The sequence below is a fragment of the Emys orbicularis genome, chromosome 4 (genome assembly GCF_028017835.1).
Source record: "Emys orbicularis isolate rEmyOrb1 chromosome 4, rEmyOrb1.hap1, whole genome shotgun sequence".
NCBI classification, from domain to species: domain Eukaryota; kingdom Metazoa; phylum Chordata; order Testudines; family Emydidae; genus Emys; species Emys orbicularis.
Window position 1 is genome coordinate 25,187,144 of NC_088686.1, and position 288,358 is coordinate 25,475,501.

Here is a 288,358-nt window from a genome sequence, read left to right on the forward strand (position 1 = left end):
TCCTAACCCACACACAAGCATAACTAAAGTTCCCCCACTTCTCTCTGCTGACTATGTGACAGTTAGTTGGAATACAGGGAGTGAAAGAGTAACTGGGCTATGAAACGAGCATGATGCATAGGGCACAGACACTAAAGCCCTCCTTGAAACTCCCTGGCAATTACAAATGGTTGCAGTGTGGGGCCCCAGAAAAGTTTTTCTCCCCTTACCTCAACTTGCTTGCAGGCTTGGTGGTATGATGCAGGTTCTTGTGGTAGCAGACAGACAGTGTTGGTTTCCCAAGGTTGACTTCCTCCTGCTTGCAATATCCTCAGAGTCCACAATGGGAGCTGCTGAATCAGTGAAGTGAGGAGCTTTAAGAATAAGATGTGCCAATTATATTTTTAAAAGCTATTCCAAGAAGTGAATTTATTTTAATAGCTTCTATAATTAAGATTTATTCAGTTTGATTATAGGAATTCCTAATTGTTCATCACCAGAGCTACGTAAGCACAACTGTGCGAAACCTCTTCTTTTTGGTAACAAGAGTCAGCATCTACTCAGGGGATCCAATACTCCGACAAAGCTGCTCAATGGATCTCCGCTTTCTCATACACAGTATATACACTGGGTGACAATGCGGATTTGTGTTTCTAGATAACAAACAGACCAATACAGAATACAATTAAATAACCTGGCCTCAAATGGCATTCTTGTTCTAATGGCAAAACTAGTTAAAGATGAAGTGCAATACATGCTTCATCCTAAGCCAGCCTCAAAAAACAAAAACAAACAAAAAAAACAAACACACCCACATTGAACAAAATAGATACCACTTCCCACGGAAGGGGGGGGGGGGGAAGAGGAATATACTGTATATACTCATTCATTAGCCCGTTCGTTTATAAGCCGACCTCCCAAAATGGATAGGTAAAAATAACAAACTGTATGACCCTTTCATAAGCCCACCCTATATTTCAGGAGTTGGAAAACTTTGGCTCCCGGCCTGTCAGGGTAAGCCGCTGGCAGGTTGGAACGTTTTGTTTACTTGGGAGTGTCTGCAGGCATGGAGCCCCTCAGCTCCCTGTGGCTGCGGTTCCCCGTTCCCAGCCAATGGGAGCTGCAGGAAGTACCATTTCCCACAGCTCCCATTGGCTGGGAACGGCGAACCGCAGCCACAGGGAGCTGAGGGGCTCCATGCCTGCAGACACTCCCAAGTAAACAAAAACTACAATGTTTTAGATCAGGGATTAGCAACCTTTGGCTTGCTGCCCGCCAGGGTAAGCACCCTGGCGGGCCAGGCCGGTTTCTTTACCTGCCGTGTCTGCAGGTTCAGCCGATCGCGGCTCCCAGTGGCCGCGGTTCACCGCTCCAGGCCAATGGGGGCAGCAGGAAGCGGTGGCCAGCGTGCCAAAGGTTGCCGATCCCTGTATTAGATATTCAATTCAATGATTCCATAGAGTTTAAAATCATCAAATTTTGGTGTAGACCCGTTTTTAAGCCGACCCCGCTCTCTGATGCGTCACTTTTTTACCAAAAATATTCGGCTTATGAACAAGTATATATGGTACCTTCTTTAGTGGAGATGCTCAGACGCCATGCATTCTGTATTAAAATACAGATAAAATTTGCTTAGATAACACTAGACTAAGTTGTTTTTCTCCCCTTTCAAAAACAAAATGCCACATTTATGCAACTACAATGATGATCAGTTCCTGCAGAAAGTTGCTAATAGAAGTTAACTATGAACTATTTGCCACTGCCTCCCAAAAATGTAGCCATGTGCGGGAAAAAACCAAAAAACCAAACTAGTATTGCCTTAGATAGTCCAACGCACATTTTTAAATTACCCAACCACACCACTATCTTCTACCCCTAAAAAGCCCCTGAAGCCAGAGATGCAGGGTCTATTTTAGGAATAAAATTGAATTAGTTGTAGATGAAAATCCTTCCTTGCTATTTGTAAAATGGCCTGTGTGTTGTGCAAGCACTTAACATTACTAGTTGAAACCAAAATCCAACAACTTGGAAAAAAGTTTTGCTACCTAATTTTTATCTTGTAAAGTTTGATGGATTATAGTCTTGTAACACAGATGCAGAGATTGATATCTACAAACATTTTACTATCAGACACAGTTTAGAACAACGTTAAACCTTTTTTTGGACATTCTTTTAAAACAATACCTATGCATTTTTTGTGCATATTCCTGTGTTTGTCACTCTTTCACTGTTTAGTACAGTACACAGATTTATTACTCGTTTGTAACAAAATGTTAGAAATCACTTCTGATTAGACCATCAAAAGAATATTGTGTACGTTAAAACTTATTGGGAATTTTCATGGTCTTTGTTCCTTGCTCCAAACATGGATCCCCGTTACTGCACCTGGTCCAAAATTGAAGGCTAGCCCAATCAAACAACAAAGGGTTCTCTCAATATTCTGGTGTCACCATTGACCCCACCCACCTTTACCTTGACTAAGAAAAGAAGCAGGCATCCACACACCTCCACTCCACCCGCCCCTTACCTTGATTAAAGAGAGAAGCACAATTAATTTAGACACGGTGTTGTTCCACTGATTGGCTGGCTGTGGGTGCTGAAAAAACTGTTTCCAACTCCATTATTCCAGTTAATAGGAGTCCAAATCACTCCCAAACCCAGGATTACTGTCATCAATTCTGACTAAAATTACCACCTTCGGTATATTATATTTTGCCACAGATTTATTACTTAATCAAAAATCATTGTAATTGAATGCAAAGTAAAGGAAACTTGAGTTTTATTTAAGCTTCCAATTTCTGGGAGGTTCAAGAACTATAATTATTCTGGACAAAAAAAGAAAATAGACTGTGCTTACAGATCATCTTCTGCCATACTCTTTCTTTAGGACCACTGTTTTATTGTTGTCCTTTCTATTACATGGGATGTACATATTATCAGGTGTTAATAAAAGGTCAGTGCCTGTACAATACATTCTACAACTGAGCACCACTTTCCGTAACTGAACAGGCAAAGAGAAATTACACTGAACATCAGCATCTGGCAGTATTTTTCCAAAAAAAGTGACTAAAATGGGTTTAAATTGATTAACACTATTAAATCACATCTAATATTTGATACTACATGATTTCATTACAGCTATACGATACAATTATACAAAAATGTGTTAACATCAAAGAATACAACCAAAATTAAGATAGCAAACAAAACCTATATAACTTTTTTCTTTACAGGAAAATACTTTTGAAGTATGCATGTAACTGCCCATTCTTTTAAAGAAAATCTACTGCAAGCAAAGTTATCAACCTCCAGAAAAATCACACATAGCATTACTAAGCATATCCCCAAAAAGTGTACAATATGCACACTTGGAAAATACAAAATTAAAAAAATTGTAAGCAACAGGTGAGCTTCATATTTATAAGAATGTGAAAAGAAGTCCAATTTTAGCACTGTTGTATAAAGAATTGTCTCTTTTTGATGCAAGTTCATCAATTGTCCCCTCCTGTTGGGAGCACACTTTACAAAACACCGTGTTCTTGAAACTGGATTACAGAGCAAGGTAGAGCATCTTAGTAACGTCATCTTAAAGTTTTTATTTATTTATTTACTACTTTATCAAAACATGTCCTTTAGGTGGGTAGGGTTCTTTTTTAAAATTCTTTCCTAGAAACAATATACAAAGGGGAGGCATATTTATTCCCATACTCCTGTAAGATGCTTTGAGAGTTCAAGAGCTTTCTTCTCGCTTACTTTCACTGGTTGTTTTTGGCCTTAGCGTGTGTTAAGATGTGAGATTTCAGGTTAGTTGATTGAGCGAACTTCTTATTACAGCCGTCAAACGGGCACACATAGGGCCTGTCGCCAGTGTGAATTCGCACATGTGTGCGTAAATTGAAGTCCAGTGAAAATCGCTTTCCACATCCTTCAAACGTGCACTGTTGAAAGGAAAGGTCATAGATTAAAAACATTCTCAACAGGAGCAACAGACACTTGGTAAGTCAGCAAAAGTTTCTTGCTTGCGTTACTGGATTCCCTTTATAAATATTAGGTCCTGATCCTGCAGTCCATTTTCCCTGAAAACTCCCAGTAGAACCAGTGAGAGCTTTGCCTGAGAAATAATTGCAGGTCTTAGCATATCAACATTGCATTCATTAGATCTTATTTAACATATGAAGTTTATTTTTTTAGTGAAAGCCTAAAGAGAAAACTGATGGCTGGTATTTTTCTCAAATAGTTGCAATGTACACAGTACACTGCTGTGAAGAAATGGGCTACAGTGCCTGCTAGCTGCCACTGGACCCAGCAGAGCACAGCTCACACATAGACACTGCTGGGGAAGGGAGAGGGAGCTAGAGAGTTCCTGGCAGCTACAGTTCCCAGCATGCCTTGAGGGAAGGAGAGGGCAGCACACAGGAAACTCCATGCAAGCCTGGGACTAAGCATCAGGCGGTTTCTCCCTCTGGATCCCTGGGCTCTGGGAGTGGGTGTCTGGGTTGGGTGGGGGTGAGGGAGAGAGGAGAGGGATTGTGGGTGTCTGGTCCCCTGGCTGGGCTCGGGGGGCAGAGCAGACAAACAGGAACTGGGTTGTCATAGGGGTTTCTTTAACTCTCAGTTAAAGAAGAAGCCCTCAGCTTTAGAATTTGGTACCCCCCCTTCCCTCCTGCTCCAAAAAGCAGCTAGACTCCATTCTACTGCAGGGACTCAAAGACTAAAATTTCCACCATGTTTTTGGGAAGAGAAGGGCACAGCACAATATGGGTTATTTGTGGGTCAGATGGGCTACTGTTCAGATAAGATATTTATTTTATGAGTTGCCATGCAGAGGAGAGATGAGACGCTAACTCATGCCTTATACAATTGTTCTTAATGTACATAAAGAGCCACAAGAGCCTGGATCAGAGTGTGTGTTTTTTTTTGCTACAAATAAAAGCAGATAAATGTATGAATAAAAACTCCACAGCCACAGGTATATTTATTTCTAGGGGGAAAAACAAAACAAAACAAAACAAAAAAAACCCACAACTTACTGAATTCAAGGCATTACCTTCTATGAAAACTATATTAAATTTAATGGCTTTTTTAAAACCAGAAGCAGTGGTAGGTTTGGAGGTTTTCTGTATTAAAGAATCTCATTTTTAGAATATCAGTTTGTATCTTGTGACAGATTACTATCTTGAAGGAACTAAACAAATTAAAATAAGATATCTTAACTGAACTGATGTGCATCAGTTATTTCTGCATGTTGTATAATTCAGAGTCTACAGTAATTTTTGAATGATATTTACCATATGAAGAAGGCTGGGGACCTCTGGTGGCAGGAGCTCAAGTGTCTCCTACATTGTCGTAGCATCAGAGGATATTCAGTGGGTAGAGTTCATGGCTTTAATTTTAAGTTGATTAACACTCAACTTGAAAGTTAAGCATTCTGATTAGCCAATGATGCATCAAACAGCACAAGAAAAAAAAAAGTGTCTGCTGACAACATGGGGGACATTAAAAAAAAAAGGAGAGAGAATGAAACAGTTTCTCCCCCCATGGGGAGTATCCCCACTGCAGATTTTAACAAAGATATTCAGGCAGTTTGTTTACAAATGTGTTACAAAAACAGCCTCTAAAGAAAACAAAAATCCACACAATTAATACATTGTGACCCAGCTTTGCAGTCTTAATCTGCCAAGCTACATAGTATGACTCTTAATAGTGGAAGACATTCCATTTACACAGCCTAATGAGCATAACCTGAGGCCTTGTTTACACTGGTAAAATACATCATGTTGAAAAAGAGGAAGCAATGAGAGTTTCCTCAAATATGGTATTCAAAGTCTAATTTTCTTGCAAGTTTTCCAAAAATCTTAAAGTAGGCTAGAATGATGGTTACATTTAAATGTGCTGATTGATGTGTGTGCTACAATGCACTCCACTTCCAAAATATACCTGGAAATAAACAATCATAATTTTGTCTAAGCATTAATAATTAGCAAACAGAGAACTTATTCTATCTTCTCTAAGGATCTGATCCAAAGCCCTCTAAAGTCAATGGAAAGGCTGATATTAGTATCAGACTTTGGATCATGTCTTGATTTTCCATGTCAAGTCACCACGTGCAATTTTATTTTGAGACAAGGTGCTTCCTTGCCTCAACTGGCAGGGAAGCAGGGTAAGCACAGTCTCTCTCGCGCCCCACCCCCCCCTTTCTTTTTTTAAATTAAAACTGGAATACTCTGCATGTCTCGAAAGTGGCCATACCTGAAAGGGCTTCTCTCCAGTATGAACTAGCTGATGTCGCTTTAGTTTGGAACTCTCCACAAAGGCCTTGCCACATTCTGCACATACGTGTACTCGAGGACCATGAGTGTGCAGATGCTTCCTCATAGCAGAGTTGTCCCTGAACATTTTTGTGCAGCCCTTAAAGAGAATAATAAAAAACTTAGTAAATACATAAACAAGTTCCGATAATAAAATGTCTAGCATTTTAGTAGATGAAAGTTTAGTTACCCACCCCTTCCCCCCTCCCCCTTTTCCCTGGAAAAATACCTTAAAATAGAAGCTGGCCCTGGAAAGACATACTCCCTCACATGGATACAGATTTTGCTTTGACTTAGGAGGTTAAAAATAAAACACTTTTACAGTAAAATTAATCACAAACTCTTACTATGGACAGCCAGTAAATATCAATTTAAGAAGTGTGTGTGTGTGTGGGGGGGGGAATCCAACTCCTCTACTAACCCATACATTAGTGTACTACATGCAGTCAAGTTTTATTAACACACACTGCATCTTCCCCAGAAGATTATATGCTATTAAAGCACAGGTGAACAAACTGAACAAAATTTATGGTAGTCCAAGGGCTAGCAAAAGGTAAAATGATGGTAGTCCACCGCTACCTTTGGTGGGCCCCATATTCTTTGTGCAAGTGATGTCTGGCTCTGTCCATCTCCTACTGTCCCTCTTTCTTCTTTCTTTGTCTGTTTCCCGTTCCTGACAGAGAAAGAAGCAAGAGGGTCTCCAAGACACAGCAGCTACTGAAGAAATCTATTCCATAATGCACTGAGAGCAGAATGAATCTGATGAATTGACTAGAATTACAAAGGTAACAGCTGTGTGGTTTCTAGGGAGGGGGAAGATAGATCTGGTGCTGCTGGGTCATGAAGCCTGAAGACCAACACCTGGTAGCTGCATCACAGGAAGGCAGAATACAGATCTCACTCCTGAGCAACAAGACTCTGTAACCTCAAGTAATGGGAACTCACCCCCGCTTCTTGAAGATCCTGCCTCTGCAGATTCACTTATTTTTTGAATATTGCATTTGCAGAGAGACTAAAGACAGACAAAATTAGGCTGAAGTCCTACCTAGACATAACGGTTCTTGATTGAGCTATTCCCTTTCTGCACCCCTAATCTATGAATTTCCCATTCTATCTTTACTGGTTGCTGAGATTTGGAAAATAGAGAATTATGATCATTTTTACAGAATCCTGTTGTCCCAGATATCATTTGTTCAAAATTAATGCTACCTTTAAAATTCCCAACTCTTTCACCACACATTTCTTCTATCCCCTTCCTTACTGATGAACTGTGCTCTATTCCTTCTTTGTTTGCCTGCTGCTTCTGCCACCCCCTAGGCATCCTTTTTTAATGGAATGTTTTCCAATCCCCTTGCCAACTTTAAATACCACTAAACACCAACCAATAGACAGATGAGGGACAGAAGTTAATTACTTATAAATATGACCAACTAGCTTTTTCATCAGATCTCACAGGATTTACCAAAAGTGGTCAATATCCTCCCCATTTTACAGATGGGGAAACCGAGGCAGAGGGGTGAAGTGACGTGCCCAAGGTCACCCAGCAGGCCAGTGACAGAACTAGGAGTAGAGCCAGTGTCTCTTGAATCCCTCCCCCAACACTACCAGGCAGCCTCCCCTTCTATACCGCTGAGCAAGCCCAGACTCTCTGTAATCATTCTGAAAAAGCACCTCTTTACAAATCTAGTCTACAAAAGGATGACGACTAGCTACAATGTTAATAATCTAGAGGCTTCATATTTCATACATAAGCCATTACATCAGAAATAACAAGCCAAATGGATTATGAAAAAGTCCCCTAATACCTCTTTGGCTAACTACCATGCATAGGGCCCTATGAAATCCGCATTAATGAGAACATGGACAGAATCAAAGAATCAAAACATTAATGCGGAATTCTGCTCTCCCCAGCATTTGGACCGCAGGGGCACACAATCTAAGAGTCAAGCCTTCTGATCTGCTGTGCACAGCCGGCCCGGGGGTTGGGGCTGATGTTGGGGTGTCTCCTTCCTCCCGCTGGTGTGCCCAGTCTCCACTGAGCCACATGGGAGAACAGGGGGGCACCTGTCTGTACACCAGCCTCTGGCTCAGGAGTGATTGCTACAGCTGCCGTCTAAACAAGTGTTCAGGCTGGTGAGTTGCTCTGCTTAAAGAGAGACTGTGCCGACACTCCCCCAACAGTTTTGTGAACTTCTTGTGTTACTGTTCAGCAATGGCAGTTTGGTCGTATTACCAAATGCTACTTTAAAAAGCAATTTAAAAATGTATTACTTTTAGCTTATACTGTATATCTGCCAGATGTTTTGTTTAGATTGTAGAATTATTATATTTTTTTTGGTAAAATCAATTTTTCCCATTGCAATCCAATTCTGAACATTTTAATACATTTACAGTAAGGCTACTTAATTGTTGCCAATGTATCAAACAATTTTGATGTAAAAGACCATAAAGGTGGAATTATTTTAAAAATAGAAAAAAACAAAATTAAAATAAATCCAAAAATCCATAATAAAACTGATTTCATAGGGCCCTACATACACAGAAGATCCAACCAGATGACTCTCTTAGTCACTCATACCAAAAAAATTACCTCTTCTATCCAGCATAAAGGATGGGGCAATGGATTTGTGGGATCAAAACTGCATTTCATGGTAAAGACAGACATGCTTCTTACAAATTCAACCCAGCTAAATTAACTGAGCTACCAGGGCTTCCCAGTTGAATAAACGTAAGATGGGAATACAGATGAACTCAGCTGTCAAAGGTCCCTCAAAGGATGTCAGAAACTTTCATAAATTCTTAAGTTTTGTTAACGAGTTTCAGATCCCATATGAATTTTTAAGTGTACATGAAAATAACTCAGAACTGGTAGTACCATACAACTGCATGGAGTACAAGTTTGAAAACAGCAACTGATTGAGTGATCCACCTTCCAATCTGCAATTGTGCAGGCTTCCTCTTTGGGAGTTACTTCTGCCAAACTGGCAATAACTGTATCTGAATATGTCTTAAGTTCTGAAAAACCAAGGAGCCACCACTTCTAAATAAAAAAGTTTTCCCCACAGGCTTCACAATCCCTTTGACTAACAGGCTTCAAGATTTCCTTGTCTTTATTCAAAAGTTAAACTTCACAAATGGGTGGCATGAAAAAACTATTTATATTGATTTTAAAATCCCAACTACTCAGTGGAAAGGAGAAGGAAAGTCTTAATAGGTATTTCTTGGTTACACAGAAGTAACAAAGTTGTCCTAAGAGTTACCTCTACACTGAAAGGAACTTTTTGGGAGTGGAAGAGAAGCAATAAGGAAGCATTACTTTTCTTCTCCCACTTAACGTAGACAATGTAATGGTTTATCAGAAGTATAAAGTTGTGAAGAACAAACATCTCTCCTCAGAGGAATAATAATTTAACTCTGGGTCTCCAAGTACAACTTTAAGGAAAGGTGAACCTACATCCTGAAAAATATAGAGCCCCTGAATAGGAGCTCAATGTTCCCAGAGTAGATGCTTGGGGTCAAGGCTAGTAAGGAACAAATCTCTCTATGTTACTGATCTGTAATGTGCACTATTAAATATCTGCATAGGCAAGCATTCTTAGGCTTACCCTATCTAGAAACCAAACCCCACAACCTATAATTACTTCATATCAAGGCTGGGTACACCTAGATCTCAGGAATACACTTTGGATAGTTTTCAGAACAGGTTCATGCCATCAAATAAGTATTCTAAATTACCATGGACAAGATATTGCAACAACAGTGTATGGCAGCTACCAAAAGACAACTTACAGAAGTGCTAACCATAAGAGAAGGGACCAGAGTGCTCTCCTTTATTTAAGTAGTGACCGCAGAAAAGATCTGATGATTAAATTGTCTAGGGCAATGGTTCTCAACCAGGGGTACATGTACGTCTGGGGGTACTCAGAGGTCTTCCGGGAGTACATCAACTCATCTAGATATTTGCTTAGTTTTACAACAGGCTACATAAAAAGCACTAGTGACGTCAGTACAAACTAAAATTTCATAGACAACGATTTGTTTATACTGCTTTGTATACTATACACTGAAATGTAAGTACAATATTAATATTCCAATTGATTTTATTATATGGTAAAAATGAGAAAGTAAGCAATTTTTCAGTAATAGTGTGCTGTGACGCTTGTATTTTTGTGTCTCATTTTGTATGTTTTTAAGTGAGGTGAAACTTGGGGAGTACACAAGACAAATCAAACTCTTGAAAGTGGTACAGTAGTCTGGAAAGGTTGAGCCACTGGTCTAGGGGTTTATCTACATTGCAGCTGGGAGCCAGCCTTACAGCTTGGACAGAGACTTGTGCTAGAGGGGCCCACACTAATGTGATAGAAATAGCTGTGTGGACATTGTGGCACTGGCAGAGGCTCACACTAGCCAGACAAGCTTGGCGCAAGGGTGGGCTTGAGCTACTCCTGGGGGAATTATGCGCACAATATTTTAAAATTCTGCAGATTTTGTCAAAAAACAACACTATATAATCATGCCAGTTTCAATTATTTGGTAATTTATTTCAAAATACATGTCAAAAATTCCCCCATGAGTAGAGTGTTAAAGAAACCCCTACGACAACCCAGTTCTTCTGCACCCTTCCCTCCCAGAACCCAGCCAGGGGGCCAGACACTCACACTCCCCCTCCCCCCCAACACACACACACACACACACACACACACGCGCCCAGACACTCTCACCCTCTTACCCCCCTCCCACCCCCGAGACCAGAGGGAGAAACAGCCTGATGCTGGGTCCAAGACTTGCATGCTGCCACTTCCTTCCTTCAGGGCATGCTGACAACTGCAGCTATTGGGAACCCTCCAGTTCCCTCCTCTTCCCCCTAGCCTTGTGCTGGGTCCAGTGGCCTCTACTGGCGGCCAACATCTCTGCAGTCCATTTCTATGAGGAAAAAAAGGAAATTCTGCATGCACAACATTAATTTCTGAAAATGTCTGCACTGTGCAGTGGCACAGAATTCCCCTAAGAGAAGCTTGATCTCAGGTGCCTAGCCTGAGCCTCTGCCAGTGCCACAATGCCCACGCAGCTATTTCTAGCACAAATCTGTGTACCTGATCTGGGAGGCTAGTTCCCAGCTGCAACATACACATATCCTTGATCTTTACTGAATGAAGTTCTCCAATGAGCCTCCAAGTTCTCAATATCATGAGCCCAGGTGCGAGACAAAAGCAGTACAAAAATTTAAAGGAATATAGTTTGGGTGGAGTCTAGAGGATTAATGAGGATTTCATGTAATCAGACGGAAAATTACATTACTGGGACAAAGGGTCCTGCCATACTCCTATGATCACCTTACATGCAAACAAGGTTCCCTTTTGTTTTAGGACATTCACAGTTTGTAGGGAGAGTTGAGGAAATCTTTTAGCATCTGGAAAGGACCTAAAGAGGCAACTGTATTTAAAGTAATAGGCCTCAATATTTAGCTTTAATACAAATATTCAGCTTAGTCCTTCCCTAACAGAAAAAAAGTGAGCCACCCAAAATTCAGTTCCACAAGTGACTGACCACTGAAATGCTTTAAGTTCTGAGAGTTTCACTTACTTTGTGAGGACATGCTATCGTTCTTGGAGCATCATCTTCTTTAATTTTTCGTGGCTTCATTCTTACAAAAACAAAACAAGAAAACACTGGTAAGTGTGCAGAAGCAACCTTCCTAAAACTCAGAGTCCTGTGGCACCTTTAAGACTAACAGATGTATTGGAGCATAAGCTTTTGTGGGTGAATGCCCACTTCGTCGGAAACTGTTTGCTTTAATATTAAAAAAAATCCTGCAAGTTACATACACATCGACTGCACTTGGAGTTTAATGCTGTAGGGAGGTTATATATATATATATATATAAAATACAGTAACAGTATATTTTTGCATTTTGGAAAAGCAGTTTAGTCCAGACAACACAAACTTTAAAATCTGAAGATCTTTACATAAGTATCTTTCAGGTACAGAACACTGTACTTTTAAAGTAAGACTGTCAATTAATCGCAGTTAACAAGCGACTAACAAAACTAGATTAAAAAATAGTTGCTATTAATCGCAGTTTTAAACGCAATGTTAAACAGAATACCGATTTAAATTTATTATAAATATTTTTGGATGTTTTTCTACATTTCCAAATATCCGGATTTCAATTACAACATGAACACGAAGTGTACAATGCTCACTTTATTTTTTATTACAAATATTTGCACTGTAAAAAAGATAAAAAGAAATAGTATGAGGTGAACTGAAAAATACAAGTACTGTAGTGCAATCTCTATAGTGAAAGTGCAGAGAGCACAGGACCTGTACTGATAGAGAGATGTTTCCACTAGGAATCCAAAGTTTCTTGTGGGCTGGATGAATATCTGAAAATAGGCATCTTGCAGATTGAGAACCACAAAACACTCTTGAGGGATCTAATGAGGGAACTATAGAGGTCAGAGTCACCATTCTGAACTTGAAACATTGGATGAAGGGACCACTGGTATTATCTAGCCTGACCATCTGATAACAGGCCACAGAACTTCCCCAAAAATCATTCCTAGCGCTTATCTTTTAGAAAAACATACAATCATGATTTTAAAAATTGCCAGTGATGGAGAATCCACCACAATTTTTGAGATTGGAAAGAAGGTGTAAATTTTTGACAGTCTGAATTGTCTAGCATCAACTTCCAGCCATTGGATCAGGTTATATTTTTCTCTGCTAGATTGAAGAGGCCAATATTAAATATTTGTCCCCTTAGATACAGATTTGGGAGACTCTTGCCACTTAGATCTCTCTTGGACCACAGCTTCCAGAAACAATTTTGATACTGAGTGGGAATAAAAGTACTCCAAGTTCTTTGGAAGGGATGTGGAATCTCCTGTCAGCCCCCTTGGATGTAGCCAAAATGGAAGCTAGCGCATGTCGCAGGTCTTTTGTGGGCTGATCCTCATTTATAAGCAAGACGAGCCTGCCAGCAATGGAAGTGTGTAAAATGTGCAGGAATTTGAAAGGTTTCTCCTGCACCACTTCCAGAGGTGTATCTAGAGTCTCTGCCATAGATCTGATGAGGTCCTGGAATGCCTTGAAGTCATCAGCTAAAGACAACGTTAATTTACTGCTTCATTCTTCCCCTTGTAGCATTCATCACTTTCCTCCTGATACTTTGAGGCTCTAAGGCTGCACTAGCTGACTTGACTTGTTAGTTTATACTGCCTCTTTGGGCAGCAGTATCTAATCCACAAGGAGGCAGATTACTCAGGCTTGCATGAATACGGCTGCACTCCCATGGGTGTCCAGTCAAGCCAGAGCTGATATGAGTATGGATACTGGATTGAGGGACACATGGTGGTGTGTGCGTGTAAAATCAGGAAGGATATTCCCCATGAGCCCTAGGTCATATACTGCTGTCGATTACAGATCCATTTCTGACTTGCATTGTACAACCCAAAAGTAATGGAAGGAGGAGTCCCTATTGTGCCCCAGTAGGGATGCAGACAAGGAATACAAGCTTCCAAGACAGGGGTCATCCTGTCAGGAGTGCCCTGGCTCTGTTATGCTCTCCCTAAGTGGGCAGTGGGTTAATTCAGTACCAGAGATATCTTCTTGACCTGCTATACCAACAACTTGGTAGCTGATGCTTTTCCTTCTTCTGGTATATGGCTTTTGATGACACAAACAATGAATTAGATTCTAGCATGGGTATGAGATGTAGCCACTCTGTTAAGTGCATCCACCCACCATCAATATGATAAAGAGGGCATTCTTTAACCAAATAGCACACAGTTCTTGAGCTCCACAGGAGCAGGACAGGAAGCTCAGGAAGACCCAATGATAAAGATGCAAGTAAAACGGACCGTGACCACAATACATCCCATTGTAACAAAGAAGGATCTTTTGGTTCATATGGTTATTCTGAAAGTCTTGAGAGAGCTAATCCTGAGAGCCTAGGAAACATAGAACTGAGTTGTCTAACTGCCAAGAAATGTGCCACTGCTCCAAAATATAGTTCCACACTACCTGTTGCCACTGTTCCTTAGAAAGGTTGTCTGATGGGGTCAACTATTTCAGAAAACACTTTAGCAAGTGTTTCTGATATGGCTTTTATGAAGTAAGCCGTCTTGATAGTTGGCTGCGCACAGTAATGCGGCCAGGGCCTTGCCTTATGCCCAATTACTGGGGAAGCAATGCCAACCAGGATTGGAATGTTGGAAGTTGGAGTTGTCTGGGTTGTACCATTGATGATATGCAGGACCGAATTGATCACCGAGTCCAACTTGTCACAATGATAGCTGGAGCCCTAAGATGCTTCACAGCATTAAGCAGGTGCAATCATTAGGGAACTGGTAGCTGTCCGTAAGGTGGCAACACTAATGCCCATGAGTTGCCAGCAAGTTTGCAACTCAACTGGATTTTGCAGGTCTTCTTGATGTGTTGATGAATGGACAGAGCAGTCAAGCTTTACTGCCAAATGTAGGGTATGGCTCAAAAACGATTGGCTGATGGATAACACTGTTTTGAGTGCATTTATGTCACCACTTCAAAAAGTACTTGGCCAACATGGATTAATCATCACCAACTTCAAGCTCTCAAAGAGAGGAGACTGTGGTACTGGGCACACAGATTGGAAAAAAAAAAAAAAATCACCAGGGTACTGACCCAGTAGGTATCAATCCACTGGACACTCAGGAACACATTTGTGAGGTTACCTGAACAGGAGCCCTGGGTGATAAAGGACTGGTTCCAATAGAGATGCAGTCCATAGCTTTAGTGGTTATTGCCAAAACTCTCTTAAAAGTCAGTACCAAGGTGCCAAAGGGACCCCTCTCAGGCTGTTGACTGCCCTTTGATTGTTGAGCTAGAAATGAATCAGACTTATGGGTCAAGGCAAAAGACTTAAGGTATCTATACCTTGGGTCAGCTCTGGAGCACTGCTTCTTCCGAGTCCTCAGAAACTGGAATGAAGGCAGATGACCACGCCTGTTGGTCGATGAAGCTCAAGAGCTTGGCATGGACTCTGGGCTCACCAGGGAACTCATGCACAGGGAATGACCAGGCAAATGAGGTCTAGCTGTGTCCAAGGAGGCTTGCTTTGAGTGCTTCAAGAGGAACAATTTTAAGTGAGATCCTCAAACTTTTGAGTCCACTTGAAAATGAGCAACATTCAGTACACCACTTAGGAATGTTTCCTCAAACTAAATGGGCACCTAGAGTGTCTATCACTAAGTGGCACTGAAGCTTCACATTAAGGCAGGTTTTAAACCATGAAGATTTTGCTTCTACTATTCTTCTAGAGTCCCTGAGGTGGTAGTCTAGCCTAAGAAACAGAACATGCATAAAATAAGGAATCTGTATGTGCATGGATTGCACCGGGGCAATAAGACTAACCATCAACACTAAAAATAGCATAGTGCTCAGAGAAGTAGGCAGGCCACTGCTGCGGGTGGTAAGAAGAACTGAGGTTGGGCCTGCTCAAGGGGCCCTAAGAAGGGGTGTAAGGACATCTAGGGCACAGACATGTCCCCATCAGACATTGCTGGCCAAAAGAACCTGATCTTGTGTACCTAGAGCATGTGTTCACCAGGAGTGGAATCCTAGTAGACAATTGCTACTGCAAGAAGAACTTAAACTTTATATTTAATTTATTAGAAAAAGGAGATTTGGGTCTTTAAGAAGTCATTTTTAAATTTTGCACCACGAGAGTGGTACAAAGCTGCCCTAATACAATCTATGATCTTTAAAGAGTTTTTAATCCTGGTGTTCTAGTTAGTGTTTTAGCATAGTTGGGTCACAGTAAGGTAGAGCGAGTTGCAATAAAATGGAATAAGAATTTCTCCTTCAATTCAAGGCTCTGGAAAATGCAATTATTTCTGTTGCAAGTAGAGAAAACAATTCATGTTTTGCACTGTGAAGGCCACATTCTCACACAGTTGAGCAGAACAAGGTACCTTATTTTGAAAAGAACGTACAAATGCGCCATTTTTGTGAAGAAACAAGCTTTTTTGTGAGGAAAAAAAAGCTCACTCAGGCATAACAATCACAGATGTCTTTAAGGCTATTAACCTAGGAGACTTAGGGCAGGTTTACACTTAAAACTGCATCAGCACAGCTGCACCAATGCAGCTGTGCCACTGTAGCACTTTCATGAAGACTCTACACCAATGGGAGAGAATTCTCCCGTTAGCATAGTTAGTCCACCTCCACGAGAAGCAGTAGCTATGTGGTCAAGAGAAGCTCTCCCGCTGACATAGCGCTATCTACACTGGCGCTTAGGTCGCTATAAGTACATCACTCAGAGGTGTGAAAAATTCACACCCCTGATCAATGTAATTATAGCAAAGTAATTCTGTAGTGTACGCCTGCCCTCATTCCAGGGATGGAGTGCCCAGAGCACTTCAGTTGGTGGCAGTAGTTGACATGACCAATGGCTAAAATAGTTCCCTCTCCTTTGCTCTAACAATTCTGGGAGGTGGGGTCAACTGCAAGGAGAGTTGCCACTACTGGCCCTCATTCAATGAGTGCACTAGGGAGGCGTGAAGGGGATGCAGGAGAGGAAGAGGATTACTGCTTGGACAGCATGCAGAAGTGGAGAAAGAAGTGTGAATGAAAGAACAGAGGGGCCAAAAGGAAAAAAGGGAGAAGCTAAGCAAGGAAGAACGTTATGACTAAGACTCAGGGCTGTGGCAACTTCCCACCCGTTATATTTTCCCCTTTTTCTTTCTTCACATTTTACTTCCTCTTTCTTAGTTTGTACTTTTGCTGTTTCTAAGCAGATCAGCCACAAACAGTGCTTAGAAAGAAAATCAGAGGCCAACTTTTAAAAAGTAAGTTTAAGTAAATGTATTTATTTTTTAAAGAAAAGGGAAAAATAAGCCACCACTGTTCATAACTGCCAGAATTACAGCTACTGTTTACTTCCACTAGGTTCTAGTACCAGACAATCATGGAATTTTTATACTTCAACATAAGTTTCGCTTAACACCAAATTTAGAAAATGCTCCATTTTAGTCTTTCGTTTAAAGGGATTCTCACCATCCCATGCAAAGACACAAAATCTATAGGAGTGTATCTATTAAATAGTAGACCATGTAAAGAGCTTAAAATCATTCACATTTTAAATTTTAAATCCCCAAACAATTGTTGGCCTGTAATAAGCAAACTGAAGAGAAAAAAAATCTGCTATCAGTCACACTGTTTGAGGTATATAGTTACTTATATTTTCTGGTCCTGTTTAACACAAATAATGCCAGCACTCTTCATAAACCCTGTATAAAGATTTGGAAGTGACAAGGACAACTAAAGTTTATGCATCCATTCACGTCAGAATATGCCTTAACTGGATAGTGCTACCCAACAGATCACACTATTCTGATGTAACTTGTTATATACACCTCTACCCCGATATAATGCGGTCCTATATAATGTGAATTAGGATACAACGCGGTAAAGCAGCGCTCCGGGGGATGGGGCTGCTTTACCGCGTTATATCCAAATTCATGTTACAGCAAGCGATTCCTCTGCGCCTGCGTTACTTGCTGTGGCTCCCCCCGCCCCAGCTCACCTCCGCTCCGCCTTCTCCCACAAGTGCGCCGCAGCTCCGCTTCTCCTCCCTCCCAGGCTTGCCGCGCCAAACAGCTAATTGGCGTGGCAAGCCTGGGAGGGGGCGAAGCGGAGGTGAGCTGGGGCAGGGGGGCCGCAGCAAGTAAGGGGGGGTGCAGAGGAACCGCACCCCGCCCCAGCTCACCTCCGCTCTGCCGCCGCCGCCTCCTCCTCCCACGAGCACGCCGCTCAGCTCCGCTTCTCCTCCCTCCCAGGCTTGCCACGCCAAACATCTGATTGGCGCAGCAAGCCTGGGAGGGAGGGGGGAGAAGCAGAGCTGCAGCGCGCTTGTGGGAGGAGGCAGAGATGGAGGTGAGCTGGGGCGGGGGGCCCCCCGGGGAGGGCCACAGCAAGTAACGGGGGGGGGGTGCCCCACAGAGGAACCGCTCCCTGCTCCAGCTCATCTCCGCCTCTTCCCCTGAGCAGGCCACCACCACTCTGCTTCCCCGCCCCCCCCCCCCCCAGCTTGCCGGGCCAAACAGCTGATTGGCGCAGCAAGCCTGGAAGGGAGGGAGAAGTGGAGCGGCAGCGGTGCGCTCAGCAGGAGGCAGAGCAGAGGTGAGCTGGGGCGGGGAGCGGTTCCTCTCCCTACCCTGATGTAACACGGTGAGATTTCTGCAAATCACTACTGCACATCCTCCTATCAATTTAAGGAATCGAGGCAACCACAGCAGCCCTACATAACACTGTCTAGCCAGTTTTCCCGTTTCCCCTTTAAGTTTGTACACAGCAACAAGGAAGAGAAAACGCATTTTTAAAGCTAGTAAAACATGACTGATTGTTAAACCATGAAAACTGCCAATGGGACTCGGGTAGATTTGGTACCATAAATTACTTCATCAATTCTTTAAATTGACCTGATTTCAAGTTCACTGTCACCTTCAAAGTATTACTAGATGAGTAAAATTTTAGAAATCCTTAAGTCACTATAACTGAGAAACCACACACTAAATATGACCATTTGCTACTGTAGCAAAAACAAGCCGCCAAGCCCTTCATATGCCCTAATCAATTGTCGAATTTCAATTATCTCACTTTTTATTCTCTCCCTGTTCCGTACTCACAGTTCCCTTTCCTTGCACTTGGGTATCTTAATCAAGGTAAAAACTGAATCAGTAGTAAACTTTAACCAAGGGAAAATTAGAGCTTGATCCTGCATCATTCAAGTTGATTTCCCCCCCCCACCCCCACCCCCCATTGACCCAAACACAAACAGGACTGAGGCCCTAAACAGCAATGCATGGGCATCAGAAGATTAGAACTTGTTTACTGTGCCATCCATCCATAGTTTCATAAAACTGAATTATACACATTGTCACTAGTTCTCTCTAAAACTGGCCCTATAAACTTTACAACACAACAGCAAAGGTGGTAACAAAAAGAAGGAAGGGATTTCTTGAAAGTGATGCTCTGACTGAAAACCTCTAAGCGTTCACTGTTTTAGGAAGGTTTTGTCCATCCTATTCTTCATAGGAAACACAATCATACTAGCAGGCGGTGACATGATTGGGTTTTCCTGACTGTGAAGAACACATAATGGTTGGTAAGTCAAGTTTGAGGCTTGTCAACTTTGACAGCATTCCTAAGGTGTTCAGATACCACAGGAATGGCTCCAGTATAAAAACAGATGGAATAATTGTAAAGACATAAGTGACTTCAAGGAAAATCTGAATAGCAATTGTATGCTCAAAAACTTAATTTGCCTGTTGATTTATAATACTTGCTAAAAATTCTAGGATAGCAAAAAAATTAGTTCATAATTTGAAAACATTATCAATATTTGCTTAGAAGTCTCTTTCTCTGTAAGTTAACAGAGAAACATTATTATTATTTTTTAGTAAAAAAGACCCAACAGAAGCCATGTGCCAGTTAAAGCTAAAAACCTCAAAAAAATAACCCTGACAACAGACAATTCATCAGTAAGAGAACAGTTTGAGTAGTCAGACAAGCCACAGCATAGCAACATCCAGTATTTGCAAGAATAATTCACATTAAAAAAAAATTTAGAGGAGCATTAAATAGATTCTGTAGCAGGTAACCACACTCAGCTATAAAGTAGCACAACAGAACCAAACATTTAAATTCATTTTAAAAACAAACAAACAAACACACACTCAGATACTAGCCTGATGGATGCAACCCACACCAATATGTATATGCGGGATAGCATACAGAACTAAACTTGCTTTGATAAAAATTCTAGATAATACCGACATAAGTTAAGATCAAAGCAAGTGTTTTTCTTGTAATGTAATCTTATTTTTTGAAATTAGTTTATTATGACCGATAGCAAATGTAGGAGTATATACACCAACACTTCATAAGTTGTTATGAAATATTATAAGCCACACAGATGGAACCACCTATAGTTAATGTTCAGGCTGAACTTTTTCATGTCTGCTGCAGGCTGACTTACTGGAATTTTTTCCCCAATAAATAAATAAATAAATCCCACAGTTGAAACATTGCCTAGTGTTAAAAAAAAATTTTTGCCTAAGAATTTGGCAAGCATAGATTATACTGAAGGGGGTTTATTTACAGTATCGAGAAGACTGACAAGCAGCTTTAAAAATATGGTGCCATAGTGGCCAGTTATATACATTTTATTAATTTATTTGCATTTATTTTGTATTTATAGGGGAAAACATTGTTATAAAGAAAAAGAACTTTTAACAAAGATAACAGTCGGAACAATACATACTTATAGACCCATTTTGATTACATCAGTTATTTGTGACTACTTTCGGGATAGAGCGAAGAGCCGGAGTGGGGAGGGGTAGGGATGAGTGCTTACAGAAAGCTGGGGGCCTTGAGGGTGGTCAGTTCATCGGTAAGAAAGAACAATGCTAAGTTATGATGTATTGACAGAAACTATATCCTTGATTTTTAGCAGGGTTCCCCCCCCCCCCCCCCCCGGCTGAATTTTAACTCCTTCCTGACACTAGCTTCAGGACAGGGAAAATATATATTTTTGCCCATATTAAAAAATTCTTACCACCATTTGAGATGCTCCAGTACCTCCACACTTTGACTATCATATTTCAAGTCCATGCTCCAATCATGTCAGCGATGTACCTTTTGCTATCCTTGTGAAAGTCTGCACAAATTTGGCCAACATATAAGAATTTGGGAGGGAGGGGGGGAAATTGCAGTTTTCACATTTTCAGTAAAGGCTGGTAGAAGCTGGCAGCCTTACAGTCAGATTTTATATGCACTGAGCATACTCTATTGCCACACAGTTCCTACAGGCCAGCTGAACGGCACATGGGGCATGCTCAAAATTTGAGGATGATGCACCATGGAGACAAACATTTTTCCCCACAGTTGTTCCTCCCAGCTGCTGGGGAGCCACTTTGATACCAGAAACAACAGCAGGAAGACTGTATACGGTTTTCTCAGTGCTACTCTGCTAGCACCTAAGCAGCATAAGGGGATGACAACAGCAGAGGTAGACTATGGAAGGGGAACAGGAGCAGAGGGAGCAGAGACAGAAGGGTCTATGTACACTCCCCACCAAAACCTGGAATGGAACCCAGTATTCCCCTGCGGTCTAGCAAACAGCTGTGAATTCCACTGGCAGAAGTTACAGTAGAACCTCAGAGTTATAAACACCTTGGGAACGGAGATTGTTCGTAACTGAACAAAACATTATGGTTCTTTCAAAAGTTTACAATTGAAATTGACTTAATGCAACTTTGAAGCTTTACTATTCAGAAAAAAAATGCTGCTTTCCTTTTTTTTTTAAAGTCGTTTACGTTTAACACAGTACTGTACTTGCTGTTGGGGTTTTTTTTGGTGGTCTCTGCTGCTGCCTGGTTGTGTACTTCTGGTTCCAAATGAGGTATGTGGTTGACTGGTCAGTTCGTGACTCTGGTGTTTGTAACTCTGAGGTTCTACTGTACATCTCTTCCCCTTCTAGTGGCTGGCCCATACAGAGGTAACAGCTTACTACTGCTACTAATTTCGCTATTGTCTCAAGTAGTAGAAATCTGGGCTGTGGATCTAATGTTCCCCAAGCCTTGCTGACAAATCATGTGGTACTGTACCACATGGGCTAATATTTCAGTTTTAAAAACAAGATTACTCAAATGCTCAAAGTTTAGGAAATGCCAGAATTAAGGATGCCTACACACTCAACCAGTGAGTGATCATGTAATTAGATGCTGTATCATAATGCATATGCACAATGGGCCAAATTAAGATTGCACAGGCAACCTGAACTGATGTTTCCTAAACTTTTAAGTGCTGACTATGCAACTTTTACCATTTCTTTTTTATGTTAAGGTTTTTTGCGATAAACACAATACAAAAGATATTTTCCATTACTAAGAAAAAAAAAAAAAAAAAAAAAAAAAAAGGATCAACAGATTGGTTTTGTAGTTTCTCAACTGTTGAAAACTAAATTTGATATAGTGGAGCAAGTTGTAGAACCCACAAACATTGATAGGGGTTGAGATGGTCAAGAATGAAAAATAAATTAATAACTAGATCTTCATACTGAACACTACTGGCCTGTTCTTATTGTACTGGACAACTTTTGAGTGTCGCACGTTTGATTTGTCAAATTTAACAAGGAAGTAGCCACCTATCACTCAAATGCATTTTTAGTCCCAGGTAATCTTTCAAAACAGCAATAGTAAGGACATGTGTAAAGATGTAACTTCTCAAGGTATCTGATTCCTGCCTGCCACAAAGACTAAAGAGTAAAAAAATTATCTGGCATTGATAAAAATCAAATATTTAAAAGACTATAGCATTTGGGAAATGGAAACAAAATATTGAGAATACTGTGTTATAAGGACACAAGTTCCTGTTACTTTTAACTGCTTGTTTCACAGGCTCTTTACGTGAAGTAATATAGGTCACAATGGAACAGGCAAAAGTAATTTGACAACTAGTATTCATGTTTTTTGAAGGTTTTATTTAAGAAAACAATGGAATGATAGTCATTTTAGATTTAACAGATGCTCTTTTGTGACTTACCTAGCAAATTCAGCTAGCTGCTTGGGGTCTGAAAGGTCAATGCCAGGTATTCCTCCAGGAGGAAGTTTCTTTCCTGTCATGTACTCTGAGTAATCAGGTGGAGAGTTCTCGCCAATGATCTGTTCTTCCACCACTGTTTCATGGTCAATGTCTTTTTTATCATCTGAAATAGACAAAATTACCCTGGATGTTTACATATATTAAATCAAACACCATGAATACTATCTTTAGGCATTTTGCATGGCCAATATTTCAATGCAAATTAGCTATTGCTACAAGTAAAATTCTAACGTTCTCCAACCAATCTCAGTGCACTTCTAGACTCCTATGCTACTTGTAAGGAGTCAACAGGAATCAGTTCCACAAGTTATAAAAAACCACAATACACATTTTCTGAGGCGTGGTGAACATATGCACACACTTTTTAATTAGATGTGTATTCAGATCTAGTAAAGTGCAAGTTATGGGGTATAACTAGGAACATCCTAGAGATGAAGCATACATTTAACTGGTGGATCTCGGAATGTGCAAAAGTATTAAATAAAAAAAAAAAAAAAAAAAAAAAAAAAAAAAAAGGAAACAGGTATGCCACAATACTCAAATAAAATGTCTGGTGACCTGGGTAAAAGCACATTGCACCTCCACAGATCACCTTTGAAGGCAAAATACTGAAGAGGTGGTGGAGGATTTTAGTAGCCAGAGCCAATAGGTATGTAGATGATCATGGAAGACAAAAAACACATCTACCTTCCTATTCCTGACCTGTTTCCCTGCAGCAAACCCCAATTTGTCTAGCGTAGGCCTAGTCTACACCTAAAACTTAGGTCAACCTAGCTACATTGCTCAGGGCTATGAAAAGTTTTGCACCATGTGTAACCTGTTTAGGTTGACCCTATCCCCACAGTAGCTGCAGCTAGATCAACAGAAGACTTCCTCCATCAACCTAGTTATTGCCTCTCAGAGAGGTAGATTACATACAGCTATGGAAAAACCCCTTCAATCAATATAGGAAGTGCCTATGCCATGGGTTCTCAAACTTCATTGCACCAGGACCCTCTTCTGACAACAAAGGTACTATATGAAACGGGGGGGAGGGAGGGAGGGAGCCCGCCCGAGCCCTGTTGCCTGGGGTGAGGGTGGAGTTCGGGCTTCAGCCCTGAGTCCCAGCAAGTCTAATGCTGGCCTTGGCGACCCCATTAAAATGGGGTCCTGAACCACTTTGGGGTCCCAACCCACAGTTTGAGAACTGCTGGACTATGCTGTGCCGCTGTAGTGTAAACATGGCCTAAACGGGATATCTTTACTGTCTACTTTGGCATCAGTCCTGCCAATTCTAGGGTTTTTTCCTATAAACTAGTTTTCAGACCTTCATACAGGTCCTACAAGGAAAATGCATGAATCAGTGGAGACAACTCTGTTGGCTGCCTTCCTAATCACACAACATGAGAGCAAAGGATAGCCAATGAAATCTCCTGCACATGCTGAGGCGCTTCCTCTTCCAGCATGGACATCAAACTGTGCTCCCACTTCCCTATACCACTGTGTAAACAAAGGACAGGGATCACTCAGACCTTTGATCAGAAAGCTGATTAGGGAGTATTCCTCTCTAGCAGCTCTGCAGGTCCTCCTTTCAATTCCCTGTTCCCAGCAGGCCTGGGAGCAGGGAGGAGTCCCTGGTGCTGCTGCTCAACACCCACCCCCAAGCCTGCTGAAGTGGTGAAGATACTGGTTTCTCTCTACTGATGTTTTAAAGCCCCTGATCCAGCAGGGGGAGCTGGCTAATAGTTCTCTTCAGTGTGTAGAGGGCCTTAGGAAGTATTCACCTCAGAGTGTTTCACTGCTGGGAGAAAGACTCGGAGAGCCATCTCTCCTTCTCCCATCCACAAGGAGCCTTCCAAAAATACAGCGAGGATCAGAGTAATGAAACATCAGGTATGATGTTAGCAGGTATGGGGCAGCTTTACTCTGTTCATAGTGCCTCTACCATAGCTCACAGTGGCTATGTCTACACTACTGTGGTAAGTCGACCTATGCTACGCAACTCCAGCCACATGAATAACGTAGCTGGAGTCGACATACCTTAGGTCGACTCACTGCGGGGTCTACACTGTGGGGGGTTGATGGGAGAAAATCTCCCATCGACTTACCTTACTCTTCGGATACGTCCAGACTACCCGCTGTATCAGCGGGTAGCGATCGATTTATCGGGGATCAATACATCGCGTCTCGTTAAGATGCGATATATCGATCCCCGAACGTGCTCCCCGTTGACTCCGGAACTCCACCGGAGCGAGTGGCGGTATCGGAGTCGACGGGGGAGCCGCGGCCGTCGATCCCACCCCGTGAGGACGGGAGGTAAGTCGGAATAAGATATGTCGACTTCAGCTACGGTATCCCTGTAGCTAAAGTTGCGTATCTTACATCTACCCTCCCCCCCCCCTCCCCCCCCCAAAGTGTAGACCAGGCCTTCTTGTCGGGGGTAGAGTACAGGAGTCGACTGGAGAGCGACCTGCAGTCTATTTGGCAGGTCTTTATTAGACCCGCTAAATCGACCGCCGGTGGCTCGATCTCAGAGCATCAATTCCTGCAGTAGTGTAGACCTGCCCAGTACGTATAGTGTTAGAAATAACCTCCTTGCTAGTATAATCCTACTTCCACCGCCCTGCTTATTTAGGGTAGCTTTGTCAAGCCACTTTTGTCCCATGAGTGAGATCCAGAGCCACACCAGAAAGATATCAACTCCCACTTTATAATGCAACAGTAAAGAGCGAAGACTCAGCATAAGAGAGGGCAGATACAGCTCCCCCAGTTTTAAGAAAAGGCAAGGCAAAGGAAGTAGAAAGAAAATGTACTAGATGGGGCAGGAGTGGGGAAGGAGGACTACAGTGAACAAGAAGGAAAAAGGAAAAAAGATAGAACTAGCCTGGGTTAGTATGCGCTAGTTCAGGGGTAGGCAACCTTTCAGAAGTGGTGTGCCGAGTCTTCATTTATTCACTTTAATTTAAGGTTTCGCGTGCCGGTAATACATTTTAACGTTTTTTTGGAAGGGGTCTCTCTCTAAGTGTATATTATATAACTAAACTATTGTTGTATGTAAAGTAAACAAGGTTTTCAAAATGTTTAAGAAGCTTCATTTAAAATTAAATTAAAATGCTGATCTTACGCCGCCAGCCTGCTCAGCCCGCTGGATGGGGGGTGGGGGGTTCAGGGCAGAGGGCTGGGTGTGGGGGGGACTCGAGGTCAGGGCAAAGGGCTGGGGTGTGTGTGGAGGTGCAGGGCACAAGGCTCTGGGGGGGGGGGTTCAGGGCAGAGGCCTGGGGGGGAGGGGGACTCGAGGTCAGGGCAGAGGGCTGGGGTGTGTGGAGGTGCAGGGCAGAGGGCTGGGTGTTGGGGGGGACTCGAGGTGCCACTCAGAATCGGCTCGCGTGCCGTGTTTGGCACGCGTGCCGTAGGTTGCCGACCCCTGCGCTAGTTATTCATGTTACAGAAACACAATAAAATGCAGAAAGTAACAAACCACCATTGTTCAGTAAGGTAGAGAAGAGAAAAGAGTACTAAAAGACCTGCATTGTAGGAAGTTTCTTTTATCTGTGTGTTTAAAAATAATACCAAAATGACAACTCTCTCACCAATTTGTAATGCCTGCTTTTAAACTATGCCACACCAAGCTATTTCTAGAATTGTTACTGCTAGTTTGAAGTTTAATCTGATCTACCAGCTCAAATAACAGTTCACTTAAATGTTTCATGGTGAAAAATGAAACACTTTTCTAACAAAATGAAAATGTGTGTGTTAAAGAGTTATAAAGAGAAAGCTCTAATATATATATTGAACGAAATACCTAGAAAGTCTTCCTAGTCTTCATATTACAGATTCTCCATCTTTCTTTCTCTAATAATTGCTGAAAATACTCTTCACATTTAACTAAAAGTGAAAGTACAAAATGTTTAACATATATGTTTTCCAGCACCTACAAAAGAAGCCACCACTCTAATTTAGGAAGGTATTATAAATGCAGAAGCCTCACGCTTAACAATATGTTCTTCCAAATGTTTAGTAGCTTATGAACAGCATTAATTGACATTTATGACAGGTAGAAACATAAAACTTCTAGGAAGTTCTGTATTTCTGAATTAAGTTTTATACCTCCTGAATTCTTGGAGCAGAATGAGTTTTGATAGCCTCTCTTGTTTAGCTAATTCTATACCCTCTCCCAACTTCCAATCTGAGTTTGGTGATATTTACAAGAGACAGAGGTTAGTTTTCACTTTCAGCCTCATATCATATAAGCTAGTCAATAAGAAAATTGTATACATATATTCCTAAAGAGTATCCTTTCTCCTAGTAGCAAGAGCCACAGATTCTATAATGCTTACTTCCCCCAAAGCTGTAAGAATTCAGAACTGTCAGAGACTACCTCAATGTTATGCCTCTCCTTCTGAAGAGCCTGCCAACCAAGATCATTTCCACAAATATGTTGAAAACCATGTTCTACATGAGTAAATTACTGAGTAAAACACTAGTAACTATGAGAGTCCCTACCACAAAGCATGAAAACTTTGTTTTGGTATCTAGCAAACAGTGATCCCTTCTTTTAGCCACAGGGCTAACAAAAAACAAAACAAACCAAAACAAAAAACACTATCTGTGAATCTTACCCAAAATTTTCCTTTTGGCAGGTAGGCAGTAAATGTTTTTCAGCACAGTAGTTTCTATAGTTTTTACAATGGAATTTCATCAACATGTATCCTAGAGTGAGAAAATTTTCCAATGTAACCAAAAACAAATTAAAACAACTATGCATAAAGCAGTTACTGAGACACTGAATACAGCATTCAATATCCTCCCCAAGACAGCAACAGATCAGGCTTGCACCTCTATTACGAAGTACTTTATAAGTAAATGAACAAGACCACCAGGTAGCTGTTTGGGAGCTTTCTTCTTAGGAAGCATACATTTCCAAAGAGCCCATTACTGCTGTCAGGGTATCTCTCTGTTAGCCATGGTTCTTACTCAGGGATTGCCTCTAACTACAATCCTTTCCACACACACAACTCTTTCACCCAAAGTTACTGGTGCTTTCAACCTTTGCTAGCTGGCTCATGTGGGGCTGTAGGCAAAAGCCCAAGTCAGGTTTTCAGTCTGACAGGTAACCCACCACTTGTAGTAAGAATGCAGGCTAAACTACCTTAGTGCTGATAGTCCCCCAATGTCTTCACAGAATCAGATATATACAGGGCCAGAAGGGACCTTGCCACTCCCCACCCTGCTGCCCATGTCCAGAAAGACAGAAGAGATCCCCCACAATTCACTGGGAAAGATGCATATAGCAGCTTAATTTACTGCAGCATAAAGAACCATGGGATATGCCCCCAGAAGTCCTAGTACCACACAGGTGAGTAAAGCACCAACGAACCTCATACCCAGGCTAGGCTAATCCATATGCTGATCACCAACTAACTCTACAGTAGTTGGCATGGGTGAAGACAATCTATGCCTTGTATCTCAGACACCAGCTGATGCACCTAGATATTTTAGGCTTCAAGACTTTTGTCCCTTACAGCCATGTGAGAGACCAGATTACCTTTATTTTCTCAACACTCTGGATTTGACTAAACATATCTTTAGCACAGTGTCCATATGCCAGGTGTGCCACAGCTTTTTCAATGATAACATGTGACAGGACTAGCGTGTGCTATCTCCTGTGATTTATGGACTCTAGAATTGACTTCATGGATGAATGCCAGGTTTGCCCCCAAGAACCACTTTATCAGCATGAAAAATGCACTACCAGCACTCTAAGGAGAGAGTATCTAGTTCCAATACTCATCTGGCTGACATGACTACTAACAAAAACACAAAAACAAAAACTGACAGAGGGCATACAGAGATACTGCTTTTAAGAGAATCAAAAGAGACCTTGCAAGAGGACGTTTAGCATGATGTAGACAACCCGAAGTGTCCTCAGCAGAGACTCGGGATTCCACATTAGAGAGGATGTTTAGATAAAGCTCCATATCTGAAGTGGAAGTTCTTCCTACTGGACATTTCCAGTACGGTGGATATGTGTGATACACATCTTAAGCTGGGCACCTTCAAACTCCTAGTGGCACTATCATGAAGGTGTTCACAATAGTAACTCAAGTTATGCTCAAGCTAACTGTGTTGTGAAGACACCCCCTATCATGCAACGTATTTTACTGATTTTGGTGCAACTCCACTGTGTATGCCAGACTTTAAATTACAGTGACATTACAAGGATTCTGTTGGATTTTATCTGGAAAGTGAAAGGGTAGAGATTACCCTGTCCAAAATCTTGTCAAGTGGCAGCCAACCAGTTTGGTAGGAACAGTGGAAATGGTCATGTTTATTAGGTTCAATAATTAGGGTCCTCAGTACTCTGTGGCGCAATGGGACAAAATTCTATAGCAAACACTCCCAAGTGCCATGAAAAGAACCCTTAACTTCTGCAGTCAGTATTTTTGTTTACATCTCCATTAGATAACAGGTCATGGAAATGAAGGGTTTTTCCAGAGCCCTGTTATCTGGCTCCATCGATTACAGAGCAGGGAGAATATACTGTAATTCAAATAAATCCCACTTCTGGGAAAACTGGAGAACGTAAGGGATCTGCAGGCAACTCCTAAGAGGACACGAACAGAAAGTCGCTGGTTGCTTGGTTCATTAAATGCCAAATTCTTACATCCCTCCTTCCCACACCAATCCCCAAGATGCCACAAATTTTGCAGTCTTTGAATCTCCTGATTGAGATGCAGGGCAGGATGCATCTAAGAGTTATTGTTTCAGGCCTTCTGTAAACTCGGGAAGACAACATTCCATCACCTTATGCTCAATTAACCTTTTCAATGTTATCTTCATAATCGCAAGGTTAGAATGTTTGTTTGAAAAAAGTTAAAATTCTTGAATAAAATTCTGGATAAAGAATGAATTCAATGGCTGGGGAATACACAGGACCCTCTGCTAGTAGTAATGGTCTCTTCAAGCCTTGCCATCAGAATCACAATCTCCTGCAACATGCTGACTTTCTGCATTGTCCTGGACAATGGCAAGAATGGTTAAAAGGCATACAAGCAGATTTCTGTGGCAGGACTGGTACAGCACATCTGTGTCCACTGCTCACTGATCTCTTCTGGCAAAACGTCTTCTTAATTATGATGTTTGGAAAAAAAGAATTGTTGCTAGCTTGCTAAATTCTCTAGTTATGTGCCAAACCTCTCGTTACAAGTTCCATTCTGCCTCATCTACTGATTACCTAATTGACTGTTTGGTGGTTTAATGTGCATTGCACATATTGTGAACAGGGTTCTTCTATGCCCAGGTCACCCAACCTGATGTATCAGATCACTAGATGATGCATGAATTGATCAAGTGCTGCACATATTGATCTTGTCATGATTTGACTTCAACATTTATGTGAGGCCACCATGAAACATGACAATGACACTTAGATTACCTCTCCATGTCAACAAACATCCAGTGCAAGGGAGAAGAAAGCTGCAGTGTGAGGATCTTGGACCTGGCCGGTACTGTGACTTCATCCTCCATTAAGGTGGACTACCTATATGCGATCAAAGTAGTATGCAGTCCACCTTGCACAAAGGTTCTTACACCACTTATAATTATTCCAACATACACACGTTGCAGCAGTAGCCAGAAACCTCACTGGTTTGAGGCGACCAGTCTGCTCCTCCCTAGCCAAGCAACAACAGTTCAAACATTTGTCACCTCCAGATAGTGTTTTGTTACACTCCACCTAGGGCTGATCTTGAAGGCCACCTGGTCAAAAAAAAAAAAAAAAAAAAAAAAGTAAATGGGAGGTCAAAAAATGGAGGGAGAGTGGCAATAAAGAGTAGAGCATGTGTGTAAGGCACCAAAATTAGTGTTTTCGTGCACATGTCTATGCTCACACACACCCCTTGTAACAGAGCAAAAGCACCAAGGTTTTATTTTAAAGAACTAAGCCAATAAAGTAGCATTAAGCAAAGCAGAACACAACTTCAGCTATTAAGCAAATGCTGAAGATGTGTGTTCTTCCCCTCATTCACATATGCACCATCTATTAATGAGGGATTGAAAATTAGACCTTAGACCAGTGTGAGATTTCCTATACTAAGTCCTGGATTGGTACCAAAAGAGTACTGCGCTTGTCCAAACAATCCACACCAGATTTAAGGCACTTTTTCTCTGTCTGCCAGAGCTAGAAATGAATGCTACCCACCACTGGAAAGATGGGGTGCCCACCTACACAGTGGTAGACTCAATTCATTTCCAACTGTGGCAGTTGAAAAAATACCAACTTTAACTTAAGTCATTCTAATCAACTTCATGCCTTAGCTCCCCATCTCCATTCCAACCCAATTTTAATAACTGCTACCTCAAGCACGGAGATGGCACAAAGCTTTTTAAAGCTACTTGAAGCTTAAGTAAGAATTCCAATTTTCAATGGAAAATGGCAACAAAAAAACAAAAAAAAAATTTCTGTATTTCACTGGGTTGCTTAACCTCTTCCTGACCATAGAAACAGCAACTCCTCACAACATATACAGCCTATGGGATCCTAACCTTTCAGCACTGTGCAGGATGCTGCAACCACAAAGGTATAAATATGAAAAGGAACCATCTATAAAGGATTTTTTAAACTGGATTTGTATCTGATTCCTTATGATGTATGCAGGAGTTCTGAAAAGTTCTCTCCCCTTTGAAAGATCAGGAACGTGAAGTCTGATCTTTTGTTTTGCTAGAGGACTTATGGGGTGTGTGCTCTCATTTTAATTGCAAGGCACAAGTCTTTAACTGAACCTTTAACAAAAAACACACTTTCTCCTATATGTTAATTATGCATTATAGTTAGTTATTTTAATCATCTATTTAAAACTAAAACAAGTTGACTAAAAACTGAAAGACTAGGACTCTAGTTTAGAAACAACCAAGTGAGAAGCAACTTGATAGGTATTTAAAATAATTAATGTTACAAATGTGAGATTTACCCTCACCATTGAAAGACATTACATTTAAAACAGGGGAAAGAAAATATTTACAGTGTACAGTTGGCCTGTGAAACTGTCACAAATTCAACAGCAGATTAATACTTAAGGATCCCCAAAACATCCATGTTTTATGAATTAGGATTAAAAAAGGTTATTGTCCTCTGCTTGAGGGTATAGGCCAATCACTACTTGCTTCAATTGGGAATAAGTTCTCTGATAAGCATCTTATTCCATAGTTGTCCATTACCTGGAGATTTTTGCACCTTCCTAAAGTATGAGTCAGGCACCTTCCTGAATTAGATGTCTGGTCTGGTGAGTATGGCAGTTCCTGTACTCCTAATGACAGATAGCACTAGATGCTGGAGAGGGAAAAACAACCCACAAAAGTCAGAAGTCAAAACCCCCAAATGCTGTGATGTGAGGCTGAGCATAATCTTAAACGGACCTTAAATGACCCACCCCCTAACTCCAGCATAAAGTCTCAAAATAAAACTCAGGAAGCTCATTGAGATGGAACCATAAAATTATCAAGAATACTACAATTTTTATAGTTCGTGTATTTTGGCCCGCTCAGACTACTACATCTTGTACTCCCAGGGGTATTCTGTGACAAAATTATAAATTCTGCATATTTTATTTGTCAAAAAGCACACAATATAACCATGCCAGTTTCAATTAGTTTGATAATTTATTTCAAAGTACCTTTCAGCAAGTATGTCTGTAACAATACAGATCACCTCCACCCCAAAAAACCAATCAGGAAATGTTTTTTTGACAAATAGATTCCTAACGAGGCACATTAAATAAATTACTCGAAGTTCTATATTAAACTACAAAACAGGAACGTATCTCCTGCTTTCCTCAGAAGCAAAGGCTTGGGGGAGTCAGGGGTAGAGGGAGAGGGAAGGAGCCTTTGGAATGAACCTGGAGGGTTGTTGGGTGTGGGTGGGAGAAATATCGTGTTTTGTTGTTGGTGGTGGTGGATTGGTAGGGAGTTGGGAAGCCTCGCCCATGCAGACCCTGGCTAACCCCTAGCCTATCCCATTCAGTCAGGCAGATCATCTGCCCCATCCCCATGTGTCCCTGCAGCCCCCTCCCATTCAACTCCTGGCTCAATGCTGTCACCCCCCCCCCAGCTCCTGAGCCCACACCCCAGTCTGTCCCCCCACTAGCCCTTCTGAACCCCAGTCTGTGACACCCCCTCCCCAGCAGCCCCATGTGCCCTGCTCTGTCCCATCTGTGAGGAACGCTGTCTTTCCCTATTCCTCTCCGCCCACTGGCTGCCATCTCTTCTGGCACCATAGCAACCCCTGGTGGGCGAAAGGTGTAACTGCAGCACCTCTCCAGTAGAATCTATATGCTGCAGAGGGGGGGGGGGGGAATATCTGTGGGGGTACATGAATTCTGCACAGGCACAGAATTCTCCCACGAGTAATCTTTGTGTCAACTCCTGTCTGAGCATGACACTCAAAAGTGTTTTTTTTTTTTTTTTTTTTAAACGCAATGCTCAACAGCTGAAGGGGATGGCTTAGGACTGGTCTACTCACAGAAATTGCACAATTTAACTGAATCAATGCAACTCTTTTGTGGTATTACCAAATTAAGCTAAATCAATTTTAGCCACTCAATCCTTTTTAAGAGGCCTCACAGAAGTAAGTTACAATTTAGAGGCTAATTTAGTTGAATCCATGCAGTGTGTGTAAACCAGGCCCTAGTGTTCTAAGCTTAGTGTTTAAAACAACAACTCTTTCTGGAGCCACAATTTCAGTACTGTCTTCCCCAGTTTGCAAAGAGCTCCAGTGCTGCTCAGAGCTTTGACAAGCTTCAGTAAGAGCGCAATCTGACTGGGGTTTTGTAAGTTTTTACTGCCACTATCCAGAACCCAGCACTGGCCCTATTCATCGAAGACGAGGACTCAAATTGAAGCTGGGAGAGTGGTGGCAGAGATAGCTATGATGCTGGGGAGGAGAGAGACGTAGAATCTCATTTCCTCAACCCATTCTCCCTAAAACCAGGAAGTACCTAGTTATTCCTTCTCCTTGCTACCACTTCAAATTTATCAGGCACCTTTTAGCCAAATGCTAGTATGAAAGACTGCGATCAACCACAGTCCAGAAACAGCACCTTACGGTAGAAATCCTGACATCCTCTCCTTTCCACCCAGTGGAAGGAGGACTCCAGATGCAATAGCTTGGTGAGAGAGAGCCCCTGGGTCATCTTCTTTATCAGTCTTTGGCTCATAGGTTTAAACCTCTGGCTACAAGGCATCTGATAAAATTCCCAAGCCCTCTAGGTGACTGAGTGAATGGGTGGTAGATGGAAGGAGACTGATCGGATAAACAGCATGGTAGTGGTTAAGTTTTGGAATGAGACAGGGGGATAGGACTAGAGTGGAGAGAAAACAGAATACACATTGCCAGAAAATAAAAGTTGTAAGGTGTCAGGGAAACATCAAGAACACAAACAACAAGGAGTCTGGTGGCACCTTAAAGACTAACAGATTTATTTGGGCATAAACTTTCGTGGGTAAAAACCTCACTTCTTTCACTCTATGCATCGGAAGAAGTGAGGTTTTTACCCACGAAAGCTTATGCCCAAATAAATCTGTTAGTCTGTAAGGTGCCACCAGACTCCTTGTTGTTTTTGTAGATACAGACTAACACGGCTACCCCCTGAAACTTGACATCAAGAACACAGAGGGGGAAGAGAGAGAGGCAACTTGACTCATTATAGAAAGGAAAAAACAAAACTGTTTGCATAGCCCCTATCATAACGAGGCTCCGATCCAGACTGCGGCCTCTGGGTGCTACTACAGTATATATTTTAAATACAGTGGTGTCGGACGCCAGCAACTGAAAACAGGGATAACAAAAAGCAACAGTTCTAGTTATAAAAAACAAGTGTGCATTCTTGTGCCACAAAAATCGCAGAATTTTCCCAGTTTATAAGAGAATCAGGGCCTTTTCCTCATTAAAAGGAACAGTACCAATCATCCCACACACGATTTTCTCTGATCATGAATGGCACCCAACGGATACATTGGAGATAAACTATAGACAATGCAGAGAGGCTACTCAGTGTAGGTATACTCTTGAAGAGTTTATAGTAATTTTCAAATATTTGAAGAATATTTAACAGATCAGAGATCATTGTACATTGTACTTCCACATGTATGAAAGGAAGTCAGTCAGAAAGCTTTCCAGATGCAAAGCTGAAGTTAGCTTGAAGAACTGCCATAAAGCATTACTGTTTTCAAACTAACATTTTATTTAAAACCAACCTTGTGTTTGTCAAGTTCTGATACAGCAGAATACAAAAGGAGACATCAGAGCACTTTGATGGAAAGCCTAAATGGTTACCAACAACAGTGCTGCAACTGACTTAACCATACAACAAAACTAAATACTCGCCTTCTTAGGTACACAGGCTCACATCGAATAGATTACTTTTAGAAGATGTATGGTAATGCTCATTTGAAGGAAAGATATGAGCCCTAAATTTAACAACTCTGGTTTATCAATCACTTTAATAGCACTGGAAAATGGCATGTGCTGTTAATTTATATTGCTCAACGGCAGTGGTCACCAACCGGTCGATTGCGACCGACTGGTCGATCCTGGAGACTCTCCCAGTTGATCACGATCTCTGGCCACTAAAAGACCAGTGGTGTAGTGGGGCTGCCGCTAAGGCAGGCTCCCTGCCTGCCCTGGCCCCACACTGCTTCCAGAGGCAGTCAACATGCCCCCCTGGTCCCTCCCGGGGGGGGGGGCACGCAGGGGTCTCTGCACATTGCTCCTGCCTGCAAGCACTGCCCCTGCAGCCCCCATTGGCTGGGAACAGGGAACTGCAGCCAATGGGAGCTGAGGGGGCAGTGCCTGAAAAGAGAGGCAGCACACGGAGCCATATGCACTGCCCCTGGGGCACACTGGCCACTTCTGGGAGCGTCATGGGGCCGGGAGCCTGCCTTAGCCCCGCTGCGCCGAGACTGGGAGCCACCTGAGGTAAGTTTCCCCTGGCGGGAGACTGCACCCCAACCCCCTCCTGGAGCCAACACCCCATACCATCTCCTGGACCCCAAACCTCTGCCCCAGCTGAGCCCTCTCCCAAAGCCAGCACCCCATACCCCCTCCTGCGCCCTGAACCTCTGTCCCAGTCCTGACCCCCCTCCTGGAGCCACCACCCTGTACCTCCACCTGCACTCCAATACGCTGCCCCCGTCCAGAGCCCCCTCCTGCACCCAAATTCCCTCCCAGAGCCTGCACCCCCTCCTGCACCCCACACCCCTCCTGGATCCCACAGCCCACCACTCTGCCCCAGCCCAGAGCCCCCTCCTGCACCAAAACTCCCTCCCAGAGCTTGCACCCCAACCCCCTTCCCCAGGCTCAGCCCAGAGCCCCCTCCCACACTCTGAACCCCTTGGCCCCAGGCCAGAGCCCATGCCCCCTCCCAAACCCCAACCCAGTGAAAGTGAGTGGAGGGTGGGGAAGAGCAAGCGACTGGGGGGAGGGGGTGTTTGAGTGTGGCGGGACCTCGGGGAAGGGGTGGGTTGCACTTAAATTCAAAAAGTGATCTTGTGCGTAAAAAGGTTGGAGACCACTGCTTGAAGGCAAAGTGCCCTTGTTCCTCATTGAAAACCCCCAGATGCAAACCACACAGAATCCATATCTTGACAAACCACTTGTTTATTTTTCTCTCTTTGATGAACTTTTTACTAAATTTCTAAGTCAGACATGAAGCCTTACCAGGTAATTAAGGACTTGTTCATGCCACAGTCTGCACAGTTTTAACTTGTTGGGTCAATGGTGCAAAACATTTAAAAGCCACTAATTTAAACCTTGTTTAGTTGCAATATGCAATGTCAAACGTCCTATTTTATCTTCTGTGAGAACAGTATACTACTAACACGCTTCTACCCTGTTGAGGGAGGTGGAGTTTTGGGGTATGCTTCTTGTGGAATTATTCTGGTATCCATTCAGTTTATAATCTGGAACTTCTGAAAATAGACTAACAATTAAGTCTCAGGACTATAGGTCACACAAGGGATGGACTAGCCTACTGAATAGTCTCGGTGGCCCTCACAACAGTAACGACATGTTGCTACAGCCAACTACACTGTACACAAGTACACTATTGTAGCACTTCAGCGTAGGTAATGTCTACATTGACAGGAGGGGCTCTCCCATCTGTGTAATACACCTCCCTGAGAGGCAGAAGCTAGGTGGACAGACGAATTCTTCAATTGTCCAGCACAGCTATGTCTCCCAGGGGTGTGAATTTTTCATATCCAATACTCATACCACACCTGAGAGATGCAGCTATGCCAGTAAGTTCCTAGTGTAGACCAGCCCTAATAAAGAAAGTAGCCCTGATTTCTAGCAAAAGACTACTATAATAATTAAAAATAAGCACCCAGCATCATTGGATTACAGTCTAAATATGTGGAGCAGTTAGTTATGCAGTATAATTCAAAAATCTCTGATAAACTGTTACAAACAGGGACAGATTCTCCTCATTAGTATAAGGAACAGAGTCCACTGAAATCAATGGAGTTTCTCTCATTTAAACCAGTTTTACATTAGGGTATCAGGCTCATTCATTATATCTATTGTACTTCATTTAAACCAAGTACTATTCTGTATGTATAACAAGCTTTAAGCAAGCACCCTACTGGGCACTTTGAAGTGCAGAATTCAAATGCACACTAGCACTTGCTAACAGATTTTGGCAATCTCCTGTAGCCTATTTACTCAGTTGTCCCCCAGTCATTTGTTTCCAGCTATCTTAACAGTACCTTCAACTGACCACAACTAGATACAGGCTATGGCTACACTACACAGCTTACAGTGGCAGATGCGTTAAGATGTATTTTTTGTTCACATTGTCTCTTCTACCTGCTTGACCACTGTTGCATTCTAGGAGTTAAAATTCAGAGGATAAAATTTTGTTAAAGTTATTACGATACTCAAGGTTAGAAGTAGTTATCAGTGGAAGATGGAATTCCAACCTCTTCCTCGAGACTCATTCGACAACCACATTAAAACAGCCAGCTCTTCATGAACAGTGTACACACACACACACACACACAGTTAGTAACTGATTAACACCTGCCCTCCAGCAACATATATTAGTAAATGTGATTCTTACAGAGAAGACACAGCAAGTAAGAATTCTGCACTGATAGGCAACCTAATTTATTGTCCATCTCTTCCAGAAATCTACAAAACGCTTCAAAAGTAAGGGGGAGAAAACAATATTTGGAATAAAAGACATTAGCAAAGCCAGAAACAAAATCAGGTTGATTCCTAACCCTGCAGGCACAACCTTCCACCCGCCCTATCATAAAAGGTTAAAATCTTGTATCACGCTGGATTTTACATTTATTTTCTAAGATTTCTTTGACAGGTGTAATTTATTTTTTATTTGCCCCTAAAACAGAGATGAACTGAAAAAGCTTCTGACACAGTTATTATCAAATGGGAAAAGGCAGAGCTGAAACATTTCCAAGCGGAAGACAGGATCCACAGCCAAACCCTCCCCCACCCTCCAAGATGCTGCCAGGGACCCAGGCTTCTCTGACATAAGATCCACCCCCTTCCTCCAGAGCGGCTGACAGAGATCCAGGCTCCTATCTTGGGTATTTCTAAGGCCCCTAACACTTTGGTATCTGAGCACCCACTAGATATAGATAGAACACACACACACACAAAATCTAAGAAAGGTGTTTTCCTCTCTTAGCCTCCACCCCCATGTCAGGCAGAGGATCCACCCACACCCAGCCCCTCTTGCAAAGGGCTTGACTCAGTGCAGAGGCACAGCAGGGCTGGCTCGCCCACAGGGCTCACTTGGAACCAGGGAAGTTATAAGTGCCTCAATGGGGTACAGGCACCCACCCCTCGCCAGGCAGCGCCGGTAACCCTCCCACTGCCCTAACGACCAACTTTCAGCGTGAGAGCTTAGGCAGGCGGTGCTCAAGCAGACATTTATTCCCCTCCGCCCCCCTCACATAACGGTCACGGGCTGAAGTACACGCGTCATCCGGGGCTGCGGCCCATGTTCAGCATTAAAATGCAGCCCAATGGGGCCCCGGGTGTGCGGCGGACAGAAAGGAGGGGAGGGAACCGGCAGGCAGAGCGAGACGGGGCGCTGGTGGAGGCGGCTGCGAGGAAGTCGGCGCGGGCAAGGGGAGAAGAGGCGGAGAGCCGACGCGGAGGAATGGGAGTAGGGGAAAGAGCCAGCCGATGGCAGGGGAGAGAGAACCGGGGAGAAAGAAGCGAGGGGGGGAGGAGATGGAGCCAATGGGGGGCGAGGAAAGGAGGCTGGGTTCACCCCGCACCGTGCCCGCCCGCACACCCCGCCTCCCCCTGCTGCAGAAACTACGCCATTGCGGCCTAGTCCAGGAGCCAGCAGCGCGCTGCCTCCCTCTCGCTCCCCCTCCCCCCCGCCGCCATCTTGGCGGCCGCCGCCATCTTTCCTTCCCCCCGCCGGAGCCGGGCAGGAGCAGGAGCAGCAGCAGCGCAGACCCCGCCATCTTTTCGGGGGAGCCGCCATACTTGCCCTGGCGATGAACATGGCGGCGCCCATCACACACATCAAAACATGGCCTCCCTTCAAAACAAAACCGGCCTGGCAGAGCTGCTGGGCGCCCGGCGGGGCCTAGGGCCCGGGGAGGGAGGGACCAGGCGCGCACTTACCCGAGGCCCACATGGTGACCGAGAACTCCCCCTCCAGGGTCTTGATCTGCACCTGCTTCTGCTCCCATTTCCTGCCTCCGCCGCCTTCGGCCCCACCGCCGCCTCCCCCGCTCAGGTAACTCTTCTTGCTGCTCTTCTTTCCGCTGCCGCCCTTCTTGACGCGGCCTCCGGCCGAGGACGAGCCGCCGCCCCCACCGCTCTTGCTACCGGCGGCGGCCACGGTGACCAGGGTCTGCTCGATATACTCGTCCTCCCCGGCGGGAGCCGGCACCGGGATGAGGATCTGGTCCTCGAAACCGTCGTCGGCCCGCAGCCCGTCCGAGTCGTCTCCCCCCACCACCTCCTCACGGGTCTGCACCAGGATCACCTCCTGGTGATGGTGCAGGTGGAGCTGCCCCCCGCCGCCGCCACCCGCGCCGCCGCCTGCTCCGCTGGGGTCTCCGTCCGAGACGAGCGGCTGCAGCGCAATCATGGGCTGGTGGTGGTGGTGGTAGTGATGGGGCGGGTGGTGCGGGCCGCACTCCTCGCAGCATTCATCCTCATCCTCCTCGTCTTCGTCTTCCTCGCCGCCCACCACGGTCGTCTCGATGGTCTCCACCGGGATGGTCTCCACCTCGATCTCGTGCAGCTCCACGATCTCGGCCGGCATCTCCGAGCCGTCCGTGGCGATGTACAGGGTGTCTCCCGAGGCCATGGCGGGGCGAGGGAGGGGACGAGCGGGCGGAGGGTCCGGTCCGCTCCCCTCGGCGGGCAGGCGACGGGGCTCGGGCTCCTCTCGCTTCCCTTCCTTCTCCTCCTCCCCCTTCCACACAAACACCAGGCAGCTCCTCGCAGCCAGCGAGAGGGAGGCAGCCAGCCGCCAAATCCCGGCTACGCTCCCTCGCGAGACTTCCGCCGCTACCGCCGAGACGGACCTCAGCCCCTGGAGGCTGCTGCCGCCGGGAGTCACCCCCACACGCTAAGCAGCCTATCATACCGCGCCTAGCACCGGGGACACGCCCCTTCAACCCTGACAGCCTACTGGAGAGCGTCTGGCACCGAGGCCCTGCCCTTTACCATAAACAGCCTATCGCTGGGCCGCAGGGTACGCCCCCTAGCGCCTCAGCCTATCCCTGCTTCTTGCGGAAGACCCGCGCCGACCGTGGGTAGGGAGGAAGCTGTCACTCGCTCCAATTCCTTTCTTTTGCCCCTGTGGAGCGGAAACGATCTAGGAGGACGTTTGCTGCGCTCGTGACCCCGCTTCCCTCCGGGTCTCTGTCACGGGCCAGGCCGCAGCTGCGAGCGCCCCGGGGAACACGCCCCAGTGCTGAGCCGGGGTGAGTCGCCCCCGTGGGGCTGCTGCGGGGCGCTCGCTCCGTGCTCCCACCGCGTCCCTGGAAACCCGGCCGCACCGGCGGCAGGAGCCGACCGTGGGTCCAGCCTGTTCTTCTAAAGAGCCCGAGAGCTCGCACCTCCCGTCCGCGCGCTCCTGCCCTCCGACAACCTGGCTCGGCACAGCTGGCAGGCGATTGTGGACGTTTCCCTTTATTATGCCTCATGCTGGGGTCAAGTAGCGCTCTCCAAAGCGAGCCTCATGCTGAGTTTCTGACGCTTGCTAACGAAGTTGCATCTGATTTATAGTGAAGAAAAAGCACTTGCGGCGATACAGTTTTAGTGTAACGCGTTCCTGTGTTACAGGGAACGGCTGTTTTAAACCGGATGACTCGCCCTGGCCAAAACAACATACAAGTGTTAACCGGAAGACATGAGACCTTAGCAGGAGGTGGTTGCAACAAGTAAGACAAGAGGGGGAAACTACAGTACTTTACAAGCTCGGTTAATCACTTTTACCCTGTCACTCCCATTCAGCTGGCTGCTGAAGGAGAAATCCTATACTTGTGTAAAATCAAACAGTTTAGGATCAAAAGTGAAGAACCCCTAGCAAACTGCAAAATAAACTGCTACTTACTAGCTGTTGTCCATTTAAAGGAAAACAGATAGACTGTGTCTGCTAGACTATTCCCCCTCTACCTCATGAAGTGTCTCACTCATCAGTGAGTGGAGTGGGAGCACTAGTGTAGACTGACTGCTGGCTAGCCCTTCTGCTCAGAGCAGGTCCAGGCTACAGCAATCAATAACACCAGTAGACAGTGATTTGACTACTCTCCTATCTTTGCTATTATTTAGGTAAATGTACAGTGATAGAAACTGGAGTGTTTTGTTGTTTGTTTTTTAACTTTCGGGCTGGTAGGACAATAATGACTGATAGCTGCATTTAAAGTCATCCTCTCAAGGAGGATAGTTGGGAAAACTCTGTAGTCTATTAAACAGTGTCAATTTAAATTTGGTTCAAAGTTTCCAGTTTGTAAGAATTAATTCCTTTTAAACATAAAAGCGTATAAAAATGACTCAACAACTTATTCGGAAATTCCATGGTAAAATTGTTTTAAAACTAAGTTTCCAGTTAGTGAAAACATTAAAATGAAACTGATTTGATTTTCATTGTCCACCAGTAAAGTGACAGCAAATGGATTTCAAAACATTTCATTTAATATTCTGTTGTTTGTAACAGGTAAGAATTACTGCATGATTATGATGGTTGTTTCCTTTTAATCCTTTCTGTTGCCATAGGCCAAATCTAAAAATAGTGACACCCCCTCCATTCTACTCCACCTAAGTACAAATAACAACCATCCCCACCAACCTGTGTAGGCTGCCAAGTATACTTGTGCCAAGTTCAGCAGATATGAAAAACTTCAAACATGAAACAGAGTTCAAGTGATCAAAGAGCCTTAATGAAACAAGATGAAATCATATCAAAACAAGTAATATGAAAAATCAGCTGTAGCTTTTCAGTGTGATATTAAAATATGTAGTAAATGTAGACTGCAACCAACAAGTATCCTTATTTCCTAATCACTTTCTAACTTTCCCCTCTGATCCTTCCTCCTCTGTTTGACCTGATCTGCAAGCCCTCAATTTTGGTAGGACTACCACACAAGGAAGACTTATAGAATTGGGCCTTTAGGCCCCAATCCTGCATTGAGATCTGCCAGTGCAGTCTTGTACCTACATGAAATCCTAATGAAGCACTTCCTGAAGAAGATCCCTATGCAGGATCAGGGCCTAAGGCCTGGTCTACACTAGTGGGGGGGATCGATCTAAGTTACACAACTTCAGCTACATGAATAATGTAGCTGAAGTCGATGTACTTAGATCTACTTACCACGGTGTCTTCACTGCGGTAAGTCGACTGCTGACGCTACCCCGTTGACTCCGCCTGCGCCTCCCACTCGGCGGTCGATTTATCGTGTCTTCACTAGATGGGATAAATCGACCCCAGCTGGATCGATTGCTGCGGAGGTAAGTGTAGACATGCTCTTAGATGGTACAGTCTTTGGAGTAGGGGCTGTGTATTATCTCTGAAAAGCACCACAAATCCATATGGGGCAGTTTGGATAATGAAGGTCTACTTGAATTTTACAACTGTGTGGCTGCCTGCATAATCAAGAGGGGGGGGGGAAAGTTGTTTCTGGGAAGACATGTATACAGCACAGTGTTTTTCAGTAAGCTAACTCATTCAACCATAAACTAAAATTATGCAGTTAAAATACTGCTTGCCAATGAGAATGCTCCATCTTGCTCCTGTGCAGTTGAACAATATTGAAGACAATCTCCTGAATTTGTAGATTTAAAGCAATGCAACCTGTATAATCAAGGGAAATGAACAATAACTTGGTTCGCTGAAGTGTAGAATTTAATGAGTAGTACATTGCAGTTTGTTAGTTGTGTACAATTGCTATGTAGAGTGAAATGTTTTCACCCCTCAGCTCATAGAGAGCCGAGAATACTACATGTACAGTATAATTACCTGCTACTAAAGGTCCATAATTAGTAGAATCAGGTTGGGGAGGGAGGATGGACATGTTAAATGGGGCATTTTCCCATCCCCTAGCCAGGCTTATGCCAGATGGATTTTGCCCCCAGATAGCGACTCCAGGTATGAATGGATATTTTAAGCACTTATTTGTTTTAGCCTTCTTTCTTCTGAAAACACAGCCCCTTTAGTCATTGAACTTAACGGTCCTCAAAAAAAAGGACACATTACAGCAGGAAGCCAATGATTTTCAGCAGTCATTTCACTTTCTTTGATTCTTCCCCCCTCCTCCCAAATTGCTCTAGAACCTTCCAATTCCAGCCCTTTTCCTGTTCCAGGGACTTCAGCGCAAACACAGTTTATTGTGTGAATAGCTGCAGAGGGAAAAAATGTCACTCCAAATACTCCGCATTCATGGGGGTGTTTTCTTTATCTTTGCAAATGGGTAAGCATGCGTGCATTTAAATATAAAATTAAACAAATAGACATTTGTTGTTTTCCCTGTTGTAATAACTTGAAGTGCTTCCTATTTGCAAAGCAATAGCTATCCCCTGAGCTGAATAAATGCAGAGGTCAAAGTGTTTACAATTAGGCGTGGCCTAGTAGACAGAGCACTAGGCTGGATGGGACTCAGAAGATCTGGATTCTATTCCCAGCTCTGCCACTGGCCTGCTGGTTGACTTTGGGCAAATCATAGAAGATTAGGGTTGAAAGAGACCTTAGGAGATCATCTAGTCCAATCCCCTGCTCAAAGCAGGACCAACCCCAACTGAATCATCCCAGCCAGGGCTTTGTCAAGCCGGGCCTTAAAAATCTCTAAGGATGGAGATTCCACTACCTCCCTAGGTAACCCATTCCAGTGCTTCATCACCCTCCTAGTGAAATAGTTTTTCCTAATATCCAACCTAGATTGCCCCCACTGCAACTTGAGACCATTGCTCCTTGTTCTATTATCTGCCACCACTGAGAACAGCCTAGCTGTTCCTCTCTGTGCCTCAGATTCCGTATCTATAAAATGGGGATACAATACTTACCTTCTTTGAAAAGTGCTTTGAGTTATACTGTTGGAAAGTGCTGTAAATAAGTGGTAGGTAGGTATTGTTAAATAAACTCAGCTTGGAGGTATTATTAGCCCTGGAAATGTTTAATGAGTAAACAAGCATTCCATTTATAACAAAAACATAATATTCACATGTTAAAGGAAACAAGAAAACAGCAAATGGGCAAAAGTGTTGTTAGACTGCTGCTGAAAGCTAGCCCGATTTAAAAATAATTTAACACAGTTCAAGCCCTACCTTTCTGTCATGCTGTCATCTCTACTTCTCTTCCTAATTTCTTCCCTCTTTTCTCCTTTTGACAGCCTCACTCCTTCCCTACCTAGAAATCTCAAGTTTCTTGATCCACAAATAATGTTTTGGTTTTCAATATTTCATGTTGTAGTGGTGTCATGTGATTAAATTCCATTTTTCATGCACGTCTGACAACACCTGCTATCTGACCACTTACTAGTCCATCTATCAAGGACTAGTAAGGACCCTCCACCTGCCCTGGGCAGGGAGCCTGGGGGGTGGGGACACAGGCTGGGGGCTGCTCTTGGCCCCCCCACCTCGGGCAGGTGGAGGTCCACAGGGTGGCACCCCATGCTACCCGGGCTCCTCGGCTGGGTTCCAGCTGCCAGCCTGGCCAGGGGTGGGGCGAGGAGGCCCATGGCAAAAAGTGAATGGGCCAGGCCTGTCCACTTTCAAAAAGTGGGAGGGCCATGGAGGGAGGTGACATCACTCCTAAGAATCTGATCCACCTGCACTGTATCCATTGCATTGTCAATACATACTGTAGCTAACGTTTACAACTGAGCATGGGAGCCCATACCACAGTGATAATGGTAGTCCTAGCAGAAAAATTGGCCTACCCCATAATCATAGATCAGTAATGGCCTTTTTTCTGGCAAGTCATTAATACAGGAGCCTGGGTAGCAAAGAGAACCTGGGCCAATTATTACAACCAGTTCTCTGGAGCTTGGTAAGGCTTGAGGAAGTCGACAACCTTGAGGAAGGAACATCCCAAGCAACATGGCCAGTGACCCCCACAGGGAAAGAAGAGGCAAGCAGTTGAGACCTGGAAGTCCTCCTATAGGCTGGGAATTTTGTGCAAGAACAGAGGAATGACCCTACGCTGAGCCCATGCATATGGACATGGCCTCCATAAATGAAGAAGTAACAGAGCCTCAGCATGGTGGGCAGTACCCACACTTCACACTCAAGAAAGAGTGCTTCTACCAAATTGAAAGGAATCAGCAAACCAGGGTTTTGAGGGCCCAGCTGCTGGTGCTGCGCAGGTACTGCTGGACTGTGTTGCAGTTTGTGCATGATATACTATGCGCTGGCACCTGGGAAGAAACCCGACATTGTCTCGGGTATTAGCCTGCTTCTGTTGGCCCAGGCATGCATCATGAGGTGATTGAATACTGTTGTTCCTACCCAAAGGGTCAGCTAGGCTCCTCTGCCCTTGATTGAGACACCCTTCGAGAGGATCGGAGTGAACGTGGTTGGACGCCTAGAAAAAACTGCATCATGGCATCAGTACATATTAGTGATTGTCGACTACACAACCAGGTACCTGGAGGCTGTTCCTCTTCGCTTTGCAAAAGCCATAGAAATGACTCTTGAAGCTCTTCTCACACATGGGGTTTCCCAGTGAAATATTAACAGATCAAGGGACTAACTTCACCTCTCTGTTGATGTGTGAATTATGCTCCCTTCTGAAGGTCAAGTCCCTGAAAACCTCAGTGTACCACCAGCAGACTGATGGCCTACTAGAGCACTTTAATAAGACGCTGAAGGGAATGTTGAGATGCTTTGTCAGTGACAATCCAACGCAGTGGAACCAGCTACTTCCACCACTTCTGTTTGCCATAAGGGAGGTCCTGCAAGCCTCTACGGGGCTCTTTTCATTTGAGTTGCTTTATGATTGCCAATCGTGGGGGATCCTGGACTTGCTACGAGAAGGTTGGGAGGAACAAGACATGGGGGGGGCCTTCCATGCAACCCAATATGTCTTACAGTTAAGGGAACAACTCGGGTGTTCACCAGGGAGAATTTGAAGAAAGGCCCAACACACACGGGGAAAAAAATTATAATAGAGGGGCTTGACTGTGGACTTGTCACCTGGGTGACCATCTCCTTCTATTACTACCCTCAGCCAAGTCTACATTAATGACCCGATGGCAGAGTCCTTTTGAAGTGGTCAGACAGGTAGGGACTATGATATAAGAGGAGAAAAAACAGGGTCTATCATGTGAATCTTCTCAAACTTTGGAAGACATGGGAGGCCCTGTTGCTAACTCCCTCTCCGAGAGGACCTAAATTAGGACCCCAAGGACCCAGCGGCCAAGAACTGGTGACAGTTCCAGGGAGTGAGGGGGTCTCTCCTGTACAAAGGAGGCAGCTCATCCCACTGATCGAGGATTTTACGACTGTATTCTCCACCTGCCCAGGGAGAATGTTCTCAGGGAGTTCCTTAAATTGTTGCCACAAAGGATACAGACTGAGAGGAAGTGCGAGCGATGCTGGAGATGGGGGCGGGAAATGTGAGATCCAAAAGTGAATAGAGGAGCCCCATAGTTCTTGTTTCCAAACCAGATGGTTCTGTTTTGCATTGACTTCAGGAAGGTTAATGCCATCTCGAAATTCAATACCTACCCAATGCCAAGGGTAGATGAGTGGCTGGGACCAGAAGAACACCTGAGCACTACTGAACTAACAAAAGGTTATTGGCAGATTCCCTTCTCCGCATCCTCCCAAAAGCGAACTTTCTCCTCCCCCTTTTGGGTACTTCCAATTTAAGACTATGCCTTTCAGCATCCACAGAACTGCCACAACTTTCCAATGGCTTATGAACAGGATCCTCAGCCCCCACCATCAATATGCTGCATCTACAACATAATCATCTACAGTCCTACCTGGGAAGACCACCTGCAGCACTTAAAGGCAGTGTTAAAAGCCCTGTAGGATGTGGGATTTATAGCCAACCCTGAAAAACGTAAATTAGCTGTAGAGGAAATAAACTATTTGGGATACTGCGGAGGAGATGGCCTTATGAAACCAGTGGTCAACAATGTACAGGTCCTCACAGCATATCCCATTCTCCAGATGAAGAGGCAAGTGAGGTATTTTCTCCACCTGGCAGGATATTACTGGAGGTTTATCCCTGGTTTCACCTCAATTGCAGCACCCTCCGCCTATGGACCACATGAAAGGGAGCAACAGTAAGAGGATCCAATGGGATGAGAAATGCGAGGAAGTTTTAGCGAACTGAAAACACGACTATGCCAGGCACCCGTGCTGTTCAGCCCTCATTTTTCCTGGGAGTTCATACTGCACACAGATGCCTCGGATGTCAGACTTGGCGCCATCCTATCGCAAGCTTTTGGGGGAGCAGAGCATCCCATCCTATACCTGTGAAGGAAGCTATTACCTAGAGAAAAGGTGTATTCAATTATTGAGAAGGAGGAATTAGCTGTGGACTCTCTCAGATATTACCTGTTGGGAAGCCCCTTCTCCCTGGTCACAGATCACACACCTCTACGATGGATCCATACCATGAAAGACACAAACCCATGTATTATGTGTTGGTGTCTTGTGCTACACTATAGTTTCAGAGTACAACATCAGGCGAGAAACACCAATTTCTTTGCACAGGAGATCAGGGATGAAGACCAGCTGCCCCAGAATGGCCTTTCCATCTTCAGGGGTGGGGTATGTGAAGGGACATGCCTTTCTTCTGAATGTTTGTTTGACTCAAAGAACACCTTGTGTGCTATGAACTGGGGGGCGGGGGGGATTGGACAGAGCAGAGTCTGGAAGGGATCAAGGGAGCCCCTGCCACCCACAAAAGATAACTCCTTTTTCTGTTACCTTTTTGCAGCCTTATCTTCAGTGAACTTCCCCCCACTCCTTTAAGGGTGTTCTGAGGAACAGCAATAGATAATAAGCAGGGTAGAGGGCCTCTAGAGCCAGTACAGGGAGTGGATGCCCGTGGCTTCCTGCACATCCCCTGTTTGAGAGGAGACCCCAACTGAACAGTTCATGGGGAAACATTTTTGCTATGCCTCCCCCCAATTCCTGTGATTTTTCTCAAATGAAAGGGTGATTGGGCTCATAGTTTCCTCCATATCACCTTCAACACAAATCAAGACAAATAATATGGAGTTGACTTGCTAGTTGGAGGTGCACAGGGTGATGGGCAGAATGGAGGAATCAACTTGTTCAAACTTAAGGGACTTTTTGTCCTATGTTCTCTCACCAGTGGTTCTGGGGCTGTCTGCTCAAACTATCAAATACAAGGAGGAAATGGGGGGGGGGGGGGGGGAGAGGAGGGAAATAAAAAGTAGGGTGAGGAAGGAAGAGAGGGAAACAAAAAAAGAACATTTTCTATGCGTGTTTTTATGAAAAATCATTTTTGTGAAGCCTGCAGAAAGCTATTTCATGAATTTTTTTTTATAATTTTTGATCAGCTCTAATAAACACATCAAATTTTTAGAAATGATAATTTTTCTAAAATAATTCACCTCCTTCCTTAATATCTGCTAAACTAAATCCTATTCCTAGTCCTAGTTCGTCAGAGCCCATTTCTAAACACTGCTCATCATTTCCTTTTTCTTCACTCCTCTTCCCTGGTACTGCTAAATTCTTTCAGGGCATCAGTTTCAGATATGCATGTGCACATCTTACAGGCAAGAGCAACACTAAATTCCCTCTTGACAAGTCTCTTCTCCCTACCATTTCTCTTGCATGTAACTGGCTGAGTTATCTCTCAGGAATGGATCCTAAGTGCTCTTCTAGGCCCATATCCTGCACAGACTTATGCATGTGTTTAACTCTGTGTACTGTGAGTGGTCACATGGATTTCAATGGGACGACTCACTATGTAAAATTAAGTATGTAAAATCACAGATCTGTAAAGACTTACCAGTATTTAATTTTACATACTGAGTCGTCCCATTGAAATCCATGTGACCATTCACCGTACACAGAGTTAAACACATGCATAAGGTGTCTGTGCAGGATATGGGCCTAGAAAAGATATACGGTACTTTGCTGGATCAGGCACCAAGTAGCTTGCAGCTGGTGCTCAGCGCACCTTGCAGTTTTGGCCTCTTAACACCACATTTCTCTGTTCCTGGTTTTCCTGTTTTCCCCTGGTGGTCTGTTAGTTGGAAGCATTTGAAATCATAGCCCCTGTAAATGCACCAATCCAGTCTTGTGTGTCACCTCTAATCCTCTCTCACACAAAACACATACTAGCTCTCTCACATGTAAGAAACATATGCCTCATACCTTAATACTAGTAGTAATGGCCCTTAGCCTCAATTACATCTAACCAGAACTAGATAACTAGTCCCTTGAAAACAAGAAATCACTCACTAGAAGGAAAATATATTTGAAAGAAAAGGCAGATCAGACAAAAATTTAAACCCTTAAACATCTTCCATCCTGTAAAAGACAGAACCAGGATCAACCCTTTTTTTCCCTCCGAGGGGCTGTTTTTGTTCCTAACTAGTCCTACTAGTGGAGTATTCGTTTCTTTTCTTTTTTTTTTCTTTCTTCGACTTACTTTCAGTTCTCTGATACTCATCCTCTCTCACATACTTTAAGCAGCTTAGCTATCTTTCTCCTCCACAACCAGTTCCCATTTTCCTTTCTGTGCTACTTATGTCACTGCAGGGTTTTTTGTTTGTTTGTTTTTTTCCTCTCCTTTCCCAAACTGCCCAAATCCACTGCCTTGGAACTCTCTGCTTCTAATATACCATCCTTTCTCTTGTTAAAGGTGTATCACCCAGAACATTCTGCCCAATATTTGAATAGCTGTGGAGGAAAAGAAATATCACTTCCCTTGTAACCCAAACACCTATCTATTATATATTAAAACCAGTGTTTTTGTTTACCACTGGCTTTAAAATATATAAACTAGGCAGTTTTAGAAATAGTTAAGCATTTGTGAATCTCTTATAAATGAGTTCAAATATCAGACATTTACACACTAGAGGAAAATGAAGTCACTGTTTTTAAGACAAGACTCTTCTCTTGGATCACACTCTTAATGGCTGTTAGAGGCCCATATAAGCTGTTGAATACATTCTGCTAACTCAGTGTAGCAGGTGTTACCTCTACCTGGAAATGACATTCTACTGATTGAGTTAAGACAAGAGAGGTCTTGGAGGGGGAAACCCTGGGGTAAGCTCAGGGTGGAAATTTAGGTTAGTAAGAACATAAGAATGGCCATACTGGGTCAGACCAAAGGTCCATCTAGACCAGTATTCTGTCTTCCGACAGTGGCCAATGCCAGGTTCAGGTGCCCCAGAGGGAATGAAGAGAATAGGTAATCATCAAGTGATCCATCCCCTGTCGCCCATTCCCAGCTTCTTGCAAAGTATCCAGGTACAGATTGAATTATTGTTAAAGCTAAACCATAGGAAGGATGTTGGTCATCTTGAGTCCCTCCACTGACTCTGCCTTCACCTCTGCATCAAACAAGATTTTTGTCTTTAGCATTAAGGCCCTTCACAACTTAGCCAGCCTTTATTCGCTACCCGTCAACTTCTGTTAAATATCTTTGTACCTTCTCACATACCACCCTTTACATGTGGTAAAAATCCTGGATATAATCTGTATGCTGCTACTTTATTCCCGTTCAGCTATCCCCTTAAGATTCACCTCTCCCATGATGACTAACAAATTCGATCTACTGATTGTGGCTAGGCAGGTGATGAATTGCGTATACTGTCACTTTTTCTCTGCCTTCCTTTTCTTTCTCACTTACTCTTACTAATTGCCCCATTTCTGCTGTTCTTTACCCTACTTCAAACCCAAATAATAAAAAGAAAAGAAAACAAAACACATAACTAACAAAGCTGCACCAATTCTTCACCATATTAATTTGCTTATATGTTACATCCTTCTCCCTCTACCTGTCATGTTCATGTTTTATAGGCTGTAAGTCCTCCAGAGCAAGGATTTTCTTTTATCTTTGCTTGTACCATACCGAGCACAGTAGGGCCCTGGTTTTTGCAGCCACCTCACATTGCAAACTCATTTCTAATTTGTTGTGCACTATCACCCCTAAATCATTATAATTATGTATAACTCTTCTAGCAACAACACTCATCTGATAAGTTGTACCCTTTATTTCCCTTGTATATAGTTTACACACACACACACACACACACACACACACACACACACACACTGTCTACTTGCCTTACTCACACAAGTAGTCCCACTTAAGTCAATGGGTTTGATATGCCTCCCAGTAGTTAACCCTGATTTAGACTGCATTAAAAGATGGGAGAAGAATCGGGCACTAGAGGACTACTTGAGTGAGAAAAGGGAGCATCATTTAACCCCCTATATTTAATGTGTGAAATTATATCTAAGCAAAATTATTATTGTTTATTGGATTATGAATCTGAAAGACAAATGCAAATACATTAACTCATTCACGATTTCCCCCTCTTTCTGATGGATGAAGATTTGTAATTGTTCTTTCCTAATTCACCAAACTTCATTTTTCCATTTGGTGTCCAGAATAGATCTGTCCATGTGATAGGTGTGTTGAAGTCTCAAAGAGCCAAATCACAGTTAATGCAGGAGGCCCAAAACACTGAAAAATAATGTGTATCAGCTGGGTGGAGAGTCCACACAGGGTGATTTCAAAACTGGGAAGGTGGTGGGGGTCATGGCCAGTGTGGTCAGTAAACATATCCACATATGCAACAGCCTGCAGCTGGTACACATACCTGTTGCCTGCAGCAATGGCAGTGCTCCTGAGCCCCACACTTGGGCATCTATTTACATGGTTATGCACTCTGGGTCTGATCCTGCAAGCTGCTGATCCATTCACTCCCATTAAAGTCAATGGGAGTTGATTATGTATCAGGGGGTAGCCGTGTTAGTCTGTATCTACAAAAACAACAAGGAGTCTGGTGGCACCTTAAAGACTAACAGATTTATTTGGGCATAAGCTTTCGTGGGTAAAAACCTCACTTCTTCAGATGGGAGTTGATGGCACCCAGCATGAAAGATTAGACCTTGAACCAGCATTTCACCATAAGAGAGAAGAATTACTGACTGAAACTACTAAAATTAATCATTTAGAAAAAACAAAGGTAAGTTAATGCAGTCCCATGACAGCCCGAGGGCAGCAAAATTTCCTATGCCAAACTAATCATGTTTCTACTAGACAATATATACTGTGCCTGTTAACACAAAATGAATATTTAATCCAACAGCTGTCACACGTAATGAAATATGGTATTTTAGCAAATTATCACATAATTCTAAGCATGAAAAGTATTTAAATGTAGAAGTGTAGTTTACTTTTCAGTGTGCTAATATTTTTTGTTGAAACACCCATTTAGAAATGCCAACAATTTTCAAGAAACAGCTGTGGGTTATAAACTCTTTGGAGTGGGAAGTGTCTTTTTGTACTGTGCTTATTCAGCACCTAGAACAATGGGGTCCTGGTCCATATAAAAGGATTTTGTAATGCAACATAACCTTTGGAATTCAATGCAGTTTCATATTATTAAGGCAAATAGCCTAGGACTGTATAGTGGTTTTCAAACTGTCATCTGTAGAGCACTTCCAGGTGGAATTGTTTCTGTGATGAAGCATCTATCTGTTTACAAGCAGGGAAATTTTTCTCTAGTTGAAGCTCAGTCCCTGATTTGTGGGGTTTTTTGGACCAGCCAATCTCAAAAACCTAAGCACCTCTCTGCACCTCACATGAGCCCTCTCTTTTCAGAAGTTTGTCCTTCGGATGGGGAGGGCTCTCAGAGATTTTGGTTCTTTCGTTAGTCCAACCCAAAAAGCAGTGGGTCTTCAACTATAAAGCCCTTTGATGTAGAGTTCATGGCCTGTTTTTTTCCAAGAGCCCACTCATTTTGAGTGCATTAAGTTTTGGGCACTCACTTTGAGGCACCTGGGATCTGATTTTTAGAGGTGGTCTGCAGCTTTGAAAATTAGATCCTAGGTGTTTCCCACTGAATACTGAAAATTAGTGGATACTTTCGCAAGTGTAGGTCCACCAGGGCCTGATGTGGCCCAGTGGATTCTGCCATACTGTGTGCCAAAGCACTGATGATGTGTAGTGAAGTTACACAGGAAATCCATCATCAATATAAAAAGGGGAAAATCAGAGCTTATCATCCATTGGGGATCCCAGATTTTCTAATCATTTCAGGAGAAATGATTTAGCTGAATAAGCACCATACAGTTCCCTGTGATTGGCAAATATATTTTTGAGTCTGGACTCTCCATAGAATTCTTTATGACAGCTACCCGCCTCTATCAGCTGAAACATATGGATACACCTCCAAACAAGGTAGCTGGCTTTTTTGGGGGGTGGGAGAAGATGAGAATTTCTGAGTTCAAATGATTGATGAAATATGTTACTTGGAATCAAGTATTTAAAGGATTGAAAACGTGTGTGTATAGCACAAAATCTGCTAATGTATCACATGAAATCTAACACGTCATGAATTAGCAGGGAAACAGAAGCTGGTTAGTACAAACAGGCACTTTTATTGACAGATTATTCCTCACTCTCCAGTTTAGAATAAAACATAATCTGCCAGTACTAATGATATGGAAAAATATATGAAAACTGCTTCTCCTTTTACTTCTTATTAAATTGGGTTCTTGAGATGGAATCCATAAAGGGAATTAGGCATTGCAGTGCTGAGCATCATGGTGCCTATCTTGTAGGTGCCTAGAAAATAATAGGCCCAACCCTGTGATCTACATAGCTGGGTTAGGCACCTGAGCACCTATACAACGAATGGGGAGAGAGGGGCATCTAAGAATGCAATTGTGATGGGTTCAGCCACAGAGACCCCCTTGGGACTGTCACCTGATGTACTGAAACTACCTCTGAGCCCATTTTCTCTGATGGCTTGGGACTCCAGAACCCTGTATTGTTAAGCCAGACACGCAAGCCTGCTGCAACACAGACCCAGGATCTGAACCATGCCCCCAAAGCTGTAGATTTAACTGAAAAGGGCTCAGCAAGTACTCCTGTCTCCAGCACCCAGTTCCCAATGGGATCCAAACCCCAAATAAATCCATTTTACTCTGTGTAAAGCGTATACAGGGTAAACTCATAAATTGTCCGCCCTCTAGAACACTGATAGAGAGATATGCACAGTTGTTTGCTCCCCCAGGTATTAATCACTTACTCTGGATTTACTAATAAACAGAAGTGATTTTATTGAGACTAAAAAGTAGGATTTAAGTGGTTTCAAGTAATAACAGGCAAAACAAAGTAAGTTACCAAGCAAAATAAAACAAAAGACGCAAGTCTAAGCCTAATATACTTTTAAGAAACTGAATACAGGTAAATCTCACCCTCAGAGATGTTCCAATAAGCTTCTTTCACAGACTAGATTCCTTCTTAGTCTGGGCCCAATCCTTCCCCCTGGTACAGTTCTTGTTAGTTCCAGCTCAGGGGATTTCTCATAACTGGCAGCCCCCTTTGTTTTGTTCCACCCCCTTTTATATCTTTGGCACTAAGGTGGGAATCCTTTGTCTCTCTCTGGGTTCCCACCCTTCTTTCTAAATGGAAAAGCACCAAGTTTAAGATGGATTCCAGTATCACGTGACATGTTCACATGTCCAGTGAGACTTCATTACTCACTGGCTGGCACCCAGGTATACAGGAAGGCTTACAAGAGCCATTTACAACCAATTGTCCTAGTTAATGGAAGTCATCAAGATTCCAAGCCACCATTAATGGCCCACACTTTGCATAATTACAATAGGACTTCAGAATAATACTTCATATTTCTAGCTTCAGGTACAAGAATGATACATTCATACAGATAGGATGAACACACTCAGTAGATTATAAGCTTTGTAATGATACCTTACAAGAGACCTTTTGCATAAAGCATATTCAAGTTACATTATATTCACACTCATTAGCATATTTCCATAAAACATATGGAGTGCAATGTCACAGCAATTAACAAAAACCAGCATGCGAGGTGGGGAGCCACCTAAGCTAGAAGAAGGAGGTGGTAGTGCCACTGTCCATCTAATAACTTTCAGCACAATGGTTCAACTCAGTTCAATTCCCCCCTCTCTCTGCCAGAGGGAGAAGAAATTATTTGAACAGGGCTCTCCCCACTCTCACTAAAGTTCTCTAACCCCTGAGCTATGGGATATTCTGATATAAGGAGTCCCTCAGTCTCTCTGGTTGAAGCCATTTCACTGTCAATAATGAAAGCGTGACTGGGGCAGGGGGACTGAATCCGGGGTCTCCTACATTGGTGCTCTAACTCCTGGACCACTGTGTCAGTCTCACATGTATTTTCTCTCTTGCTCTTTGGCCCAATGACTGTTCCACTGTCATTAAATACTTAAATAGTCATTGGGCCAGAGCAAGAGCTAGAGAGAGAGAGACTGTAGTCTGTGGTTAGGGTACCCACCTGGGACGTGTGAGACCCTGGGTCAGGTCCAGTCCCCCCTATTCCAATCACTCTTTCATTATTTATCTACAATAGAACTGCTTCAACAAGTTACACTGGGGGAGCCCTACAGCACAATATCCCATAGCTCAATAGTTAGAGGATTGTAACACATATGGCAATTTCTTGCAATATGCTTGGAAGCCATTATTGTGGTACAGGATTGTATGTAAACTCTCTAGGGAGGACATGTGACAGAGGGGAGACCTAGGAGTTCAAAAGGTTATACTGAAAATGTGCCAGACATATGCAGCTAGAGGGAAGCATCAGTGTGCAAACTTTAGACTCAGGGAGGGTCTATAATTTAGTTACCTAGGGAACTTTTACAGTGGAAAATTAGGTGCCTACTGGGTTAGGCCGCAGCCAAGCAGAAGTTTTTGGGATCGCAGTAGTGCCATGCCAGTGATGCAGGTGCCTAATTCTGGAATGTAGGTGTCTAAATTGCTTTGTGGACTATACCCTCTGTGTTTAAGGACATATATATTTTGGCCTCAAACGTAAATATAATACATACACAGAAATAATGTGAAAAACAACCAATTAGACTAGAATAATCTATATGTATATTCATAATTAGGGAATATTAATATATATTTATATATAATCTTGTTGCTTTAGAAGCAAAGAATACCTGTCTGAGGCTTATTAACAGTTTATATTAGAACCCTGGGATCAAAGTAAAACTGTTCCTGAAATCCCAGAATGGCAAAATTGCTCCACGATTACATTCCCTATTCATAGCTCAGTGTTTATAGTACGGAACAGCAAATCTGTCTCACACGCCTGAGAAAATAACCACAAATCCTAACATTGAACAAAATAAAATGCTTTACAGAGCCACCCATCTTCAGAAAGGTTGTAATTGTTTTGGATGTGGTAGAGAAAAAGAATGAGATTATAAGATTGGAGTAGTATTTATGTAAAATAAATTATTTCCAATCCCAATACAATACAGATGGCTTTCCTGCTGCCTATGCTTTATGCTGTTAATTGCTATAGTTAATTGCTGTAAAACTGCATTAGATAAAGTTCGGGATAAAGGTCAGGCCAATACATTCTAAAATATTTTAAACAATTCATTGCAAAAAGATCTAAAACTTTTATATGGTAAAGTCAAGCAATTTCTATTATAAACAGGAATTCTTTAGGGAACAGAATTGTCCATTTGGGTGTTCATTTATCCCCTATAATCATGACTTAACAGAGGCATAGAAAAGAAAGGGTGTTAATTAGCCAATCCAAAAAGAGGTTAAGATTAGTCTTAAAAATTGATTGACTCTGAAAACTGTCCTTTGGTGTAGGTTTTACTTTAAGGATTCCACTACTATAATAAAACTATCTAGGCATTGTTGTTATGCTCATCACCATGGTAACTAGGTGCTAAAATCAGTCTTTGAGCCAAATTCTGCTGGATGAGAAAAGGTTAAGAATAAAAATGTATCCCTTTTGGGGTATATAATCACATAAGAATCATCATTTTGATATTCACTGGGGATTGAATTGGTACCTCCAGGGCTAAAGCAGAAGCTTCTGCAGCTTGAACTAAAGGATTTGCTCTCCTAGTTGCCCCCTTAACGAACAGATATCATTTGTGGACTGAACAGAGAGTGAATTACAATCACTTGCCTTCACCCTAAATCCAAGCACTGCTGTTTTACAGACATATTTCTCCAATTCTGTGTCTAGATTCTATGGTGATAGAACGCATTATAGATAGATTAGATAATGGAATTTCTGTTAAAATCTTCAACAGTTAATGTCAAGGAAGAATTATTCTAATTAGAAGTGCCAAGGAATGCTGATTCAGATCTAGAAAACTAAGGGTAGGTCTACACTACAGGATTACTCCGAATTTACAGAATTCGATTTTGGGCAACCAATTGTATAAAGTCGAGTGCATGCGGCCACACTAAGCACATTAATTCGGCAGTGTGCATCCATGTACCGAGGCTAGCGTCGACTTCCAGAGCGTTGCACTGTGGGTAGCTATCCCATAGCTATCCCATAGTTCCCACAGTCTCCCCCGACCATTGGAATTCTGGGTTGAGATCCCAATGCCTGATAGGGCAAAAAACATTGTCACTGGTGGTTCTGGGTACAGCCTCACCCCTCCCTCCGTGAAAGCAACAGCAGACAACCATTTCGCGCCTTTTTTCCTGGGTGAACTGTGCAGACGCCATACCACGGCAAGCATGGAGCCCGCTCAGCTCAAGACAGCAGTCATGAACATTATAAACACCTCGCGCATTATCGTGAAGTTTATGCTGAACCAGAACCTGAAAAACCAGGCGAGGAGGAGACTGCGACTGCAGTGCAGTGATGAGAGTGATGAGGACATGGACATGGACACAGAATTCTCTAAAACCGCGGGCCCCGGCGCTTTGGAGATCATGATGTTAATGGGGCAGGTTATAGCCGTGGAACGCCGATTTTGGGCCCGGGAAACAAGCACAGACTGGTGGGACCGCATACAGGCAGGGCCGGCTCCAGGCACCAGCTTACCAAGCAGGTGCTTGGGGCGGCCACTTCGGAGTGGGGCGGCACGTCCAGCTGTTCGGCGGCAATTCGGCAGATGGTCCCTCACTCCTGCTCGGAGCGAAGGACCTCCCACCGAATTGCCGCCGCAGATCGCGATTGCGGCTTTTTTTTTTTTGTTTGGCTGCTTGGGGCAGCCAAAACCCTGGAGCCGGCCCTGCATACAGGGCCGGCTTTAGGCCGATTCAGCCAATTCGGCTGAATCGGGCCCCACGCCTAAAAGGGCCCCGCAGCTGTCCACACCCCTCCCCCAGCTCACTTCCCCCTCCTCCACTCCCCTGAACACTCTGCCCCCTGCTCCTCCCCCTCCCCTGCTTCCCGCGAATCAGATGTTCGCGGGAAGTCTGAAAACAAGCAGGGGCAGGCGGGCAGCAGCAGGTAAGCTGGGGCGGAGAGGGATGCGAGGAGGAGGGCTCTGGGGAGGCGCAGCGTGGCCCAGTCCGGCCCTGGACGAGCGGCTCCCTCCGGCCCCGGCCCGGCCAAGCGGCTCCGGCCCGGCTCAGGCCCTGGGGCACCGGCCCCAGTTCCATCCGAGCGCGCCGGCCGAGCACCCCCAGCAGCTCCGGCCCAGGCCCCGGCGGCTCGGGCCCGGCTCGGGTCCTGGGGCCCCAGCGCCGGCCGAGCACCCCTGGCCCCAGCCCCAGCGGCTCCGGCCCGGCTCGGGTGCCGGCCCCGGTTCCAGCCGAGTGCGCTGGCCCCAGTGGCTCCGGCCCGGCTCAGGCCCCGGTTCCAGCCGAGCGCGCCGGCCCCAGCCCGGCCCCAAGCCCTATGACCCTGGCCAGAGCTCCCTCTTGCTAAAGCCAGCCCTGACCACATAGTGTTGCAAATGTGGGACGATTCCCAATGTCTGCAAAACTTTCGCATGCGTAAGGGCACTTTCATGGAACTTTGTGACTTGCTTTCCCCTGCTTTCCCCTGCCCTGAAGCGCCAGAATACCAAGATGAGAGCAGCCCTCACAGTTGAGAAGCGAGTGGCGATAGCCCTGTGGAAGCTTGTAACGCCAGACAGCTACCGGTCAGTTGGCATGAGTGCTGCAGTTTTCCTGTTAACCTTCAGCAGCAGAAAACAAACTAACCCCCCCCCATCCAATTCTCTGGATGATCGCTTTATCCCTCCCCCCACCGCGTGGCTGGTATCAGGGAAGATCCCTGCAGGAACCAAACTAACACCCCCCCACCCCGCCATGAATTCTCTGGGATGATCGCTTTATCCCTCCCCCCACCGCGTGGCTGGTATCAGGGAAGATCCCTGCTAGCCAAACGCGAAAAGCTCAGCACCAATGGCCCCCCCCCCGGTTGGCTAACTGCAGGGAAAGGATTTCTTTTCAGCCACAGGCAAACAGCCCAGTAGGAACGGCCACCTCTGTCCCCTTAATTAAATTCCCATATTTCAACCAGGTTACCATGAACGATATCACTCTCCTGAGGATAACACAGCGAGATAAAGAACGGATGTTGCTTGAATGCCAGCAAGCACCGGGACCATACGCTGCCAGGCTTTGTCATGCAATGATACCAGATTACTTGCTATTAGCATGGCGTGGTCAAGTGTCCTACCATGGAGGATGGAATAAGGCTGCACTGCCCAGAAACCTTCTGCAAAGGCCTTTGGAGTACCTCCAGGAGAGCTTCATGGAGATGTCCCTGGAGGATTTCCGCTCCATCCCCAGACACGTTAACAGACTTTTCCAGTAGCTGTACTGGCCGCGAATGCATCTCAAGTCCTCAGGGCAAATTAATCATTAAAAAACGCTTGCTTTTAAACCATGTTTTATATTTACAAAGGTACACTCACCAGAGGTCCCTTCCATGACTTTGTGGTCTGGGATAACGCCTTGGGAGGGTTGGGAGGGTACTTCAGTCAGGCTGAGAAAAAGATCCTGTCTGTTGGGGAGAACGGAGTGCTGTGTGCTCTCCGCAAGCTCGTCGTCATCCTCCTCCTCATCATCTTCCCCAACCGCAGAATCCTCAGGCATGGCTGAGATTACCCCCTCCTCGGAATTCATGGTCAGAGGTGGTGTAGGCCCCCCCCTAGAATTGCATGCAGCTCAGCATGGAAGCAACATGTCTGCGGCTCTGCCCTGGACCTTCCGTTTGCTTCTTTGGTTTTCTGGTAGGCTTGTCTGAGCTCCTTAACTTTCACACGGCACTGATATGAGTCTCTATTGTGGCCTCTCTCCATCATGCCCTTGGAGATTTTTTCGCATGTTCTGGCATTTCGTCTTTTGGAACGTAGTTCTGCTAGCACAGAATCCTCTCCCCATATAGCGATCAGATCCAGTACCTCCTGTACGGTCCATGCTGGTGCTCTTTTTCGATTCTCGGACTGCATGGTTACCTGTGCTGATGAGCTCTGCATGGTCACCTGTGCTCTCCACGCTGGGCAAACAGGAAATAAAATTCAAATGTTTGTGGGGCTTTTTCTGTCTACCTGGCCAGTGCATCCGAGTTCAGATTGCTGTCCAGAGCGGTCACAATGGTGCACTGTGGGATAGCTCCCGGAGGCCAATACTGTTGAATTGCGGCCACACTAACCCTAATTCGAAATGGCAATGTTGATTTTGGCGCTACTCCCGTCGTCGGGGAGGAGTACAGATATCGATATTAAGAGCCCTTTATGTCGAAGTAAATGGCTTTGTTGTGTGGATGGGTGCAGGGTTAATTCGGTTTAACGCTGCTAAATTCGACCTAAACTCGTAGTGTAGACCAGGCCTAAGTTACTAAGGGTATGTCTACACTATGGGATTAATCTGAATTTATATAATTCGAATTTTGGAAACAGATTGTATAAAGTCGAATGTATGCGGCCACACTAAGCACATTAATTCGGCGGTGTGTGTCCATGTACCGGGGCTAGCGTCGATTTCCGGAGCGTTGCACTGTGGGTAGTTATCCCATAGCTATCCCATAGTTCCCGCAGTCTCCCCCGCCCATTGGAATTCTGGGTTGAGATCCCAATGCCTGATGGGGCAAAAAACATTGTCGCATGTGGTTCTGGGTACAGCCTCACCCCTCCCTCCATGAAAGCAACGGCAGACAACCATTTCGCGCCTTTTTTCCTGGGTGAACACTGCAGACTCCATACCACGGCAAGCATGGAGCCCGCTCAGCTCAAGACAGCAGTCATGAACATTGTAAACACCTCGCGCGTTCTCGTGCAGTTTATGCTGAGCCAGGACCAGAAAAACAAGGAGAGGAGGAGGCGGCGACGGCAGCACAGCGACAAGAGTGATGAGGACATGGACACAGAATTCTCTCAAACCGCGGGCCCCGGTGCTTTGGAGATCATGTTGTTAATGGGGCAGGTTCTATCCGTGGAACGCTGATTCTGGGACCGGGAAACAAGCACAGACTGGTGGGACCGCATAGTGTTGCAGGTGTGGGACGATTCCCAGTGGCTGCGAAACTTTCGCATGCGTAAGGGCACTTTCATGGAACTTTGTGACTTGCTTTCCCCTGCCCTGAAGCGCCAGAATACCAAGATGAGAGCAGCCCTCACAGTTGAGAAGCGAGTGGCGATAGCCCTGTGGAAGCTTGCAATGCCAGACAGCTACCGGTCAGTCGGGAATCAATTTGGAGTGGGCAAATCTACTGTGGGGGCTGCTGTGATGCAAGTAGCCAAAGCAATCACTGAGCTGCTGCTACCAAAGGTAGTGACTCTGGGAAATGTGCAGGTCATAGTGGATGGCTTTGCTGCAATGGGATTCCCTAACTGTGGTGGGGCGATAGATGGAACCCATATCCCTATTTTGGCACCGGAGCACCAGGGTACCCAGTACATAAACCGCAAAGGGTACTTTTCAATGGTGCTGCAAGCACTTGTGGATCACAAGGGACGTTTCACCAACATCAACGTGGGCTGGCCGGGAAGGGTTCATGACGCTCGCGTCTTCAGGAACACTAATCAGTTTAAAGGGCTGCAGCAAGGGACTTACTTCCCGGACCAGAAAATAACCGTTGGGGATGTTGAAATGCCAATAGTTATTCTTGGGGACCCAGCCTACCCCTTAATGCCATGGCTCATGAAGCCATACACAGGCAGCCTGGACAGGAGTCAGGAGCTGTTCAACTACAGGCTGAGCAAGTGCAGAATGGTGGTAGAATGTGCATTTGGCCGTTTAAAAGGTCGCTGGCGATCGTTACTGACTCGCTCAGACCTCAGCCAAACCAATATCCCCATTGTTATTGCTGCTTGCTGTGTGCTCCACAATCTCTGTGAAAGTAAGGGGGAGACCTTTATGGCGGGGTGGGAGGCTGAGGCAAATCGCCTGGCTGCTGATTACGTGCAGCCAGACACCAGGGCGATTAGAAGAGCACACCAGGAAGTGCTGCGCATCAGAGAAGCTTTGAAAACCAGTTTCATGACTGGCCAAGCTACAGTGTGAAATTTCTGTTTGTTTCTCCTTCATGAAAACCCGCCCCCTTTATTGACTCATTCTCTGTAAGGAACCCACCCTCCCCCTACCCCCAGCTTGCTTTCAAAGGAAATAAAGTCACTATCGTTTAAAAATCATTTATTCTTTATTAACTGATTATAAAAAGAGGGAGAGAACCTGGGTGGGGTTTGGGAGGAGGATCGGCGGGAAGGAAAAGGCCACTAAAAAAAGGTTAAAAAAATGACAGCCTTTTGCTTGGGCTGTCCACTGGGGTGGAATGGGAGGGTGTACGGAGCCTCCCCCCCCCCCCCCGCGTTCTTACACATCTGGGTGAGGAGGCTATGGAACATGGTGAGGGAGGAGGGGGGTTATACAGGGGCTGTAGCGGCACTCTGTTATCCTGCTGCCGTTCCTGAAGCTCCACCAGACGCCGGAGCATGTCTGCTCACGCAGCAGCCCCAGCGTTGCATCCTGCCTCCTCTGATCTTCCTGCCGCCACCTCTCATCTCGAGCGTCTCTCCTCTCCTCACGTTGGTCCCTCTTGTCCTCACGTTCACTGGCTTCTTTCCTATACTTTGAAACCATGTCCTTCCACTCATTCAGATGAGCTCTTTCACTGCGGGTGGATTCCATGATTTCCGCGAACATCTCGTCTCGCGTCTTCTTTTTCCGACGCCTTATCTGAGACAGCCTTCGGGACAGAGGAGGGAGGCTTGAAAAATTTGCAGCTGCTGGAGGGAGGGAAAAAAGGAGAGAATTTTTTAAAAAGTTACATTTTGCAGAACAATGCTTATACTCTTTCACGGTGACCAACACTATTCACATTACATAGCACGTGTGATTTCTGTGCAAGGTCGCATTTTGCCTCTTAATATTGAGTGCCTGTGGCTTTGCTGCTAGAGATCACAGACGCAGGTCCGGGCAACAGAATTCAGCTTGCATGCGGCCATGGTAAGCCATTGTCTTTCGGCTTCTGCGCCCTCCTTTCCCACATACCAAGCAAAGCCCGTTGAGTGCTGCGGTTTTCCTGTTAACCTTCAGCAGCAGAAAACAAACTAACCCCCCCCCCCCCATCCAATTCTCTGGATGATCGCTTTATCCCTCCCCCCACCGCGTGGCTGGTATCAGGGAAGATCCCTGCAGGAACCAAACTAACACCCCCCACCCCGCCATGAATTCTCTGGGATGATCGCTTTACCCCTCCCCCCACCGCGTGGCTGGTATCAGGGAAGATCCCTGCTAGCCAAACGCGAAAAGCTCAGGGCCAATTCCCCCTACCCCCCCCCCCCCCCCCCCCGCGCTTGGCTAACTGCAGGGAAGGATTTCTTTTCAGCCACAGGCAAACAGCCCAGTAGGAACGGCCACCTCTGTCCCCTTAATTAAATTCCCGTATTTCAACCACGTTACCATGAGCGATATCACTCTCCTGAGGATTACACAGTGAGATAAAGAACGGATGTTGCTTGAATGCCAGCAAACACCGGGACCATACGCTGCCAGGCTTTGTCATGCAATGATACCAGATTACTTGCTATTAGCATGGCGTGGTCAAGTGTCCTACCATGGAGGACGGAATAAGGCTGCACTGCCCAGAAACCTTGTGGCAAGGCTTTTGGAGTACCTCCAGGAGAGCTTCATGGAGATGTCCCTGGAGGATTTCCGCTCCATCCCCAGACACGTTAACAGACTTTTCCAGTAGCTGTACTGGCCGCGAATGCATCTCAAGTCCTCAGGGCAAAGTAATCATTAAAAAACGCTTGCTTTTAAAACAAGTTTTATATTTTAAAAGGTAAACTCACCTGAGGTCCCTTCCATGGGGTCATGGTCTTGGATACTGGCTTGGGAGGGTTGGGAGGGTACTTCAGTCAGGCTGAGAAAAAGATCTTGGCTGTTGGGGAGAACGGAGTGCTGTGTGCTCTCCGCAAGCTCGTCCTTCTCCTCCTCCTCCTCCTCCTCCTCCTCCTCCTCCTCCTCTTCCCCGTCTGCAGAATCCTCAGGTGTAGCTGATGAGATTACCCCCGCATCGGAATCCACGGTCAGAGGTGACGTAGTGGTGGCGGCCCCCCCCTAGAACTGCATGCAGCTCGGCATAGAAGCGGCATGTCCGCGGCTCTGACCCGGAGCGACCGTTTGCCTCCTTTGTTTTTTGATAGGCTTGTCTGAGCTTCTTGACTTTCACGCGGCACTGATCTGAGTCCCTATTGTGGCCTCTCTCCATCATGCCCTTGGAGATTTTTTCAAAAGTTTTGGCATTTCGTCTTTTCGAACGAAGTTCTGCTAGCACTGAATCCTCTCCCCATATAGCGATCAGATCCAGTACCTCCCGTACGGTCCATGCTGGTGCTCTTTTTCGATTATCGGCCTGCATGGTTACCTGTGCTGATGAGCTATCTGTGGTCACCTGTGCTCTCCACGCTGGGCAAACAGGAAATAAAATTCAAATGTTTGTGGGGCTTTTCCTGTCTACCTGGCCAGTGCATCCGAGTTCAGATTGCTGTCCAGAGCAGTCACAATGGTGCACTGTGGGATAGCTCCCGGAGGCCAATACCATCGAATTGCGGCCACACTAACCCTAATTCGAAATGACAATATCGATTTTGGCACTACTCCGCTCGTCGGGGTGGAGTACAGAAATCGATTTTAAGAGCCCTTTATTTCGAAATAAATGGCTTCGTTGTGTGGACGGGTGCAGGGTTAATTCGATTTAACGCTGCTAAATCCGAATTAAAGTCTTAGGCCTGGTCTACACTACGACTTTAATTCGGGGCGGGGGGGGATTGGCCCAGAGCTTTTCGCGTTTGGCTAGCAGGGATCTTCCCTGATACCAGCCACGCGGTGGGGGGAGGGATAAAGCGATCATCCCAGAGAATTCATGGCGGGGTGGGGGGTGTTAGTTTGGTTCCTGCAGGGATCTTCCCTGATACCAGCCACGCGGTGGGGGGAGGGATAAAGCGATCATCCAGAGAATTGGATGGGGGGGGGGTTAGTTTGTTTTCTGCTGCTGAAGGTTAACAGGAAAACCGCAGCACTCAACGGGCTTTGCTTGGTATGTGGGAAAGGAGGGCGCAGAAGCCGAAAGACAATGGCTTACCATGGCTGCATGCAAGCCGAATTCTGTTGCCCGGACCTGCGTCTGTGATCTCTAGCAGCAAAGCCACAGGCACTCAATATTAAGAGGCAAAATGCGACCTTGCACAGAAATCACACGTGCTATGTAATGTGAATAGTGTTGGTCACCGTGAAAGAGTATAAGCATTGTTCTGCAAAATGTATCTTTTTGAAAATTCTCTCCTTTTTTCCCTCCCTCCAGCAGCTGCAAATTCTTCACGCCTCCCTCCTCCATCCCGAAGGCTATCACAGATAAGGCGTCGGAAGAAGAAGACGCGAGACGACATGTTCGCAGAAATCATGGAATCCACCCGCAGTGACAGAGCTCATCTGAATGAGTGGAAGGACACGGTTTCAAAGTATAGGAAAGAAGCCAGTGAACGTGAGGACAGGAGGGACCAAAGTGAGGACATGAGGGACCAACGTGAGGAGAGGAGAGACGCTCGAGATGAGAGGTGGCGGCAGGAAGATCAGAGGAGGCAGGATGCAACGCTGGGGCTGCTACGTGAGCAAACAGACATGCTCCGGCGTCTGGTGGAGCTTCAGGAACGGCAGCAGGATAACAGAGTGCCGCTACAGCCCCTGTATAACCTCCCTCCCCCCTCACCATGTTCCATAGCCTCCTCACCCAGACGTGTAAGAACGCGGGGGGGGGGGGAGGCTCCGTACACCTTTCCATTCCACCCCAGTGGACAGCCCAAACAAAAGGCTGTCATTTTTTTAACCATTTTTTAATGGCCTTTTCCTTCCCTCCTCCCAAACCCCACCCGGGTTCCCTCCCTCTTTTTATAATCTATGAATAAAGAATAAATGATTTTTAAACGATAGTGACTTTATTTCCTTTGAAAGCAAGCTGGGGGAAGGGGGAGGGTGGGTTCCTTACAGAGAATGAGTCAATAAAGGGGGCGGGTTTTCATGAAGGAGAAACAAACAGAAATTTCACACTGTAGCTTGGCCAGTCATGAAACTGGTTTTCAAAGCTTCTCTGATGCACACTGCTTCCTGGTGTGCTCTTCTAATCGCCCTGGTGTCTGGCTGCGCGTAATCAGCAGCCAGGCGATTTGCGTCAGCCTCCCACCCTGCCATAAAGGTCTCCCCCTTACTTTCACAGAGATTGTGGAGCACACAGCAAGCAGAAATAACAATGGGGAGATTTCTTTGGCTGAGGTCAGAGCGAGTCAGTAGCGATCGCCAGCGACCTTTTAAACGGCCAAATGCACATTCTACCACCATTCTGCACTTGCTCAGCCTGTAGTTGAACAGCTCCTGACTCCTGTCCAGGCTGCCTGTGTATGGCTTCATGAGCCATGGCATTAAGGGGTAGGCTGGGTCCCCAAGAATAACTATTGGCATTTCAACATCCCCAACGGTTATTTTCTGGTCCGGGAAGTAAGTCCCTTGCTGCAGCCCTTTAAACAGAATAGTGTTCCTGAAGTCGCGAGCATCATGAACCCTTCCCGGCCAGCCCGCGTTGATGTTGGTGAAACGTCCCTTGTGATCCACAAGTGCTTGCAGCACCATTGAAAAGTACCCCTTGCGGTTTATGTACTGGGTACCCTGGTGCTCCGGTGCCAAAATAGGGATATGGGTTCCATCTATCGCCCCACCACAGTTAGGGAATCCCATTGCAGCAAAGCCATCCACTATGACCTGCACGTTTCCCAGAGTCACTGCCTTTCGTAGCAGCACCTCAATGATTGCTTTGGCTACTTGCATCACAGCAGCCCCCACAGTAGATTTGCCCACTCCAAATTGTTTCCCGACTGAACGGTAGCTGTCTGGCGTTGCAAGCTTCCACAGGGCTATCGCCACTCGCTTCTCAACTGTGAGGGCTGCTCTCATCTTGGTATTCTGGCGCTTCAGGGCAGGGGACAGCAAGTCACAAAGTTCCATGAAAGTGCCCTTACGCATGCGAAAGTTCCGCAGCCACTGGGAATCATCCCACACCTGCAACACTATGCGGTCCCACCAGTCTGTGCTTGTTTCCCTTGCCCAGAATCGGCGTTCCATGGATAGAACCTGCCCCATTAACAACATGATCTCCAAAGCACCGGGGCCCGTGGTTTGAGAGAATTCTGTGTCCGTGTCCATGTCCATGTCCATGTCCTCATCACGCTGGTCGCTGCGCTCCCGCCGCCGCCGCCTCCTCGCCTCGTTTTTCTGGTCCTGGCTCAGCATAAACTCCACGAGAACGCGTGAGGTGTTTACAATGTTCATGACTGCTGTCTGGAGCTGAGCGGGCTCCATGCTTGCCGTGGTATGGAGTCTGCAGTGTTCACCCAGGAAAAAAGGCGCGAAATGGTTGTCTGCCGTCCGTTGCTTTCATGCAGGGAGGGAGGGAGGGAGGGAGGGAGGGAGGGAGGGGTGAGGCTGTACCCAGAACCACCTGCGACAATGTTTTTTGTCCCATCAGGCACTGGGATCTCAACCCAGAATTCCAATGGGCAGGGGAGACTGCGGGAACTATGGGATAGCTATTGGATAGCTACCCACAGTGCAACGCTCCAGAAATCGACGCTAGCCCCGGTACATGGACGCACACCGCCGAATTAATGTGCTTTGTGTGGCCGCATACAATCGAATTTATACAATCTGTTTCCCAAATTCGAATTATCTAAATTCGGATTAATCCCGTAGTGTAGAGATACCCATAGTGTAGACCAGGCTGAGTCTAATAGTATCTATAGAAAATTCATTTGTGATTAATCTAACTGACCACTAGATGTCAGAATTCCATCAAAAGAGTATTTTACATAGCAAACAAACAAACAAAAAATCCCCTAATGGCCATTTATCTTGCCATCAATTCTTCAGAACTTCCTATTGCAGGGGTCGGCAACCTTTCAGAAGTGGTGTGCCGAGTCTTCATTTATTCACTCTAATTTAAGGTTTCGCATGCCAGTAATACATTTTAACGTTTTTAGAAATTCTCTTTCTATAAGCCTATAATATATAACTATACTATTGTTGTATGTAAAGTAAATAAGGTTTTTTAAATGTTTAAGAAGCTTCATTTAAAATTAAATTAAAATGCAGAGCCCCCCAGACCAGCGGCCAGGACCTGGGCAGTGTGAGTGCCACTGAAAATCAGCTTGCGTGCCACCTTTGGCACGTGTGCCATAGGTTGCCTACCCCTGTCCTATTGAGTTCAGTGGAGAGTTCCAGGTGCAGATCAGTGGCAAGATGTGGCTTAAAGAAGCTAGTTTAAGTGTAAGAAAGAAGTGGAAGTACAGCAGTTATTTAAGTAGAATGAGCAAATTATCTTGTATCACTTACTTGATATAATAAAATCAATAATTTTCATCATGATTTTGCCTCTGTGTCACTGGACTGGGAATCAGGAGAGCTGGGATGAATTTCCAGTTCTGTCAAGTCATTCCCCTCTCCATGCTTCAGTTTCTCCACCTGTAAAATGGGTTTAGAGATACCTACCTGCCTTTGTAAAGTGCTTAGAGATCTATGGATGATAAGTATTATATAAAAGCCAAGTATTAATAAAAGCAAAATAGCCTGATCAGAATAAATATCTGAAACACAATTTTCCATATTTTCCATACACCATAGTCACAAGGTGCATCTTACTTAATAATTTGTGTGCATAAGAGGAAACCACTATGTTCAACACTTTTTCGAATGTGCTGTTTCAACCATCACAAAGCCTTTGGAACACAGTTTCTAATAAAATGAATACACTGATCTTTATTATATTAATGTCAGTTGATCAAAATAGCTATGCTAATGAAACTCCAAGACACATTCATAACAGAGAGAAACATAAATGCAAATGTGACTGGATAACTCAGTGGATTCTTAATGGGACACAGAGTCTTTTGCTTGTATGTTGCAGGACCAAATTTAGATCACAGGTCAGTAAACTATGCAAGGTTGTTCTATGGTTTATGTGAAATTAGTTGGTGATCACAGAGCAGAAAGTCATCAATAGCTCAGTAATCACCACCTTAATGGACTCTAAAGTTTAGCCTTGTGGACAGTGTCAGCAAAGAGGCCAAGGACTGAACGAGCCTGGCAAATACATACATCTCTCACTTCCAGGAGTGGTCCTTTAAGGTGGATATTAAAGCACCTTGATTAGGTAGTCTGGAGAATTTTATCCAACACTATTGCTTCAGCTGTTCTGTACATAAGTGTATGACTTCATTCCCCATGACTGTCCAATAGACTCACTGTCACTTTCCTGTAAACCAACTTACACACAGTGGTGTGAATATACCCTTCTCCACAGATGATGACTAAAATTATCTCTATTGTGGTTTATTTACCATGGGCTAAATCCCTCCATGTGAGAGGCACATACAGCTCTCCTGGTCTTCACTGGGAGTTGGGAGTGGGCATCTGTATCTGAGGGTAGGATTTCACCATATATTAATATGTGTATAATTATGTATAGTAATTTGGGAGTGCTTGTGGATGCCAGTCAGGACAGGGAAATACAGAGGGATCTAGAGAGATTAAAAATATGGACAGAAACCTAACAAAATGAATTTCATCTTGGAAAAATGCAAGCAAATACATCTGGGCAAATAGGATCCAAACCCTGCATATTTAATGGTAGGGAGTAAGTTGGAAGGCAATATTGTTGAAAGATACCCAGAGGAGAGGGTGGACAGTAAGGTAAACAAGAATTTGCAATGGCTAATACTAAGAAAAAAATTAATAAAAATAATTATTATTAGGGCTGTCAAGTGATTAAAAAAATTAATCATGTGATTAATCGCACTGTTAAACAATAATACAATACCATTTATTTAAATATTTTTGGATGTTTTCTACATTTTCAACTATATTTATTTCAATTATACAGAATACAAAGTGTACTCACTCACTCACTCATGCCCGTCACCCCAATCAGGGTATGGGCCGCCAATCACAGATCTGGTGCTCACTTTATATTTATTTTTTATTACAAATATTTGCACTGTAAAAAACAAAAGAAATAATATTTTTCAATTCCCCGATTACAAGTACTGTAGTGCAATCTCTTTATCATGAAAGTTGAACTTACAAATGTAGAATTATGTACAAAAATATAACTGCATTCAAAAATAAAACAATGTAAAACTTTAGAGCCTACAAGTCCACTCAGTCCTATTTCTTGTTCAGCCAATCACTCAGACAAACAAGTTTGTTTACATTTGCAGGAGATAATGCTGCCTGCTTCTTGTTTACAATGTCACCTGAAAGTGAGAACAGGCGTTTGCATAGCACTGTTGTAGCCTGTGTCACAATATATTTACATGCCAGATGAGCTAAAGATTCATATGTACCTTCATGCTTCAACCACCATTCCAGAGGACGTGTCCATGCTTATTACGGGTTCTGCTCGATAACAATCCAAAGCAGCGCAGACTGATGCATGTTCATTTTCATCATCTGAGTCAGATGCCACCAGCAGAAGGTTGATTTTCTTTTTTGGTGGTTCGGGTTCTGTAGTTTCTGCATTGGAGTGTTGCTCTTTTAAGACTTCTGAAAGCATGCTCCACATGTCATCCCTCTCAGATTTTGGAAAGCACTTCAGATTCTTAAACCTTGGGTCGAGTGCTGTAGCTATCTTTAGAAATCTCACATTGATACCTTCTTTGTGTTTAGTCAAATCAGCAGTGAAAGTGTTCTTGAACAACATGTGCTGAGTCATCATCCGAGACTACTATAACACGAAATATATGGCAGAATGCGGGTAAAATAGAGCCGGAGACATACAGTTCTCCCCCAAAGGGTTCAGTCATAATTTAATTAACGCATTTTTTTTAACAAGCGTCATCAGCATGGAAACATGTCCTCTAGAATGGTGGCTGGAGCATGAAGGGGCATACGAATGTTTAGCATATCAGGCACGTAAATACCTTGCAATGCTGGCTACAAAAGTCCCATGTGAATGCCAGTTCTCACTGTCTGGTGACATTGTAAATAAGAAGTGGGAAGCATTATCTCCTATAAATGTAAACAAACTTGTTTGTCTTAGCAATTGGCTGAACAAGAAGTAGGACTGAGTGGACTTGTAGGCTCTAAAGTTTTGCATTGTTTGAGTGCAGTCATGTAACAAAAAAAAATCTACATTTGTAATTTATAATTTCACGATAAAAAGATTGCACTACAGTACTTGTTTGAGGTGAATTGAAAAATACTGATTCTTTTGTTTAACATTTTTACAGTGCAAATGTTTTTAATCAAAAATAATAATATAAAGTGAGCAGTGTACACGTTGTATTCTGTGTTGTAATTGAAATCAATATATTTGAAAATGTAGAAAAACATCCAAAAATATTTAATAAATTTCAGTTGGTATTCTATTGTTTAACAATGTGATTAATCGTGATTTTCTTTTTTTTAGTTAATCGCGTGAGTTAACTGCGATTAATCGACAGCCCTAATAATAATTATTATGAATAACAATAATAAATCTAATATAATTTCAGGGCTGCACGTGGAGAGGCATCAAATGATGGAGCAGTGAGGCAATAGTCCTCTGTATGACTCTGATATAACTACCTGGAATACTGAATTCATTACTGGGAACCTTACTGCCAGAAAGATACTGAAAAACTGGATGGAATTCAGAGAAGATTGACTCAGATATGAGGAGGCTGAAGCCAAGGAACTGATTTATGAAGAAAGATTAGGATGGAGAAATATGCAGTCAAGCTAAGAGAGGACAAAAGGTCTGGGACTTAATTATCTACAGCTATTTTAAAAGTGCAAAGAAGGCTAGAGTAAGTTATTTAGGGTGGTACATGGGGTATAACTAGGACTAATGGGATGAGCAGAGCTGACCTTGGGATCCAGCAAAACCAGTGGCCAAGGTCTCCTCTGATTTTCTCTGTAAATGTCACACCTAGTCTCAGTTTATGGGACAACAGGTGTATGGACGATTGCAGAATACCCATATCAGAAGAGGTAGAGGATGCTCTTTGGGTAACCTAAGGATGTGGTAAACAGGGGAAGAGAGTTCATGGCATTTATCAAGACCATCCCATTCTTCCTAAAGTATTCCCAAAAGGAGTCATGAGTGGGTACAAATATTTCTCATCAATTCCTCCTGGCATTAGGCTCTTAGGGGGAGGGATTCACATTTTCAATTTAAGATTGGCACCTATATAATCATTGAGATCAGCAAGACCTCTAGGGTTAAGAGAAACCTTCTTTGTCTGACTTCATCAAGGGAGCAACAATACTTCCCATTCTTTCTGAAAAGCAGAGTTAGAACAAGGAAACATAAACTAAGGACCCCAGAATTAAGAGATGACAAGGATAACAAGGATCCCAGAAATTACAAGCAGTGATCAAAGAATAGATTCAGCTCCTACTTGACCATCTTATTTAAGTATTTCTTGAGGTGTTCAGGAAAAGATGTCTAGACAGAGAGAAATTAATATATAGATTGTCAGATTTTGGCCACCTTACCTTTTTTACTTCTCATCGCTAGAATGAGGATCAGTTGTGTTCAAATATTTGGATTATGCCTTAGTAAGAGCTGGAGCTGCAGCAACAGATTCATCATGGTTTGACTGCTCATTGCTACTGAAAATACTGCCTGAAAATGGCAGGAGACTGGAGAAATGTGACATCCTGTCTCTATCGAGAAGAAAGAGGGAAGAGCCAGTTCTCATCCAGGTCAAGCTTTTCCACAGTGCAACACAGGAACGTGGGGGAAGTGAGCATGAGGTATTTATCTACATTACAGGGATTAAGGTTTGTATCATTCTCACTGGGCCAGGTTCCTCAAAGGAAGTTCTCCAAAGCTTTGCCTGCATTTGAAACAAGTGCATGGACTTCACTGGGGCAAAGATATTTTCTTTTTCCATGGAGGTGATATTAAATGCTTATGGATCATTTGTCACAATTGGAGTAAAAAAAAGTGCATAGGGGAGAAGATGCTCAAAAATAAGGAAGTGTAAACTGTATCATTATCCCATCAATCAATGTAAATTCCATAACGGACATTCATTTCTAGACAAATCATGCAGAGGCACTGCTCCCCTCCCCACCCCCCACTTAGTAGCATACACCTCACCAAACACACACATCCCAAAGCATAAGTACAGCCATACTGAGTCAGACCAATGGTCCATCTAGCCCAGTATCCTGTCTTCCAACAGTGGCCAATGCCAGGTGCTTCAGAGGGAACGAACAGAACAGGAAATCATCAAGTGATCCAATCCGTGTCGTCCACTCCCAACATCTGGCAACAGAGGCTAGGGACACTCAGAGCATGGTATTACATCCCTGCCTATACTGGCTAATAGCCATTGCTGGACCTATCCTTAGGAACTTACCTGGTGTTTTTTTCATTATAGACATAGTATCAATTGGACATTAAAATGATGTCCACGTAATAAAGAAGTAATAGCTAAGTTATGTCAACAGTCCATTCTACAGGTACCCAGAATCCCCCAAGAAGAAATGACCCCACAGAGGCACTTATTTCTTGTTAAATATTTACTACCATAGCCTAGGGAGGAAAGGTCACAATGTCAAGTAGCAAGAACTCCTACTCTTGCCTTTTCTGATAAATTTGTGTTGTGATAAATGAAAGAGGGGCAGGGGTAACTCCCTTTTATGGACACCCAGCCAGCCAGTTAGCTATAAAATCCCTCTTAGTAGTTGTTCTCTACTTGCTTTACCTGTAAAGGGTTAAAAAATCTTCCTGCATAGGTAAAAGAAAGGGAGTGGGCACCTGACCAAAAGAGCCAGTGGGAAGGCTAGAACTTTTTAAAACTGGGAAAAAACTTCCCCTATTTTCTTTCTGTCTGTTGTTGTTCTCCGGAGAGAGGGAGAAGAGCAGCAATGCTGTAAGAAGCTTTGGGCCAGGTATGAAAAATCATCAGCTCATACCTAGAATCTACTCGTTTGAAACCCCAAATATGTAAGTAGATCAGGAAATGTCTAGGAAGACACGATTAGGTTTATTTCTTTTTATTTCTTTATGGCTTGTGGACTCCTCTGTGCTAAATCTAAATGCTTTTGTTTTGCTTGTAACCTTTAAGCTGGACTGCAAGAAGGTCATTCTTGATGCTGAATTTTTGTAAGTGGGTTTTTTAAATCTAGCAATAGCCTGAGTTTTCAAATGTATTTCTTTCTTTTTGTTTTTAATAAAATTTACCTTTTTTAAGAACAGGATTGGATTTTGTGTCCTAAAAGGTTTGTGCACATGTTGTTTAATTAGCTGGTGGCAACAGCTGATTTCCTTTGTTTTCTTTCTCAGTTCTTCCCCTTGGGGGGTGTGTGTGAAAGGGCTTGAGGGTATCTCACAGGAAGGAATTCCCAAGTGCGCCTTCCTGGGTTCTCAAAGGGGTTTTTGCACTTGGGTGGTGGCAGCATCTACCCATCCAACGTCAGAGAAAAACAACCTTGGGAGTTTAATACAAGCCTGGAGTGACCAGTATTAATTTTTAGAATCCTTGTGGGCCCCCACCTTCTGCACTCAAAGTGCCAGAGTGGGGGATCAGCCTTGACATGTGTCATGCAGCATTCTTTACACTCTTGCATTAAGTATGTAATAAAAGAACTGAAACTATACTGATTTTCCACTACATGCATCCGAAGAACTGGGTATTCACCCACGAAAGCTCATGCTCCAATACGTCTGTTAGTCTATAAGGTGCCACAGGACTCTTTGCTGCTTTTACAGATCCAGACTAACACGGCTAACCCTTTGATACTTGAAACTATACTGTTCATTATAGTGAAGTCTTGTTACAACTCTCCCAGCACAAAATACTTACAAATAATTCCAGAAGCAGTTAATGCTAACCCACTCCAGCCCAGCCCATTGCTTTCTCTTCTAGCTATCTGAACCTCCCCATCCCTGTATAACCCACCCATGCCACCCCATTTGAACCCATCCCATCCTATCCCCATGTAACCCATTCTAACAAAAACCATCCCATTCCATTCCAAACTCTTGTATAGCAACCCACCTATCTCCATATAACTCATTCCAACCTATCCCATTCTAACCCCTTGTACCCTAACCCATATCCATATAACCCATTCCAACCTATCCCATACTAACCCCTTGTACCCTAACCCACCTATGTCCATATAACACATTCCAACCCAACCCACCTCATTCCAACCCATTGTTTCCCATTCTAACACACACCATCCCATTTCATTCCAACCCCTTGTATTCCGACCCAGCCTATATCCATGTAACCCATTCCAATCCATATAACTCATCCAACCCAACCCAGCCAATTCCAGCCCTCTCTATCCCAACCCAGCTGTGTGTAACCCATTCTAACACAACCCATCCCATTCTTCCAGCCCTCTCTAACCCAATCCACCCCCATCCTCCAGTAACCCATCCCATCGCATCGCAGGCCATCAGTTCTAAGCAGCCCACCTCACAGCCCATTCTAACCCAGCATAGCCCATTGCAGATTCACTCCTGCCACCCCAACCCTTCCAACTCATCCCACCCCAGGGTAACCCAGTCTCACCCTCACTAGGCTTCCTGAGCCAGGGTAACCCTGTCTCATCCGCACTAGGCTTCCTGACCCCAGGGTAACCCAGTCTCACCAGCACCAGGTTTCCTGACCCGTCCCATTCGGGTGCAGCCCGGCCCAGGGTAACCTAGTCTGACCCACATCTCACCCCAGTGGCTCCCCCAACCCGGCCTCTCCTCTGAGCCGCGGGGGAGGGCTGGGGCAGCTGGGCGGGATGGAGGTGGGCTCAGCCCCGCTAGCTGAGCGGGGAGGAAGAGCTGGTCGGAGACGGAGCAGCCAGTCCCGGAACCGGGCTGGGCGGGGAGGCGGGAGCCTGGCCGAGCCCGCGCCCGCCCCTCAGGTGAGCCCAGGCGGTATAAAGCCCGGGGCCGGAGGGTGGGGTGCAGAGCTGGGAGCATTGGCTGGGTGAACATGGGTAACAGGGTCACCCGCGGGGACTTCGAGTGGGTTTACACGGAGCAGCCCCACACTCAGCGGCGGCGGGAGATCCTAGGTAGGCGCCCGCCGCGGGCAGGGGGGAGCGGCTGGCGGCAGCCGCCGCGGGGAGGGCGCGGGCAGGCACCTGCCTTCCCTGCTGCCGTGGCCGGGCTGGCCCGCACAGCGAGACGGCGATGAGCGGCTCTGCCCTTTGCCTGTTGTAATCCTGCTCCAGTGCCTGGCACTCCCAGCGCTCCCGGGGCTGAGCCGCATCCCTCCGCTTTGCCTCTGGGGTCCCGGCGCTCGCTCGCCCATTCCCGCAGACGGAGCTTCCCCGCCGACACCTGCGTCCCCCGCGCCGGGGAGCCGCTGCAGCGCCCAGAGGGCGACCCTACCCTGCCCTGCCCCTTCGGGGGACGCTGCTATCGTGGGAGCTTCTTTGTCTTCCTCGGTGGCTCTGAATCCCTGTGCGTGCGTGAAAATCTTCCTTTGCCCTGTTTGTTAAACTGCTGTTTCCTCGTCTCGCTCTCTGGCCCCTTCCCCCCACACACCCTGGGAGATTCACTCACGAGAGGGAAATCATCAGCAAACTGCTCTGGCCTAAGCCTGGAGGGTTAAACTGTTCAGCTGTGGCATGTCCTGCAGGAGAATTCCTACTCCAGCCTGCAAACGCTTATTACTGGAGCCTCCTGTCCTGCTTGCAAAGGAGGCACTGGCTTATTGGTATATCAGGTTTTCCCATAGCTAAGTTACTTTAGACTGGAACTGATCCACCTTCCCTTTTGGAGTGAACAGCAGCAGCTTGGAACAGCAGGCCAATGAGCCATGTCTGGGGGTTGTACTGAATTGTAACACAAATGTCAAGAGCCAGGAACTGAGTTGGGGCAAGTAGAGATCAGACACTGATCAGGTGCACACTGCTCACTGAACATAAGAATGGCTATACTGGGTCAGACCAAAGGTCCATCCAGCCCAGTATCCTGTCTACCAACAGTGGCCAATGCCAGGTGCCCCAGAGGGAGTGAACCTAACAAGCAATGATCAAGTGATCTCTCTTTTGCCATCCATCTCCACCCTCTGACAAACAGAGGCTAGCGACACCGTTCCTTACCCATCCTGGCTAATACCTATTAATGGACTTAACCTCCATGAATTTATCTAGTTCTCTTTTAAACCCTTTTATAGTCCTAGCCTTCACAACCTCCCCAGGCAAGGAGTTCCACAGGTTGACTGTGTGCTGTGTGAAGAAGAACTTCCTTTTATTTGTTTTAAACCTGCTGCCCATTAATTTCATTTGGTGGCCCCTAGTTCTTATATTATGGGAACAAGTAAATAACTTATTCACTTTCTCCACACCACTCATGATTTTATATATCTCTATCATATTCCCCCTTAGTCTCCTCTTTTCCAAGCTGAAAAGTCCTAGCCTCTTTAATCTCTCCTCATATGGGACCCATTCCAACCCCTAATCATTTTAGTAGCCCTTCTCTGAACCTTTTCTAATGCCAGTATATCTTTTTTGAGATGAGGAGACCACAGGTACTGCAGGGCAGAGCTGGGTACAACTTTTCTGATGGTGTGTAAGAATGGCCTGCCAGGCCACAGTTTGACAGGTCGGGGCAAAGAGGCCAGCAATTCATAGGACCCATGTCCTAGCCAGAAAAAAAAAAAATCCCATTCCAGTGACTTGCAACATGCCTTGGCATGGGTTAAAGCTGTAAAGATTTATAATAACCAGGGATTGGATCACCAGAAATATAGTACTTCAAAAACATTCAAATCTAGTTAAATCTTTAGTAAAATGAGGACCTTGGGACACTTCCTCAAAAGTAGACTCATAGGCTTTAAGGTCAGAAGGCACCATCATGATCATCTAGTTCAGCGTTTCTCAAATGTGGCCACCAGGGGCTTTTCATGCGGTCACAGCCTTGTGGGTGGTGATGGGATGGGATGGGATTGGGGGGGGGGGGAGGGAAGCTGCGGCCCCTCCCCCAGGCCCACCAGTAGGGTCTGGTCCCTGCCCCCTTCTGGAGCCACAAACACTGTAAGAGCAGGTGATCGGTGGGAGTTTATCACTTTTCTGGGGGCAGTGGGACTCTGGCTTCATCCATGTGGAGGTGGGCTCCTTCCCCCAACCACAGGGTTTCAAGCTCTGGCCCCAGGTTCACCCACCACAGCCGTGGCCTCTGCTGCCTCCTCCATCTGGACCCACAATTGTGCCCCCCCCCACACACACACCTGCCTCCCTATCCAGGTCTTAATTTTTCCCCCAGCTTGCTGGGGCTGAGTAAGTCTGCTGTGAAAAGTAATATTAACAAATATCGCTTTTCACAGTAACAGACTTACTAGCTAGCAAGTCTAAAAACAACCAAAAAAGCAAAACATGCAAAGCACCTTATTTGTGTTTCTATTCCGTTTAGGTCCAGTAAAGAATAGAGACAATTGTCAATTATTTTGTCTGCAAAAAAATTCTAAAATAAATTACAATGATTTGGACATGTATATATGCACATTTATTTGTTTTTTCTAAAGTTAATTAAGTATTTTAGGAAAAATTGTCAGAGTGGCCACAGTGAGGCCATCAAAAAATTTCTTCTGAGAACCCCGATCTAGTTTGATCTCCTGCACATTGCAGGCCACAGAACCTCACTCACCCAAGACGGCCCCTCTTCTCTCTCTTTTCTCCTCTCCTCCCCTCCCCTCCCCCCCAACCCCCGAGCCAGACACCTGTAATCTTAAAAAACAAAAAAACACTGTTCTAAGAGTAAAATTCTTATGTGAATGAGGAAAGAGCCTGGCCATTCCATTTATCAAACAGACATTGAGTAGATTGACTGGGATTCCTAAATAAGATAAATCTATTGAGTATATTGGTAGACAGCACATAAGAAAGTGTTCTGGTGTGTGTTTTCAGGGCTCTAGGCCAAGCCACAAAAATCACTGCTTTCCACTCATGTGTCACCGGGTATATTTCTGATTTGTACAACATGATGTCCACTTCCAGACTGCAATACAGGAATGTGTTTGTTATGGGGGCTACCTCTGAAAAACACTCATCAGCTGCTATTGTTATAGGAGATAGCTGTTGCTAATCTAAGTACTCATGATATTCTCTCTTCCTGTGAAAAGGGGCACAGCTCTTAAATGACTTGTAAAAGAGGCAGATTTGTCTTATGGTTAAGACAGTAGAGTGGGACTCAAGAACTGAACCCAGAATTCCTGGCTCAGCCAGCCTTCCTGTAGGACTTCAGACAATTCAGTTAATCTTGCTGTGTCTTAGTTCCCTATCTTTAAAACAGGATAATGCTTCTTTCTCCCACCTTTCATCTGTCCTGGCTAGTTAGATAGTAAGCTCTTCAGGGCAGAGACTCTTTAAGCACTGTACAAACATATAGCTCAGTGGGACCCTCATCTTGCGAGGGGGAGGGCATCTAGACACTACCTTGAACCAGCTGTTACTGTAACACAGGAAGCTTGTGGTCAGGGCCAGTTCTAGGGGTGGGCAAGCAGAACGGTAGTTCTGAACACCAGCTTCCAGGGGGTGCTCAGTTGCTGTGCCATTTAGCTTTTTTTTTTTTTTTTTGCTCTGCTCCAAATGGCTGGCTTTTTGGGGACTCCATTCTGATTGTGTCCTGGCTCCTTGGGGCGCTAGCTCCTAGCTCCTTGATGAATGAAGCACCCTCATTCATCAAGGTACCTCCTCAATGAGTGGATGCACAATGTCTTTCTATACTCTGAGATATACTGAATCAGTCTTTTGCTTTTATCCACAGACAAGGCCATCCTCTCACTGTCATATTCCTTGTCACCAATGGTTTTGATGCATATAGTTTCTTTGGTTTTTCATTAACTTTTTTTCTGGATTGATGCAAAGGTGGACAATTGAGCAATACACTATGTAATTGGTTTGCCCAGGAGGGATGACCACTCCCTCCTGCTTGAATGGGCTATTACTGAGACACATGATTCCCTGGTTACTCATTTTTTCACTCCAAGGCCATAATTTTCAACATAGTTACATTATTCTTTGTACACACACCTCACAATGACTGAGTATTGATAAGTTACAAGCTTTCAGTAGAGACTTCATATGCTACCCTTTATGGATAAACACCAAGGAAGCAATGTGCTACATGTATGAGTTTGTCAGGTCTCAGACAGGAGTTGCTTGTAAAGAACAATGTGAACCCTTTGCTAGTTAGCACCCTGGGTCACAGTGGGCCATTACCTGGGAATAGAACTAGTTGAATTTTTTCATTTGAAACTTTTCTGATGAAACGTTGTCTCTCCTGAAATGAGAATTTTAACAGAAAAAATTAGTAGTTTTTAAATGTTCCAATTTTTCAACAAAATTCAAAGGAAAAATGAAAGTTGTTTTGGTCCCCTCTTTCCCCCACTCCCATTTCCATTTCTCTCCCTTTCTTTTTCTATTTTGTCACTGAAAAAGGATGTTTGGGAGATGGTGATTAGAAAAATCAAAAAAATCAGACTTCAAAACATGTTCACTATTTTCTGACCATCTCGTTTTGTGAGCCAGTAATGTTCACCCTCCACAATTGGTACTAACTACCCATTGCTCAGAAGGTGAGTTTCAAGATTTTGATTATACAATATAGGTTCTGTCTACCTGATGGATAGACTGTCTATCTTATGTCACAGCAGCAGAGTTCAACAGGATTGGAACTGCTGACTATCCCCCGGTGTAACTTCATACCTGAACAGGGGCAAAGGAGGAACAGGACTTGCTCCCTTAGCCTGTTTGTGCCCTTCCCGCCCCCCCCCCCCATCTCTTGTTTTCATTTTTGCCCTATGTTTGAATTTGATTGCTCTTATTCTCCAATTTTTCTTCATCTTATTCTTTTTTTTTTTTTCTTCCTTTTTTTTCCTTTTCCCCTCAGCCTCCTGAGGTTCTGTTCCTACCCATTATTCTCCCCCTGCCCTGTTGTCTTTCTCACTTTCCCGCTCCTCCTTATGGTTATCCCATTATTTGAGAGCTGACAAAGTGCCTGGTACTGTATCCCATACAGACTAGAAATATCTTCACTTCTTCCCCCTGCCTTGTAGTGTTAAGGGTAGGGGAAGCCCTTGCTGACTCCTTCTACTTGCTTACTAGTTAATCATTAACCTTTATACTCTGCATAGCATAAGACAGATAATTTATAGAGAAGAGAGAGGGCACAATCAGCCAGTGGTCATGCAGGGCTTCATACAGGTCAATACTCTACTGTCCCTGATCAGACATGGGCTAGAGGGTATGGTGCAGTGCAGGAGATGTCCTATGTATGCAACCAGGTATAATGAGATTGAAAACCATCCTGGACTTCAGGACGTGCTTTGTGTCACTGCCTGGCCCAGACTTTTCACCCACAGTGGGTGGTGCCAATTCTTAACTGTAAGAGAACATCATTTAAAAATCAATAACTCAAACACAATGAATGTTAGTTTCACTTAGATAAAGGCATCCAGCTACCACAATGAGCAGAATATTAAAGCCTAGATAGAATGAGACCTCACTTGCATGCATGATCAAATCTAGTTTATAAAACCATTCTAATAAACTTTACTGGAGAATGGTGTTTTGCTTCACAGAACTTACTTTAAAAGAACAGAGGTGCTTAAATACAGCTGAGCTAAAGACTGAATCAGTTAACCTTGCCAGTGACTGGCTTTGAATGTTATAGCTGAAAGTGATTTACCTTTTAACTCTAAATCTAATTACCAGATCTCTAGGATGACAAATTCATTTTGTTCCCTGTTAAGGAAAACAGTGTAATTGATGCACAGTCAACCTGTGGAACTCTTTGCCAGGGTATGTTGTGAAGGCCAAAACTATAATTGTGTTAAAAAAAAAAAAAAGAAGTTCATGGAGGATAGGTCCATCAATGGCTATTAGCCAGGGTGGTCAGGGATGCATCCCCATGCTATGGGTGTCCCTAAGCCTCTGACTGCCACATGCTGGGAGTGAATCACTTGATAATTGCCCTGTTCTGTCCATTCCCTTTGAAGCATCTGGCATTGGTCACTGTTGGAAAACAGGGTATTGGGCTAGATGGACCATTGGTCCGACCCAGTATGACCATTCTTTTGTTCTGACAATACAGGGTAAGTCTTTTGTGAAAGACTTATTCCTATATGTACAGCACTGCAGTGGTGCAGCTGTACCAGTATAACTGTGCTGCTGCAGCATATCTGGTGAAGATGCTCTATGCCAACGGGGTTGAGCTCTTCTGTTGGAATAAAAAAAAAAAAAACACCTCCGCAAGCAGCATATGCTATGTCGACAGGAGAACCTCTCCCGCTGACATAGCGCTTACGTTTGTGTAACTTGGGTGTGAATGAGCAAGATAAGTTTTGCTGACATAGGCTGTAGTGTAGACATAACTTTAGTGAGCAACTGCAAGAAATCACCATTGTTTTCTGGTGTCTGACTTTGTGGTTGAATCCATGCCATAGAGGCTATTTGGCTGCTATGTCTACACTAGCAATTTTGTTGGTGTAACTTATGTTGTTCAAGGGTGTGTGTGTGTGTGAGGGGTGGGAACATGACAAGTTACACCAACAGGAGTGCCAGTGTGGACAGTGCTATGTCAGCGGGAGACGCTCTCCTGCTGACATAGCTACAGGCGCTTGATGGGGGTGGTTTAATTATGTTGACGGCATAGAGAGGCTACACAGAAGATCTTACAGCAGCCCAGCTGCATCAGTACATGGCCTAAGGCTGTTTTTACCATGTATCCTGCAGTACATTGGGCACCTTACTGTACCTAAAAAGCACTCCCTGTGATGAATGAGTTCAAAATGGCTGCTGTTGACCTTCATCTATTATGCTTCTCTCATGGAGACTTTACACTGTCTTCATTGATTCTTTTAATCTGAAATAAACCATCCCAACTGAAAGCCCAGATATGGTTAGGGAACATCACAACCAACCTCTCATTTAGACTAAATATTTTTTATTTTACTTGCTCAAATTAAGACGAACTGAAGTTCAGATTGTACAAAAGCAAGGAACCTTTTTATATTTTGACTCCTTGAGTGACTTTTCAGAAGTATTTAGGCTAGTGTCCTACATTTTTGGTCCTTGGTCTTCTAATAGCAAATACTTTTCTAATTATAATACCTGCAGTAATACTGGCTTTGCTCTATCCCTCAATATCAAACTGTCACTTTTGGGCCAACATTGAGAATAACACCAAATCACCACAAACATCCCATCGTTGCAGTGTCTCTTGTCACTCAACAGCACACCTGGTGGTTAATTAAAAGTTGTATTGAGGGTTTCTGAACGGAATCTATCCAGTCCTCATCTGGTTCTCTCTACGAGGGAATAGAGAAATTAGGAGATCCTTGGCCACCTATGGGGGAATATATTACCTCACCTAAGCCAAAAGGGGAGAGGGAGTTTAAGGGTTGGTGAGTGTAACATTTCTGTATCTAAAGCCATCTGGTTTATCATGATACATTATGTGGTGCTAGTATCCCCAAGTTAGCTTGCTGGGGGTTGTGGGTGAAGGGAGGGATTAAAACACAAAAAAGGGCTTGTTCATTCTGGTGAGCTGCTGAAAAACACAAAGCCTTTTCATGAGAGAATGGAGTGAAAATATATTTACTTTGATCCTTCTTCCATATAAATACCAGATCAATTAAAGGGCGCAGCAGTGTGGTAAGGTTAAATATGCTGTGGTTTTTGGTGCCTCTTATTTGTTCTGGCAGGGAGTCACTTCAGAGTGACTTCATGTTTGTTTAACAGGGCACTGTCCTGGAGGCCCAGGTGTCACTGGGTTTTTTTTCCCCCTTTGCTTATAAGGCCCTTTGAAAGCCTGGTGTGAAGAGGAATGTCCTTACTTCCATTGCACATGCATGTTGCTGCTATTGTCAGCTAGTCATGAGTCAAAATAAAGAGGAGCATGAGGGAATAAAACTTCCCCTCTCTGCTAAACAGAAGTATAGTTCCAACCGCTGCTTCTTTAGAGCTCCCTTTCCTTACTGTTGGCATACAGCCTCCCTTCTGTCTTTCTCTCTAATATGCTGTGCATAGTTATGCCACTATAAACATTAAATATACGATGTAAGCGTCTCATGTCAGCAAGGAGAAATGCCCCCACTGTCCTGCCACTGGCAGCTGCAGGCCTGATTGGATCTCCACCTCTTGTTCTGCATGTGAGAAGGTACCACCTGCTCAGCTCTCTGAGGCAACACTATGGGGAGCTCAGAGCAAGAGATCCACTGCCATTCTTGATGCAGAGGGGGAGCCCGGAGCAGTAGCCTCGGACAATATTAGTAGGTTTTATCCCCTACTTATTTCTTGCCATGTTGAAAAGATTTCTCCAATTGTAATTGGAAATCTCTATTTGTGTAGTTATAATCCTGCCCTGCACCCATTTGACTGAGGGGTCTTAGATGTGGGAAGACTAATTCCACAGCACCAGTTTAACATATGACATTAATGAAACAAGATGACTGACTCTAATATGCTACAGTATTTTCAAAACCATTTTTGACTGGGATGACCTCAGTGAGCAACTACTAGTTAGTGACTTGTAGCGTACTAATGCTCCTCATTCTGAACCTTTTAAAGGGATATTTTTAGGGTAAACTTCCTTAATTTTGTTGCTAGTAACTTAGATTATTAAAAGAAATAATTACAAAATGTTTTGTTTCCCATACACAAAGAACAGCTATCTACTTTCAATCAGTGACCTTCATTGCATAAGATGAAGGGGGGGGGGGGAACCCTACAAAACAAAAGTAAGGTTTCAGAGTAGTAGTCTGTATCAGCAAAAAGAATGTGGAGTACTTGAGGCACGTCCATGAAAGAGCACAGTGCCTGGAGCAGGCTGCCTTTGAATACAAACTGGCAGGTAGCTCTGCAGGGAAGGGATGTCTCCATTGTAAAAGTGCAGTGGTTGGCACCAGGGAGCTACTACCCCTGAATGGATCTTTAATGGTTCCCATTGGAGCAGATTACTGTCATACCAGTGAAAAAGGTCCACAGTAATTTGCATACACTGCAGTTTATTTGAGAAGAAATTACACAAGCAGTAAAGGGTTACACTAAGCAAATAACTCCTATGTTAGACATTAAGAACTATATGTTAAGAGCTATACATTCCTCTTAGCGAGCCTCTCTTTCACAAACATACACAAACAGGCCCTGTGCTAGCCTCACACAGTTCCTGCTTGGCAAACAGAGAAGGTGGTTACCAATTCTATGGACGGCTTCTTCTCTCCAGGTCTGGTCTCCTCAGCCCTCTGGTCTATCTCTGATTCCCTAGAGGCAAGGCCTTGACTGCCTGGAGACCCTTCTGGTTCACAGTCCTACTTGAGCCCACGGAGCAGAGTTTTGGCTACTCTGTCTAGCAGCATTAAGCGTTTTAATTAAGGAATCCCTCAACAGTAATTTAATTTGCTTGATTTTTATACTCTATTTCCTTAAAGGAGTCACATGTCTTAAAAACATGCCCAGTGGGCGTGTGGCTACTAATTTTTACCCAATTAATACTTTAGGAGGAGACTGCAGAGTGATGCCAACTGAACATTACCCCACATTCACTCCCTTATCAATCATTCACTTCAGCCCCGTGTGATGTACTTCAACGGGGTCGAGATGCCCCGGTCAGCCCAGGCTCCACTCAAGATGTTCTGCACGTGTTGTTTGCTTTCAAGTGGACATATTTACTGACTCAAAGATCAGTATTAATCATACACCCAGCATGGAGCCAGTCAATTTCACCTCTGGCATCCGCCTGATGCTAAGAGAAGGATTCTGTTCCCAGAATTCTCTTTCGCAGTTCAGTTATGTCAAGATATGTTCTCACACCATTCATTCAGTATGGCCACACCAATGTGGCACCATCCCAACACAGTGCAGCCTTCACTTGGTTCCATTGTGCAATGCAAGTAGTCAGTGTTTGTTTAGTCACTTTTCCTAGTCAGGGTCTCAGACTCTAGTCCAATGCTGTAATGTTTGAGCCAAAAATGCTGCAGGGGAACATCCTTGGTGTTAAAAATCTGTTACCTCTGGAACCATTCACAACCTTTCACGCTGTACAAGCCCTATTTAAGCAAAAAGCAAATTGAGGTAGGCTCTGACCAGCATCCCCTTGAGCTACTCTTGCAAAGTCTGTACTAATAATACCACCTACCATTAAGGATGCTTTACTAACTTGCTGTGCTGCAACAAAGGGCTGAAATGTCTATTAAAACATGAGTTTTCCTACCTGTAGTGCTGCATAGGCAATTTAAGAAAGTCTCATATAAGGCTACTTGAAGAACCAATGTTTCTGTTTAGGACACACCAAGGGCTGATAGCTATTGTTAGGCCACATAGGCCAAAGAACTTAGGCATCCATGAAAAGTTATCATGGTAGTATCACAGGCTCTGAATGTGTGTGTTACTTTTTTCAGGTGGAAACATTTGTTCTTTCTTCCTATGCCTTTTGGAATACCTTAGCCTGATTCATAAATAAATGTTGACCTTGTATAAAACACCCACTTTGACATAGCTCTTCTTAGTCAATGGATCTCCTTCATCTGCATGTCTTCTTTTAGTTATGGTTAAACTGCAATTATCAATTATGATTGACTATTCTAAGGGATGAAATTTACCCTTTATATTAAAGTTGAGCTAAAGTTCATTAAAGTTCATTAGCATGTGCCATGATGTTTTGCATATGTCAGAGCAACAAAGTAATGAATACTTTGCACGTGCTGCTCTCATGAACTAGGAGGCCTTTTTAAGAGCCTTTTTATTTTTTTCCCCTGCTGTATGTAAGTACAGCAAGCCTAGCAATCTCAGCGATTCTTTTCAATTCTATTTTCTGGCAGTGCAATAATGGCATAGGAGACTAAAGGGTATGTGAAAAATAGTCAACAAATGTTTGGCAGTTTTAACCTAAGGACAATCTTTCTGTGCCACTAACTATTATGCCAGAATTTACCTACGGGTTTCTTACATACAGTGTTCCTGAAATTAGCTCAGAAACAAGACTGTGGTTAAACTTATGCAGATAGTAAGGTACTTGTATTGACTGCAAGCTCTTTTCTGTACTTATTACTGTATCTTTCAATACAATCAGGCATGATCAGAAAATGTTGCTTTCAGATGTGGCTGGTGCCTACATTCTAGTGCAAGGTATTGTGTATATTGCACAATTGGTCAACTATTCTATTATCTTTTAAATATGTATGCAAAAATATTCTAAGCCACTAAATGGCTTTGAAATAATGGACAAACATCTGAATTGTGTAACTATTCAGGAGATGCTTTCCTTTTAATACATGAGTAGACCTCTTTCCTGTGGGTGTTTTTGTTAGGTAGAAATGCACTGTATGTGGTTTAATGCCTACAGTGGGCAATCTGTCCAAAGGACTGCATGATGCCATCCTTCAGGATGAGATGTTATGTGACGGCCTTGTGCCTTAATGCTGCTAGCTGGCTGGGTATTGAGAAATGATCCCATGGCATACTAAAATAAATCTACTAACTTCATCTGAAATAAGAACGTGGCAGTTGTTTAATTATGTATGTTTATACAGCACCTAATCACAGTTGCCAACTTTCACGTGGTAAATGAGCACCCCGATTTTCACAATAAGCCAAAAATCAAGTTAATACCATTTCAAAACAAGCCAATCCCTCAGAACCCCAGCACTCTGTGACTAGATTCTCCCAGTGTGGAGTCTGGGACTGGTGGGCCCACTGTGCACCCCTGACTCTTTTCCCCCCACCCCCTTTCCCTGCTTGCCGGGAGCCGATCCAAAAAAAAAAAAAAAAAAAAAGCTACAAGCCCAACAAGCTACAAACCAAAAATTAGCCAACAAGCAACTCACAAGCCAATTAAGCCAAAAACAAGACCAATTTCTGCAGTTTTTTCCCATGGGTTTGGCATGTCTGCACCTAATACAACGGGGTCCTGGTCTGTGACTAGGGCTCATACATGCTTTGGTAATAGGAATAAAAAAAGTGATGTTGCAAGCTTCTCAGGGCTGGGTGTGCCTTCCTGTGTATTTGTACAGAGCCCAGCACAATGGGGCCTCTGGAAACCTCCACATTATAAATAATACTGAATTACTGAGATTATGGACATTCACTTTTCTATTTAATTGAATTTTTATTTTAGTACAAAACTTCCATATCCTGTATGTGTTACACCTGTCACTGCTGGCAAAGTCACAGGACTTATTTGCATTGCCTCCGATGTTTACAGTATCCACAGCAGCACTGTTCCACACCTTCATAATCTGATCTTGATGAAATAGCAAATATGGTGTAATGGTCAGATGACATTTACCTGTCTAATTATAAAAAATTCACCCATCACCCAGTGTGGACACAAATACAGTTTGCAGCCACAGTTCCCAGATTAAGGAATTGATCCTGTAACTTTCCCCATGTGAGTTATACTTACTAATATGTGTCGTGCAGAAAAAAAGGCTCCAAAAATGGGTGATAAGGACATAGAATCTCATGTGAGGAAAAACTGGAAAGGATATAGGATCTCTTTAAAGAGGGGACCTAATAGGAGGCTATAATGAAATGGGGCACAAAAAGGAAATTGCACATTCTTGTGGTTTTTTTGGTTTTTTTCCTCTTGTAAATCAAGTGGACATTCAACAAAACCAGAAGGGAACATATTTAAGCTGATAAAAGGAAATACATCTTTACATAAGTAACTTATGAATTCATTGCTGCATGATATCCTGAAGCAAAGAGCTCCTTGTGGTTCAAGATCAGACTACTTGGCATGGGGGAGAACATCCAGAGTGCTTTTTTTTTTTTTTTTTTTTTTTTATCCTATCAAATAAGGATATAAAACCTCATTCCATAATTGCCTTCTATAGAATTTCTTGTACCTTTCCTTGAAGCATATGGTATTGGCCACAGTGAGATGTTACTGGGTTACAGAGACCGATTCTAACCCTGAATTACTAATTTAACTCCTCTTCATCCTCAATCACAATCTGAACTAATCCCACCCAATCAACCCTCCGGCTCCCAAGCAAGAGCGTGAGTAGAGATGCCAAGATTTCCCCACAGTATATTTAGTCAAATTAATCTGATTTCATTGTAAAGAATAAATCATAATTTACAGAATGTGTAATACCTTCTAGAAGAATCTGAATTCATGATCCTTATGTAAAACATATGGTTGTTTCTTCTTTTTTCATCTTTGACAACATTGTCACTATCAAAGTGCATGATGCTCCATGAATACCCAGAACTCCTGTTATGGGCACTTAGAGTGACAAATACTCTGCATTTATATAGCACCTTCCTCCAAGGATTTCAGTGTTTCCCAATAGCTAGTATTAACTGGAAATGCTGAGCACTGTCAATATCCACTAATTCTATCCCATCATGTTGCGTAAATTGAGGGTTAGCAGTTAAAATAGAACTTCTTATAGATACACACCCAACAGAGTAAAGTGCTAAATAGGACACTCTGATCAATTAAAGGAGTATGTTGCCAAATACTTTACATCTTTTATATCAGAAACATGTTCCTACCATATAACAAATGTCTTGTAATGGATCTCTAATGCTGTAGCTACATATATTGATAACTACTTAAAATTGGATTGGACTTAGCATTTTAGTAAATGTTCTGTAGGCAGGAATCTTGAACTAGCCTGGGGGATAAATCAGATGTCTTATCTCTTTGCAATATCTTTCCATGGTGCTGTGAAGACCCACAATCAGAATATATCAGGCTATTATGGATTTTTCTGGGTGGTATTCATACCTGTCCCTGGTGTGTAACTTTATGAAGGCTAATGAACATAAAGATATGGAAATCTACCACTTATCTTCCTTCCTTTCTCCCGATAATTATAGCATTGGTTTCTCTTATGATGTCAGTGCAAACAAGGACTGGTTCCTGATATAACCATTGGTGATTTTAAAAAGGTCAGATTAATGAGTAAAATGCTAGTGTTTTTCCCTTATTGGGGCCTGTACAAAAGAGCACAAAAGTACTCTCTATGGATGTGTCTTGTGTCCAATATTCTGCCTCCCTGCTAGCACCTCTGGTTTGTGGGTGTCAAAACACCTCTGTCTACTTTGGAGTCCATTCTGTGGTTCTATCATCAATCTGCTGTTATCCAGAGCAGAGAAATGTCAATTGGATCAGGTTAAGTAGCCAGGGGAGTGACTTGCTTGATACAAGGTGCTCCTGCAGTTTTTAATTTAGTGGCTCTTAGGATACAACCACACATTCCCCATCCCATCAGGGCTGTACATTTGCTCAAGAGAGGCTTGGTGCAGGGTAACAGTGTTTGAAACTACTCTTTCAGTAGGGTTAATGCACACTGCATGGGAGTAATTCTGTACCTGTGCATTACTTTCTGAATGACTAGGCCTCCGTGCATAAACTTTTAATGGAAGAAATTAGAGAGGAATGCACGTGGTGACCATGCTTACTTTCCTGATACTTAATGAGTTGTTTTGTTTTTTCCCCCCCCTTCAGCCAAATATCCAACAATTAAATCTCTAATGGGACCAGATCCCCACTTAAAATGGATTGTGTCTGGAATGGTGTTGACACAGCTTCTAGCCTGCTACCTGGTGAAAGATTTATCTTGGAAATGGATTTTCTTTTGGGCTTATGCTTTTGGGGGCTGCATCAATCACTCAATGGCGCTAGCGATCCATGATATTTCACACAATGTTGCCTTTGGTAACAAGCAGGCTAAGTGGAATAGATGGTTTGCAGTCTTTGCCAACCTGCCATTTGGACTTCCTTACTCCGCCTCCTTCAAGAAATACCACATTGACCATCATCGATACCTTGGTGGAGACACTTTGGATGTGGATGTTCCAACTGACTTCGAAGGCTGGTTCTTTTGCACTCCATTTCGGAAATTTATTTGGCTCATCCTCCAACCATTCTTCTATGGCCTGAGACCTCTTTATGTGAACCCCAAAGCAGTTACTCAGATGGAAATATTTAATGCCCTGGTACAATTCTCTATTGATTTTATAATCTACTACTTATGGGGCCTGAAGCCTGTTACTTATTTAATAGCAGGCACATTACTTTGCATGGGTTTGCATCCTATTGCCGGGCACTTCATAGCAGAACATTACATGTTCTTAAAAGGCTACGAAACCTATTCTTATTATGGACCTCTCAACTGGATCACCTTTAATGCAGGCTACCACATGGAGCACCATGATTTCCCCAGCATTCCTGGATGCAAGCTGCCAATGGTAAGCATATATGTGGATCCTTGTAAAAGTTGCTAGAGTAGCTTAATTTGGAATGGCTTGTATTATAGCAATAGCCACTTTTAACTAAGGCTAAAGCATATCTTTCAAACTGACAAAAGACTGTTGTGGGAGAAAATAGAGGTCAAAGACCCAAAAATGGGAGTGTGGCGGAGGGTTACGCACAGACAGTGCAAGAGGGTTTAACAATATGATAGTAATTTCTTTTGCATGAAAAACATTACCTAAGAGTTCCAATTCTTCAACTTCCTACGTTCGGCCTCTTCAGCTTATTGTGGTGTACAATATATGTGCAATGGTGGAAATGATTAGTAGATTTTATGGGATGGAGGTACATCTAGGTCTAAAATGGTGCCCTTCATATATGGGCAGGGGACTGGAATGGGGGGGGGGAATGCCCCCCGCCACTTTCCCAAATGAGAAGGGGGGAGACACAAACAGTGTGGGAGGGCGGGGCCATGGTTCGGGTGCTCATGCCTCCCCCCCCCCACTTTTAGAGAGCTTCTGCTGCTCCTGTATATGGGGATAGCTGAGATGGCTGCTGTGTCAGCTGCATACACTAAGTCTGCAATGGAACATTCTACTCCGTATACCAGATCCTGGGGTGGCTCAGATTATTTAAATTTTAGTGTAAAAATTCTCTTTGGCTGTTCTGGAACAGGATCTGTGAATAACTTAAAATGAGTCGGCTGCTTCTGTGTAAACTAGAAACAGCAGCAATTTATCAAGTGAAACTTGTCCAGTGATCAGTTCACCAGTTGAGTTGTAAAGAAGTGTAATTGCAGACCCTGTTTGGTGCTGAACAGAACATATGGGCTTGGATTCAGCCTCACAGAGTTTACCAACTTGACACAGACAACGGGGCAAGTTAATGGAGTAGCTGATATGGGACTTGGTTGATAAAGAATTAGAGGAGGGTAATGTGATTAATGCAAATCAACATGGGTTTATGGAAAATAGATTCTGTCAAAATGACTTTTTTTTATGAGATTACAAGTTTGGTTGAAAAAGGTAATAGTCTTGACATAATGTACTTAGGCTTCTGTAAGGCGTTTGATTGGTACTGCATGACATTTTGATTAAAAAGCTAGAATGATATAAATAATATGACACACGTTTAAATGGATTTAAAATGGCTGAGTTACCCATTCAATTATGATTCCTTGTTTATAGGTTTCAAAATGTATGTTTCTAGTGGGGACCTGTAGGGAACAGTTCTTGACCCCATGCTATTTAACACTTTTATCAATCACCTGGAAGAAAATCATCACTGATAAAGCTTGCAGATGACCCAAAAATGGGGGGAGTGGCAAATAAGAGGACAGGTCACTAATTCAGAGCAATCTGAATAACTTGGTAAACTGGGTGCAAGCAAACAATACAATATTATTTTAGTATGGCTCAAAGTAAATGTACACATCTAGGAGCAATGAATGTAGGCCATACTTAGGCCTTGGCTACACTTGCGAGTTGCAGCGCTGTAAAGCCGCCCCCAGCGCTGTAACTCACTCCCCGTCCACACTGGCAAGGCATTTGCAGCGCTGTATCTCCGTGGTTGCAGCGCTGCATGTACTCCACCTCTCCGAGAGGAATAGCGAGTATTGCGCTGCTGCTGCAGCGCTGCGGCGCCAGTGTGGCCGCCCAATGCGCAGTGAATGGCCTCCAGAATTATTCGGCAGTATCCCACAATGCCTGTTCTAGCCACTCTGGTCATCAGTTCAAACTCTACTGCCCTGGCCTCAGGTAACCAACCATGTGACCGACCCTTTACATTCCCCGGGAATTTTAAAAATCCCCTTCCTGTTTGCTCAGCCCGGCGTGGCATGGAGTGCTATCAGCGAATCTTTCCAGGTAACCATGCCTCCACGCGCCAAGCGAGCCCCAGCATGGAGCAAGGGCGAGTTGCTGGACCTCATCAGTGTTTGGGGGGAGGAAGCTGTACAGTCCCAGCTGCGCTCCAGCCGTAGGAATTACGATACCTTCAGGAAGGTATCAAAGGACATGATGGAAAGGGGCCATGACCGGGACCCCCTGCAGTGCAGGATTAAAGTGAAGGAGCTGCGGAGTGCCTACCACAAAGCCCGCGATGCAAACGGCCGCTCGGGTGCTCCCCCCGCGACCTGCCGATTCTACAAAGAGCTGGATGCGATACTTGGGGTTAACCCCACCTCCACTCCGAGCACCACCATGGACACTTCAGAGCCGGTGTGGGGGGGGAGGAGGAAGAGGAGGAGGAGGAAAACGGGAGTCATGGTGGTGGGCCTGATGGAGACACCCCGGAATCCCTGGAGCCATGCAGCCAGGAGCTCTTCTCGAGCCAGGAGGAAGGTAGCCAGTCGCAGCAGCCGGTACTTGGTGGAGGACAAACGGAAGAGCAGGTTCCCGGTAAGCAGTTTTTTTTTTCCGGGAAGGAATTTTTTCGGTGCGGGCTCTTTGGGAAAGGAGGGTTAGGCATGCATGCCTAGATGCGGAATAGTGCATTGATGTGGTTTATCACATCGCGGTAATCGGCCTCGGTAAGCTCCTCGAATGTCTCATCCAGAACGTGTGCAATGCGTTTGCGCAGGTTTATCGGGAGAGCCGCCGTGGTCCTTGTCCCAGCCAGGCTAACGTGTCCGCGCCACTGTGCCGCGAGGGGAGGGGGGACCATTGCTGCACACAGGCAAGCTGCATATGGGCCAGGGCGGAAGCCGCATTGCAGTAGAATACCCTCCCTTGCTTCCCAGGTCACCCTCAGCAGCGAGATATCATCCAGGACGAACTCCTGTGGAAAATGTTGGGACAGTGTTCAGTGTAGGTGCCCCCTGAAGCTGTTGGCTCTCCCCAAGGCACAGAAACCCAGAGGACAGTGCAGCCCTGAAACAATCAGTCCCCCTTACTCACCATTGTGAGGCTCCCGTGGGATATGTGTGCTCTGTTTCGGACGGGAAAATGATGCTATTGTGTAGACCCTGTGTGTTTTCTACTCCTTAAGTGCGGGGGGAATCATTACTCTGTCTGGTATAAACAATGCTGCCTCTGTTAAATGTTGCATTTTGCCTATACAGCTGCATCAACCTTGAGACCTCAGCCGTCCCTCTTATCGCCTGCTCAGAGACTGCAAAGACTCAGGAAGAGACCGCGAAAAAGCAAAGAAGACATGCTGCAAGAAGTGATGCGGCAATCTATTAAAGAGAATGAGAAAGCACAGGACTGGAGGGAGAGAGAAAGCAGGATCCGCCAGGAAAATGCAGCGCACCGGCGGCAAAGCACCGCGCACCGGCAGCAAAGCACTGATAGGCTCATAAGCATCCTGGAGCGCCAAGCAGATGCTATCCAGGAGCTGGTAGCCATGCAGAAAGAGGAGCAGTACCGCAAACGCCACCCCCCCCTACAGCCCTTGTCCCAAAACTCTTTCCGTTGTGCCCCACTGTCACCTCCAACCCACTTTCCCCAACTTCCGTGTTCTTCACGCCACCCACTGCCTCCAACACCAGTATCTTCACCACCCAGCCCTGAAAACCACGACCCTTACCCTCTGCACTCAACCCCCATCACCATGCAGTATAGCTATCCTGAAGTGCAGCACTCACTGCACAGCACACCAGACAGGACATATGCGAATCTGTGATTGTACTGTTCCCCACTCCACCCCCTTGTTTCTTTTCAATAAATAATTTTTTTTTCTTTTCAATAAATGGATTCTTTGGCTTTGAAAACATTCTTTATTATTGCATAAAGTAAAAGACTCCTTAGCCCAGGAAATAAACAGGCACTGCAAGTCTGCTTATCTGCTAAGCAGACACTGATTCCTAAAGATTGGAACTACTGCACTTCACTCCTGTGCAGGGCACCAGATATCACTGCTGGTTTTCAGCCTCAAATTGCTCCCTCAAGGCATCCCTAATCCTTGCAGCCCCACGCTGGGCTCCTGTAATAGCCCTGCTCTCTGGCTGTGCAAATTCAGCCTCCAGGTGTTGAACCTAAGAGGTCCATGCCTGAGTGAAGCTTTCACCCTTCCCTTCACAAATATTATGGAGGGCACAGCACGCAGATATAACCGCGGGGATGCTGTTTTCAGCCAAGTCCAGCTTCCCATACAGAGATCGCCAGCGGCCCTTTAAACGGCCAAAGGCACACTCCACAGTCATTCGGCACCGGCTCAGCCTGTAGTTGAACCGTTCCTTGCTGCTGTCAAGTCTCTCTGTGTAGGGTTTCATGAGCCACGGCATTAACGGGTAAGCGGGATCTCCAAGGATCACAATGGGCATTTCAACTTCCCCTACCATGATCTTCCGCTCTGGGGAAAAAAGTCCCGGCCTGCATCTTCCTGAACAGCCAAGTGTTCCGAAAGATGCGTGCGTCATGCACCTTTCCGGGCCAGCCTGTGTTAATGTCAATGAAACGCCCACGGTGATCCACAAGCGCCTGGAGAACCATAGAGAAATACCCCTTCCGATTAACGTACTCGGATCCTAGGTGGGGTGGTGCCAGAATAGGAATGTGCGTCCCATCTATCGCCCCTCCACAGTTAGGGAACTCCATTTGTGCAAAGCCATCCACTATTTCCTGCACGTTACCCAGAGTCACGGTTCTTCTGAGTAGGATGCGATTAATGGCCTTGCAAACTTGCATCAACACGATTCCAATGGTCGACTTTCCCACTCCAAACTGGTTTGCGACCGACCGGTAGCTGTCTGGAGTTGCCAGCTTCCAGATGGCAATAGCCACCCGCTTCTCCACTGGCAGGGCAGCTCTCAATCTCGTGTCCTTGCACCGTAGGGTGGGGGCGAGCTCCTCACACAGTCCCATGAAAGTGGCTTTTCTCATCCGAAAGTTCTGCAGCCACTGCTCGTCATCCCAGACTTCCATGACGATGTGATCCCACCACTCAGTGCTTGTTTCCCGAGCCCAAAAGCGGCATTCCACGGTGCTGAGCATGTCCGTGAATGCCACAAGCAATTTCGTGTCGTACGCGTTACGCGGCTCGATAGCATCGTCGGACTCCTCACCCTCACTCTCACTGTCACTTTGGATCTTAAGGAATAGTTTGACAACCAAACGTGACGTGCTGGCGAGATTCGTCAGCATACGCAGACAGATCGCGGTGCACTCTGAAACCGTTGAAAGATGGCGCCAAAGGTGGACTGAAACAAAGGGATTTCTGGGATGCGAAGCGATGCATCATGGGGCATTGGGACAGGACCCAGAATCCCCCGCACCCACGCCCCCTTCCCACAACCCACGGCGCCAGAATGGGAAAAGGTGCTCTGTGGGATAGCTGCCCATAATGCACCGCTCCCAACAGCGCTGCAATTGCTGCAAATGTGGCCACGACAGTGCGCTGGGCAGCTGTCAGTGTGGACAGAGTGCAGCGCTTTCCCTACTCAGCTGCACGAAGTCAGGTTTAACTCACAGCGCTGTACATCGGCAAGTGTAGCCAAGGCCTTAGATAATGAGGGACTCTGCCCTGGAAAGTAGTAACTCTGTGAAAAAGATTTGGTGGTCATGGGGAATAATCAACTGAACGTGAGCTGCCAGTGTGATGCTGTGGCCAAAAAGAAGTTAATGCAAACCTGGGGATGCATAAATGGGAATCTTGAGTAGAAGTTTTTACCTCTGTATTTGGCAGTGGTGCAACTGCTGGTGGAATACAGTGTCCAGTTCTGGTGCTCATAGTTCAAGAAGGCTGCTGATAAACTGGAGAGGGTTCAGAGAAAAGCCATGAAGAATGTTTAAAGGATTAGAAACCTGCCTTACAGTGTTAAGACTCATGGAGCTCAATTTTTTTAGCTTAACAAATAGAAGTTTAAGGGGTGACTTGATTAGTCTAGAAGTATTTACGTGGGGAATGAATATTTCATAACTAGCTTTTCAATCTAGCAGAGAAAGTTTTAACATGATCCAATGGCTGAAAGAGGAAGCTAGACAAATTCAGATGGGAAATAAGGTGTAAATGTTTAACAGTGAGGATAATTAACTATTGGAACAATTTACCAAGGGTTGTGATGGATTCTCTATCACTGACCATTTTAAAATCAAGTTTGGATGTTCTTCTAAAAGATCTGTTCTAGGAAATATTTTGGGAATGTTCTATAGCTTGTGTTCTACAGGTCAGACTAAATGATCACAGTGGTCCCTTCTGGCCTTGGAATCTATTTGAACCTTTGAAAACACAGTTCAGAGACACGGGCCAAAAGTGACTGGTGATTGTAGATGTTTCAGTTTAGGTCCCCTAAACTGGAATGTATGAAATTTGGCTTGACGTTCAGAAAGTGCTAAGTATTCACTGTCATGAACATGGCCTGATTTTCAGTGTCTAAAATTAGGTAATCAAAATGTCACTCTTGGCAGTCTGTCACATGGATGGCCAGGGATGGCTTTGCCTCTGTCTCTGTTTTTGTTACAAGTGCCTAACAGCTCTTCTTGCTTTTGTGGTAATGCTGGCCTTTATGGAAGAACCCCTTTTAAGAAGGGATTCAAATGCGGAATAGGATAGCGGGGGGACCCTTTGTGTACAGACCAACAGGAGAGAAGGATCCAAAAGGAGTGGTGAAGCTGAGGCAAAGTAATGGCATGGACTCCACTTTACTACTGTTTATTGCAGAGAATTCTGGTGTTCTCAGTATTGGTTCAAGCACCACTTCATGCTTGTAATGCTCTGTCCATCCAAGTACTCTTGACATTTCACAAGCATCCCCACGACTGTTGTGGGCACACTGAATCTGAGCAATCCTTGTGCATGCCTCCTCCTGTGCAGGCTCAACGGGAGCTACTTCAGTGCTGGTGTCTGTGGGGAAGCACAGGTGTTACTGTTTAAGTGGCTTTCCATGCCTGCTCCAAAGTGCTCTTGCTCTTCAGGTGATGGCTCTGCCCCCTGTGCCTGGAGTAGGGTGGTGACAGACCCAAAATCAGTCGAGTTGGTCATCAGCTGGTCTTGGCTCCCTCAAAGCTTCCCTGCTTCCAGTGAGAGGAATGCAGGACACAGCCTTCCTGAAAGTAGCTTTCATTTTAAAGTTTTGATTGCAATTACCTTTATTGATTATGCTTTAAAATGTGAATATAAAAATATTCTGCAATGCCAAGCAGAGCAAGGTTAGTGAGTACATTCTGCACACACAAACAGAATAGTGTTGCTCCATAAGTGAATGTGTGTACTTCGGGGGGGACTTGGGATGGCTGTAAGGCATGTGTTCCAGACTACTGAGACCTGAAAAAGGGACACTAGCAAAAAAAACAGTAATGTGACCCCTGCTTCTTCATGGCACTCAAACAACCACTGGTGCCTCTTCCCACCTCCTCACTGATGCATCCGGGGGGAGGGAGGAGGATACTGTATAAAATGGGCAGGTGCGGGGGACACGGGAGAATGGCGGAACTAGCTAAGAGTCATGGACTTGTCTGGAAGCATGTTCCACGTGCAGGTCAGTGTGTACAGACTACTCTGATTTTTGGACCTTGGAGGGAGATACAAAGAGAAGGAGACGAATATGTCGTGATTATGACAAATTTTTAAAGTTATTGCACATTGGAGCTGGCGGAAAACTTTCTGTGAACATCTTTGACAGAAAATAGCTTTTGGAAGATGTGGAAATTTTTGCAAACTACTTTTTTGGTAGAAATTTTTGACTTTAATCAGAAACATCAAAATTGAACATTTTTTCCCTTCACTCTTCAGTTACCAAAAACCCCAAAATGCTGGAGACCAACTTAGAAGAAAACAGAACTAATTTTTGCAGGGAAAATATTTTTTCAACCAGCTCTATTGCACAAAATTCACAACATTACCAAATACATTTTTATGTTTCTAATTTCTATTTTAACAGCAAGCACCTGACCCACCTGGAGCATCCTTGTCCAAAGGCAGTGGCTAGAGTAACTGTAGTGAGCTTAAACCTAGCTCTCTCTCAAGGGAATAACTCCTGGCCCTCAAAGTCCTGTGTAATTTTGTGGACAGGACAACCAATGGAAGGCACCACTGGAACAGGCCAAATATGTAGGTGATAATATAGTATTGCATATATTTAGAGTGGCTATATTGTACCTGCTTAATATTAATGAGCATTCAGGGCTTTGGACACTACAAAAATCCTTCAGTTCAATAGATCAAAGACTAACAAATGCATGCTGCTACTCCAGGGAGCTGTGATAAAATTATGGGATATACCACAATGCACAAATACTGCAACAGTTGGAGGGACCATTTTGTGCACATGCTGCACTGGCTCACTTAAAGGAGACAGGCTAGGATGGAATGAGTGGCTCTCAAAAACACTCTGCTGTATTGATGGTTAAAAAATTGTTTGTCAAATAAATTATTTGAATGTGGTAACATTTCTTGAAATAACTTACTTCATTACGTCTACTTAACTGCAGCGCTTAACCTTGGAATTGTTGAATCCTCCAATATAGTTGGTCCTTTAGATGTAGAACCTTTAGCGTTATCTATCAGCAAGTACGTAACGGGAGCTGTTTGAGTATGATCAGGTCTCGCACATAATGGGGAAATGAGGGAATAAATGGACCTTGTACTGCACTTTCATTTGTTTATCAGAAACTGATATTTAGCTTCATCTTCTATCACAGATGGCTCATTCAGAATGTCCCAAGCAACATGTTTGCCATTGGAAAAACATGCATCAGTGTGACCCTCGGAAGATCTCTGAATAGAAACAGGAACCATTAGGCTATGCTGTAACCTAGAAGCTGTTAAAATGTGAGCCTCATATGATGGCAGTAGAACTCCTCTCCTCCTTCAATGAGCTGTGGGATGACTGCTTTTCTTGTATACCATGAAATTAGTATCCTGTCCTGAAGTATAAATTTTAAAGAAAAACATGTAATGCTAAAGGCTGGCTAGTCTTTGTGTGAATTTTTTCATTGTCAAATGCAATATTGCATTCTCTTCTGACCAGTGGTAGAAAGATCCATTCTACTTATCTGTAGAATTGACACCCTTGTAAAAATGCTCCAAATGATGATGCAAATCTCTTCCCACCCCCCATCATTAGACAAAAAGATCTATTGTTACACTGGGTATTGCCTGAGGCAAAGGAGTTATTCATTAAACTTCGTGGGGAAAGTACTGGGCAGGGTGTGAAACCAGGCTTACTAGACTGACTGCCTCAAAATAACTCTAGTAGCTGTGCTTGTTTGAAGCACAAGTTAACCTGATAGCAGAAGCAGTGGAATTAGCTGGCTTATTAACTGTTGTGTATTTTTACACATACCTTGGAATTATCAACTTGCACACAGCTAGCTTATAACATACTTTTATCACTGTTGTTCTCTCTCCCCTATTCTTTCCTTAGACTTTCAGCACTACTACAGCACTTACTTTGGAAGATGATGAATACAGCTGTAGTAAAGCATTGGAATTGCAGTAGTGCCTAGGAGCTCCAGTCGTAGCCCTGTATCCCATGGTGCCTGGGTGCTGTAGAAATGGAACAAAAAGTCCCTGCCTTAAAGTGCTTGCAAGCAGTGTAAGAGAAGAGACATCAGATGGTTAAAGGGGGAGCACAAGTAAACAATGAGGCAGTACAGGTCAGGATAAGCCCTGGCCTCAACATACCAGCTGCTTCAGGCTGCTGTAATGCCTTCCATCTTAAGGTATCAAAACTCTTTACAAACACTAACAGGTTAAGCCTCACACCAGCCCTGTGAAGAAAGGGAGTATTGGTATTCCCATTTTACAGATGGGGCAGAGATGTAAAGTAACTTGCCCAAGATAATGCAGGAAGCTGGTGGCACAGCCAGGAATAGGATTCAGGTGTTGACTCCCAGTCCTATACTCTAATCACAATGCTCCCATTTTTCTTTGAGATAATGGTACTGTGATCAAATGCCATGACTACTTGAGGGCAGTAGTCCATAGTAATACTACAGCAGGTGTTAGGTGACTGGAAAGATGACAGGTACCCTATAATAGTTATCAGGCCAAAGTACATTTAGTAGCAATTTAACTTCAGTTTGTTGGTCTGTCAGTATTATGGTTTTAAAATAAAACTTGCATTAAAATATTTTCCTTATGTCCAAATCAATGTACATGGTTCACGTTCTGTGATGCTATTAGCAGAGACAACTGAACATACCAGCTGTTTTCATGTTGGATTTCTTTATAGGGGTAGTACATCAACAAACATTACAAAGCAGAACTGTACAGAAACTTCAGTACTTTTATTTCAGTGCACTTTCCAGTATGTCACAATACACCAGGGGTGGGCAAACTATGGCCCATCAGGGCTTTGGATGCGGCCTGCGGGACTGCCACCCCCATGGCGCCGCGGGCCCTGCACCACTCATGGAAGCAGCCAGCACTACATCCCTGCGCCCCCTGGGAACTGGAGCCAATGGGAGCTTTGGGGGAGTTGCCTACAGGCCAGGGCACTGTGCAGAGCCCTCTGCGCCCCCTCCCCCAGGAGGGAGTGGTGTGGGGACAGGGCAGGCAGGCAGGGAGGGAACCTGCCTTGGCCCTGGTGCGTGCCACGGCCACCCCGGAGCTGCTCCAGGTAAGCAGCACTACGCCGGAGCCCACACCCCACACTCCTCCTGCACCCTGCCTGCACTACTCCTGCCCCCCACCCCCAGCTGCACCCCAATTCCATGCCCTGAGCCTCTTCCTACACTCTGCACCCCAACCCCTTGCCCAGAGCTGCACACTGCATCCCCTCCCACACTCCCTCCTGCCCCCTAATCACCTGCCCCAGCCCTACATTCATAGCCCTGCATGTAATTTCTCCACCCAGATGTGGCCTTGGGGCCAAAATGTTTGCCTATCCGTGCAGTAGAGGCAACAGGCCATCAAACTTAACCCTCAAAATGCTGGTGTCTTCCAGACTCTAGCAAATCAATGTTTAGTTCAGGGGTAGGCAACCTCTGGCACGTGGCTCGCCAGGGTAAGCACCCTGGCAGGCCGGGCCAGTTTGTTTACCTGCCGCGTCGGCAGGTTCGACCGATCGAGGCTCCCACTGTCCGTGGTTTGCTGTCCCAGGCCAATGGGGGTGGCGGGAAGCTGCGGCCAGCACATCCCTTGCCTGCACAGCTGCAGCCTTTAAGTGCTGGATAAAAAGCAGGGAAGTTGAGTGTCTAGGTACACAGATATCATGAACTTCAATCATTCATTGTAGATAATTCATTAAATCTACTACTACTGTTCAAACAGATACATTTTAAGGTAAGGTTTCCAAAGCTCAGTACTTCATTCTCACTCTCTATTGGTACCAGCCCCAGAACTCTATTGATCTGCTGCTCGTGCCCTGGGTTGGTTATAGGACTGCCATTCCTTACTGAACTGGAATTGCTTTATGCACAACCTGGATCTATGCTAGACCTGGCAATCATGTTGCCATTTTGCTCTACAGCCACAGTGGGGCTGCGCCAAATCATTTTAGTGTGTCCCCTGCTTACCTATCTTGCAGAGCCTGGCTCTGCTCTCAGAAACAATGGATTCTGGGAGATATAAAGCCTCCTTCCCCATGCACAATGGGACAATATTGGGAAAACTTTCTGAAGCATTAGTGCTAACATGATTTAGGCTGAAACCGTTTAAACTGGGATCTAACTTTGCTGGAAGCATATTTAGCTGAAACTGTATTTGATGTGCTTATAAACTATAGGGCACTCTTACATGAGATATGTTATGAGCATATGAAAGGACCATACAATTCTGGGCACACTCAATTTGTGTAGTGTAGACCACCTGAGAGCTGCTATTTAAACTGATGTTAAACAAAGCCAGCTGTGTTCAGCTCCTTTCAAAACATGGGCAGGAGTTTGTCAATATAGCAGGATTCTTAACCATGGGATTGGAGAACAATACAAGGAGCTTGATGCCTGTTGAATAATTAAACAGCCTGTGCCCATACCCACATGGCAGGCAGAGAAAATCCCAGTGCTGTAGGAAGTGGTGGTGATGCTCAAGAGATAGCAGTCATTCTTATGGAATCACTGCCTTAGCATTAGGGTAAAGGAGGTGTGGTGAAGAGAAATGTGCTGTTAGAGATGTAGATTCAGAGGAGACATAAAAACAAGCTCCTGATTATCCAGGGCCATTTAAAAAGAAGCCAATGATACTACTGCAAGAGTAAGGGTGTTACTTTGATATCCTGGCCAAATCAGTTTACTGAAAATTCTCTCTCTAGTTTCACAAACTATGGTATGCAGTTGCTTTTCTATTCCAGTGGTGGCTGTATTTCAGTGGCGAGGGAGATGATCTAAGAGTCGTAACAGATTTTACACTTCCCGGAAGATTCTAGTGTGCTTTGCTAATGTAACTATTAATTTGTATTGCAGTATCACCTAGAGCCTTGAGCTCTGGGCCCCATTTAGTAGATGCTGCATAAACATAATGATAAGGCTTGCCCCAAGGAGCTTACAATTTAAATGGACAAGACAAGGGGTGGGGGAAAGGAAGGATTATCCCTATTTTATGGAAAGGTTGGGGGGGGGGAATTGATGCACAGAGGGAGTATGATTTGAGATTAAGGTCATACAGGGAGTTTGTGGCAGAACCAGGGTCTAAATCCAGCTCGCCAGTACCTTACCCATACAATCATCCTCTTTCCTGAATTGATACATGAATAGTACATATGAGTCACAGTCACCATCTCTAGGGTGAAATTTAGGAACTGTTCTAATACTGCATATCAGCCCTTCACAATAGCGTTAAAATAGGTTGTGAAGAATCTTTTCTAATGGAAACAATGGCATTTTATGAGACAGCAGAATGTGATAACCAGAACTTGGTCTTAACCCTGGTGTCCTGGAACAATACCCTATCTCCTGGGAGGTGTGTGTATTGTTTGTAAGGCTTGTGGATTGCTTTCAGCCCTTGCATTTATATAGCTCTGTTCATCCATGTCCTTATTAACATAGTAACTTCCTCTTTTCTTGCGTGTTGGGAATGTATTACACAATTCATGCTAAAGGAGAAGTATAAAAACAGGTAAATGAATTTACAGTGTGACTAACACCAGTTTACACTTTAACTTTATCTGAGTTTCTTAAACTCTTTCACTGAAGGTCAAAAACTTGCATATAAATGGCTCCATGGGAAGAATGGCTCATAAAAGTCCAAGTTTAAATGGGGGAATTTTTATTGCATTCAACAACCTCGCTGGCTTTTAAATACTGGGTAAATAATGTTCTGGAAGGAAATCTGGTTTTAGCTCTGCTACTTTGCCTGGGCCACTATGGCTTTTGTTTGTCTAAAGGGCTGAGTTCAATAAAAAAAAAAATCTGCCTAGGTAAGAATAATCTTGGCAGGTTTGTGCAAATGTACAGCAGCGCCACTGATTCTCTTGTTGCTACACTCAAGTACGTGCAGAAGCAGAGTGCTGAGCTGTTTATCAGTAATAACTGTATCACCACTATATTGCTAGTGCTAAAGTTGCTATAGCCTCCCACTTCCATGAGTTCTTGAAATCTCTTCCTTTTCATGCTGTCCTTACTCCCTGCCAAAGCTACACTTCAGATGTCTTCTTGTCCCACAAAAAATCTTTAAAATGGTTTTAAAAACTTGCTCAGATATTGTCACTTGAGTTAATGTTTACAGCCCCCAAATGAAAACTCAGCTATATGGGAAGCAGGGCTGGCTCTGGCTTTTTGGCCACCTCAAGCAAAAAAAAAAAAAACCAGTGATCTGTGCGCCGGTGCAGGGGGAGGTAGCGGGCGGGAGAGAGAGAGAAGGGAGGCGGCCAGGGCTACAGCGGGGCGCTGCCACGCGGCCCCTCCCGCCGTGCCGCGCACCGCCTGCCTGGAGGGCTCCGCTCCGGTCGACGGGGAGGGAAGGACGCGGGCTGTCCTGCCGGGCTTGCTGCAGGGCGCTCCCATCCTCCGCGCCGCCGCCCCCTACAGGGCGGCCGGAGCGGAACAAAACAAAACAAAAGCAGCCGTGCCGCCCTAGGATTGGGCGGAATGCCACCTCGTTCAATCTGCCGCCCCAAGCACCAGCTTGCTCAGCTGGTGCCTGGAGCCGGCCCTGATGGGAAGGGTGCACATACCTACAGCAATAGCGAGAGCACTTCTGAGAGCAGGCAAGGTGAATTTCTGTCAGGTGTGCAGCTAGAATACCAGCTAGTAATGGCACATAGGGAGAAACAGAACTGTGGCCAAGCAGCACTCAGTGTCTTCTGAACTGGTTTGATCTTTCACTGAATTGTGACACCTGAACATGTTTAAGGGTTCAGGAACAAAAGTGGGTAGCACAAAATGCGTGAATTATGTTGTGATGGAGTCCTGATAGCTCATAACAAGGCCTTGTTCTCATGATGAATCAGACTAATTCATGTATCCCTTCCCGCCTCATAAAACACTGCTGAATTCTAGTCCCGTGGAACTAAAATACAAAGATCAGATTCAGACCCATATTTTTTTCAAATTCTGAAGGCATGTTGGGACTAAAGGGTTTGGTTCAGTCCATTGGAGATAGGAGTCCATTATGAAGTTTCTAAATGGCTCTAGATACAGATCAGAGGTGTTTTTTTTTAAACCAAAGTTCTAGAACCAGAGCATCCCTGAATTCTTTATCAGGCCTGTGTCTACAGGAAAATTTAACGGGATGCCAGATTAGTTTGAGACTAAGTTAACAGCAACTATTAAATGGGGAAACAAAGTGGAACAGAATTTAGATGCTACAGCTAAAAAGACTTTGGTTTCTGTAATATTTTTTATTTCTAGTGCAAGCAAGGCTGTAGCTGGAGTATTTCAGTCATACAAAGTGGACTACTAAACATTGTGTGCAAAAATACTCAGAGGAAAATGTGGAACGCTAGTTCAACGTTTCTTTCCACTAGAAATAGTTGTCAAAAATGCTACATCATTCATAGTCATAGAGCAGATTGTGACATGGGATGCTTTTCATTGAAAGACTTAATGGTGTGGATCTTAAAAAGTTACATTGGGCAAGATACAATCTCAGCTAGACACAGAAGAACCTCTGACAATGCAATGCTGGTTAAATGGTCTCTTGTTCTTTTCAGGTGAAGAAGATAGCAGCAGAATATTATGACAACCTTCCTCAGCACCAATCTTGGGTTCGAGTTCTCTGGGATTTTGTTTTTGATGACACCATTGGTCCTTACTCACGGATTAAGAGAATATGTAAACTAGCACCAGAAAACCAATAGATTTGCTTTAGCGTCTTCATTAATAATGTTAAAAAAAAATCCAATTTTTGTGAACTTGAGTTTTCAGAGCTAAAAATGATCTGAAGTAATATTTCTATGCACTTACCTTTTCTGTAGTACCAAAGATGATGAAATATTGAAGGAAACCACAGGCACTGTTTTAGAATACTGTAAATTTTATTAAAAGGATTTTTGCTTATGTAACATTGCTCTTTGGCAGGATATCACACATGTATGTTTATAGCAGAGGCTACATAGATGCACCATCCTTTGTATCTGGGTGAAACTGTTACATTTTAAATCCACATTAAACATTTCCCCCCCCTTTTCATCAGGACCATGCATGTGTGGCACGAGATTCAGTTTAGACCTGTTCTGTGGTGCAGAATGCTTCTAATCTTTGGAGGAATGGAGACACATACTTCAACAGGTGGTTGGCTTGCCTTAATAGGTCAATGCAAGCAGGAGGCAGCCAGGATTCAAGAGCAAAAACTCAACCCCTTGCTTCCTTGGATGGATGAGGGCTAGGGCTGTATTATACATGCTACTTCAAGTACAGTCATCTCTGAGCTACATCTTGGTTTCTGAGCAGATTACAGCTGGGTCAACAGCTGCTGCAATATTGCTGCCACATCATATGGGATTGGGAAGGCAGGGATAGACCCAAAATGCAGTAGGTGGAAAAACCCCAGGAATCTTATTACCATGAGCAAACACGATGATATGGTTTGTCACATCCAGTGAAGTTGTGCTCTGGACAGTGACTGTACAAATGAAGATGGAACTTCATTTCCTATTCTCATCTGTGTCAGATCAACTTAATCAATGTAGTGGAGAGATTTCTTTTCAGTTTGCCAAGCACACTCCCCTTGAGACATCAGTCCTGATGCTGCTGAACATGTGAGTCAGAATAAAACCCAGCTCATTCAACCTTCTCTGTCATTAGCGCTGCAGGGCCAACCTCCTGCCTGTAATGTTTGTAAGCATGATTCAATACATATAGAACCATATTCCAAGAGGAGATCAGCCACAGCCTTTCTGGGGCTAATGCACTCAGGGAAAAGCCATAAGCTCCTCTTCTCTTGGATGTGCAAGCTGAGAAACAGGATTTCTAATACCTTGAATTAACATTTAACATCTTACAGGACAACTGCACTATGTGCTGAACTGTTTTCATTTCACTTAACAGACTAGCTCAAGACGAAACACTCTTCTACAATGTTACCTTACTATAAAACATCTGTGAATCATTTCATTTGTACAGAAAAACAAACTGTACATAAATGTCTAAACTTCTGCTATTTCTAAACATAGCCCTCCCTCCATTCTGCTTCACTCTGTCTTGCTGTTTTCAATTTACGGTATCAACTAGCCTGGCAGATTTCTTAACCCTGCCTGAGAGACTTGTGGAAGATTAATAAACTGGAGTGCTATTAAGTAAACTTCTAACATTACAAGGCACCCTTACCCTCTCCTAATTTCTTGGCCGTCTTTGATTACTATTAATCAAACCATCCTTCCTCTGTTGTACCAGCTGCTACCTCATTACTTGCCTCTATGCTGCTTTTTCTGTTAATTTAGCACTGCTCAAAGAGAGGCCAGAAGACTAAATAAAATACTACATGCTCTTCAGCTTGGGGACCAGCTGATTTGACTTCACTCAAGAAATAAAAAGTTCGCACAATTCAAGAGATCTGGGCTTTTAAAAAGCGGACTGCAGGAGCTACTGCTTCAGTAGCAGCTGTGGATGGAAAATGACAGTTTTAATAAGAAGTGAGCTCAAACTGTTTGATTTCTCTCATGCCATTCAAAGTGATCAAGGGCAGGAGGATAGAACAAGGATTCTGCTCTTGTAAATCTTAAACAGACCTAAGTTAGCAGAAATTCTCAAGCCTATACTTGGCTGAAAGAATGGCCCCTACTTATTGCACAAGTAGTAAGAGCTGAGCGGTCAGGCACTGTTGGACTACAGAAAATAAAGGTCAAGTATCGGGTACCAACGTTACCTCCAGGACTGCGGTGTGACAACGCAGAGGTTGAAATGCCCAATTTCAATTGAAATGTTGTCTAAAGGCAGCCGCTAGGCTTTGCCTGTAGTAGGGGCATGTGAGCAACCATGGGAAATTTTTAGAACATCAGTAAAGCTGCACCAGCGGGGCTGCAGTTATTAACTCTGTCACCCACCCTTGCTCTGAGTAGGCTGCAGCCTTCTTAAAAACAAAACAACAAACCCTTTACAAATTAAAAGTCAGGGAATGGGGTTGGGGTTTTTGTAGGGGAGGAGGAGGGAGGCAGGATGAGTGAGAGAGTGGAGGGGTTAGTGGTGGTCTCAGTGGAGCAGTGGGACACTGGGGACCAACTACTGGTCAGTAAATGTTACTGATGACAATATGAGCTTGCAGGGCTGTGACAGACTCTGGGATGCAGTATTTCCAGATTCTAGTAGCCTGTCTGGCCCTGGTCAACATAGAGGGCGGGCAGAGGTAAGACCCTGTGCCCCAACTGCTGCAGGAAGATGGGGCTAGCAGCCAGCTGTTCCCCACCTGGAGCTGGCATTGCACTGCTCTGAGTGGTCAGGGAAAGGGGAGTAGGTAACGAGTTACCTGCTTGGCCAGATTCTGATGGGCAGGTTAATGCTACATTGACAGGACTCTCCTGCTTGTTTTATTAAAAATGAACGTTACATGAGATTTCACAACATGCAGGCAGCCTTGCTCTTGTGTTCTCAGCAGAGCCTCCAAAACCAGCAAGAAAACACACCACAGCAACACAGTGAAATTAAAGTGCAAAGCTAGAGCAACTAATGAACAAAACCAAAAGCAGGGCCATATGGACAATAAACAGTTTATTACCAATATGAACACAGATACTGTGGTGCACTGACGTACCGTTTTAATATTGTGATAACTCTGAGTCAAAGACCTTGTCGGCTGACAACTAACATGTCTCTGTTTCTTCTGGTGATGCCACAATACATTTCTGTTGGCAAAGGGTCTTCATTTACATTGCAGACTACCAGTAAAATTACTTTGAAGTCATCTATTAAAAGCAAATGGTTCACATGTTTTCTTACCTACTACTAAAAAGAAACATAATACATTTAAATAAGCAAATACAAAATACAAAAAAGGCTGACAAATCTGATGTGCTGTGTCAGATGAAATCTAAAAAATCCAGAAATTTAAAATTTAATATTTTCTTTAGATTAAGACTTTTAAAATGAAGCAACTCCAAGGCAGCAGCAAGCTTCAAAGTGTGCTCAGTCTGCTAATAAAAAGGGTTTAAGAACAAAGACAGTGCAGGTGTCCTCTTTCACCATCTTGCATGACCTTGGTACACTTAGAAATGATCCAATCTTCCTAGCATCCTTAGTACCTCGCAGATGCTGTGCAGTCATTATGTTGTACTGATTCTACTCAACTCCTGCCTTATGGCTGGAAAACCAAACCAAAAGGTTAATTCAGACAACTACTCCCAGTGACAGGCGGTAAATACTCAGAGCCAAAGGCAGAGGTAGTGTAAGTTATACACTGGTAAGAGGATGCGAGTAACTTGCATAGCAAAGGGGGCGGAAGGGTGGGATTGCAGCTGGGGAAAAACAAGAGGACGCAGTAAGAAAGTGTGTGTGGAAGGTTGGAGGCGTGAAAGGGCTGTTCTATTTTGTACCTTCTGGCACACGCCTAATTGTTGCTTTTCCTGTTAAAATTTCCCCCCGGGGCCTCCCAAATTGCACTCCTTGTGGCTGCTACCGGTCCCATTGAAATCAAAGGCAAACCTCCCACTGATTTCAATGGCACCACAATTAGGCTGCCTTACGCCACCATTTATGTTGCCCCGAACCGCAAATCTTAGTCAAATAGTATCAATTTTTTCAATGCCTTTTAACAATACATTATATTGATACACACACAAAAATAAGGGTCACATTTCTATAATACTGTTTAGTGCTTTATAAGTTAAGCCTCACACTGCCCTTGTGTGTACATATGTACAGGTCAAGTATTATAGCATAGGTCATACAGCCAGGTGGGATCAGAGCCAGAGAATTCTGACTCCCTTTCCTCTACCTAACAAGTGGACCACACAGTTCATTCTATGCTAGTGCTGATGTGCATGGAAAAGTCTTACACTTCCTATTGACAGTCGCAGTCTATAGAAATTCGTATTCTTTTTATGTAGTTTCAAAATCATTCTAGAAAACTGTATTTTGCTAGAATATGGTGAAAAAAACAAGTTTATGAGACAAACAAATCTTCTGAGATTTAGATTATGATCATTGCAGCTGTTGGGAAGGGGGTTTTGGCCCCCAGTGTGGGGATTTCTCAGAACCATCACCCTGATACACTAATGTTCTGATATGGTACCACCTATAATTAATAATACTCATACAGCAAATTAGGGGATGGAGTTGTAAATACTAAAACAAGATTTCTTCTTGCTTCTTTTCAGTTGCCTTAGCAACAAGTTCAATGACCCCAGCAATTCTGTAATGGAGTGTTTTTATTGCTGTATAAACAATTTCCTTTGGTCTTGGAACAGTACTAGGTTATGGGTGTTTTCTCTGCTAGAACAGCAGCCAGGATCGGAATCTAGTCAGTTTGTTTAAGGTAGGGCAAAATTTACTGAATGAACAAAGCCACACACATGCGGAGAAACTCAGTTTTGTTCTACGTGAGGATTTAAAACCCTATTGTATTTCCCACAGGTGAGAATTCATAGCAGAGCAGAGTAACTGAAAGACCAAGGACAGCAGAACTTCCTTCTTTCTGGTCTGCATTTAAACCTGTGCTGGCTGAGCTTTGAGCATCTCAGTTAGATGTGCATGAAGGAGTGCAATCTTTGTATTGCTGGTAAAAATCCCTTACATGAAGCTTTGATGTACACACACAGTTGACTTTGATATCAGGATGTCAGGTAAAAGCTATGCCAGCCCCAAAAGGCAAAGCAAAACTGCTGAAAAGATTCAGACTGAATGCCTTGTGTTCAAGCTTCAAAACAGAGCACACACAAACAAGGCATGTAAAAATGCAACTGAGTGATCAAAACTCAGTATGGGCAGATACTGCTGTCTCTTGTGGTTCCACTCCAGCTTCTGAGCGATAGTCACATCCATACGTGTCACATCTATTTCATATCTACATATAACTAATACATATTTAACAAAGAGCTTCTTGGAAAGTAGTTGTAAAACTACTTTCTGAGGAACTCGCAGCTTTTATTTTCTTATGTGTTGAATCTGAGTGAAATCTCTCAGGATCAAACTTATCAAAATCAATTATTTTTTATTTCTTACCATCAATTATCTCTTCTTTCACTTTGTGTAACTCTCTTACAACTTCCTCCAATATTTCCTGATGAGACAAAACAAAAGATGTGTGTTCAGAATTCCATGTCCTCCATTACGGGTTGGCCCATATAGATGATAAAAACCCACTACTTCTGCCAGCTAAATAACTTTACTCCTTTAGGACCAGTGGTTCTATGTTCTGGACCTGTATTCTGACTACCAAAGGGCTTGAGTTCTGTACCTGCTGATGTACCAGGGAAGAGGGGGTGGCGTTGCATTTTGATCCAATAACAATGGGACTGTTTCCCTCTGAGCTTCAAGGAATCACTATGATCTCCTCTGATCTCCTCCATACTAGGAGCTTTGCAAGTTTGGGCAAACAGAAAGGCAAAAAGTGATGTTTCTATCTTCATTTAGCCTGAACAGTTGCCCTTCATGTATGACAAACACAAAGGGGAAAGACAGCTACCCATATGAAATTCCCTACGCTCAAAAAACCCACTCACTCACTTGTTTCATTCGATCAAAATCTAAGGCATCCATAGCCACATCATTGCTGCTGCTCACGGGCTTCATCCTTGAGAAACGGAAACAAAGGATAAAAGAGCAAATCAATTCTCAGCAATGTTTACTAAGCCATGTGGTGTTTGCTACTGTCATTATGATTAAAGTATGTTAATAGTCACTGGCTGCACAACACCTAGATCAGCAGTTCTCAACCAGGGGTCCGCAGCCCCCTGGGGGGGCCTCGAGCTGGTTTCAGGGGGCTGGGGGCCCTGCAGCTGAAGTGTGGGGCTGAAACCAGGAGCAGAACCACAGGGGGCCCTGAACCCCAGTGCCCCCTAGGGGTCTGAAGCCAGGAGTGAAGTCATGGGGGTGAAGCTGGGTGTCTCCAGCAGCACGTTGGGGGGTGGGGTGGGAATCTCAGAAAGAAAAAGGTTGAGAACCCCTGACCTAGATGAAATCCCAACACACAGGTCTTGAGTAGGTTAACTTTTTTAAAGTTCCATTACTCCCTCTTGTGCCATTCAGGAGTATTTTGCAGCCAGCGTATCTTGCGAAGCAAGCAGCACTATACTGCGACAGCAGACTGCAGCTGATCACTACCATCCAGCAAAAGAGCTTGTTTTCTAATCTTAAAATGCAGCGGAGAGGCTGAGGAGTGAATTAAAATGTAACACTTTATCCAAAGAGTTCTGATCAATAATATTAAGTTCTAGATAGTTCTGTGGCTACGTTAGGGTGCAGTCCTCATGGCTGTTAATTATTTACAGTGACAAGGCGGGTGAGGTAATATTTTTTTTATTGGACCAACTTCTGTGGGTGAGAGAGACAGGCTTTTGAGCTTACACAGAGCTGTTCTTCAGATCTGAGAAACGTTCTCAGTGCCCAGACCTGAAGAAGAGCTCTGTGTAGCTCAAAAGCTTGCCTCTCTCACTAACAGAAGTTGGTCCAATAAAAGATATTACCTCACCCACCTTCTCTCTCTAACAGCCTGGGACCAACATGGCCACAACAACACTGTGTAGTTAGTGTAGCAGTGCTGGAGGTTTGCATGATCAATGTCTGACTCCAACATTTGAAAATTAAGTCTCTCCGCCACACCTGCATTTCCTATAAAATAAACACTGCTTTGAGTGCTCAGGATTTAGTGAGCTGTTAAAATAATGGTAAAACCAAAAAAATGATGTTTGCTTAACCTAACTGTGTTAGTGAAGGTAGTCAGCAATCCATCCCATTGCTAAGTCCTGCCTTAGGCAGGCTGAGTGGTAAGGCTGTGCAGCACAAGCTGTGTTTCTTGGCCCAGCGTCCCAAAGACTTCAGGTTTGTGTAACTACACTGGATTCCTGTCTCTTTTCTATTGCCAAGGGCACCACAGTGGACATTATTGAGAGTGCTGACCGTTAGAGAGGCTTGCTTTGTTAAAATAGCCAGTAGAGGTTATGAACACTTTTTTGAAATTGGTGACTCTTCATTAAGTGTTTTAGAAAAAGATCAAGTGGCCTATGCCTAAGGAGAACATTTCAGCCTTGGCTCTGCTATCATCTTTATGTACAAGTTCTTTCTTAGGCAAGTCTTGCATTGATTCCAGTGGGCCTTTAGCCCAAGAAAGAGCTGCACAACCAAGTCCTTTGTGTTTCCTAAATTCTGATCCTTATGCTGCTCAAATGAGCTATGAGCAAGATTATGAACGGGATTTTCTGAAGGGACTCAGTGGCGGTCTAACTCTGGTTGTGGTCAAACGCCAACTGACTCTGCTGGAGCAGAGCTGGGCCAACAGGGAGTGCTTCTGAAAATCCCACCCACAAAGTGTAGGAGTGAGAGAACAAGCAGAGTAGTTTCTTGTGCTAGAACTAGAACAGAACGTGAATGCACTTCCCACTGAACATCCTCCAAACAGCAGTGGTCTTACAGCAGTCACCGCGTGAGAACTTGGTAACTAGCTTCAGCTCAGCATTTGCAAGGACAGGGAATACTATGATCATCTGTATCTAATGAAAACTGGTACATCTTTAATGGCTGACATTGTATGGTGGATCTGGGATAGACCCAGGCAGCCAAATTTTGCCTTTAGTTACACCTGTGCAACCCCACTGAAGTCAATGAAATGTGGGGCAGGATTTGACCCTGGTCTTTCACACAGTACCCACAGACATCTGCCATCACCCACTTATTTTTCTATGTGTTAACAACACTGTAGCACAAAATAACAGTCAAATAAGGGAAAGTGTTTGTTACTGAAATGAATAATTTAAAGCACCTATGTCCCACCTCCAACCCCTAACTTAACCCAACAACGCTCAGAGCTCTATACGATAGCCGCATTGGGGTACTGGCCAAGGACTGGAAGAAAACCTCTTTCTAGCTTTCCAATGTCACACTTTAACCTTTCAATACCTGGGATCAACGTATCGTGCCTGTAATTTGGCCATTTGGACGGACGAGCTTTGTTGGACTCCTCCTTTTGACTTTCCTGCCTACAAAACCAGACCCATCCTGTCTCCTCTTTCCTGGGTGTCCTCTCTGGTGGCTCCTATGCTGCAGTCAGCTTCATTTTCCCTTCCCCACTCCTTGCTGCACACGTTCCTTACTGCATGCAAAAATAATTTCTCCTCTCCTGGGTGCAGACCCCCAGATGGATTCTGCTTTTGAGTGTTCTCAGATGCTGGGCAATGAAAGTGTCTCCTGTTAGGAAAGATCACCCTGCAAGATCTGTTGAGGAGGGTTCTTCTGGCTGCTAGGTGGCAAATAGATCCACCAGGCAGGCCCTTGTCTTCCCTGTGGCACAGAATACTCCCCATTCACCCAGGAAACAAGAGACAGGGCCCCAATTTAGGAAAGCACATAAGCATCACTTAATCTGAAGCATGTGCTTAAGTCCCATTGACTTCAGTGATACTTAAGCATATGCTTACTTGAATGAGGGCCCAGGGATAGAAATCATATGGCAGTTCATGGCACTACCACTCACTCCCTGAGCCAAACTTTCTTTGATATCAGGCATGGCAAATTCACAACCACTCCGCCCAATTGAGACCAGCCTCTGGCTCAGAGTTAGTAAAGCAGCAGACAAGAGCAAATCACAACAGGCTGAGGACAGTCATGACAAGGACAAATGAATATTAGTTGCTGCACCAACAATGACATGATTTCCCAAAGGACAAGCTGAGACAGTTAAGAAGCCAGATCATTTTTCAGTACCTAGAAGGTAGTTGGGATTGTGTGGGGCTCTTAGCTTCAAGACTCTTCACTGATGGATTTCTATGGCAATGGAATGAAATAAGACATGAATTGAACACACGTTATGTAGATAGCATGCTTATAGTCCAGACTGTGCCACTGTTCTAGAGAGTAACCTGTGCAGCTCACCTAGAGAGTAATGAAGATACAGGCTTTTCAACAGAATTGCTTCTTTCCCATGGCTTCTTCCCAGGGTCTATAAAGTAAGAATGAAGAATTACGATTAATTCTGTTTTTTTCCCTTGCACAGTAAAAACATGAAACTGTTTTTCTTATCTATTTATTTATTCAGCTGGGATGGATGCTTTACAGAGATGTATCCATGGGAGCAGATAGGCTAGCAATAAAGAATAATAATGACTGCTGCTTTTAACTGGGACAGTATTAGTAAAAATCTATGCAGAGGAGGGGCAATGAAATTCTATCCCCTTAAGCTAGTGCCAACCAGTTAAGTGATGTTTAACCTCATACTAAAAAGATGTGGAGTTCTGAGTTTTGCTTTTTTAATACAAAAATCACTCAACTAGTAAAAGAAGAAATATGGACTAAATACTATGAGTATAATTTTAATTCAATTACAATATTTTCATTTAGTTTTTCTAGACTTCTTTTTACATTTAAAAGGGCCTCTTCTCTTAATTGTGACAACTGTTTAATCAAAATGACAGACATGCAGATCTCCAGCTGGGGACTGGCAACTAGTGGTCTCCGGATCCTCCCTGGTGGTCTGCAGTATGAAGCATTTGGAGAATAAAGCAGTAGGCTACTGGGGAGCTGGGTCTACAAGAGGCTCATGTTTACAAAGTGATCTATAGAACAAAAAAAGGTAGAGGATCCCTCTGATAAACCCAATTAAGTAGATTCTGCTGCGTGTGTCTAATATCATGAATAAAAATGCTACTTACACTTTATAATGTTTAGTTCAAATGTCAATGGGACAACAGAATTGTAAAGTATTTGGATATCTCAGAAGGGATGGCAGCATTAGAGCTATGCAAATCACCATGGAGGATTTCATATGGTCCAAGTTACAAAATGCCAAGCCCACTGTATATTTTTACAAAACACTCAGCCAAAAATACCTGATTTTTCCTGCCTTGGCATATCTAGGAGGAGTATATAACCTTCTTTCCTGAAGTACCTTACTATGAGCCCAATCTTTCTGATTCACGTAGACCGTACGTAAGTGAATAGCCCCACTGAAGTCAATGAGATACAACTTGTGTGTGTGAGGATTTGTAGGAACACATGAGCCCCCCCAAATACAATTCTTAAGAGTATTACTCAGTTCAAGAGCTTAGAAAGCCCTAAAATCCTACAGCTCATCTGTATGCACCCTTTCGATCTGATCCTTCCTCATCGTCACAACAAGCAAGCAAACAAACAATGCCTTCTGTGTTCAAAAGTGATGCTGGTCTGAGGGTCCCAAAGGACTGACTAAGGCCTGGTCTACACTAGGAAATTAGATCACTATAACTATGTTGCCCAGAGTGTGTGTGTGAAAAATTCACATCCCTGAACAACGCAGTTAAACCGATCTAACCCCCGTGTAGACAGCGCTATGTTGATGGGAGAATTCTCCTGTCAACCTAGCTACTGCCTCCCAGGGAGATGAAGTAACTACGTGGACGGGAGAAGTCCTCCTGTGGGCGTAGGAAGCATTGTCACTGAAGTGCTACAGCAGCGGAGCTGCCGCTGCTATGTTTTAAATGTAGATAAGCCCTAAGTGCTCATTTTATTGGAAGGGTTTCCCTGTAAGGCTTACAAGGCCCACGACCGTCAGACACAGCTTGTATCTGTATGACTTGTAGATGATCTGTTATTTAATCTTTTGTTCTCAACTTCATCACTGAAAATCACATTATGTTAAGGGCCCAATTCCGTTAGGTGCTGAGCCTCTCTAACTTCCTTCGTTTGGCATGGCACCTTGTGGGATCAGGCCCATTGTGATTAGCAATTGCATTAAGGGCCAGATCCTCAGCTGGTATAAATCAGTGCAGCTCCCCTTAACTCCCATAACAGAAGCGTATGCAGATACAAGCCAACGGGAGATCTGACTATTAGGAACCAAGGTCCATATCCCCAAAGGTATTTAGGGGCCTAACTCTCATTGATTTCACTGTGTGAGAGAATCTGGGCCCAAACAACTAGATTCACCGTTCTGTCTTTATGCTGATCAGAGAAGAAAATTCACATTCACCCTTTATTGCTCAAAAGAGATTTTAAAACAAAAACTATTTATGGACGTTCTGTTAGTAAATCCCCCTTACTCAGAGCTAAGATAATGAACCCAGATTCCAATGGTAAAATGTTTCACTGGATTAAGGAGAAGATGAAGAGTGCTAATAATTAGATTTAATACCTGAAGAATTCTGCTGCTGGCTAGGGCCTCGTGTGACTGGTGAAGGCGAGGTGCTAGCATCTTCCTAAAAAAGAAAAATAAGATATTTCCTAAATTTCGACTCAACATTTTTCAAGTGAACAGTCACTGATGGATGTGATGGACTGTGCTCTCTGTTCATCCACAGCACACGCGGTGTCAGTGCAAGCTTCTTGCCCATATGCCTGAACCCTGACGTTTGGGGACCACCTCGAAGGTGAGATGGTAGGTCACTCCCAAGTCCATTTAAACTCTGGTCGCTCCACTAAAACCAGCAAGGAGGAACATTCGGATGGGTGGTGTTTTCTTTTTCTTTTTAATGGGAACACTTTTCTACTAGGAACTCAACTGAAGTCCACCAACTCAGGTCACTGAACAGAGGGCAAACGGTAACAATGTCCCATCCCTACCTACCAACTAGGGCTGGACTCATGCTCGTGACTGAAAAGTGTTGGCTGCCGTTGCCCATTCTTTGAGCTAACCAATCCCCAAGTTCAGAAACTTTCTGTACTGCTGGAGAAATACTGGACTAGATTCTGGTCTGTTATCCCCATATAATTCCACTGATTTCAACTGGATTGCACAGGAGTAAGCGACAACAGGATTTAGACCAATCTCTCCACTAATGATGGTAGTAGCAGTTTCAGTTTATTGAGCTATCCTAACTAGGGCATTAAATATTTCTTCGTAGAAATTGGGTTGACGTCACTGGGGTTTACATAAGGGTAACAAAGAGCAGAATCCAGACTAATGTATTTGACCTGTAAATATTATTTAAGAGCTTCCTATGACAAAGCACTAAACACGTCAGCTAAAATGAAAAAGCAGTCAGTTAGTTTGAATGGCTGCTGGCTTTGCATTAGGCTTGATAGGAGGTACCAAAACAACAATAAAGGCATTGCAAAGTTGTTATTGTTGCACAATCAATGGGTGAATTCCAGAATCATCACACTAAGGAAGGCCCGTTAAAATGTGACTAAACTAAAGCTCTGAGTGGAATATGAGATAATGGCAAAGCAAATGGCAAAGCAGACTGTAGCATTTAACAGCTGAGGGAGAGCAGCATCTGGATAATTGTGCCTTTCATTTCTAGGTAAATGATTCAAACCCAGGCTTCAGGAAAAGCTGTGAGCAGAGTGGATGGCCACAGAGGCAGCCTCAGCCCTGCTCACCTAGCTAGGGGTTACACACAATGGCAGCCTTCATACTCAAGGAGTGCAAGCACCCTCAGCACTGCAGTTGCAGCAAGCCTCTCCAAATGGGGTGGGAAGCCCTGGGGCCATGCCCCAAAGAGGAGAGGGGAGCCAGTGGTGCTTTGTCTTTGAGGCTGGTGCTCTCTGAAGCTGTAGCAGCGGTGTGCCTGAGGCATGATGCCTCCGGACTTTCCTGCATTGGCGGAGAGCCTCCACAGCATGGGGCTCTGCCTTAAAGGCACTACAAGACCATAAGCCAATAGCAACAGCGCCGATGGGCCCGGTCGCCTCAGCAGAAAGGCAAAGGACTGCATGGGAGTAGTGACTGCACTACTCCTGTCCTCCTAGACACGCTGCCTCTAGGGGATATCTACATTGCAATCAGAGAGGTGACTGCAGCATAGGTAGAAATACCGGCTAGCTTTGATCTATCTAACTGAAATGACAATGGCAGTGAACCCACAGCAGCTTGGGTTGTACAAGCCTGTCTGGGACCCTGGGTATGTCCTCAAACTGCTAGTCCATGCTGCCACGGCTTTGCTGCTATGGTCATTTGAGATACCTAGATCAAAGCTAGCTCAGGTATTTCTACACATGCTGAAGTCACCTCTGATTGAAGTGCAGACATACCCTAGGTATGGAGATTGGTGGGGAAGCTCTCCTGGGCTGTAACTGTTCCGTGGATAAACAAAGGACTTCAGTCTACTGGCTGATAATGCGGCTCCTTTCACTTTAAGCACCAAGTTCACTTTAAAATGCAATCAAAACTGAAGCTCTCATTTAATCTTTTAGAGGACAACTAAAACATCCAGCACACGGACAGAACAGTTAAAACAGAAATGCACTGAAACTACTAGCCCCTCCATGAGCCCAAATTTCATGTTGTTTCATCTACCAAACTGAAACAAGTGGACACTTGATGGTATAGAATGCATTTACAAAGATATGTTACAGCTTTTGAACAGCTCAGTGGCTAAAGTACTGTCCCCATCCCCATTAGAAACCTGCTTTAATTGTAATCTGTCATCTGCAGCGAGCTGATTTTTGCTTTACAGAGGGGTTAAGTAATCTACTTTCCAAAGCCATCGTGTATGATGGATGACAGGCCAGGTCAGCTGATGTCTGCTGCCCAGGGATGCAACAAGCTTGAACTAAAATATATGGAACAGATTTGAGATGAGATGCTAATAGGATTTACCACACAAGGGGCTTTTCCTTTTGGGTGGCACAAATATTCCTGAGGGATAAATGAGGGGCAGCCTCTTCAACCTTAAAAACACCACTGTGAGCACAGTGCAAAGAAGCAACCACTGATGTGGTTTAGACATATCTGGTCTGTGAATAAATAAGAAGGGATTCTTGTTTCTAAGTACACTGGAGCAGCTGAATTTAGCTTGGGTTTGGTTGAATGTATGAACATTTGCTAGTCATTTTATTGTGTGTGCAGTGGGCAAGTATAGTGCTTCCAGCCTTCAAGCGATTGCAACTTATCAGCTAGTTTGGGAGACCCCTGTTTGCTTCACAGACACACAATACTGGTGAACGTTTCACTTACGTTTTGGCTTTCCTCTTCCTTTTTGTCAGCTGGCTTGTCTGACTGTGACGCTGCTTTCCTCCTTTGCACAGGGGTAAAAAAGTAGGACAAAGTCAACCCTTTAGAAATGCATTTCCTGCACAAGGCTTCAATCGTCATTTGAAAAGGCTGATTTGTGCCTTGGTAAGGATTAGCTTTTACTGCTGTGGAATTTCTTTAGCAGAAGACTGAACATGTTGGCTGCACAGGACCTGACCAATGGTTAAGAATCCAAACTAGGCCTCTATGAAGCAGGATCTTCAGGCAGGGGATCAATATTTTGAGTCAAGGTTCCATACAGAAGTACAGGGTTGTACAGTATAAAGGAACAGGGGTAAGGAAAATAGACATGGCATTGAGCAACTAAGAGACAATTTCTTGCAAAGTGTAGGGCTGCTTCTATAATAAAAAAAACGGGCACATAGGCTACTAAGGTGGATGTTCTAATACTGGGCCAGATTATTTCCCCCCTAAAATCCATATGCCAAGTGGACTCTCCATGTACAGAACTCGCTCGTTCTGCCGCCCCCACCCCGACCCAGAGAGCGCAATCTGTAGGCCTGAGGATCTGCACGTGGGCATGGAGATGTGGGGCTGGGAGAAATGCACATTAACCCCTCCACACACACATTAACCCCTCCCCACCAGCCTCAAAGGGCATCCACAGAGCAGATAGTGCAGCCTGGGGACACATTTACATTTCTGATGTGCCACAATCTCCACTGAGTGTAGACTCGAGGGTAGCAAGGGGTGAGGGAAAGCTCTGGCTGCCTGGAAGCCAGGAGGGGGCCAGAGCCAGTACTCGGGCCTGGGCTTTCACATGGATAGCCCTGTGCCTCTAGTGGATCCTGGGATATTCTGAACGCCCCAAAGCCAATCCAAAGGCTGTAGAACTGCTAAGCCCTCAGGTTCATGGTACTTGTAGCATTCAGGGGGGTTAGAGAAAGTTAAATGAAGAATATTTGAGCTGAGACCAAGATTCTGTATTCCTTTGTCAGCCTGAGACAGGCTAAAGCATCGCTCTCTGCGTGGCTCAACATGGAAACAAGTTACAAACCGCTGTGATTTATAAGCAGGCTTGGAAGGATTCGATTTTTATCGGTAAATGTGGGTAAACATCAATTTCAACGTACACATAAACCGCTGAAAACCTATGTCCACGCAGAATAATCTAAATGTACAGATAGGCAAAGTAAGAAAAAATGCTGCTTGGGAAGTTATTAGAGGTTAAGTTAAGGCTATTTACTTTGTATACTTTGACATGTGATGTTGACAGCTTGTGATTTAAGAGTTATAAAGCTTAAACTTTTTGAATCTCAGCGTCTGCTGTCACTAAATAATTATTGTCTGCTCTCCGCCCTCCTGCATTATTTTGCACAACTGCAAAAATTGAAATCAATAAACATGTAAAACAATGCTTAAAAGCAAACACTGATATTACACTGGTCTACAATTTTTGAGAAGTCGTCTGCTTCAGAGATAAAATGTGCTATTTATTATGTATTTTGATGTGCTGAATTCAAATATGACAATTAAAACAACTGATTGGCTACTGTTTCTAAGATATTTAAGTTTTACATTTTATGTCTATGTATATTGTGTAGATAGAGTTTTAATCATAAATTGTAAACCTAGGTCTTTTCATGTGTTTATGGTTGCTTTACATGATAACATTTCACCTGTCCTGTTTATGTAACACTTTAAAAATCAGCAAAAGGGTTATATAAATAAAATTTATTATGAAACAAAAGGCAAAAAACTATTCTGTACATAGTTTAGTCCTATTCAGTGTCTAATCGGCGCTTCTTGGCTTGTCTCTTGTATTCATTAAATGGAGCATCTCTTGTCACTGTCCAGCAATAGTCTGCAAGCATTGATGGGCTCCATTTGCCCTGATAGCGTTTCTCCATTGTTGCAAAGTCCTGGTGAAATCGCTCGCCGTGCTCGTCGCTCACTGCTCCGCAGTTCGGTGGAAAAAAATCTAGATGAGAATGCAAAAAATGTATCTTTAGTGACATGTTGCAACCAAGGCTTTTGTATGCCTTGAGGAGGTTTTCCACCAACAACCTGTAGTTGTCTGTCTTGTTGTTTCCGAGAAAATATATTGCCACTAACTGGAAGGCTTTCCATGCCGTCTTTTCCTTGCCACGCAGTGCATGGTCAAATGCATCATCTCGAAGAAGTTCACGAATCTGAGGACCAACAAAGACACCTTCCTTTATCTTAGCTTCACTTAACCTTGGAAATTTTCCACGGAGGTACTTGAAAGCTGCTTGTGTTTTGTCAATGGCCTTGACAAAGTTCTTCATCAGACCCAGCTTGATGTGTAAGGGTGGTAACAAAATCTTCCTTGATTCAACAAGTGGTGGATGCTGAACACTTTTCCTCCCAGGCTCCAATGACTGTCGGAGTGGCCAATCTTTCTTGATGCAGTGGGAATCTCTTGCACGACTATCCCATTCGCAGAGAAAACAGCAGTACTTTGTGTATCCAGTCTGCAGACCAAGCAAGAGAGCAACAACCTTCAAATCGCCACAAAGCTGCCACTGATGTTGGTCACAGTTTATGCACCTCAAAAGTTGTTTCATGTTGTCATAGGTTTCCTTCATATGGACTGCATGACCAACTGGAATTGATGGCAAAACATTGCCATTATGCAGTAAAACAGCTTTAAGACTCGTCTTCAATGAATCAATGAACAGTCTCCACTCATCTGGATCGTGAACGATGTTGAGGGCTGCCATCACACCATCGATGTTGTTGCAGGCTACAAGATCACCTTCCATGAAGAAGAATGGGACAAGATCCTTTTGATGGTCATGGAACATGGAAACCCTAACATCACCTGCCAGGAGATTCCACTGCTGTAGTATGGAGCCCAACAGCTCTGCCTTACTCTTGGGTAGTTCCAAATCCCTGACAAGGTCATTCAGTTCACCTTGTGTTATGAGGTGTGGTTCAGAGGAGGAGGATGGGAGAAAATGTGGGTCCTGTGACATTGATGGTTCAGGACCAGAAGTTTCATCCTCTTCCTCGTCTGACTCAAGTGAGAATGATTCTGGTGCATCAGGAACCGGCAGTCCTTCTCCATGGGGTACTGGGCGTATAGCTGATGGAATGTTTGCATAATGCACAGTCCACTTTTTCTTCTTTGACACACCTTTCCCAACTGGAGGCACCATGCAGAAGTAACAATTGCTGGTATGATCTGTTGGCTCTCTCCAAATCATTGGCACTGCAAAAGGCAGAGATTTCCTTTTCCTGTTCAACCACTGGCGAAGATTTGTTGCACAAGTGTTGCAGCATATGTGTGGGGCCCACCTCTTGTCCTGATCTCCAATTTTGCAGCCAAAATAAAGATGATAGGCTTTCTTAACCATAGTGGTTATACTGTGCTTTTGTGATGCAAAAGTCACTTCACCACAAACATAGCAGAAGTTATCTGCACTGTTCACACAAGTACGAGGCATCTCTGCTCACTTTGGCTAAACAGAAATGTGTCCCTTTGCAAAATCAAACACTGATAAATAACAGAGCACGACACTGTATGATTTCTAGAGCTGATATAGGGCAATTTGTTCAGCAGAGTGATGTAAGCTTCGTTATGATTGCATCATCCATGACTTCTAGGAATAACACGATGCAATTCATATCATGTATGACACAATACCAGCTTCAGATTGCATCATTCATTGTTTTGCCTAAAAAGCAAGTACTGTCCAAACCCAGTCATAGATTTATTCATAGATCCAGTCAAAGATGTATTTTAGTCATTTCTGGTTTAAATTGAGATCCCTTCCCTTTATAACTCACTTATCCTCCGCCATTCCCAAGTCAAGGGTCGTATATACTGACCCAATAGCATATCTTGAAAACTAGAGCCAATCAACAATTTTAAGCATCATTTTCGTTCTCAGTGACCCAGAATTAGTAAAGTTTGACTACATTTATTTCAGAAGCATTTTGGCTGTAGAGCAGTGTTATCTGCTGAAATTATAAATATAAACAAAATTGAATTCTGCCAAGCCTATTTATACAGGAACAATCCTGTCCTGGCAGAGGGATGGGACAGTGGCCTAATACGTCACTTCAGTCTATCTTAGTTCCTATGAGGGGCATGGCGCAACTTAAGCATAGAAGGCTAGGAAAGTGGGAGAAGAAGGTTCTTGAAGGCCTGTGGCCGGTCTCCTGCTCTTGCCCTCAGGACATAGACTAGCAATTACATAGCTGGACTCTGCCAAGGGGCTGGAAGCGAGGGAGTCACGGCCCTTCCTCCTGGCTAGTAGTGTCAGCACAAGAGGAATTCTGGCTGAACTAGCCACAGTGTCGCTGGGAGTTCTTGCTGTTTAGGAGTTCACCAGCTCTCTCTAGAGAGAGGCTTACAAACCACAATGTAGCTCAGAAGAAAGCAAGTATTGTTCAGTTTCTACTCTCTTTTTCTTTTTAGTACATTAGTCACAATGATAATGTGATTCCTGAGGAGTGGGAGCATGCACATTCGATTCTCAAGCTCTGCTTAATGTCTAAAAAGCACTAGAGAAAACATAGCACATTTCTATCCTCGGCAAAGCTCAGCGCCAAGGTCGGGGGAAGTGTGGATTGTTGGCAGTTTTCATTTATTCATCCGCATAATTCCTCGCACTTACATAGTGCTTTACATTTCCAAAGTGTTGTGCAAACATCATCTAATTAATCCTAACAAAAACACCCACTCTACTGTTCATACCGTTTTTTATATCAGTTTAACTCTATTGTCATGAACGGAGTCACTCCTGATTTGCACCAGCGTAACTGAAAGCAAACTCAGGCCCACTGCCTCTTCAAAGCATAACTCACACACTATGAATTGACAGTCTAGGTGCATCTGGGATCTTCCTTTTCCCTCATTCTTTACCCCTCACCTCCTTTTACAAGTGTTCACCCTTTTCACTGGGGCACAAACTTCATGACTGCCCTATTATGTGGCCAGCAGTAGTGAGCCCAAGATGTCTTCATGTGCAACTCAATTTAATGGACTGTTGCAGTGTTCTTGTAGCCCTGTTGGTCCCACAATATTAGAAAGACAAGGCGAGTTATTCACTCACAGAAAAAATTATAAAAGACAAAAACGCCATACTACCTGTGTGTGAACACTTTTCACAAAGTGATCACTCCACATCTGATCTCTCCATCCTCATCCTCAAAGGAAACCTGAAAAGCACTTTGCTAGACACTAAAACTTCTGGATTTAATAAAGACACTGGATTTATGGTTTATCACAATAATCTGTAACCCGCTTTTTGTCCTATAACTGCAGTTAACACCTATCCACTTCACACTGAATGGTCTCTTACAATATGTGTTAACTACTTATGCTAAACAATCTATTCCACCCTGTTTAGCTGTGACACTCTGGGTATCTCTACACTGCAATTAAACACCAGTGGCTGGCTTATGTCAGCTGACTTGGGCTAAGGCTTCGGGGGCGGGCTATTAAACTGCTGTGTAGACATCCAGGCTCAGGCAGGATCCCAGAGCCTGGACTCCAGCCCGAGCCCGGACATCCACACTGCAGTTTTATAGTCATGTGATCCCAAGTCCTGTGACATGGACCAGCTGCGGGTGTTTAATTGCAGTGTAGACATACCCACAGAGCACCTTTCCCAGACCCAAAGAAGAGCTCTCAATAAGTTTGAAAGCTTCTCTCTTTCACCAACAGAATCGGGGTCAATACAAGATATTACCTACCCACCTTGCCTCTTTGATGGACTGTGTGAGCTCTATGGGAGGGTTGTATTGTGTGAGTGCTACCTGGCAGCTGTAGGAAAATCCACCTCATCTGGAGCATAGAATCAGAAAGATTCAGGGATGTTTGATTTCCTACTTTAGATTATTAGGTGCAATGCAACTCCACATGCCACATGGACCTTGGCTGTGATGACTGTAATCCATCAAATACTCCTCCACCTGCAGAAGCCACTTCATTAGATTTTTCTTCCACTAAACTGACAGCATTTTTATTTAGTTTCTGACTCGGAGGCCAGCAACATCCACCCCACAGAAGGAAAATAAAACCCCACACAACTCTCAAAACCAAATTCCAAACCCCTTAGCAACTAAATAGGAAAGATCTGTGAAGGGATTTTCCTTCTTACTGTTGGCAGGAAAAGCCTCACAGATTTCAAAAACAGAGGTGGTCCATGTAAATCCTGAAAAAGCATGAAACTAAGATCTACCATGATGTGTGACTGGTGTGTATGTGTATTGGAGGTGGGGGACGGGGTCAAGGAAGTGTTTATATAGTTTTAGTAGCATTAATAACTTTACTGTATTTGATATCTCCAGGGAATTACCATAGGCGCTGACTCCATGGGTGCTCCAGGGCTTAAGCACCTGCTGAAAAAAAATAGGGGGTGCTCAGCACCTGCAGGGACAGATTAATATTTTGTGGGCCCTGACCCCTGCTCCGAAGCCCCGCCCCTGCTTGGCCTCTTCCCTACCGAGGACCCACCCACGCTCGGCCCCACCCACCCACCACTCGCATGGGGAAGGGGGAGTGGGGAAAGCAGCAGAAAGCAGCACCCACTGGCAAAAACGAAAGTCAGTGCCTGGGGAAATGACAATTCCAGTGGTCAGAGGTCTTGGATCTTCTAGATCCTTCTGTGGACCAATGCCAAGAAAAGCACTGCTGGGGTGACGGGCTGATGTTAGATTTAAGTTCTGGTATATTGCAGAAAAATTAATGGGGCTAGAAATGATAGTGGTTTGAGAGACAGCACTTCATTCTCCTTTGTTTCCACTTCAGTTCTGAAATGATTATAGCAGCTGCTATCATAGGAATCACTAAGTCTAGAAAGCAATGCTTTATATCACCTGAAACCTAGCTTCTCAGATACTGTGCCTACCCTGGATACATTCCATCCTTAGCATGCAGACCTACGCTGAAAAATGGGGATTCTGTTGGTCTCTCAATGACTTTCTTTTTTAAAATGAACTCACACGATACAAAAGATTTTTTTCTGACTGCCAGCCCTGCAAACACAACCTGCAACACAGGAGTCAAGTTCTCCTGGCACCTCGTACATCATCACCAGTAACAAAGTTCTGCAGGTCACAGGAAGTCCTCACTCACACCTGTGTAACTGCACTTTGTTCAGATGACATTCTCAGTGGAAACCTGTGCAATTTTACTGCCTTCAATGGGTTTGCACAGGTGGAATTTAGTAAACAATTCTTCTGACGACTCCCATGTGAGAACAGAACCTGTGGCTCACTCAGGCTACGTCTTCACTACAGGGGGGGGTCGATTTAAGATACGCAAATTCAGCTACGCGAATAGCGTAGCTGAATTCGACGTATCGCAGCCGACTTACCCTGCTGTAGGGACGGTGGCAAAATCGACCTCTGCGGCTTCCCGTCGACGGCGCTTACTCCCACCTTCGCTGGTGGAGTAAGAGCGTCGATTCGGGGATCGATTGTCGCGTCCCAACGGGACGCGATAAATCGATCCCCGAGAGGTCGATTTCTACCCGCCGATTCAGGCGGGTAGTGTAGACCTAGCCTCAGTCTCAGCTGTGTTGGTTGTGCAGTGCTAACAGGAGTAAAATGTAGGGAAAGCTTATTTTTGTCACTGGAGTGAGCACATATGACTCTGCATACACCAAAGGTCCAGATCTGTTGGCGAAAATAGATGCCACACTTAATTAGCCTCTTTCTTAGATTAGAGCCACACATTAAAGATGTACATTTTGGGAGGCTTAATACTGCCAAGCATAAGAGAGGGAGTCTTTCCTTAACATCTGGAGTCTGTCTATCCATCTGTTCTGGTTATTTATACAGCGCTAATCACTGGGCCTGATTACAACTTCTAATATAACAGTTTTACTCTTCATCCTTTATTTACACCAGCACAAAGTGAGCTCAGAATCTGACCCACTGAATCCAGTGAATAACTATTCGAATTCAAATGAACCAGAGATAATTGTATATTTGGCATTTTATATTATTAATAACCAGTTTTACAGGACTATACATTTACATGGTGCTTTACAACTGCCTGTCTTGTGTGCGTAGAACTCTGGTTGAAACCAATAGGAGCTGGAGAGCTGTCTGGACTAATTGAATAAGAAACATTTTCTGCCCCAGAGAACATTATTTAGCCATTTCAAATCTGTTTGCTTTGTAATAGTGGATCTGTTCCTATTTATTCCTCTCCTCCTCTTCCTGCATTTTTACTCTTTCCCCGTTTGCACTTTGTAAAACAATAAAAAATCCTTTAAGATAAACTCAAAAGCATCTCTGACACTTGTGAGCTACAGGCTGATAAAATGAACATTACAATGGAAGGGGAGGAGGGGGAGAAAAAGCAAAGAAGGGAATCAGAATGATGTGATTTTTAAGGGGTGATATCTCATGTCCTGCCAAGGAATAGAAACACTTGTGTGGACTTGCCCAAAGATATTTAGGACCAGTAACATTTCATTGGCACATATAATCAGTAAAAATAATTGTCAACGCCAGGTATTATGTTATTAATAATGGCCAAAGGATAATTCAAAGGTGTAAAGTAGTAGAGAGAATTTTTTAAATCTGTAAAGGATATAATGTTATGAGGGAATTATTTATTGTACAGGTTCTAAGATAGGTGGCAACCTATGGTGGGAGAGGTTTCTAAGGAAAGGGAAAAGGGAGGGGAAAAAAGAATAAACACAATTAAAATTAAAAATGTAGGCTCTAGTCCTGTAATTGGATCCATGCAGGGGGACCCTTGCACCCATGTGGATCCGACTGCAGGTGAGGCCCATAGAGAATATCCTGCTGGCAGTTACCTCAAACTAACCCTCTGACTTGCATAGGATTGTAGAGGAGTAACTGAGGGCAGAATTTGCTTATGTCTTGACAGACTTCTGGGTGAGATGTGCTTTGCTGGTTAAACTGGCCTGCACACAGAACTGGGCATCTATTTCCACTCAATCTTGTCTATGTTCTCTATGCAACAGGCAGTACATTTTGATTTCCAGCAGCATAGAGAAGCTGCAGTGACACCAAAAAGTCAGATGAATGCATCCTGTACTGCAGTCACTACCCAGTAAATATTCCTATGTCATTGCTAATAACAAACGTTAATCCCCCTGCACTGCATTGATTTTGGAAAGTTATTCTTTGGGAATCCAGGGAGCATGACGCACATGTGCTATGGTGGGACTTATCTGCTTTCAATCCTGTGTAGACTCATCAAGGAATCTGCTTAACCTGGCATTCTAGCTGACTTGATGTATTCGCTGGGTAAGAAGTACAGTGACCTTTTATTTCACTACCTCAAAGGCTACCAATATGCAATCTTGTTATTGCAGTTTTGGATACTTTTTTGGTCCATTCTACTCAATATACCCCACAATAATTATCTTCCTGGGGCTCTGTTAAAGCTCATTCCTTTAGAACACAGCAGCTTTGACGTAGATTGTAAACCAGCAAAGGCAGAGAGAAAAATCAGTAACTTCTAAGGCTCTCTCTCCCACAGAATCTGCAGGATCAGCTGGAGCAGCTCAAGCTGGCTTGACACCATGGCTAGCAATACCTATGCTTTTACTATGTAAAAAAAAAAACGGGGTCCAGGGAATAGCACCTACACAAGAATAGCAGCGTGGCAGGCTGTTAACCTGATCTCTTGAACTTCCACAATGCAGAGTTTTGCCAGTTCCAAAGAGGCATTGGAGCTACCCAATTGCTAGTAGCTACCGAAAGCGTATTGTTCCACAGTCTGCTGGTGCACTTGTTCTAGAGTTTACTTTAGGACAAAGTACAAACCTTTTTGCCAGTAATTTATTCATTTCTTCCATTAGTCCTCCTCCTCCTCCTCCACTACTTGTTCGATTGGCATCGCTCTTAGAGGCCCCACTGGGGCTGGAGCCTCCTGAACCATCTTCTGGCTTAAGACACAAATCGACATTGCAAGTCACCAGAGGAATTTATTGCAAGCACCTGCCCTTTCTGACTAGCTTAGATAATCACTAGGAGCAAAGCACCATGATTGCAGCTTGCAGTCAAAGGCAGAAAGCACAATGGGTCAGAATGGAAGCAAATGTAATTCAGGTCAAACCCAGTGGCTAATTCACATATTAGGATTGGGAAACCCACTATGGATTTAGTAAATGCCTGAGCAAATGATGAAAATGACAACAAAATGATTCTGAATTTCTGGTGAGATTATGCAACCCTTACTCCTCTCAGTGAGCATCTACTCACGCATGGGCTGCACAATCAAGCCTTTATTTGATAAGTCTAGAGTAGTTTTAACTACTGATCATCATGGTTGATAGCATAATACTAGTGAGTGTTCTACAGGATACATTGGAGAGAAACCAATTATGTCTTAGTCATATGAGAAATCGATGCAGGCACCTGCTAGTTAATCTTCACTGCGCAGTGAGGATCAAGTGTGAATTACTGTAAAAACAAGTCAGGAAAAAAAAAATCAACTGGAAAATTTCCTCCTGAAAATTACAAAACCAAACATAGAAATCTGCTTTAAGGACTGTTTCTAATGGACAAGTGGCCACTTTAAAGGCCCAGCCATATTGCACGTGCAGCTCAGGAAAAGGCAAGTGCAAACGGTCATAAATAGCCACTGAATGTGCACCTGCAGTAATTGTGTATATAATTAGGTATGCAACTATGCACCCAACTTATTTAAAAATTTGACTCTAGGAGTGAAATCCTGGCTCCACTGAAGTCAATGGGAGTTTTGCCATTGAATTCAGTAGGGCCAGGATTTCACCCTACAGGTTTCCAGCCGGGGTGAAAGTAAGGCAGTACGGGTCGGTACGGCGTACCGGTAAAAAGTGGCCACCGGTACCGGCCTGTATAGCTGACTTTAAGTCGCTGCCCCTTTTGCGCCCCCCGTTGGGGAGAGGGGGAGCAAAAGGAGCAGCTGCCCTGGGGCCGGCGATTTAAAAGGGCCCGGGGCTCTGGCTGCCACTGCTGGAGCCCCGGGCCCTTTAAATTGCTGCTGGAGCCCTGGGTGGCGCGGGTCAGGCAGCACGGATGGGCTGGCTGGGGGATGTTGACTCCCCCCAGCCCCGCCCCTTCTGCCCAAGGCCCCGCCCCTTCCGGGGGAGTGGGGAGGAGCCGGCCCCGTACCAGTAAGAGTTCAATTTTACTTTCACCCCTGTTTCCAGCACAAATCTTCCTTTTAATAACAGCCTGTACAAGCAACTGACTTTTCACGGTCCATGGAATGGTCACTTAAAACACATTTCACTGGGCTTTGTAGCGAATTCTGACTATCCATGAAATAGATTAGCAGAAGGTTAAATAAAACTAGGTCAAGCATTCCTCATTCTCCAGCGAAGGCCAGACTGTGTGAAAACCCCAGTGCCACAATCCTTACCCGTTGTACTCTCCTGAGTTTGGCACCAGCCAGGGCTGCTGCTAGTCCTGACATTGACCCATCGTCAATGCTACCCCCGTGTCCTCCACCTGCCGGCAGTGGAGGTGGGGGAGGTGGCGCTGCTCCTGTAGGCGGAGGAGGTACTGGCGGGGGTGGCGGAGGTGGGGGCCCACTGGACGAAGCAGGGATTGTGGCAGCAGTGGAAGGATGACCAGGTGGAAGGATGGGACCTGAAACATACAGAAGATTAAATAAAAATAAAGAACATTCTTCCCCATCTCACATACAAGCTGTTCTCTTGTCATTGACAGTTGGGTGAACGAAGGTCTAATGACATACAATCAGAAGAATGGTACTTGGTGAGTATGTCAATGGTACAACATCTGCTTTTTAGTTATCATCGGCACCTGTGTCCTTATGCAAAACCCCTGTAACATGTAACCACCACCTATCCCTTCCTCTGGTCAGGCTATTGTTCTGTCTCGACACAGAGTACACTTTCTGGTTTACTGTTGGGATCTCTCTTCTTCATTTTAACTTTTCAGATGCAGATAAATAAATGTTATCAACTAACTCTGTGAACGTCCACTTTTCAGATAAAATCCTGGGCTTTTGCTATACATTTTCATACAACTTCCATTTAATGAAATTTGTGTGGCTAAATCCTATGTCAGCCTTTGAAAATTAAGGGGCAAGTGTTCAATTTTAGCCACGGTGTATTTCAACAGAAGCTACTGCGAGTAGCAGCGTCCTTCAATGGACAGATTAGAATATACCTCTGGTATATTTCTCCTATTTATAATGGGACAACAGAATGAGTATTCCATCAATGGTACGTTACCTAGAATTACTCCACCTCATCAAAGGCTTCTGTTGCTATTCAATTACAAACTCAATTGTGCAACAAACATTAATTTGAAAGAGGGTTTTTTTATTGGTTTAGAGGGAAAATTTAGGAATGATATTCAGACAATACGGCCTGATTTTCTATCTATTTAGTTTTGTTTTTTTAATAACGTCACCCATCGTTGTGGTCAGAGATAACCTCTAACATTATGGGCACAACAGTACTCCTGCTAATAACTATGCTCACAATGCTGCTCCTGCAATGAACTGTGGGTGTTATTAGCAGCATGTCAGCTATTTCCCTACCTGTTTGGGCCCACAGATGAGATAGCTGGCAATTCATTGCGAGCACAGTGAATTATAGGTGCAAATCTACACCCACAAAATTAGAGGCCAAGCTGAGGCCTGGCTGAAAAATAATTTAGATTATAAATTGACCTCACTCAAAAATAATGGGCAAGATACTTCGTTGGTGTAAACTGGAATAAGTGTGTTGAAGAAAATGGATATATAGTGACCTACACCAGTTGAGGCTCTGACCCAACAGAGGCAGTTGAAATATCTGGAGCAGGAAATTTGTCAGTGGAAGAAATATACAAATGTTTCCTAAATTCTCTAGGCACATCCATTTAAGCACAATATGGTTATATAGAGAGATGGGTCCAACTTGCAAAACCTGATCTGGATTTTGAACAGGCACAACACAGAGCTGCTCTAATCCAGGCATTTTAACAATACAGGCCATATGCAAAATATACATTCACACGCAGGGCTAGTCTACACTAGAAAAAGTTTGCTGGTTCAGCTATCCTGGCAAACCCTCCTAGTTTAGATGCAACTTATATGGCTGAAAGAGTGCTTTTGCAAGTCTAGCTTATACTAGTTCCCCAAATGAAACAAGCCACACTGGCAAGATCACTTTTTCTGCATCTACACTAGGCCTTTCATCAGTAGAAAAAACGTTGAAAATATTACGCCCATAACTGTCATTACTACACTTTCAAAAGTTTAGAGAGTAGATCTGGCCTCAGACTTTAAAAATATTATCTCCCCAAAGATTGGAGCATTTGGATATGAGGTTTTGTGTCAAGTCCACCACCAGTTATAGCACTAACCTTCCATACCTTTTCCCTAATTGTCTGAATTATCTGGTGCAGTAGTATTAGCCTTTGATTACTCAAGAGTTTTTCCCACATATTGTCCTGGGGCAGAGCAAACTGGGCTTTATGAACAATCAGGTCAAATCTAAAGCTCTTTTAATGGTTATAACTAATTCAAAACAAGTACTTACTCAAGTGGGAAATGGTTGATGAAGTCATGAAAGGAGGGGTCTTCTTGGACAAATTCACCTCAGATACAGCAGCATAAGCGGGAGGTAATGAAACAAAGTGTGACATGGCCTGGTACAATTGCTTTGGAGGATGAGGTGAAGGTTGGGAGGACTGAAAAGAAGCCTGGATAAAGGAACCAGCAGGGCTGGTTATAACTGGTAGCTGAGAGATGGGTACAGTTTCTAAGTATGAGAAGAAAGACCCATCCACGCTTTTTACCTGGGTTCTAGAGGAGTTTAAAGGAATTTGTGTGGCTAGAGGTTCTTCGGGTTGGCCATTCAGGCCTATCTGAGGTACATTTGCAGAGGCTTCTTGGACTGTTATATCTGTAGATCCCCTGATTCTGCCATTCTGGACAGGAATCACAGGAAGGACCTCTGGAATATGCGGCTGCAGGACAAAACCCTTCTGCACGGGGGATGTAGTGGTTACAGGAGAAGAGGAAGACTGAGGAGAGTGTGAAAGAGAGGAACGTCTAACAGGCTGGTGAGGTGCGAATGGAAAATGGGAAGGAGGCTCAGGCGGTGGGGACAAAGAGATCTGTTTGATGCTTTCTGTTACAGTCCTGTGGTTTGGCCATACTGGAGAGGCGAAGGAACCCGGGGAGGGTGAGAGCTCAGAGGCAGAATGTCTGTGACGAAGCTGTGGGAATTCTCTGGCTCTGTTAGAGGATTTGAAAGAGGTTTTACTACTGGACTCGGGGATGGTGGATGCTGAAGAGATAACGTTGGCATAAGATGGCGGTGGAGGGGCAGCACCAGCGGAAGTAGAAGCACTGTAGTTACTGTAGTCAGGAGGAGGAGACTGGCAGTGGGAGGGGGAAGAAGACACTTTTATCTGAAGGGTAGAAACTAAAAGAACAGAAAAGAAAAGTGAAAAGAATAAAATGGGCATACAGCAAGGAATGAAAACAAGGCAGAGTGGTTAGGAGACAAGGAATTAAAAAGTAAATGAAAGCAGAAAATAATAAATAAAAAAGGATGGTGCAGTCACGATTTTAGTGATGTCCAGATGACCGCAGCAATCGAGAGCTGTTCCTTCCTTTAGTTCAAAGCAGTGACACACACAGCATCGTCTAGAGTTTTTGCTTTGATGTTTGTAAAGCTTCTTCTAACCCCACAAACCATCTTGAGTCAGAATTACACACATTACCTTTGTTCCAAGGACAGTGGCAAGTGGCACTTGGGGGAGGAGGAATAGCTCAATGGTTTGAGCATTGGCCTGCTAAAGCCAGGGTTGTGAGTTCAATCCATTTAGGGATCTGGGGCAAAAATCTGTCTGGGGATTGGTCCTGCTTTGAGCAGGGGGTTGGACTAGATGACCTCCTGAGGACCCTTCCAACCCTGATATTCTATGATTCTATGACACTTTGAACATAAAGACAGGCACACAGGTTGTGTACAGCACAGAGATGCCTCCATACATGCAACAGGGTGCTCAGCTGGAAATGTCACTAACTCACATATCATGCCTACGTCAAGGTTCCTCACAGAAGCAGAGCCAGGGTTTCATTTGTTTTAACTGACACAAAATGGCACACAGTTGTGTGCGCTCAAATTAGGAGTTCAAAGCCACCGAGCGTTATTCTGTATGACTGCCACAGGTGACATTTTCTGTGGACACAACTGAGCTGCTTTTAAATAAAAAAAAGCTGAGCAAAAACGAATCTTTTCCCCCAGATTCACAAAAAATTCTGGCTTCGTTGGCACATATTTTTTCACAGAACCAAAAGCCAGATTCTGCGGCCAGAAACTTCTCTTCCCACCGCACCACTTATCAGGTTGCTAATATATTAGAAAATATTTTCAATCCGTTCAGTAAATACTTTCCCACTAAATTTACACAAGCTCTCTCACCTTATTACCCCAACTAACGGACTCTTACAGTCAGATTCTCTTCTGTACACCTCGTAGAAAGCTGGAAGAGCCAGGCACAGACAGTTGATCTCTGGGTAGGGGGATCCTATAGTGTCATAGAGCCAGTAGAGTGATTCCTATGCCACCCACTCTCCCTGTGGCTGTGTAGAAAGTGTGGCTAGGCCTTTTCTGCACCCCAGCAACATCAGCCCCTTGGCACTGTGGAAAACAGCATAATTTAGAGCAGCCTTTACACTGCTCAGTCTTAAGCCGGTCTCATAGCTAGCATGGGACTGGAAGAGCACAAAGCTTTGCTTAAATCCATCTTTACACGTCCCATCTGAGTTGCGCTGTGTGCTCTGAAGTTTGGACCTTAAACTTCAGTCAAATCTGTGGAAAAAAATGCAGCCATGTTCCAATTTATTAGTTTAAGTCTCTAACTGAAAATGCTTTGAAATCCCATAATGATTATTGCTATATTTAGCAGGCCAGTTATTTCTGTAATAACACATGACAACCACCAACAGCTAGAGGAGACAGGAAGGGAGAGGAATATGTTTGCATTGTTTACAGATACATTGCATTGCATTGTTTGATACATGCCTGTGGTAGAGGTTCTTCTTTCCAGAGATTCCTGGCGCTGTTGCTGCTGCTCCATCACTTGCCTAAAACAATGATTTTTAAAACATTCCGGTTTTATTTTTTACTCTTTTTAGAAAATGTTCTATACACTGATATGGGCCCAAGCCATAGAGTTTGCATCTGAGGGGCATTAATCAGCCCATTATAGAAATAAGGGCTAAACCGAAAGGGCTGAGGTGAGTTCTGATCTCATTTATACTGGTATAACTCCACTGATTTCAGTGGAGTTTCTCTTGATTTACACCAGAGAAAGTGAGATCAGAACAAGGCCCTGCACTTGGAGCATACTGCAAATACTTGTACCAGAAGCTTGTAATTTATGTGATAATTCTATAATGGATATTCAAATGTTTTTCAGGTGAACAAAGTATTGGACACCTGGTTAACAGAATGATCATGTGATACTTTAAATACCACGAGCCAAATTTTGTCCTCAGTTACTGCTGAGGTCAAGAGGACCAATATTTCTTGACTGTCTCAATAAGCAATGACCACAAAATTACCCTGATGAATTTTTAATAGCCTTATGATCATGAGCAAAGTGTTAATTTCAATACTTTCACATGTCAAGGTTTGCAGGATTGGGCTCTTGGTTGGGAATACATAATACAGAGCAACCTATTAGAATAGTATCAATGGTTTAATAAAACATTCCAAAAATAGTCTCCATTTTACTGAGACATGCACTTCCCCAAATTTCCCACTAGAGGTCCTCTCTTTCACACTAACAATCCTTTAGAAATATTGTTCACTATAATTGATATAATCTCTGACCTTTCTTTGGTTAATTAAAAAGACGAACAGCTTAAAACTAAAGTAACATTTAGCTATTTTAGAATCTACATGGATATGAACTATATATTTCAACAACACTTAGATGTGACTCAAATTGTGGAAGGAAATTATATTTATATTATTACACACAGAAAAGAATGTTACATTTGCAAAGTCAGGCACTCAAAAGTCAAAAGCACTTAATTTGGTCCTCTTGTGTATATGCATTATGATACTGTCTGTAATTATATAATCACATAATATAGTTTCCACAGGACCCCAGCCTCATTCTATGTACAATCAAGTAACCTTAACTATAGGGGGTGCTATGAATTAATACGCAGTGGCAGCTTTAAATAGGTTCTCTCTGTTATATTTTATATGCATTGTATTTTAAAATGCATATATATTTGATTTTACTGTGGAACATATGATTTTTACTATATGTAACAGACATGTCTAGAAAAATGACATTAGGGTATGTACAAATAAAGTTAAATGCTTTAATTTGCATGATAGACATTCCTATATTTTAGGCTCCAATTCAAAAGCACTGGATTGGCCCATCCGTAATTAGGATTATTCATTATGCAGTGATCAATCTTGTACTAGATTCACAATAGAAACCTGGCATGTAACTCCGCCATATAAAGTCACAGGGTATGTGTGTATATATATATATATATTGTATGGAATGGTGCAATTTTTGGAAGACCAGTAAGGGCACATGGAAATTATACTGTAAGAGATGGCGTCCGGGCAGTGTGTTGCATGTCCCACTGAGATCCCAGTGCTGGGCTGAAGTGAAAAATCTAGCAGAAAGTTCTCTCCCTAACTGTTCCCACTGCTGGAGGGGGAGCTTGGCCCAGCTGGGAACTGCAAGTCTGAATATACTCCCAAGGGAGGGACCCAATGCAGACACTTGAATTTCAGGCTGGCCCTGGCTGTCTCCGGCCAGCTGTACCCTACATGTGTTAAGGGCTCAATCCTACAAACATTTATTTATGGGAGCAGACCTGACACCCATAAATTGTCACATTTATATCAATGGAACTAAGGAAAGATTATTTATGTGAGTAAAGATTTGCAGGAGAGGGCCTTATGTACATACTAAGGGCTACTGATACGAGTATGGTACTACTCAGTATGAACAGGAGTAGCCAGACTGGGCCCTGTGACTTTAATCTACGTTGTGTTTAAAATAGTCAAATAAAATCTTTTAAACAAATGCATTTTGCGTTGTTTTTCTCATCTTCATTTTCCTGCCCACATGAAAGTTTAGGATAAGATTTTCAAAACGGACACACCTACAGTTAGGCCTTTGGCTGCTCTCACCATGCTGGCATAGTCGAAGCAGGAACTCTCCCCTAGTGTAGACACACTTATAAAAGTGCATCTACTGGCGCAGCCAATACTGGTTCAGTAACTGCACTAGGACTTTTACCAGTATAACTATGTTGGTTAAAAACACATATCCCTTACTGACATAATTATGCTGGTAAAACTTAAGTGTAGACCAGGTCTTAGGCTCCTAAGTCTATATTTAGGCACCTACATTTGTGGCTTCATTTTCCAAGGTTCTGAGTACCCATCCACTCCCATTGACTTAGACCGTATCTATACAATGAGCTCTTTACTGGTATAGGAATACAGCTGTACTATACTGGCAAAGTGCACCTAGTGTGGATGCAGCTATAAAAAAGCTACGCGCTGTATGGTTAAAGTAAAAACACCCCCGCAACAAACACAACAGGGCAATACCACTAAAAGTGCAGCTTTGTTTGTACAGCTGCATCTACAATAGGGATTTCTGCCAGCACAGGGATCACACACCTCTTCCCATCCCTGACCAGCATGGCTATGCTGGCATATGTCTGGAGTACAGACAGAGCCTTCAATAAGAACAGGATTAGGCTCTTATTGTGCATGGCATATTTCAGACAAAGCACTGCAGAAAACACTCATATTCTCTGCATCTCTCTGAACCACCACCAGCATACTGGTGCACATCAGGGAGTCTCCTCTCTGAACTTTCTGATAGTTGAACAGTCCCAAAAATAAATCTTGACAATCTTGAATGAAACAGTCTCTCCTTCTGTCCTTCTTTAATATTGATGTGGAAACATTCATTAAATCTGAAGTCTTTTCTATGGGCCACATCCCCCACATGGCAAATCCATGGCAGGCAGGATGTTGCAAGGACCAGGAAGATTTGTACTACTTGTGCTTAGTGGAGAGCAGCGACTACTCCCTCCCTATACCGCCAGGGGTGCACAATGTCCCAACGGGGAGAGATTCCTGCGTGCCCACATACCAGCAAACAGAGTACATCAGTGGCATGTAGGGTAGTAAGCGGCACCAAGGCCCAAAGGAACCTGGGGAGATATCCTGACTGTGAGTTGTCCCTACAAGGCATAGCAGAAGCCCTTTGAGCCCTGAGTGTTTGTGATGTCATTAAGATTGACTTCTACAATTTCTGCTACTTGGTCTTAGCTGCGTTCTGCAAGTACATTCCACTAAAATCCTTACAAAGCTATTTCTTATTTATTCCAAACTTTAGGTCAATTCTCCCGAAGGTCCTACTCTACCCCTCCTGTGACTCCACTCACTCCAGCAATGAATCTAGCCCACTTGTTTGAAGAAATTTTTGCAACCTTCTAATTTAAAAATAACATCTTGGCAATAAACCTTTCCCTAAATTCTTAAGAGTTCTGTCCTCTGCTGGTGAATATCGGGGTAGCTCCACTGACTTCAGTGCTCCAGCATACACCAGCTGAAGATCTGACCCAATCATTCTTTGTCACCTATATTATGGCAGAATGTAACTGCAAGCCTACTTAGTGGTGTTCATTATATGGAACAGACTGCACGCCTGCATGAGGGCTGGGGAGATGGGACAGACAGCCTTCTCCTCTTGTCCACCTGCCCACGGTGTAACTGGGGAGCACAGGCACTACTAGCCACAGTGTCAGCCTCCATAAAATTGGTGGAATGAGGAGAAGGACACAGCCCTGACTCTTCACTCTGGTCAGCAGAGTTGGCCCAGTATGAACAGGAGGGGGGTGCTCCTGCTCCACTGTGCATTCCCTAATGCCCCAGGAGGAATTCTGGCTGAATCCGCATGTCACATAAAAAATTAGCATTACAGTTTGGCTGTGGGTGACGTATGCAACAAAATGCAACCTAAGCGTAATTTCTTTTGCACGTCAGTATGCAGACATGCATACAGTCAGAGACAAGGCTGAATAGGAGGCAGAAAACAACAATGGCCTATAAGCCAAGATACTCATCTAGATCAGGACTCTTATTTGGATTCACAACTCCAATTTACAGTTTTATTCAGTTGTCATCCTAGGTCAAGACAAGATCCTAATAAAAGGAACTATAAACCATTTAGAAAGTAGCACCAGACACAAAGGGTCAAATTCATCACCAGGAATGCATACTGCCAATAGCATGGGCTCTATGCAACATGATCTGCTACTGCTAAGAACTGATCCAATACAGGATCATATAAAGCTCTCTTATTAAGCTTAAGAAAAAAGCACACTAAAACATGATGCAAATTTCTTTAAAACTGGTGTTATATGTATCTCTGGAGATCAGTATGTCTTATTCTTGCCTTTTAGTTGGAAAAAATATCTGGGGTTTGAGCTCTTTACTAGTTAGTAACTAAAAATCATTGCAGATAAGCCAGAATCATGCCAGAATTTAGTTGTATAAAACAACTAAAAAGTTAAATATGGAAAAAATGGCATCTATTAGCAAAGGTGTCCTGCTTTCTATATATTGACTGCACATGATTTTATATTTTATTTATGTTAATTCACTAAAATTAAGTAGTTTGAACTCACCAAGTATTTTCAGAATAAGGATATTCAGAGTTCAGAGTAGCAGCTGTGTTAGTCTGTATCCGCAAAAAGAACAGGAGTACTTGTGGCACCTTAGAGACTAACAATTTGTTAGACTAACATTTGTTAGTCTCTAAGGTGCCACAAGTACTCCTGTTCTTTTTGCGGATATTCAGAGTATGAAATTATCATTACTAAGGGAGTCAAGTGCTGGTTAAAGCAGTTTGGCTAGTGATTTTTAAGTATAATAATGAGCCGGTAGAAGGTTTCTCCTTTGATGTGTGTGAATGCATGTGTATGTGTGTACATAAATCACACACACAGATGCCCCACTATTGTGGAGTCAGGAATGGTTCTGTCTGGGAATCCAGGGTGTACATGGGACGATGGGGACTCTGCCCATTGGAGATGTGCAGTGTTCAATTTGTGTGCTGGAGCCAGAGAATATTTCCTAATTTCAATTTTTTTTGGATAAACCCTTAACAAACAAAAGATGAACTGAGGGACACTACAGAGTGTTAAGTCTGACCAATTACAGGTACCATCAACCTGAATGTGACCAAATCAGGGCCAGATTTTGCAAATGGATTTACACAAGCAGACCTCTCTGCCATGGCAGAGCCCCACGGACTACAACTGCATGATTGGGGCCATAATTAGTATAATTAACATGGGTCATTTCTTTTAAATATAAAATAATTTGAATCTAATACATTCTTTTCAAAATTTATTTCTTACCTTCTCTGCACTTCCATTTCATCCGGAGAGGGTCCATTCTGAACCTGGCGCTGGATAGTTGGACCTATGTAAAATACAACAAATTATAATTAGCAAAGCAAATGCGGTGACAACATTGCTACCATTTCTGAAACACAGCGCTGTCCACAGACTCCTTGCGCACACGTACTAAGAGAGATCAGCACAAAGATTCAAGGAGCGGTTTTCTACCCTTTATTCATTTTAACATACACTGAGTCAGATGCTGAGCTGGTGTAGTAAATCACTTCCGTTCCATTGAGAGAAACTGGCCAAATATCAGCACATCGGAACAGATCTATCAAGTCATTCATAGACGTTGGAGATAACATAATTTAATTGTGCTAGAGTGAAGATCTGCAGACCTGCAACATTCGAAAGGATGATGTGGTACAACTGTCAACCATCCTACCAGGCTGCATAGTTTTAGTTTCTACAGAGTTTAAACCAGGCCTAGTTGGATCAGGCTGTTTTCAACCTATCCTTTGCTGCATACACTGTGCAAGTTCTATGTGTGGAACTTCCACGGATATCCGGTATGCAGAATGAGTACAGAAGGGTGATAGATATCAAAGGACAAGAGATCCACAGCATGGAGCGGAGAAAGCTTTTGCCCTAAGAGGGCTGCTGAGCTTCACTTCACTGTTCTCTCATCCACACCATTCATAAATGCAGCCTCAATAGCACGCAGTGATTTATAGAAATCAGAGGACAAATTTAGGAGGTGATGTAAACAGTAGTGTAAATTCCATATTGGTAACTCTGCACAGGTCAGTGTGAGTGAACGTAAGCTGGTGCCTCTGAAGTACGAAGCTGGCAGAAGGGCAGTGTTAAAGCAGGAAAAAGCAACAACCAGGAGGATGTGAGAGTATGTAAGATAAAGCAGGTCTGTTACAGGCTTTGCTTTTCCTTCTCCAATCCTGACTGTCCACTTTCCCAGAAGCAGTTACGCCAACTTAAATCCTCACTCACATACGCTGATTTACTAACATTTAACTTATGTCCCAGTTTAGGTCACATCTCTGCATTTGGTCCTAGCAGTTCAATCTGCTTCTTGGACATCTTTATTAAGTTCACTGGTGTTTACATGTTATTTTCTGAGAGGAATAAAAATAAATAACAAACATAATTATTAATAATATATGCTCTATTAAATTCTATGGGTGAAATACTGGCCCCATTGAAATCAATGGGAGTTTTGCCATTTGAAGTCAATGGGTGATGCTTACAGAACTCTATTAAATGCTACGGGAAGTCTCCTTAGAGGGAACATTTTGAAATAACTTGGCCATAAAGTGCCTAATGCACAGAATCATTATGGACTATGGGCTTGTAAAAGTTCAAATTTAAAGGTTCAGCCTTTTCTGAGTTATCCTCCAAGACAGTCAGAACAAAATGTTTACAATCAGAATTAATTATATATATATATAGACTCCTCTCATAACTCAAAAATTGCTGAGATTTCTCTCAATTTTTCATTTTTAAAAAAAATGTCCCATTGGGCAGAGACAAAGCAATGAAAAGGTGAATATTTTAGAAAGTTATAAGTGTATGAAAAAAAGAGGGTAGAATGGAAATTGATTAGCAACCTTAACTACAGCAGTCTGTACTACTGACAGCAATAATATACTGTGGATGGCTGGGTGTCCATATCTGCATATTTCGGATATAAACACACACCGAGTTTACATAATGTACATGATGGGGTGATGTGGCATAAGAGTTTTACAGGCCTGAGTTTTTGATGATCACTGACAGGAGGAAAAGCCAGGAGTGAGTTAAACGGGACATCAAAGGTTTTATTGGCACCCATTTAGCCCACCTCACATAATCATGTACTTTCCTATGACACAGTAGATTCTACTGAAAAATTATTTTGTAAGGGTTTAAAAACTGTTGGTACTATTTTTCTCTGTTTGTAAAGACAGGTTTCCTTAGTGTCATTAACCCAACTGTGCCCAAGGATTCAGAGGGTATGTCTACCTGCGGCTGGCCTGTGCCAACCGACTCGGGCTCGTGGGGCTCAGGCTGGAGCCCGAGGTCTGGGACCCTCCCACCTCACAGGGTCCTAGAGCCTGGGCTGCAGCCAGGGTCCGGAAGTCTACACAGCAATGAAACAACCCCGCAGCCCGAGTCGGGTGGCATGGGCCAGCTGCTGGTTTTAGTTTGCTGTGTAGACATACCCAGAGGGAGACAAAATCAAAAACTCTTAGCTTGTCTGTAACTCATACTGCTGTGATTTTAAGGGCCAATATCTCACAACTTGCTAGAGCTAGAAACTATGGCAAAGATTTTCAGAAGAGTGGGTGCCTTAAATGTTGATGTCACCGAGACACTTTAAAGGGGCTGGATTTTCAGAGAGTGGGTGCTCAGCACTTTGTGATAAACAGGCTGCTTTAAGGTGTCTCCAATTGGGCAGCCAAAACTGAGGCATACACGAACAATAGTCATTTCTGAAAATCTTTTCCCAGAGCTGCATTAGAAAGCCGGCGGAGAAGGGAGGGGAATTCTTTGTTTCAAATAGGATCAAGTTCTCATTCGTTAAATCTGTTACTAATGCAGGACTGAATACTGCCTGTCCTGGGCCTTTGGCTAGTGTAATTTTGTGGGAAATGCCACAATTGGTAGGGAACAAAATAAAAACAATGTGGAAAGGATGTTTTTGGTTTTTAAGAGAGCCTTATGGAAAGCTACTAGGATACTTTGGGTGTTAGAAACAGACCTGATGGAGATGGATTAGTGGGCAGAGTGCATGCGAGGTGTCCAAGGTACAAGATAAATGCAAGTTATCACATGGTTCTACAGGTTAACACATTGATCTCAGCATGGTATTAATGCTAGCAATACACCCAAACAGCAAAGTTGGGATCTGGATCTAAACTTTTGCACAATTTGACCGGGTTTGGATAAAAGATAAAGTTTTGTTATGGATCCAAATTTCCCTCTAGCTCAGGGATGCTGGTGATTTGGATCCAGGTTTTGGTTTGGACCCATCTACAATAAATGCATACACTCTCTCTAGATATATACACATCTATTATATGTTTCATTAAACATTCATTTGGCTGCAGACATTCTAGGGGTTATGGTTAGATTTTCAGAGGCCCTTGTATCCTTCATCAATTAACAGGACTCCACCCTGAAAAGCCCTGGAGAGATCTGCAAAACAGAGTTAAGTTCTCAGATAGAAATCCCTGCACTGTAGGATAATGTAGGAAAATCTTTGGAGAGAAAAAGATCCTCCACTGCTTTAAATGTTTTCCAACATAAACTTTTACTCCTTTGGTTCACAGGTTAGTTCTCTTCTGTATAAAAGTTTGTGTTTGACCCAATATCCCCCCTCAAGCTGCTTTCAATAAAAGGCAGTGCTTTTGCTGTTATTGAATTTTGTAAAAGAATTACATTTTTGCGGTGGTAGCGTGGAACTGACTTGATTACTGGGATGCATAATATGTCACGGTCAGTGAAGGCCAGCAAGGAAGTGTCAGCATGGAATGACTTAATCCCCTATGCTCCTCTGCATGGGTGGGTAGGTAGTAATAAAACCACATAAAACTCCATGGCAAGGCCGTGCACAGAGGAAACGTGATTATGCAAAACTCTGCAGAAATTCCATTTATCCCACTAGATGTGTGGCAAGAGAGGGGTATGCTTATGCTTAGCAGTGAAAGATGAAATTGCACTGGGTGGCTTATTTGTCTCCTCTCTCCTGCAAAACAAAAAGACTGTAGAATGATATTAAAATTTGCAGAAAGGTAACGCTGCTCGAACCAGCATTAATGCTTGCTGCATACCTAGTCAGAGGGCTCGCCCTAGCCAGGGGCAGCATGGATTCCAGGTCTGCATTACTGCCAAATCTGGAGAGTGGGGTAGGCAATGGTCTGGACATGAGAGTTGGGGGAAAGTCCCTCAGAGGGGCTATCTTGGGATAACTGGGAATATTGAGCCTCTGAGGCTGTTGCTGCCACGGCATCCCCACCTACTGGTGTAGACCATGAAGGGGGAACATACCAACTCAGTTTGTTCCCCTCCACTTCCCCCACTGCCTCCCTTAAGAGGATTATATACAAGCATCACCAAATAATTCCTTAGACATTACATCTGTGATCTCCTTATATAGGCAGAAATGACTGTTTTCTAGGGTAATGAGAAACCTTCATTGCAAAACTGACAAAAATTCATCCAATTTTGTTCAAAACCCAACATTTAGGCCAGGTTTTCTAATAAATTTACAAACCTGGGCTGAGCTTCTGGTAAACCTGGCGGGATTATCATGGGAAACTGTGGTTCTGGTTGAGTTTTGCTTCAAGTTTGAGTTCCTTGCAAACCCCTGCAAACCAAAGTCTGATTAAAAGTTTGCAAGGGTTTTACAATCCACAATGGTGGAGTCTCACACTGCTCTAGTGCTCTCCTCATCCCTGGGCTTGTTTTTGTTTTCTAATGTGCTCTGCCAAAGCTCACACAAAGAATGCAGGGATTATTTTAACAACAGCCTGATTTCATATATCCATGTGCTGCAGGAGACAGATCACAGACAATAACTTAAATTGAAATATCTGCATTTAACTGCTCACATTTTCATGTGCTTTTTAAATATAAGCAGAAATGAGCAATGAATGCAGCTGGTAACGACATCCCCATATAAACATCCCTCTCAAGTTGCAATGTGATTTACCTCCTACCCTGACAGCTTTTGGGAACACCCCCGTTGGAGTGACTGAATACAATGATCATAGAATATCAGGGTTGGAAGGGACCTCAGGAGGTCATCTAGTCCAACCCCCTGCTCAAAGCAGGATCAATCCCCAACTGAATGATCCCAGCCAGAGCTTTGTCAAGCCTGACCTTAAAAACCTCTAAGGAAGGAGATTCCACCACCTCCCTAGGTAACCAGTGCTTCACCACCCTCCTAGTGAATTTTTTTCCCCTAATATCCAACCTAAACCTCCCTGTAGCGAGGCAGTGGGATACCCCACAGCCCCGCGGAGGGACGAGCCTCCCCTAGCACCAACGTGGGCGGAGCCAGTGGGTCCTGCGCCCGCCCCCCAGAGGTCACGGCGCAGGACAGGAAGTAGAAAAGCCCCGCTGCAAAGCTCAGTGGAAAGCCAGCCGCTGGAGACGCCAGATGCCTGTGGCCTCACTCCGGGTTGGGGAACGCCAGTGGGCCGCGGCCGACCCGAGGACTGGCCGGGCCAGCCGAGCCTATCCCTCGCCAGCTACCCTGAGGAGGAGCCTCGCCAGCTACCCCGAGGAGCAGCCGAGCCTACCCTTCGCTAGTTACCCGGAGGAACCGATGGTGCTGGAAACCGCCGAGGACACCAGCCAAACCCAGGTACCTTATGAGGGGGAGTCCGGAAGTAGCCTAGGGGCAGCCGACCCTGGCCTGGCCGCAGCAGGGCCAGAACCAATGTCAGTGTGTTGCGGTCAGGATCCCCAGTGACAGCAGCGAGTCTTCTGCCGCTGCTAGGACCCCGGGCTGGGATGCAGTGGAACGAGTGGGCCTGCGTCCCCGCTGCCACCCCACTCACGGGTGGCAGTCTCCCCCTCACACCAGACGCTCAGAAGCCTGAGCTCCTGACTGTGTGTTTGCTGCCCCGCTCTGACTAGGGTTACCATATTTAAAAAATAAAAAAAGAGGACACTCCACGGGCCCTGGCCCCGCCCCTTCCCCACCCCTGGCCCCGCCCCAACTCCGCCCCTTCCCCAAAGTCCCCACCCTAACTCCCCCTCCTCCCTCCCAGCCATGCGAAAAGGGCTGCCTGAGCGCTACCGGCTTCACGGTTTGCCGGGCAGCCTCCAGACCCTGCGCAGCTGGAGCCCGGGAGGGGAAGCGCCCAGCCGGGGGCGCAGGGTCTGGAGGCTGCCCGGCAAACCGTGAAGCCGGTAGCGCTCGGGCTTCGGGCAGCCCCCATGCCTCCAGACCCTGCGCCCCCGGTCGGGCACTTCCCCTCCCGGGCTCCAGCTGCTCTGCTCCTCCCCTGACTCTTCGGCTCTGTTTAAGAGCCGAGCTGCCCGAGCGCTATGGGCTTCGGGCAGCCCCCTTGCCTCCGGACCCTGCGCCGCCGGAGCAGAGCAGCTGGAGCCCGGGAGGGGAAGTGCCCGGCTGGCGGCTCGGGGTCCGGAGGCAAGGGGGCTGCCCGAAGCCGGAGCACTCGGGCAGCTCGGCTCTTAAACAGAGCCGAAGAGTCAGGGGAGGAGCAGAGCAGCTGGAGCCCGGGAGGGGAAGTGCCCGGCCGGTATTTTTCCCGGACATGTTCGGCTTTTTGGCAATTCCCCCCGGACGGGGGTTTGATTACCAAAAAGCCGGACAAGTCCGGGAAAAACTGGACGTATAGTAACCCTAGCCCTGACCTAGGGCCAGGGCTCACACAGGCAGGGGCTGAGCCAATAGTCCAAAGGGCCCGAGCTCCTGACTGTTTGTTTACTGGCCTGCCCTGACCCAGGGCTTGGGCCCAGAACGAGCTAGTGCGAGGCGGTGGGATACCCCACAGCCCCGTGGAGGGCCGAGCCTCGGCCGAGCCCTTCTACACTCCCCCACTGCAACTTGAGACCATTACTCCTTGTTCTGTCAAAAGGCAATTAGGTTAGTCAGGAACCCTTCAGTTCCTACACTGTTTCAGTTTCATAGCTGCTGCAATCTACATTTTTATCAATTAATTCAGGAGATATATTGCTGGTGTCTGATGTTTCCATGCCTCTTTGTTTTATAATAATTTATTGCATTTTATATGAACATCTTGTGACTGAGCTCTAGGCCTATTTTAGGGTGTACAGACACTGGAAAATTTCCATATTAGTTTTATTCCCCTTTTTGTTTGATGACAATTATCCATAATGTTTCCCGACCCAGAAAACATTTGCTGTTTTCACATCAGTTCCTGACACTGGCTGGTTTCTTTCTCATCGGCCTTGGCCCTACATGACATTGATAGTCCCAGCAGCACTGAGTCTGGCCTAGTTATAATCTAACTGAATACAACTTCCTGGTGCTGATGCTGCTCAGTCACCTTTTGTATAGCTTTCGCCTTTTCCCTGACTGAACTAACAGGGCTTGAATGGGAACTCTCTGCAGTATGATTCTGTTACCAAGGTTATTCTGACTGTGGGTCTTACTGTGTATTTTTGCTGGTTTCTATTGAACTTTTGTTGAACTTTGTCAGTAAAACCTGGCTATTTCACTATCACTGCACTTTGCCATTGCAGGGGGAGAGATATTGTTATTGTTTTGACTCAGAAAACTAGTCAGTAAATGAGATCAAAGCTAAATAGCTGTTACTGAGAGAAATTATGTGCTACTGCTTGCATTGACTCTGAATGGAAAGCCTTTGCAGGAAGGAGCCCTCTTATTGTTTTCTGTGGGAACAACCCACAATTTCAAGCAGTGTTTTTCCTAACACAGTTTTTGTATTCTCTTTTGTGTGTGTTTACTGATGCAAGCGCTACCTGACCCTGGACATACTTAAGAAAACAGCAAACCACAATCATTTTTCTGAACATCCATGAACCTGGGTTCAGAGAAACAGGAACTCTCATCTAATCCAACCATAGTTTTGCCTAGAGGATGGTCAGGAAACAGATTTTCTGTCCTCAAAGAATTTCAAGATTTTGGAATTTTGTTTGGTCTCAATTCAGGATAAAAAGGCAAAATTTTGATTTTTTTTTTTTTTTTTGCAAAACAAAATCCCCCCGCCCCCCCAAAAAACGGTCAACTCAAATGTTTTGTTTCAATAAATTCAAAATGTTTCATTTCTGTTTTGATATTTAATTTTTTAACATAAAATACATTTCAAAACAAAAAGTCATTTCCAGATGAAATAAAATCAAACCTTTTCATTCAGAAAATGGCAAGTTTTAACATTTTCAAAAATGCTTTCCCCTCCCTCCATTTTTTTTCTGAACAAAATTTCATCCAAATCGATTGATGGGGGGGGGGGGGGGGGGAGGGATAGTTCAGTGGTTTGAGCATTGGCCTGCTAAACCCAGGGTTGTGAGTTCAATCCTTGAGGGGGCCACTTAGGGATTTGGGGCAAAATCAGTACTTGGTCCTGCTAGTGAAGGCAGGGGGCTGGACTCGATGACCTTTCAAGGTCCCTTCCAGTTCTAGGAGATAGGATAACTCCATTAATTTAATTTAATTTAGACCCAAGCTGCTGTTTGATGAGCATACTACAGCAATGACCTAGTCAGATTTTTACCATCTGCCTCTGTCCAAGAGGTTGGAAACTTTTCTTTCAGATGTGGACTTTGCCATTATTACCCATGCATGTGTTCCTTCCAGATTAGATATTGCAATATACTCTACATGGGACTACTCCTTAAAACCATTTGGAGACTGAAGCTGGTACAGAACACAACAGCTCACTTATTGAGCACTGCATCTTGAGCGAGCACCTGACATCAGTGCTTTGGGATCAGCACTGGCTTCCCATCAGTCTCTGGGTGGAGGTTAAGGTGTTGGTTATGACCTATTAAGCCCTAAGTGGCCTAGGGACGGCTTACCTGGGGGACAGTCTGGAGACAGCCTTTCTCCCTGTGCCATACTGCTGCAGCTGAGGTCAGCAAGGGCCTGAGCTGGATCCCCCTCATTATTAAAGAGAAGGGTTGGCTGGCAGGGTGTTCTCTCTGAGGACTCCAGATCCTGTTCCCCATTAGACTGGAAACAGCCCAAATTTGGCGACCTTCCAGACATGCTGCAAAGAGACATCTGTTTGATGGGTTTTTTGGAGACTGCTCTCCAAAATGATGAAAGGAAGCTTTTTTGTAGGTGGCTGGCTGGCAGAGTTCCATTCTGAATTATTTTAATGCTGCTGGGGTTTTGTTGTAATATTAATAATGTCACAGAGTACCTAAGGCTTTGTCTAGGTGTCTTCTTTTTATTATGTAAATCAAAGTTATACTTAGACATTAGACAGACAACTTAGATACATTAAAACAAATACTGCATTGATGCTGTGCTTCCCTAATTGCTTTTAAATAACGTCGCAGGGTAGAACTTGATTTTACAGAGCACTTTTCATATTGAATAAATACTATAATGTCATCATCTACACATCTCTGGCACTTTTCCTCTCAGGATGACAAAGCACTTTACAAGTGTTGAAGTAGCTTCAGCAATCCTGAGAGGCAGAAAAAGTTAAATGACATACTCAATGTTATACTAAGGCCTCATCTACTCAAGAAAGTTTGCCCCCGTTTAATGACAGGTGTGATTTTAAACTCATTTAGTTAAACCAGTACAAAAGATTGTGTGGATACTCTTATTCTGATTTAAACCAGACTTATTTCAGTTTAGCTTAGGCCAATTAGAAATCAGTTTAAGCTAACTCAAAGCAAGCCCATTTTAAACTGAAATAAGAGTGTCCATAGAGGTGTTTGCATCAATGTAACAACCAGGTTAAAATCTGATTTAAGTTAAAACTGTGCAATTTTCTCATGTAGACAATGCCTAAGGCAGAGACAAAGCTGAGAATACAAAGCCTGCAGTCCTATCTGGCAGTTCCCCACTATAACCACGATACTGCATCCTTTGCAAGTGCAAATGTACACACAAATGTGCGTACAGTTTTATTAAAAACACAGGCGCACGAAAGGATCCATTGTTTGAAAATATGGCTCCTAATGTGCTAAAAGCTCAAAGAGTATTGGGCGCGAGAGCAATTCTAGATGTTCAAAAAAGGACAATCCCACAATAAAGAACTAGTAGTGAACATACCAGCAAGTTATTGGCCTAGCGTGCTCAACTGCCAGAAGAAAGAATGAGGAGTACTTGTGGCACCTTAGAGACTAACCAATTTATTTGGGCTTATGAATTTTAAATCTGTTGTGATAGATACACACACAGTGAGGTAGATATTAAAACAATTCAGTCATTGCCCTGGCATAGGAATTTCTAGTCCTATATATTAGTGGTTTAATTAATTAGGTAGAAGAGAAAATCATGAGGGAACCTGTGAATTTTGTTTGCTGTGGGCACAAAGATGCTTCTGTGATAAAGTAGATCCTGAAACTAAGCAGATGTAGGTGCCCTGTGGTAAGAGAGAGTGTATTCATATTTAATATATTAGGGACACTGGTCAAGCCCACTTCATCCTAGCAGCATCTACCCAGTCAATATGAGGTAGGGTTACCTCTCACATAAGTGTCAAGCTGCTAAAACAGGCCTGCAAAGAATACAGGGGAAGATTGTGATCTCACCTAACCTGGTACAAATCTAGAGTGCTTCCAGTTCCTGAAGTCAATGGAGTGACTCTGGATATACGTCAGTGCAACTGAAATCAAAATTTTCCCCACTGCAGAAGGCAAATTTTTTTTGCTGGTTCTGCACCTTTTCCATGTGACACTTGTCTTCATTAACCTCCCCTCCCCCAGAAGAACTAGTATTAGGAAACACAATTTTCCTGTCCATTATGCTGAAAAGGACAGTACTAGATTTGTCAGTGTATATTACTGGACATGAGAACCACTGTACAGACACAGCCCTTTATGAAACGGGCCATGGCCTGATTCTGTGCTCGTACTGTATAAAAGGGAGTAGATCCATTGAAGTAAATGGAGTTATATTGGTGTGTGGTAGCAGAATCAGGCCCCCGGTGTGCATAAGCCGTGAAATAGTGAGGGATTGGTGAGATGAATGCAGAAAACACATTCAGCAGAGTTCATGGAAAGATGGAACCGGAGCATCCCAGGAGTATTATTTTGCTGTGTAAAGCCCTGAGCCAGAAACAAATAATTCAGCAACTGTTCAATTATGTCCTAATGAAATACAGGCTAATACAGGCTTGCCACCTGTTACTAGAACACTGAGCAGCAGAACAACGGTTAGCAACTCCTTCCTGCTAGGAAGGGAGGCTGAAACTTTGCTACATTTATAGAAATGCCCTTGTTTCCATAGACGGCTTTATGGAACACAAGCACCTCAATCAGTTAAACGTTAAGTTACATTTATGGCAGGACCATCAAAAGTTTCCTAAGAGAAGTTTATTAAATCATAGCTTGTGAGTGTTTAGCCTATGCCTTCTCCTTTTAAAAAATAAAGTCACTCTGCTCTGGTTAATTAATTCTGGGGCTAGGGCTCCTTTGGATCTGGCTTCATGAACACATCCACAGAAGAAGGTGGCGGCACAAGAAGCCAGTAATATGATTTCTGAACTCTTTATGTTGATAAGTCAGGCCCCACAATCATGAGACTGGCTTAAAACTCATGAGATTTTAAAGCGAGACTATTTTGGTTGTTTGTATTTCTCTTCTGGCTTCTAAACCTCTAGGGTTCATGTTTTCAAGCTGTTTTCCTGCAATGAGGAATGCTAGAAATATTTTTTTTTAAACGAAAGTTGTTTCTCCTGTATTTGCTTTAAGAAAAACAGCGAACGTGCAATAAAATCAAGAGAGCTGGCGACACTCAGAGCCTTCCCTTCCCTTCCTCTATATGGAGGACTGGCCCAATCAAGGAGCCCAAGTAAGTCTAGCACAGGGGATCTCTGGATAAATTTTTTGGTGGCCTCAGAGTGTGGCTACCAACTCTGGCTGGTGGCTGCTTTCACACTTTTTCCTAAAATACTTAATTAACTTTAGCAAAACCAAACAAATATGCGCATATACACATCCAAATCATTGTAATTTATTTATTGCTAGCTAGGAAGTCTTTTGTGAAAAGTGATATTAACAAACATACAAGTATCAGTTTTCACAGCAGACTTATTCAGCCCTGGCAAGCCTGGGGACAAATTAAGCCCTGGATGGAGGGGTCGGGGGAGGCAGCAGGGGCCAAGAGCGATGGGGGTGGTTCGGGGAGGCAGCAGGGGACTGGAGCCTGAAGCCCAACGGCCACAGCCCAAAGCCCTGCGGCCGGAGGATGGAGCCCAGGGACGGAGTCCAAAGCCATGCGGCCGGAGCCTGGGGCTGAAGCGCAAAGCATAAGCCCCACCACCCCTGGGAAGGTGAGGAACTCACCAGCTGCTTACTCCTCCAGCTTTGTGCCCCAGGTGTCTCCAGAGGAGGGCAGGGCCCAACCCCTGATGGCAGCCCCAGCAACCAACACCAAGGCGGTGCATCCAGGAGCACCAGGGAGCAGGAGGGGCCACTCCTCCCCCCCACAACCACCACCCAGGAGGCTGTGGCCACAAGAAAAGCCCCTGGTGGCCTCATTTGAGAAATGCTGGTCTAGTGTGAGACACTCTGACGAGGCTGAGGAGCAATGGAAGCCAGTAGCGCACCCCCCACGTGCACTGAGGCCCAAGGAGCCTGCTCTGTGCAGGGGAATGCATATCATGCCTCGGCTCAGCAATCACTCTCTTCCAGAACCGCAGAGCTGTCTCCCTGAGGCACACCACCTGCAGGAGCGCCAGCCACGGCAGGCACCACCACACTGCCCCCACTGAGGGCTGCGCCTTACAGGCAGCACATAGTCCTTAATGTTTTAATTAAATCATTTATTTTGCATTATAATTGCATATACATGGATTTTATTTTAGGGCATACCTGAAGTGTTTATTTTGCTTTGGTAAGAATGGGCCAGACTCATGTATGGTATAACGGTATTAACTTTAGAGGAGCTGCAGCAGGAGTCAATTGGCCTAATGTGGCTAAGAAAAGATCCTGCAGCCTGATTCTGCAACACTGGCAGCTTTACCACTTGCTTCAATGAGTGCAGGACCTAGCCCTGTGTGACTGGCTTCCTTTTGTATAACATAAACGTGATATGTTATGAATGTCAGCTGAAATACAGCGGAGCAAGACAGTGGGCTGGTCTACACTACCGGGGGGAGAGGGGGAGCGGAATTGATCTAAGTTACACAACTTCAGCTACGTGAATAACATGGCTGAAGTTGACGTACTTAGATCTACTTACCACGATGTCTCCACTGTGGTGTGTCGACGGAAGACGCTCTCCCGTCGATTCCCCTTGCGCTTCTCGTTGAGGTGGAGTATCGGAGTCAACGCTAGAGCGATCGGCGGTCGATTTATCGCATCTATACTAGACACGATAAATCGACCCCCGCTGGATCGATCGCTGCCCCTCGATCCGGCCAGTAGTGTAGACAAGCCCAGTGCGTGTGTGTAATTCCAGTGAAGCCTATGGAGTTATACCAAGGGCGGGCCTTCAGAATTTGTATTTTGGTTAATCTACAGTTTATAAACTCCAGTGATTGATCACCTCTCTAGTTTTGCTTAACATACACTAAGATTTATAACACACTGACAGAGAAAAGCATTGTGCAGTTATATTATCTATCAGAGGCACTGTGGGCTCGTGGATGGGGCATTGGCCTGGGAATCAGGAGACCAGCATGCTATTCCTGGCTTACTCACTGGCCTGCCGTGTGACCTTGCGTAAGTCACGCCACTTCTCTGAGCCTCCATTTCCCTTCCCAGATGCTGTTTTGTCTTGTCCATTGAGGCTGTAAACTTTCTAGGGCAGGAATAGTCTTTTAGCATGTACTTGTACACCAGCAATCCCCGTCGTCCCCCCCAGCTCAATACAAATACAGTACTGCAATACAAATAATTAATAACAAGAGTGCAGTGAAAAAGGTACAGTGAACTTTCATTTGTGGAAAAGACATTGGACAATTTTTGACCAGACTTTAATCGTAATTCTGCATTAGGATCAGCGAGCACAGACGCCTGCCCAGTGTCCTATTGAAGCCAATGGGACCATACTGACAGGTGCAGGGATCTGGAGAACTAGTGCAGGAAAATGGCCTTACATTGGTATATATCCAGAGATTACATACGGTTTTTCATGTGTGAAGTTGAGAGTGCCTTATAAGTGCAACTTGAGCAAATTACTATTCCAAGATAAAAAACAAACAGGCCACCCTTATAAAAAAGAATAGGAAAAATGCTAATTTAGGACCTGACCCACCTCACACTGAAGTCAAAGGCAAAACTTCCATTTGCTTCAATGGGTGCAAGAACTGCCCCCCTCAATCTACATACATTCCTTAAATGGTTTGAATTTCTACAGCCTAAGGGACCAATCCCTCAACTCGAATGAAGTCAAGAGGAGCGGAGTGTGCGAGGCAGCTTCCAGGAGAAGTTCAGCACTTTGTAGGAGAAGGACATAAAGGATATGTCTCCACTGTGACCCTACCCACTGTCACCCACCCGAGTCAGAACGGCTACACTGCAATTTTATAGCCCTGCAGTTAACCCCTCTTTTATTGCAGTGTAGACATTCTCATAATAGTTAAAGCTGGTATAAGACACTGTTCTTGATCATACTTTGGTACTGTTAAAACGATACTCTAATTCCATTGGTACATGAGCAATAGGATATTTTAATGCAGTAAATAAAAGGAAAGAAAGAAACGAACCAACGTGCTGCTAAGAGTAATTATTATACACTGTACACTAATGATTTCTCCTGGTTTAACAGCCCTGCCAATGTAAGGGTCCAGCTGGTTGGATCATTTCCATCAAATATTAACAACTCAGCATTTTAGTACCAATCTACCGAAATTAACAAAACAAAAGACAAGAAAACAATGAAATTCAATTTAAAGCATATAAACGATTTGCCACAAGAATCTGACGGAAGTGCAGAATGTTTCCATTTTAAAATGCGCTCATGTCAAACCTATAAAATTTGAAGAAATACCGCTCCCCCCTCCGGCAGCAGTTCACGTCAGAAAGAGGCATGCAAGGCAAGGTACAGCAGATTAAAAAGATTCCATCACCTACAGGACATTCTGCAAAGGATGATGCAGTCACAGTGGCAGAGGCAGAAGCAATGACAAATCCATTCCCTGCTGACCATAGTACGGCAGCGCCTGCTTTAGAACAATCCTCTATGCAACTTTCTCATGATCAGCACTTACCTACTGTCCCACTACAGGCCAGGTTACACCAAGTGTAATCAATACACCACTATGTCAGGGAAATGGGCCTCTCCATTTAAATATTTAATCAGACCTTCTTCCTAACCTATCACAATGTTTGAATGCTGGACTTCATCATCTGACACATTGTCTGGACAGTGAGAAGAAACACTGCTGAAATAGTATTGTAAAACCAGAAATAAACTGCAGGCACTGGACCACCTTGCTCCAAGCTTTACTGACTTATTCATGTGCAATTAGTTTTAATACATTAAGAGCTTGTGAATGACAAGAGAAGCCAATACATACTGGTGAAAATGACTGTGTAAATATTGGATCAAATTTCCCTTGGTGTCACTTGGGGTTACGCAAGGGATGAATTTGGACCACTAGGTAACAGCTGACATGCTGGATTTAGAATTAAATATGTATTGTTTAAAATCCCCATCTGCTCTCTCTCAGTTCTTGTTTTCATCATCCCATCATTCCTGTTCTCCTTCTGATCCTCCCCATCATCTCTTTCCTCCCTTTCCACTTTGTCTGCTACTTCTTCCCTATTCAAATGAGGCAGATCCCTCAGAAACGACTCCTCTAGAAGTTAATGGGTCATTTGTGCGAGGAGGCTCTGCAGAATATTTACTCTCTGAGTGTAGCTACACTGCCCCTGGGAGTGAGCCTCACAGCCTGGGCAGACAGACTCTAGCTCATGCACTAAAAATAGCAGTGTGGACGTGGCTACACCAGCAGAGGCTTGGGCTAGTCACCCGAGTTTGAGTGCACCCGAGCCTCTGGGTCTGAGCTCGAGTGACTAGCTTGAGTCTCTGCCAGTGCTGCAATAGCCAAACTACTGCTTTTAGTAGTTGCAGTGCACACGTACCCCTGTCTTCTTTTCCCTATTATTCTTTCACCCAGCCTCTCTTTTTTTCCTTTCCCCACCAGTCCCTTCTCTGTCTTTTATCCCTTCCTGACTTTTTATTATTCTATCTACTGTGATTTCACTTGGCCCAATCCTGCATTTGTTACACACTGGGCCAGATCCAAAGCTAGTATAAACTGGTGTTGCTCCATTCACGTCAATGGAACTGCTCTAATTTACAGTAGTTAGTGAACTGGCCCCTTGAGTTTAATGGGTCTTTTGCATTTCATATCTATGTCTTGGAAGCTGCTGCACAGAGACTGAAAAGCTCTTGGTACAGTTAGAACATGTGAATCACCTGTTGGAGTCAATTATTTCACTAACTAGAAATATATCAAACAGAATCACTCTCGTCACTCCTGATACCTATTTAGTACTACTGACATGTGCTCAGTCTCTAAAGAAGCTCCATCCTTTGTACAGTATACGAAATATTCTCAAACCAATTGGGTGACATTTATAGACATTTTTATGATCAAACTGCATATTTTTTGTTTTCCAGTGTTTATTTCTATTAACTATTTATATCCCATTTTCAGTCTACACTATTTATACTTCTGTATTGGGCACCGTTAAAAACTAGATAGTTACCACCTGCTGTAGTTAAATTCAAAACAGCATTTGTGTTATTGCGCAGTTACAGGGAAATTTGCCCATTAGTCAATTTTTTTCACAAGCAGCTCTGTGCTTGCTCCTATGGTGCCCTTTCTCCATGGAAGGAAATCCCTATAAAAACCAGCAGAGCCTCTACCTTATCCTTCTTCAAATTTCTCTGTAAAAATCACCTGTGCCATGATGCCTACAAAACCCTTAAAGTTTAGGCAGCTGGTGTGCTACAAAAGCAGCTGCTTATATGAATCATAATTGCCTCAAGAGGCTCCTGTGCTCCATTGTGTTTGTTGCATCCACTTATCTCTTGTTATATACTGAGGCTGTCAGCTCTTTGGGGCAGGGACTGTCATTGTTATCGGTTTGTCCAGTGCTTAGCACAATGGTGCCCAGATCCCTGACTGGTGCTTCCATGCAATACTGTAAAATAAATCATGATGACAACAATAATGATAGAAAAAGGCAAAAAATACTATGATAATGGTAGATATTGCAGTGCACTACATGCCCAGGGTTTTGCATAATTACACATTCATCATATGAAACATTTCCCTGTAAAATAAATAAAATTGTTCATATTAATAAATACTTTTATAGTATATGTCGCATTAGGACGGGTGCTTCCAAAGGTTTTTCCTGGAAGAAAAGAGCATGTCATTCAAATCACTGCTCCACTATCCCACAGTTCGAGGTGTTTCCATTTTCTTCTTACTTTTTCTTTGTATCCCTCCGGCACCATGCAATGAAGGGAAGCATCTGGCCAATGGAAAATATCAGCACCGATCTCTAAAGCACTGACCTATTCTGCTTTGCCACTGGAACAAGCTGGCTCTCTCAATAGTAACACAGCACAAAATAAAGGAAGGCAATTTACAAAAATAATGAAGAAATCTATAACAAGCAGAAATCCACAACTATACTCCATCATGGATTCCAGACAAAAAAGAAAGCAGCTGCTAACTGCCTGTCTGTAGCTTAACTTACCAAGAATGTCTGCTACACGCATGTTTCCTTTGCTGCTGAATTTACCTGCTACACTTTGCGGTTCTGTTTGCAAAGGGGTTAAATGCATCCACAGCTAAAGAAACAGCTGAAAATATCTCTACGTAGCCAAGGCAGAGCCCAGAGAAATCCTGGACTGATGTGATGAGGGATTAGCAAACCACCACATAGCCCCCACTCTCAACCTCCACCATCAGCTTCCACTCTGAAAGCCTCAACAACTGCTACACAGGGAGTGTGAGGTGTTCTATCCCCATACACCACTGACATGGGACAGATGTGAGTCATGTAGCTTAATACACTCGGAGAAGTCACTCAGATACTAGGGCGATAAGGATGATAAAAGAATCTAAACAGAGTAGAATTCAGAGGTCATCTGACCGGAAGTTGGGGGGAGGCACTATGCCCGTACACATTTCTATTCTCTATGAGGTTGCTTCCACCAGAGAGAAGCAATCTGAGACCTGATACAGCATAGTACCTGATCCTGCACCACTGAAGTCAATGGATGCAAGATCAGCCATACATGGACCAGTATTGCTTATGAGTAGAGCATCTCATCCTCATGACCTGTGGAATCTCCTTGCTTCCCCTCAGGAGCCCGAAGTTTGAGAACCTCCTGAGACAATTTTAGAGATAACTATGGCCTGGTCTACACTAGGCGTTTATGTCGAATTTAGCGCCGTTACATCGAATTAACCCTGCACCCGTCCACACCACGAAGCTATTTAGTTCGACATAGAGGTCTCTTAAATTCGACTTCTGTACTCCTCCCCAACGAGGGGAGTAGCGGTAAATTCGAAATGGCCATATCGAATTAGGCTAGGTGTGGATGGAAATCGACGCTAATAGCTCCGGGAGCTATCCCACAGTGCACCACTGTGTTGACGCTCTGGACAGCAGTCCGAGCTCGGATGCTCTGACCAGCCACACAGGAAAAGCCCCGGGAAAATTTGAATTCCTTTTCCTGTCTGGGCAGTTTGAATCTCATTTCCTGTTTGGACATCGTGGCGAGCTCAGCAACACTGGCAACGATGCAGAGCTCTCCAGCAGAGATGGCCGTGCAATCTAATAGAAAGAGGGCCCCAGCATGGACTGATCGGGAAGTCTTGGATCTGATCGCTGTGTGGGGCGATGAGTCCGTGCTTTCCGAGCTGCGCTCCAAAAGACGGAATGCAAAGATCTACGAGAAGATCTCTAAAGCCATGGCAGAGAGAGGATACAGCCGGGATGCAACGCAGTGCCGCGTGAAAATCAAGGAGCTGAGACAAGGCTACCAGAAGACCAAAGAGGCAAATGGACGCTCCGGATCCCAGCCCCAGACATCCCGTTTCTACGAGGCACTGCATTCCATCCTAGGTGCGGCCGCCACCACTACCCCACCACTGACCGTGGACTCTGAGGATGGGATATTGTCCACGGCCGGTTCCTCGGACATGTTAGCGGACGGGGAAGATGAGGAAGGAGATGAAGAGGACGAGGCAGTCGACAGCGCTTACAACGCTGATTTCCCCGACAGCCAGGATCTCTTCATCACCCTTACAGAGATCCCCTACCAACCGTCCCCAGCCGTTAACCCGGACACAGAATCAGGGGAAGGATCAAGCAGTAAGTGTTTTAAACATCTAAACATTTATTTTTAACAGAACTGGAATATTAACAATAACAACAATGGGTTTTTCATGATTAGTTTGCCCTAGGCGCTTAACGTTTCAGTCCTGGGCAGTGCAACTATTGAAAAAAAAATCTAACAATGTCCGGTTTTGCATGATTGTTCTGCCCAAGCCGCTCTACTGTTTAGTCCCTGCCAGTGCAGCTACAGTAAAATGCAGTCTATATGTCCGGGGATAGAGCTGAAATCCTCAATGGACATCTCCACGAAGCTCTCCTGGAGGTAATTGGAAAGCCTTTGCATCAGGTTCCTGGGGAGAGCGGCCTTATTGGGTCCTCCGTGGTAGGAAACGTTTCCGTGCCAGGAGACAATCAAGTACTCCGGGATCATTGCCCTGCAGAGCATGGCGGCATACGGCCCTGGTCTTTGCAGGCTTTCCCGAAGCATTCTTTCTTTATCACTGTCTGAGATCCTCATCAGGGTGATGTCGCTCATGGTGACCTGCTTTGAATTAGGTAGGGGAATGTTAGTATTGGGACTGCTTGCCCGTTCCTTTACAGAACTGTAACCGCCGGTTTACAGCCACGCGGTGGAGGCGGGAGAGGGGCAGCATACAGGGATCTTTCCCTGGGACAGCCGCGAGGGGGTGGGACAGTGGCAGAGTTCATGCTTGCCGGATTGCTGGCAGCAGAGACTGGCATTGCTTTCAGTGTGAAAGGAGGCCAGTGCTACTATTAAAGTTTTAAGCAGCCACAAGTCTACGGCTTACCATGTCTGCCTGCTACACAAATTCCGGTGTCCTGCCCCGCTTCTCAGATCGGCAGTGCAAGACCCCAGGCACTGAATGCGAGGGCCGAAAATTCGACCTTGTCCTGAGTGCGCATGTGATAGGTGCAGTGCATGGTCTTGTTCACAGAGAAATACTATGTTCTTTGTTCACAACTACATTTATCTTTCTGAGGAATTCACTCCCTTTTTCCCATTCCCACAGCCACATCTGCGACTGTCTCCCAACCCAGCCTGGCATCACACTCCCAGAGGCTAGCGCAGATTAGGCGGAGGAAGAAGAGGACACTGGAAGACATGTTCTCGGAACTCATGGGCTGCTCCCGAGCCCAGGCAGCCCAGCAGACCCAGTGGAGGGAGAACTTGTCCCAAATGCACCGTTCACACATGGAATGGGAGGAGAGGTGGCGGCAGGAAGACCAGCAGGCGACTCAAACGCTGCTTGGACTAATGAGGGAGCAAACGGACACGCTCCGGCGCCTTGTGGATGTTCTGCAGGAACGGAGGCAGGAGGACAGAGCCCCGCTGCAGTCTATCTCTAACCGCCCTCCCCCGCCACCAAGTCCCATACCCCCCTCACCCAAAGTCCAAAGAAGGAGGGGCGGCAGAGTCCATGAAAACTGTCACTCCACCCCTGCAGACTGCTCTACTACTAGAAGGCTCTCATTCCCCAAAATTTGACAAGTCCTTTCCTTCCCGCCTCACACAAGCCCCCGTCCAAGTTTCAACCCCCCGTTTCATGTGTAGTTGCTAATAAAATATACGTTTCTGTTAATTACTGTTTCCGTCATGTTCTTTTGGAGGAGAGTCTGTCTGAAGGGGGGGAAGGGGCTTGGTAATTGGACAGGACAGTCACCTTTAGCAGGGTACAGAGGCGGGGGCAGGTCCAGCAGCAGGGCACATACACAGTGCAGTGACTAGTTACCCTGGTCAGTCTGGGAGGTGGTTTTCATGTTCTGTGTGTGTGTGTGTGGGGGGGTTGGTTGCTCTGTGACTTTGTGGTGGGGGAGGGCAGTTACAGATCTTATGCAGCGGTCCTTATCCTGGATCACAGAGCCACGCAGTAGGGGATCTGTAACCCTCCTCCCCCTGCCACAAAGTCACATAGCCCCCACATACACGCAGTCCCGATCAGGAGGGCTGGCAGGCTCCGTTGAAACAACCAGTCCACCACTGTGGAGCCTGTCATTCCTGGAGTTTAGAAGCGTCATTTGCATCAGTACACTACACCCGCTCCCCACCACAGTCTGCGTCCCAGGTTTAAAACATTCCCGCGAAAACAGTAATAAAGACAACGGTGTTCATTAACAAAATAGAACTGATTTTATTTTTTTGGAAGGGGGTGAAGGGGGTATGTAACTGGAGAGGATAGTCAACATTAACTGGGTAAAGAAACGGGGGCAGGTTCAGCTTCTCTGTACAGAAACTTAAAAGTCACTGGTTACCCTGCTCACTCTGGAACCTAGCTTTCAAAGCCTCCCGGATGCACAGCGCGTCCCGCTGGGCTCTTCTAATCGCCCGGCTGTCTGGCTGGGCGTAATCAGAAGCCAGGCTATTTGCCTCAACCTCCCACCCCGCCATAAAGGTCTCACCTTTGCTCTCACAGAGATTGTGGAGCACACAGCAAGCTGCTATAACAATGGGGATATTGGTTTCGCTGAGATCACAGCGAGTCAGTAAGCTTCTCCATCTCCCCTTGAGACGGCCAAAAGCACACTCCACCACCATTCTGCACTTGCTCAGCCGGTAGTTGAACAGTTCTTTTTCAGTGTCCAGGGCGCCAGTATAGGGCTTCATGAGCCAGGGCATTAGTGGGTAGGCTGGGTCCCTGAGGATCACTGTAGGCATCTCCACATCCCCAACAGTTATTTTGTGGTCCGGGAAGTAAATACCTTCCTGCAGCCATCTAAACAGACCAGAGTTTCTGAAAACGCGAGCGTCATGAACCTTGCCAGGCCATCCAACGTTGATATTTGTAAAACGTCCCCGATGGTCCACCAGTGCTTGCAGCACCATTGAAAAGTAGCCCTTTCTGTTAATGTACTGGCTGGCCTGGTGGTCCGGTCCCAGGATAGGGATGCGAGTTCCATCTATAGCCCCACCACAGTTTGGGAATCCCATCGCGGCGAAGCCATCTATGATGGCCTGCGCGTTTCCCAGGGTCACTACCTTTGAGAGCAGTACCTCAACGATTGCGTTGGCTACTTGCATCACAACAACCCCCACGGTAGATTTGCCCACGCCAAAGTGGTTCGCGACAGACCGGTAGCTGTCCGGCGTTGCAAGCTTCCAGAGGGCTATGGCCACTCGCTTCTGGACAGTCAGGGCTGCTCGCATCCGGGTGTCATTGCGCTTCAGGGCAGGGGACAGCAACTCACAAAGTTCAAGGAAAGTCCCCTTCTGCATGCGAAAGTTTCGCAGCCACTGGGATTCATCCCAGACCTGCAGCACTATGCGGTCCCACCAGTCCGTGCTTGTTTCCCGTGCCCAGAATCGCCGTTCCACAACATCCACATGACCCATTGTCACCGTGATGTCCTCGGCGCTGGGTCCCGTGCTTTGTGACAGGTCTGTGCCACTCTCAGACTTCAGGCCCTCACCGCGGTGCCGTAGCCTCCTCGCCTGGTTCATCTGCATCTGCCTCTGGGAAAGGTGGATGATAAGCTGCGAGGCGTTGACAACGGCCACAACTGCAGCGATGGTCGCAGCGGGATCCATGCTCGCAGTGCTGTGGCGTCCGCGCTGTCACTGACCGGAAAAGTGCGCGAACTGATTTCCCGCCGGCGCTTTCAGGGAGGGAGGGCGGTAGTGACGGACGGATGACGACAATTACCCAAAAGCACCCTCTACCCTTTTTTTTTTACCCAGAAGGCATTGGCGGCTCGACCCAGAATTCCAATGGGCAGCGGGGACTGCGGGAACTGTGGGATAGCTGCCCACAGTGCACCGCTTCCAATGTCAACGCTTTCCCCGTTAGTGTGGACTCACAAAGTCGAATTACTGTCCTTAGTGTGGACACACACGTTCGACTTTGCAATATCGATTCCACAAATTCGATTTAAGAGAAATCGAACTACCCTCGTAGTGTAGACATACCCTAAGACAAACCACAATGTCCTGCACTGTTCTTGCGCCAAACATATCTTACACCGAAACACACAAAGCAAGTGCCAGCCTAGCGAAGGAACAGAGCTGAGTTCACCTCCTGAGTCAACCTAACACATCTGAGCTGCTCACAACTGTGCAATTTTGTATTGCACTGACGGTGTTCTTAGTCTGTCACCCAGACTGAACCACAAAACACGTCTGCCTGTCCTAGTTACCAAATGACCTGAAATTAAACACAGTCATCTGCCCTAGCAGCTGGCTCATTGACGAGTAGAAGAGCTCCAGTCTGCTTGCTGAACCGCATCTGTGCAGGGAACTGAGCACAGAGCACAGAAAGCCTTTCAGCGCAGAGCTGTCTTGTCAACTTTACTAGCACAGAATGGCCTAAAAATGTCTGATTTTTCCTCCCAATTTTGCTTCCATTTCTCATTGCCCTGCATATTTATTTTTCATGCATAGCTTTTTTAAAAAAAAATAGATTTTGGAGTTCTGACATTTCAAAGGGGAAATAATAATAATAAAAGACTGCTTTGTGCAAATCAAAATGAAGCTGGGGCAAGTGCCTGTCATTTTTATTTCTCTTTATCTACAGCGTTGCCTAAATAAATAAATAAATAAATAATAAATTCATTTCTTTCTAAGGAAGTGCCCAAATTAACAACACAGGAAAAACTGTTAAAATCATCTCAAGAGTAACACTTATCATCCCGACACACACAAAGTTAGAGATCTAAATAACTGTGATGGATGTAATGCATTTTTTTAAGCCAACATCTGATCTTCAAACATAGCAAGCACTTCTGAGATTGCTTTGATGTACACTGAATTGTATCTTTTTTATTGTGTTGAGGAATAACGATCCCCTTAACATACCGTACCTTTTTGCTGAATGGAGGTTTGTGGTGAAAGTCAGATAAAGAAGTACTGCAGCAGAAAGGGAACACAGAGTTAAGGCTGGAACTTTAGATTTAGATGGCCTCTCTTGTTTTTTTTCCTAGGGAGGAGAAATTTTACAAATCTGCACTCCTGTCATGGGCATCCTCAGCTAGTGAAAATCAGCATCGCTTCTTCGACCCCAGCAGAGCTGATTTACAGCAGCTGAGGATCTGACCCATGAAGTTTTCTTCAACTTGCTCTGTTGGATGGCTGGTGTTTACCCTTGCCCTGTAAGAATGGCAAAGGGTTCAGCCCACAGATCCCTACATCTGTGCAGTATCAAATATACTGTATCAGCCACAGGCCCTTTGTTCACAAAGGATGCAGTCCTGCAAACAACTCATGTGCTTAACTTTAATGGGACTGTGCACGTACTTACAGTTACTCACATGCATAAGTGTTTGAAGACGCATTGTAGGTAAAGATAAATAAAACACTTCAACGCCGATGTTCTGCCTGCTCATCTACACAACCAAGTCCAAATTCTACTATTTGAGAGATCTACATGGTTAACTTGAACACTTCTGGGGATTTCTGCACACAGGATTGGGGCAACAGACTGTATACCAGAACTCACCCTTTGATTTTCACAGCTGCGTGGGTATGGGTCTAGCAACAGCTACGTTATCTACATCTGGCAAACAAGATAAATGTTTACTCCAAATTTGGGGTCTAACATATGCTTCGTTCTTAGTGTTTAACTCACAGAGGGCTTCTGAGTAATTTCTTTACCAGACATAATGTCAACCACCATAGTAAATAGATGCTGTGTGAAGAACAAGCTGTAGGGTCCAAGGAACTTAGTCAACATACGTATGAACGAGAAGGGGGAACAAATATTATGAGTATTTGCCACCGTCTCTCATGCCCTAATTCTGAGTATACATTTATAAAAGAAACATGACCCAACAGTAAATGAGGTCTGAGCCAATACACACTGCAAAAATGCTTTTGCTAATCAATTTCATTTGTGACATTTTCTCTCAGATGCTGCTCTGAAATTCTGAAATACACAAAGACTATTTTGAATGAATACTAGTAATTTATATACAATTATTTTTGGATTAGTTATTAAATGGAGAAGAATATTAAAAGGAAGAATATTATCCATGTCACAAATGAAAAACCAGTAACCACTGTAATTGATTCCCTGGTTTTATTATTATTTACTATTTGTTAAGGGCTGACAAAAACAAATATGAAGCCACTCTCTGCTCTAGAGAGGTCACAGTCTAGATCAGTAATTCTCAACCTGTTTCATAAAAGGACCCCATTTTCCATACCAGGACCCCCATATCCACCTCCCTTCTAGCTGGGAGCCACCTTCCATTTAGCAATATGGGAAGGGCAAAGTGGACAAATGTACTGAATGCAATTGTTATGCCTTTGAGAATCTGTCTTGCAGGTGTTTGCCATGCAGAACAAGTGAGGGTAGGGTCTACTAGGGATTAAAGGTTCTCCTCAGAAGGCAATATAAACAACCAGTCTCACTTGGAGTAATGTTCACTCCCTGCAAAGAAGGCCAGCACCATTTAAATGGCGTGCTGGCCCTGTGCACTGCTGTGATTTCACCTTAAGTGAGGCATCTTTGTAACCTATCTCACTGTAGGGGTGCAATAATGTGCCGAGTCTGGATGGTTAGTGCCAGAAACTGCTGTGTGGTCTCATTGAAAACAGGGCCCCCTGTCCCGCCCTATGCCTGCTTTGCGGTGTAAAGGAAACTCAGAGAAGAACTTGGCACCAGAGTAACCTTTCCCAAAACTTGTCAGAAAAGGACTGTCTCTTCAATGGACTAGAGCCCCAATTCAACAAAGCCCTTGAGCACATGCTCAAAGAAAAACAGGCGAGTAGTCCCCAGGGACTATGAAAGTGCTTAATGTTAAGCACACACTAAAATGCTTTTCTGGAGCTGGACTTAGGGGAATAAATAAAATGTAATGTGTTTTCTTGAGATTTTTTTTTAACAGCGCTTCCTGCTCTAGCTGTATACACATTTTACAATTCCATACGGGCTGTTATATTATTTGGGTTTGTTTTTACACTTTAACCACTGAAAAATAATTTTCAGAGTGTGGATGTTTGAAGTATTTTATATTGTTTCTTTACAGACACAATACTTTATGATGCACTCTCCACCTGCCCATGAAACGGTTCCATAAAGGGAAACAAAGGAGAACGAGAGAGGGAGGGAGGAATGGAGAGCAAGAACTTCATATGTTTTAGTCTTCCTCCACTCACAAGGGATAATGTAATAACAAACAAACTTTGTTATACAATAAATAATGCAAATAAAGTGTGTAATTTTTTTTGCAAAAAGAGTATTTAATGTATCTATATACAGCTATATACATGTTCGTAGCAAAACGAGCCAAATTAATTGTTTTTATTCTCCTCCTATTCTTGTAGTTTTGTAAAAGATGCTGGCCTAACAGCCCTGGAGACCAAAGTACTCTCTTACCCCACCGAAATAGTACGGTTTGGGCAGTGGCAGCATACGCTTCCACCCAGTGACCTGCCAATGTGCCTTAATCTTGTTTTGGAAAAAAAAAACCTCTAGAAGTGAGAAGGTAGGTCTGTCTGCAAGAGTCAGTCAGTCATGGGCCCCTCTGCTGAGTTAACTAGTAAGTGGCTTTTGGGATGTATACATGGGCCCAGTAAGAATCAGATTGTTTAGGTGCCTATAAGAATTAGGTCTCAGTCAGGGACTGGACAGATGAAGTCTGATTTTCAAAGGTGCTGAGCGCCCTTAATTCCCAGTGATATCAAAAGACCGGTGGGAGCTCAGCACCTCTGAAATCAGTTCAATAACAATGACTTTTGCCCACTACTGAAATCTGAACCAGACAAGAAGAGCTCCGTATCCCACTTCTAATCCCCTGAACATCTAATTAAATAATAATGCATTACACACTATATGTGACAAAGCTCACACTAACTATACTACTTGAAGTATGTTACAGAAATAAATATACATCCTTTGCCTAAAAGGCTTTTCTTTTGGTAGAGAGTTCAACTCTCAGGAATGCTTGAGGGGAGCAGACTCTACAGGATCTGCTTCCTGGATGTTAAGGAAATATAGACAATATAATTATCCTTTACAAGTTATAATAAATCATGGCTCTGGCTCTATTTTAACTCATTGTACAGGGAATATGTGGCTGTTCCGATTTAGCACAATGAATTACACTTCAGTGGTAAGGTATTCCACCCCCCTGCTAACTGACAGCTTTCAGGAAAGAATGGCTTCCACAAGTGCAAAATAAAATATGTAAAATTACATATCCATCTTCCATTCCCCTGTGGATTAGTCCGAGAGTGATTCTGTAAAGCTGTTAGGCATATCTATCATAAAAAGGTGGAGGTGACCAAAGGAGTCAGCTGAGTTAGAAGCCAAAGTAAAACCTCTTGGTGTGGCTTTAAAACAGAGGCCCTACAGGGAGCATGTAGTCCATTTGTGTTAGGGGGGGAAATAACCGTGCATGTCACATTTAGATCAAACTGTAGATTTCACATGTTATTCCTATTATTCAAGAGGACAATCAATCATATTTTACAATCAAAGCTAGTCTCAAAGGGTCTGCATTCTGCCCTCTTCACACACAGATGTAAAATAAGAATAGTTCCACTAGCCAATGCCGTTACACCACTGTAAAAAGCGATACAAGAGGAACCAGAATCAAGCCATGCAAAAACTGATGCAGACAAGTGAAGAAAATCGTCAAGTTCCAATTAGTACCGAAGAATAACATTCAGTGGCTGCATTTAGCCTTAGTTAATTTCTTCCAACTAATGTGAGATAAATAAACTTTCTATTTTTTTAAAAGAAAGAATACTAAACATCTGCTTTAACCAAGATTGTAGCAGCTACATAACATATTCCATTTATATTAAGCAGTTTCCTATTTTATAAACAACAATAATTAAAAATAAAACCAACAAAAACAGTGAAGGCCATATTGCACCGTCGGTTTTTGCGAAGAAGTCCACATTGAAATCAATGACAAGTTCTGCCTGAAACACTTATGCAATGGTATGGCATTGACTGCCTTGAAATCATCTTAATTAACATTAAGATTCTACTTACCATGAATACTCAGGCTGATCGTGGCCCATCTCACTCCTTTGAGATGACCCTGCCGAGCCCGACAGACTGGCATTTTAGAGAAATAAAATTACTTCCCAAGTTGCAATACAAAGAGAGACAGTTTAAACAATCCTTTGGACTAATTTCCACATTTGACATAGAGGATAATGTATCCAAATGACACATCAGGAATGACACATCATGAAGAGTTTTGTAGTTACACACCGACTGAATCAATCTCTAGCATAATCAGGGAAATCCTGTGTGTAGAGAAACTCCCCAAGGAAAGGGGAAAAAAACTTATCTGAAGTACAGTCAAGCACCCTAAGACTCCTTGGGATATTTTGGACCTAAAGTCCTCCAATCAGAAACGTGGTGACAGGAAAAATGAACGCAAGCCCTCCTAGACCATATATGTATTAGATTAGGCAGACTCTGAAGAGACTGAAACAGGAGAGGAGTCTTCAAGATCAGTCCTGGCCTACCCATAACCAGCATTACATGTCACTTGTCAACATGAAATACAGTAGGGTTAATAGGTCCTGTCTGAGAGGCAGGGTAAAGGGAGAACGAATATGCGTTAAGCACAAAAGTTGAAATAGCAATGTGAATGTGGTAACACTAACTAGTTTCAATTAAGCAGGACAACGCTAAAATGAAATACTAACTTCAAGGGTTATAACTTATTAAGTCTTCAAATCTAAATATTATTATTTCACATCGGAACTATATAAACCAATACAGAAGAGTTGCCTGAGAATCTCCAGTGAGTCTCTCAGAAAAAATTAGCAGTCTGAAGCTGTTTTGAAGACACTCTGGTTTTGGACCAGCGCTCTTGTGCACCAACACTTATGTCTCCAGTGAATTGTAATAAATTTAATCACAGTTAACTTCTTTTAGCAAACTGATTCTTAAATTCACCAGTGCATTTAGGGCTATGTTCTGAATACACAGGCTGGATTGGGATTTTTGATTCTTTAGTGACTTGCATTCACTGAAGAGTTATTTAATTTTTACCATTTAGAGTGATACTAAGTGCAAATCACACACAAAAAAAAAAAGGAAATGATAAAATCTGGCATCAATAATAATATAGCCCTGCTAAACTGACACCAGAGTGACAGTAAGGTCACTAGATACTTTTGTATAGTTTTGTAATAACACACTTAAAGAAAATTAATGCTAAAGCTGGGTAAATAATTTTAAATCCACCATTTAGTCAGCAAATTTTATCTTTTTCTGTGTACAAACGGTGTTCCAACAGATGATTTTTTGATATAACTTGTGTGTTACTGACATTTTTTCACTGAAGGGTTTCTGTAAACAAATGGTCTTTTACCAGTTCTTGATCTGGAGCTTGTATGTGAATAATTTACTGACAATATTGGATATGAGCTGTTTTGATTAAACACATAGAAATATACCATGTGATCTGTTCCAGGATTAGACGAGCATAATTCTTAGAATGAGGATTCTGATATGAATACTTGTCATTACCAATTCAAAGTTTACTTTCCGCAATATTCACTTGAAGCACACTCACTTAGCAAACACTCCTGCCAGCAAACTTATTCACTAGACTATATATAGCAGGAAAACACAACCAGGGACGTGACCACAGTTGAAACAAATTCATTTAACAATCTGAATGAATATTCATGGCATAGCTGTGCACCATTTTCTCAGTTCTAATCTAAAGCTTTACTTTCACTGGAAAAACATCAAAACACTAATTAAGAACATGTCAAGTGAATTTTCAGGACTGCATTGCTTAGGGATTGGTAAACAGATAGATAGCATTTCATTGCTAGGTCAATGGTTCAAATGGGGCTCAAGTCAGTAGCAGGGTGATAACTATCTCCCACTGTTGTCAGCTCACAACAACAAAAGTTCTGACTACAGGTCAATTTGTTTTACAGGTACTCCCTCCCCACCCCCCAGCCATCTTTTGATCAGCAGAATTGCTAGTAAAAGACAATATTGCACTGATTCTATTCTGCTTCCCATCATAAATGTATGTCATTATTATCCAACTAAACTGTTCAGTATCATAACCATCCTTCTCAAGTAAGAGCTGAATGTTGCGTTTCTTTGCAGTAATTCTGTGTTTCTTAAATACAGTACAAAGATATTTTCATAGACACACAGCAACAGAGGGTCCTGTGGCACCTTTAAGACTAACAGAAGTATTGGAGCATAAGCTTTCGTGGGTGAATGCCCACTTCATCAGACGCAAGCGATCTTGCGTCTGATGAAGTGGGCATTCACCCACGAAAGCTTATGCTCCAATACTTCTGTTAGTCTTAAAGGTGCCATAGGACCCTCTGTTGCTTTTTACAGATTCAGACTAACACGGCTACCCCTCTGATCATAGATACACAGTGACTTTATAGTGCCAGCCTCCCATGTCCTATCATCTTATAAGGGAAATGCCTCAAGAACTTTTCCCTGGTGTTGATGCCTCTAAAGATGTGAATGTGGGGAAGAGGCGACAGAAATAGGGCAAGAGTGGGAGGAAGAATCTATCCTGAGTCAGAGATGGGATTGGCGAGTGGAGGCAGCAAATAAGGGGGAGGAAATCTGGTGTTAGGAGATGGGAGGGAGGCTGTGAGCCAGGGCCTCTCCCACCTGGCCCAGGGAGAGAAGTAGCCAGAGAGGGACGAAAAGGAGTGACCAGAGCTTTGTTCTCTGACTGACCTGAATGAGATGGACTGGGCCTGGGTTTCTTTCATTTGGGTACGGAAGGAGGGAGTGAGGGAGGGAGAGTTGGCAGCAGATCTCTCTCCTATCTTGACCCAAACAGAGAATCTGACTGGGCTGAACAGGAGGAACTGGGAAAGGAGGAAGGCAGGATTTTCATGCCTATCCAGGATAGCATATATTCATGGCTGTTCAGTCCAATCATGTTCATAGGCCTTATTATTTGCTATTTGGGAACATTCACTCCTGTAACATAGATTCTTCAAACCTAGTGCCGTTTGACTCCTGCCGGATCATAACTATTGTCTCCAATGCAGATCACTTCAGTTACCAGCTGCCATTCAAATCTTCGTAACAACATACAGAGGCTGGCTAATGAGACCTAGAATAGTAACAGTCTTGGAGTTGAGGGCTTATTTTAACTGGACTAATAGGAAGCAATTCTTAATATATGGAGGGCATTTTCAGAGGTTAAAAAGAAACTTGAATCATTAGGGTCAGACTATGACCTGGCTTTATGGCAAGACAAGGGGTCTGTTTAGGTGGGCATTCTTAGAGCACATTTTCATTTCTCTGGATGAAGCCCATATCTCTCATTGATTTTCATACCGGAAGCTGAGGCAAACATGGCTTCTGATAAAGCGCTGTCAGGCAATGGGTGGGTGATGCACTGGATTCTGAAATCTGGATTGTTTGTGGGTCTAATTTTTGAAAGGCAGTTATCTGAATATGTATGTATCTGAATAAGGAACTATATTCCCATTTTGCTTTAAGAATTATAGACTTTTATGTCCAAAGAAGCAGTCTATGTGAAATTGGCATGTGTTCCTTATACACAGCTAGCATGGCATCTATTTCTACATGGATGTTACAAATATGTAAGGACAGGAGTATATGAGAGGGGACACTTTCATATCAGTTCTTATTGGACATGACATGATCTCACATGTAAAATATATGCGAATTATATAGCACTCACATAAATGAACATGTTTATTTCATGTGGGTAAGTATCATGACTTTTTAATACAATCTCTTAGGAATGGATACAAATGAATCGCTAGGCATCTTGGCAAAGGAAAGTTTTGAGGAGGGTAATAAGGTAGCGTTGCCGAGGTTTATGGGGTGCTCCTCCCAAGTGTGAGGGGTAGCACAGGAGAAATCATGGCACTTATAGGGGGGAAGACTTGACAGATGTCTCCAACATTCTGCCAGATATGTTCCTATGCTGTGTTGTAGCCGTGCTGGTCCCAGGATATTACAGAGACAATGTGGGTGAGGCAACATCTTTTATAGGACCAATTTCTGTTGGTGAGAGAAAATTTTGAGCTCACAGAAAAGCTCTGTGTAAGCTCAAAAGCTTGTCTCTCTTGCCAACAGAAGTTGGTCCAATAAAAGATATTACGTCACCCACCTTGTCTCTTTCTAACAGAAGTACAGGAACTTTATGTAAAAGCATTTTAATGCTGACAGAAAAGGATTAACTTTCATTTTCTTAAAACAACTGTTAAGAAGCGGCTTTGCTGACAGTCCTATCAGGAAGCCAAGGACTGAATGGGCCACATAGCATACAAGGAGTATAATTACCCTTTAAAACATGCTAATATTAATGGGAACTAGGCCGAGGGAAGAAACTGAGTCTTAACCGTCTTTTTGATCTTCACCTAACTGATCTGCATGCAGATCTGCTATTGAGTTCAGAAGGAAGGTTAAGGGTGGCTAAGGATAGCACCCAAAGGACATTTTAAAATAATTTAAGAAACCTTAACAGGACAAAATCTCTAATACAAGTAGAAGTTGGCTTAAAAAGCTCCCAAATATTAAACACATTGTAGATGAGGGGAAATACCATTGCAGCGCAAAGAAAACTAAACACATAAAACAGCTGATTACCACAACCATTTATAAAGACTGCTGAGGAAAACAATGGCAGCCAGCCACCATAAATAATGCCTAAATAAGACACGACTCCATGTTTACACCACACTCAATAAACAAATGGAGGCTAAAAGCGGGGAAAGCCCTCGGCACAGTGAGACGTGCATGCCAACATTTGGAACTCTTTCCAAGCCCACAGCTGTTACATGGCAGTGGTGGAGTTTGAGCTCTGGGAACGTGCTGGGAAGAAGGTGGGGGGTGGAGGAAGGCAGAAGAGGAGTTCTGTGCATACAGTTTTTAACTGTTTATGTCCAGGCTCCTGCTGATTTTAGAAATGCAATGTTGCAGGTCCCTCCTGAAAACTACAAGATACCAAGGGCTAAATCTGCAGACGGACTTTGGCATGTAAAGTGGCAGTTAGCCACCTAAGTCCAACATTTAGACACCACTGACAGCCTCAAAACCCCACTCAGCAGCTGCCTAACCCTGTAGGAAAATAAATTCCCATGGCGACTAAGTTTCTGCATGAAGTCCCCATGACACCTAAGTTCCTGCTATGGCATGCACAAAACCACCTAAGCCCTGATGCCACCAAGCCGCTCAGCACACTAGCTAATGCTTCAGAGCTGGCGGGATTCACAAACTAGGCATTCCCCCACCTATCTTGCCTGTGGGACCCAATCTGGTAGGAGTGTTTAGTGCATACCTAACCCACACCAAAGACATCCAGGGACAAGCAAATTGTGTGTGTGTGTGTGTGTGTGTGTGTGTGTGACTCCCTGCTCTGCCTAATTTGGAACAGGGACTTGAACCCAGGTCTTCCAGCAGCTTATTGGGTATTTGAGGGTGGCTCTTTCTTGTAGAAAAGGGGCATAGATGTCACTCTGGCACCTGAAATGCCAGCCAGCGCTATTCCCACCCCCCTTCAGAAAGCGAGTGAAGCCCTGTGTCTGGGGGCACCAGGGCTAGGAAGGGGGGGTGGGAATGTAGCTTTGAAGGGAAGCTGAGCTAGCACAGTCTGTCATTGCCCGTCCACCCGAAAGTCAGGGCCCACCCATATTTCCACTCCTAGCTACGCCTCTATTGTAGAAGCTGTTCCACTTTGCATAAATAATTAAATAATCACTGGGCTAGAGAGAGCAAGGGAGGATAACTCTCTAGCCTGGTGGTTAGGGCACTCAGCTAGGAGGTGGGAGAGTCTAGTCTCTGCTCCCATGAATATTTATACAAATTGGAACAGCTTTAACAGGCATATTTGAGAGACTTGCCTCAGAATATCTAACAGCCTGGTGGGTGGGTTGTGGATCTAGACCCAACTGAAGAAAAGCAACTGAATCCTCATTGTAGATGATAAAAATAAAGTAAATGTCATAGTACTTTAATGAGTCATGAAATACAAGGGAATGCTGGTTTTGATTATGCAGTGTGAAGACTGATATTAATGTGTTTGTTGTGAAAATTCCTATTTATGGAACTGGTGTCATCACATGAGCCCTAATCAAATCTTATCTTTAAAAAGAACCTTTAATAAAACAACGTGAAACCCATTAAAGCAGGATACTGTTATGGCACGAGTCACCAGGTGGCACTGTTACGCAAGTTGTTAAAAGTTTGTTTGTTTGTTTTTAAGTGTGTGAGCATAGAATCATAGGACTGGAAGGGAGGTCGTCTAGTCCAGCCCCCTGCACTCATGGCAGGACCATAGGTGCCGACTTCTACTGGCACCGGTGGGTGCTCAACTCCCCTCCGCCGCCGGCCCCGCCCTGACTCCACCCTTGCCCTGCCCCCATTCCAACCCCTTCCCCAAAATCCCAGCCCCAACTCCGCCCCCTCCCTGCCCCAATTCCGACTCCTTCCCCAAATCCCCTCCCTGGCCCCACCTCTTCCCCCTCTCCTCCCCTGAGCGTGCCATGTTTCCGCTCCTCCCCCCCCCCCCCCGGAGCTTGCTACAGCTGTTTGGCGGCAGCAAGTGCTGGGAGGTAGGCGGAGGAGCGGGAACGTGGCATGCTCAGGGGAGGAGGCGGAGGCGAGGTGGGGCGGGGCGGGGAGCTTGGCTGCCGGTGGGTGCAGAGCAACCACAGGGATTCTGCTTGTCATCGGCAAGAGTTAGAGGTGGCAGTGAAGAGCTTCCAGGGCCCGCTTCCTACCTTGAATATCCTACTTTGGCCTGTATTTAGGATCACATCAATGGAAAAAAGTACACAGCAAGCGATTATCAATAAATAACAGGAATTTTAGTTTCCATATGTAACTAGACACACACACAGCCCTGAATCATGAATGATGCATCTCCTGTGTAATTTACATGGGCTTGGTATTCATCAACAAGGCTTACTCAGAAAGAGGAATGAAATATTTGTAGGCGAGTCCACAACCTGAACAACTATAAAGGGACCAGGGCATAGGCAGCCTGGCCTAGCAGTCACAGCTAGGCTGGTTTCCACCAGTCAAAGATGGCCACAAGGTGGTAGTCAGTGAGCAGGGATTGGCATAATCACTACAGTCGGGATTGACAAACAAGAGTCAGAGTCAGGCTGGAGTCTGAGATCAGAAATAGCAACCAGGCTGGAATCAGGAGACAAGAGCAAAGACCAGGCTGGGGTCAGACACTGGAGATCACAAAGCTAGGTGCAGTCTGGAGTCACAATAAGGCAAAAGTCCATATGATTGCCCAGACAACTTCCTGGGCCACCCTCCAAGATTAAACAGTGCATTTGACCAATCAAAAGGCTTCAAGGTGCTGTCACTCTGGACCTTTTGGGTGGTACTTCCTGCAGTGCCTAATCTCCACAGTGCTCCTTGGAGATGACACTACCTGGCCTCCTGATGGCAATGTAGGAAGGGCAACTGTCCCAGGCTCTGCAGACCAATATTATAATCCCATGAACCTTACAGTAGAGGCACAAGCAAAAGGCACAAACACATCTACCAATGCTTGAGTAAATTCTTAAGAAAACAGGAATGTGCAATTAAAACTGGCTACTAAGCAGGTCTTGTGCACATGATCTGCACTGATGTAACAGATGAGTCAAACAAGCCGATTGCTGAGGATGTATTTCTACATTGTTGAGTTTTTTATACGCTTTTGTCAGTAAGTTATGTACGAAAACGCTTTCCTTGCACGTCAGGCCTTGCTGGCCAGAAAAAACCCAACGCAGTATAATTCAATGCACATCTATCTGATGCCTCTGCACATACTTTGCACAGTAAATGCAAAAATGATTTAGAAACACGGTAATGTTGGAACATTTCATCTGCACAAATAGATGAGATAGAAAACAAGAAAAATATGCAGCACATCTCTAAGTGGTTAACTTCTGAATCTACTAGTAAACCCTGACTTGCAGGGAGAAGGAAGCACGTGGGCGTGCATTTAAGATGATGACATAATGATAGGCTAATCCACGAAGCAATCTAGTCTGGGAGAAAAGCGTCAATGAGACAGAAAAGCAGCACTCTAGGTTCATGACAAGTGAAATTTTAGTGTAGCAGATAAGAAACAAAGAACCAGTATTACCTAGCCTAAAATGGAGTACTGCATGTTCATGTTTATTGGTAATATTTTACATGCCAAGCCCAGAATTTATACCTAAAGTCTGTGATGACTAAAGTTAGAGGAATTAGAATGGTCATCAAGAGCGGAAATAAAACTGTCAGCAGAAAGCATGGTGTACCTTTTCTTTCATATCATCATGATGAATGCACTGTTTTACCATTCTTCCTTTTATAAACTGCAGGTGAAATCTTGGCTCCACTGAAGTCAGTGGGAATTTTGCCATTAACTAACAGGGCCAGGATTTTACCCTGACTCTCTTTATGCCTTTAATGTGAGAGTGCAAATCCAGTCCTTCTGCAGAAGGGGCTTGTACTCACCCTGGCGTACCCCCACCATATACTCTGCAGAGAGCTGCCTGCATTCTGCTATTTTCATTTGGCACATCACACTGATCTATAACACTCTCCTTTCTTGCAATATTTTGGGTGCTGTTGCTGAGAGCCTTTGCATTAGATGTGCCAGTGATTGATCATTCTTAGTCATAAACAGCACTTAGTAGTTTGGCAGGCTTTAAGGTGCAGAGTCAGATAAGCCAACTAGGAGCCTTCCAACAGCGAAGACCTCAGATTCCAAAGCATCCCTATTCAACGAGCGTACGTCTTCGCTACAGAGTTAGCCCAGGTTATAGCCCGGGTGTTGCCCCTTAACTTCTTCTGTCCACACAGAAAAACCTCTAACATGGGCTTGAGGGGGCTTTAAGCTAGCAGGCATAGCTGTACAGAGAAAGGCTCATTTATTTTCTTCATCATTTGGTTAGTTTTGTTGTTATTGCTGGTTTGAATTGTTTTGTTTTTCACTTAACTGTGCAAAGGAGTTATTGGCCCAGGAGTGACTTATTTTATTTGATTTTTTTTTTTATTAGAGATGCATCTGAACCTGAGCCCCCAGATTCAAACACTCTAGGATGTTCAAAATACAGTTTCAAATCGAGCCGCTCAGACCCATCTCTAATGCATACAACACTATTGGTTGTTCATGGCCTATGAAAACATAACTGTGCTTTTTAAAAATACTGTAATTAAAGTGGCTGGTTGCTACGGCAATAGTTGTTACAAAAGCAACACAATGAATGAATAAATAAATAGCCTGTTGGGGAACTATGTGTACTACATACGACAGAGGATTAGCACAGTGATCTAACACTAATTAGAGAAGAGCCCAAAACCTGGATCTAAAATGCTTGACTTTTAGCAGAGTTTGGAATATAAATACAGATCCTTATTTTTTAAATGCCACCCCCCCCTCCTTTTTTAAAAATAATCTACTGACCCAAACCCCCAGATCTGAACCCTCGCTGAACTTTTGGGCCTTTCAAAATACGAGGGAGCCCCTCTCTCATACTACCAGATCTTTTCAGTCCCTTACTTCTGTGTGGCATCCTGGGTCAGTAGATAGGGAATCAGGAACCACCAATTCTAGTCCTAGCCCTTTCACTGATTTGATCTTGAACAACTCTTTGTGCCTTGGTTTCTTACCCATTTAAAGAGCTTTCATATCTTTGGGTGGCAAGTTCTAAATACTTAAGGAAATCAGATAGTAGAGGTGACAAAATCTAGAAACAAAGGAAATCAGACTGGTAAATAGTATATCATATTATACATAGAATGTTTTGTATTGCAAATCAAACAAGCACACTTACCTGAAAAATGATGTAAAAAAGGCGCTACAAACATGGACCCAATCCTGAAAAGCATTGAGTGAAGTCAGTGGAAGATGAGGGAACTCAGTGACCGGCAGGACTGGGCACATAATACAGATTTAGGATGAAATCCTGCCTTGCCATTGCCTTCAATGGAGCAGACTGTTGACTTCAATGGGGCCAGAATTTCGCACCTGAACTTGTATAGATTTACAGGAAAATGTTAAATGCTTATGTCACATTTTTAACTCCTGGTCAGTTTACACTAAATTTTGATGTCGGGAACATGGCATTTCTCATGAGGTCTACGAACTCCTATTTAGTAAGCTTAATGGGGTACAAAGATGAGACTAGCCTCGTTTGTAACTACTACCTCCTGAACACGTGCATTACTTAAATGGTTGAAGAAAGCCTGTCTAGGCTCCTTAAACAAGCTATATTTATTTCAGTGACTAACACCTCCATTTAACTGCTGAGATCAGTAAGCTAGTGAACTGCATTACTAATGTACACATTTATTTCATTAAAATAAACACTATCCAAATACGAATGCTCCATACACCAATATCCAAAGATACTAGTGAAGATGGGCTGCCACCAGAATACTTGGTGCCCACTGATGGCCCTAGTGTGTCACAGTGTGTGTTGAGTTCTATGCTGTAACATTAGCCCCAATTATACTGAAAGAAGCCATAGTACCAGCTAAGAAACAGGCTGAATGCTGCTCATTCATCCCGTCTTAGTGGCTTTCAGGGATGATGTTCCAACACACAACAGTGGAGTAACAATTCCATCTGCTCCACATTTTGGAAAGCTAAGTTCAGATCCAGGATGCAGACCTAACAGCCACACTCTGTCTCCAGAATGGGCCAAACCAAAGCCCTGGATTTGAACATTTTAGGAAAGTTCAGATCACCATTGGTACAGATCAAGGGAAATGATCCTGAATCCCTCTCTAGCAGCAACCTATCAAACCTGTCTTGGGGCTTCAAAATACCCCTTTGTGTGTGGGAGAGGGGTAGGGGTGGAGGGGGCGATATATGCAATTTCTGAATATGTGCAGTACTACTCTAATTAAAACCCTGACACATCTGCTTCTTCCCACACTCGGCTCCCCACTAGCTATTCAAGTTGCTTTTAAAGGAGAGTGAGATCAGACAACAAATCAAAACATTTCAAGCTTGCACTCTCCTCTAGGTCTCCCAATATGTCTGATATGCGCCCATCTTTTAGATGATAAGTTTCTCAGCACAGGGACTGTCTTTATATTTGTATCCTACACTCCAAAATGCATACTGTCCATGCAAGTATTATTCATAATACAATATGTATCTCTTACTGCAAATCATTTAAAATTACTGTTAGCAAATTGCTTGCCAACATGATACCACAAGAGACTATATAAAAGAGAGAAAAGTTCATCCCCACCAACTGAGTATCACATGATTTTTCAAGTATAACTAGCATATATAAAATGTCAGGCTCACCTGTCTTGTATTCCCTCCTGCTCCTAACTTGGGAAGCACATCACCTCCACGTGAGCTACATTTTGATTTTTATACCAGAACTATTGCTATTTTTTTCTTCCAGCATTTGTTAATGGGGGCTTGTTTTCTGAAAGCATCATTAAGCCAGCTGCTGCCAGTTTTCTCACAGGAGCTTTCTGCCAGTTTGCAGAATGCCACCAGGGTCCTAAGGTAAGTGAAATCCACCAGTTCTCTTGGTTCTCTCTGTTCTCTCCAGAGCCCTGCACAAAATCAGAGTAAAAGGACTGTGGGCACAGAACTATGCTGGTGGGAAAAGATTCCACTGTCCATCCTGAAGGCTAGGCAGCTACACAGCCTGTTACATTACAGCCCATTTATTGAAATAAGGGCTACAATCTCTATGCGTTCCCTACCTGGCAATTCATGGTTACTGCATCTCTGTGATTACTGACCGAGTGTCATGTCCACACTCCAGCCACATCACGTCCCTCCCTTTTGCTGCACTATGTAGGGTTGGCATAGAACCTAGCTCCACCGCATGCAAGAGGTGTGGAGTTCCCCTGCACATGGCTTTGCCCTCTCCTATGCATAACAAAAGCCCAAGTTGTTGCACTGTACTGAGGGTCTATTGAGACCCCTACACTGATGAGTGAATGTCACTCATATTGAGCTCCAAACATCCGCATTCCAATACGTATATTTGGCATTGCTTTTAGCTTAAATAGTTACTTTCACATTGGGCATGCTCAGCATATGTTTCTCCAATGGCATCTTTGATTCATGCACTTTTGGCTAAGTCGGGCAAGTTCACCAGGCTTGGTTTTCCAAAGAACGATTACACAGGTGCTTGAAAAAGAACAGCATCTGTCGGTATACTAACTAGGATAAAAGTTACATGCTTCAGAGCATAAATGGATCACCAGCTGAAGGCCGGAGCACATTCCTACTCAGTGTAGAATATTACACAATTTAGGTTCACTGAGGTTCCACACTTTTCTCCTGGGGATCCAATACTGACCACCATTAGAGACAGGATATCAGACCAGATTGATTATTGGAATTTCCATCTATAAAAATTCTTATGTCCTTGCCTCTGCCTAAGAGGCTAAATTGAGACTGCTAACACTGTAAATCTTCTCCAAAGTCGAGCAGGCACTCTATCATTTTACTCAGTTGGTGTTCTGAGTGCTCACAGAGTTAGGAGCAGAACCTACTCCATGAATTGTGGGGCTGTTGGAGTCTACCTAGTCTAGCAGTACTAATTCCACTCTGATACTCTAGTTCCTTCACTAAAGTTGCTTTGTGCACCAGTGGCCGGATCCTCAAACATATAAATCAGCACAGCTCATGGAGATGCTGATTTACACCAGCTGAGGAGCTGGCCCTAGAACTCTTTTACTACTCCGTCTTTAGATTCAACCTATTATAAAATTGGACCAGACTGGCCTGAACTGCTGATTTAAGGACCAGCTCTGCATTCCCTGCCCACCCAACTTTTCTCAATGACTTCAATGAGAGAGTTTGGGGAGCTTAAAGGTACTCCCAATTGATCCTTAAATGCAAGAAGACATGGGCAATGCATTGTGGTGCGTATGTTTGAAAGGTGGGCTTATTTAATCGCTTTATGTCCTCCCTAATAACAATTTGGAGGATGGGCTTGAACCAAAATAAAGCAAAGACAATACAGCAAATCATTATTCTAAGTTTCTTTTCCCTTTAGGGGATGCAGTATGTTTGTATTTCCCCCTTTATTGCTGTGCTTATGATGCAATTTATATCTGGAACTGTATTAGATATTTACAAAGATACACACACAATAATTTTCAGGTGTTAAATTAGTCACAAGAGGGAGCCCAAAAAGACAAACAGACGTAGAGGAAAACAAGTACAGCTTCTTACATTATATATGGGGCTGTGGAGTCCAAACAAACCACATATCTTAGCTCAGACCAAGATCTACAGGTACTCAACAGTTCATGAAAATCAGACTTATGGGCCAAATCCTGAGATTCTGGAATTTTGCCTGGTAAAGACTTCAGGATTGGATACTGTAGGTGAAATCCTTACCCTACTGAACTCAATGGAAGTTTTGCCATTGACTGTATCTTTTGCTGGTTAAAGAAAAGAATATTCCATTTCTGGTTTTGAGTTCCCCCGAGGATCCTTATCCAAAGCCCAATGAAGCCAAGAAGAGTCATTTCATGGACGTCAATGGGGTTTGGATCAGGTCCAATTTACTGAAAGGATATTTTTGCCAGTGATCCATTGGTGAGTATGGCTTTTGTTTTAAAATTATTTTTATTTTTTGGATCTTTAGTGGGTACAAAACTGCATCCTACCAACATGGTATGGAATACATGAGTTTATCAGTTTGGACGTCAATATTTAATATAAGTAAATACAATTTAGCAAATTATTTGCTCCAACAAAGTTTTACAGAAGGATTCAAAATATCTAACTTCAAGAGAGTAATTGAGTACAATAATATTATTTTATGTTGAGCTGTAAACAAAATAATCCAAAGTCCACTTTTGCAAGGGAAATTCTTACTATCTGAATTCTAGCTTGAAAGATTATAATTCTCTGTTGGCCTAATAATGTAAATTGCCTTTCCTTAGTACAAATTCCAAAGCAAAAAGTCCCTTTGAAAATAAAAAATGGCTATTTCCCCTTATTATTATCTGTTACCTCTGTCTAAATCTGAGACATCTCTGGATACAAGTTTGAATTTATCCAGAAACTGTTCTGCTGCTTCCACCCCACAAAACATGGGATGAAATCCTGTCCATAATGAAGCCAATGGCAACATACCCATTGGCTTCAACACCACCAGCATTTCACTTATGATTTCCTGATATGTGACACTCTTAGCTTTGCTGGGTACAAACTGCGGCTTCTACCCCCTTCTTTTAAGAACATATTTCTCATAGGTATCCGAGCTCTGCTCTTTGTTAACAGAAGCTGAAAACTGAGAAGAAAATAATTTGCTGGAATGTAAATGCTATTTCCTTTGTTCTGATACATGTTTCAGTACTTTTTCTTTACTCTTTCAGTCCAACTATTTAAATCTCTGTAATTTGCCAGACTCTTGTATGTAATTTTAGATGCTCTTAACCATATAGAATTTTTTGTCTCTCTTTATATAAACTGAATATTTTCATCTACCATTTGTCCATAAGCCAATCAAAATTCCCTTTCCTATGTTTTCATATGATCCCTGTACCAAGACATTATGTGCACAGGTTTGATTTCCCCAAATCTCAATTTTATATTTAGAGCATTATTTTCTTTTAACAGGTTGTGAATTAAGTTAAACCAGTGATCACACTAACTATAATGGCCTTGAAAGGCTTTTTCAATCTGTTACATGGTTTTCCATTCCTGCAGTTTGATGTTCCAGGTTATTTAAATATAAGGTTTCTCATCTAGCTTTGTACCGTTGTAACTTTGGGGTGGGATTTTCAAAAGCACATAAAATGACTCAGGGGCACAAGTTGCATTGATTTTTCTCCATCTCCCTTATATGTGCCAGCCAGCACAGTTGAGCCATGGCAAAAGCACAAGTAATCTGCCACTGGCAGAGGCCACTAATGGATTACCTCCTTAAACCAAGGGGGAATCAGGAAATTAACTGACTCTCAGGCTAGGTCTACACTACCCGCCTGAATCGGCGGGTAGAAATCGACCTCTCGGGGATCGATTTATCGCATCCCGTCGGGACGCGACAATCGATCCCCGAATCGACGCTCTTACTCCACCAGCGAAGGTGGGAGTAAGCGCCGTCGACGGGAAGCCGCAGAGGTCGATTTTGCCGCCGTCCCTACAGCAGGGTAAGTCGGCTGCGATACGTCGAATTCAGCTACGCTATTCGCGTAGCTGAATTTGCGTATCTTAAATCGACCCCCCCCCTTGAGTGAAGACGTACCCTCAGAGTCACAATTCATGCCCTGGTTTGCTCGAGGGACAGTGCAGGTATGCAGGCAAGGCCCCTTACTTAGGGCAGCTAGTTAAATTGCCAGCTAGTACTCAATTATCATTTACACATGCGTCAATTAACACTCCACCCTTTGGAGGAATTTTCATAACAATTTAACTCTGGTGTAAATCTGGGATGATCTGCATTATGGCATTATGTACACTTCCAGCCCCACAGAGTCACTCCCACAGTTATTTGGCAAATTGCGCTTTACAAAGGAGGTCAGTATCATTATCCCCACTTTACAGATGGAAAAACTGAGGTACGGAGAGGGACATGAGTTGCCCAAGATTACCCAGCAGGCCACTGGCAGAGCTGGGGAACAGAACCAGGTCTCCCAAGTGCCAATCCAGTGCTTTATTGACAATGACACATTACCACAAAGACTCTGATGGCCTGTCAGATTTTAATGTGCACTTCTGCACTGAGGGCATTGTGCTTTGCATGTGACTTTGCCATTTGGTGCTCTCAGGCTTGTGGTGATTTGCCAATAGGATCTACTCCTCCTTAAAATAAAATAAAAAATGCAACTGTTAACGAAACTAATTGAATTAGGAACCCTTGAGGAAAAACCTTTACCTATACTGCTAATGCATATGTTGAGGTGAGCTGCCATTTGCAAATCCACCCAAGCGGGGGAGGCAGTGTCATTAAGTATTTAAGAAGGGTTTTACTTTCAATTTCATCACCCACTTAAGTGCTTCTATCTAAAATGGATGCTGAAGAGGCAGAATTATAACATGTGTCTGTCAGGCAAAAAAGCTCAGTGAATTTTGCTGTTGGTCTACAATTTGCTGGGACTGACAGGAGAAATTAGGGGAGTATTTGCCACAGGAAAATGAGCTTTGTTTCTGGAATGTCTTACAGAAGGCAACCCAGGATGCTTGACGTGACTAAGAGTATGAAGATGCATGAGAACACTGAGGGAGTGTTTCTCTCTCTCTCTCTCCATATAGGAAGGCAAATAATAGAATTTTTGTGACTTCTCTATGGGTAACGGCCAGGTGCAGAAATTGCCGTGCAGAAGCAGCATATGGTGATTCATTCAGCACAGTTAGAGTAAAACAGGAGATTTTCCTCTCAATTGAGTCTGTTGTAAGAGAGGGCTGCATAGTTGGGCCATAACTCTTCAACTGCATCATTACCTATGTCATTGGTTGACTCTGTGCTCCCAAGCGGGGAGTGTTTTGACTGAGAACACATCTTGTACTGAACTCAAGTATGCTAAAGACACTGTCTTTTGTCCAGTGGCTAAAGTACCTAATCAAAGCAGGATTAAAGACAGATCAGAACACTCACTTTTATTCTGATTACATGGAAGAAACATCTCAGGAACAAATTTTCAATAGGCTTCCTCAACTTTGTTTTTAAAATTTGCAGGCATCTTTCTTTTGGCAACAAAAAGCAGGCTATTTGCATGTGCAAAGAGCCATCTGCTTGCAGAGATTTGGTAGCCAGAGAAGAAAAAACTTGATGTGTGCACAATGCACAAACACATTTGCGTGTGTACTCACTAACTGTTCCTGGGAATTTGTTGAGGATCATTGAAAATGTGGGCCTGCATGTGCCAATGTCCGACTCCCTGATAAAAAACAGACTTAAGAGAGACCTTGGGTTTATGGCTCATTACAACCCCCCAGACTGCCTGCTAATCCTTAATTGTACACTTTATTTTAAGTGGTCTCCTACAGCATGTGTGAGTCCTTTATGCTTAACAATCTGACCCACCTCTTATTGAGCTTGGACAGTCATCATCTTTTCCATACCTGAGGAAGAGCTCTGTGAAGCTCAAAAGCTTGTCCCTTCCACCAACAAAAGCTTGTCCAATAAAAGATACTACCTCAAAATGTTGTTGGCAACATAGTGAATCTACGTGCAGTGTGGTTGTAGCTGTGTTGGTCCCAGGATATGAGTGGTCTCTCTCATATCCTGAGGCCAACATGGTTACAATCACACTGCACGCAAATTCACTATGTTGTCAACAATTTTTTTTATTGTTTTCCTCTCATTTAACCGGTGACAGCAGCGTCACAGAATTGTCTTTTCACATTTTTAGTTTTAAAAGACTTTAAAATACCAATACAAATAAAAGGGGGAGGGGAACAATGTATCTTTAGGAACAGAATTAAATAAAACACGGTTCCATTTTGAATGAAAGCACATTTGGCAGACCAGAGCCAAAGAAAAAGATAAAAATAAAATGCCTGTCCTGTTAAACTAATTCTTGTGCTTAATGAAATGAATCACATTCTTCTAGAGCCACCAGAGGATATTGATTATCCAAACACTTAAATAAGGATGGTAGCAAGTGAACATAAAACTGAAAGAGGTTTTAAAAATCAAAACTATTTCAAGGATCAATTTCTCTTTCTCTGAAAGAAATTAGGTGTCCGATAAACAGACAAACATCCCCCAGTCTATTATCACCAAGCCAAAATGGAAGTGCTGAGACTCAACACACCAGATTAAACCCGCTGAGACAGGAAAGAGAAGCCTACAGTTCGCGTCAGGGAAAGTAATTTGTTTCTTCTATGCTGCAGATTTTTAAACAGACTTGGGTGAGGATTCCAACCACAATGTAGCAAAGAGCAGAAATGAGATGTATCAGAGAAGCAACTAAATACTGACGCTGAAAGTTTCAGGGGAGCCCAAGGGAAATGGGCAACTAGAGCCAACTAAGTTTTCAATGGTATTTCAGTGCCTAACTCCCCTTGGCTCCTTTGAAGATCCCAGTCTGCATATACCAAATTATTTCTCAACAACAAAAACGACATGATTTTCTCATCAGGGAACATCAGAGTGTCAGCTTAATTTTTCTGCTGTTGAAAGGTGGACGTCATTTACTTGGTTCAATAAGCCGTGGCGGAAAGTTTTCTCCTGTGTACTTGACAACTCTCTATTTTGGGGGAGCAGAGTTCTTTACTGTAACAGAAGTTCAGCCCCTCCTTGCCGCTTTCCACAGGACTCCTGCATTATCGTGCTTTAGACCAGCAGCAGCAGAGCTACTGTAACTCATCTAGAACAAAGGATTTTCTCTGTCTGAAAGAGGACTAGACTGAAGATGGGACTATGTGCCTGCACAAGGGAGTAGGAAGCCTTGCTGAACCCCTTCACCTTGCTATCTGGAGCTTGGCCTCAGGCCCACAGGAGGAAGTGGAGCTATTCCCGTTTATTCCCTCTCTGGAGCAAGCAAGCAGCGATTGGGCAGAGTCTTGGCTTCACCCTCCCTACTCACTGACTAGGGTAGCTGAGCAACATCGTGGGACAGTGGAAGTAATTTCCTGATGGAACAGGACAACCCCTCTGTGACACTCTGTACCTCAACATAGCATCCCGGATCCTCTATATTTACCACTGTCATATGATGCCGATATGTTTTGTACAATGCATGCCTTGTGAGGTATCATTTTAAAAGTCCTGATCTGTTGAACCATAATCTCCTGTTGAATTGTATGTGCTATCATTATATACGAAGATATGAAGTGTTGCTATATGTGTTGCTGAAATAAGCTGTGAGGTTGGGAAATATCCACAGCCAGCCTTTCAGTAGGAGCAGCTATCACGCCAGACAGGGGTTAATGATCCATCAAGAAGAATCCACTATCCCAGAAGCTTCTCAGAGAGGGCACGTGTGCATTGAGGACTGCCTGACCCCACGTCACAGCCAGGGTCTTTCTAGCAGCTGGAAGAAAGTATAAAAGAGGGACAGTGATATCATCACTTGACCTCTCTCCCACACATCTCAACACCTGGAAAACAGTCTGGAAGACAAAAGATTTTGAACTAGGGAGATTGGTCTAGGCTGGAAGGGAATCCAGCCTGTGTATTGAGGAACTGTGAGCTGCCTGTAACATCTGTTAGGGTGATAGACTTCTTGATTCAAATCTTGCTTACTCTGTTAAAGTTAGAATTTAGACTGCGTTTCTATTTTTATTTCTTAGGTAACCAAATTTGATCTCTATGCCTGCTACTTATAATCACTTAAAATCTATCTTTCTGTTGTTAATAAATCTGTTTTACCTAAAACAGTGTGTTTTTGGTTGAAATGCTTGGGGAATCTCACTTCAGATTACAAAGGCTGGTGCATGTCCACTTTCCTTTGAAGAAGTAGTGAACTTATGAATGAGTTTGCACTGTCCAAGGGACTCCCGAGCAGCGCAAGATAGTATATTTCTGGGGTGCAAGACTGGGAGCTGGGGTGATTTGCTGGTGCCTCTCTCTCTATGATTCATGAGTGGCTCACAGTATCCATGCAATTTAGCTAGGTGTGTAGCTACACCTGTTGATGGCTGAGTGATCACAGCGCCTGGAGAGGTTTTGCTGCTTGTCACTGGTCTAGCTTTGTAAGAGACAACCCAGGCTAGAGAGTTAAGGAGCCACAGTGGTCCCACAGTTCCAGGTTGTAACCTGGGGATCCCATCACACCCTCTCACGCGGAGCAAGGAAACAGCAGGGGAAGGATTGTGACTCAATGATTCAGAGGAGTGTCTCTGTCTCACAATGCCTCCTGGGCTGAAGGAGCTTCCACATTATCCCTTGCCTGAAGTCATAATCTAGCCCTACATAACAAGATGGTCGATGCTTAATGTAGAACATGTTGATTTATAGGTCAAATTAACCCCAAATGAAGTCATCACCAGTGAGCCTAGAAAGCACATTCGCGAAGGAAACATAGTTTGTAGGTGTCCTCCACTGAATCAGGAACTAAAGCCTAGATTAGGTTGCTATTAACAAACACACACTACATTTCTTAAGGCCTGATGGATATTCTCCCAAATCCTCATGCTCTTCAAATACTTCTGTCACTTATCGGGACTAGTGGAAAAGCCAGGGGGGAAGCGCCTTTTGTCCCTGAACTCTGGGAATTTCACCAGTTTGTACATCTCTCTGGAATGTAAACAGGGTAGGGGGTGCCAGAGCTGGAGAGTCTCACATGTACCACTCTCCTTTTTCTCTCCACATGCCTCAGTCCCGCTTAGCTCTCTCAACACTTTTTCTTTTTCAGACTCAATTTCCTTCCTAAAGTGGTTTTCACACAGTGCAGCAGATAAGGGACTACAGAGCCGTTAGATTTGTTATGCTCTTCAAAGATGACGGGAAATCCTTTGTTCTAGATGAGTTACAGTAGCTCTGCTGGTCTAAAACACGATAATGCAGGAGTCCTGTGGAAAGCGGCAAAGAGGTGCTGAACTTCTGTTACAATAAAGAACTCTGCTGCCCCAAAATAGAGAGTTGTCAAATACACAGGAGAAAACTTTCCGCCACAGCTTATTGACCCAAGTAAATGACGTCCACCTTTCAACAGCAGAAAAAATAAGCTGACACTCTGATGTTCCCTGATGTGAAAATACTGATAACATTTAGAGCACTAGAACTCAAAGGATTCTTCAGCTCTAGTTTACCTATTCACTGTTTATACCATTTCTTTACATCCTGCCTTTCACTCCTCTTGAGCCAAGATAACACACACTTTCCCATTTCCCTCTCTGTTTCTCCTGCTCTAGCCAAGTCCTACAAAATTTGGGTTAGCTGCAGACGGAATGTTTAAAGCACAACACCTCTTCCCCCACCTACTCCAAAAATGGTCTCACTGATATTTAAAATCCATTTTTATTAATATTAGGTCAAATCATGGGATGAGGGAGACGCAGTATGAAGGTCCATATGCAGTGAAAAGGCCATGTATCAGTGAAGAGGGCAATGAGGAGTCCATCCACTTAGAAGGTTTTGCACACTCATGGATGCTGCAAAGGAGCATTGTGACTCTCTGTGCTGCCACAAGGAGGGAGGAATTGGCTCTTTGGGAAGCACGGACAGTGGGCTTGTATGACAGCCATCATCTTGGCCAGCACGCCAGGGATCGAACTGGGGACCTCCAGAGCTAAAAGCATGAATTGCTACAGCTTGAATTTAAAAAGTCAAAACTTTGTAGCTAGTGGGTTTAATAGACATCTATTCTCTACAGACTGGGCATGGGGGGAACTGTAACACACACTTACCAATGGGTAACACGTACACACAGGGCTAATTCTCAAGGATAATCCCTCTGCTGGCTGAAAGCAGTGGGTGATGTCACTACTAGCTATGACAGGAGTTGGTGTTCAGTTGGTACCCACCGTGCTTCTAGTCCTCTTCTAGGAGGAAGGGGCAAACAAGGAAGAAGGTCCAGTGGAGGGCATGGAGGTGGCATACTGCTTCCTAGACATGCAGAGGAGAATCCCACTTAGATTACTGAGGCGTATCCACCTCTCATAATACGAAAGACCAGCCTCGCACTTATATGAGGTCAGTGGGATGATGCGGGGCAGGCAACTCTTTATTCCACAGAGGTTTGCAAACTTATTAGGGTGGAAGAAATGTCATCAGCTATGAATTTCTCCTAGCTTGCGGCAAATGGGTCTTAGTTCGTAGGTTTACGTTCTGTGGCTGGCACGCTCCATTATTGATGCATTACGCAGCACTGTAATGAAGATTAAGTCTTTTGTCTTCCCGCACTATGTGTCTTTTGTTGTAGTGGAAAGTCTTGGGGCAATGTTATCTACCACAGCAGTGATGGCACTGGGTAAAGGACTATGCATAGGGCTGACTCTCTAACTTTTCTGTTCTTTAAAATGCAGGCAGTGGCTTTTGCGGTCATTGAAATACAGGTATTAAGAAATATGCCCAACTACTTGGAATAGTTCTAACTGAAAATGATTTGACCGATAACTATTTGAAATACTGCAAAAAATAAAAAGCACATGGTCACCGGGCCAGCCATCACCCCAGCTCCAAACTATGCGCTGCCACGCCCAGTCTCTTGCAAGGAGGTTTATTTTCTTAACAGAAGCCAGCAAACAAATAGAAAAACAGTCTTATCTAACTCCTTGCTTTCAGGTTTCTGCTCCATCCCTCTTAGGGACCTTTGGCAGGTTCCCAATCTTGACCAGTTCTACTCCTCCTCTGGAGCAGCAGCCAGGAGACCTACCACAGGACCCTCCACTCTGGTATGGTTTTCCCTCCCCAGGGCACAGCCTGTCTCAAACAATCCCTCCTCCAGCTGCCCTTTATAGGCTCAGGTGTAGCCGAGCCCTCTTTAAATTGGCTGGATTGGACTCACCTGCACTCATTCAGGGGTGTTGGGTTTAGTCTATCCTCAGGGACCGGCTACCCTCTAGGTGCATCATGAATGGGAGAGATTTTATGTCATAGGGTATGTCTACACTACGAGGGTATTTCGATTTCACTTAAATCGAATATGTGGAATCGATATTGCAAAGTCGAACTTGTGTGTCCACACTAAGGACAGTAATTCGACTTTGTGAGTCCACACTAACGGGGAAAGCGTCGACATTGGAAGTGGTGCACTGTGGGCAGCTATCCCACAGTTCCCGCTGCCCATTGGAATTCTGGGTCGAGCCGCCAATGCCTTCTGGGTAAAAAAAAAGGGTCGAGGGTGCTTTTGGGTAATTGTCGTCATCCGTCTGTCACTACCGCCCTCCCTCCCTCCCTCCCTGAAAGCGCCGGCGGGAAATCAGTTCGCGCACTTTTCGGGTCAGTGACAGCGCGGACGCCACAGCACTGCGAGCATGGATCCCGCTGCGACCATCGCTGCAGTTGTGGCCCTTGTCAACGCCTCGCAGGTTATCATCCACCTTTCCCAGAGGCAGATGCAGCTAAACCAGGCGAGGAGGCTACGGCACCGCGGTGAGGGCCTGAAGTCTGAGAGGGGCACAGACCTCTCACAAAGCACGGGACCCAGCTCCGAGGACATCACGGTGACAATGGGTCATGTGGATGTTGTGGAACGGCGATTCTGGGCACGGGAAACAAGCACGGACTGGTAGGACCGCATAGTGCTGCAGGTCTGGGACGAATCCCAGTGGCTGCGAAACTTTCGCATGCGGAAGGGGACTTTCCTGGAACTTTGTGAGTTGCTGTCCCCTGCCCTGAAGCGCAATGACACCCGGATGCGAGCAGCCCTGACTGTCCAGAAGCGAGTGGCCATAGCCCTCTGGAAGCTTGCAACGCCGGACAGCTACCGGTCTGTCGCGAACCACTTTGGCGTGGGCAAATCTACCGTGGGGGTTGTTGTGATGCAAGTAGCCAACGCAATCGTCAAGGTACTGCTCTCAAAGGTAGTGACCCTGGGAAACGTGGAGGTCATCATAGATGGCTTCGCCGCGATGGGATTCCCAAACTGTGGTGGGGCTATAGATGGAACTCACATCCCTATCCTGGGACCGGACCACCAGGCCAGCCAGTACATCAACCGAAAGGGCTACTTTTCAATGGTGCTGCAAGCACTGGTGGACCACAGGGGACGTTTTACCAACATCAACGTTGGATGGCCGGGCAAGGTTCATGACGCTCGCGTCTTCAGGAACTCTGGTCTGTTTAGACGGCTGCAGGAAGGTATTTACTTCCCGGACCACAAAATAACTCTTGGGGATGTGGAGATGCCTACAGTGATCCTTGGGGACCCAGCCTACCCGCTAATGCCCTGGCTCATGAAGCCCTACACTGGCGCCCTGGACACTGAAAAAGAACTGTTCAACTACCGGCTGAGCAAATGCAGAATGGTGGTGGAGTGTGCTTTTGGACGTCTCAAGGGGAGATGGAGAAGCTTACTCACTCGCTGTGATCTCAGCGAAACCAATATCCCCATTGTTATAGCTGCTTGCTGTGTGCTCCACAATCTGTGTGAGAGCAAGGGGGAGACCTTTATGGCGGGGTGGGAGGTTGAGGCAAATAGCCTGGCATCTGATTACGCCCAGCCAGACAGCCGGGCGATTAGAAGAGCCCAGCGGGACGCGCTGTGCATCCGGGAGGCTTTGAAAGCCAGGTTCCACAGTGAGCAGGGTAACCAGTGACTTTTAAGTTTCTGTACAGAGAAGCTGAACCTGCCCCCGTTTCTTTACCCAGTTAAGGATGACTATCCTCTCCAGTTACAGACCCCCTCCACCCCCTTTCAAAAAAATATAATCAGTTCTATTTTGTTAATGAACACCGTTGTCTTTATTACTGTTTTCGCGGGAATGTTTTAAACCTGGAACGCAGACTGTGGTGGGGAGCGGGTGTAGTGTACTGATGCAAATGATCCTTCTAAACTCCAGGAATGACAGGATTCGCAGTGGCGGACTGGTTGTTTCAACGGAGTCTGCCAGCCCTCCTGAGCGGGACTGTGTGTATGTGGGGGCTATGTGACTTTATGGCAGGGGGAGGAGGGTTACAGATCCCCTGCTGCGTGGCTCTGTGATCCAGGACAAGGACCGCTGCATACGATCTGTAACTGCCCTCCCCCGCCACAAAGTCACAGAGCAACCAACCCCCCCCCACCCGCCCCCCACAGAACATGAAAACCACCTCCCAGACTGACCAGGGTAACTAGTCACTGCACTGTGTATGTGCCCTGCTGCTGGACCTGCCCCCGCCTCTGTACCCTGCTAAAGGTGACTGTCCTGTCCAATTACCAAACCCCTTCCCCCCCTTCAGACAGACTCTCCCTCAAAAGAGCCTGACTGAAACAGTAATGAACAGAAATGTATTTTTTATTAACAACCAGACAGGAAACTGGGGGGTGAAAGTTGGACGGGGGCTTGGGTGAGGCGGGAAGGAAAGGACTTTTCAAATTTTGGGGAATGACAGCCTTCTGGTGCTTGAGCAGTCTGCAGGGGTGGAGTGAGAGTTTTCACGGACTCTCCCGCCCCTCCTTCTTTGGACTTTGGGCGAGGGGGGTATGGGACTTGGTGGCGGGGGAGGGCGGTTACCGATAGACTGCAGCGGGGCTCTGTCCTCCTGCCTCCGTTCCTGCAGAACATCAACAAGGCGCCGGAGCGTGTCCGTTTGCTCCCTCAGAAGTCCAAGCAGCGTTTGAGTCGCCTGCTGGTCTTCCTGCCGCCACCTCTCCTCACGTTCCATGTGTGTCCGGTGCATTTGGGACAAATTCTCCCTCCACTGGTTCTGCTGTGCTGCCTGGGCTCGGGAGCAGCCCATTAGTTCTGAGAACATGTCCTCTCGCGTCTTCTTCTTCCTCCGCCTAATGTGCGCTAGCCTCTGGGAGCGTGATGCCAGGCTGGGTTGGGAGACAGTTGCAGATGTGGCTGTGGGAATGAGGAAAAGGCAGTGAATTCCTCCGAAAGATAAATGTAGTTGTGAATCAAGAACATAGTCTTTCTCTGTGAACAAGACCATGAACCACACCTATCACATGCGCACTCAGGACAAGGTCGAATTTTCGAACCTCGCCTTCAGTGCCTGGGCTTTTGCACTGCCGATCTGGGAAGCGGGGCAGGACACGGTACTCTCTGTAGCAGGCAAACATGGTAAGCCGTAGACTTGTGGCTGCTTAAAACTTTAGTAGTACCACTGGCCTCCTTTCACATTGAAAGCACTGCCAGTCTGTGCTGCCAGCAATCGGCCAAGCAGGAACTCTGGCCCTGTCCCACACCCTTGCGGATGTGCCAGGGAAAGATCCCTGTATGCTGCCCCTCTCCCGCCCCCACCGCGTGGCTGTAAACCAGCGGTCACAGTTCTGTAAAGGAACTTGTTGCAAGCAGTCCCAATACTAACAGTCCCCTACCTAATTCAAAGCAGGGTCATCATGAGCGACATTACTCTCATGAGGATCCCGGACACCGAGATCCAACGGATGCTTCGAGAAAGCCTGCAGAGACCAGGGCCCTATGCCGCCATGCTATGCAAGGCACTGATACCAGAGTACCTGCTTGTCTCCTGGCGCGGGAATGTCTCGTACTTCGGAGGACCAAGTAAAGCCGCTCTCCCCAGGAACCTGATGAACAGGCTATCCCATTACCTGCAGGAGAGCTTTGTGGAGATGTCCGTGGAGGATTACTGCTCTATCCCCGGACATATAGACAGTATTCTAATATAGCTGCAGTAGCAGGGACTAAAGAGTGGAGCAGCTTGGGCAGCACAATCATGCACAACCGGACACTGTTTGATTTTTTTTAAATAGTTGTTACTGATTACTTAAGCGCCCAGGGGGAAGAAATCATGATTCACAGATTGTTCTTAGTCTTAATATTCAAGTTTTGTAAAAAATAAAGGTTTATATGTTTAAAGCACTTACCGCTTGATCCTTCCCCTGAATCTGTGTCCGGGTTAAATGCTGGGGACGGTTGGTAGGGGATCTCTGTAAGGGTGATGAAGAGCTCCTGGCTGTCGGGGCAATCAGCTTGGTAAGCGCTGTCGACTGCCTCGTCCTCCTCATCTCCTTCCTCATCTTCCCCGTCCGCTAACATGTCCGAGGAACCGGCCGTGGACAATATCCCATCCTCAGAGTCCACGGTCAGTGGTGGGGTAGTGGTGGCGGCCGCACCTAGGATGGAATGCAGTGCCTCGTAGAAACGGGATGTGTGGGGCTGGGATCCAGAGCGTCCGTTTGCCTCTTTGGTCTTCTGGTAGCCTTGTCTCAGCTCCTTGATTTTCACGCGGCACTGCGTTGCATCCCGGCTGTATCCTCTCTCTGCCATGGCTTTCGAGATCTTCTCATAGATCTTTGCGTTCCGTCTTTTGGAGCGCAGCTCGGAAAGCACGGACTCATCGCCCCACACAGCGATGAGATCCAAGACTTCCTGATCAGTCCATGCTGGGGCCCTCTTTCTATTCTGGGATTGCACGGCCATCTCTGCTGGAGAGCTCTGCATCGTTGCCAGTGCTGCTGAGCTCGCCACGCTGTCCAAACAGGAAATGAGATTCAAACTGCCCAGACAGGAAAAGGAATTCAAATTTTCCCGGGGCTTTTCCTGTGTGGCTGGTCAGAGCATCCGAGCTCGGACTGCTGTCCAGAGCGTCAACAGAGTGGTGCACTGTGGGATAGCTCCCAGAGCTATTACTGTCGATTTCCATCCACACCAAGCCTAATTCGATATGGCCATGTCGAATTTAGCGCTACTCCCCTCGTTGGGGAGGAGTACAGAAGTCGAATTTAAGAGCCCTCTATGTCGAACTAAATAGCCTCGTGGTGTGGACGGGTGCAGGGTTAATTCGATTTAACGGCGCTAAATTCGACATAAACGCCTAGTGTAGACCAGGCCATAGGCTGCACTTTTGGAACCGGATAGATTAATATCTTATATTGATAGCATGCCTTTCCTTCTTCAGGATCCCAAAGTGCTTTACCAGCTATACTCCTACGTCATCAGTGAAATGCAGCCATTCCTGGAACAGAGTGCAACACCAGAGGAAGAGGAGTCATGCTGAAAAGACGAGGGAGTGAAAGGGATCCTAAATTCCGAAAACTCCCTGGGATCCAGCCCGGGGGAAAGGGTGCTGGAGAGGTACATGTGAAGTGACTACACGGAATGGTGAAAAAGAAAAAAGAGAGGCCAGCAGAGCTTCTAATCGAAAAATAGGAGCGAGGAACATCCCTACTCATTGCCAAAACATGTCCCCCATGCAAAGTTTACTAGTAACCTGAGTTGCAGCCATCTCTGTGCTATGTGCTGATCTGTGCCAGAAGGTAGTCAGCTGAACTCTACACACTTTGTACTGTATATAGAGATATGTGTGTGTGTGTGTGTGTGTGTGTGTGTGTGTGTGTGTGTGTGTGTGTGTAAGGCATATATACACAAGAGAAGGAAACTGCTTTCTACAGTGAAAGTCATTCCCTAGTCACTCCCTTTGACCCATTCTCATGCTTTCCTCCCGGCAGCCCCCTATGCTCAGGACAGCCTGACCTTGTGTTTCCGTTGACCAATTCTCTCTAGCACACACTCCACCCACGAGGCCCTCCAGCAACATGGCTCAGGTAGAATTTAAATTCAGAAATAGAAATATTTTGTTGATTCTCTAGCTTTGTAAAACAACAGGGACGGGGCACCTATCAGAAAGCTCCAGACCCTTGCATCAAAAAGAAAACCGCAATCCCATAACATACAAAAAATACTAAATTATCAGGCAGCACCAAAAATAAACCAGATTCTCCATTTTTCTCCAAATGGTACTGAATTATTAAAACCAGAAAGCCCCTCGGCGTCCCCAGCCATAAAGATGTGAAAACACAGTCACATGGCAGTAAAGCCACACCCTCAATTTCCCCATGTGGCTCCCACAGAATCTACTCTGACTGCGGCTTTGGGGTGCTGTGGGATGGGGAGGAGAGAAAAGACTGCATTCCTGAGAATCCACCTGCAAGCAAACAGATGGGGTGTGTGGGGATGTGTGTGTGTGAAGCCATGACTGTGCCTGCCCCCACCACCAGCAACTTACTTTTCTCAAGAGCAAGAAAGGAGTAGGGAAGGAAATGTGACTCTCTGATTCCCCTCCTCAGGCAGCGCAGCCATGTGCTGTCCGCTATGCACAGTTGAACCTAAAGGCTTAGCCTCACATTGTGGAAATAACCACTCTTCTCAGGCTAAATTCATCTATGGTTGTAGCTCCACTGAAATCTATACAGTTGTGCTAGAGATTAATTTGCCCCCTTTTGCTGGCTGATGTCTTCCCCCCATCACCTACCTGCCCTACTCACTGTCTTCTGCTGCTGGTTTTTGTTGCGTGCTTGATCTAATATAGACTGTAATCTCTAAGTGTCAGAGACTTGTAAATCTCTAAGGGTCAGAGACGCCTTTGGCATGATATGTATTAAAGAACCAGGGCAGGGATGATATGAAATACTCCTCATAGGATGTCTGGAGTTGGGTAAGAAGGGGTGCTCCCATCTGCCAACTGAACACCTACGCTCTGAATGAGAAGGAGCAGCCAGGGGCAGTAACTGCACGATGTAACTCGTGCCAGGAAACAAGTTTGACTTCTCTCTATGAAGTGGATGCTCCTGAAAGGCATTCATTTAATGGGAACCCATTTGTCATCTTAATGGCCTTACTAAATGGTGCCACTAACAACATTAAGCATGGGAGTAGTTATGCGCAAGTCAATGGTATCAGTTGTTCTAACTTTGCTGGATGGCTCAGGACCAGCTTTTTATTTTCTAGCACAAAGCTGAAGGAGAACAGAATAAAGAGAGACATAAGGAAATCAAAATAATGAGGCATATAAAAGCATTGACAAGTAAACAATCATGATTCAGATTGACTACAATCAACAATTCTGAAGGCTGGATGGTGTTTGTTAGGAACAGGGGCTGGACAGAATGCTTGTAGCATGCTCCCTACCATATACAGCTACTGCCGTGAACAGTTAGCTGTAACCCACTGAGCACACTCAGTTGTACATTTTGAAGGAGTTGAAAGGAAGAGTTAAGCACACAGCTCCCATTATAATACTGTGAATTACATTCACACCTAATATGACAGAAGCCTTGGAGTTTGTATCTAAGGATTTGATTTCACCCATTACACAACTAAGAGCCAGGCACAAAATTTAGATTAGGATTTTTGTCTCAACTTTCCCAGAGTTTGAGGATCTATGGGCTTATCTCAACCTGTAACCCCCCTTAGCACAGTGTTGATCTTTGTCCCCTTCTCGAGGCTGGTCCACATAAGAGGCTTACGAGTTGGGTACAGGGCTTAGTCCTTTAAGTATAGTGGTAGATGCTCATATGTTTAAATCAAGAAGTACCAGGTGCAATTCCTGCACATAACCCATCCAGAGGGCTGTTACCAACTGTTACAGAACGAAGAGCCAGGTGCAAGTTTAGGTCTAGATTTTTAACCCAACTGTTGCTTTCTGGGGTTTTGGTTTAGTATTTCCTTATATGCCAGTCTGAAAATGCAACCCACACTGTGTACTTTCTGGACAGCCTGGAGCATTACTAACCCATTTGATCTACGGGAGAGGGGTGTCTGTTTTTTAAAACCAGAAACTCATCGTCATACAATGACATTCACTCTGCACAACAAGGCAAGCCCTGTGGAATTTTAAAGCTCCATCACTGCACAGTCCTGGTGCTTCTCTGAAGATAGCAGCTCCGTGGCATGCACAGGTAAAGAGACTGGGGGATTCAATTATATTTTTCCCTTGTAGTTCAGGTCTATTTATGTATTTGACATTTCTCCTCATTTATTCAAAAGTCAGCACCGCATAAGAAGTTTACTTTTATTGCTGAAAAACTGACTGCCATAATTGCTTAAACTCTAAATTTAAGATTAACGTGCCACTCAGAGAACACATCATTGCTTTGAGGGCAGACGCTCAGCTTTGTCTTTTCTACAGTTTTACTCCAGTTAAAATGAACTGCTTCTGCATCTGCTAGTAGCATGATATATTCTGTTTTTCTTTACCAGTCTTCATGATTAATTGTAATCTATACAGGCGGGTGTTTGAGCTAAGAGGGTAGTAGTAGCTGAAGCCAAAACCTCGAACAAACCACAGTGGGCCTTGCAGGCACCAAAACAACAGTGTCACGGAACTGATATATGAAGCGAGCACACATTAAAAATAGCACATCCATGTCTAGTACAAGCAGCAGGAGGTGCCGATGCACTGTGCTTACATTTTCCCCATGTGTTAGGTTTAGATTACAATTTCCAGAGAGAACCTTTACTTTGCAGTAAAGATTTTGGGCCTGAATTTCAGTACCTGGCCTCCACCTGTGTGTGTGAAAATTGTGTGTGCACACACTGCACTCCTGCCTCTTACAGTCAGAAACCCCTGCATGTGCACTTGAACAACATTAAAGCCTATGTTCGCATAACTGTTAGGATTTTGTACTGAAAAATCTATTTCTCCTAATGGCTTTCCCATATGCAAAATCTAACATTTGTGCAACATGCAGGTGATAGAGTTTTTAAAAGTGTGTATGCAGGGTTTGTGCCTATAAATACACATGCTCATAATTCTGTGTGTCCACAAGTAGAATTTGTGAAGGCCAGCTAAGAATTTGGTCCGACAGAGTTTTCAAGGTTTCAAAGTTTGATAATGAATACATTTAACAATTTCCTTCCTAAAATATGCATTGCTATTAGAGACACTAGTCCTCAGTGAGGACAACTAGCTTAGAACACAATCTTGGAGTTTTTAGTCTGAACTATTTTAAGATATATTAAAGTTAAGTAGCCAAAAACAAAAACCTCTTATTTTTGAAAGTTCCCTATCTCCAAGGCACCTTCTTTGAACAATGTCATACTTCGCAAAAACACTGCTCTTTGGCTAGACAACAAGCATAAGACTCTTCAGATGAAAAGTTGAAGTTTTGGAGGGAAACCAGTTTCATCATGGAAAGTCAGCTAATGACTTCATCATTACAGTCTTCAATTGCCAAAACACAATCTAACTGGTGGAGATCTTATCATGTGACCTAAAATAATGTTTCAGGCTTTGCCCTTCTTTGAACTGAAGGGCCTCACATGTGCGCAACGTAAGACCTGGTATTGGAGACATTCAGAGTCAAATTGTGCTGGGTCCTGCAAAGGTGGGCTTGGGTGAAGGGGAAGAAGTGCTGAATCAGCCAGAATACCTCCTGGAGTCTCCTATGGAAGCAGAGCCTCCCCCCCTCTTCCCACCCCCTGGGCTGAAAAAGGCAGAATGTATGCCTCGATCCTTCTGAGACATAGTATGTGTGGCATTTGAGGCAAATTTTCTTGCTCTCTGTTGATTTTTTTTAAAGTTATCAATCTATCTGAAAGATAAAAATTGTGGGGGGAAATATCAGCCACATGGCATATAAAGTAAAAAGACATACTTCCAGATGCTCCAGGGGTCATTAGGAGATGAGTGTGACATTGCTCTGAGCTTAAATGGCATTTTAGTGTGTTTTGTGTGAGTCAGAAATTATTAAAATGTTTGAGTTATTACTTCATTTATTTAAGATGGCTGCCACTATTGCCAATGAGGCACTGCACTTGGGTGAGATGGTAACATGAAACTGTAATCTAACACAGATGCCTCAGTGGAGGGTAACTGGAGCTGAAGCACTTCCAGAGGGAAAATGGAGGCCTGAAGCATTTTTTGGCAGGAAAATAAAATAAATGGTATAACAAAACATTTAGAGTTACATTCTACACTCAGTTAACCCACGTGCTTCAGTGAGGTAACAGACACATAACTGAGTGCAGAATTTAACTCAGATACTATAGATCAAAGGCTTTAAGCTTACAGAAGAAACTTAAAACCTCTTGGGTTATGAAAGTGACCTCCACTGGGCAATACGGCCCTAGTCGGTGTCTTTGGCAAGACACCACCAGTCACCTTTTCAACTCATGAAGCAATTACTTTCCACTATAAGCCTGAACTGCAGTCAATATACTACTTGTAACAGCATAAGCCAAAGCCAAGGTTTAAATCTTTGGCCCTTACTGTGTCCTACAACCAGAAGCCACACACTGTACATATATGTACCCTCTATGCAAGGCAGGTAGTCCAATGTAGTCAATGTTTGTAACTGACAAATAAGACACCCGAAGAAATACAAGCTCCAAGTTCTACATGTAAAGTTTTATGAGATGTCGCAGCTTTGCTCTAGCTTTTGTTTGTTTAGATTCAGATTCTGCCACTCTTACTCATATTGAGTTGTACATTACTCCACCAGTAGTATCATATAAATAAATGGAGCTACCTGCCCAGTCAGCTACTATGCAGTGTAGTGGCAAAATTTGGCCACTAATCTCTTGGCATGGACTAGACTGAGTGAAAAATGGAAAAAAAGAAGGAAAAGCAAAGCATATAAATACGTACAGTGCCTGCCACAGCAACTGTTGGTGCAATTAAAGACCCTCTACAAGGAAACTAAATTACACCTTTCTGCTTATTTGTTTTGGCATGGCACAGATACCGGGTGTACCTGCACCACAGGCTAGCAGAGCGATTAATAAAAGAGCAGAGCAAAGTGATTGCTCATACCTCCATCCTGTGAATTCATGATATTCAGCGCAAACAACATTGCATTGGAGAACGTGGTAGCCTCTTCCTTGCTTGCGAAGTTCAAGCCGTAGACTTGCCGTGCATCGCGCCACTGATGAAAGGTAGGTGTTGCTTGATTGTACTTCAGTCCTTTCACAATTGAATAATTAATCACTACCTGCAATTTGAAATATAGATGAAGGTTACAAATATTCTACTCTCTGACAGGAAAGAAAAGGCATGGATCAGTTCAGGTCTGTAATGGCAAAAAATATATATACACACCTTCCAGAACAAGGTAGGCAAGTGTGAGTTTTGACATTTACAGACACATACCTGCTGAGGAGATTTAGAATTGTTTGATGCAGTGTCGGGGCACATGGGCTCGACCTAAAAAATCTGTTACCTGCTCATGCCTCCCTCAAAAGCTCCACCACACAGCTGTGCACATGTTGCAGACAGGTGTTTGACTTGGTGCCAGCAGCAGTTGTTAGAGAAGGGGAGCAACTGATTCATTGGCACCAATCCTCCCCCACAACAGGTTACATGTTTAAGCAGATGCCAGAGGCCTGACTTGTTCCTTCTGCATACTCCAAGTTACTACCAGTTTCTCAAGTGGGAGAATTGTTCTGTCTAGAATTAGATAGGCACAGATTATACCGGAGGACTCAGAGTGTCCACTTCCACCTGATGCCTTGCTGCAAGTTCTGTAACTGCCACTCATGGCTACAGAAATAAAAAGGCATTTTAATAGCATGGGGAGAGAAATGCTTACAATGTTTTTTAATCTTTTTGTTGATTTTCATCTTTCTTCTCCAAAAGATGGAGCTGCCAAGTGCTGTGCTCAGAGACAAATTAAACGATTGGTAACAGTCTAATTAGTAAAGGTTCGTAGTCATAGTATGATGGTCGCCATCTTGGCTGACACATCGGGGATTCAACTGGGAACCTCCAAAGCTAAAAGCATGAGCTGCTATAGCTTGAGCTAAATAGTGAAGGATTCCTAATTGATGCCGTAATAGCCTCAGGTGCTTTGTGGACTGGGCACAGATGGGGACCTATAATGCACACTCGCCAGCAGGCTACACTGTCATTTTATGACAGGTAACATATAAAGGCCAAAACAAAAATCCCCATCCTGAAGGGCTCACAGTCCAAAGTTACACACAGTGACAGTGCCATTAAAATATCAGTGTGGCCGGCGGAGGTTGTCTCTTTACCAAACAGGTGGGGCTGGGGGAGAGATAAGCCTGAAACTTGGTCCTGGATAAGAACAATTCTAAATGTTCAAGTATTGCAAATCTAGGTCTGAACTTCATAGCTGGCCCCTACAGCTGGGGTTGTTTTGACCCTCGCTTTACAATAGGCCCAAGCAATCTCCAGGCTATAATTCTGATTGAAAGCGCACTGAAGACAATGGGAGTCTTTCTTCAATGGGGTTTGGATTAGGTCATATGTGAATCAGCTCCCTCACTGAGTGATAAGAAGTGACTCGCAGGAGTAGAAGGAGGGGGCTTGCAGCACACTGTCTGGGAGACTATTTTAAGTGCAAGGGGCAGCATCCATGAAAGTGTTTAGACAGGAATGAGAAAAGAAGACCAAGGAAGCAGAAAGCAGAGAAGTTTTGGCAGCCCACTTACCACGAAGGGCTATTGGAAAAATAATACTGAGGTGTCAGATAATTAAATAGCCCCCTGCGTGGCTTGTGTAGCAAGGACGTATACAGAAGGAAACTTTGGGGTAAACCTTTAAGAAGCCTCCCTTCTTACAAGTGTAAGTCAGAGTTCCTGCAACGCTAGCTGCCTGACTTCCACTCATACTCTGCTCCCAAAGATTTGTGCCAGTGTTGCAATTACACAAAAACAACAAGGAGTCTGGTGGCACCTTAAAAACTAACAGATTTATTTGGGCATAAGCTTTCATGGGTAAAAAAACCTCACTTCTTCAGATGCATGGAGTGAAAATTACAGATACAGGCATTATATAATGACACATTACACTGCTCTACAGCCAAAATGCTTCTGAAATAAACGTAGTCAAACTTTACTAATTCTGGGTCACTGAGAACGAAAATGATGCTTAAAATTGTTGATTGGCTCTAGTTTTCAAGATATGCTATTGGGTCAGTATATATGACCCTTGACTTGGGAATGGCGGAGGATAAGCGAGTTATAAAGGGAAGGGATCTCAATTTAAAACCAGAAATGACTAAAATACATCTTTGACTGGATCTATGAATAAATCTATGACTGGGTTTGGACAGTACTTGCTTTTTAGGCAAAACAATGAATGATGCAATCTGAAGCTGGTATTGTGTCATACATGATATGAATTGCATCATGTTATTCCTAGAAGTCATGGATGATGCAATCATAACAAAGCTTACATCACTCTGCTGAACAAATTGCCCTATATCAGCTCTAGAAATCATACAGTGTCGTGCTCTCTTATTTGTCAGTGTTTGATTTTGCAAAGGGACACATTTCTGTTTAGCCAAAGTGAGCAGAGATGCCTCGTACTTGTGTGAACAGTGCAGATAACTTCTGCTAGGTTTGTGGTGAAGTGACTTTTGCATCACAAAAGCGCAGTATAACCACTATGGTTAAGAAAGCCTATCACCTTTATTTTGGCTGCAAAATTGGAGATCAGGACAAGAGGTGGGCCCCACACATATGCTGCAACACTTGTGCAACAAATCTTCGCCAGTGGTTGAACAGGAAAAGGAAATCTATGCCTTTTGCAGTGCCAATGATTTGGAGAGAGCCAACAGATCATACCAGCAATTGTTACTTCTGCATGGTGCCTCCAGTTGGGAAAGGTGTGTCAAAGAAGAAAAAGTGGACTGTGCATTATCCAAACATTCCATCAGCTATACGCCCAATACCCCACGGAGAAAGACTGCTGGTTCCTGACGCACCAGAATCATTCTCACTTGAGTCAGACGAGGAAGAGGAAGAGGAAGAGGATGAAACTTCTGGTCCTGAACCATCAATGCCACAGGACCCACATTTTCTCCCATCCTCCTCCTCCTCTGAACCACACCTCATAACACAAGGTGAACTGAATGACCTTGTCAGGGATTTGGAGCTACCCAAGAGTAAGGCAGAGCTGTTGGGCTCCAGACTACAGCAGTGGAATCTCCTGGCAGGTGATGTTAGGGTTTCCATGTTCCGTGACCGTCAAAAGGATCTTGTCCCATTCTTCTTCATGGAAGGTGATCTTGTAGCCTGAAACAACATCGATGGTGTGATGGCAGCCCTCAACATCGTTCACGATCCAGATGAGTGGAGACTGTTCATTGATTCATTGAAGACGAGTCTTAAAGCTGTTTTACTGCATAATGGCAATGTTTTGCCATCAATTCCAGTTGGTCATGCAGTCCATATGAAGGAAACCTATGACAACATGAAACAACTTTTGAGGTGCATAAACTAGGACCAATATCAGTGGCAGCTTTGTGGCGATTTGAAGGTTGTTGCTCTCTTGCTTGGTCTGCAGACTGGATACACAAAGTACTGCTGTTTTCTCTGCGAATGGGATAGTCGTGCAAGAGATTCCCACTACATCAAGAAAGATTGGCCACTCCGACAGTCATTGGAGCCTGGGAGGAAAAGTGTTCAGCATCCACCACTTGTTGAATGAAGGAAGATTTTGTTACCACCCTTCCACATCAAGCTGGGTCTGATGAAGAACTTTGTCAAGGCCATTGACAAAACACAAGCAGCTTTCAAGTACCTCCGTGGAAAAATTTCCAAGGTTAAGTGAAGCTAAGGTAAAGGAAGGTGTCTTTGTTGGTCCTCAGATTCGTGAACTTCTTTGAGATGATGCATTTGACCATGCACTGCGTGGCAAGGAAAAGACGGCATGGAAAGCCTTCCAGTTAGTGGCAATAAATTTTCTCGGAAACAACAAGGCAGACAACTACAGGTTGTTGGTGGAAAACCTCCTCAAGGCATGCAAAAGCCTTGGTTGCAACATGTCACTAAAGATACATTTTTTGCACTCTCATCTAGATTTTTTCCCACCGAACTGCGGAGCAGTGAGCGACGAGCACGGCGAGCGATTTCACCAGGACATTGCAACAATGGAGAAACGCTATCAGGGCAAATGGAGCCCATCAATGCTTGCAGACTATTGCTGGACAGTGACAAGAGATGCTCCATTTAATGAATACAAGAGACAAGCCAAGAAGCGCCGAGTAGACACTGAATAAGACTAAACTATGTACAGAATAGTTTTTTGCCTTTTGTTTCATAATAAATTTTATTTATATAACCCTTTTGCTGATTTTTAAAGTGTTACATAAACAGGACAGGTGAAATATCATGTAAAGCAACCATAAACACATGAAAAGACCTAGGTTTACAATTTATGATTAAAACTCTACTATCTACACACTATACATAGACATAAAATGTAAAAACTTAAATATCTTAGAAACAGTAGCCAATCAGTTGTTTTAATTGTCATATTTGAATTCAGCACATCAAAATACATAATAAATAGCACATTTTATCTCTGAAGCAGACGACTTCTCAAAAATTGTAGACCAGTGTTATCTGTTAGTCTTTAAGGTGCCACCGACTCCTTGTTGTTTTTATGGATACAGAGTAACACGGCTACCCCCTGATACTTGTTGCAATTACAGGCATGAATTCTGTAGGTGAAAACTTTGCCCACAAAAGGGAAGCTACCCTTTTGAAAACATGGCTCTATTAACCTGAAAGATTTAACTCATTAGTGGTTGGCAGGTGAGCTGTGTACAGGGGGAGACATCTCATTCTGTTGACTGAGTAAGGGGCAGGATTGGGGCCTGACTGTCCTAGCTGCAGGTCACATAAATGCATTCACCTCTGAGACCTCCAGAGATTTTAAATCTCTTAACTCCATCTCTAGCCTTATCTACTTTAGTAGTTAACAATATACGGTATATCCAACAAACGGGCAAGCCTACTGATTTGTCTCTTCTGTGTTTACAACTATAATGTCAACTATAAGCAGAAAGGTCTGTTCTAAATCCTTCTTCTGAATCATCTTCTTCTGCAGTGAAAATTCACTCCAGGCTTAACTATAGCACAAACAATGTGAGCCAGACATCCCGCACATCTCAGAGTTTGAAAGAAGTACAGTAGCTTGGAGTTCAGGAGACGCAAACCCAAATAATATTAACAGCAGGATTAATTAGCTAATGATTTACAGTTCTTTGGAGATAGAAAGTGCTATGTTCATATTAGGTATTCTTCTTTATCCTCCTGCATTCTCAGGTACATAGGGCGTTCACCAGTTTCTGCCATTTATATCAGCCTTCTGCTGGTCTGTTCAGGCTTCTGAGTGTCATGTTGATGGATTTGGCTTCTTTCTCTGTTCTGCACAATGTTTCTCTATGTTGCCCTGTTTTCTCTTCCCGGGTGGTGTCCATGTTCTCACCTGACATGGAAGTTGATGGCATCTTTAAAGGGTATCCTCAATGTAACCATTGTTGTCTTCTTACCAGGTTTGATGCTTTAGGTTGGTTTGCTCTACTCAGAATTTCTAATGTTCAAGAAACTCTTTTTAATGGACTCTGAAGATATTCCACAGGCATTTACTTTGGAATGAGTTGATCTTATCATGAATTTCTGTTGTAGATTTACATGATGCAGCTCCATAAAGGAGGACAGACGTGAAGCTGGTGTTAAAGAATCTTATTTTTGTATCCGTGCCAATCGTGCTACCTTTCCATAATTCCAAGTTTAAGAAAGTTGTTTGCTGCTTTTGCTATTCATCGCTTGACACATAGCATGGTGTCACCATTGTTGCACATCTCACTCCCTACATAGGTAAAATGACTGACTTCTTGTGCTTCTCCATCTACTCTGATGGTTGCTTTCGGGACATTGATAGCCATATATTCGACTTCCCCTTGTTAATAAAATTGTTTTGTTATGTTTGCCAAAAGCTGGATTTTTTTCTTACATTAAGTGATGTGTAGTACTAAGCAGGACAAATGTCATCAGGAAAAATAAGATCATCCAATACACTTGTCCATAAAATTCCTCGGCTGCCTTCTGCCATTACACAGTCAATGACCAATGCAAAATAGTGGGGACATAATACACCCTTGCCTTACTGCAGTTGTCACTACAAACCATTGGCTGATGTTGTCACCACCTCTGACTGCACATTCTGCATTATTGTAGAGATCCATGATAATTCTAATTATTTTTGTTGGTATTCCATGATATGCCATAATTTCCCAAAGACTCTGTGTATACTGTCAAAAGCCTTCTGAAAAATCTGTACAATTTATCAAGAGTGCATTCCACTTCACACTTTGTTCTATAATATATTTGGGAACAACAATATGGTTTTCATATGATCTCAGTGGTCTCAAACCTGCTTGTTCCTCTCTAAATTGGAGATCTGTTTCTTTATATGTTCTAGGATGATGTTGCACTAAAAGCAATGTGATTCCTCTCCAATTACTGGAATAGGTAAAGTCACCCTTCTTTAGCAATTTTACTATGGCCTCTCTTCCTTTGGGTTAGGGTCTTTTCTTCATTCCATATTCTATCTAAAAACACAAGGAAAGTCTGGAGGGCTGTTTCGTCGCTTGCTTTAGCCATTTCTCCAGCTATGTTATCCTCTCCAGCTGATTTCTCATTTTTGAGTTTACTGATGTCAAGCTCTAATGCAAAGTCGTCTTCATGTATTTCAGGAGTTTTGCTTGTTCTTGGTCTATTTAAAACAGCCTAAAAATGTTCTGTCCATCTTTTCCTTTGCGCTTCTTCTGCACTAAGGGTATTTCCATTTGCACAATGCCTCCAGTGCTGCTAAAGTTTCCTGTTGGCTGTTTAACTGTTTTATACAAGGTTATAAGGTCACCTCTTTGGCTAGCATCTTCAGCCTCTTGACATTTTCTGTCCATGTATGCCTTTTCCTCCCTTCTAGCACTCCTCCTTTTTACCTCTTTCTGTAGAGCTCTGTATTCTTCTTGCCACTTGCTTGTCTCTTCACACATCTTAGCATTCATGTGTTTTTTCTTTTTACTACTTCTCTTTTCCATTGTTGCCTAAGCAGCATTCTTCCCCAGCATTCTTCCCCTTTAGATTTTGTTATTATTAGGACTGTCTTTGTGCTTTCTAGATGACACACTCTAATGTTTTCCCACAGAGTATCACTGTCTTGGTTTTCTTTAGCTGATTCCATTAGAACACTTAATCTGTTCTTCAGTTCAAGCTGAAAAGCACTTTTTGTGTTTGGATCTTTCAACTGTGCCGCTGAAGGGCTTTCTTCTTTTTAACCTTCTTCATCCTCTTTAACTTGATCTTCAATTTAGCAACACAAAGGTTATGGGTACTACCTATGTCTGTTTCCCTGTACACACGAGCTGCAAATCTTTCTCAAAATGCAGAAATGATCTATCTGGTTCATTGTAAGTATTTGGTATTATTAGAATATTATTAACTGTAATTAATTAGATTATTAATTATACTTATGTTTAATTAGTTTCTGAATTTTTTTTCTCCATTTTGAGTCAAAAATGGTTGAGTTTTTAAAAAAAATCAATGTAACAGATGGATGACTCATTGCTCTAAGAACTTTGACATTTCAGTGGATGCAAAAATTTAAATTGGCTGAAGACTATTAGACAAGTAGCGAATGTATAAGCACAGTACCTGCTTTCCACACATTTCCATTACCATTTTTAGGATGGCACAAGCCTGCCAAAATAAATATTTAACAGACATCTGATAATCACATATAGAATTTACATAAAATAAAATGTAAATGCTTTTTAATCCAAAGACAGGTATTAGTGGGTAACTAATGATACAATCACTGCTTCCTTAACACTGTTTCCACCATACCCAGATACTGGAAATTAGCCTAAAATTAGCCTAAAATGAGACTTTCCTTGTTAGCTCTAGACCAAGGGTCTCAAACACGCGGCCGGGGGGCCACATGCAGCCTGCGGGGTTGTTTTCTGCGGTCCGCGAGCTCCTCGCGGCCTCCCCCAGCGTTTACCTAGAGCGGCTCCAGCCCGACGCGCACTGGGGGAAGGGCAGGCTGCTGGGGACGGTGCCTCAAGCAACAACAACACACAGACCCCTGTGTCCCTCCTCCCCCAGGTTCCAGCCACTTCCCGGAGCGGTGCAGGGACGGACAGGCAGGCAGGGAGCCCTGCCCCCTGAACCCCTCCTGCAGCCCAACCCCCTGCTGTACCCCGCACCCCTGCTGTACCCCACACCCCTCCTGCACCCCAACCCACCGCCCTGAGCCCCCTGCTGCACCCTGCACCCCTCCTGCACCCCACACCCCAACTCCCTGCCCTGAGCCCCCACCACACCCCACACCCTTCCTGCCCTCCCTGGGGGCAGGAAGAGGGCAGAGTTGGGGTGGGGATTTCAGGGAAGGGGTTGGAATGGGGGCAGGGCCTCATGGAAGGGGTGGAGTGGGGGCGGGGCCAAGGGTGGCAGGGGGAGGTGTCAGTAATGCGGCCCTTGGCCAATGTACTAGCCCTTATGTGGCCCTCGTGGTCATTTGAGTTTGAGACCCCTGCTCTAGACCACATCCTTTGTGTTCTATGGACTTGGTGCTTAGTGAATGGTTCGAGAACCAATATCAGCTGAAGATCATGATTAAACTTACACTTTAATCGCCATGGGTACAATTCTGATCTCACATTACTTTGTCACCACAGACTTCACTGGAGAAACTCCTGATTCACAGTTGTGTGAGATCAGAAACAGGACGCATAGCCATTTTGGGTGATGTTTCAGACAGATATCTATGGGTTGTTGTGTTTTTTAAGATTTCATATTTCTCACTACAGATAATGATTTGGCCAGCTAGAGAACTACAGAAAGACCAGAATGAGTGCTGTTACATTAAGAGTACAAGTTAATTTAACATCAGCACTGTCCCTTTACAATGTGGTGGATCTGGAGCTCTCATAGTAGATATTCTATAATTCCTATCACAGCAGCATTTTCAGACTGGCACAAAGGATTCATCACAGGGATTTTTATTTGAAAAACTTATCTGAATAGAAGCAAAATGGGCAATTATGCCTTGCCTTCTTCTTTTTCTTATTTTTTTTTTTTTAAGAAGAATCTTTTTTTCCCAAATACTTAAGTGATGTATGCCTTAGAAATATATGTCATACCTAGATTATTAGCTCTCTGGAGCAGGGATTGTCTTTTTGTTCTGTGTTTGTACAACGCCTAGCACAATGGGGTTCTGGTCGATGACTAGGTTTGCTAAACACTATTGTAATACAAATAAAATAAACAAACAAAAAACCAATAATAATTAAAACAAACAACCCCCACCCTACCCAAATCCCCCTGCTGGTCATTTAGACTGCTCAAAGGATTGGATCTGGGATCCAGAATCTTGCACCTCTGTTTCCCATTCACAACCAGCTCATGTGTCTAGTGAATGAAGTCTGTTGCGGTCACAAAGCTGCTCAGTTGACTATGGGATATAAATTAGCAGTATCAGTCCAGTTCTGCAAGACCACAATTACTGCCACTAGAGGGCAGACACAGCACGGGGGCGGGGGGGGGGGGGGGGGGGCAATGCCTGAATCACACAGAGATGGAACTAGCTCATCCTACAGACGATCCCTCTGAGTTTAGGCAAGGGAATATAGGGAAGTTTGCATGGCTAATGCCGATGGTGAAATGGGTCTGCAGAGAGTGAAAGGGGTCTTATGTCTGGGCTAACAAGCCAGTATATTCACATTTACCAATTAAAAAAAAATTAAGCTTTTCAACCATCTCTGACTAACTTAAGCCAAGGAGGCAGAGTCAGGGCCTTTGAAGAAATGTTTGGGAAGACTGGCATGTGGCTCTCTCTACTCTGAACAGTCTGTCCCCTTCATCTGGAGAGAGTCTTTGGTTTTCAGGGGCAGGACTGTACAAACCTGAAGAGCACTAAAGGGTGTGGAGCATTTGGTGACTAACATAATTAAAGATAAAAATTGCAAAAAGCCGCTCCAATAAATGATTTACCAATGCAGATACACTCTTCAGTTTGCACATCAGTGTATTTAATCCCATGTGGGCCGAAGAATTCAGAATGCTGCCTTCACTTTGGGGGTTTAACCACTTCACGTGGAAGAGAGATGGAATTCAGACCCTCTCGCTCATATTAACTCTTCGAATACTGCCACTTTTCAGGCTGCTAGCAAAACCAACGTGTAGAACAGGGATGGGCAAACTTTTTGGCGTAAGGGCCACATCGATGTTGTGAAACTGTATGGAGGGCCGGGAAGGGAAAGCTGTGCCTCCCCAAACAGCCTGGCCCCTGCCCCCTATCGGCCCCCTCCCGCTTCCTGCCCCCTGACTGCCCCCCTCAAAACTCCCACCCCATCCAACCCCCACTGCTCCTTGTCCCCTGACCGACTTCTCCCGGGACCCCCGCCCCTAACCACCCCCCAGGATCCCACCCCTTATCCTACCCAACCCTCCCTGCTCCCTGTCCCCTGACTGCCCCGACCCCTATCCACACCCCCGCCCCCTGACTGCCTCCCGGGACCTCCTGCCCCATATCCAACCCCCTCCCGCCCCGCCCCCTTACCATGCTGCTCAGAGCAGCAGGAGCTCACAGCCCCACCGCCCGGCTGGAGCCAGCCACACCGCCCGCTCTGCCCGGCAGGAGCGGCGGGCCAAAGCACTGGCGGAGCAGCGCGCTGAGGCTGCTGGGGAGGGGCCGGGGGCTAGCCTCCCTGGCCAGGAGCTCAGGGGCCGGGCAGGACGGTCCCACGGGCCAGATGTGGCCCGCAGGCCGTAGTTTGCCCACCTCTGGTGTAGAAGAATAAGTATACAACCTGTCCTCATGCTCCAAAGGGTGGCCTCCTTTAAAAGGAAAAGGAAAGGAAGTGGCATGAGTTTAAATTTTGCCTCCTTAGTCAGTAGTTTCAGAATAAAGCAAATACGGGACTGCTTTGTCGCTTGATGAAAGAACGAAGGCAGAGTAGCATCCGCTGTAGATGGTGCTTAGATCACAAGGCGAATTGTGAAATGGAAAGTTGGATGCTTCAAAGTAGCAAATAAAATAAATAAATACATAAAAATTTTCCACTGTTCGGAACATAGCTTTTATACAATTTCTAGGGGAAGTTTCCTCTAGAGCTACATATGTCAGAACCTAGGATTTGCCACACTGGACGAGACCAGTGGTCCACCTAGAGTACTATTTATCTCCAACAGTGGCCAGCAGCAGCTGTGCAACAGGAAAGTGCAAGAAACCTTGCAGAAAACAGCGATGGATTAATCTGCCCACCAGGAAGGGTTCTTCTTTCTAACTCCCAATAGTTAGAGTTTAACTTCTGGCCTAAAGCATGATGGTTTTGAACCCTCTGAAAACCCCTTTTCCCCTGTAGAAGGGTCACTCATTGTCCAGTGTGCCCCCATCATGGCTAGGCATGGTGTAGAAGCCTCTGGCACACCCTATCAATGGCCACTCTGGGCCTGAGGTAGTTTGCCCCTTCTCACAACTCAGCCCTCCCATCAAGTTGCTTATAGGGCCCCACCCTTTCCAGGATAATAAAGAGTCCAACAAACAGTCCTAGGAGCTTATGTCAGGTCTTCAGCCCCAACCTGAGCTCAGTAGTCTTTGCCCCCTTACAGGGGGCAAATCCAGGAGGGATTTATATCCCTTCTATGGGAACCCAGACACCCCCTCTCCTCTGTGTTCCAGTCCCAGAACCCTGTACTACTAAGCTGATACATTCTGCTTCCTCAGACTCACTGCTGATTCCCTGGGCCACTTCCTGTCTTCAAGTCTGTGGTTGGTGCAGCATCCTCCACAGACCCTGACAGCAGACCCTCTCTGCCTGAGCTGCAGCCTTTTTATTCCACCTGCTGCTGGTTATATAATTAGCTGCAGGTGAGGAAGTAGCTGCTTTGTCCATTAACCCTATTGTAGCTGTTGCAGCACAGGATCCGTACACCCCATCACACATCCCTTTTAATATTTACTGTTGAAACACCAGATAATCATATCATCTACATAAATGTCCAATCCTGTTTTGAATCCTGCTAAGCTCTTGTCCGCAGTGACATCTTGTGGCAATGAGTTCCACAGCTTAATTCTGAATTGTGTGAAAAAATATTTTTATATCCATATTATAATTTGCCATCTTTCAAATGCCACCATTGCTTTTCATGATGGCCAGGAATGTCTCACTGTTACCTTGTTCTCCCTTTGTTTGTTGTATCCATCTGTTGTCTTTTGTATTATGCTTAGATTGTAAGCTCCTTGGGGCAGGCCTGTCTTTTTGTTATGGATCTGTACAATACCTGGAACAGGGGGCCCTGTCTATGATTGGGATCTGGGCACTACCAGAATAATAATTCAGGGACATTTCCTTTCAGCTTGATGCTTGTGGCTCTTGCAACGTTTCCCCAGATTAGCACCAACTGCACATACTCTAAAATTCAGAGGGTTATAGCCTAATAACCTCAGAATGGCTAATACCTCCACAGAGCATGCCAAATTTAGTCCTGCTGCAAGCAGGCCCAGCCCCCCCAAACTTCAATAAAAGAGGTACCCCGCCTACACCAGGGATGAATTTGACCCAACATTTTCAAAAATGTGGCAAATTTATACCACAAGGATGCTGTCAGGGTACAAGCTCCAATTCTGGCCTAACATTGCAGTGGCCAATTCTGAAAAGTACCACCTTCTCCAAGGTCCCATTTTTATATTAATTTTCTAGCTCGGGACATTATGTAAATCCTCCAGACTAGTGTGATTCACTTTTGACTTGTCCTGTCTATTTTTTCAGCACAGCCCTGCCACATGCATCCCAATAACTAGATCCTCTTGAGGCCGTATGACTTGATATTAAATTCCTCACTTAAAAATCACTCAATCATACCTCTGAATTAAACTAAAAGCAGCTGACTTCTGCAGACAAATATTCAAGACGAATGACTAACAAAATGGAAGTGGTTAAAGCGCTGGTGACCACAGCTTGAAAAGTGCCTCAGCCTGCACTGCTGCTGCTTTTTTGGGCTTGCTGATCATGTTGGTATGAGTCTACACGGATATGTGCATCTGTGCAGGGGAAACAGATGATTTCATTTGCACTATGTCGTTAATAAGTACTTAAACATTGCAGCCGAGGACGAGAGAGACACAGTGAAGCGTGCGAATGAGACCTATAAAATGGTCTGATGACCACTTCCAGTTGTTAAATTTATATATGATCACACTCAACATCATCTTAAAAACCACATTAGTGGGAATGAACCTTTTTGGTGAGCTTTTCAGTGGTGACTAATTAGAAAAAAGGACAAACACAGATAGAAAGGTAAGGAAAATAAGGACTAAGTTATAAATATCATTAAACAAAAACCAGGAAAAGGGCCACAAGAAAAAGCAGCTAGAGAAAGACAAGAAAGAGAAAACCTACATGCAGCAGGAGACGCAGCAGGAGACAGAGAATGCAAATTAAAACGAAAGATTCAGAGAGATCTAGAGTAAGGAGAAAATTAAACAGAAGACATTAAAAGCAGACAAAGGTCATGTCATGTAGATTATACTAATCTCTCTCTATCTCATCCTGCCAATCAGTATGCAATACAAGTTTAAATTGACCCTGTGCGGCAATACTGTGCTAGGGATTTTGGGCCAGATCCTCAGTTGGTATAAATTGGTATAGCCCCGGTGATTTTATTTTATGCCAATTTATACTAGCTGAGGATCTGGCCATTTTCAGAAAACATGCTTTGCTAACTAAATAGTTAATTTTAACAAACCCTCACTTTTCAATGGGACTTTACTGAAGTCAGGATGAGTGTGCATGAATTGGTTTGAACAGAGAACAATTTGCACTGGATGTCATTTGTTGTTGTTGTTAAATGCAACTATTTAGCAAATCTTGGTTGTAGTAATAAACCACTACAGAAGATGTGATGTTAGAGCTGGGACTGAAGTGAAGTAGTTTAAATTCTGAACCTGAAAAACTTTGAAATGATCTTTTAAGTACCAGTCTTCTCTATACATTTATGCTATGTCCAATGGATTTTGGGATTATAATACATTTTTTGTAATCATCTTTAAATTAGTATTTTATCTAATACCTTTTTTTTTCTGAAGAGATTTTAACCTAGTTTCAGGTAGCTTCACAATTATTTTTTATCATCAAATGCCTGAACACCTCCACTCAGTAGAGACATATGGATTTTATCTTACATATGTTTCCTCCTGAATTCAGATGTTTTCAGTGATGACCTGTGCCTACTTATTTACTTCATGCAAACAATGACATTTGCAATCCAATCCAGTGGCTAAAGCTAATGAACTGACCCATTTAAAACACCACTGCCAAGACTTACAATTTAAGTCTCAAATTTGTCCCTACATTTAAATTGTTATAATCTGATTAAGAAAGCCCTCTGGGTTACAAATAAGTAGTTTAAAAAAAAAAAAAAAAAAGGCCATCACCCAATTGCTGAAAAATTTGTATACCAAAAACAACAGCTGTTATTTATGTTGGGCCCATGTGAAACAAAGATTTGTGCTTCCTTTACTGGGCTAGGTACTAGAAGTTCATTAACGTGCACTATTTCACAACCATCCTGACATCCGTCAATGATACCAAAGCATAAACAAAGATATCTGATCTTGTTACTAATTAAACACAGCAACTTTACATATTTCAGCTCTATTCAAAATAGAAGAAAAAGATTCAAGTTTTATGTATATTTATAACATCTTTGCTGACCAGAAAAGGATACAAATAGAGATGAACAAATATTTTAAACAGTTTCAAAAGTACACTGTAAATAGTTGAAAACCAACATACTACATTTTCCAACAATTATTTGGGTTTCCCTTTGAAAAACATGAAGGCGGTGGGTGCATCAGATTGTCTAAGTTTAAATACTAATTAGCACACATGTAGCACTTTCCATCCACAGATCGCTTTTCAAAGCAGAGTAGTAACATCATTACATTTTACAAAAGGCAGAAACTGAGACAGAGAAGTTAAGTGACATGCCCTAGAAGATCACACGAGTGAATGACAGGGCTAGGACTCCTGACTCCCAGGCCCTTGTTCTAAAATGTAAAGTGGGACTAATTCATTGATTTAACAGTTTACAGAATCATGTGATTTGTTCACTTGAATGTGAATATTACATTTAGAATGAGACATCTATTTATAGCTCCTGGGAACAAATGCTTTCACACTTCAACCTGACACACCTGATACTGCTGCTGACAGTGCCCCCATATCATACAGACAGCCATTGACTAGGGAGCAGAGTCTGCACTCAGTTTTGATGGTGTAAATCCCACATAGCTCCATTTATGCCATTGTAAATGAGATCAGAATATGTGCTTATGTTTTTAAAATGCAAAATGAGAACTTAGTTACTCATCATGAGAAGGCAGGAGTCGCAGGGAGAGTGAATGATCTCTTATTTGGCAGGAACACTAGAAGTTTGTACCATGGATGGAGAAGTAAAGAGCAGTTGGGGAGTAGCAAGGAGCAAAGCCTTCAGTAGAAAATAGGGATAATAAAATGGAGCTGAAAACACACAAAATCTTCCATGCCTAATGTTCAATGAAATTTCTCTCTCACGTAAAGGACAAATAACAAGCTATAATAAATAGAGGTACAGTCCTGGATCAAGAAATCTCACAGGACACGGCTTTATGGAGCAGAGCATAAATGTATATACACTTAGTAGGAGTAGGATTAATTATATAACCGATTGCATCTTTAGAGATCAAAGGATAATGTACAGGACACAAAAGACATAGTTACTCACTTGTTGATCTTGTAGTTTAACTCCAACTACTCTAAAGGTGTTACTGGCAGTGTTGTGGTATATGTTGATTCTGCTGAATCCTTGCTGTCCAGGCTTTATTGGCACCCATTTCTTACTGGTATCATCATAAACCATAACTGAAGCCCGGGCTTGGCAAATACTCTGTTCGCTGGAGAACAAAAGTAACACAACCATAAAATACAGTAAATGTGTGGTTTATTGCAAACTATTCTGAGGAAAACACAATTATCAAATACATTTAAACCATATATTGCGTGTCTGGTCTATTAACCCTCAGAAGGCTGGCATTTTGCATTCTGCCTGCCAAATTAATGTTTTAATAGTTAAATGTGTGTGTAAACACACACACACACACACACACACACACTTCAGCGTGTTACTTTTCTTTAATTTTTTTTTAAATCTTGCACACCAATACTAGGACCTAAGTGGAAACTTAATTCACGAATACTTTAAGAAAGGGAACCAAAAGCATTAATGCTCCATTTAATTTGCACCTGTTGACAAGTGAGGCCTTTCATATCTGCTTTGACATTATTAATATGTTGTAGCTCATTGGCAAATTAATTGGAGTAAAGTTTAGACACACAATTTAAACTGGAAGCAAGTGGACCCTCAAACCAAAGCTCTGTTAGGTAAACTGAAGAAATCAATTGCACTAATCCAGCTAATGTCTGTAATACTCAGAACTTGATGACGCATTTAGAAGTCCCAGAATACACTGTAGAAGATGCACAGGCTCTTTAAAAAAAACAGTTTTACTTCAGCTTACTAGCAAAGAAGGAAAGATCAAGGGGCTGGGGAGATGCAGTTTAATTACTGAAATAATCACCTTTCAGAAGTAGCCCAAAATGTTAAGAAATACAAGATTACATTAAAAAAAAAATCAGAATATCTGGATTCACATATTTCAGTTATTTTCAACCTGAACTAAAGATGTGAAGAACAATTTTAAATAAATGTAGATAATGACAACATGAATTCTGGAGTATTCTGGGGGAAACTGTGGTTGGAAGATTTCCCCATCTAAAGAAATATAACAGAGATTGCTTTTTTTCTCTCAACTTTAATTTTTTTAAAATATTTTTTAGTACTAGCAGCGGTGCTGAAACAATTTTTGTAGTGGGGGTGCTGAGAGCCATTGAACCAAACTGTAAACCCCATATATGATGGAAACCACTTCAAGCCAAGTAGTGCGGCAGTACCCCTAGTTCCAGCACCTATGAGTACTAGTGCATTTGCAGTTTCAAGCAACAAAAGTATCTTGTTAAAGTGCATAATCATTATATGGTAGTTACTGTAAATGTTTATTTTTGTTCTGTAATTTCACATGAATTTATTATTTCCCTCCCACTGAAATTTATTCTTGGAATAGAAGCTAAGACAAACGGTGCACTCCTCCAGATTACTGTAAAAAATACATCCTTCATATGAAACAGATATCATTGGGTATATAGCTGAGGTCACACAAGCACGGAACATAATACTCAACATCCATCACTGACATTTTTGGACTGTCAACCAGTATTTCAACTATTGCTACCCTGAATACCCAGCAGTTGCAGACACTAGAACTACTCTCACGAGAAATGGGTAAATGCTCAAAATTTCTATGATCCAAGATCTGGGCCCTCATCCTGCACACAACAGTAGGCTTGCATGAGTAAGCAGTGCAGGATCAGGCCTATGGTCTTTTAAAAATATAAATGAAATTGTTATGGTTTATGTCCAGCATAAGTCCTGAGCTCATGACAACCCTAATAATTTTATACCTACATACCTCTTCATACCTAGCTCTCTTTCTTAGTTTAGGGTGGGGGGATGGTAAAGCATTTTCAAGTATCCAATGAAAAGCGGTAACACTTAAAGAGCTGTCTCATTAATCTTTAAAAGACCAAGCAAAGAAACAAATAATAACCAGAAAAAACTCCAATCCTCTCTTGTGCCATCAAGGTAAGAAGAGAGAGATTCATTATTGTCATTTCTACCTGTGGGAGATACTCAGACGTACAGCTGATAAGTATGATAGATAGTCAGAGACAGTCAGACAGCACGCCCTATGTTGGCAGACAATCCATTAATTATCCTAAAGCTAAGAAATCCAGAATAATAGGCTATTATTACTTCAGAGCATGAAAATCGGTAGGTTGCGTTACTGGAGCATATAGGAGAAGTAGCTTGTACAGTCTGAAATATTAACGCTAGTATTCTTTATGTATGTACTTTAGGTCTTATACAGGATATGCCCATGTCCATCCACCTGTTGTTGTCTTTTCATATGGGACAGGGAATGACTTTTTATTATTTTTCATTATAGTACAATGGGGCCGAAATCCTTTAGGGCCTTTAAGCACAACAACAACAACTTGGTCAAACCTCTTGGCAGAGTAATCATAAAACATCAGTTGTTTGAAAGGTTTTTCTGAAAAGCCCAATTCAACTTCTGATGTTTATAGGGGAGGATAGTTCATGCTACAAAATGGAGCTCATGGTCCTGCCCCCCCACTTTCTCATTATAATGCATATGTTTGCTTATAAAAAAAGCCCAGCTGTTTGATTAACTACAGGCCAAACTAAGGCAGGGCTGAGTACTGCTGATCATAAGCGACTATCCCTAGAGTCAGTGGAAGTTTAGGACATCAAGAACAGGCTGCAGAGTAAAGTACATCTGCTTTCAGCAGCCAAATGCTGTGTCCTCCATGATGTCTGCTGCACATCTGCACCCTTATTCATATTGATGAGAGCTGGTCAGAGAAATGTTGACCAAACCATATTTTATTCAAATTAAAATGCTTTGCAAAAATCAAGTCTATTTTACTGGAGTTTCCTTTTGGAAGAAAACCAGGGGAGAAAGTACGGACAATACTGAAAGGCCCAGTTTTGATATTTTCAGATTGAAATGTTTTGATTTATTTCTTTTGAATGAGTTTTCATTTTGAAATTTTGTACTATAATATATACTATCATATAATAAATGCAACATTTTAAGAAGTCAAAATAAAAAAAAACATCGTGCTCGACGAAAAATGATTTTTAAAAATTTTTTCCTTCACAAAGAATTGATCAATTTTTGGTTTTCATTCTGATTTGGAATGAAGCTAAATTTCAAAATTGCAAAATCCTTCATGAAATGGAACTCCTGCCCCCCCCCGCAGCTCTAATATTGACATTGTGTGACTAAAGAAAACCCCAAAATGTTGCACTATTCTTTTTAAAGGTGGGCAGGTGCATTATAGCAGCATTTCCCCAAGTCAGATTTAGTAGCTGAGACATTTTAATTAACTCTCCTATAACACAAAATATTAGGCGCAATTCCTGCTTCCCCCGAAGTCAATGGGAGTTTTTAACCATTAACTTCAATAGGAACAGGATCAGGTCCCTTACTTGGCCTCCAGTGAAATAACAGAAAATCACTCTTTGCAAAGTCCTTCATTATCTTGCAAACCCTATAGTCCCTCCGAGGACCTAATTCTAGCCTACAGCCTATCACAAGGAACACCTCTATATGCCTAAATTCTATTTTCTCACTTTACCCCTGCGGCTGCTATAGTAACTTCTCACCAAATACGTCATAAAGTGTCCGATCCAATGCCCACTGGAGTCTTTCTACTGATCTCAATGGGAATTGGAATGGGTTATTACACTGTTTTATATCTAAACCAGATAATGATATGAGCTACCAGGGAAGTTTCCCCAGCTATTTTTCTGGGCCATAAATCATTGTTAATGCTGTGAGGCATGGGAATGCATTGCAGGCATACGGTAACACTTTATATCGTATGACTGTGAATAGCTTATGTTCTTTCTCTTTCAGAACAGTATGGATCATATCAGCATTTGTATTTAGTCATGGTTTAACAACCACAACTTTGAAATTTATACATAAATTTCCTGATGCATCTAAAAAAAAAAAAATGATTACTGAGAATAGAGATATTCTGTAGCAGATCCATTACACTATTTCATTACACATAACACTCCAAATGTAATGACGGTAATTTCTATATTGATTTTTTAAATTATATTACATTGCATTAACATGCAAGGTGTCTGTTGCCAGCCTGGATTTCCATTATAGTTGAGTGAACATGAGGAGGCTAAAAACATGGGCCTAAGTTAGGGTTGCCAACTAATTGCACAAAACCAAACACCCTTGCACCATCCCACCCTTCCCTGAGGCCCCACCTCTGCCCCGCCCCTTCTCTGATGCCACACCCCCCACTCACTCGCTCTCTCCCACCCTCACTGGGTGGGAGTGCAGGGTTTGGGGTCCAGGAGGGGGCTCTGGGCTGGGGCCAAGGGGTTTGGAGAGCAGGCTCAGGGTTGGGGTGCAGGAAGAGGTTTGGGGTGTGGGCTCCAGGAGTTTGGATGTGGGAGGGGGGGTTGAGGTGCAGGAGGGGGTTTAGGGTGTGGGCTCCGGTCAGGCAGCAGTTACCTCACGCAGCTCCCGGTCAGTGGCGCAGTCGGGCTAAAGCAGGCTTCCTGCATGGCCTGGCTCTGCGCTGCTCCCGGAAGAGGCCAACATGTCCGGCCCCTAGGCAGAGGCAAGGCCAGGCGGCTCTGCACTGTGCACGCTGCCCATGCCCGCAGGCACCGCCCCCGCAGTTCCCGTTAGCCACCGTTTCTGGTCAATGGGAGCTGCGGAGCTGGCGCTGGGGCAACTTGTGGTGCTTCCCTGATCACCCCCGTGCCTAGGGGCCGCAGGGACATGCCAGCTGCTTCCAGGACCTGTGTGGAGCCGGGGCAGGCAGGGAGCCTGCCTTAGCCCCGCTGTGCTGCTGACCAGACTTTTAACAGCCCGGTCAATGGTGCTGATCGGAGCGGCCAGGATCCCTTTTCGACCATTCATTTATCTATCTACTTAGATTCCTCAATGATGTCCACCATTGAGGTCTCTGAGTCTCACAGTCTTCTTGATCTACTGCACAGCAGCTTTTCTCCCTCCGCTGGAATTTACCTGCCTACTTGTCAACACCTTTTATTTATTTATTTATTTGCAAGTGAAATGATAAATCTGATGAACAGCAGTAAATTCCACATTTATTTACAAAAAAATTGATCAATTGCTCTACATTTATGGCTATGTCCTATAGTGTTTGCAACTAAAAACACCCTCCTTTTTGTTTAAAAAAGTTTTTTCATGTGAGTAATTTCATTTTTGTTGTAATGTTAGAACCACATTTGTGACGCGCTATCAGGCTTTCCTGTCTGGTGGCTGACTGCTCTGGTTAGCTTAACAAAGAGAAGGTTATGGGGTGACTTCGTTACAGTTTGTAAGTATCTACATGGGGAACAAATATTTAGTAATGGGCTCTTCAATCTAGCAGAGAAAGATATAATGTGAAACAATGGTTAGAAGTTGAAGTTAGAGAAATTCAGACTGGAAATAAGGTGTACATTTTTGACAGTGAGGGTAATTAACCATTGGAACAATTTACCAAAGATCATGGTGGATTCTCCATCACTGACCATTTTTATATCAAGTTTGGATGTTTTTCTAAAAGATCTGCTCTAGGAATAATTTTGGGGAAGTTCTATGGCCTGTGTTATAGAGGAAGTCAGACTAGATGATCACAATGGTTTCTTCTGGCCTTGGAATCTATGAATCAATGAGTTAAGATATAATTTCTTCCTGGATGGTTTGGCTTCCCTGAAAACTGACACATGTAGTCTGGAACATTCCAAGATAAATGCTCATTTATCAGCATTGTTAGCATCTTACCTACTGTAGGATATGTGATATGTTTCCAGGGTTGCTGTGGAAGACGAAGGAGTTGTTCTTGAAGGTCCTGATCCTGTTAGGTGCTAACAGCCCTCCACCGCCAGTGATATCAAAGGATACAGAGCCCCTTTGATGAGGTGCTGGTCCACAGACAAGCCTTTGGAATGGATCTGAGCTAACCTTCCATACAGGAGTGGGGATATGCAGACATGGATGAGACCCTCCATGCATGGATCTCATTAATTTACTTATTATTAGGGGGCTAGATTTTGATATCTTTACTCACATATAGCAGCTTCTTACTACAATTGGGTTATTTGTTCACTAAGGTTCTATAGTTCACAGTTAAGGGCACCAAAAGTTAATTCAATAGAGTCTCCCACGGACATTGCAGGAAATTGCCATACCTGTCACACTATTCAACATGAGTAAGGGTATCAGAATGTGGCCTACGTTTATTTAAAATCTGAGTACTTTTGTGTAAGTAAAGCAACCATGGAATATATTTGCAAAGCTACTTTAGAAAATGTATCTCAGACATATCTATATTTTCAACGTATTTAAAGTATTGTACCATGGGAAAGAACAAGAGAATTTTAGATCATTCAAGGCGTGTAGCTGGGGCAGTAATAAAATTGTTTAAGTGGCATGATTGTTTGATTGAGATGTAACATTAATGAAACCCACTGGACAGATTTTATTGATGTCATGGCTTTAATTGTTAATTTGCATTCTGGCTATTGTAGAATTACCCTCCATAATATAAAAAAATGCAATAATTCAGAAAACATTTATGGTAGCATGGATGCATGTGAAATATGTTGCTCTTTTTTATGCAAGCTGAAAAATAAAATGTTCTGTTGATTCACAGGGAAGAACTTGTGAAGGCAAATGAGTTTTTCTGCAATGTACACAATCCTTTAGGGAGAAGTCATCCCACTGAGTTTTGTGCAGCTCTGCCCTACAGTTGTAGTAGGGGTGTTTGTTTTTTTTAAATGCAGACCTATAATTTACTATGAACTGAGCTGAGACAATCAAATGCATTTCTCGTAAGGCCCATGGCTGGATATAAACACTCCCTTCTGAGAAAAGTACTGAAGTATTCTACTGTAATGGTCTAAAACACTGCAGTTTACAGTAGAGGTACTGCAGTGTATTGGGCCATTACTGTACAATACTGTAGTGTTTTTTTTTTAAAGGGACAATCTTAAAAATGAAATAATTTAACCTCTGAATTACTTAGGCCCAGGATCACCCTTTTCTATGTAAAAAACTGTAAAAAGGAAAAACTGATCTCCAAATATAAGGTTATTTGAACAACTACTGTACTATGCTGAACTGATTTTAATAATATTTAATTTTAATATGAAAATAATATTATTATTTCAACAGAAGCACTTACAGACACCAACTAAGCTAGATCAGCTGCACTTTTCATCCACAGATCTCAAAGTAATATAATTATCCTCATTTACACTGGGGGACCTGAGGTACAGGGAGGTGAAGGTCAGTGCCAGGCCAGGGACAGAATCCCCCCCTCACATAACCCCATCCAAGGATTTAAATTTAAAAAACAACCTCTCCACCGCGCAAAAAAAAAAAAAAAAAAAAAAGACAGAATATGATATTTGCTGCCAGTGCATTGTTCACTTGTCTGTCTTGTCTACTTAGGCCTTGTCTTTATTGCAGTTAGCTTGAATTAGCCACACTCAAGTTAACTACTTGAGTTAGCCTAGTTCGATGTCATGAATTAGGGCTTGCAGCTGAGTCTGGAACCAACTAGCTCCACCTACCTAGTGAGGAACAGACGACTGAGAGCTGAATAAGAGTTGGCTTGCAGCAGAATCACCTGATTGGCCAGACCACCCAATTGGCTGGAAGAACCAAGAGGCATGCTCTTAAGCCCAGCAGCAGTATTAGGCCAATGGCAGCTCAAAGTATTCACCCCGGTTCCACTAGTTCCTTTGCCTGCTTGTTCCCAGACTCACTCCAGCCCTGCTCTTGCCTTGTTCCAGCCCCACTCCTGTCCTGGACCCAGCCTTTCCCCTGCTTTGCCACACTCCAGATAACCTGGCTTTTAAGGGAACAGTAAGGGAGCTACAAAATGGGAAATGCCCATCTGCTGGGCTCCAGCTAGGATAGCAGGTTTACCTTTCCCAGGCTGGAACCTACGATCAAAGGAACACTAAACCATTACAGACACCAGCATAGAGAGAAAGGGAGGTGAGTAGGCAGCAGATGCTGGAGCTGCATCTTTCTCAGAGACAATGAGAGAATGCTGCAGGGTCTGGCTGTCTCCCCAAGATGAGAAGTAGGACTGTGTGGAACTCACCCGGAGCTTGCAAGCAAAGAATACAGTTAGGTAAGACCAGGTGCCTTCTGTTGTTTTAGCCCCTGTCTCTGCTTGCTGTGTACCTTCGGGTTAATAAATAATCCTTTGTTTTGAAGAAGCTGTTTTGAGTCTCTTTAATCGGCAACTGCTCAGAGGCTCTCAGGCGCCAAAGCCAGTTGGGCCTATCATGCTAACTGCTCCACAGGGGAGCTCCAGCCCAGAGAGCCCGTCTAAGAACACTGGGGCCACGAAATTCCACCCAGGAGGCGTGCACTTGAGAGGGACTAAAAGGAGCTAAAGTGCAGCTCACCCTGTAACCATGACAGCTTATCATAGCCTTTATTGGGCCATGGAACTCACTCCCACAAAAGATTACAGTGACCATGGAACTAGCCAATTTCAAACTAAAGGCTGCATCCTGCAGAGAGTTGAGCGCTCTCACCCCGATCTAGCAAAGTACTGGAGCATGTGTGAGTAGTACCACTGAAGCCCATACTGGCTCTCAGACTTACACAAAACTCTGTTTCCCTGGAGCAGATCCTCAGCTGTTGTAAACAGCCATAGCTCCACTAACTTGATATTTCACAAAAGCTAAGAATATGCCTCACTTTTTAAAACGAGGATGCTAATAATCACTTCGTTATCTTCATTAACAATGGTGTTTTTGCAAAGTTATTTGAAGTTGCAAACTGCTAGTTAGTGAACATTTTCCTAAACTTTTGTTTTCATTTTGTTTATCCAAACTTGGTTTGTACTATTTTTCTTCTCACCAGCCTGATCGTTATTATTGATGTCAGAAGTTATTTGGTTGTTCTACCTTGCAACAAATCCACTTCACAATGAAAAATTACAAAAAAACCCCTACAATATGTTTTTAACATATTGCACTTTTTACAGGAAGTCACATTTGTGTGGTTAAACCTGCTGTGCACGTAATAGATGAATTATATCAGCATGTGAACCCAGCAAACATTACCTTTAAAAAAACCTATGTAAATAAGAAATTGGATATAACGAGAAGTATGGTTAGTGTGATATATGACCATTAACCTCAAAGGTTAACAAGACACAAGGTACAGACCACATTCCTGCAGCAGCCGGGGTCAGCTGCAAACTCTAATGGACTATTCTGCTAAACAGAATTATTTCAATTATTTTCATCACACCAAATGAAGTAATGATTAGGGTGGGTAAAAAATATTTTTTTAATTTGATGTAATTATTTAAAGAAATGGCCATTTATGGAATGGCACAATATTTGCAGTTTTTGCAACCAACTTATTCAAATTGAGCTTAAAAATATCGGTGCTCTACAAACTTCAAGGCAAAAAAGCATTCAGTCAAGTTACTACAAGCAAAACACTTCCCATATCTTAGCATTTGTTGCAGATATGACTAGGTTGCTAATTTTGTCCTGCCATAGAATCTACCACTCTACTTCCCGTCCGAAGTCAGCATCACATGTAGAGGATCCTCCAGCACAGGGGAGGGCAAACAACAGCCCGCAGGCCAGATCCGGCCCATCAGGGCTTTCAATCCGGCCCGCAGGATATGGCGCAGTGGGGCTAAGGCAGACTCCCTGCCTGCCCTGGCCCGCGCTGCTCCCAGAAGTGGCCGGCACCAAGTTCCTGCGGCCCCTGGCGGAGCGGGGGCAGAGGGCATCCCAACCCCCTGCCCTGATCCCCCTCCTGCACCCCAACCCCTTGCCCTGAGCCCCTTCCTGCATACCGCACCCCCTCCCATACCCCGCACTCCCTCCCGCACCCCAACCCTGTGCCCTACATTCATGGCCCTGCATACAATTTCCCCACCCAGATGTGGCTCTTGGGCCAAAAAGTTTGCCCACCCCTGCCCTACCAGATACCAAGCGAGGCAGGACTCTGCTCCTGCATTAGAGCAGGAGTGGGAACAAGTGGAAAACTCCCTTGATCAAAACTGTTGTGAAGGTTGAGGGCATTTAGCCACTTGCCCAACTAAGGGGGAGACATGGTCCCTCATTCCCCCCTATCACCCAATGCACAGAAGGATCTGCTCAGGTCACACCACCTTGTACGCTCCCTTCTCGAATGCACTCTGAAGTCTGGTGCACAGGGGGAAGCTATGCACCAGCCTCCTTTCCACTTCCTTTGATGTGCACTGAGGGACTGTAATTGTGGCTGGCCCTTGGATGAGCTGTCAGAGGGGGAAGATCCATCCACACTGTGCACCTGCGTATAGCCATTCACAGCCTGGCCCTTAAATTGCTTCTTTGTTAAAACTCCCATGTCGCTATAAAACATCTTAAATCCAAAGATACCAATAACAAAAATTACAATAATCCTGCTCAGTGGCTCTCAAACTTTTGTACTGGTGACCCCTTTCACATAGCAAGCCTCTGAGTGCGACCCCCCCGCCTTATAAATTAAAAACACTTTTAAATATATTTAACACCATTATAAATGCTGGAGGGAAAGTGGGGCTTGGGGTAGGGGCTGACAGTTCGTGACCACCCCCATGTAATAACCTCACGACCCCTGAGGGGTCTCGAGACCCAATTTGAGAACCCCTGAGTACACACACACACACACACACATTAATATATATATATATAATCTTTCATCCATACATCTCAAAAAGGCTTGATGTTGTTAATGAATTAAGCCTCAGAACATGCCTGTCAGATAAGGAAGTAGTTTACAGAGAGGGTTTGTGTTAATAACAAGCACAAGGCCAACTACTATGTGTTTGTTATAAAAGAACAAGGTTTAGAAGTTGCTCTTTATGCTGATGGTGTTCCCCTTAATCAAGTTCTCCTTTCTGAGGTTATTAAAACACTATATTGAGCAATGTGTGAAGACATCCATCCCAGACTTGTGAGCTGGAAACCAAAGAGACAAGTCATAGAGAATCCAGATTTTACTCTGAGTCTCCAGTCCTGGTAGGCCAGGACTTTGAGGGCTTAGTCACTTCAGTGTGAAAATTCATGTAGTACAGACATGCTCAATAAGGCTCACAGTTATTTACCTCACTGTCATGTCTCAGTGCTTTGATGCAGCAAGTTACAAGTAACCTGAGATGCAAGTATAACATATGTGAAGAGACACCACAGAGTAACAGATGATTCATAGAGGTCTGATTGTAATCTCCTACCAATTCTAACTTGCTGTACCACTGATGCAAATGAATAGAGAGAATTCTGATTTGTTAGTGTCTGGTACCCACATATAAATGGCGTATGAGCTGCGAGTCAGTAGCGAATCAGATCAGGGCTGATGGAGTTGCTCTGTATTTACACCAATGAAATTGGGAGCAGAATCTGGCCCCAGCACTTAGTTTATACTGCTAAGATTTTGGGTAGTAGCTGTTGGATTCATTTTAACTCCTCTGTTTCCTGTTCTGATACATTCTTGCAAAATAGAACAATTAACTTAAGGAAAAAAAGGTTTCAAGGCAAACTCCACTTGGGAGCACGTCAACTCAGCATCTTAAAAAAATATAAACAGCTGCTGAACAAAAGGCATCTCATACTCAGCAATTTAGTCATTAAAAAACATCATTCCTGTCAGAATAGTCAGATACATAGGAACATGCCATACTCCAAGGGAGGAAGCTTTCCCTTAACTTTCAAGCTATTTAAGCAACGTATGCACACCTCCACCTACTCCAGCACTCCACTGATCCATTAACTCTTTAACCCACTCACTGTTTCTTCCTGTAATAAAGCGTGGTACTTTATAGCATCCCACAAGCCATCTTGCAAACAACCTCCACTACACACACCAAGTTCTTAGAAGTAAATATCAGGATGGTAAGTGTAGGGAAAAAATGAGACAGACTTGATTAGTCTATTACATATGCTGAGATATAAAATTGTAATGAAGTATCCTTACAAGATCAGGCTCATTGCTAAACTACTTCCCTTTTTATAGAAATAAGAACAAGAAGTAACTAATTTTGGAAAATACTGAAATAACATGCACAATCAGAAACTATACTGTGAACGGAAAATGCAAATTTTAGACACCAGCTAATGCTTTCAAACACTCTCAAGCCATTGGAGTGTGTTTGAGTAGAACAACATTTTCAAAGGGTTTTCAAAAATTCAAACATATGCAAATTACAAACACAACACTATCAATCAGGACATAGACACATGTATAAGTGTACACAATACAACAAACCATATAAGGCCTCGATCCTTCAATGGGATCCACACAGGTGAGTTCTTATTCCCGTTCAGTTCTCAATGGGACAAATGAATCTCTGATAACTCCACTGAAATCATTTGACTTGCACCACAGATGAATTTGGCCCAGTGAATCAAGTTCAGCATTGGAAGCCAGAATCAGAGCAATCTATTATTGCCACAAAAATCTAATTATCTTTTCATAACTGAAACACAAACCTTCTGAAAGTAACAGTTTAAATAGGACACGCTATTCTTTATATTACACCATACGAGTTTTGTTCAACAAAGTCATTATATATTCACAGTAGAGTCCTCAGGTACTTACCAGCTTGCCATTGAGGAAAGGATTTAGCAGAAGATTCAGAAACAACGTATTATCAGTCTGTCACATGTAATTTGTGCTAAATCAGGTATTCTGTTTCTCCAATTTATAGAGCGGAACAAAAACTCGGCAGTAATGTAGTTTGAGAGTGTACGCATAAAGCCTTATAACCAAACAGGAAAACGGAAGTTTTACCAAAAAAAGAGAGCAGGAAATAACACTAGGTTTTAAAAAAGAAAGAAAGAAAACTTGTTCAGTATAAAAAGATGAAAAGAAACAATAGTCCAAGACCAAGAATATGGATTAAGATTAGATCAACTGCCATTTTTTTCCACTGGTAAAGTTGATATTAAAAGCATTTAATTAGTTTTTCATGTCATGGATTAAGTGACCAAAAAAAAAAAAAAATCCAACAGATTTACTATCATTTGTGCCACACAGTCAGTATACTTGATCCTGTACAAAACACAGAGACCTTGTCTATATTGAGGGCTCTCTCTAATTTCAGCAGCCAGCACAGGGGTTCTCAAACTGGGGGGGCGGGACCCCTCAGGGGGTCGCAAGGTTATTACATAGGGGGTCGCAAGCTGTCAGACTCCACCCCAAACCCCCTGCTTTGCCTCCTGCATTTATAATGGTGTTAAATATATAAACAAGTGTTTTTAATTTATAAAGGGGGGTCGCACTCAGAGGCTTGCTATGTGAAAGGGGTCACCAGTACAATAGTTTGAGAACCACTGAGCTAGCATATCAGTGCAAACCCTCAGTGCAGGCAAGGAAAGTCACCATTTTTGGTGGAGCTTATCTGTTCAAAAGAGTTTATACTCAATGCACTCCTTACTCAGGCTGAATAGTACTTATTCAGTTCTGAGTGGGTAACCTGGGGTGGTATAAGTTGCATTAGGGACCAGGCAGGCTCCCAGCCAGGTCAGAATTTGGAGAGGGAAAAGGTGGGAGTCAGCCACCTCTTTCTTTTCCCTGCCCGTGCTAAGCCTTCTGCAACATGCAGCAGAGAATCTGGCCTGATATAAATACTATTCCAGGTTACAAGTCCTGAAGGTTTTAAAAAATAAAGCTGAAGTGCGAGTGACAAGAGCAAGGAAACAAAGATGCTTCTAGATGATAATAGAGAGCTATTTTATGACATTTTTATTTGATTTGTATTTATTTTGTCTTTTTTTTTTTTAATATCACAGAACTGATTTTAAAAAACTGTTGAACTCGCCCATATTGTGATTGCAGTAAAACATCGCAGGATGTGTGCGTGGGATTCTCAGGAGTCACTGGGTGATAGCAAAATTTCACCAAACTACGTGATAGATCGGGGTGGGCAAGGGCCACATCGGGGAATAGAAATTGTATGGTGGGCTATGAATGCTCACAAAATTGGGGTTGGGATGCGGGAGGGGGTGCGGGCTCTGGGGTGGGGCCAGGGATGAGGAATTTGGGGTGTAGGAGGGTGCTCTGGGCTGGGACCGAGGGGTTGGGAGGGGGATCAGGGCTGGGGCAGGGGTGCGGGAAGGGGTACAGGTTCTGGCTGGGGGTGCGGGCTCTGGGGTGGGGCCGGGGATGAGGAATTTGGGGTGTAGGAGGGTGCTCCAGGCTGGGATCAAGGGGTTTGGAGAGCAGGAGGGGGATCAGGGCTGGGGCAGGGGATTGGGGCGTGGGGAGTTGCTTGGGGGTGCAGGTTCCAAGCGATGCTTACTTCCAGCAGCTCCCGGAAGCAGTGGCACGTCCCTTCTCCGGCTCCTACGTGGAGGCGCGGCCAGGTGGCTCTGCACACTGCCCCATCCGCAGGCACTGCCCCTGAAGCTCCCACTGGAGCGCGTAGGAGCCGAAACGGGGCCATACCGGCTTCTGGGAGCCGCGTGGACCCAGCGCCCCGGCCAGAGGGGGGCCGAGCTGCTAGTGCAGCTCGCGGGCCGGCTTAAAATGGGTCTGGCCCGTGGGCCATAGTTTGCCCATCTCCGTGATAGATTCTCAGAGCTATTCCTGCAAGACACAAACAACCCACTGGGTCATATTGCTAATGAATTATTCCCCTGCTCTACACAGCCTCATAAAAATAAAACCTTACCTTGCCTACATATTCTGATCAGTTTCCCCCCTCCTCTGGATAACTCTGGCACTGTGTCAAGACAACCTTATAAACCATTACTACAAACTGCCCGGCTCCAAAGGGCTTTAAAGCTCACTGGGAACACAGCAGTCATGCTTGGCATTATCACTACAGCAGTATGTAACCTCAAGTACAAACAGTACTGGGGAAGGCAGCACTTTGGAGTCTGTGCTAATGAGACTCATCCTAAGGACTCCTTAGGAGACTGCTCATCAGAAGGTGAAATAACTCACCCATTCTACTCAGCCACCTAAGGTGTGCAAACAAACACATTAGCAATTTCATAGCTGGCACAGCAGGGACAGATAGATTTCAACAATGCTCAGTGTAGCAAGAGACATCATCTACTTAGGCCCTGTCTACACTGGCAAGTTTCTGCACAGTAAAGCTGCGCTGCAACTCCCGAGGTGTACACACTACCAAGCCCCATAGGGCGCAGAAACTGCACAGCTGTAAAAAAGCTGCCCCAACAAGAGGTGTAGAGCTTTCTGCGCTGGGGCTACAGCGCTGCGGTGGCAGTGTAGATACTGTGGTCGATTACAGCGTTGCGACTGGACTCCAGGAGGTGTCGAACAATGCCGGTTCTCGACTCTCTGGTCATCGATTTGAACTCTACTGCTCTGCCCTCAGGTGACCATCCGTCATCCCCACCCCATAAATTCCTTTGGAATTTTTAAAGTCCCCTTTCTGTTTGCTTGGTGATGCATGCAGTGGTCTCAGCGCATCTTTCCAGGTGGCCATGCCTGCTCCATGCACCAGGCGATCCCCCGCTTGGAGCAATGCCGAGCTGCTGGACCTCATCAGCATTTGGGGAGAGGAGGCTGTCCAATCCCAGCTGCGCTCCAGCCGTAGGAATTATGATACCTACAGACAGATTTCACAATGCATGACAGAAAGGGGCCATGACCGGGACACACTGCAGTGCAGGGTCAAAGTGAAGGAGCTGCGGAACGCCTACCACAAGGTGCGGGAGGCAAACTGCTGCTCCGGTGCTGTGCCCACAAGCTGCCGGTTCTACAAAGAGCTGGACATGATACTTGGCAGTGACCCCACCTCCACTGCAAAGAGAGACTTCGGTTGGTCACGTGCCAGTTAAAAGTGGACTGAGCCAGAAGGAGGAAATCTTGGATGAAGATGTGGAGTGGAAGGGGGACCCAGACGCAGAGGATGACTCAGAGGCCAGAGATGCATGCAGCCAGGAGCTCTTTTCTACCCCAGAGGACGCTAGCCAGTCACAGCTGTTGGATGTTGGCGAAGCGCAAACAGGAGAGGAGGCCCTGGTAAGTGGATTTGATTTTGGGAATCGCTAAAGCAAGTTGTTGGGGGCAGGAGGGTTGCAGAAAGCAGGCTTGTCTCCCACCGCATGCCTAGTCTGAGCGGCGGAACAGGCTGTTGATTGACTCCCTCACTTCACAGGAATCTCCCTCAAAGATCTCCAGGAAACTCTCCTGGAGATACTGGGCAATCTGCTGCCGCAGGTTCTTCGGCAGAGCTGCTTTGTTTCTTGCCCAATTAATGGTAACTTTCCCGCGCCACTGTGATGTCACGGGGGCGGGGTGACCATTGCTGCACACAGGCAAGTGGCATAGGGGCCAGGGCAGAAACCGCAGTCTTGGAGAAGACCCTCCCTTGATTCCCTGCTGACCCTCGGCAGCAAGATATCTTAAGAGCCCAGCAAAGCAACATCCAATATGTTAAGCCCACATATTGCATCGTCTGCACCAATCATCTCGTACCATTACAAGCACTACACTCCCGAGAATAGCAATAAATATTAGTGGCTTTCAGCTTCAAATTGCTGCCTCAATGCATCCCTGATCCTTATGGCCCTGCGCTGCACCCCTCTAATAGCCCTGGTCTCTGGCTGTTCAAACTCAGCCTCCAGGTGCTGAGCCTCTGCAGTCCAGCCCTGAGTGAAGCTTTCACCCTTCCCTTCACAAATATTATGGAGCGTACAGCACACGGCTATAAGCATAGGAATGTTGTCATTGGCCAGGTCCAGCTTCCCATAGAGGCAGCACCAGCGGGCTTCTAAATGGCCAAAAGCAAATGCAACAGTCATTCTGCACATGCTCAGCCTGTCATTGAACCGCTCCTTGCTGCTGTCAGGTTGCTCCATGTACGGCTTCATAAGCCACGGCATTAAGGGATAGGCAGGGTCTCCCAGGATCACAATGGGCATTTCGACTTCCCCTATGGTGATCTTCTGGTCCAAGAAGAAAGTCCCTGCTTGCAGCTTCCTGAACAGGCCAGTGTTCTGAGAGATGCGTGCATCAGGCACCTTTCCGGATCAGCCTGCATTAATGTCTGTGAAACGCCCATCGTGATTCACAAGCACCTGGAGAACCAATAATAAATACCCCTTGCAATTAATGTACTCAGTGGCTAGGTGGTCTAGTGCCAGAATTGGAATATGCTTGCCATCTATCGCCCCTCCGCAGTTAGGGAAGCCCATTTGTGCAAAGCCATCCACAATGTCATGCACGCTGCCCAGAGTCATGGTCTTTTGGAGCAGAATGTGATTAATGGCCCTGCAGACTTCCATCAACACGAGTCGAACGGTCAACTTTCCCACTCCAAACTGGTTAGCGACCGATCGGTAGCAGTCTGGAGTAGCCAGCTTCCACACTGCAATCGCCACACGCTTCTCCAACGGCAAGGCAGCTCTCATTCTTGTATCCTTGTGCCTCAGGGCTAGGGCGAGCTCATCACACAGTCCAATGAATGTGGCTTTCCTCATCCGAAAGTTCTGCAGCCACTGCTCGTCATCCCAGACCTGCATCACGATGTGATCCCACCACTCAGTGCTTGTTTCCCGAGCCCAAAAGCAGTGTTCCACTGTGGTCAGCACCTCCGTGAATGCCACAAGCAATCTCATGTCGTAGCTACTTTCCGTGGCGAGATCAATGTCGCACTCCTCTTGCCTTTGTAGTTTAAGGAATAACTCCACTGCCACTCGGGACGTGTTGGTCAGAGCGAGCAGCAGATTGGTCAGCAGTTCGGGATCCATTCCTGCAGCCTGAAGAGGCAGGGCGCGCAATACACAAACTGTTGAAAGATGGCGCCAAATGCGGATGGAAGCACAGGGATTGCTGGGATGCGAAGCAATGCATCACAGGGCACTGGGACAGGACCCAGGATGCCCCGCGACCCCCTCTGTCTTCCCACAACTCTTAGCAGCAGAAGAGGAAGAGATGCTCTGTGGGATAGCTGCCCAGAGTGCACTGCTCCAAATACTGCTGCAAGTGTGAACACGCTATTTGCGCAGGCAGCTAACAGTGTGAACACACAACAGCTGTTTCCCTTCAGCGCTCTCTGAGCAGCGCTGTAACTCCCAGCGCTGTAACTCTGTCAGTGTAGACATGCCCTTAGTGTGTAAATGTCTCACTGCAGCAGGTGTTTCTGTCACCAAGTTCAGGGGGGGTAGACTTGCACCACTAGATTAATATATGAAGAGAGTGGTTTTTATGGCTTTACCTGGGTCTCTAGTAACAGATTATTACACCCAATTTTTTGACTGGATTTTCTCCTCCCTGAGCTGATTGGCTGTTTGCTCCAACCTCCCCTACCCCTTCCTTCACAGTCTCTTCACCTCAGATTCACACCACACCTGTGCTTCCTACCTTCTTGTCCCTTTCCCCTCCTGTTTCTTTCCATTTAGTTGATCCCCTCTAAGAAATCCCATCCTCCCCCAAAAAATGCTAACATGATGTTGGCTACCATCACATTGTTCACTCTGCTTGTGTGTTATATCCCTTCCCTCACCCTGTGCCCATCTTGTCTATTTAAACTGTAAGCTCTTCAGGGCAGGGATTGTTTACTATTCTGTGTTTGTACAGTGCCTAGCACAATGGGACTCCATTCTTGCTTGGCCCTTAAGCACTGCCATAAGAAAATTTATAAAATATAGCTTACTTTTCACTATTTATGTTGATTATTTTCTGCATGTTAGTCAATAGGACTATGAAAATAATGTAGCCAGTTTCACGTTTCTTTTCAGTCAATGTCTAATTAGTTTAGTTTTCTGATTCTCATGCAGTATATTAGCACAAGGCTACAATGTTGGAGTTGTAAACCCTGTAGAGGGATGTTTACATCCCAACAAGATACTTTTTTATTGACATTTAAAAATAACTCATGAAAACATTTTTCTTCATATTAACTTTTATAAAACACTTTTCTGAAGACTGAGATTTGGCCATAGCCTGTTGACATTGTCCCTTTGTGTCAAAGGTTGTAGGCGGAGTGCAGATCAGTCTAAACTGAAAATCCTGTTTCTCAGAAATTTAAGAACCTTTGTTCAATTTAGGAACAAGTGGATGTTCCTCAAAAGTAAATATAGTTCATACACTGCTCATATCACTGCTATACAATCTGTCACTGCATGAACAGCATTCCACTGTACGTTTTAGGGGCATGGCTTGAAAAATTTCTCTAAATAATTATTGACCCAAATCACAAAATAATTGTGCCAAAGTCACCAAAGTGGCTGTGCTGTGCTCAGTACAAGTCTGGAGGGGATTGGAGCAAAGGTGGCTCTATGCCACATTTACATTTCTCTGATCTCATAGGCACAGGTCAGGTCCCTCGCAAAACTATTTTAGGCTAGCTGCCAAATGCCTGGGAGTGGAGGGGAAAGAGGCTCAAACTCAGTCCCCACTTAATTTTCCTGCTAAAAATAAGCAGTTTTGACTCTTAATATACACAGTGATTGGGTCCATTGAATAAGAGAAAGCAGTTTTTTCTGACCGTAGCTGCACTTTGAGGGTGTGATTTTCAGAGGTGCTGAGCTAACTTCAACTGGAGTTGTAGGTGTTCAGCTCCTCAAATTACCAGGCCCTGAGCGATTTGCCCAAAGTCACACAGTAAATCAGTGACAGCAAGTGGAATAAAATCCAGAGCCGACTCCAAGTGCCAAATTAATCACTACTGTATACATTCCAGCAGAAAAAAAACCAATGAGGAGTCCTTGTGACACCTTAGAGAGTAACAAATTTATTTGGGCATAAGCTTTCATGGGCTAAAACCCACTTCATCAGATGCATGGAGTGAAAAATACAGTAGGCAGAATATATAGTATAGCACATGAAAAGATGGGAGTTGCCTTACCAACTGGAGGGTCAGTGCTAACGAGCCAATTCAATTAAGGTGGAAGTGGCCTATTCTCAACAGTTGACAAGAAGGGGTGAATACCAAGGGAGGGAAAATTACTTTTGTAGTGCTAACGAGGCCACTCCCACATGACCCATCCACTCCCAGTCTTTATTCAGGCTTAATTTGATGGTGTCCAGTTTGCAAATTAATTCCAGTTCTGCAGTTTCTCGTTGGAGTCTGTTTTTGAAGGGTTTTTTTGTTGAAGAATTGCCACTATTAAGTCTGTTGTTGAGTGTCCAGGGAGGTTCTCCTACTGGTTTCTGAATGTTACAATTCTTGATGTCTGATTTGTATCCATTTATTCTTTTGTGTAGAGACTGTCTGGTTTAGCCAATGTACATGCCAGCAATACTCCTCTGCCATGTATGAGGATGGGTCACTACAAAAAGTAATTTTCCCTCTGCTGATACTCACACCTTCTTGTCAACTGTTGGAAATGGGCCACCTTGATTGCATTGGCCTCGTTAGCACTGACTGCCCCCCCACCCCACACTTAGTAAGACAACTCCCATCTTTTCATGTGCTATATTATATATTCTGCTTACTGTATTTTCCACTCCATGCATCTGATGAAGTGGGTTCTGGCCCACGAAAGCTTATGCCCAAATGAATTGGTTAGTCTAAGGTGCCACAAGGATTCCTTGTTGTTTCTGCTGATACAGACTAACACGGCTACTGCTCTGAAATCTATTCCAGCGGAAGTATCTCTAATCATTCATTTGCACTGCTAAAATGCCTTGATGGATTTGGACTAGAAAGAGAGTACTGTGAAGGAAATATCACCTTGGGACAAAGTACAATAGGATCTAGGTCTATGCGGACCTAACAAGGACTGAACGCTAGATGAACGTATGTCTAAAACAATCGGTTTAGATCTCTGCAAGATCAGGATTTCTTGCACGCAAGAGCCTAGCCTTAGCTGCAATGGTATAAATATCACTGGAACCTTTTTAGCAACACGCTTACCGAACATATTAACTGTGGGATACTATTCTAAGGAGGACGAGGTGCTGTATTTGTGTTTCTTTGAGAGAAAGCTGCATCAGCAAGCCACGCATGGTTTTCAGATGAGATGTATGATATGCTATCAGTTCTAGGAGCTATCGATTGAATCTAGATAGACTACTGTCTCAGCCTCAAAATGATACATCATGTCAAGATATGAAAACCATTTAATTCCTTAAGAATGAAGAGAAGCACTTTAAGATGTCCTGGGTTTGAATGCACAACAAGACTCTTATACTCACTCATCCGAAATAAACTCTACTATCTATGAACTATTTGAAAGAAGACAAGCTGAAAACACGCTTTTTCCACAATAAACACAATATTTCAGACCATCTGAATTACTTTTTTATGTGTACGTATTTGTTGTTTCATATTTAGGTTTTATTATTTATCTTAAAAAGAAACCCATTACAATGAGTAAACAGTAAAAGGAAGTATTTGCATAGACTAACGTCTTTCATTTAGGGAGAGCATAATTAATAGGCATGAGAATTCACTACTAAAATGACACACTAATAAATGTTGAAAAATTGTATGCACAATATATGCATGAATGCTGCATAAAGTATGCACAAATATACATAGACATAGATCCAGATTTGCAAAACTCATTTCACAGCTGTTAGTCATATATAAATATATAAGAACATTTTTTTCTCATGCTCCCAGATTTGCATCCATTACATGTGCAGATGGGTCAAAAATTCTTTGTCCACTAACCATTAGCCCTGTATGTAAAAAATGCACAAGCCTATTTCAGGGCTCTAGTCTCCCCACATTCCACAGAACCTTCATTTCACTTCAAAGGGAGCTGTAAAAAAATAAAAAATTGAGGGTATAATATGATCTACTTGTTTAGTATTAGGAGGTTTCTAAATATTTAATAAGATGCTAATTGATGATGTGACAGAGAAGCTATTGTGCCTACATAGTATGCCAGCTCCACATCAGTAGTTGTCAGAGGCTATTAAATTAGGGTGAAATCCTGGTCCCACTGAAGTCAATGGGAATTCTGCCATTGATTTAAACAAGGCCTGGATTTCAACCTTAGTGTGCACCCAAAATAATTACTTAAAAATTAGGCAAACATTTGGCAGATAAAGCACCCCCAACATCTTTCTAATGAGCTGAATTATGCAGCTTTCGAGGAGGTGTACTTGCTCTTCCTCAGACATCCTCCCCCCTCCTCTGCAATCCTCCCCCCTCCTCTGTGTCCTTTTGCAAGAGAAACCAGAACACTACCAACGATACAATTCATAAGGAGGCTAAGAGGATCAGAATGCAAGGCAATAGATTGAGTTTTCAATGGATTTCATCACTCGTTGGTATATATAGGAGTGAGGTAGCTGATGATTTGGCCAAAGTTGGAAGACCGGAAATTCAGGTAAGAATGACAATAGCTGAGGATATTGATGCCCTATCATGGAAAATATTAGCTGACATAAATGGTCAACAGATAAAAAAAATCCTGTGATTAATATCCAAGCATCTCAGAAAAAACACCTACTATTGTGAGATTGCAGACAGGGCATTCCACAGGAATGCAAATCAACAGAGATATAGCCCATGCTTTTGAATGTAATATTGTAAGGAAAGTGACACTCTTCAGATCTGACACCTTGGCTCAAGCCCTCACAAAGGACTGAATTCATTCTTGAACTTCATGGCCTGGCACGAGTATCAGGGGACAAGACGATAACAACAACATGATGTACGGTTCTGTTGCACAAGTAAGGGCAGGATTGGGAGAGGGGGACAAGGTGTCTTCCACACACTCACGAAGCCCAGCTTCCCAGAGATTCCTTATATGCTAGTGTACGGTGGGGACTTGGAGGCAAAGCCAGGGAAAGGCTCTCTGTCCCTGTGTATTGTCTATACCTCAACACTAAATGATGGCACAATCAGTGCCCAAAGGCTGCAGTAGAAGCCATGGAGAGCTCCTCCATGCAGCATGGGGACAGGACTGCAACCTCGACCATCTTGGAGGAGCTCTGCAGGGAACAGCTGTGCACGGGGAGAGAAATAGGAGCTTCAGTTACACAGGGGTAGGCAACCTATGGCACGCGTGCCGAAGGTGGCACGCAAGCTGATTTTCAGTGGCACTCACACTGCCCGGGTCCTGGCTACCGGTCCGGGGAGCTCTGCATTTTAAATTTAATTTTAAATGAAGCTTCTTAAACATTTTAAAAACCTTATTTACTTTACATACAACAATAGTTTAGTTCTATATTATAGACTTATAGAAAGAGACCTAAAAATGTTAAAATGTATTACTGGCACGCAAAACCTTAAATTAGAGTGAATAAATGAAGACTCGGCACACCAATTCTGAAAGGTTGCCGACCCCTGAGTTACAAATAATATATTGTCAGGAAGGATACGTGAAATGATAAATATAATCCGGAGACTATTAGTACCACTTTTAACAAATGTCTGTCGTTTCACACACAAAAATCCCCATTCCTTCCTCCAACTGTCCAGCATTATAAGCAACTATGAGGTCAAGTTAAATCATCAGATGCATTTGCTGTCTGAGGACTATAACCAGCCCAAATGTGAATAACTAGTAGGTGGACTTTTTCTTCTATAACCACTTCAACATGGGAACCCACTATACATCCCCCAAAAAGTTTTCTAAACCCAATAAGTAAAGACTTCATTAAAGACCTGGCCCAATGCTGCTCCGCTGTATGTCAAACAGCAAAACTCTCATTGGCTTCACAGCAGGAGCAGGCCTCATCTGCTTTCAAAGGGGCAGCCTATTTGTTTGATGATACAAATAGCTTGTATCACGTTAGCAATTTAAGTACTATATTAGAGATGCTGAATTACAAGGAATTAACTCTGTGGTTGCCTTAAATTCTCCTCAGCCTTTGTATCGCAGCTTATGGGAATGAGCCCAGACCCCACTCTAAGCAGCAATGGAACAATTCATAGACCATAATCTCCCACTTCATGTACAGAATATGTATAATGCCATTTATGTTGTAATCAGCTAATTGCACAACCACAAATCAGCAATTTCATAACAACTGGAGCACCACGATTTAATTGCAGGTTATTTAATATGATACAGAAAATATTCCCCTTAAAATATGAAAGGACTTGGGATTCTGAGTGTCAGACATTTTACAGTCGATATAAAAGGAACATTGCCGTTTACATTTTAGCCCGTAGTACAAAGAAAAGGCCTAATTTTGCAATCTCTCGGCTGTCAGAACTGGCATTATAGCTAACAGCGGTTCCAAGTGTGGAGAGCCTGCAAGTTAAGGATGAAATTGTGTAGCTCCATATTTCTATTTAGAAACAACCATGCACTATGGGTCTGATCCAAAACCAACTGACGTCAACAAAAAGACTCCCTTTCACTTCAATGGGCTTTGGCTCATTTCTAATGTTTTCCTGCCTTTTCAAATTAGATGTTGAGGACTAAGAAGGTACAGAATGTTTTATGTCCAGCTCTGCACTGTCGCTTTTAATTTCTGTAAGAGATTTACTTAATTTTTTCCTGTTAAAACGTTGCAGATAAAAGGTAGACAATGATCTAGGTTTCAAGAGCAGCTATTTATGTTCTGAATGTTGGCTAACACTCATTTCTAATTACAAGAGTGTCCAGAGACATTCTTGCATACATTGAACCAAATGTCAATGAACATCTGGTCTACAGCAGTTACTTTCACTTTACCCTGTACATTTCCGTTTACCTAAGTAAATAAGGTTATCACAAATAGTTTTAACAACTGTAGACAGCAGGCAAGGTGAGCTGTATGTGTTATTTCCTTCCTTTTATTTAAAGAGATTCTATCTTTTAAAAAATTTAAATAGCTAAGAAGGATATTAACTTTACGATCATGAAAAAACAGAGACTAGGAACCTCTTACAGAAAGTTTTATAGTTGCTCATTTTTAGATTTAACTTATTTCCAATGCTACCCAACATCAGAAGCAAAACTGCTGAGCAGTGTATCCTGTATATCATGTTTTACTTAATCTGTAAGATCCATGTATTGTGGCAAGGGCACCATGACCCAGCCTTCTGGATACTAATGGAAATGCTTTTATCATAAGTATTCTAGAAATGCATGGATAAGTGAGGTATAACAGTTATCAAGTGTGAAGACACGATTAGGTCACGTGAAGTAAGGGACATTAGACTGAGATGAAGACATGAGAGAGCTGCAAAGGTAATGAGAGAGAATATTCATTGTGGTTTGTATTGTTTTGTTCCCTCCTCCCGCCCCAGGCAGAGGGCTGAAAGGAAAAGAGATACAGTAGGTCAAACTGCCAGAGATTGAGCATGGGTTTGATAAATTTGGAAAGTGCTTTCCCAATGAGTAAGAACCTCTCATTACAAAAAACAGACCCCAAAGTATAATCATAAAAATGAAGGTAATGTTCTGTAGGAGGGCTAAATTATCTTTAATGTTTAAGGAAGGAAGTAGAGTTAGGAAGGAATGTGTCAAGGTTATAAAGGGGATATCGTGTAGGACAGTGGCAATCCCAAATAAATGCCTAACCTTAGATAAGATTGTTATAGCAATGTATTTTTCAATAGCGATACTTCTCAGAGCACATGGAGGGGCAGGGAATGATTGGCTTGTGGTGGCTAGAAGCTTGCCTCTGCAGAAGAGCACCCTTTTTAGGTGGATTGGCAGGTGTGACAGTTTAGTGTCTGAGAGCATTATGGTGAATTGTAATCTAATCCTTTGTTCTTGTTCTAGTCATCTGGGGCTAGATTTTCAGTTGGTTTATATGGGTGTAGCTCCAAAGAGGTCAATGGAACTAGACCAATTTATGCCAGCTGAGATTTTGGACCCTCAATTTAGCGTACATGATCTTCTTATTTTGGTCTGAATGAGGTAAATGTAAAGGTGTTTGCCTGCATATAGTGGCAGAAGTGCTGGTATGAGCATATGCCCAAAGCCCATTAGGGTCGACAGAAAGATTTCCACTGGATCGGGTCTAAGAAGAGTTTAAAAAGAGGTTGCTATTTATGGCACTTTTGATTGTGTCCTGGGACAACTTAGCACTGGGAAGGAGGATATTTCCCCTGGAAACATTTTTTTTTTTAAATGTAATGTAATCACATAAAACTGAATTCCACCTTGGCTAAGTCAATTTTACAGCTTTGCTGACTGAGGCCTAAGGAGCTATCTAAGATCTCATGGGGAGATCTTATTGGCTTAAGCTGATCAGACCTTGATCCCAAAGTCACACAATGAGTTGATAGCTTTGGTTATATGACCAAGTGTGAGAGAGATTAATCTGGATCTCAGTCCTTTGCTTTAACCACTGAATAACACTAGCCCAAAATGTTAATTCCCATGTTTTAATAGTTTTTAAAAATCATATTCTGTAGGTTATTTACATTTGCTTCTTCATCCAGTGCTTCAACAGCCAATTGAAGACGACGTATTGGAAAAAAAACCCCACAATCTTACAATCTTCATTCCCCTGGCCTCAAAGAAACAAACAAACAAACAAACAACAAAACCTACCTGACTTCCCACTTCTTTTGATGATTATTGTTCTTTCAGGATACACTTTAAATGGGTTTCTTTTTTGTGCACACGCATAGCTTTGAATGTTCATATCAGATACTCAGACAATTTTTACACACATGTGGGGTTTTGCTTTATGCATGCAAATAATCACATATATCTAGGGTGACCAGATAGCAAATGTGAAAAATCGGGACGGGGGTAGAGGGTAATAGGAGCCTATATAAGAAAAAGACCCAAAAATTGGGACTGTCCCTATAAAATCGGGTCATCTGGTCACCCTACATATATCAAATAACTAACTCACAGCACAATCGCATGTGGTGAACTTTATAATCGGTCTGTTATCATCTGAGGAATATCTTATTGTTATTTGGTCTGTTTAAGCCAACTCCCCAACGTGCAAACAGAATACAAATCAGGCAAGACTCTGTATCATCTCTTGGGCAGCATACTCAGTTTAGGTAGTTACAGCTTAATGGATAAAACATTGACCTCTGAGACACCCTTTCAAATCCAGCTTGCAGTCATGACAGGCAGTGGAACTGGGTTAGGGAGCATTAGTTTCAAACAGCCCTTTTTCTAAAGTAATGTCTGCATTTTTGCCATAAGCCTTTTCTCTTCAATACTTCTGCCCTCCTTGCCTGTTTCATCTCTTTCTATGTTTAGGATGACTGGCTTCTAACACCCAAACAATGGTCCTTATTTACTTAATAATACAACCATCGCTGGAAATCTGGCAGTGAATTTTGAGAACACTTTTGTGAAATACATGATAAGTGAAAACAAAACTTCCCCGTCTCGCACGGAAAATTATCTTGGCCTTGAGTGTGGAATGTTTTTCAGCTTACAGCTCTGCATTAAGCAGTTCCTGGAATCTGTCATTTTCCCTAGCATATTTTTTGTGGACCTTTTGTACCTTCGATTCAGGTAGGACTTGTAGGTGCAGAACTGCCACCTCAAGTTGTTTCCAAGATTTCTTATGTCCTCCCATCTGCCACCTGTCCAGTACTGTGTACCGGTTCCAATTGATCAATTGACCAGCATAGTTGTTTAAAAAAAAAAAAAGTGAGTCTTCAACAATCCCCTCCCCCCTAAAAAAACTAAAAACAAAGCTATTCATGTGTATTACATATGCCCATTGCTCTCGCTTTTATCCCCACTTAGAATTACATTCACACAGTTTTCAAATGAAAAGAAGAATAAAACCTGGTGTTGCTTTGTTAGGTTCTTTGAGACTTTAGACTCATTCTTAGACTCTAACCTATTTGGGCCAGAGCACATCACGGTCGGTATGTCTGCACCGTGTCTGGCTCCCTGGGGACCGGATTTTGATTAGGGACTCTGGGTGCCACTATAATATTTAATAATAACTATAATCTCAGAAAACGCAGATAAGCCCAAGTGAAAGGGACCTGCTCACATGCAAATGTATTTCCACAGTGAAGCTGAGGATGAGAATCCCCATCTTAATATGTACTTCATGTCCATGGTGCCAATGGATCACTGTTCCCCTCCTAAATCAGTGTCAAGCCATGTACGCTAGTGGGTTGTGTCTCCCCCTCTCTGCCCAGTCCACAGAGGATATAGGTCCAGCTACAAAGTCTGGCCCTGAAGCTCAGGTAACAAAGACTCATGCTTTTAGCTATGGAGGTTCCTCAGTTCAGTCACCGGTGTGTAAGCCACACAAGCTACTGTCCCGCTTGGATGTACTAGACCCACCTTCCCTGCTTTGTGATGCCCTCTGGGAGGAAGTCTCATCTGTCTATGGGAGAGTAGCATCCTATTTTCCTGGCAGCCAAAGCAGCACTTAATGTGCACAGTGACAGCTCATCATCCATGTAAATTTGGGGCCTGATATTCCAAGGTAAGTGGACTCAGGATTTGGGCCCTATCGGTAATATTTCAGACAGCCAATCTCACAAGCCCAAACAATTAGTTTCCTTTGGTACAGCAAAGGAAGGATTATAGCTCTTAAACTATCTTCACTACCAGTATTTTAACCACGCGAATACATTATTTACCAGGTAACCATGAGATTCTCAGAACCAGCTGGAGTCATTTACCACCATGGCCAGCAGGCTTTGGCTGGCAGGTGGGCAGTAACAGCAGGACAGGCCTTGAACTACACATCTGGTCAACAGGCCATGGTGTTGCTGGGGGCCTCTCCATGTTGGCCTGTTAACCAGATGTGCCAGCCACAGTCTGCTCCCCTGCTTGGCTTTTCACCCAGCCTCCTTGTCCCAGCTCTCAGGCTACCTGTTCCCTTGCCTTCTATCTACAGCCAGCTTCCAGTCTGCCTCTTCCCGCCTGCTGCTCCAACCTCACATGCTCTATCCCTGAGCTGCTCTGTACTCTGCATGTCACTTCCTTTTCCTTCAGCGCAACAGAGATGGACTGGAGGAGCCCATGGAGCACGGTCACCATTATACTCCTGTACTGGAGTGCCCCCAGGGGCTGAGGGCTTGATCTTGCTCCTCTTGATTTCAGTGGAGCTGGAGGTAGCCCTGAGTTAGAAACGTCCAATGTTGAGCCTTCATTGTAACAGCTTAAGCCATTGTGCCTTCCTGCCAGCCTTGGGAAAGTATCCTCCTTCACGTATTAAGTCTGGGAGTGTTTAATGGCAACCCACTGCTAGAGCCTGCAGTGGCCTTGTGCTCTGAGTGCCTCCAGCATTTGCCTCTGAGTCTGCGCTGCACAGAGCGTACTACCGGCTATCTCTAGACAGCACTCACACCTGGCAGTGCTGTCGATTACAATGCACATCAAAGCTGTTTCAAATCCAGTGTTCTATGATGAAGGTCTATCCGTATTTGTAGAGACAAGGTGGGGGAGGTAATATCGTTTATTACACCAACTTCCACTGGTGAGAGAGTTGGTCCAATGAAAGATATTAGGTCACCCACCTTGTCTCTCTAAGATCCAGGGACCAACAGGGCTACAAAAACACTGCATATCAGTATTTATAATGGTATCTAGCTACAGGCACTAGAAGAATTTGAAATGTAATTGCTATAGAAAATTTGCCTCTACTGCGAAGAGCAGAGAAGCAGAATTCCAGCCAGTCTCACTAATCCCCCTAGGCTGGGGCTGTGTTTCCCACAGTAGCTTCACAATAATTCAGAGGGATGGAATGATATAGGGTGGGTGGTTAGGAAGACATGAAAAGAAAACAGTGATGCATATAGCCAGCTGTGTAATTCTATTTTAGTGGGTGGGAACTATTGTACAGCTGACCTACTTATGGTGACTGCGAAACCCTTATTTATTCACTCACATGGACTACTCACATGAGTAAATGCTCACCACACTCTGGCCCAGAAAGAAACATTGCCATTTGATGGGATAAATCAAGAAGCTGATTATAATCTTTGCCTCTTGCATACTTCTACATACAAACTGGCACCAAAATAACTAAATCAGTTTTAATTCACACCTTACGTTATTTTGGTGCAAGCCTGTGTATGGACACTCAATCCAAATTAAAAGTGATATTTGCATTGACTGAAATTAAATCATATCATGACACTAATTCTGAAATAAGCGTGTCCAGACACAGGCCTGCAGAGAAATAATGAACGGTCTGAGTTAAACCATATGCAGTGATTTCAGTTCCAGTTGTGTGCAGACAAGCCTTTATTGTTTAGCTGGGATTTTCAAAAAGGCCTATGGGAGTTAGGTGCCCAGACCTCTTTGAAATTCAGTGGGAGTTTGGTGCCTAACATCTCAGGCTTTTTTTGACAATCCCAGGCAGAACATACAGCTGCGGTTCCCATTGGAAATGAGTGAGGTGGTTTTAATTCCATTCCCGTTGAAGAGTGGCCCCTGGCCACAGATCCGCCACAGCTAATTTGGCAGAAACAGCCCATCTTTTTCGAAAAGGGCAACATAAATCTGCAACTACCGTGTATGTCTGGGGGAATCAAGAGCTTTCGGTTTCCGTGGAATGACAACCACCCCACAAAGAAAAGATCACAGTAGCAAGCCATGAATCTCTCCTATAAATGGAAAACATCCCTTCATTTGATTTTCAATTTCTACAGAGGCAGCACTGCAGAAAACTGCCAGCTTGGGGGTAGGAGGAGGGAGGGACAGAAATGAGATTGAGGCAGGAAGAGAAATGAAGATCCCTCTTCTCAGGGCCAGCTCCAGGCACCAGCCGACCAAGCACGTGCTTGGGGTGGCATCTTGTAAGGGGCAGCCAATCTTGGGGCGCTCAGGGTTTTTTTTTTTGGTTTGGCGGGGCAGCGCTCGAGGTGTTTTTGTTGTTGTTTTTGTTTCGGCCAGGCGGCGCTGGGGTGTGTATGGTGTTTTTTTTCCGGTGGCACGGCGCTCGGTGGGGGGTGGGGGCCTTCGGCGGGGCAGCGCGTTTCGGCAGGGTGCTGGGGGGGGGTGTTATGGCGGGGTGGCGCGGTGCTGGGCGGGGTGGCGCTCTTTTGTTTTGCTTGGGGCGGCAAAAAAGTTAGAGCCGGCCCTGCCTCTTCTGTAGCATTGCTTGTGATTTTAACCAATTTCAGCTTCTCATCTTTTAACTTACAAGTAAGAATGTGATACATCTCACACACACACTTTTGATAGTTTGCAAAAGGATCCAGGACTAATTTTCTCCTCAGCATAACACTGAAATGAACAGTGCATTTAAGTATAAGAAGGGGAAGGGACATAAGGAAGGCAATAAGCAGGCTTAGAGTATATGCACATGAGTCAGAGCGCCCTGAGCTACATGCAGGAGAAGGATACTCAGCTGCAAACAGCTAATACGAATGGGCTAGAACTGGAACAAATAACTGTTATCCACCAAATGCTGCTACCACCTCTTTCTCCTTCCTTCACATTGCACTGAAGCTGCCATTCCCAGGATGGGCACAGAAGCTCCTAAATCAGGCCTAAGTGGAAATGCTACACTTCTACTGCAAGGGTGGGTGAGCCACAGAGAGGCCACTCAGTGGCTGCAGGCCTCCCCACACTCTGCATGCCACAGGGCTCTGCTGTCTCTTAGACTGGAGGTGTGTCATGGCGTGGCCAATGGATGCCCCACTACACAGATCTTCAGGCCTAAAAGCCTCGGCATCAGAAGCCTCCAGCTGCTCGTGATGTCTTTAATTTGTAGTAGCAGCACAAGCCATTGGGTTAGGTGAGAGGATTCTTCTTCCTTCAGCCTTCTTTAGAGCACCCTGTGCAAAGCCTGTTTACTCAGATTTACCTGTGGGTATGAGTGAGTGCAAATTTGGCCTTCAATAAATTGAATGTAACCAATCCAATCCATTTTGGGGTCATGTTACATTATATGAAAAGGGGAGTAACAGCATACAGCAGGAAGAATCAAGGATGGGTACTCAGGGCTGAGCAATGAAAACAACTGAGTGCTAGTGATAACATGATAAAGAAAGACCAGAACCATACCCCACAGAACTTCAGCCTTCGTCAGGGCCTATCCAGGACTTGCATGTAGATCCATGGCAAGTTTCTCTTTGAAGAGAAATGATAGACTCAGCATTGGTGAAAGATGAAATCTGCCTGCCTGCTGCTGATATCCTCCCATCAAAGAAACAACTGCAGTGTACAGGCTTTGATCTGAACATTATATCACTGTTCGTGCACTTGAATATTGCCCACTTCACTGAAAAATGCTGCTATTTTGCACAAAGATGTCCACTGTAAAATTCAACACCTTATATAATGATCATACACACACACACACACACACACACACACACACACACACACAAAGTCCTGCCAGCTGGCTTTAAATAATTTGCCTTCTGTTCCCCTAACTTCTCTTGCCATTTCACCTATCAAGACATGCACTGCACAAGAAGCAATTGAAGAAACCATCAGAAAATTAATGGTTTAAACTGTAAACAGCCATCACATCTTTCATACATTCAATATGAGCGCCACTGTTTTCTAAATCTTAAATGGAAAAGCCACAACTGCTAAATTCCACTTAAAAACCCAAAACACCAAATTGATTTCTCCATTAAAGTAAGGAAAGGATAAGATTATGGCAATTTTATTTTGCTTGCAAGTTAACAGAAAATAGTTTGAAACAGCTAGACTATTTATCCTTCAGTAAGTTGAAAGGAAATAATGTTTGTCTCTCTGTATAGGTCTTGGGATCTATAATGCTGCCATTGCTTAAACTGTCATTTTGAATGTACATTTTGCTTTGGAACAAAAATAAATCAATGTTCCTCGCCCATGTAGGTCAAACCTAAGGGCCTGTCATTATTACAGCTAGTCCATACATTATGGTTCATGTTTTCAAAGTGGGGGTAGAGGGTGAAACTGTCTTTTACAGTGCCATTCTCTATAGAAGCCCTTTTTGCTATAATCAGTGATGCCACATTCTGAAATACAACATTTTAAGGATATTACAGGATAAAATGAAAAAAATCAACAAAGAAGCTCTCTTTAATGTCGCTAATGGCCCAGGCTCCTATACAGAGAAAGGCAGTGGTTGACCTACTGCTCTAATTAGGCTAGTAGCAATTCTGACATTTATGTTGTATAAAGCAGACATGTTAATAGCCAGAGGGAAAGCTGTCAGTCCTTCTAAAGATCACAGCATCCCCGCATTGCACACTGGGGCCTTTAAATATTCAAGTGCTCATCGATTCAGAGTTTAATTTATTTTACTGATAACAAAAACCACAGACAGATCATTCAGTAAGACCAACTGGCAATACAGGAACTCATTTTATGCTGCTGAGTGTAGTATTTCCTCCTAGCTTCAATATAGTCCAGTTTTACAGTGGGTTTTGTACGAACAATTCAAAAAAATGACCAGGAATATGTGGGGTATATGGGTTCGTTAGTGCATTCATGTATGTGAGACTCACCTAAGCATGAAACCAGTTACTTCTGGTCATTTATAAATATGCTACAGGTTATATTGTATTGTACTTTATTCTATTCCCTTGATGGATACATTTGCTATTGTATGTTTTAAGCACAGTGAAAGTACCCAGAGTGACGGATGGGCATTTCGAATTTACAGGTCAAAATCAAATAAAAGTTATTGTAGAATATTCTTTGTTTCCAGTGCCAATCTACCTCCACTTACTGAATGTGCTCACCATTACACATGGATTTCATGGGTGATAGCCAATCTCCTTTGTTTCAAATATGTGGAGTTTCTGTGGTTGTCTCCTGGGGACCAATCCTGCATTTCGGATGTCATGGGAGCCCCCTAAACTCAAAGAGCTCTGGAAGTCCAGCATAGACTTTGTATCTCCAGAATGTCCCCGAACCCCCAGCTGTTCTGCCATGGATTCACTTACACGTGCTTCCTGCACAGCATAGAGAAGGTGTGTGCCACAGTAAATACTAGCTCGCTAAGAGTCTCTGAGGTGATGGGTTCAATGCACTGAGAGCAATCCCTCCTAGAGCAGCCTATTAGAACGTTGCAGAGAAGAAGGGGCATGTGATCGTCTGTCCCTGTGAAAAGTTCCTTGCTGCCCCAGAGAAAACAAATAGATATACGAATATGCAGGGTGATGGGAAAATCTTAAGAGCAGCCATGGGGGAAAAGGCTTGTGCGGTATCCAGGGGGCTTCTAGGGGCTAGCTATGTGGAGGTGACTGGAGGGGTAGCTAGGATTGTTGGGGTGCCCATAGGTGGGTAGCTCAGAGAAAAAGCTGTGGAAAGCAGGGTTCACAGGGACATATGAGGGGAAGATAGGGTGGCTAAGGGCTGGGTGGAAGCTGAGATCTCTTCTGGGGTGGGGCCCAGAGAAATCAAATAGATACATGAATATAGAGCATAACAGGAAGATCTTAAAGCTAGGGGGATAAGGAAGCACAGCTGTAGTGTAATGTAACTTTCACTTCCATGCAAGGGTGCTGGAACGATTTGTATAGTGGGGGTGCTGAGAGCCATTGAACTAACCTGTAAACCCTGCATATAATGGAAACCACTTCAAGCCAGGGGGGTGCCACAGCACCCCTACTTCCAGCCCATATGCTTCCATGGAGTGATGAACTGACTAGTCTGTTCCCCACAGCACAGCAACTATGTTACTTTCTATTCACCACCAAAGTAACAGTAAATAGCCCAAAGAATCATTTGCATCCAAAAGGCTGTATTTTCAGGAGCCAGCATGACAATTACAGTGGCTTCAAAATCAGGGGCCTGATTCTCCTCTCCTATCTGCTTTACACTGGTAAAACTCCATTGACTTTGGAAGAGACATTCATGGCTTACACTTGCATGAGAAGTGAATCAGGCCAAACAGCTCTATTCCCCACCCCTTGCAGGATTATTATTTATATTTATTATTTTTATTGCAGGGGAACCTAAGAACTCCAATCAGAGATCAGGCTCCATATTGTGCTAAGCACTATACAAACATAAAAGACAGTCCCTGTCCCAAAGACCTAACAATCTAAGTGTAAGATGGGAGAGAACAGGTGAAAACAACAAACAGACATGATGAGGGAAGGGGGACAGCACAAGATAGCAATGAGAGGACTATGGATACTGTGCTCGGCTGTGGGCAAAGCATGCCAGTTGCCTAACCGTTGCAACCTCTCCTGGTCTCATAGCTGTAGGTCTCATAGCACAGGACAGTTTAAGGGACTTGAAGGACAAAGTGGTGACTTGGGGAGCTCCTTGCACACGTAAGGGATGGCATGGGAGAAAGCAAAAAGGTGCCTGGAATGCACAGTTCCACTGATTTAACTGGAGTCATTCATATTCTGTGTGTTGAAAGGATGGCCCCAAAGAGTCTAACTGAGAACACGAAATTGGAGTTGGGGCCAACAGTAGCTGTTTACAGAATGAATTAATATGCATTAGTGTTCCAACAACATAAGCATTCTGAAGGGAAAGAACGGAGCACTTAACAGCAGAAATGAAGAATGATGTAAACATCTTTTAACAAAACAACCGCCTGCTGAAGGTAAGTTAAGAAGTTCACTTTCCCCAATTCCCTGAATAATTTTTAAAGAGCAATCTGTAAGGAGGAGACAAATATTGTCCACATGGTATGATCATGGCACCCGCAGAGATGTGCACAGTACTAGTTAATAGAATTCTCAATTTAAAAGCAACACCCCACAAAAGTGAGGTCACAGCTTGGGCTCTTTCAGGCACGCATTTGCCCCCCAACACCAAGGTAACAAACAGCTCCAAAATAAAAGTGCTTCCTTTCTAGAGCACAAACACAGACAGAGACCTTGTTCTGAGCTTCTGACACACAGTCTGCTCCTCATGCGATTGGGGCAGCTTCCTCTCTGCCATAGCCCACAACTGCCTGATGAGCTTCAGCTCCCTCCGTCTCCTAGACCCCTTCCCTGTCCTGCCTGAATCCTGCCAGAAAGCACAGGAGGGAGCGAGGGTTTTCACTCAGACTCTCCTTGGGTGGCAGAACCTCAAGGGTCCAAAGTCCTCTCAAGACACAGGCACAGGTAGAATAAAGAGCAGAATTCCCATTTCAACGCACAACTTCAAAGGTATGATAGATTTAGAACATAAATGGCTTGAAAAGGTCTCTGAAAAAAACAAACAAACAAACATCTGCATCTCCCATACTTGAAGTTTCTTTTTTTGTTTCCCATCCAGTGCTGTAGTCCGACAGGTCAGAGCAGCCTCACCATGCCACATCTACTGTCAAATAAGGAGCTCCAGCCAGGTCCTTCTTTCAAGTCTGACAATCACCATAGCACTGTGGAGGAAATGCGGCACTACACCAATGGGCTCAAATTTAGCACTGAGGAGAATTATTTTTCATAGGAAGGTTGAAAAACTTGGTGGCTCTACGAAGTTTCATGGCAGAAGAATCTTAGGGCCTCAATTTCTGCTCCTCTACAGCTTGTATTGCCATTTCCACCCTCGCAAAGTGGGTGTAAAAAGCTGATGTGGTAGAGTTTTATATCCACGTCACACAAGGATAAATTACCACTCAAGGTAATGGCGAATAAGGCTATTTAGTGCTACGAGGCCCATATGGATTTAGCAATTTGGGCAGTAAGTTTTCTACATTAATTGTTACTAAGGTACATGTTTTATTTCTTTTATTTGCCTTTATACAGTGTACTCTTGTCATAGCCTTTCCAGTGGCTATTATTAAACAATAGCAGAAGTTACTAGATCGCAGGCCCCGGTTCTCATGGGAGACTTTAATCATCCTGATATCTGCTGGGAGAGCAATACAGCGGTGCACAGACAATCCAGGAAGTTTTTGGAAAGTGTAGGGGACATTTCCTGGTGCAAGTGCTGGAGGAACCAAGTAGGGGCAGAGCTCTTCTTGACCTGCTGCTCACAAACCGGGAAGAATTAGTAGGGGAAGCAAAAGTGGATGGGAACCTGGGAGGCAGTGACCATGAGATGGTCGAGTTCAGGATCCTGACACAAGGAAGAAAGGAGAGCAGCAGAATACAGACCCTGGACTTCAGAAAAGCAGACATTCTCCCAGGGGATCCTGCCCATCAGTTCCCTGAGGGAGTCAAACGTGAGTGGGAAAGGAGTCCAGGAGAGCTGGCTGTATTTTAAAGAATCCTTATTGAGGTTGCAGGAACAAACCATCCAATGTATAGAAAGAATAGTAAATATGACAGGCGACCAGCTTGGCTAAACAGTGAAATCCTTGCTGATCTTAAACGCAAAAAAGAAGCTTATAAGAAGTGGAAGATTGGACAAATGACCAGGGAGGAGTATAAAAATATTGCTCAGGCATGCAAGAGTGAAATCAGGAAGGCCAAATCACACTTGGAGTTGCAGCTAGCAAGAGATGTTAAGAGTAACAAGAAGGGTTTCTTCAGGTATGTTAGCAACAAGAAGAAAGTCAAGGAAAGTGTGGGCCCCTTACTGAATGAGGGAGGCAACCTAGTGACAGAAGATGTGGAAAAAGCTAATGTACTCAATGCTTTTTTTGCCTCTGTCTTCACGAACAAGGTCAGCTCCCAGACTGCACTGGGGAGCACAGCATGGGGAGGAGGTGACCAGCCCTCTGTGGAGAAAGAAGTGGTTCGGGACTATTTAGAAAAACTGGACGAGCACAAGTCCATGGGGCCAGATGTGCCGCATCCGAGGGTGCTAAAGGAGTTGGCGGATGTGATTGCAGAGCCATTGGCCATTATCTTTGAAAACTCATAGTGATCGGGGGAGGATGACTGGAAAAAGGCTAATGTAGTGCCCATCTTTAAAAAAAGGGAAGGAGGAGGATCCGGGGAACTACAGGCCAGTGAGCCTCACCTCAGTCCCTGGAAAAATCATGGAGCAGGTCCTCAAGGAATCAATTCTGAAGCACTTAGAGGAGAGGAAAGTGATCAGGAACAGTCAACATGGATTCACCAAGGGCAAGTCATGCCTGACTAACCTAATTGCCTTCTATGAGGAGATAACTGGGTCTGTGGATGAGGGGAAAGCAGTGGATGTGTTATTCCTTGACTTTAGCAAAGCTTCTGGTACGGTCTCCCACAGTATTCTTGCCGGCAAGTTAAAGAAGTATGGGCTGGATGAATGGACTATAAGGTGGATAAAAAATTGGCTAGATCGTTGGGCTCAACGGGTAGAGATCAATGGCTCCATGTCTAGTTGGCAGCCGGTTTCAAGCGGAGTGCCCCAAGGGTCGGTCCTGGGGCCGGTTTTGTTCAATATCTTCATTAATGATCTGGAGGATGGCGTGGACTGCACTCTCAGCAAGTTTGCAGATGACACTAAACTGGGAGGATTGGTAGATACGCTGGAGGGTAGAGATAGGATTCAGAGGGACCTAGACAAATTAGAGGATTGGGCCAAAAGAGACCTGATGAGATTCAACAAGGACAAGTGCAGAGTCCTGCACTTAGGACAGAAGAATCCCATTCACTGTTACAGACTAGGGACCGAATGGCTAGGCAGCAGTTCTGCAGAAAAGGACCTAGGGGTTACAGTGGATGAGAAGCTGGATACGAGTCAACAGAGTGCCCTTGTTGCCAAGAAGGCTAATAGCATTTTGGGCTGTATAAGTAGGGGCATTGCCAGCAGATCGAGGGATGTGATCATTCCCCTCTATTCGACATTGGTGAGGCCTCATCTGGAGTACTGTGTCCAGTTTTGGGCCCCACACTACAAGGAGGACGTGGAAAAATTGGAAAGAGTCTAGCGGAGGGCAACAAAAATGATTAGGGGGCTGGAACACATGACTTATGGGGAGAGGCTGAGGGAACTGGGATTGTTTAGTCTGCAGAAGAGAAGAATGAGGGGGGATTTGATAGCTGCTTTCAACTACCTGAAAGGGGGTTCCAAAGAGGATGGATCTAGACTGTTCTCAGTGGTACCAGATGACAGAACAAGGAGTAATGGTCTCAAGTTGCAGTGGGGGAGGTTTAGGTTGGATATTAGGAAAAACTTTTTCACTAGGAGGGTGGTGACGCACTGGAATGGGTTACCTAGGGAGGTGGTGGAATCTCCCTCCTTAGAGGTTTTTAAGGTCAGGCTTGACAAAGCCCTGGCTGGGATGATTTAGTTGGGAATTGGTCCTGCTTTGAACAGGGGGTTGGGACTAGATGACCTCCGTGAAGTTCTTACCCACGAAAGCTTATGCTCCCAATACTTCTGTTAGTCTTAAAGGTGCCACAGGACCCTCTGTTGCTTTCAACCCTGATATTCTATTATAATTTTTCTCCAGATAATAGGATGGTGGACTAGATGTCTTTGAAGCCAGTGCGGCTTTCAAGTGAAGCTGTTGAAGACTAAGCAGCTGCGCACTGCAGAACCCAGGGCTGCTGTAAATAAATGTAATTACATGTTAATGAATTAATTTATTACTAAACTATTTTTGTGGTGGAAATACCTTTGTTGTGGTTTCTGGAATAATCATGGTGACAGCTCTTTTAAATCACTGTCATACCAAAATCATGGGACTAACAGTTGTTGAACATCTCTGCAAGGTTTATCAGAGAGTTACTGAGCATAGGGGTTAATGGCTGCATGAGGGCAGTGGAACTGCCTACAGAATCCCAGCATCCTACCAAGGAAACCAGTGTCAGTCCCACAGTTCCGAAGTTCTCCATGTAGCATTCTTTTCCTTCTGAGATGCTCCCCAACCTACCTCTTCCCCCTAGTGGCGTGGCTCACCCAGAAGAGTTGATGGGCCTAAACCTCAGATTGAGATTTCGAGTCAATAATCACTATTCACAAAGTTTGCAAGTTTCAGAGTGGTAACCGTGTTAGTCTGTATCAGCAAAAACAACAAGGAGTATTTGTGGCACCTTAGAAACTAACAAATTTATTTGGGCATAAGCTTTCGTGGGCTAAAACCCACTTCATCAGATACATGGAGTGGAAAATACAGTAGGAAGATATATATAGCAGTACATGAAAAGATGGGAGTTGCCTTACCGAGTGGGGGTGTCAAGACAATTCAATTAATGTGGGCTATTATCAACAGGACGAAAAATCACTTTTGTAGTGGTTTCAGAGTAGCAGCCGTGTTAGTCTGTATCCGCAAAAAGAACAGGAGTACTTGTGGCACCTTAGAGACTAACAAATTTATTAGAGCATAAGTTTTAGCTCAGTGGTTTGAGCATTGGCCTGCTAAACCCAGGGTTGTGAGTTCAATCCTTGAGGGGGCCATTTAGGGATCTGGGGCAAAAATCTGTCTGGGGATTGGTCCTGCTTTGAGGAGACAACCTCCTGAGGTCCCTTCCAACCCTGATATTCTATGATTCTAAGATCAGCAGGAGGTGATCCATTAACTTTTCGAAGAAGTAGGCTGTAGCCCACGAAAGCTTATGCTCTAATAAATTTGTTAGTCTCTAAGGTGCCACAAGTACTCCTGTTCTTTTTGTAGTGGTAACACTGCTCTACAGCCAAAATGCTTCTGAAATAAATGTAGTCAAACTTTACTAATTCTCGGTCACTGAGAACGAAAATGATGCTTAAAATTGTTGATTGGCTCTAGTTTTCAAGATATGCTATCGGGTCAGTATATACGACCCTTGACCTGGGAATGGCGGAGGATAAGTGAGTTATAAAGGGAAGGGATCTCAATTTAAACCAGAAATGACTAAAATACATCTTTGACTGGATCTATGAATAAATCTATGACTGGGTTTGGACAGTACTTGCTTTTTAGGCAAAACAATGAATGATGCAATCTGAAGCTGGTATTGCGTCATACATGATATGAATTGCATCATGTTATTCCTAGAAGTCATGGATGATGCAATCATAACGAAGCTTACATCACTCTGCTGAACAAATTGCCCTATATCAGCTCTAGAAATCATACAGTGTCGTGCTCTCTTATTTGTCAGTGTTTGATTTTGCAAAGGGACACACATTTCTGTTTAGCCAAAGTGAGCAGAGATGCCTCGTACTTGTGTGAACAGTGCAGGTAACTTCTGCTATGTTTGTGGTGAAGTGACTTTTGCATCACAAAAGCGCAGTATAACCACTATGGTTAAGAAAGCCTATCACCTTTATTTTGGCTGCAAAATTGGAGATCAGGACAAGAGGTGGGCCCCACACATATGCTGCAACACTTGTGCAACAAATCTTCATCAGTGGTTGAACAGGAAAAGGAAATCTATGCCTTTTGCAGTGCCAATGATTTGGAGAGAGCCAACAGATCATACCAGCAATTGTTACTTCTGCATGGTGCCTCCAGTTAGGAAAGGTGTGTCAAAGAAGAAAAAGTGGACTGTGCATTATCCAAACATTCCATCAGCTATACGCCCAGTACCCCACGGAGAAGGGCTGCCGGTTCCTGATACACCAGCATCATTCTCACTTGAGTCAGATGAGGAAGAGGAAGAGGATGAAACTTCTGGTCCTGAACCATCAGTGTCACAGGACCCACATTTTCTCCCATCGTCCACCTCTGAACCACACCTCATAACACAAGGTGAACTGAATGACCTTGTCAGGGATTTGGAACTACCCAAGAGAAAGGCAGAGCTGTTGGGCTCCAGACTACAGCAGTGGAATCTCCTGGCAGGTGATGTTAGGGTTTCCATGTTCCGTGACCGTCAAAAAGATCTTGTCCCATTCTTCTTTATGGAAGGTGATCTTGTAGCCTGCAACAACATCGATGGTGTGATGGCAGCCCTCAACATCGTTCACGATCCAGATGAGTGGAGACTGTTCATTGATTCATCGAAGACGAGTCTTAAAGCTGTTTTACTGCATAATGGCAATGTTTTGCCATCAATTCCAGTTGGTCATGCAGTCCATATGAAGGAAACCTATGACAACATGAAACAACTTTTGAGGTGCATAAACTATGACCAACATCAGTGGCAGCTTTGTGGCGATTTGAAGGTTGTTGCTCTCTTGCTTGGTCTGCAGACTGGATACACAAAGTACTGCTGTTTTCTCTGCGAATGGGATAGTCGTGCAAGAGATTCCCACTACATCAAGAAAGATTGGCCACTCCGACAGTCATTGGAGCCTGGGAGGAAAAGTGTTCAGCATCCACCACTTGTTGAATCAAGGAAAATTTTGTTACCACCCTTCCACATCAAGCTGGGTCTGATGAAGAACTTTGTCAAGGCCATTGACAAAACACAAGCAGCTTTCAAGTACCTCCGTGGAAAATTTCCAAGGTTAAGTGAAGCTAAGATAAAGGAAGGTGTCTTTGTTGGTCCTCAGATTTGTGAACTTCTTCGAGATGATGCATTTGACCATGCACTGCATGGCAAGGAAAAGACGGCATGGAAAGCCTTCCAGTTAGTGGCAATAAATTTTCTCGGAAACAACAAGGCAGACAACTACAGGTTGTTGGTGGAAAACCTCCTCAAGGCATACAAAAGCCTTGGTTGCAACATGTCACTAAAGATACATTTTTTGCACTCTCATCTAGATTTTTTTCCACCGAACTGCGGAGCAGTGAGCGACAAGCACGGCGAGCGATTTCACCAGGACATTGCAACAATGGAGAAACGCTATCAGGGCAAATGGAGCCCATGAATGCTTGCAGACTATTGCTGGACAGTGACAAGAAATGCTCCATTTAATGAATACAAGAGACAAGCCAAGAAGCGCTGAGTAGACACTGAATAGGACTAAACTATGTACAGAATAGTTTTTTGCCTTTTGTTTCATAATAAATTTTATTTATATAACCCTTTTGCTGATTTTTAAAGTGTTACATAAACAGGACAGGTGAAATATTATCATGTAAAGCAACCATAAACACATGAAAAGACCTAGGTTTACAATTTATGATTAAAACTCTATCTACACAATATACATAGACATAAAATGTAAAAACTTAAATATCTTAGAAACAGTAGCCAATCAGTTGTTTTAATTGTCATATTTGAATTCAGCACATCAAAATACATAATAAATAGCACATTTTATCTCTGAAGCAGACGACTTCTCAAAAATTGTAGACCACTGTAATCAGCGTGGCTCATTTCAAACAGTTGACAAGAAGGTGTGAGTAACAGTAGGAGGAAATTAGTTTTTAGTTCTTGTAGTGACCCATCCACTCCCAGACTTTATTCTGGCCTAATTTGATGGTATCCAGTTTGCAAATTAATTCCAGTTCTGCAGTTTCTCATTGGAGTCTGTTTTTGAAGTTCTTTTTGTTGAAGAATTGCCACTTTTAAGTCTGTTCTTGAGTGTCCAGGGAGGTTGAAGTGTTCTCCGACTGTTTTTTGAATGTTATAATTCTTGATGTCTGATTTGTGTCCATTTATTCTTTTGCATAAGAATGTCCAGTTTGGCCAATGTACATGGCAGAGGGGCATTGCTGGCACATGATGGCATATCTCACATTGGTAGATGTGCAGATGAAAGAGCCCCTGATGGTGTGGCTGATGTGGTTAGTCCTATGATGGTGTCCCTTGAATAGATATGTGGACAGAGTTGGCAATGGGGTTTGTTGCAGGGATAGGTTCCTGGGTTAGTGTCTACACTACGGCGGACATGCTGGCATAAATATATCTGCACTGCTACGCTGGCATAACCCCCTAATGCAGATGTAGTGTGTGTGCACCAACAGAAGGAGCAGTCTGGTGGTATCAGAACATCACCTCCTGAATGATGTTAGCTACCAACAGAAGCCCTCTTCTGTTAGCATAGCTGCATCTACACCAGCGGTTTTGCAAGCACAGCTATGTCGCTGGGGGTATGGTTTTTTCAGACCCCTGACCGACATAGATAGGCTGGTATATATTTTAAGTATAGACCAGGCCAGAAACTGACAGGCTCTCTGTAAACTACGTTAAGAGAAACACACCAGCGTAATGGGATTAGAGAATACAAGACCTTCCACATTATTGAGTTAGACAGAGAATTGCTCTGAGTGATTGGGTTCTTGTTCTAGGTTAGGACTTATTTAAATATTCTAGGGTTATCATCGGTCAGGGCTAGAATCCTTTGTGAATTGGGGTTAGTGTTTGAGGAACAAAATATCGGGGAAAGACATTCCAGACCAAAAATTTCAAAAGGCCTCCAAGTTTTACTTATGGACAATACATTTTGCATGTGCTAAACTACCATGCTATTTTCCACCAGTGGAGGATCTGACCATATACGTGTGCAAATGGATACTCTTGTTGCATTATGTCCTTCTACATTTCAGTCCTATCTTGGGCCAAGTTTAGAGGTTCAAATGCTCAAGCCTTAACTATTTTCAGAAGGAATGTTGTAGGAAGAACTCTTCTGATTCACCAGCAAAAAAGGAATGTTATCATCCTGGAAAATACAAGGCATCAATAAAACTTTCCGACTAGCAAGTCTGGGTACTAGATGAATGCTGTAAGAAAAGTGTTTAATTTCAGATTTGTAAAACAATGCTGAATCCAATTACATTCTGATAAGGTCTTTCTATTACTGATGCTTAAGAGTGGCTTTGTGCTGTCAAATGAAAACCCGTTTGGTTCAGGAACTGACTGAGGTTCCAGTTCCCCGGGCTGTGCTGTAGATGCTCTGTGCATCTGGAAATTGATGCCTGTAATCTCCACAAGGATGCCAGCTGCACCAAAGCACCCCCTGCCACCCAGCATAGGTGGCACTAACAGAAACCAGAAGGATTTTATTGGCACACAATTCAGGGGTGCAATGCGCTGTTGCAGAAGAGAGATGAAGAAAGCAAAGAAAGACAATGACTATTCTTACGATAATTCACTAGAAGAAGCGGTGATCTTTGGGCAGCTCTGGCTTTCAAATTGAGGTTACTATAGACGTAGATGTACATTTCCGTTCCTTAATCTACAAGGTTTGGTTTTCTGTTTTTCTAGACTATCGGTTTGGTTTGGTTTTATGCTGCTAAGCTACAGAACAGAAAGGAGAAGTGCTGTGGTGGATCTGACCTTTATTGTAGCAATGAATTCATATCAAGAACAGTTTTTACTGAAATATTAAAGAATGGGAAAATTAAACCTATATAGTGTAAGAGCCGTGTTAATATGTCCTACTTGATACCAGTACTATTCTCATCCCATTGCTACTAAGAGTAAGAATAATATATAAGAGTGATGGTTATCTGTATGGACCACTGCTTGATATGTTTAGCTGCATATGCAAGACCACACCGATTTGCCTCACGCTCCCCTCTGCAACGACAGTTCTGATGGACGAGTGGATTGGTCTCCCTATCCCTGGTCTTTCTGGAGGAGACAGAATCAAGGCAACTAACTTCTGCCATGAGTTCTCATTGCTGTCTGCAAGTTTTTTGGCATGTGCAAAGTCACTACACCAGCCCCCTTATATTTCCACGCACATATAACCTAACACATACAGAAACAAATTCAACCCTGGTGTAGCGCCACAGATGTCAGCATGATAACAGGGATTACGTGGGCCCTGGTACATTTATAACACTGTCCCTGGGAGAAAGCTAGATGCATTCCTATCACAATTAAGAGGCAATCAACATTTTTTTAAAAAATGTGCTGAAAATATTCCATTAATTTTAGGGATAATGAAATATTGATTTTGGGAAATAATTTTCAAATGCCAGTGATGATAAAATGTTGTTCTGATCTATACTTCACAATGAAAACCCTACGTCAAATTGTGCTGTGCTGACTTATACACGGATTTCACTGAGGTTGAATGGAGTATAAATCATGGTAAAATTTGGCCCTATCTTTTTGCTTGTTTGAATCAGTAATAGCAAATACACCTCTACCCCGATATAACTCGACCCAATATAACACAAATTTGGATATAACGCGGTAAAGCAGCACTCCGGGGGGGCGGGGCTGCGCACTCTGGTGGATCAAAGCAAGTTCGATATAACGCGGTTTCACCTATAACGTGGTAAGATTTTTTGGCTCCCGAGGACAGCGTTATATCGAGGTAGAGGTGTATGCCTTAATGAGAAACCGTTATTTTAAAAAAAATCTGCTGTTGAAAATGGCTGAAAGAATTTTAAAACACAGCTCTGCTAAGGAAAGTACCTCCATATTGGTGACCAAGTGTCATACCACCACATCAATTCGCTTATGATACAACATGATTCATACACGACATCACCATTAAAACAACATTTTTAGATTACATCTGTAGCTAATATACACTGATCCTGTGATCATGCATGGATCCTTTACAGTGTCTAAATTAGAAACACAAAAACAGAAAACCAGAAGTTAAAAGTGCAAAATAATAGATTTGCATTCCTCCATCCTGATGTTAGTGATGATCGTTAAATAAATTTAATCGTCCTGTTCATTGCACTGCATCTGTTTCTTTTGTATTTTTCTCGAAAAATCTTTAGCAGCAGCAGTTTTATTTTCAGAGACTTGCACAAAAGACATTAAAACACTGCTTTGCCTTTACACTTCATTTATAAAGACATCTAAGAGCAAAATCCTGCACTTAGATCTTGTTAAGGTCCCATGGAGGAACTCCATTCCAATGGTCTCCCTACAAATGCAGAGCTCCCACTGAAATGATATGAGGATTTTGTGTTCCATGTCTGAAGTCAGGTGTATGTCATTCCTTACACATTCTTCAGCTTCCAGATTTCACTGTAGGTTTGGCAATTTGCTACGGTACAAAGGTTATTCAGCACATATAACTGTTTAGTAATCCCTCTGCTATTTATAGCATTACATCTCAAATGCTCTGGACATTTTAGTAATTTTGTTGTAAATACATTAGAGAATATGAAAAAATACTTAATACAGCCCTATCAAATACAAAACCTTATTTTTATAATCAGTTTAGAAGAGCATTATTGTAAGATTATTCTACCTAAGTGTGTGTGAAAATAAATTAATATTTGAGTTGCGGCCTCCTGTTTTTAATAGGACAATAGCAGTGAGCAAAACTCATAAGCTTTGGGAATTGAATCAGAGAACACCCCATATTTCTCCTCATTCCTTGCATTCCTGGTAGATTTTATGCCTGTTCCCATGGCACAAACTCTCAATAAATTCCAGCTCTCTTCTATTGTGATCATAGAATCATGGAAGCATAGAACTGGAAGGGACCTCAATAGGTCATCTAATCCAGTCCTCTGCACTCAAGGAGGACTAAATAATAACTAGACCAGTGATACTCAGACTGTGGATCTCGGGCCACAAGTGGCTCTTTAATGTGTCTCCTGAGGCTCTTTGCAGCACACAATATTAAAACACTGTGATTTAATTATTAACCAATCTAAGTTCTTAACCAGTCCAGATGCTTTTACTGTGTTATTAACCAATTATGTTATCAATTAGACCATTTCTTATGGGTGTTTGTCTAACCTGTTCTTAAAAACCTCCAATGATGGAGATTCCACAATCTCCCTAGGCAATTTGTTCCAGTGCTTAACCACCCTGACAGCTAGGAAGATTTTCGTAATGTCCAACCTAAACCGCCCTTGCTACAATTTAATCCCATTGCTTCTTGTCCTATCTTCAGAGGTTAAGGAGAACATTTTTTCACCCTCCTCCTGGTCACGTCCTTTTATGTACTTGAAAGCTGTTATGTCCCCCCCTCAGTCATCTCTTCTCCAGACTAAAGAAACCCAATTTTTTCAATTTTCTCTCATAGGCCACGTTTTCTAGACCTTTCATCATTTTTGTTGCTCTCCTCTGGATTTTCTGCAATTTCTCCACATCTTCCCTGAAATGTGGCACCCAGAACTGGACACAATACTCCAATTGAGGCCTTATCAGCACAAAGTAGAGTGGAAGAATTACTTCTCGTGTCTTGCTTACGACACTCCTGCTAATACATCCTAGAATGATGTTTGCTTTTTTGCAACAGTGTTACACTGTTGACTCTATTTAGTTTGTGATCCACAAGCACCCCCAGAACCTATTCCGCAGTCATTTCTCATTCCTACAGTACTCCTTCCTAGCCAGTCATTTCCCATTTGGTATGTATGCAATTGATTATTCCTTCCTAAGTGGAGTACTCTGCATTTATCCTTATTGAATTTCATCCTATTTACTTCAGACCATTTCTCCAGTTTGTCCAGATCATTTTGAATTTTAATTCTATCCTCCAAAGCACTTGTAACCTCTCCCAGCTTTGTATAATCTGCAAAATTTATAAGTGTACTCTCTATGCCATTATCTAAATCATTTATAAAAATATTGAACAGAACAGAACCCAGAACTCATCCCCGTGGGACCCCACTCGATATGCCCTTCCAGCTTGACTGTGAACCACTGATAACTACTCTCTGGGAACAGTTGTCCAACTAGTTATGCACCCACCTTACAGTAGCTCCATCTAGGTTGTATTTCCCTAGTTTGTTTATGAGAAGGTCATGTGAGACAGTATCAAAAGCCTTACTAAAGTAAAGATATAGCATATCAACCGCTTCCCCCCCATCCACAAGGCTTGTTACCCTGTCAAAGAAAGCTATCAGGTTGGTTTGACATGATTTATTCTTGACAAATCCACATTAACTGTTACTTATCACCTTATTATCTTCTAGGTGTTTGCAAACTGATTGCTTGATTATTTGCTCTAGTTAAGCTGACTGGTCTGTAATTCCCCGGGTTGTCCTTACTCCCCTTTTTATAGATGGGCGCTATCTTTGCCCTCTTCCAGTCCTCTGGAACCTCTCCCATCTTCCATTAGTTTTCTAAGATAATTGTTAATGGCTCAGATACCTCCTTACTCAGCTCCTTGAGTATTCTAGGATGTATTTCATCAGACTTTATCTACGTAAAGACATATAACTTGTATAAGGGCTGGTCTACACTCAAAATGCTGCATCGGCACAGCTGTATCGATACAGCTGTAGCGCTTAAGTGAAGATGGTCCTATGCCGATGACAGAACTCTCCCATCGGCATAGTTAATCCACCTCCCCAAGAGGGGGTAGCTATGTTGACGGGAGAAGCTCTCCCATTGACATAGCGTCGTCTACATGGAGTTAAGGTCGGTATAACTACATCACTCGGGGGCGTGGATTTGTCACACCCCTCAGTGACACAGTTGTGATTATTCACTAGTATTGCTAGTTCTTCTGGTTTATTCCCCATACTTCTTGCATCAGTATACAGAAATCTCAGGCCTGGTCTACACTAGGAGTTTATGTCAAATTTAGCACCGTTACATCGAATTAACTCTGCACCCGTCCACACAACGAAGCTATTTAGTTCGACATAGAGGTCTCTTAAATTCGACTTCTGTACTCCTCCCCAACGAGGGGAGTAGCGCTAAATTTTCCCGGGGCTTTTCCTGTGTGGCTGGTCAGAGCATCCGAGCTCGGACTGCTGTCCAGAGCGTCAACAGAGTGGTGCACTGTGGGATAGCTCCCGGAGCTATTAGCGTCGATTTCCATCCACACCTAGCGCATGTGATAGGTGCTGTGCATGGTCTTGTTCACAGAGAAAGACTATGTTCTTTGTTCACAACTAAATTTATCTTTCTGAGGAATTCACTCCCTTTTTCCCATCCCACAGCTGCGACTGTCTCCCGACCTACCCTGGCATCACACTCCCAGAGGCTAGCGCAGATTAGGCGTAGGAAGAAGAGGACACGGGAGGACATGTTCTCGGAACTTATGGGCTGCTCCCGAGCCCAGGCAGCCCAGCAGACCCAGTGGAGGGAGAACTTGTCCCAAATCCACCGATCACACATTGAACGGGAGGAGAGGTGGCGGCAGGAAGACCAGCAGGCGACTCAAACGCTGCTTGGACTAATGAGGGAGCAAACAGACACGCTCCGGCGCCTTGTGGATGTTCTGCAGGACCGGAGGCAGGAGGACAGAGCCCCGCTGCAGTCTATCTCTAACCGCCCTCCCCCGCCACAAAGTCCCATACCCCCCTCACCCAAAGTCCCAAGAAGGAGGGGCGGCAGAGTCCATGAAAACTCTCACTCCACCCCTGCAGACTGCTCAAGTAGCAGAAGGCTGTCATTCCCCAAAATTTGATAAGTCCTTTCCTTCCCGCCTCACCCAAGCCCCCGTCCCAGTTTCATGTGTAGTTGCTAATAAAAAATACATTTCTGTTAATTACTGTTTCCATCATGTTCTTTTAGAGGAGAGTGTGTTTGAAGGGGGGGGAAGGGGGTTGGTAATTGGACAGGACAGTCACCTTTACCAGGGTACAGACGCGGGGGCAGGTTCAGCAGCAGGGCACACACACATTGCAGTCACTAGTTACCCTGGTCAGTCTGGGAGGTGGTTTTCATGTTCTGTGTGTGTGTGGGGGGGGCTATGTGACTTTGTGGCGGGGGAGGGCGGTTAGAGATCTTATGCAGCGGTCCTTATCCTGGATCACAGAGCCACGCAGCAGGGGATCTGTAACCGTCCTCCCCCTGCCACAAAGTCACATAGCCCCCACACACAGAGTCCCGAACAGGAGGGATGGCAGGCTCCGTTGAAACAACCAGTCCACCAGTGCGGACCACTCTAGGAGCAGGAGCCTGTCATTCCTGGAGTTTAGAAGCGTCCTTTGCATCACTACACTACACCCGCTCCCCACCACAGTCTGCGTCCCAGTTTCAACACTTTACCGCGAAAACAGTAATCAAGAAAACGGTGTTCATTAACAAATTTGCAGTGATTTTATTTTTAAACGTGTGTTGGAAGGCGGGGGAACGGGGTGAACGGGGTATGTAACTGGAGAGGATAGTGAACATTCACTGGGTAAAGAAACGGGGGCAGGTTCAGCTTCTCTGTAAACAAACTTTATAGTCACAGGTTACCCTGCTCAGTCAGGAACCTAGCTTTCAAAGCCTCCCGGATGCACAGCGCATCCCGCTGGGCTCTTCTAATCGCCCGGCTGTCTGGCTGGGCGTAATCAGCAGCCAGGCTATTTGCCTCAACCTCCCACCCCGCCATAAAGGTCTCCCCCTTGCTCTCTCAGAGATTGTGGAGCACACAGCAAGCTGCAATAACAATGGGGATATTGGTTTCGCTGAGATCAGAGCGAGTCAGTAAGCTTCTCCATCTCCCCTTGAGACGTCCAAAAGCACACTCCACCACCATTCTGCATTTGCTCAGCCGGTAGTTGAAGAGTTCTTTTTCAGTGTCCAGGGCGCCAGTATAGGGCTTCATGAGCCAGGGCATTAGCGGGTAGGCTGGGTCCCCGAGGATCACTATAGGCATCTCCACATCCCCAACAGTTATTTTGTGGTCCGGGAAGTAAATACCTTCCTGCAGCCGTCTAAACAGACCAGAGTTCCTGAAAACACGAGCGTCATGAACCTTGCCCGGCCATCCGACGCTGATGTTTGTAAAACGTCCCCTATGGTCCACCAGTGCTTGCAGCACCATTGAAAAGTAGCCCTTTCGGTTAATGTACTGGCTGGCCTGGTGGTCCGGTCCCAGGATAGGGATGAGAGTTCCATCTATAGCCCCACCGCAGTTTGGGAATCCCATCGCGGCGAAGCCATCTATGATCACCTGCACGTTTCCCAGGGTCACTACCTTTGAGAGCAGTAGCTCAACGATTGCATTGGCTACTTGCATCACAACAACCCCCACGGTAGATTTGCCCACGCCAAAGTGGTTCACGACTGACCGGTAGCTGTCTGGCGTTGCAAGCTTCCAGAGGGCTATGGCCACTCGCTTCTGGACACTCAGGGCTGCTCGCGTCCGGGTGTCCTTGCGCTTCAGGGCAGGGGACACAGCAACTCACAAAGTTCCAGGAAAGTCCCCTTCCGCATGCGAAAGTTTCGCAGCCACTGGGATTCATCCCAGACCTGCAGCACTATGCAGTCCCACCAGTCCGTGCTTGTTTCCCGGGCCCAGAATCGCCGTTCCACAACATCAACATGACCCATTGCCACCATGATGTCCTCGGCGCTGGGTCCCGTGCTTTGTGACAGGTCTGTGCCACTCTCAGACTTCAGGTCCTCACCGCGCTGCCGTAGCCTCCTCGCCCGATTTCTCAGCATCTGCCTCTGGGAAAGGTGGATGATAAGGTGCAAGGTGTTGACAACGGCCATAACTGCAGCGATGGTCGCAGCGGGCTCCATGCTCGCAGTGCTGTGGCGTCCGCGCTGTCACTGACCAGAAAAGTGCGCAAACTGATTTCCCGCTGGCGCTTTCAGGGAGGGAGGGCGGGAGTGATGGTTGGATGACGACAGTTACCCAAAACCATCCTCGACACATTTTTTTCCCCAGAAGGCATTGAGGGCTCGACCCAGAATTCCAATGGGCAGCGGGGACTGCGGGAACTGTGGGATAGCTGCCCACAGTGCACCGCTTCCAATGTCGACGCTTGCCCCGTTAGTGTGGACTCACAAAGTCGAATTACTGTCCTTAGTGTGGATACACACGTTCAACTTTGTAATATCGATTCCACATATTCGATTTAAGTAAAATCGAACTACTCTCGTAGTGTAGACATACCCTAAGATGCTGATTTGATTTCCCCTCTACATTCCCTCTTGTCTCTCCTTTGTCCCTGCTATAATTGCCCATGCTCCCCCCAGATTCCGAACCTTCACCCAGGTCTCCACGGCTTTGACTTCTCCGTGGGCTTTTGTCTCCGGCCCCCACTGAAGTTTAAAGCCTGCCTCGCTATGTTAACCAGTCTGTAACCCAAAGATACTCTTCTCCTTCCTCGACAGGTGGACCCCATCTGCACTCAGCAGTCCTTCTTCCCGGAACACCATCCTATGATCAGGGAAGCCAAAGCCCTCCTGGCAACACCATTACTCCTTGACATAGTCATATCCCATTTCTTCCTCAACCCCCAGCGGAGCAGGCAGAGAGAGGGATGGGGATACGTACCGCACTGTATGTGCAACACACCTAGCATCTTGGGAGTTTCTGGTTAATTAGAGCTTGGGGCCTGGGATTTTAGGTGTTGAAATACAACTTGCTTTACTGGGATAATAGATTTGTTTTACAGTATCAAAGGGGGATTTAAAAAAAGTGTCAGAGAAAATGGGGGGTTTTCAACCTTAACAAGTTTCACCATAACAGCAGGTGACCATTCTCTGGCACTGATAAAGTCTGATGGTGAGCTCTATGCTGACTAGGACATCCATCCTGAATCTGTGGCATGGCTGTAGGCATATACCATCTCCCTTAGTATGCCCATTGCTAAGAACACCCGCTCTTCTCTTTCTCCATTGAGGGCAGAGATTCTTTTGCTTCCTGGGATGTTAGTTCCACATCTATATCATCACATTAACATCCAATCCAATGCCTGGACCTCATCTCACCCCAATTAAAGATGATGGAAAGACTCCCACTAATTCCACTGGGAGTTGTATAAGACCCAATAGTTCCAGGTAAACAAACTTTTATTTAAAAAAATAACTTGTGAGAAGAAACAAAGACAAAAAGTGTTCAGTGTAAATCTCATCTAGTCTTAATTCATGAAAAGTTGCTGTAGTACAGGCTATGAGGCCTAATCATAAAGGATAAAGGTAAACCCTTACAACACTCTATAGATTAGTATTTCCTCATTGTAAACTTGTGAGGTGTTTAGTTAATTTCCCTGAAATCAGGTTTGACGGTCATTCTTCTCCTAGGTGTGGTGTTCTGTTTGTACTTCGCTGCAGCTTTGTTTCAAGGGTTTCACATTGCCTCTAATTCAGTGGTTCTCCAACTTTCTTTTTCCATGGACCACTTGAAAATTGGTGAGGGTCTCAGCGGACCACTTAATGATCTTTCCAAATGTTGTTTGTACCGTTAGCTAACTATCGTAAAGCGCTTTGGATAAAAGCGTTTTATACATTAAAAAACCAAAAAAAACAAAAAACATTTTTTTTGTTCTACAAATAAAAAAAAAAACCCAAAACACAGCTCATTTTAATATCAGAAGTCTTACCTTTCTAATGTGATGGATGTGCCCTCTCTCCCCCCGGCTGCAGCAGCCCCCGAGCTGGGGCTGGGAAGGAGGGGGGTCTCTCCCCAGCAGCCGCAGCCCTGGAGCTGGGGAAAGTCACCTCTTTCTCTGGCTGCCGCAGCCCTGCATGTCCCAAATTCTCCCCACCCCTTCTTCTCATCCCACTGCCCCCTCCCACCTATCCCCTATTCCCCCCAAGGCCACCACCTCACCTTACATGTGCGTCTTCTCCAGGGTCCAGGCACCTAATTAGTAGAGCCACGCCTGTGCAGCTCAACTAATTAGGTGGGTGGCCCTTCATTCTCTCATGTGTGGCCGCCCAGGCACGCACCTTAGAGGGAACTATCTGTGGACCATCTGAATGGAGCTCGCGGACCAGTTTGAGAACCTCTGCTCTAATTCATACACAATCATTGTATTATCCAATCCACCACATTCCCAGCTGAGCTCAGTATCCCATGCTATACAAGCTTTTCATTTCCTTCTCCATATATGGTCTTTTCTAAGGCCTTCCTAAATTTCAGAGTGTATCCTTTGAGGCTGCAGAAGGTGGGTTTTCCCCTCACCCATGAGGCAACCCGTGTTCGTTTTTCTCATCTATTCTGTTTAGATTATTAAACAACGGTCATCACTGTGGTATCCAAGGATGAAAGCAATAAAACAGAAATACCAACATCTATCTAGTGGGACTTTTCTGTATTCCTGTCCTGCATGTGCATGTGCTTGATTGTTTTTAATTAAATGGTTTCTTCACTGATGTGCTATGTGTTCTTATCTGCGGAAGCCAGGTCAAGAAAACGTGCTTTGCATGTGGACAGGAAACTGCTGAAGTTTGTGGAAGTTCTTTGTTCTTGGTTTAAGCCAGCTCTTAAACTATTCTAATGAGCTCTCCCCCTAGCAAGCGTTCCTATACACAAAACCCAACCTTTCCTTATACAGAGATGTTAGACTATGCGGCCTTTATGGCAAGCACAGTTATTTCTCCCCCGCTAGAGCCAAAACTTATCTGTTTTCCTGGAAGCAATGAAACTGTCTTTTTGTTATGTGTGTGTACAGTGCATAGCCCAAACGGAGCCCTGCTCCCAGAATGAGGCCTCTAGGTGCTACTGCAATACAAATATTAAATGTTATTTTAATAAATTAAATCTTCTATTCAATAAATTATTTGTATCATAGTAGTGCCTGGAAGATCCATTCTGCTAGGTGCTGTACAAACATATAGTAAGAGAAATCCTTAGGTTAGGGTTAAGTTTAGAATTAGGGTGGGAGGGGAAACAGAGGCACATTGAGATAAAGCAACTTGCCCAGGTGAGCAGCAGAGCTGAGACAAGAACTCAGATGCCCAGGCCAATGGCTAAAGAAAAAATTGCTACCTAGTCCTTCAGTTAATTCAAGCCTAGCTTTCAAATAGTAATCCAACAAAGGTGCTTATAAAAAACCCAGCCTAAATAGAAGTCTCATGCAGGGTAAAGATCCTATTGCATTTTTCATTATTACAGCAGTACGTCACTTCCTACTTGAAATGCAAACAGCTGTTCAGATGGAGATTTAGGAGGAGGAGGAAAAAAATTAAATCTCTAAGTCACTACAAGTGGAACTTTCCATTAAGGTGGTCTATTATTTGGACGGATGCTATTAAGCAAATTCACAATGAGCACAATTCTTCTTCAAAACAACATACAAACTCCATAACCCACGGGGAGCTAAGGAAGAGTGTAGGGGACTACACCACTAGATTTCCATATGTCAAGTGGTGGGTGTGACACGGGCAGGCCAGATGCCAGCTCTTGCCAAGACTGCAGGCATTAGCGAAGAACTGACAAACTCATAGCTGGAGACCAGACCAGTTCACCTGTATGTTAAGTGGTAGTGTAGACATGACCTATGTCGTCAAAACTTATGTCGCTCCCAGGTGTGAAAAAAATACCCCCGAGTGACGTAAGTTACGCCAGCGTAAGTGGTAGTGTACACAGCGCTATGTCGGTGGGAGAGCTTCTCCCACCATCATAGCCACCGCTGCTCATTGGGGGTGGTTTAATTATGTCAACAGGAGAGCTCTCTCCCATCAGCATAGAAGAGCAGCTACACTAGAGATCGTACAGCAGCACAGCTGCATTGGTACAGCTGTGCTGCTGTAAACTCTAATGTAGACGTAGAAGTTTTGCTCAGAATAGGTATTAGTCTTATAAGAAAGTATTTAGTGTTTAGACTATGAAATGCTTGTAAGTTGCTGCATGCATTAATCTCACTTGTAATGTCTCTATTCCATGCTATAAGAAAATATTAGTGAGACAAGGCGGGTGAGGCAATATCTTTTATTGGACCAACTTCTGTTGGTGAGAGAGACAAGCTTTTGAGCCACACAGGGGTCCTCTTCAGGTCTGGGAAAGGAATTCCCAGAATCAGAGCTAAATGCAAGGTGGAACGGATTGTTTAGTTAAGTAGTTAGCACATACTGTAAGGGACCATTCAAGGGGGAGTGGCCCGTTACAATATGTGCTAACTATTTATGCTAAACAATCTGTTCCACCTTGTATTTTGCTGTGATGCTAGGAGTTCCTTTCCCAGATCTGAAGAAGAGCGCTGTGTGGCTTTATTTATTTAGCGTGTGCATAGTCATCTAGCCAAGCGACGGCATCTTCAGTGGCGTGATGCAGTTCTAGGCCACCGCTGAACCTAGTCAGCAGGCATTCATTGACAATGTGCGTTGTCGTCTGTGTTGTGCCACAGCTGCACATAGGGCTGTCACAAAGACCCCAGCTATACTGGTTAGGCTCGAAACTTGTCTCTCTCACCAACAGAAGTGGTCCAATAAAAGATATTACATCACCCACCTTGTCTCTCTAATATCCTGGGACCCATATGGTTACAACAACACTGCATACATAAGAAAATATAAGTTTTGCTTTTTAACCTAGAAAATGTTTGCTCTGAATTTGTGATCCCAGGCACGGGAATTTTCCTCCCCCCCTAATCCAGGAGGACTATCAAAATGTAAGTGGGCCATTATAAGAGACACAAGCTTTGTTAATTGTCGCATCCACTCATGGAGAAGTATGTGCAGAGGGCCTTGTCCCATTCCTCTGGATGCTAGAAGAGGGAAATAAAAACAGCTGATGTGAAGATTTTTCATCTCTTTACTGTTTGAACTCTCACAGGGCCAGGCACCAAACTGAAGCCAGAGATCCCCAGGAGGCAGCCTCCTGGGTCTGCACTGAAAGACACTTTGGATTGATAGATCACTACAACTCTGTTGCCATGTAATCCTAAGAGTAACTCATTTTTACATATGTTTGCTTGCTTTAACCTGTAAATAACTCTTATTTCTCTTTCCTAGTTAATAAACCTTTAGATAGTTTATTGTAGGATTGGCTACAGGCCTTTTCTTTGGTGTGGGGTCTAGCGTACCAATTGATCTGGGATAAGTGACTGGTCTCTTGGGAATGGAAGCAACCTAAATGTGGTGTGATTTTTGGTGTAAGTGACCATTTATCACTAAGTCCAGTTTGCCTGGGTGGCAAGATACAATGGATGGAGTCACAGACATCCAGTCTAAGACTGGTATAGTGATCCAGGAGTTTACATTTGTTACTATCTTGGTAAAATCTAACCAGAGAACACACCACCAGTTTGAGATGTCTGCCCTGTTTTTGACAGTCTGCCCCTAAGGTAGGCACTCACACTCAGGAGCCACTCCAGACAGCGTGACAGTGAGTATAAATACTGAGCTGGGTCACAAGTAAAATGTGCTGATTGTTCTCAAGAATGTACATCCGTCCACACCAGAAAACTCTCTCAAGCCGTACCGAACCCAAATGAGTTTAAACTGCACCAAAGAGAGGGTCTGGATGATGATTTAACAACCTGATTCGTTTGTCTGCACTGAAGGGATTAAACCTGGGGCATCGAAAATAACAACGAGCCCCAACTGCTTGGGCTAATGCACAAGGAGACATTAGCTTGGAGACAGTAGTGTATTCATAAACTTCTTACGTATTCTAGCCACTAGAGGGGAACAAAGATAAAATTCATTCAGTATGTTACATAAACATCCTGCTCAAGAAGGACCATAAAGTTTCAAAGGAGTGGTCCATGCTACCATTACACTAAACGGTCTTGAGTTATTAAGAACTAGCCTAGAATATGGGAACTTGTGGCTCTACCAAATTGTTTGGCACTTCACTCTTTGTATTTGCCTGAACTTGTTTTCTTTAATTAAATAAAAAGTTCTTGCCTGAAATCACTTTTATGGAATCAAAAAACCTCATAAGTATAGCTGTAGGAACTCTGCAGACTTCACTACCTGACTCCTGGTATTGTAACTGAATTTACCCCCCCTCCTTTGGAGAGTTACTCATGGGGCCAAGATAATGCAAAACCTGGTCTTCTCATAGCTCGGGTCCTAAACAGTGCAAATATCTAGAGGATCTTGATTGTGCCTGCAAAAATGAGTATGTGCACCTCTGTGCATGCAGAAACAGCAACAGGTGTCTGCAAATCATGGAACTGGGTACTCAGTTTGCATCACAAATTCGGTGTGTGTACACAAAATGCTGCATACTCTCTTTTACAGAAATAATCAGTTATGTACACAACAGTGGATATACAAAGTCAGTGGTAGCAGCTTAGGGTTACCATATTTTAATTTTTAAAAAGGAGGACACTCCATGGGGCCCTGGCCCTGCCCCAACTCCGCCCCCAGCCCCGCCCCAACTCTGCCCCCTCCCCTGAACGCTCCGCCCCCTGCTCCTCCCCCTCCCCTGCTTCCCGCGAACATTTGATTCGCGGGAAGCCTGAAACAGGGAGGCAGCAGGTAAGCTGGGGCGGGGTGTAGCGCGGCCCAGTACGGCCCCCCGGGCCGAGCGCCCGCGCCGCCGGCCCCCGGCCGAGCGCCCGCGCCGCCGGCCCCCGGCCGAGCGCCCGCGCCGCCGGCCCCGCACGGCGCCGCCGGGCCCTCCCTCCCTATTTTCCCCGGACATGTCCGGCTTTTTGGGATTTCCCCCCGGACGGGGATTTGAGGCCCAAAAAGCCGGACATGTCCGGGAAAATCCGGACGTATGGTAACCCTATAGCTGAAAACCAAAACAAACAAACAAACCAGCCCCCCCCAAACTCAGACATTTTCAGCCTTGAGTGAAATTTCTCCCCACAGAGCCTTAGCAATAGCACCGCCAACATTCTATTCGAATCACACATTCAATATCTTCTTGTTTCAAGCTCAGTTTCAGAAGGAGTCCTGTACGTTAATTTCATTTCTATAATTCACATTTACAGAGCTGCTGGTTTCTAGCTTCCGCTTCCCTGTTCATTCATGATTTGCCAGCTGCTGCAGCTGCTGACAAAAAAAGCCTTTTCCATGATCTATGCTGTTCAGCCATGAAATGTGGATCTGCGACTAGTCCAACACATTTCACAGGGGGAAAACTAAAATCACTTGCATCATCCACCTCTCTCAAACTGGTAACAGGAACAATGCTCAGAACAAGCAGGGACAGTGTTTCCAGACTCCATGGTTACAGTGCTACTTGCACCTTTCGATCAAAGCACCCTCCCTTGTGGAATGGAGATTTTAACCAGGATCCACACTCATGGAAAGATCAGACGTACATGGGCCCCAGCCAACTCACATCCAAAACCATTTAATCATTGTTTAAAAATACAAATATTCTTTCTTTTTCTTAAATCCTATAAAATAATGCCATCAATTTCAGGGGCATAAATTCTAGCTATCCAAACAGGAATATCCTTGACAAGTACCTTGAATGCTGACTAAAAAGAAGGAAAGATGTCATTTCCCTGTACTGTATATTCAGGTAGAAGAAGTTGTAACCCACTGGCTGTTTTGTGTCTTCTGTCTTCAAATGATACCATTCGGAGTATGAGATGCTGCTCCCATCTGCACACAGACCCCAGTAGAAACAATCTCAGGAATACTTAAAGGACAGAATCTTTTCTGCTAAAGGCCTTGCGGCCACATCACATGGGAGAGAACAGACTAATGATGACCTTTGGCTCTGCTCTTCTAGCACCTGTTTGTTACACCGCAGTTCGTGTTTCAAACTAGAAAGCTCTCTCATGCTTAGCACAGGGTAACAGTGTCATGCACCTAGAGGTGCTCGTCTCCGTTTTAATGAAGCCGCAATGATAGCAGCATCAGAATGGATAAGAATCGCCACAATGTGCTATTCACTGGAGTCAATTCTAAGCCCTAATTTAAAAAAAATTGTTATTTTCTCTTTTCTATATATTTTTTTTTTTACTCTAAAATGTTTGTTTCTTTTTATCCAGCTAAAAACATTATTGAGAAAGATCTTTTTTTTAAGCTCCTTAAGACAAGCTAGTAAGGCATTCAGATCGCCTCACGGCAGAAGTCTCACATCCAATGCCTCAGGAGGTACCCTAATTTGGATGGTACGTGAGATTGGATATACAATATATGCCTTGTTACTCAGCTGCGCTACTGCGAGTCTTTAGGGCTTCTCCGTTATTACTTCTAGGCTCAGATTCCATTCTGCACCTCCAGTAGGCACAGCCCAGGGAGAGGGGTTGGCAAAGGTAACTTTATCCAGAGAACAGGTGCTACAGCAGCAAATTAAGCTTCCCTCCCTTATTGTTCTATGTTTAGCTAGAGAGGACCAGTCTCCAGAAGAAGGGAGCCTACAGCAGAAAGGCCTGCAAATGCAAGGGAAAGAGAAACTCAAAGGACACAAACTGGAGAGGTTTTGAACGATCAAAGATGCAGAGAGGATAGAAGGCTCTGGATGCAAAGAGATGAGAAAATGCTGGGAGCGGAGAGCCATGGCTCAACAGTAATGTACAAAGATGATTATGGCACATTTTGTTTGGCCAAGAGTCAATGGTCCCTAAAATACCAATGAAGATTATTAATCCCAGAGAGAACATTAGAGAAGACACCGCATGAAATGTGTTATTACGACATAAAACGCCATATGAACGGGTACTCCATACCTTCACCATTCGGGACATAACATTATCACTATGCTCAAATAGACTGTTTTGATCTAATATACTTGGCAAATCCAATCAAAAGTAACGAATACTGAAGAAAAGACTGCAATTGCATTAGATATAGCCCTTTATAGTCCATTTGCCAAGTGCATCAGTTTCATATTACCTTTCCAGAGCGAAGTGCCTAGTTGAAATTCCATATGGGGACACAGGCTCTATTCCCATCATAAGCCATATTAGCTTTATATTTCTGCAAGAAAGAACCCTGGGGATTTCCAGTCCTAGGGAGGGTGGGCAGAAGGAGGATGAATGGGAAGGTGTTGCAACAGAGCGGTTGCAACACCTTCCCATTCATCCTCCTTCTGCCCACCCTCCCTAGGACTGGAAATCCCCAGGGTTCTTTCTTGGTTACAAACCTGGAACTATTGCAGCTTTTGAAGTTAAAATCAAAATACTTGAGACTGTGGATATTTAAATATGTCTGTCTAGTATCTAAATATGTTATCTACGCTCATAATTATGGTAAATTACAGAAATGAGAGTAGCATTCTCTGAATTTTCTGTCTTGGATAATCGGAAATCAAGTCATATTCCAGTTTTATTTGAGATAAAAGGCCCTCAGTTAACAAAACACTCAAGCACATCCCTAACTTTAAACATTTGGGTAAATCCCCAATCCGGCAAATCACTTAGGCCCCAGATTTTTAAAGTAAGCAGGCATTGCTGAGCAAAGTGTCACAACATCTAACTAATTTATGAACCTAAATCTCATTTTCAAAGGGGATTTAGGCACTTAGGAGCCTACATCCAAATGACTGTTGGTACTAAATGCCTAAATCCCTTCTGAAAAATAGATTTAAGCTTCTTAATCAGTTAGGCGATGCAACGCTGAGCGCTGCAATGCCAAAAATCTGGGCCTTAGCCCCTGCCTAAGTCCCAACCAAGTTAATGAGAATTAAGCACATGCTTAAAGTTAAGCACATCGTGATTGCTTTGCTGAAATGGGCCTCGCATTAGAGATTTCCTCCTCTGAACTGAACTGTAGAGATGGGGCCAGATCCTGCTTGCTTTTCTTACATGATTAGTGACTTCAGTTAGGCAACTTCCGAGAGTAAGACTAGACCCGTCTGCAAAATGGGGACTTTGCACGGTGGATAAATTCATTAGTATGTGCGAGGTGCTCAGACATTAAAGGTGATGGTGGTCACGTAAAAGCCTATAAATAAACAAAACAATGATTGTAGCTAACAGGATGTGGTGGGCAATACACATTTCTCTGGCTCAGCTGATGGTGAGCTATAAAAGTTGCATCAGCAGATCTGCAATAGTCAAAAGTTAGGATCAGTTGCACTATTACTTTTAAGAAGAAAGATACCTGGGGAATAGCGGACAGCCGTTTACACATGAAATGCAACATGAGCTGGAGTCAATGGGAGTCTTTCCTAAGAATGAATTTAGAAGCCTTTACACACCAGTTTATGAAAATCTTAAGTCTATTAATTCATGATCCTGTGACTAGATGTGGATCCAACAGAGACTAAAGGATCTAAACAGAAGGAGAATGTGTTTTCCTGGATCAAAATATCTGGAGATGCTTTTTATTTTAATTCTTATATAGCTGTCATTATCTTATCCTAATCCTGGCAGTGCAGAATACAGTAGATTGATTAAAATTAGGTTTGCAAACATGCGTGGAGAGACACAAGGCTTCATATGACTCAGCTACTTCCCTATCTATCAGGCCTCAGAGGAGACTAATAGGACCCTCAACAAGAATGATCATTTTCTAAGGCAGAAGATTTAAAGCAAGTACCTTAGGAGCAACAAGCAGATACTGCATTTGCCTTGAGGGCATGTAATGTTTCAAGACATCTAGGAATAGAAAACTTTTTACCTCAAGAAAGCAGTGTTAAGTATTTTCCTGGCAATCAGGCTAAATATGAATAAATGTTTTAGCTACAGAGCCTTCCACTTGCCACCACAGAAGGGCTATTTTGGGAAGTCAGATGCTGAATCAATAGAGTATATTAATGTAAGAGAAAAACAGTTTGCGAGATGCCTTCTGAATGAACAACATTGGGGTTCATACGGGAGCAGCTTTTAACAACACCACCTACCTCATCTATAGCACTTTTCATCAGCAGATCTCAAAGCACTTTACAAAGGGTGGCAGTATAATTATCCCCATTTTACAGACGGGGAAAGTGAGATACAGAGAGGTGAAGTGACCTGCCCAGTGGCAGAGCCAGAACTAGATCCCAGGTCTCCTGTGTGCCAATTTACACATCACACTACACCGCCTCCCTTTTAGAATTTGTCCATATTCTACATCTCAGGAAAGAGGAGAAAATTAGGATGCTCCTCACATTGTTCTAACTGGAGTGTGAAAGATCATCGTCCAAATCAGTATTTCTTTACCTAGATTCCTCCAGCTGAGGGAAAAGTTCCTGCTGAGAATCATGCCTTGCTCTCTCCAAAGGCCTGGGCAAGCTAACTAACTGCTAAAACAGGGATCTTCCTCAAAGTCAGTCAGTTTCCTCATGGCCATATAAGTAGGCAGATAGATTAGAAATCAGCTAATGGTTAAGGAAAAACTAGGATCTCACCTACTGGAAGGTTTTTTGTGCTTTCTGATAAAGACTCACTAATAAATCATCACAACCCTTTGTCACACACACACACACACACACACACACACACACACACACACACACACACCATCATCTCTGTTTTACAGATAGGGAAACTAAGGCAGAAAGACTACAGTGACTTAAGCTTCAGACCACAAGTCACTCGATATGCCCTCTTTTTATTAGTGTAGGTATACAAAGAAAAGATAACTCGCCTCCCACACAAAAATAGACACCAAAGAGATCCAAACTTTCAATACTAGAAATCACTTTCCATTTTCCAGCCTCTCTCTGCAAACAATGAAGGCTGAGATTAGTCTCAACATTTGTAGGTTCCCAAAACCAGCAGGGCCTGTGGCCATAGGCTTTGCAGACCCCAAAAGCCAGCTCTGCCAACTGTAAGAGAAACATATTGTGATAATGCATAGATCTGCCTCTTTATCTGGGGTAAAGAGATAAAGACTAACAATTTTCACACTTTGCTGGGCACAAATTCACGCCACTGTATTTAAAATACAGGAGAAATACTGAATCACTAAGAACCTGATGCTGCAATGGGATCTGCTCACATGGGAACGTGCTGAATTCTACTGCACACCATGCTAGTATAAGGATTCATCTGCACAGATCCTCTGACAGGAGAAGGTGTGTGTGTGTGTGTGTGTGTGTGTGTGTGTGTGTGTCTTTGTGTGTGTGTGTGTGTGTGTGTGTGTCTTTGTGTGTGTGTGTGTCTTGCTCTTTATCTCTTTGCATCACTTTTCAGCCATCCCTGCTCTGTGAATGAATATGCTTTTCTAGATACTTGTAAAAAACACTTTCAAGTGGCTGACATCATTTCACCTGTACGATCTAAACAGCAGTTTCACCACAGAGAATCTAGATCTGCTAATTCAATATGTACCTTTTCTTCCATGGAAATTATAATGCTGCAGAACACTGTTCAGTATCTCTAGTACATTTATTTCTAGAAGCAAAGTATCTGCCATTTAAGGTACGGTATGCCACTAGATAAATATTTCTTTAGTGGCCATTTATTTTAAATGGAGAGGTTTTTTGCTGCTGTATGCTGTTTTACTACTGGATTAACCTCCACCAAAACATCTGCTTACTTAGCCAGCTGCTTTAAACAAGTGCCTTCTTTAAAACTAGGTCAAATAGATGATGGCTTTTACTATAAGCCAAATTTCTTTGTGTAGTTAAATTTTCTCATTTGTCTAAGCTGACAGGAGGAAAGCTATCAGTACATATTCAAGTGAAAGCAGTTCTCTTGCTGAGGGGATGGCAACTAGTATTTTATAATTGCAATGAAGATGTCAGCACAGCAACATTAAGAATGAGCTTAATATACAGCTAGTGAGTTCTGGCCCACGCCAGCTGACTTAGTTTGTGGGGCTGTTTCATTGCTGTGTAGACTTCTGAGCTGGAGCTGGGCTCTAGGACCCAGAGGGTCCCAGAGGTCAGGCTTGGAAGTCTACACAACAATGAAACAGTCCTACAGTCCAAGCCCTGACAGCCCAAGTCAGCTGGCATGGGCCAGCTGTGGGTAGCTAGTTGCTGTGTAGACATACCCAGAGTGTGTCAGCTAAATACAAGGTGGAACAAATTGTTTAGCATAAGTAGTTAACATACATTGTAATGGATCATTCAAGACTAAGTGAATGCAGTCATAGGACAAAATTCATAACTTTTCTAGACACTAAAAATCATGGTTTTAATAAAGACACTAGATATATGGCTCATTACAACAATCTGTAACCTGCGGCTAATCCCCTCTTTTTGTCCTATGACTGCAGGTGTGTTAATGGGTTACTTCCCCTGGAATGGTCCCTTAGAATGTGTGTTAATTACCTTTGCTAAACAATTTGTTCCACCTTTTATTTAGCTGTGGCACTCTGTACCTTTCCTAAACCTGTAGAAGAGCTCTGTGTAACTTGAAAGCTTGTTTCTTTCAGCAACAGAAGTTGGTCCAGTAAAAGATATTACCTCATCCACTCTCTCTAATATCCTGGGACTAACATGGCTACAACACTGCAAAGCACAAGGACAGCACAGATGCAGCTCCTGGGCAGAGGTAGCCCTCAGTTTAACAGAGTAGGTTGCTGTAAATATTACTTTAGAAATATTAATGCAGCACTTCCCATAGTGTGGGATGCACTACCATAGAGAGTGGGACACAAAGAATGAGTTTGGGATGGGGAGGGGCATGGACTCAATTGTTCTCCAGAGCACTTGATAACTGCCTGAGTTTGCAGAGAACAAGAAACAAGTTGCGAACAGTCCCATTATTTCCATGGATACTAACTCAGCTGCCAATGATATTTTAAATGTCAACATTGTTAATGATTTCACTGCTCACTGAAGCATATAAGAAAGGAAAACATAAGAACGGGCGTACTGGGTCAGACCAAAGGTCCATCTAGCCCAGTATCCTGTCTACTGACAGTGGCCAATGCCAGGTGGCCCAGAGGGAGTGAACCTAACCGGTAATGATCAAGTGATCTCTCTCCTGCCATCCATCTTCACCCTCTGACAAACAAAGGCTAGGGACACCATTCCTTACCCATCCTGGCTAATAGCCATTAACGGACTTAACCTCCATGAATTTATTTAGTTCTCTTTTAAACGCTGTTATAGTCCTAGCCTTCACAACCTCCTCAGGCAAGGAGTTCCACAAGTTGACTGTATCATACTATGAAGATCCATACAAGGAATACTCATTTAGGGATAGGCCTTTAACACAAGGAGGGGTTGATTGGGGGCACAACTTCTTTCATTTTCCTGAAAGGGGGGGGGGGGGGGCTCAGTTTTCAAAAGTTTGGGGGGGGGGGGGGGGAAAACTATCAGTGATCAGTCTGGTCCAGAAATGACTAGGCCTGAAATAACAAGAGAACCAGAACACTAAAAACTCTCTCTTCCACATGAACGAAGAAAGGAAAGGAAAAAAGAAAAAGTCTCTCTCCTATTTGTTCTGTGGCTTAATGTTGATGGAACTCATTGATAGGAAAATGTCTTGGGGACACAAGGACACTTCCCTGTCATTCTCATTCATATATAAGGATGGTTTCAAGAAACTGCAGACTACTATATGCACTACAGGAATCACATTATAAACATACCTCAAGGAAGAATTTAAGGTAAGCTTACAACACCCCAGAGAACTGCTTTGGTGTCAGAGAAACAGAGTAGAACTGTTAAGTGCTCATTCCAAGTGGGCAATAGATCAGCATGTTTGATGGGGTGCAGTAGCAGCTGTGTAAAATACCTTTAAAATGTTGAAATCATTTAACATTCTTTTGCTTTTACCCAGATCACAGGTGAATTCTGTCTTGACTTACAATAAAGCAACATAGTCAAGCAATAAACATACAAAGCTGTGATATCGCTCAAATCAGAAAGATTTAGCATTCACATGTTTAAAACTTAAAACTGAAGTTAGATATGAAGGATCTTCAAAATATAGAGGCTATAAGTTAGAGCGAATATGAAAAGAAGAGGTTAGAAAACAGACATGGTACTAGCAGAATTTTAAGCTCTCTAGAACACATGCAAGCCTTAAAGAAAGAAGCACTGCACATTCACCACCTGTTAATATTTGACCCAGAAAAAGACCCCATTCGGTGGTGTCCATTAATCTTTGGGGTAGCCGTGTTAGTTTGGATCTGTAAAAAGCGACAAAGAGTCATCAGACGCATGAGACGACGACGAAGTGGGTATTCAACCACGAAAGCTTATGCTCCAATACGTCTGTTAGTCTATAAGGTGCCACAGGACTCTTTTGTTGCTTCTTTCATTAATCTTTGGTTACAGCTCAAGGACCAGAAGGTGCTGGTTTGGGTTAAAATTCCAGGCCAACCTTCTAAAAAAGTCTGCCTGAGAGTTCATAAGCAGCCTCAACATCTGGGGTCAGAACAAGAGTCCTAACTACAAGTCTCCTTGAATCCCTTTCTTCAGGGCTTGACTTATTTCCAAAAACCAGAAAAAAAAAAAAAAAAAAATCAGCTCAAACTACTGGGCAGTAACTATGCAAGGCCTTTCCAGCAGGGAGTGGAAAGGGCACACCCTTTCCCTCTGGTAGCTTCCTTTGCATCAGTTTCCCCTTTCTTTAAATCAGTGGTTCTCAACCAGGGGTCCGGGGCCCACTGGCGGGGCCGCAAGCAGGTTTCAGGGGATCTGCCAAGCAGGGCTAGCATTAACTTGCTGGGGCCCAGCGCAGAAAGCTGAAGCCCCACCCCTGGGGCTGAAGTTTGGGGCACCAAGCCCCGCCACCGGGGGCTGAAGCCGAAATCTGAGCAACTTAGCTTCACAGGGCCCCCTGTGGCATGGGACCTCGGGCAATTGCCCTGCTTGCTACCCCCTAACGCTTTCCCTGGTTTTTATATGCAGATAAACAATTGCTGTGGCACAGACAGGCCATGGAATTTTTATAGCATGTTGGGGGGGCCTCAGAAAGAAAAAGGTTAGAACCCCTGCTTTAAATAACATCATGCACCTCAGCCATGTGATAGGCAGGAACTCACTATTCCCTTACATGCTGCAGCACCTTTACACTTTGTCTGAGACATACACCTTAGGCCTTGTCTATACTGAAGAGCTGTCCTGATATAAGCCATTAGTAGTCAGCAACCAGTGGAGCTGCAATGGTGCAAACTCCTATTGTAGACCGGATAAACTCTGGAGTGCGCAGCCCCCTCTCCCCCGGAGCACTGCTTTACCGCGTTATAGCCAAATTTGCATTGTATCGGGTCGTGTTATATCGAGGTAGAGGTGTACTTGTATCATATGAGGATGTAACATTAGTAGTGAGGAGATGTTAGACAACATCTGCTAGAGATAAACATTTTTCAATCAGCATGTTCAGATAACTTGCACCCAAGAGTCCAAAAATAATTTGCTGAGATTTCTGGTCCTCTGGTGTTCATTTTTAGGAGGAGGGATAGCTCAGTGGTTTGAGCATTGGCCTGCTAAACCCAGGGTTGTGAGTTCAATCCTTGAGGGGGCCACCTAGGGATCTGGGGCAAAATCAGTACTTGGTCCTGCTAGTGAAGGCAGGGTCTGGACTCGATGACCTTTCAAGGTCCCTTCCAGTTCTAGGAGATATCCTATCTCCATTAATTTATTTATTTTTAAACTGCTATAAGTCACGCTTTACACGAGTGCATTTTACAATAGGTTTCCCAGTTCACACGAGAGCTCTGGCTAGCCATTTTTTGGCTGAAATTGGAGCCAATCACCAGTGTAGACAATCTCTAGGGTATCCTGCTTTCCTAGAAGGTTGGCCTGAAATTTTAACCCAAGCCAGGACATTCCAATCCAGGTGTTAGAGATGGGGTACAGTTTAGTGGTTGGAGGAGTCAGGAGATATGATTTGTATTCCCAGCACTCCCACTAACTTGGCATCTTGGGCTAGTCATTTAACCTCATTTTTTCCATTAAATGTGAAGTAGCGATAACAACAATCCCACAGGGGTGCTGAGAGTCTTAATTCATTAACGTCTTTAAAGTGCTCTGGGATTCTTGGTTGGGAGGAGCTAATGAAGTCCAAAGAGCTATTAACTATGATGTATACAGAATTATTATCCATTGTATTTACAGGAACAGCCCTTCTTGTCATTTTTCTTTCATGTAGACTGGAATAAATAGTGATATGCTACTACTTTGGATAACTCATCCTTAACAATATTCCTGTCCATATTTATTCAGGGTTTCAAATCTTGTTTTCAGATGCTTTGCAAACTGACCAGGATCCCATCTTTATAGTTGCTCACACTAAAGCATGGATGAATACAAGGCACTTTCATTTATTTCTTACTGTCTGCTGAAAAGTGATGAGATATTTAGTTTAAATAAAATAAATAAATAAATAAAT

The 288,358-nt window shown here is 43.9% G+C and overlaps 3 protein-coding genes across 3 annotated transcripts; 1 reads left to right on the plus strand and 2 right to left on the minus strand.

Annotated features, from left to right (window-relative positions):
• Positions 1-2,741: 2,741 nt before the first annotated feature.
• YY1 (YY1 transcription factor) lies at positions 2,742-40,267 on the minus strand. Its single transcript, XM_065403128.1, has 5 exons — positions 39,574-40,267; positions 22,875-23,037; positions 11,871-11,931; positions 6,229-6,387; positions 2,742-3,917 (listed from the first exon to the last, which is right to left on the minus strand). Exons 1-5 carry the CDS (start codon positions 40,265-40,267, stop codon positions 3,735-3,737), a joined length of 1,260 nt encoding a protein of 419 aa, XP_065259200.1. The 3' UTR covers positions 2,742-3,734.
• Positions 40,268-76,848: 36,581 nt separating this feature from the next.
• DEGS2 (delta 4-desaturase, sphingolipid 2) lies at positions 76,849-107,187 on the plus strand. The gene is made up of 3 exons (XM_065403981.1): positions 76,849-76,930; positions 91,323-92,065; positions 107,041-107,187. The coding sequence occupies exons 1-3, from the start codon at positions 76,849-76,851 to the stop codon at positions 107,185-107,187; spliced, it is 972 nt and encodes a 323-aa protein (XP_065260053.1).
• A 2,966-nt stretch (positions 107,188-110,153) lies between these two features.
• On the minus strand, positions 110,154-232,042 carry EVL (Enah/Vasp-like). Its single transcript, XM_065403706.1, has 14 exons — positions 231,974-232,042; positions 219,406-219,574; positions 203,633-203,810; positions 142,768-142,831; positions 137,366-137,427; positions 132,730-132,959; positions 131,148-131,269; positions 121,344-121,404; positions 118,578-118,641; positions 116,345-116,411; positions 116,177-116,236; positions 112,985-113,051; positions 112,481-112,538; positions 110,154-110,621 (listed from the first exon to the last, which is right to left on the minus strand). The coding sequence occupies exons 1-14, from the start codon at positions 231,982-231,984 to the stop codon at positions 110,584-110,586; spliced, it is 1,251 nt and encodes a 416-aa protein (XP_065259778.1). The 5' UTR covers positions 231,985-232,042; the 3' UTR covers positions 110,154-110,583.
• Positions 232,043-288,358: the final 56,316 nt, after the last annotated feature.

What these genes read in the sequence shown, in the direction of transcription:
- YY1 (XM_065403128.1), bottom strand. Translation starts at nt 40,267, where the DNA reads ATGGCCTCGGGAGACACCCTGTACATCGCCACGGACGGCTCGGAGATG. An exon ending in GGTCACCATGTGGGCCTCGG is followed by an intron (nt 23,038 to 39,573) that starts GTAAGTGCGCGC and finishes TGTCTATTTCAG; the next exon opens with ATGATAAAAAAGACATTGAC. An exon ending in CAGCTAGCTGAATTTGCTAG is followed by an intron (nt 11,932 to 22,874) that starts GTAAGTCACAAA and finishes TGTTTTTGTAAG; the next exon opens with AATGAAGCCACGAAAAATTA.
- DEGS2 (XM_065403981.1), top strand. Translation starts at nt 76,849, where the DNA reads ATGGGTAACAGGGTCACCCGCGGGGACTTCGAGTGGGTTTACACGGAG. An exon ending in GCGGCGGCGGGAGATCCTAG is followed by an intron (nt 76,931 to 91,322) that starts GTAGGCGCCCGC and finishes CCCCCCCTTCAG; the next exon opens with CCAAATATCCAACAATTAAA. An exon ending in CTGGATGCAAGCTGCCAATG is followed by an intron (nt 92,066 to 107,040) that starts GTAAGCATATAT and finishes TGTTCTTTTCAG; the next exon opens with GTGAAGAAGATAGCAGCAGA.
- EVL (XM_065403706.1), bottom strand. An exon ending in AAGAAGAACCTCTACCACAG is followed by an intron (nt 132,960 to 137,365) that starts GCATGTATCAAA and finishes TGTATGTTTCAG; the next exon opens with GTCCCATCCTTCCACCTGGT. An exon ending in CAATCCCAACTACCTTCTAG is followed by an intron (nt 113,052 to 116,176) that starts GTACTGAAAAAT and finishes CCGTTTCTCAAG; the next exon opens with GATGAAGCCCGTGAGCAGCA.